Here is a 232,083-nt window from a genome sequence, read left to right on the forward strand (position 1 = left end):
CATTTTAAGTAGTCCATGTTAATTTTTTTCTAAAAAGTTCGTTTTGTAATAAGCTCTTAAGAAATTACAGAGGTACAGCAATCTATGAAGGTTCACGCACATGTTGCTGAATTATTGCCATAACCGCTGTTTTGGTGGTGAAATGAAATGAAGTACTGAGTTGTTTACAATGTATTTATTGTGAAATATATGAGTCTTATAAGAACAGTATACATATGTTGTTATCCCTTTAAGGTTGCGACTGTGACATCTTCATAAAGTGTACGTAGAATTATTTCAAGCCTTAATTTAGCTTTAAAATACTGGACAGCAAACCTAGCTGGAACACAGACACCAAAAAGCAAAACAAAAATTTCAACAGTATTTACTAAACAAAAACACTTTTGTGAAAACAGGGAATTCAATACCGTCTAGGCAGAAATGAAGGCAATGTACTGTAAACTGTTTTTAAAACTGTAAAGAAATCTATAAAAATTAAAGCCCCCTTCACCTCAACACACTGTTTAAGGGATTTGAACCGTACAGCGAATTAACTTTGCAGTGCATCACACAGTTTGCAGGTTGATATTAGCAAAAGGACGTTAAAGGTACATACGAACAGATCGAGCATCGGTGGAGCGTGGATTCCCGTTAACACATGTAAACCACTTTTGCTACTACTAGTTTCTTATACGACTCAAATGAATTCGACATGCGAAGGGATAAACTGAATAGATCACTCGATCAGCCGTAAAAGAGCTTTAGACTGCTCCTTTCTTTAAATTTTTGGTCAAAAATTTAACCTACTTTCGTGACCTACTTTTCTGCCCCATTGACATACAGCATAAAATGCTAGCAAAAAAATCCATTCAAACATCATTTTCAGGTAAAATTATACAATGCCATTTGGTAACTCTCTTAGTTATACTACTTGAAATTATATGTTGGCATTTGGTTGGCTTTTGTGGCAAAAATATATAGCAAAAATTACATGCATCTTTAAAGAAGGCTCCATGCTTCAGGAATTCACATCACCAGGGCTCCCAAGTGAAAACCACTTATCATCTTGGTAAACAGTCAAAGAAGAGTGACATAGGATGCAAGAGCCATTGCATGGACAGTAGGTCAAAACTAGTGGCATTTTGTATTTTCTGATGACCGGCATCAGCGCTATATGATTTATTTCATGCTCTAATACATTTGGTTTGTAAGGCCGATTCATCTTCTAACCAAAATAAGAAGAAGAAGAAGAAGAAGAAGAAGAAGAAAAATTCGCGTCCTTACCTTCGAACGGTCACTCACTCACTCAAAGGCCTTCTGTACAAATTAAGAAATGCCTAAATATTCTGCAAAGCTTCTTAATTATCCGTTCTAAGTCAAACATTTCAAACAAAAGAAGAAAAAAAAACCCAATGAAAATTCCCGAAATCAATATATCCTTCTGAAATGCCCGGTAGGCCTACCAGTATAAGAGCACATACAGAACAAGATGATCCGCGGACTAGTATTACATAATTTGTGTATGACTAAATATGGCTGACCCACTATTCTCCCAAAGGCCTCTCCGCCTCTGCACGAGCCGCCGCTGCAGGGACCTTGCAATTGAACCTCGTATACCGTTGAAGGGCGCTTGTGGAGGCAGGGCGACCATTAGGGGATTAAGAGACTTGCTTTTAAGCGGAGTCGGCCATATTTAATCGGCGGATCAGTTAGTTCGCGGATCATATGTTCTGAATGCGCCCATAATGAATCGTGATTCGAGACCTTTAAATAAAAAACGGCTTAAAACAACGCAGCGTAGCAACGTCAGCGGCGAGACGAGCAATGATTCACGAATATGAGATAATCTCTACTTCTTCTTTTGGAAAATTAATCTATGTGAACTTCCCATATAAAATATGCCTGTAACACTAGTCTGTACTTTCAAAGGGCTGCGGTAAGGTCACGTGCAAACAATTGCAAGGTAAACGGGAGTGGCATTATGCGTTTTATAACTTGAAAAAATCAATATCATACAGAACTGTCGATCACCTGAGCTAGCCTCAGTGGCGGCTTTAGAAGGGGGTGGGCCAGGGGGTCCTGAGCCCCCCTTCGGTTTCTGAAAAAAACCCACACTAATATTCCCCTCTTGGAATTAGAATTTTGACTAGCTGATTTATAGCGGGGCCTAGGCCTACTAAACCGTACCAAATAGCACCGCTTGCCATCTAAAATACCAAAAAAAAAAAAAAAAAAGAAAAAAATTCAGGAGGGGGAGGTAATAAGCTGGATTCGCCCCTGGCTAGCCCGAGACGGTTATTTGAACAACAACCAGTTTTTTGTGAAAGGAGCTCCTACTGGGTCAACTCTTGAATAAATATTATAATATGTATTATATGTAGTCAACCTGATATAGCGCACTTAGCAACTACCCTCTACCAGGGCGACAGTTGTCTGGAATTTTGAACCCTTTTAAACTGAATTCATGGTCAAGTGTACATATAAGAACTAATTTAACTAAATCATTATGAATTACTGCACACAAGACACAAGTTAAGATATTGGCTTTTGCCTAACGATGAAGATAGGCTATAGTGAAGAGATTAGTGTCAGGTTATCTCTGAAGCTCAGGGTGTCTGCCTGTGCATCAGACGTGTAATTACAGTGCCCTACTACCTATGTGATTCCAAACAAAATTATTTTGCCTTTAGCTCAATGTTGGGTCACTGTAAATCACTGTGCCCCTGGTTTTATTTAATCATTCCAACAACTCTATCACAGAATCTACTGGCCAGGATTCATACAGACACATAAGAACATTAATTGGCTTCCAAGGACTTTTTAAGGCTCTAATTCAAATAATGTTCAATGATTTTTTACTAATGAGGGCAAGTTATACATTAATACAGTTATTTTAAAGTGTAGCCTACTGTACATACCAAAGGAAAAAGGACTCAATTCATTTAAACTTTGTCTTTGTAACACATTGATGATGAAAAGTTGAAAATACAAGTACAAGTAATGAGCTTTTAATTTGTGTATTTGGATAAAGATATCGTTAGTTGGGCATGTTTTCTGAAGAATATGTTCCGTTCAGGCCATTCTGACGGCAAGACGCAAATCCTTTAAAAGGTACGTGTTACCCCCATCTGTGAATTATTGTCTGTATTCAAGCCTGTATAGCCCACAACAGTGTGCCTGTGTAAACAAAGAAAGTATGGTAAACAAGCTTGCTTTATACACCGGTATAATGGCCCAGCTGGTGGTAGTCTGGAGTCCCGGTGTCACGTGAAGAAACCGCCGTCGTGAATAAACCGTTCTGACGGATTATTCACGCGGGGGTAGCAGTCTGTTGACTTACAGTACGTAGCTGCACATACATTTCCAACATTTCCCCGTAGAGAAAGTTGTACTGTTATCAAACACACAATTTCTTTTTAATGAAAATGACTGAACTCTGAATTGAAAGAACATTGTAGAGTGAAAACATTTATACTACGAGCCTTAGATCTACCACGTTTTTCACACAGAGCAAAACAGTTCAGTCACGATCAAAAGCTCACTTCCAACATTCCCCCGTATACTGTAGTAATGAGATTATCAAATTCATACTCTCTCATGGCAAAAACCACTGAATTATGAATTGAAAGATCATAGTTCAGTGCAAACATTGCGCCTACTTAGGACGACATCGTCATACCGGAAGTTACTTCTTTCAATCTACCCTCAATGCGCATGTGCAGAACGGTTTCGTCACGGCACGGGTCTATCACGCCACACCGGTCCTTCACCTGTACAAAACGCCTTTCTCTTGTCTTCGCGTACAATGCCCTCTATCGTCACAGAAAACAACGTAATTGGGTCACAAAAATGTTTTCGAGCAGACCGCTGGATTATATTTTGATGCTTTATGTCGCTGTAGAAATTTGTATCGGACTCGTTTTAGTTTTCACGGGCGTGCATATAGGCAAAGCGAAGAAGGCAAAACCTAGGGATGACTCCTTGTTGGCCCAAGTGACGTTTATTTGGAGGTAATGCGTGTTCATTTGATCGGCAAGCTTGCACTAGTGTCTGCGGACAGTCTTGTCATTACAGAGGAGAAATCAACGCAATAAGTAGAGCATATCCTGTGGTCACTGTTATATCGATGGACTGGTCAGTGCAGTGCAGTGCGTCTAGTAAAGTTGTATTCCGTTGGGGTGTATTTTAGAATTTTAATGTTGATCATCGGAGATAGCAAATGGAAAGGTTGTCCTTAATTAATTTTTTTCACTGTAGACCTACATGTGTACTACTAGCAGTAGTGCTAGTGGTTTGTACTAGTTACAACACGAGTACTTAGTCCACTGTATGGGACCATTCAGATCGAGAAGAGCCGAATGCTAGCAAGGCCACGACCTAAATTTGGTGGACTTATAGTACTATACATGAAAGGAAGACCGCTTAAGCCTGTAATGGTCTCTCCGCCTCTCACAACAGGCCTACCCTCCACCTCTCACATGCATGGGGAGATGTGTGAGAGGCAGATGACATCCCCCCCCCCCCCCCCCCAGCGTATGGTTTGTAGAATTGCGAAAATGATGATTAAAATAGTTGACCCCTCAGTCTGACCTGTATTTAATGACTGTGATTATATTTCAGACCTGTTGTATACTACATCCTAAGTCTGTCCTGGTTGAGCTGGCTAGGTATCAATGTCTTTGGTGCCTATATGTTGGACTGGAATGTGCCTTATACCCAGGTTATACTGCAGTATGTAGCACAGCCTCATCATAACAGTACAGGTAATATATAAGAGCACATTCAGAACAGATAATCTGCGGACTAACTGATCCGTGGACTAAATATGGCCGACCCCTCTGAAAAGCAAGTCACATAATCCCCTGATGGTCTCCCTGCCTCCACACGTGCCATTAAATGGATTAAGCCTCAGCTCCAAGACTTAATTGCTCGGCCCCTGTACCAGTAGGAACGGTGCATATGGAGGCAGGGAGACCATCAAGGCATTATGATTAGTCTGCATTACTTTTAAGCGAGTCTGCCATATTTGATCCGCAGATCTATAAGTTAACAAAGTTTGTTCTGAATGTGCCCTAAAAACTTCCCTTAATTGCACCAGTCCAACCCCTGACATACACCCCCGAAACTCCCTGTGTATTTTGAAATGATAATTTTAAATACATTTTATATCAAACTTTGAAATTTGACAAATGGTATCTGTATGTGTAAGTCATAGTTTTATAAAGTACTTAATATTTGTGTAAGCAAGTGATAATTGAATTCCATCCATCTTATGTCAAACTTTGAAGAAATTTCACAACTGATATCTATGTATAAATTATTTTGATACTTTTTATAAAAAAATTTTGTGGTACTTCAACAAATGAAATCAGTGCATGGAAATTAAGCCTCATTCCCTGAAGAAGATGTCCTGATAGACATCGAAATATTGGAGGTAAAATCTCAATATTAGCTGTTGACTGAAGAAAAAAATCACATCATTATGATAACTTAAAACAGTTGATGAAATTCTTCTCTGATGGAAATTAAAATTTTAAATATTTGATGTTACAGATGCTTTATCTACCATGATCGGCCTTTCCATGCTGATATGCCAACATGTACGTCGACTTGATGAGTGCCTGCACCTGAACATATACACAAGTGTGCACATGAACATTCTCCCCCATGTGATGCAATATCTGCTTCCAGTCTTCCTGGGGCTAAGTCTAGTGGCTGAGGGACCCCCTCTGGAGAGACAAGGTAAGGGAAGTTAGTTCTCTGCCTTGGGCTAAGTCTGGTAGCTGAAGGACCACCTCTGGAAGCAAGGAAGTTAGTTAAGAAGTTAGTGGACTAACTAGTCCGAGGGTCAAATATGGCGACCCACTAAAAAGCTCAGTAATAGACACTGTAATAGAATCGATTCCCCGTGGGCTTTTTTTTCCCTTCTTTCTTTGTCTTTCTTAAAGCATGTACTTGTTTCATTTTTCAAAATCATTTCAGGTAAAATAATAAAACATATTTTCTTGAATAAGAAGTCATCATTGACTTGAAAATCCATTATGATGACGGGACATAAATTAGATGTTGGTGCTGTTGCTTAATGACTAAAATTAAAGCATCTTGAAATAATTAAATGTTTGAAGAAACTGGTGTTAGAAATTTATGGGTAATTACCAAAGGCCCCATTCAGAATGGATGCTATGAGTACTTACTGATCTGCTGACTAAATATGTTCAAAAGCAATGCCACTGAATCCAAATGGTCTCCCCAACTCCATACGCACCTTTAAATGGATTAAATCTCTGCTTCGAGGTTTAATTACTAGCCCCCTGCAGCGACGGCACATGTGAAGATGGGGAGACCATCAGGAATCATGGGAATTGCTTTTGAACATATTTAGTCGGCGGATCAGTAAATAGTTGGATCATCCATTTTGAATGGGGGTCATATACCAGTACATGAATCTGTTCTTTCAGGTCTCTTACACCTGATATGCTGCATCAACTGGTATCACCCTGTGGGGATCATGGTCTTCATCCTGGCCTCTAAACACCAGCACATCTGCTACAGCATACTGACCAGCCTGAGGAAAGACAAGTCAGGTGAGTCACAGGGTGCAGTGCAGAGAGAGAGAGAGAGAGAGAGAGAGAGAGAGAGAGAGAGAGAGAGAGATGTGTGTGTCTGTGTGTGTGTGAGAGAGAGAGAGTGTGTGTGTGTGTGAGAGAGAGAATGTGTGTGTGTGTGTATGTGAGAGAGAGAGAGAGAGTGAGTGTGTGTGTGTGTATGTGAGAGAGAGAGACAGAGAGAGAGAGAGAGAGAGAGAGAGAGAGAGACATATGCACATATATGATATATAGGTCAATGTGTAAATTAAAAAACACTAAAAACTACTCCAAATCATTCATTTCAGGTCAAATAGTTTCCACAGGGTACAAAGTTCCCAGGGGGGACTGGTTTGGCTGGATTTCCTGCCCCCATCTCTTCGCTGACATCCTCATCTACACCGCCATAGGGATCTGCCTGGGACTGAGACAGAGAGCCTGGTGCCTGTGTACCCTGCATCTCCTGGTGCATCACATCTTCTATGCACTGCATATCCATAGGAGGTATGGGGTGGTCTTCAAGAAGGAGTATCCCACCGACAGGGCGGCCCTCATACCATTTCTGTTGTAGCAGTGTTGTGAAAGAAAGAGTATTTCTTTATGAAATTGAGGTTGTAGTGGTCAGTCATTCCTATATATTACTTTGGGAACATTTACGATGAATTTTATTGACCTTTCTAATGTACACTAACTCCACAAAAACTCTTGCTGAATTCAATCAGATTAACAGTCTTACGCCCCTCTTGTTCCTAGTGTATTTGCATAATCGCCAGCTTTCTATATTCTACTCAATCCCAGATGGAGGCGTGCTAGTTTGTTAATCTGATTGCATTCAGCAAGAGTCCTTGTGGAGTTAGTGCACATAAGCCAAGTTGACAAAATTCATTGTGAATGGTCTCTTGGTATATTGGGATTAGGTGGCTGGCTTTTCCCACTTTTAAGCAATTTGACAATGACAATGTGTCGGGGGGGGGGGGGGGGGAAGAGATAATAAATGGACAAATACTTAAAGATAAAAACAAATAACTGAAAGAATATTGTATCTCTGTTGCCGTGGTAATTCCAGTCAAGGATATTCCTCTGAAACGGATGCCTTTAAACCAGGTACCTCTAAATTAACAGGGGGTGGTAAGGCATTATAACATGGCTTATATTTCAAAGCAATGGTTTGTAGAATTTAAGGAGAAATTCTCTATAATGCTAGTTCACTTTTGTTTTCTTTGATTATTTTGTGGCAATTGGGCAATAAGAAAAATCAATATAAGCGAGACTCCAATTTACAGAGTGCCTCATTGTGTACTAGTACATAAATAACAGTATTTTCTAAAATATACTCTATTATTATTATTATTATTATTATTATTATTATTATTATTATTATTATTAAGGAAAATGTTTATAAATTTCACACTCATTTGGGTTCTATAGTGTTCTAAGTTTTTAACTGGTGATGCTGAATTTCTTATTTTGCTAATTATTTCCATTTCTAGTGGTATCTCTGATCAGTTTTGAACGTGTAAGGTTTCATTCCAAGTTTTAACAGGTGTTAAATTTTAATGTCTGCTTTTGCAGTGTTGATTTCACTGTGTTAAACATTTTGTTATATACATGAGATTATATGTATACCATATATTTAAAGTGGAACATTCCCACTGTTAGATAATTTGATGTGAAAGGTTTTAGATTGTAAGAAGCATATTACATAAATTTTACTTTCAAGTCAAAAGGTTTACATTACTTTGTCCAGTTTAACTTATTTTGTAAGAGTTTCAATATAGGTTTAGGCCAAGGGCATATCATGATCTAGTACATGTATTCAGAATAATAAACAAGGCAAGTTCCTATGAACCTGGACCCCAATACAAGGACATGGGGCCCTAAGTAGCATTCAGCATTCCTTCCTGTTATCACCAGCTGAAAAAAAGTAAAAAAAAAATCTGTGATTATTTTAACATAGAATCTCTGCAGCAGCAATTTGTTATTTTATAAATGTATTAATGATTAATGAGTTTGATAAAATTTACCATTCGGATAAATCTAACTGCATGCCAGCTGAAGCTCAGGGTGCTGGAGTTAATAGATATATCAGTTAACACATCCATTTGCAGATATAGAAAACTGTACTTTTTTGTTTCAACGTGGATTCGAACCCATTTAGTCATAGTATGTTACGACAGCTTTTGTTAATAGATATGGTGCAATATATTATTATTGTTTTGACATTCCATACCTCATATAATTAGAGGACTTTAAATGTTTTTTGTGATATGCCTATGTTTAACTTTTGACGAATGGGACGTTTTATTCGTCCAAGGTCCGAGGTGCCTCAAGGGATTGTATTAATGCGTCTTGTTTCTTGTGTATTAATTTATAACAATTAGAAAGTAAGACGGTAAAATTGTTGTCTAAGCAAACGTAGTTTGTAAATGCAGAATTGCAGTTTAAGTGGTAGCTGTAACTTAAAAGTCAATTTTTATGTTTTTATGTGTGTCAGACAAATCGCAAATAGATGAACATTGTATTTTTAAAGAAAGCAATGTGGCATGAAATGTTCATACATGTGTACACACACAAACAAGCTGGGCCGTATTATGCGAAAAGCATGACTGGGTCTTAAAAATAGAGTCAAAATTCTCATACAACATGAAAACAGCAGGTACACAAGTTGTATTTTGGCAAAACTCATGTCGCCACACATTGAAATGGCTAATAATCGTGTAAGCAAAAACCGGGAATGGAGCCTGTTTGGCCCCTAAAACGGTGTATGACAGATTATTATACAGCTGTTCCAATGACCTCTGCAGTATGCACATATCAAAAATGGACCCGCAAGGCTTGCTGGGCTACTGTTCGTTATATTTAAAAAGTAATCTGAAAATGAACCCACTAAATCTTCATGTGACAATGTCACATACTCTTATAAAGGTGACCCAATATCATCTGAACTCGGGAGAATGTAATATGGAACGACGAGACTTGATATGTGGCTGGTGGTGGGCATTGAAAGAAGTCTACGGCAACAAGTGAAAAATCAAAACTCTTAACACCATATGTCGATACTAATGTTTGATCAACCCGCAAGACTTGCTGGGCTGATGACTGTCCAGTACAGAGGTAGCCTTTAAAGGACCTGTAAAGTCATGCGCAATGACTACCCACATACAATTTCTTCTCCCTTTCCTCTGGATTAGGAAGATGGTGTGGATGCTGCAATGCGTGGACCACAGATTGACATAAGCAACAGCCGTCCTTCAGTTGAAGATGTAAAAGTTTAACTTGTAAAAGACAAGACTCCAACCATTCGTTGCTCTAGACGAATACATCCAAAGATTTTACTGTGGCATTACTGGTAGGCGACTCCACCCATTCATTGCTCTAGATGAATACATCCAAAGATTTCACTGTGGCATTACTGGTAGGCGTCTGTGTACTGGCACATTCGCTGGGCAGTGGTGCTCTTGACAGGTATACAACACTGAAAAATCAAAGTAAAAACGCACGCAGTATGATGGTCAAATATAATGCAAGCAAAGTTCGGTCAGCAGAGGAGACAAATGTGGTATGAAGGAGGAGACGGGGATGGTGGTGGGTGAAATTTTTTGAACTGAAGATTTCAGTTGCAGATTTGAGATAACTTGTAGCTTGATTGTATCATACTCGTGAACAGAATGAATCAAGCAAAATGAGGCCAGGCAGTGATGCCCCATGGTATAAGTAGCAACATGTGCCTCAAAGGAGATTACCCCTCTAGGGCACAATTGAGCATGTGCAGAATGCCCATGTGCATAAATAAGCTCTGGAGATTGTTGTCGCCATAAAATGTCGTTTGACTACGCCAAACTTTCCTTTATGTCTCCTCCATCTCAGTGTACCACAAACTTTTATAGTCTCATTCATAGCAAGAAAGAAGGCAACAAGGAATATTGTTTGTTTGTGATTTGGCCAAACCAGGCCGCTTTTATTATACAACTCCTCTATCCTAATGGTATTAACAATAATAACAATGTAGCAAATTGTTGCCTGTATTAAATGTTATGGCCTTAGGGATAAAAATTATATATCAAATATTCAATGAGACTCATCATCCTAAAAATTACCATGCGACGAGTCAGCAAAAGTTATTATTTACCAACAATTTTGCACAAATTTCATTTGTGGGGTTGCAAAGAGGCCATAACCTTGACTGGTGCAAATGCACTGGGCAAGGAAAACCCCACAAAGGAAAGAATGAAGTAATCCGATGCAGTTTGGAGAACAATGAACTTGCACAAAAATAATGGCAATTAGTAAAAGGAAAATGAGTAAGTAAATGAATTATGAAAGCGTGCATGCACATACACAAACTTTTGATAGTGGGGAAAAAGATAAATAACCCTGTAAAGAAGGCATGCCTATTGACCCGTCACAGTAGGGAAGAAAGTATAAATAAGTAAACAAATATGTCATAAAAGCATGCCACTCAACCCGACGTAGCGAGGAGGATAATATAAATAAATAAATAAATAAATATGTCATAAAAGCATGCCACTCAACCCGACGTAGCGAGGAGGATAATATAATTAAATAGATAAATAAATATGTCATAAAAGCATGCCACCCAACCCGACGTAGCGGGGAGGATAGTAAATAAATGTCATAAAAGCATGCCACTCAACCCGACGTAGCGGGGAGGATAATATATATAAATAAATGTCATAAAAGCATGACGCTCAACCCGACGTAGCGGGGAGGATAATATAATTAAATAAATAAATAAATAAATATGTCATAAAAGCATGCCACTCAACCCGACGTAGCGGGGAGGATAGTAAATAAATGTCATAAAAGCATGCCGCTCAACCCGACATAGCGGGGAGAATATAAATAAATACATAAATATGTCATAAAAGCATGCCACTCAACCCGACGTAGCGGGGAGGATAATATAAATAAATAAATAAGCATGTCATGAAAGCATCACACTCAACCCGACGTAGCGGGGAGGATAATATAAATAAATAAATAAATAAACATCTCATAAAAGCATGCCACTCAACCTGACGTAGCGGGTGAGGAAAATATAAATAAATAAACAAGTATGTCCTAAAAGCATGCCACTTTACCCAACATACTGATGAGGAACGCATAAGTAAATAAAGAACTATGTTGGAAAAGCATGCCATTAGTCCCGATGCAGTAGGAAATAAAATATAAATAAATAAACTGACTGTGGCATAGAAAGATGCCAGAAAAATTAAGTTGAAATGACATTAATGCTTTATGAGAAAATTAAATAAATAAATAAATAAACGAAATGGAGAGGTCTGAAACTGTGCAGCATGCATGGTGTATAAGGGGGCCTTAATCTTGGTAGGAAACAAATTGGATCTAAAAGGGGCAGAATCTGTTTGAGAAACTGGTAAAGAAATGTAGCTTGACCTTGAGAAGGACAATTTGGTGATGAAATGAATGTATGTAAGGTCCTGTAAAGGCCGAAATCTACTTAAGAAGCTGGTTTAGAAACGAATGTGCAAGATGCCTTGAAAATTAGGAAACTGGTTAAAAAGAATCTGGTTAAGAAACGAATGTGCCCTGAAAAGGACAGAATCTGGTTAAGAAAAGAATGTGCCCTGAAAAGGACAGAATCTGGTTAAGAAAAGAATGTGCCCTGAAAAGGGCAGAATTTGGTTAAGAAGGAAGTGTACCATAGCCTTGAAAAGGTCAGAAACTGGTAAAGAACACAACGTACATAGACCCTGAAAAGGTTAGAAACTAGTAATAAATGTGAACCTTGGTCCTGAAAAGGACAGAATCTGGTTAAGAAGTAAGTGTACCATAGCCTTGAAAAGGTCAGAAACTGGTAAAGAAGACAACGTACATAGACCCTGAAAAGGTCAGAAACTAGTAACAAATGTGAACCTTAGTCCTGAAAAGGACAGAATCTGGTTAATAACGAATGTGCCCTGAAAAGGACAGAATCTGGTTAAGAAGAAAATGTGCCCTGAAAAGGACAGGATCTGATAAAGAAGTAAGTGTACCATAACATTGAAAAGGTCAGAAACTGGTAAAGAACACAACATACATAGACACTGAAAAGATCAGAAACTGGTAAAGAAAGGTAAACCTTGGTCCTGAAAAGGTTAAAAGATGAATGTGCCCTGAAAAGGACAAGATCTGATTAAGAAGGAAATGTACCATAACCATGAAAAGGCGAGAAATTGGTTAAGGACACAACAAACATAGACCCTGAAAAGGTCAGTAACTGGTAGAGAACACAACATACATAAACCCTGAAAAGGTCAGAAACTGGTAAAGAAAGGCGAACCTTGGTCCTGAAAAGGACAGAATCTGATTAAAAAACGAATGTGCACAAGGCCCTGAAAAGAAGTACGTGTACCTTGGCCTTGAAAAGGTCGGGATCCGGATAAGAGAGCAAATGTGTATGAGGCCCTGAAAAGGACAGAATTTGTTTAACAAACTAAAGTGCACAAGGCCCTGATTATGAAGGAAGTTTACCTTGGTCCTGAAAAGGTCAGAAACTGGTTAAGAAAGTTACGTGGATGAGGCCCTAAAAAGGTCAGAAACTGACCTAGAAAGGAAGTGTACCTTGGCCCTGAAAAGGTCGTGATACAGTTAAGTGACCAATTTACATGAGGCCCTGAAAAGGTCAGAGTCTGATTAAGAAAAGTGAAAGGGGGGGGGGGGGGGGGGTTAGTTCAACTTACTGAGAGAAATTCTTTCTGATGGGTCCATGCTTATTAGGCTTAAGTTTGTATTGCCCCATGTCCGAAAGGTGTGCTCCAACCCGAGTGGCATTCAGCAAACAAAGTGAAAAATGATATTGTTACTACTATTATCATTATTATTATTATTATCACTATTATAAGAATTAAACCCTCGATGATTGAGGGAACTAGTGAATGAAATGCCCTCTTAAGATGCTTGCCCAGTTGCCAGGGTGTACATCTGGAATTATGTCAGACTCCTGTCTTTGTATGTCTTGTATGTTATCATGGGGTACACTTTACATGAAGGTTTGAATCATGGTCTTATTTACTACCGAGGAGACTGAATTTCCCAGATGAAGCCGTTTATTTTGTTTTTGGAGGATTTCTTTATTTACACTCAAATATACGGCAAGTTGTCATGTTAGCCTCTAAAATAACAGATGCCCAAGATGATTATTAAATTGAGGTATATTATAAAATGCGTTCTTCTATTTCAACCACTGGTCCTAAAAACGTTAGGATTTCAAAAGCATGTCTAAGCTAGTGTGCATTTTTGAAACTCAGATATATGTATATAATATATAATATATAAATTTTATGTTTTATCTTGTTGTGAGTTCAGATGCATAACTTAATAGTCGCCACTGAATTGTTGAATGATTAAAGGAATTCAGTCTATTTCGCCAGTAACTCGTAATTCCAGTGTATTTGTTCATCTTTATAGCTCGTATTTATCTTTAGAGAACTACTACTAGGCAGCTGTCAGCCTTTATCACTATCATAACAGGTGGCCAGGATGCATTTGCTATGGTGAGGGCATAATTACCCTCAGCAGTAGGGTCAGGCATTGTAAGCCTCTATCAACTGCTTAATTAAGGGACCAGCCTCAGTTAATAGGCCATAGAAGGGTCGTAAAGCTGGGTTGTAATTTTAATTTAAATCAGAGAACAGGAGACTTTTCATGGAGCCTTGTGACTTGAAAATGGGTCAGGAATACTAGACATGTTTATACGATTAACTAGGGTGGGAAAGTTTTGCAATATCCTACTGAAAGCTGAAAGAGAGAAGTCTTAAGAAAATGGACAGAGGTTATTGAATATGATAAAAATGAAGGCACTGTGCTTCAATAAGTATTTAAATCTTCCATATCTGGGGGACTTGTAATACCCATGCAAAATTATCTTGCTTACTGAAAAGTGAAAAGCTAATAACTATTTACTTCTCTGACTTAATTAAGATGCTCTATCAGTTGTAATGCCCTAAGTAAGTGAACCCAAGTAGTAGATATGTGTGGAGGGTGGGAGTTGATATAAGACCACAAATTTTCTTCAGAAGACTTAAAGACAGAGCTATAAATGTGAAACTCAATGATAAGTAAACAGTAGGTGTAAATGGTAACTTCAGTGCTAACAAAAACGAATAGTTGATGAGGAAAGGAGGGTTGATTTTTGGATTGAGCTGGTTTATAATGATGTGCAGGTCAGACTGAGCAAGATACTCTACTTTGCTAAGGTATCTACCCTGAACAGTGAAACGCCTGACGAGGAATATGATAGAAGTGGGAAACTAAAAGTAGGTAACTGAATCGGCAAAGCATGTGCCCATGTGATATCCAATAAATTTCGGGACGTTGCGTCCGCCTATGTCTTCAGGTGACTGGAGATTCTACACGCAAGGACCCTTAATTGCTTTGTGCAGTCGCAGTGACCGCTATCCGAGTAAACAAGCAACACCTGGATAAAGAACGTTTTGTCAACTGCAACTGCTAAATAGCTAGAGAAACTAAAACTTACCGCATTCATGTAACAGTCAGCAATTGTACTGTTGATCCTTGCTTGAAGTTGTGCAGAATCTGTCACTGTACGCTTCAACAGATCGAGTGAACTGCTGGAAAGTTCTCATAGAGGTAAAATGAAATTTTTTGAACTGAAGATTTCAGTTGCAGATTTGAGATAACTTGTAGCTTGATTGTATCATACTCGTGAACAGAATGAATCAAGCAAAATGAGGCCAGGCAGTGATGCCCCATGGTATAAGTAGCAACATGTGCCTCAAAGGAGATTACCCCTCTAGGGCACAATTGAGCATGTGCAGAATGCCCATGTGCATAAATAAGCTCTGGAGATTGTTGTCGCCATAAAATGTCGTTTGACTACGCCAAACTTTCCTAACGTTCAATAAAAAAAGTCGGATCTTTTTGGCAGGTTTCTCACTGGCTTTGAAATACAACTCGTTACGGGCCCTTATAGGAATTTTAACATTCAATTCAGTGAACTTAAAGTAGGCAGTAGGCTACCTTGTTACAAGACCGGCCGATGTTTACAGGTATTTGTATATGCACTCAGATGACCTTAAGATGTAGATCAATGAAACAGACTTTGGGAGCTCTTTGGCTCTATTCCCATAGATTTTAGATCGATCTATCCCCGCGGGGAGTCTCACTAGATTACTTTCAGATAATCCGACTTAAATGTGTGTCCCGCCTACTACAAGCTGTAAGGGGATAATTAACTTTCGTGTCCGCCCGGCTGACAGCTATTTAGCGTGAACCCCCAGGGAGTTAGGTCGATCTAAAGTAGGTCGATCTAATCTATGGAAATGGGGTGTTTATCAAAAAGGAATTTTGTACGGGTGGGTGTCTGACCGTCGGGGAACTTTGTTTTGAATCCACGGCTGAGTGGCTTCCCCCATGCTCACAGTTTCAACGCCGATTTAATGACATCATTTAGTATTCCAAAACCCTGCCAGCGATTTTTCTTAAAAGTCTTAGTTCAAACTTGGACATTATAACGTAATTTTGTCTATAGATCAGATTTGATAAAGCAAAATAAATGGGGCTCAAACTCCATAACAAAACCATTTAAACCGAAATGACGGCACGGGATTGGAGTGTATAGGCTACATTCCCGTGGATTTAATTGTTCAGGGATGAAGTTACGCCCCATACTGATAGCTCGAGTTGCCTATGCTTATAGCCTACATTGCAACGAAAAAATATTTTATATTTTCTTTTCATCGTTTTAAATCACCACAAAGCACAAAAATGCATTAAATAATTAGATGCAGGAAAAAACTCATTTTCTGTATCTGGATGAAAAAAAAGAGCCTACAATATCCCTAATTATTATCCCAGCTGTAGATCCGGTATAAGGCGTGATATCCTGCCGTAAGGAATAATAATAATAATAATAATAATAATAATAATAATAATAATAATAATAATAATGAAGTTTATTCAACCATTGTACATAAATCTTATATACACATAAAACGGAAATTGTTTTACAGTTTCTAAGGACTGCGACAGTGAAGGTATAGGCCAATGTGCTTGTCGCTTATTTTCTCATAACTCGAATGACTACTGACCGTGATGGGCACTATTGTACATAATGAAGTTATCCACTCGAAATAGGTGGTATAAATCTGATATCACGCCGTTAAATCATCAAAAATGGCCAACCTGCTTGGTTTGGCAGTAAATTATATGAGGTTTTACAGACGTTCAAAGGTAGAATGATATTTATTAGTGGGAGAACTTTTGGAAGAGGTGCGTTTGCTTTTGATGCTTTGAGTGATAGGGCCTAGGCCTAGCTAGGCTACTGATTCCATTGAGAGGTTGCGCTTCAGCAAGGCCTGACTTGATTAGGCCTATATAACAGACTTGATCAAAGTTGACATCGCGCCTGCTACGAACAGAAACCATGCAATCTCCACGAGAGACCAAGTGTTGATTGCTTTGAGATTTTACGCTACTGAATCGATGTTGCTCGTCACCGGCGACACTCACGGCGTACGTGAGGCCTACTAAGTCCTCGGTTAGTCGGATAGCGGCTCGCGTGACAGAAGAATTACAGCAGAAGGAAGGACGATTTAAACAATTTCCAACTACATCCCAATGAAATAGGCGAAGTAAGGAGAGGTGTCTACGAGATGGGAAGAAAGCCTGGTGAGAACTGCAGTGTCGATCGACGGCACGCACGTCAAAATCCATGCCCCATCGGAAAATGAATCTGGCTTTGTCAACAGGAAAGTCTTCCATGGCATAAACATCCAAGCCGTGTGTGACCACAAAGGTAATTTCCTTTTATTTTACTTAAAAAACATGCCTTTTAAATCAGCATTGCTATTGACAGACTCTGCCAAACGTTGCCAAGTCGGCCATTTTATTAGAAAGTATGTCACAACCATAGTCCTTCCACTGCATGAGGCACAACTAATGCAATGTGGTCTGTTTTGACACTGGCAGTTTCTTCTGGCAGTTTTTTTTCTTATCAAACAACATAGATTATCCTGTAGATATTATTCCCATGATTTTAATGAATGTGCCATCTTGGAATATAATTATATTGTTTATTTTGTTTTAAGAAAATTATACATTAAGATTTACATTTAAAAAATTAGTTGATTTTTAAAAAAATTTAATATTGAAAGCCCACGTAATCATAATATACACACACTGGACAATAGAAGTGTCACCCCTACTGAACCAATACTTTGGGGGAGATAAATTACTGTGGAATGATATGCTCCTGGTATCATTTTATTAACATCAAATTTCACAAAAAGACCAACAATACGATTCCATGGTACAGCGGTTTTATACTCATTAGTCACATTATAAGTAGATCAGGCATTATAAAATTACTTTGATCCAGGGGGTGACGCTTCTATTGTCCAGTGTGTGTATATGTAAATATATATAAATATCATACCATTATTGTTATCTTTGACATTTGATATTTAAAATATTTATGAAATTTTAATTCAGATTTATTGCAGACCTACAAGAACACAATTTCTTTATTTTCAGGGAAATTTACCAACATCAGTACTGCTATGAGGACTGGTGGTACACAGGATAGTCACGTCTTCAGAGCTCTGCGTTAGCAACATGAGCGGATCCAGGATTATTTGAAGGGGTGGGGGTTGCGGATGCGAAGGCGACCCCCCACCCCACCCCTTGGCGTGGGGTTCGGGGCACGTGGGAGGGCCCCAAAATATTTGGTATTTTAGAGGGGAAACGGTGCCATTTTGTAGGGTTTAAAAAACTATGATTCAGCAAGTTAAAATTTTAATTTGAGGGGAGCTTGGGTGTGATTTTTTCAGAAATCGAAGGAGAGGGGGCATGCAGAACCCCCCTGACACCCCCCCAAATCAGCCTCTGGCTAGGAACATATGTAGAGGCTAAGAGAGGTGCTGCACAAGGCTTCCTGTTAGATGACAGATCTATTGGCTATGCATGCATATGCAAGTCTTTCCCGTCGACACCTTATTTACTCCGCATGAATAATCAGCAACAGAGATATAATAGTTTCCAAAAAAGAAGTTGTAACTTGATCGAGAGAGTTTTTGGACAGTGGAAGAGGCGGTAATACATTTTTTTTTCTTTGTTTATGAATTTTTTTTTTTTTTTTTTTTTTTTTTTTTTTTTTTTTTTTTTGTGCAACATAAATACTCATGGATTAAAAATCTTTATCACTTGAGGAATCATGAATTGAAAAAAAAATCACGGTTTTAAAAAATTGTCATCAGTAGAGAATTCACATCAATAAAAATCTATCAAAATGAAATATAGGCCTATATTTGTTATTTGTCTTTCTATTTGGAACTATAAATCAACTATTCAAAATTCTTATTCCAAGAGGGGAATATTAGTGTGACTTTTTTAAATCAGAAATCAAAGAAGGGAGGTCAGGATCCCCATGACCCCCACCCCCCCTCTACATCGGCCACTGTTCCTCCAGTTCTGGTTTCTTGATTTCTTCACTTGATTGTGGGACTTTTGCCCGCAGGACACTAAATGTCTCCAATTCTCTCGGCATTCCGTGGCATTTCTACTTGAAAATGCCACGGCTGTCGCTTGCCCGGCTATGGATTTCCAAGTGTGCTTGTTCCTAATTATAGTATTATGTTTTCCGTAAAGGTTCACTTAGAGGCCGTTCACAATGAAAGTTAACGGCCTATCTACTGCACACTAAGGGTGCTTTCCCAGAGATTTAGATCGATCTAAAGATTAAGTTTTAGATCGGCATAACTCCATGGGGGATTCTCGCTGAATGCAATCAGATTAACAGATTCACACGTTTACTCCTGGATAAAGTAGAATGCAGTAAAGCCGTGGCTCTACGAGTAAGTTGAAAACAAGAGGCGTTGCAGTCTGATGACCTGATTGCATTCAGCGAGAGTCCCCGTGGAGTCAATGCGCAGCAGCTAGGCCGATAAAATCCATTGTGAACGGTTCAATAGGTGCCATTCAGAAAAGATGATCTGAGTTTCCGTAATGAAACTTCTTTCTGGCTCCTCTTGCTGAAAGCTTGCTCCATCTTGCAAGAAGCAGACGACAGATGACTACAAAACACAGGGGTATTGTGGGTAATGTTTTTCCAAATATGGCATAGATTACTTTTTTGTCAGCAACCACATGTATCATGGCTTTATCAGTGTTTATAGCAACCAATTGCATTATGGGAATGTCTTTTTCCAAATATGGTATTGGATAAATTTATCATCCCCTGGATTACTATCCTGTTTATCCAGACTTTATGAAACGGGACCCTGTACTCGCGTGACTGGAAGTGGTTTCAACAAACCATGCCATATTGTTGCCAGCACGCAGTCACGGGCAGGTGGCCGGTGTCAACAGGGTTGCTACTTAACGTCATCCTGAGCTTCATAAGTCACCGGAAACTAAAGTCTGCTCATTCCCAATGTAACTGTCGGTCCATGTAGATCGATCCAACTCCGCGGGGACTCTCCCTGAATGTAATCGGATTAACACGCCCCTTTTGTTTTCAACGTAATTATATTATCACCAGCCTTTCTGTATTCTGCTCAACGCTAGGAGGAGGCTTGTTAGTAACTTAATCTGACTGCATTCAGCTAGAGTCCTGTCAGAGCTGGATCGATCTACGTAGATCGATAGTTTCATTGGGTATGTGGCCAATGTTCTATTATCGGGATGTCTCTGTTGTTTTCGGTAAACTAATATGGAATCCCATGCTGTTAAAAATGGTTTCCCTACTAGTCTTCGTGCAAAATAACTAGCTTGCAGTAATCTATTGTTCACGAAGGATCTTGAAACGGGTGTTTAAATGACATTCTGCTACTCTTTTCTGAGGACACTGGTTGTCTTTGTACAACCAGCACGGCGCACTCTAGGGAGAAGACGATCCTGTCTTCTTGGTGTGATACGCGGACACCCTGGTCGAGGTATTGGAGTAGGTGTCCCTGTTGTAGCATTTCTTTGGAGGACTTTACTTACGGTTCCTGATAAATGTTGCATTGCCTGGCATTGGCTGTCCGTTTCTGGCCATTTTCTCTGAGAGCAAGAATCTAATAGTAAGCTGCGTTGCTTAGCTGTCGAACCATATCTTCTTAAAGGTACCTGTCAAGTTTCAGAGCGATACCTTTGTTGCTTCTCTTAATACACTCCAAAGATTGGCCAATGCGTTTTTTTAAAATTGCCGAAAAGACCACCCCTCACATTACTGACCACAGAACATACCACTGCATGCATCAATTGTTTCGAGAGTTGTGTGGTAATTAGGTAACACACCTGGCTACACATGGAGTGACACCTCAGGTTTGGATTTAAAGTAGTTAGAGACAAAATTAATATTTTTTAGAAAATTTACTCGCCAAAAAATAATATTCCATATTAAGTAGTAACCCTATAAGTTTGTAGTGCTTGTCCATGATTTCATCAAAGGTAGAACAAGTGTATTTCTGAAGTCGTTGAAATAAAGGCGAGACACACTGTTGCACGTGTCCAGGTGTGATACTTGATCCTTTTATTTCAAAATTATTGACTGGAAAGATTAGAAAATCGACAATTAATATTATAGTTACGGACGCAGCAATTACCAGTAATAAAAAACTTGTTCAGTTTTTTAAGGCTGTGTTTTTTCCCATATCTTTTATATGCATATGTCATCATAAACACCGGGCGAACCTGTACGCAGGAAGTGTCGTGCTACAGTGTCCTTCCCTTTTCTCTGGACATACATTTGTCAATATAAACCATCCTGTCGACGCGCCCAGCTGTGTCGGTATATTTGAGACCAAGGTCTATTGTGGTGAGGCAAGTCGAATTCCGTTGATGAGTAGAAAAGTGCGTTTTATTTATTTATTTATTTATTTATTTATCTATTTGATACTGGTCGAACCAAGTAATAAATATTGTATGATAAATTTTAAGATGTCAGATACACATTTAAAAAAAATGATACGTTGCTTTTTAATCCCAAACTCAATACTGTAATATATACATTCTGTTTTCACATCAACTAACAGGGAAAAGTTTAAAGCGTCCATCTTAAGCAATCTGCAGGCCGAAAAATACTAGTCCGAAGATGATTATCAAAAATCATTTGAATAGACCATTCAAACACCGACCACACTACAAAAGCGATGTCGCTTGTTCCCGATGGCCTCCCACCTTCACCATCGCCATTAAATCTCTGCTCCGTGGTTTAATTGCTAGACCCTTGCAGCGAGCGGTTGTGATTTGTGGCTTGCAGAAGCTACACAAAACACACCAAGCTAGTAAAAGTATTCTGTGTATCTATTCAACATGATGTATCTTTCCGTATGATTACACATCATCCAGTGACCCAAAACATTTTCAACCACATCAGTCGAGTTTCAAGTGCATCCCTCATACGTCAGTACGCCTTACTTTTTATTGTTACACTCAGCTTTCCTGGTCATCTTTTGAGAAATGGCCTTCCGCACCTAACAAACAGTCTACCGATCTCAAACGGAAGCCATGGACACTTAAGGAACGCCCGACTTACACTTAGAGCAGTTAACTTGTCCGTCGGTAAGATCGCGTGACATGAACGATACATGGTGTCGAGATATTTTCCCTGCCCTTTTACGACCGGCGCTCGTCAGGACAACGAACCGAGAATAAAAACCGAATTAAACTTATTCGCAGAGAGAAGTCAACTGCCAGTCCGCCAACGAAAAAGTCATCGACCTGGATGCCTTGGTTTTCGTCTTGTTTGCCATGCAAAGAAAATACTTATTTTCTAAACGATGATTTTACCAGGAGTAAAGAATAAAGGAAACAGATCGCGAAGTTGGTTTAACTTTCTTTTTATTGATTCACCTCAGCGCGGAGCCTTTGAAAGAGAATAAACACCCTGACAGAAGGAGTAAAATCTATTAACATGACAGCGGACAAATTCGCGGTAATAATCAGTTCGTTCTATTACCATAGTCTCTACAACGGGGTGGAATACTCATCGGGTTTATACATTGTCTTATTATCGGATTACTTCAAAGCCAAAGAAGAAAGTATTGCATGGATTTCAGCTTTACTCCTCAGCACCGTTGGATTATTTGGTAAGTCCACGAGGAACCCAACTATACGTTGCTGTGATGGCTTAGCGCCTATTCAGAAGATTATTCGCGGACTAACAGGTCTGCGGGTTAACGATACCGCTGTTCCCCTCATGGTCTCCTTCTCTTTCTAAGGTCGCATTCACAACGAGTTGAGCCAGGCTTTACAAATCCTGGGGACTAAATATGGCGGACGTACATGAAAGAAAAACCGCCTAATCTTTTAATAGTCTCTCCGCCTCTCACACGCCTCCCCATGTGTCGTCCCAATGGAGCCGAGATTAAATGGCTGTCACCCCGCAGGGACGACGTGTGGGGAGGCGTGTGAGAGGCGGAGAGACTATTAAAAGATTAGGCGGTTTTACTTTCATGTACGTCCGCCATATTTAGTCCCCAGGATTTGTAAAGCCTGGCTCAACTCGTTGTGAATGCGATCTAAGGGTGTATTCCCAGAGATTTAGATCGACCTAGGGATTAAGATTTAGATCGACCTAACTCCCTGGGGGTTCAAGCTAAATTGCAGTCAGCCGAGCGTGCACCATAGTTAATTACCCCCTTACAGCTTTCAGTAGGCGGGACAGACGCTTAAGCCGGCTAAGCTGACAGTAATTTAGTGAGACTCCCCACAGGGATAGATCGATCTAAAATCTATGGAAATGGGGTCTAACTCCAATGGTTTAGGAAATTACAATGTGAAGTAAGTTTTATATTATCGTCCACCCCTGGGGTAGCCTGGCCAGTTTCAGCATACCTAGTCAGAGCAAACCCATCCCAACTTCGATTCTACCTATTTCGTACTTCAAACTGTTTCAGGGACTTAGAAAATAACCCTGGTTGCAAAATGCGTTGCAGTCGCAAAATGCGTTCACTTGCAAAATGCGGCTCTACAGCCCTTTGCACATCTAGTAGTAGGGACCTATATTGTAGGGATATAGCTTAACGCGACCAATGTTTTCCTTCTGTAAACAACCTGTGTCTTATTATACTTAAATGTGCGACTTGAACATTTGGCACCTTCATACTGACCCCACTGCCATGCAGTTAATTGAAATATAGCCCACTTATAGAGTGACGATGATGATGATGATGTTTTAATGATGATGATGATGATGAATTAGGTTAGTTAGAGGTTGAATAACGTGTATTGTTTTAAGTGACCGATAGATGTCACTGTAGATTGCCTTCTGCAATCGCTGTTTGTATATAAGAATAACATTATAATACGCACTTCTAAAAATGTAAAAGCATGGAATGAAATTTGTTTTGTAGGACGTTAACTCAGTAATGGAAATGTACTTTTATTGTCTTATAATAAACCTGAATAATATTTTTCCTTGTAAGTTATTTCTCTAAGAAGAAGACATCTTTTTTTTATATTTCACCGGACTATAGTTTTAAAATCGTAATAGAAGAGTCTCGTTTACTGTTAGCTATAAGTGAACTTCTACTCATTTCAGGTTTGTCAGCGGGAATTTTAGTCCCAGTACTTGGCTTCCGGCTATCGGCAGTGATTGGCTCTGTCCTAGCGTTCTTGGGGCTGGCACTCAGTAGTATGGCCCCAAGCCTATACTATCTTTATGTCTCCTTCGGCATCCTACAAGCCATCGGGCTCGGCTTTGTCTGTGTCGTCAGCATGGTGAGCGTCCAGCACTGCTTCGATGATAGCTCACTCAAGGGGTTGGCACTGGGAATTGCAACTTCTGGCAGTGGCGCAGGTCTCTTCGTCCTTTCTCCGTTGATACAGTCAATGGCGTCTATGTACAGCTGGAGGATGGCAATGATCGCCACGGCGGGGTATTCTACCATTGGAATATTGCTCGGACTTTTCTTAAGATTTGAGTACAAGAATGGTAAGGCGATAACGAACGAAAACGAAAATCACAATCAGGATCCTGAATCTCTGTCCGATCTGTTTGAGCCGAAAAACCAGCATGGCAATAAGTGCTCAGGGACAGAGGACAATTCTACGAACACCTCAAGGATAATGATCTTGTGCAATTTCCGATACCTTCGTGTCGTATCATCAACGTTGCTTTTCCAGTGGGGTAAAAATATGACCTTGGCGTTTTTGCCATCTTTTGCCAAAGAAAAAGGGATAAGTTCAGACAACGCCTCCTGGTTTCTGGTCGTCATTGGCATTTTTGTCGTCATAGGACGCATAGGAGCAACGTGCCTTACGGATATGAAGTTTTTCTCAGCAGCAACATGGCTTGTCATATACGGACTTCTAGGTGGAATGTCGGTCGCTCTTCTTGTAGTGTTCTCGAAATTTCTCCATCTGCTCATATTGGTTGCAGTGTTTGGGTTTTGTCAAGGTAAGATTCAAAGTAATGTCTGTCCTTCTATCTGAGCATTTTGCAGCCATCTATATATGTTCTTTCGAGTTTGGCAAATTGAAATTCTGCGCCGGCCTCTAGATATACAGACTTGACATTTAATATGGAATATTTTAGTTTCGAAGGTGTGTGTAGGTAGAAATGCGTTCTTTTTTCAAAAAACTAAGATCTCATATAAGATATGTGAATGGAGAAGTGTGTAGTCAGGTGTGTCGCTTCCAATTAACTGAATACCAGGTTTGTTACGCTGCTGCATTATGTAATATGAAGTAATTTTATTGGGTAGTGCTCCTTTGGGCAGGTCAAAGCTTGGCTTTGGCAAAGCACGGTTCTGTCAGAAAAGTATCCATATGTCGGCAACTGCTGCATAGAAGAATTTGAAATTTTGCATGCAAGTGGTCGGTTTTGCAGTGTGTAAAATGAGCTATGCAGTGCTTTGCAAGTTTGTTAATCTGTGGCAAAATGGCGCGAAAAAGACAGACATTGCCAGACAGTTAATTGCGCCAAACGAAACGGTCCGCACAGTTTTATAGAGTAATGCCCAGACTGATGTACCTACATAGAGGCCACACCCAATGTATTAAAATCTTACCACCAGAGTATAGGACCCACTGTCTTTCAGGATATGCTGTTGCAACTAAACAAAAACCACCCAGTCCGTTCAGAATGAGGGGTAAATTGCCACCAAAACGCATTTTTCAAGGCCCTTAGCGAACACCAAACTGGTTTTAGCAGGTTAGGATACCAGACGACCTCCGAGGAACCCACTGTAAACAGCAAAACATCGTTGTATGTTTCTCTAATGAATTAGGGACCATGATCGTTTCTGGGTTGAACACTGAAACCTCGTGGCTTTCTTTATTGAGGTCAGATTTCCCCTGTACCGCTCAACTAGTCAAAACAGAGTTTACAGACATCCAGAAGAGGCCAACGACGAAGTGTGTGCCGCCTCTAAAGTGACTTAGGTCAATAACAGCGGCAGTATTTGAAGTGGACACCACATTGGTGCCAAAACACCAATGGCAGTCATCGACGAAAACCTGAACCAGATTAAATAAAGGAATAATCTGGGAACCACTTGACTATCATTTGATAGGGGGCACCTTAAGAACAATTTTAGGTTGTACGGTGGGATTGCCGGTTCACACAGAGCACTTTTAATAACAGATTACTTACAGAACCAAGGGAATGAACAGCTACCCTGGTCATCAAAACCGCCATATCTGAACCACGTAGACAATATGTGGGTAGGCCATTACTCGCCAAATGAATGGCCTACATGTCCTACAACAAAACTGGGCCAAATAGGACAGATTTCGACCGATGCCTGGAATGTTATTCCAGATTGAACTCTAAAAACATATCCCAAGGAATGCCTTGCCGCTTGAGAGCGCTGGTAGCAGCCAGAAGAGGTCAGGCGTAACAGCGACTGTTACTGTGACTAGACACTGGCATGAGGGTCCTTTGTGGAGCGTGTAACTCTTTTGCAGACAATAATTTGGAAAATATGGAGATCCAAAATATCTCATTTAATGGTTGTCGTATGAAGTAGAAAAGGCAATGTGTTTTTGTTTGCTTCTCTGGCGAATTCCATTAATGAACTGATGTCACAATGACATCAAAGAGATAATTAAAAGTTATTAGAACACGATTTTAATCCTTATTTTCATTTATCAGTCAGTAAAATAGGAAAAAAACTGATGAAAAATGATTTGGAAAAAATATTCCATATTAAATGTCAAGTCTGTAGTAGAATTGATACGCTTTGTTATATTAAAGTTCAAACAGTTATTGGCATCAACACAGGTGCAGTTCAGGAGAGAGGATGTGTGTGTTCATGTTGTTGTTGGCGGTGGTGATCTGTGTGTGCGTGCGCATAATACGCCAAAAGTTTAAATGTTTAGGGGGTTAATTTAAGTGCCGACCAGCTCCTCATTAGTTTTAATTTACTTTATAAGATAACCAGGGCAGCTGCCAGTATCTGTTTAAGACTTTAAAACATTCTCCACTGATTGTAATTTAGCTGAACATTGCTATTTAGAATTTCTGGAATATCCCGGGTTAATGTTGACTACTTTGAGACAAACCTTCCACTGGGATTATTTTTATTTTAATTATTATTTTTGAAACAAGGCTCAGAAAATTGACCTCTGCTGTGATGTACATAATTTTCCACCAATGGAACATCTCTTACACTTCAAAATTTTAGGGGCAAAGCTTACTATTCCGTGCTTGCTTTTGCGTGATGTAGTGGGCTTCGACCATCTACCGCATGCATTTGGCTTAATGTCACTCGCTCAGGGACTTATTGCATTAGCGACACCACTTGGGGGTAAGTGATTAAGCCTTACTGACAAAGAAGGAAGATGTTATTAAAGTTTTTATTACAGAGAAAGCCTTTCAATATGTGTAAAAGTATTATATAGACCTTCAAAGAAATCGTGATAGGGCGTGGCGTATTTATGGTCTGCGATGTACATTTTGTATAATTTACTGACTAAAATGAAGATCCAAATGAAAAATGAATAAAAACATACGACAAACGAATGCACAGAACTGCGCCACAAGAATAGCGTTTTTCACATTTCCCAGCCTCGGTCGTCATATTTTGAATGTATCAATATTCTCATAGCATTTCAGATAATATGCTATGTATAGGGAAAGGGGTTCGTTTGTGGCGTAGAAAATTAATGCGCAAAATGTGTTTGTTGCAGCTAGCGAACCTTTTTGACTTGTGCTTGTTGTGGTCGTCTACTTAAGTTATTAAGTATCATAACAGTGATGAAAATCAGTAAAACAGATTATTATTTCTCAGATATTTAACAACAGTGATTACAATTATTAAATGGGACATAAATTATTGCATTTAATGAGGGTTTAGGTCTCTTTTTAAATTTTTTTTTTTACTTCCAGGTTGGTTGAAGGACCATTTTTCAACTCACCAGATCACCTTCATAGCAAGCAGCTCTATGGTGTTTTCCTCGGGACTGCTTATGTTATCATTATGATATTAACAGACAGATTGGAAAATCTAGAAATGCTGTCAATATAGCATAAAAACCAAAGTCCGTATATTTGAGAGTTGTGTACTATCACGTCTTTTCTATGGTTCAGAATGCTGGCGCATGACAGGAGAAGATCTCAGGAAGCTTTCTACCTTTCACACCTTAAGCCTCAGAAAAAAATATTTAAAATATTCTGCCCAAGGACTATATCAAATGAAGGTCTGTTAAAAAAAACAACCAGGGAAGCATAAGTGAAGTCATCAGGATAAGAAGATAGAAATAGGTTGGCCATGTGCTGAGAAAATACTTAAATTCCACCACAAAAGTAGCCATGTACTGGACACCAGAGGGACACGAAAAAAAGAGGCAGACCTAAGACCACATGGAGGACTGTCGAAGCAGAGAATGCTGGGGAACCATTCACCACCTAGCGCGTGACAGAGAGCAGTTGAAGATCTTTGTTGGTCCCCTAGTTGCCCGACGGCGTAAAAGGAGATAGTACTATTGGACTCATTGGACGGGCCCATGAAGACAATGTGTAAATTGCAAAAAGCGAGCAATAGCAGCTGATGTAATAAGAACATATATATATATATATATATATATATATATATATATATATATATATATATATATATATATATATATATATATATATAATAAAATACTGATATAATAAGTTGCAATGAATGATATATTTTTTTAAAGAGGGTCAAGCATTTGTATCATTTTTATGGTTTATGCATATAGTATCCTGTTTGCCAATACCTGTTATTTTATTTTATAGATTCATGAATTTATAGAGCCACAGAGAGTTGTCGTGTCTTTCAGATCTATCCATTTATTTAACACAAAGGAATATTTTGCCATGCATGTAAGTAATCAGGCAGAATAGTTTAATAAATTGATAAAACCAGAGAGTCACAGAGTGTCACAAAAATTCGGCGCCGAATACACTTGAGATAGGCAAAATTCAGCTCTCTCCATGTAAGTTTTTCTAAAAAAAAATGCAAAGCACTATGGGATAACAATCAGTAAACAAGGCAGGCCAGTCCACTTATTTTAATATTTTTAATTAAAAAAAATAGATTGGGCGGGAATGGTGAGGTGGGCCGGTTCCGTCATGTGTCAGACACACATCTAAGCTTTTGCATGACACATTTATATACATGTATAACAGGGGCGGGTCCAGAGATATTTTTTGACAGTCTTCCAAATTATCTTTGTTGATCCATCCTCTATTTTTGACCGTCTTCCGACAGAAAAAAATTGGATATCCATCAATATAAACTTGAAAATCTGACCGTCTTCCAGAAGACCCAGAAGACAGCCTCAATCCGCTCCTGTATAATGTCGTCACCCTTTCCTGCAAACGCCGTGCGACATGCACCCTAGTCCATTTCCCCATTACTTTGTACAGGTGACATTCGTCCCATATATTAACCCCAATACTGCGACTCACCCCAACCTATATACTTTATCATATGGGACCAATTCCCAGGACTACCATTCCTGTCACAACAGTATTTATAGATCTTTTCCTCCGTGTCCACCAAGTTTGTTCCACACCGAAGTGAACTGTAGTCCACAAATTAACTAACTGATCCATGAGCAACAGTTCCCACCACGCAATCTGCAGAAAACCCCCATACGAACGTGGTTTCAAACACGTTCAACGTGCATTAACACGTGGAAGAAAGAAATCTCGATTAATCAGAAAAGGAGAAAAGCCCTCAGTGAAGCAGTTGGCGACGCCGAAGTCAACGAGAGCTGTTGTAAGAGAAGTCTACAAAGGCCGCATTCAGAACAGAGGACTAACTAGTCCACGGATCAAATATGGCCGACCCACTTGAATACTTCCCCACGGGGAATCTATTTAGTGTTTATTAGCGGAAAAGACGGTAAGCCTTTTAGTCGGTCGCCATATTTGGCCCGCGGACTAGTAAGTCCGCTCTTCTGAATACAGCCTTAGTAGTACTAGCGACATGCAGGCAGGATCTTTTTTTTTTTAAATTGTCGATGACAATAGCGAATAACGAATGACAAACGATTTTTTTACTATAATAACATTTATTTCAATAAATGTTAAATGTACAGTAGGCCTTCACACTAGAATGCACTCAAATGAACTGGGGTAAATAAAACTGACACCGTGAGCTTGGCGACCTAGATCTAACCCTGTGTCTAATCGATGTCTTCGTCGTGGAAGAATTGTGAACTGGGGTATCTCGGGGAACCTTAAGGTAACATTCTCTATAATCACGGCTGAACGCCCGCTTTATTCCTCTGCATATTTTCTCATGCTTCACCCCGTCAGGTGAAGCAAAGCCCCAGTGTCCCCGATGTGGTTATTGTGCACTATGTTGTTATGATGCGATTTCATTGCTGATTTTGGCTATCACAGAATGTGTGACAACAATGATGATAATAACATAATGGATAAAAAATTATAATGGGGGTGTCGGATTTGATCCTAAGCACTTTCCAAGTCACCTATGGGGAGAGGCTGGTAGTAGCAACAAACAACTTTCAATATGTGACACGCAACGAATTTCTTCAGAAGCCATAGGTCATAGGAAAGAGGTCACAAAAGATGCATCATTTTTTCATTTGTACTTTATGACAAATCATTGTCACTTAACCCGACTAAATACCTCTTTATATTTTTTTAAATTGCTTAAATTAAAGGACAACATAGTTTCGGCACATTTTTTTCGAAAATCATACTAGCACAAATATTGCATGCAGTTGTTACATACTTACTTCCCTTTACGGATTGGAGGGAAAATACATAGGTCAAATTCATGACTAGAAATTTAAAGAAAGTGCAATTTTAAAGCTGTTTTCTGCTGCATTATTATTTCTATTTTTCATTTTATTTATTACTCTTTGCACGTGGATTCTATTTTCTCTTTGTATGAAATTGGTACTCACATTTCATAAACGGTGCAAAGTATGTACGCTCACCTCTTTCGTTCCATTGTGAGTACCTTTAAATACATCTAAATCATAAAAAAATACTTCGCGGGTCGAGGCCCCTGTCAACCTGTGTCAAGTTTCAAGTTCATCATTTTTGTCGCTTTAACAAGGAAAACGTTTATTTTTAACATGCATGGTCAGCTAACCCTATCGCCTCGTAGAACAGGGCCATTTACTTCATAGTAGATCCACAGATTTCTAACGCGATCTCTTAACCAAACCAAAGTTTCACAGTTTTTAAGTTAATTTTTAATTTTTTTTAAATCTATTTTTTTATATTTTATTTATTTATTTATTTATTGTAACCGGGACCAGGAATACCCAGCCTGCATCGCGCGGCAGTTACTTGCCCATTCTTTGGATACAGTGTATTGTGCACGTGACATGACCGCGGTAGCACTATAAATCGAATTTTTTCCCTCCCGTACTTCAAACGGTAGTGGTACGGGCAGCCAGACCGAGATGGTAAAACCCGGCAAACACATAACGTTATTATAACATTACCATAACGTGGTTATAACTTTTTTGGGCAAATTTAACGTTATGGTAACGTTACGTGTTTGCTGGTAAGCTGGAGTTTGGTTTAGCCGCAGATCCAGAGCGAGAGAAGACAATATCAGCCCTCCCAACTAAAAGCTACATTTTGAGGCGTCGGCCTGATTCCTTATATTCTTTGTTTTCTTCATGTGTGTAACCGCCGAGTAGTATAAATACTAGATCATAAAACCTAGTATCTGATATGTGCTATGATAAATTACTGAAGTGGCAACATTAACATACGAAAAGTCAATCTGTTCTTTTCGGTCTATAGATGAATGGCATGCGGTTTCATGATGATAATAATTTTATCAAGTAGGAGACACATATCTTTCTCACTTTTAAGAGATGTCTGTCATTGGTTTAAGATATAGTAAACATATAAAATCTGAAAATAGAGATTTCGACAATTATTTATTTATCTATTTATTTATTTTTTGTCTTGTAATTTTAGAAAGATTTATCTCTACGCTTGTTTGAAACAGCATCATCATTATCAATATTTTATTTAAATAATTAAGTTTCAGTGCTGCAATGCTAATTTACTCAAAAACATTTTGTTTACCAGTGTCGGTATTATAAAGGACCCTTTTTTGTTCAGCGTTAATAATAATAAGTCATAATCCATCCAACAGTAAAATTTGTTATTTTCAATAACCCACATGCGATCAAAATCACTGGAAACTTTTGTATGACATTTGTTGTCGGAAAATAACGCTTTAATAAGGGGGGTAGAAAAATGGAAATCTAAAAACGGAATTCTAAAACATTTTTTCATACAATCTGTTTATTGCTTCACTCGACAATTTGTTTCATTTTCTTTTCAAAATGAAGTGGTTTGAACAAAACAATGTCTGCGTTTTTGCCAGGATTTTCTGAAAAAAAGAAGTATTACCAAATATTACATTATCAATATATACAGTGTATGTGTAACATGATTATATCTATTACTTTGCTAAAGTCACTCACATCTATATCTCATATGCGCTTTTTAGTTTATTTAAGCAGAATTGACATCGGCCAAATGTTAGGTGTAATATTTTAAATTAAACTGTTTATCTTAATTTTCTTGTTTTACCATTTTAGCCTAATGGCTACTCGAAGCATTCGCAGAAATCAGGATTTTGACAAAAACCCCCTTTGCTGTAAGTGATATAGCAGTGAGTCCAGCAGTCTTCCTGCACACAGGGGCCCCCTGCTTGACCGATGCTTAGCACATACTTCACCTCTCTTGTATTCGCATTTCCTTTAAAATGATTATGTAAGTTTATCCAATGAAGAATAAAAGAAGTAGACGTATAAAAGGATGCTTAACTTACTAGTCTTAAAGGTACACACGAACCGAGCATCGGTGGAGCGTGGATTCCCAGTAACACATGTAAACCACTTCTAGTAGATTCTTACATGACTCAAATAAATTTGACATGCCAAGGGATAAACTGAATAGATCACTCAATCAGCCATAAAAGACTTTAAGACTGCTCATTTAAATTAAACCTACTTCCTACTTTGCTGCCCCTTTGACATACAGCTTAGAATGCCAGCAGAAAAATCTGTTCAAACATAAATTTCGGGTACAATTAAACAGTGCCTTTTGGTAATTCTCTTAGTTATACTACTTGAAACTATATGCTGGCATTTGGTTGGTTTTTGTGACAAAAAATTGACTTTGTATGCATCTTTAAATATTATAATCTGATGCATCTTATGCTTCGAAGATATATGGGCAGTCACTCAAATGTCATGCTTTACCTGCTATACTTGCTACTTGACCGGCAAGCGGTTTCATGTTTGCTTGTCCTGAAAGTCCTGAAAATAAAAAAAAATCCAGTTTTTGTCAGTTAGATAACAGTATACGTATGCTTTTGATTGGTAAATCTTTTTAAGTAATATAAAACATTTAACTAATTTTAAATGCTCACCGCTGCCTTTAAAGTTCTTATAAAGGCTACAAGCCTATTAACTGAAAAAAATCTGTTCAGCTAAAGAAAGCCTTGTTATTACATGTAGGTCATAACTTTAGACATCCGTTTTTTAAACGTATGATCTAATATAAAGTCCATTTCAATTCCATCTTTATCTCAGTTCGAAAAAAACTGGATTGGTCACATAATTCACTGTGGTAAAATGAGATAGGCTATAGCAAAATTAAATAATATTTCGGGAACCAAGTATAGATTTACCGTAATCATTGATTACAGAAGTGGGGCAGCCTAAAATAGGAAGGGAACAACAATATGATATCTCAGAACACTAACATCTTTTTACATCTTAATACTGAGGCCCTTTGTCGTTCAATCCACACACACACACACACACACACACACATATATATAAAATAACAACAAAATATTTTTAAAAGTAAGCGTAAGGATTTAGGTTTAAAGGCCTGGGTGTGCAGGGGTCTTCTTATACTTCACATAGAGACATTATTCGGTGGGATTAATGAAACATTTCAAAGAAAGTAGTTTTTTACTGCTTATATTATGTACTGAAGATATATATGATCAACTATTCGAAAATTATCCTTGCCCTGCTATACCTGTTGAGTCGCCCGGAAAATCCTGAAATACGCTTTGGCCTGAACCTCCGTCTTTATGTTTATAAAAATAAGAAAATACAGGTTTTAGTCAGTTAGGTAACAGTACATGTCCACATTACATGTACATAGGCATTTTTTTTTAATTAATAAAACGTTGAACAAAGCTCACCGCTGCTTTAAATGTTCTACATGATGCATATTGACAAAACTGGATGTTTGCTAAATGACCTATGTGTTTTTTTTTTTACTAAATTTGAAATGAATGAAAGCATTAACTTGGCATCCCATGGCTTTTCGATTAACTCCCCGAGAAATTCACAGATACTTACCGCTATAATACACTACGCTTACGATACCGTCATAATAACCACAAAAATCTTCGCTTACAGCTGCATCATTGTTGTCATCTTCACCGGTGATGAGTCCAACAGTTAAAAATATGATCAGACAGATAGCACGTTTTTCGTTCATTTTGAAATGGTCTATGAGGAAAGAATGAGCAGCAATTTTTAGGTGCGGTTTATATAGACCAGTCGTCCTACGCAGTTAAACAGGTGAAGCGTCTTTCCAGTGTAAACATTCCGTGGGGTTTTGGCATATGTTGGGGGATAACCATTTACCGTACTTTTTACATTTAATAATATTGGAGGTTTTTCAAGCTATATTTATGTTTTTATTTTGTATTCTTTCTTCCCCACAAAAACGACCATTTGACATTTCAGCGGATGGAAATCTCCGAATTTTGCACTGCATCATTAAATATAATAATTAACGAGTTTTTGTAAATATTTAAAATTATCAATAACATGTATATAATTTACCAAATTTTATCCTAGGTTATATTTGTCCATGACCCCTGGCCAGAAATGAAACAATACAAAATAGTATTGAAACAGCAGTTATATTTTTTCTGTCTCTATACACGTATAACATCTACATCATGCATGTCTTAGGGTCACAAATCCAATGATATTGTTATTTACTTTCTGTGTCACCTGTAGATAGTATAATGTGTGCATGTTGACCAAATCAATATCAAAACGCTTTAAATGTCTTTTATTGTCCAACCACTTATATTTAGAATGTTTACAGGCGCTTAGTCTTCCTTTAATTACAATCATAGCATATACTGAATAGAACAATTATAACTGGTTCCCTTTTAAATGTCAGTGAGTTGCTCATTCTGGTGGTTGTATCCATTAAAAGATTGCCCTTAAAAGTTCGCACCGTATTTGTCGTTTTTGAGTGGATGATTGATATGTGACAGCAAAAATAGGTTAATTAAGGACATTGTCATCCAGATACCGAAAATGAGTTTTTTTTCCCGCATTTAATTATTCAATATGCATCTATCTTTGCGCTGATTTAAAACAATAACAAAACACCCGGATATATAAGTTATCGTCGGTTATATTTCTCGTTGCAGTGTATAAGCACAGGCAACTCAAAGGTTTAATAGTGAATTTATCACCTTTTTGTTTTGAGGTGAAATAGGAATCGTAATGGGGCGAAACCTCACCCCTGAACAAGATTTTATCACAAAGAGTGGTACAGTTGAGCATAAAACAATCAGCTACAATCCCGTGTCGTCATTTTGGTTTAAAAGTTTTTGTCATAGAGTTATGAGCCCCTAATTACAGATTTTCATTCGCTATACCACGAGTGCTAAAAGGATGACCTCAATAAAAATAAATCGCAAACCGCAAACTACCACAGGTTATCAAAACATTATAAAAGAATAACTGAAAACAGTGGATCTTCGTGCACATGTTACACCACAGTTTTATTATTCCGAAGGAGCGACAAATGTTGTAAATATAAAGATAAAGACATTATCTGTCCCCCCCCCCCCCCCCAATCGTAAGTTTTGTAAATCTTAATTTTTTATTTAGATCTATACTGTTACCGTGTATAGCCCATACAACCCAATGTACAGATTATCTCAATCTGTTTTAAAGCCGGTCGACACATTTTTGGCAGCCTTAACTCTCTACTGATAAGCAAAATTCATAAGTAAATACTGGTGTGCCTATAGGGGATCTCTGCATCACGTTTATGGTCTTTACATTAACCTTTATGAGGCAACAGTACGTGAAAACGTGGTTGACCGTGGGCGTTTCTGTGTCCACCTGTTTACCGCTTCGTTTTTTCATTTGCACTCAATTTCGTAACCATGGGTGGACTTTACTTTAAAGTTGTCTTTATTATCATTTTTCTACTTACAAACATTATAACAATATCTAGTAACAGAGATGGAGAACACAGTAAGTCAATTCGCCTCCTGGAATGGGTGTGGATTGTTTTTGGGTTTCCACAATCATTTATTTCTTATATTATTTATATACAGTGTATCTAATTTTAAGCTACGTTGTATCCTGACGTAAGTAATATGCAATTCGAATATCAAATTGGTCAGTGTGTCTAACATTTACTGGTATTTAATGTATATAAACCGTTCACTTTTTTCCTAACGGAAACCTTTATCTTTTCAGTGCTGAGGCATTCTTACCTTGGTTTTCCACGTCTGCATTTCTCAGGAAATTTCTTCGTGGACCCAATGACAACAAATAACGCATTGAATAACTTAAATATGACAGCTAATTTTGGACCTCGCCTGCAGCCTGTTAATGAAGGGTACAACCCACAAGTATGTCTTACTATTCGTATTCATAAAGCAAGTATTTATGCCAAACCATTGCCCCTTAATTCGACAAAATGCAGCCATATGGTTTCAAATGGTATAACTTCGTCCCTTTACACCCTATCCTGAAATATTTTCGCAGATACCGTGTAGCTATTAAAAAACACGACTACTGGTACGCGTTTAATCGATAACTGATTTAATACTCGTCAGATTACCATCCGCCCCCTTCCTTATGAATAGGTATTACTTTATTAATACAATGCAACCGACGTGTAGCCGCATGTTAGAAGACAATGTGTGACTACGCACAACAGTATGAGGCCGCTACCCCTTCCCAGCAAGGAGTCAACACAGCAGCGCGTAACCCGGGGTTAATTAGGGGTTATTAGCTGTCCACTTATGATCGGTATTGTTCGTCTTAATGCAGCACACTTCCTACTCACTATTGGTTCGCCCGCCTCTTCTTTAAATGTTCTCTCAAACCTTTCCTCAGTCAGCCGAGAATGGAAACACGTTTATCTGCCGATAAACTTCGTCGTTGATGTATTTTTTGGCATCCTTATACAGTGGGCCATAAGGCTCTATCTATGATTTTTTTCGTCCGGCATTTTACCAGATTAAGCTGACGCTTGAAAACTAAATTAAATGAATAATTTTCTTACGTGCACGTATCCAGCTAATTTTACGACAATAACTTCCACGGCACCTCCGCCATTTGCAATTGTAGACGAACCACGTGTTTCCAACTGATAGGCCAATACAACTATGCCAGACCCATTGCACGATAAAAAACCGTTTATATTTAATGAATTAAAAAAACATTTGGGAATCACGATTTTCTATTGATAAACTTTCGATGGTATCCCTGTATTAAATCATCCACTGCTACCCCCTCTATTGTAGTGTAGCATGACTCGTATCACAAGATGGTCTTAGAAGTAAGACAGGCCTACACTCTGATAGTTTTAGTCTATTATTAACCCTAATGTCGTTTCTTGTCATTCATTCTAGAACTCTCTGAGCCATCGCAAAGTTATTTGCCAGGACATTAAAAGGCTACTTCTTAACGGATTTTTTTTTTTTCACTGAGTCCAAAAATGTTCGAGGACGTCTCTGTCGTTATCGCCGTTTCTCGAACGTCATTTAAACGGCGTTGAACGGCAGTCCCAGACAAAGGATCGGGAGTTTCTAAATAAAAGAACTTATAAATGCTGCCACTAGCCAGTTATTGTTCCTAAGTAAAGAGAGGCGATAATGATCTGTTCTTTCTTCTAGCTTAGTCTGTCGACTAAAATGAACAAGGTTAGGCCTACAATGCAACCACCAATTATTACGACCATTAATGAGGTTCTTTGCTACACTCCCTTTCTTCATGATCGCGAAACCCGTGGGGTGCTGTGTTTTAAATATATATAAAAGGGGTTTCGCGAGGTGAAGCTATAATAATGAACTAAAATCCGATGAATAATAAACCTATCTAATAAACCATGGCCTATCTAATAAACCATGAAGCACAGGCCTCTTCTTTGACCGACATCAAATTTTTACATTCTTTGTTTTAATAAGAGGGCGAACGTAGTCTAATTTGTCTTTTCGTGGTGATTTTGCTCAAGTAACGGAGTCAAGTAAATCGGTGATTTACCGTTGGTAAGGGTAGCAATCATCCCTCCTGCGTCCTCACAGATTACTTTCTAATCCCCCGTAATTAACGCAGTCAGGAAGAAGCGCTGAAATAGGGGATTTTGTATCAGGGAAAAGTTTAGTATTAATCTTATGTTATCACGTATCTGTATTATGTAATCATGTAACTCATTTTCCCAAGGCAACCACCAATTATGACGACCATTAATGAAGTTCTCTGCTACACACTTTCCTCTCCTCTCTCGTGAAACCCTGGAGGTGTTGGGTATATTTGGGGTAGTTTACTATAGCATGCTACACTCTCCTCATGATCACTTGCTCGATCGTGAAATCTGGAGTGAAACCCTTGGTTTATCTAACAATGGTTTAAATAAATAAAAAGGGTGTCACGGAGGTGAAGCTGCTTAACTCATAAGAATAATGAACGAAAAAATACGATGAACATTTAATACACCACGAGGAACGTATGTTTTGACCGTCATCGCCTTTTTTACATAAGATGTTTCATCAAGAGGGCAGATGTAGTCCAATTTGTCTTTTGTTGGTGATTCTGCTTCAGGTGGCTGAGTGTAGTTGATCGGTGAAGTACCGTTGGTAAGAGTAGCAATCATCACATCCGCGTCCGAACGGATTACTTTCCAACCCCCCCATAATTAACGCAGCCAGGAATAGGCGCTGAAATAGGGGGTATTATATCAGAAATTAATTTTTGTAATTATCTATCCGTAAAATAAGAATCGTTACATTATCACGTATTTTTCCAGATGGAAAATATATTATAATATGCACATTGATCAAATTATAAAGAAAATCTCCAGATGTAAACAAAGGTCAGTCAAGTATCACTCATCCCAGGCTGCAGGGCAGATAAAGAGAATTGAATGAAGCGCGAGTGATCTGGCAACCCTACAATTTCGTCATAATGATTCGTGGGCAAACAATAGAAGCATGAAATTAACACCTTTTACAGTGTGAAGGACGACACCTAATGAGGCTTTTGTTTTTTCCCTGGGTGGTTATTACAAAGTAAGAATGTTGACGTAAGTGTTATCTGCTTCCTGGTGAAGACTTTTGCGTGTTCAAAGGAACAATGGAAATGTCATTTCAAAACAAAGAGCCACATTTCCCTACTTAGGTGGCCAAAATATTGTCAATGAAACGCAAAAAAAAAAGACAAAATCACCAGCTGTTACTGACTGAGTCTAACTCAAATGCAAAAAGGTACGCACAGCGACAAAGCGCTATTGTAAACAATGACCCGACGATGAGATCAATAGATGTATAAATGACTTATTGTACTATCAAATTGTACCCCTGCCCCTACTTGTATATTATTGCACACATAAGGCCACCCTATACCAGAGTTTCAGATTGATTTTTTATTACGCAGTCTCTTGCACTGAAGAAAAATACTCATATATAATTTGCGGTCCTAGTAGAGGGTCGGTCTTCTCTCAATTTTCTCAAATCAAAACATGACTAACAAACATGAAAATTGACAAGCTGTATTAGGATGTAAAGTGTTGAGAACCCTTTAACAAGGTATATGGTAATATGCACGTTTAGACAAATTTTAATTTTAATTTCATTTAAATTTGATTTTAATTTTAATTAAAATTGATATTACCGAAATTAGTAAATGTCGTTTGCGTCATGTATCAATATTTATGCGCATAATAGTACCTACGTTATAAACATTCAGCAAAGATCTTTGGAAGGCCGCTCTTTCGTCGTTTATATCAAATGAAAACTATCTGATACCCATCGTATCAATCATTATACCATGATAAGCGATTAGCATACTAATTTATGTCCCCAGTCATGATAACTTTAACAATTACAACAAACCTGCTTACTCTGCTTTTCGTTGCAAAAACAATTAGCCAAAACTGTTTTTATATTAAAAGATATCAATAATAATGACAATTTCAAAATTTCAAAAGTACCTTTGGGGTACGAACTCCCGTCGGGCAGGTTACAACGTTTGCAACGACGTTAACCGTTATTCCACCAATTCTATTATACTTTCACCGATATCGAGATATCTGTATTGCCGGGCATGCCGAAGCTTTGCGGAAATTGCCGAAGGCTAGGAAATTCTTCAAAATATATTTTTATTACTTTTAATCAAATCCAGACTATCTCTCACTGCCCTGAGGTATGGTTAAAACCTTTCAGTTGTCATCAGACTTTGTAATTTGGGAGAAAAAAGTGAAACAGGAACTTCTGGTGATGAATAATATATTATAGTGCTGCAAGGTCTTGTTTTCTATCCCTGATGTACGAGTAGCTTTTTCTACAGTTTCTATAATTCTCTTAACGTATGAAAATATGCAGGTTTTCTGATACAATAAGACTTTGATAAAATCAAAACCAATAATACTTTTCAAGTCGCGAGTCGGGATAAATATCGGCAAGGTGGAGATATGTCCCGCCGGCGCTTCCGCAACAGCAAGACTGAAGGACACAAGTTACAAAGCAAAACATGTTTAGTCAAGTTAAAGACTTAATTACCGGCCTAACAGCGGCGATAGTGACTCCCGCTGTGAGCGACTTGCGCTGTCTATCGTAATCCCCCTATCATTAACACTGTCGGGGGCACACGCACGTTCGACGTGCGTGTGCTATTAAAGTGACCGGGGACTAAATAGCTACACGGTACATTATATTCTCTCTGTGCTTTAAAGCCAGGAGGAAAATAAGCACTGGTGAGTCTAATTTACTACCCGAATTGTGAAGAATCTGCACGCTGAAGCTTATCTTTAGCTGCACGGGACACTTATTCTTTTTTAGTATTTGGCTTTTATTTGTGTTGTACTTATATCTGGAATTTATTATTAATATGGGTCAGAGGGCATGTGCTCTCACTTCTTATACATATTTGATCGCCACCTGCTGCCAAAGTGACCAATGGTGACACCCTGGTACCAAATATAGTAAAAACTTTGATGAAAACCATACTTAATTATCATATGATATTGGGATGGCCAAACTCCTTGTGATATGAAATTATCTGTACCCTGATGAACCCTCAGGTGCAACAAAACTAAACGGTTGTCGGGTAAAATTTGGTAAATACTGTAAATTATCATTATTTTCCCCTCATCTTAACATATGTGAACATGTTTCATGAACAGTTTTGTGTAAAGAGCCACTCCTTTGTATTAAAATGATGCTTTAAATTAATGTTTTCTCATGTAAACTCAACAAGTAAATTTTTCAAATAGCAATATATGTTTCCCTAGCGTTTACTGGTAAATACTATTATCTTTAGGGAACAGGGAACTTCATGTTTTCTGAAGTTTTTGTGACCAGTGTGTGTTACGTCAATGGGAATTGCACAGACCGAGGCGATCCCATAATTGGGAAAGCAATAGAAGGTATGTAATATATAAAAAGACTAACGTTTTTTTGACTTCATTTCAAGTGTGCGTTTTTCGGCATGTCTGTTTACTGGTTGATTTGAAGTATTATACATGTATGCTGTCACTCCATCTGTTTGTGTCAGGTATGCATGTTTGCATGTCCGGCTGTAAGTGCTAAAATATCATTTACGTCCCAAATGTGTGATCCTCACGTATACATCATTATCATCGTAGACTGGTATGCAGCTGCTCCAGCAAAACTGATCGACCTTTTTACACTGTGCGACACTCTTTCCACCATTTATGGAATGGAGCTGATTCTGTCCAACGTCTTCCGTGGAAGATTGGTGCCCACAGCCACACAGCAGGCTTGGATCAAACGCCCGCATTCAGCATCTTTGTTTGCTGGCTCTGTTGGGATACAGGTGAAATCCATTCTAACGGACATTAAGTGGTTTAACACACCCTTGAAATCGCAATTACTCACTGAGTTTGGCAAGCGTAATTCGTTATCAATTAAGTTTAATCTTGATATGTACTACCCAGACAGATATGAAAAATACTTTCTTTTTGGTCGCATAGTGGGAACAATAGGGACGCATCATAACGAAGATTCAGTTCCTTCTATGAGATTCACTAGGTTATTACGTGCTAAGCATGAGGAATGTCTTGGTTTGATGTTTTGTCATGCTCCTTTTGTAGTCGATAATGGCTTGAAACTTCTCACCTTAGATATGGGAAATAGCATTCGAATTAATGATACCGGAGACTTTGATAAGGCTGAAACTGGAAAGATATTTGTCAGTATATCTCCGAGCGAGAACGCAATAATCGGCTCTGATTGCGAAAGTTACATGAATTCTTCAGATGCAACAGAAGTCAGGTATGATGACTCGCAATGGTATCTCACTTTTGGTGGAGTAGTTTCTATTAATATATCGAAAATTTTCAAGAAAAATATTGCTCATGTACCACTCATCATGTTTCGGACTATAACCAAAAGAGGTAAATTAACATGTAAGGTCATCCTTGCTGAAAGCCAAACTGGTATCACGATTGGGCCAATGTATCAAAGTTCGTACAGAAGAAGCCCTCATGAAACGCTTTTGTTTACCACCTTTGTGAGTCAGTTTGGAGAACCGGCCAAAGGTCTGACAGTAGGTCTGCAGTTTGGGAATAAATCGATATGTCGTTTCCAGCTGTGTGGACCATGTAGCATGCCCTTTAGTAAACCGCGTTCGGCACTTGAGATAGGTCCGCCCGTTACAACAGACACAACCGGTACAGCGACAATCATGATTAAGACGAATGATTTAAAATCTAAAGGATATTATAGTCAAAGAACCATACTTCACGATGGCCAGTTATATCTGTTGTTCACTTGCGTTACTGACAATACAGGAATCTCGATTTTCGCAACATCTTTTTTGGGAATAACAATTTATAAATACTATAAAATCCCTGATATGCCAACTTGGTATGACGACGTGAGACCGATATTCGAATATTATAGCAAGCTCTACCCAGTTATGAACCATTTTGTTTATTTGCTTGACTATGAAAATGTTCTACGAAACAAAGAGAAAATAAAAAGAACGTTAGATCTACCTATTCATGATCCGCATTATATGCCAACGACTCGGGACTTGTCTCCAAGTAAGAGAGACATGATAAAGAAATGGTTGAGTAATCCTGTATTAGGAAACGTGGCAACTATTCCTGAGCTCAAGAAACTTTTACAACAAGCTTTGTTACTTGAATTCACCACGATTCCACCTTATCTAACGGCCTTAATGTCCATCAAAGAAGGAACAAATGTATACATTGCAGAAACTATTCGATCGGTACTAGTAGAAGAAATGCTACATATAGTGCTGGTAGCTAACATTCTAAATGCCGTAGGTGGGACTCCCCTCATTGCCAGCCCCCGGGCTGTTCCTATATACCCTACCCGCCTACCAGGAGGAGTGAGACCAGATCTGGATATTAATCTTCAGGGTCTTTCTAGGGAATACGTTGAATCCGTTTTCATGGAAATAGAAAGACCCGAGCAGATTCTCACAACCAAATGCACTGAAAATATGTCATTTCAGTCGAACTTTATGTATCGTTATAAATACCAAAACCATCCCAGTCATGAGCATGGATTAAGACAGACCTGTTTCAAAAGGAATTATACCAATACTATATCAGTTTTCTATAAAAGAATTAAAACACTTATCACAAGCCTTGCTAAAGATAACGATATATTTATAGGGAACCTCACAAAGCAAATAAATAGTAGCTTTTGGTACGGCCAAGAAAATACAGCAAGACCTTTCTCCGTTGATAATCTAACCCAAGCTATAAATGCTATTGATACGATAACTGAACAGGGGGAGGGAAGTAACGCCTGCCTTCCCCTTACCTCAGATAAACATCTGTCTCACTTTTTCAAATTTTCCCAAATTGTACAAGGTAAAGAAATCAGGGTAACGGGATTATGCGGCGGCGTTGATCAAGCTCCAAAGTACAGTAGATCTTGTGATAGAAACATTAATCAGTATTGCCAAGAGGAAACAATGGAGTGCAATACATTATTTGACTACACTGGAGAATCAATTCCATTTAACCCGCATGGCGTTTGGCCAATCACCCATAACCCCACGTTTGAAAAGCTCATTCCATTCTCGAGAGGTTATAGATTAGCAAAGGCATTTATTAGAATGTTTACTGGTCTTTTATATTGTTTGCAAGAAGGCCTGAACGGTCGCCCAAGCAAGATCCCAGACTGCATTGGTTTGATGCACGCGCTGTATGTTCAAGGCAAGGTGCTTGCGCAGACTCCTTTAGATGACAAAGGAAATCCGAATATAGGGCCAAATATTGGTCCAATTTTTCAGTTTGTTAATTATCAAAATGTGCCATAAATAACAAACATAAAAAAACGTCATTAGACCCAATATAATTTTTCACTTTTCTATGGTAGATTATGTTTTCTTTTATAAGGGATTAATTAGTTTTTTTTCAGTGGCTTGAATCCGTATTAGGATGACATGATCGCAAAAATGCCTGCCTAGATTACATTTGCCATGCGATGTCGTTACGGTGCTCGTAAACTGCTAGTATATACCTTTTTGTGCGGCGTCTATCGAAGACAGGCGGTGGCCGTGCCCCACGACCTCCGTATAGTCTACGATTTTTGTCAAGCTCAAACTTAGACAAAGTTTAAAAATCGTAAGCCCGAAAGCCGTACCACTGTCGTAAACGGCTTTGCGCAGTTCCCAGACGGCCATTGTTCGGTGGACTTGGGCTCCGTATCTCGAAAGGTTCGCTATGTTGCGCACGTGCGTTAGTGTCTCGATTCCATAACCGATTCTATTTCGAGATACGGGGCTATGGAATCGAGACGCACTTGCACGTGCGCAACATAGCGAACCTTTCGAGATACGGAGCCCTGGTTGAATCTGTTGTTGATCTCTTTCCCTTCCACCTTTGGCGGTTTTAGGGGGCATAACAATAGTGAAATACACTTAAGGGTATTGTAATCCTTCATTATCACCCACATACAGAAAATGAGGTTTATCCTGCATCGAATTATTCAATAATGAATCTTTGTGGTGATTTAAAACAATAAAAATCCCCTCGAAAATAGAAAATATGGACATTTTATATTTCTCGTTGCAAGGTCTAAGCATAGAATTTCATCATATGTGTTATATTATTTATAAAAATGATGTGTATTGCTTCTAAGACTTTTCGTAGTGTTCACTGTCAATAGCTTTGATTTTATTTATTTATTATTATTATTATTATTTTTTTTTTTGAGGTAATCAGATTCAATATTAGCTGTTGATTGAAGAAGAATCCTTTCTTTTCGACTAAGACAATTCCTGACAGATTATGTGTTCATGTACATAAAATGGATACATTTTCATTTCATCAATGACTCAAGTAACAGTTTTAATATCAAATGTCATTTAATTTTTGCATTAAACCAATATCCAATGCAAGTATTGCAAGAAAAAGGCCTATTTTAGAGAAAAAAGTAATAGCTGGACATAAATGTGTATGTATGAGTGGTAACAGCATCAACCATAGTGTATGTACACAGGTATTAAAATTTCATCAATATAACAATTTGTACGGCTATGTTACATGGGCAATTTTGTTTTTTCACATGTTAAGCAAGATCTTTTCTGCTTAAAGGAAGAAATTCATTCATGGTATTAATTACCAGCCATCTGCTGTATTATTGTTGTCATAGTTCCGGTGATAAATTGTATAAATGACTGAACGTCCATTCCAGTATACTCTGCTATCTAAATAAAAATGAATAAATTTCTAGAAAAAAATTAATTTTTGTTTGCCTGAGATAACTGGAACCAGTTCGGTAATTATAGCTACCGCTCAAAGTTTGTGAATATGCAGGCCACGAAGAAACCGATACCTTTCATTTTCATTACCCCTACGCCCAAACGGGTTTAGCCCAATTTCCGATTTACACGCCATAAATTCTTTTAAAAATTCCTAAATTTCCATAAAAGAGGGAGGGCAACATAATTGCCAGTACGTCCCAAATACTTTCAGGTACTTCGTTTTTGTTTCGTTAATTTATTTTATTATATCATATTCTTGGTGGAGCTCAAGAAGATCTGTCGAATATCAAGTAATTCCCCTTTACACTTGGCGGCGACTTTTCTGCGTCCCGTAATACGGCCTTGTTTGAGAGCAAAAAAATAATAATAATAATAATAATAATAATAATAATAATAATAATAATAATAATAATACTTTATGTGCCGACACCTGGCAGATCATTAAACATTCTTTTTGCAACCAAAGCGATGCTTGTGCCTCCTTTCTGCGACCACAGCGATGCCAGTTTCATGTCGCAGAAAGGGCGCCGTTCAGTGTAAAGGGGGTTTTAAGATCACTGAAACTTAGGCAAATTGCACAGTGAACTTAACCAAGTTCATACGTGCTTATTAACTCTGTGTATATTTCTCCTGGAGTTTCGATAATATTTGGTAATATTTTTAAATATTATGTTAAAACATTTATCCACCGTTATTTGTCAGATAAAGGAATATTATAAAAGTCAAATAACAATAAAATCACTACGAGAACAGTAAAAAAAAAGTCGCTTTCATGAAATACGTCAAATAATATTTTAGAAAACCACCGTGTATTGCATAACTGGAGAAAATATATGATAGTATGCCACTTAAAAGAGGTTTAGCCGGATATGCAATACGTCCTGGGTTACAGATTCAACGACCTTTGACTCCAAGACTCGGTGCTCTAAGGCCTACTGCCATTTATCATGACACATGTATAAATACTGCTTAAAGGAACACTTAGAAAAGCAGACATTAAAAATATCGTTTATTGTTCATTAACTAAAAATGTAAAAATTGCCTATTAGTCTAGATGACTGGTGCAAAAATTGCTCAAAAGGTGGAAAAAGCATGAAACTTGGCACAAATGTTCTTTGGACTATGCTGATCATTTTCAAGGGCAGTGCCCAAAATTTCAAAGTGTTGCTTAGCAACCGTTGCTAAGGAAGTGATTTACCTTAGTAACAAGCTTATTGGACCTTTCTTGTTCAGTTTAAATTATTTAAAAAGGCTTTTAATAATGTTTCAAACCATCAGAACTATCACTATACTATTTTAAGACATTAAAAACCCAAGTAAACCATTGCAACAGTTGCTAGGCAGCATATTACCCTAGCAACAAGTATTTAACATGCTGAATTAGCCCAGACAGTTAGTGTTTAGGTTGATTTTTTTGTTGAGTTCCTCTAGACAGAGGGGATTTCAAATGTCATTTATAATATCATTGATGTAAAAAAACCAAAATCATTTTTACACCATCTTTTATAGAAAATAGCTTTTTAATTTCTTTCAATTTTTGAGTTTTGACATAATGGTTGTGATAAGATTTCATCTGGGGTTAAATTGAAATTTTCCTGAATTTCACACAAAGAACCAATAATCTTTGCCAAAAGGGATAAGAAGTTGCTTTTAGTATTTTTAATCCACCTTTTGTTACTACCGATTCCTGACATTTCGCCGAGAAAAACGCTCTCCACTTACTCTTATTTTCTTCATAAAGAAGTCTTTTAAGCCATGTAAAGTTTAGGGCCTTGGTAAAATTTTTATTTGCGGTACCTTTACCGTCCATTTTTGTAATCAGACGCCATCCTTGCTCATTTTATTTTGTATCTTTTTCCATTCCTGATAAAGTTAAATATGATATGCATATTTTAAGTATTGAGGGAGGGGGGGGGGGGCTGGTAGGAGAGTTTATACATGCCCTACGTTAGATGAGAAATACTAAAGGTTTAACCACTGTTGACTTTCCTATTATTGAAAGGTTTCTCAGAGACCAGATTTCCAAGATATTTTTCATTTTGTTCAATATTTTCTAAAAAGTTTTTTCACATTGTATTTTGTCAGTTTCTATTCTCTACCAAGTAACTTAAATACACCTGCATGGTTCTATTTTAATTCTATTTGTTAATCAATGAAGTTCAAAAGTTTCTGTTCACACCCAAAGTCCGTTAGATGCCATATCTTACTTCCACCAAGGCTGCTCTACAACAATATAAGTGTATTCTTGCGAGATGAACATATCTGAATCAGCACTACGGTGCCATGTCATCAGATACCATGTGCTCACTCTGGTTGGACTTGTGCGGAACAGTGGGCCTAAGTGGACACATTTGCCAGAAGCTATTGACCTGTCCAGAGTTGCTCCAGTGTGCATGTAGGTGCAGATGTAGAGGCTGACAATGTGCAAGGGCAAAATGCACTGTATATTGCACATACAAGGGAGAATTTATTATTATTATTATTATTAACTATTGCAAAGTTTTATAAAGAGTCATAAGGTGATGAAAGCATGGAAATGGCTGGTTACTAATTTTGAACATGCTGCCTTAAGTATCTGCACTAGCAATTTATTTGATCGGATATGTGTAAACACACAATTGGTTCAACTTACTGGATTAAAAGTATGAACATCTTGCTCAAAAGTGTAGTTCTTAGCTAGTATTATAGATTTGCCTTACTTAATAGACTAACGCAACTTTAAATGCTTGTTGCTAGGGTAATATGCTGCCTAGCAATCGTGCCTAAGGTTAATTTGGGTTTTAATTGCTTTAAAATAGTGTACTGATAGTTCTGATGCCCTAAAACATAGTTATTAGCATTTCTAAACCATTTAAACTGGACAAGAAAGGTCTAATTAGCTTGTTACTAAGGAAATTCACTTCCATAGTAACGGTTGCTAAGCAACGGTTTGAAATTTTGGGCACTGCCATTGAAAATGATCAGCATAGACCCAAGAACATTTGTGCCAAGTTTCATGCTTTTTCCACATTTTGAGCAATTTGGCCAAAATATAGCACCAGTCATCCAGACTATATCATCATTATGCAAATGAACATGAAAATAAAGGGGGGGGGGCAAAAATTTAATTTAGTACAGCTCTTAGTCTTTTCAGTATCACCTGCACTCTCTCGCTCTCGGCAGCGGCAGCACCTTGGCTCTACGGCAACGGCGACAGTGGCAGCACCTGGACTCTCAGCAGCGATAGCTGTCCTCTCATCGGCCCTCGGCGACAGCTGTCTGTTCAGCAACGGTCTTCTAAGCAGCAATCATCACTAGCGGTGATCTCTCAGCAGCCTTCTGCAGTTAATTGTTTTTAATCGATTTTTTACATTGTTATTTTTTGTTACATAAAATTCATTATTTTTGCGTGCGAAATGTGTTTGTTGCGCTTATCGAACATTTTTGAGTTGTGCCCACTGTGTTCGTCTTCTTTCAATATTTTTTATCAAATCAGCGATGAAAATAAAAATATAATCAAATAGACTGTAATTTTGAAGATATCTAAAAATGATTAAAATGATTAACTTAAACATAAAGATTCATATTCAAACCGATTTTATCTGTATCAGATCTTTTCCTTCGTGATCACAAAGTTGGTTCCACAGCATAGTGCATTGTAGTCCACAAATGAACTGATGGAAGCCTGAGCAACAGTTTCCAACACAATCTTCAGAACCCCCCTGCCCCCCCTCCCCCCCCTCCCCCCCACCACGAACGCATCATGTAACACGTTAAACACGCGTTGAAGAAGGAAATCTTGAGTAAGCATAAAAACGAGACACGCCCTCACTGAAGCAGTTGGCGACAACTTGAACTCTGAACGTGTACTTAAAGTTAGTGACATGAAGGACGGTGTCACGAAACTTAGGGTCCATGCTCCATATAGTTATATTGGATAGGGTTAGTTTGATCTACGTAGGTCAAAATCTAGGGCAAGGCTCACCTGTACAAATGAATGGGAAGCGGAATCTCTGTCACGGGGAACTTTCTGGTACATGACACCGGGCCTGTTTTTTTTTCATTAAAAAGTCGATGACAATAACGAATAACGAAGGACCAAAGATTTTATACTATAATAACATTTATTTCAATAAATGTTAAATGTACAGTAGGCCTTCACACTAGAATACACTCACATGAACTGGGGTAAATGAAACTGACACCGTGAGCTTGGCGACCTAGATCTAACCCTGTGTCTAATCGATGTCTTCGTCGTGGAAGAATTGTGAACTGGGGTATCTCGGGGAACCTTAAGGTAACATTCTCTATAATCACGGCTGAACGCCCGCTTTATTCCTCTGCATATTTTCTCATGCTTCACCCCGTCAGGTGAAGCAAAGCCCCAGTGTCCCCGATGTGGTTATTGTGCACTATGTTGTTATGATGCGATTTCATTGCTGATTTTGGCTATCACAGAATGTGTGACAACAATGATGATAATAACATAATGGATAAAAAATTATAATGGGGGGTGTCGGATTTGATCCTAGGCAATTTTCAAGTCACCTATGGGGACAGGCTGGTACATGTACTCGCAACAAACAACTTTCAATATGTGACACGAAAGGAATTTCTTCAAAAGCCATAGGTCATAGGAGGGAGGCCACAAAAGATGCATAATTATTACATTATTACTTATGTCAAATCAGTGTCGCTAAACTCGCCCAAATACCTCTTCATGAATAGTTTTTAAATAGCTAAACCTTAAAGAAGACGATAGATTATTCCTCAAAACATTATACTCGTACAGATATTACATGTAGCAGTTGCATACTATTACTCTATATATTGAAGAGAAAATCAGTAGGTAATTTTCAGGACCAGATATTTAAAGCAGTGCAATTTTAAAGCTTTTTTTCTGCTACATTATTATTTCTATTTTTCATTTTATTTATTTTTCTTTGAACGTGGATTTTATTTTCGCTTTGTAAGAAATTTGGTACTTATATTTCATAAACGGTGCAAGGTATGTATGCTCACCTCTTTAGTACCATTGTGAATACCTTTAAATACATGTAAATCATAAAAAACTACGTCGCGGGTCGAGGCCCTTGTCAACCTGCGTCAAGTTTCAAGTTCATTTTTTTAAATATATTTTTGTCGCTTTAACAAGGAAAATGTTAATTTCCAACATGCATGGTCAGCTAACCCTATCGTCTTGCAGATCGGGCCATTTGCGCCATAGTAGATCCACAGATCTCTGACTCGGTATCTGACCCTTGAACACCCTGCCTGCAGGGCACGGCAGTTACCATTACTTGCACGTTTTTGGACGTGACCGCGATAGCACTTTGATACGAGATTTTTGTGACGTACTTCAAACCGGTTTTGGCAGGGACGACTATACAGAGTAGAAAAAAAATTAACAAGAGTTTGACTTGGTCGCAGATCTAGAGCTAGAGGACGCAATATACAAGTAAAAGCTGCGTTGTCATTTTTTAGGTGCCGGCTTGGGGACCATGGCCGTCTTCCTGTTGGCCGTGTGTAATACCGGTAGATGCTTTTTCTAAAGAACGGTACTCTTAAAAGTGGTAAAAATATCGACTTTACATTCTTATGAGCTCACTTTCAGTACTTTAAAAGAGAACACCCAACAGGAGGAGTAAAAGCGTGTAACATGACAACGGATAAATTCGCCGTGATATTTAGTTCGTTTTATTACCATAGTCTCTTCAATGGAGTTGAGTATTCATCAGGCCTGTATATTGGCTTATTGTCGGATTATTTCAAAGCAAAAGAAGAAAGTATTGCATGGATTTTAGCTTTACTCCTTTGCGCCTTTGGATTGTTTGGTGAGTAATGGCGCACTTAGCTGTGGAGGGGGCGTGAACAAATGTAGTTGCTTTTATCAGGAATCACTTTTAGTTGTAGCTTATGGAAGAGGGCGCTTGGTTGCACTGCCCGCATTACCTACCCTTGCTGTGGCAGGAATGGTAGTCTTCTAGGAACCGTAGTGCTTTCCCCATTACTTTGTACAGGTGACTTTTGTCTTATATACTAACCCCAATACTCCGACTAATCTTATCCTGTACTCATAATATGGGACTCTGGACTGCCATTCCTAGTACAACCATTACTGTCACACCTGTGTTCAGGAACCCGCATACGGGACCATTCACACTGTGCTAACTGCTTAAGACCCTTTCTATATTGAGGTTACATGAACGCCGCGTATTTTATACGTTACCAAACTCGCAAAGTGCACCCACCGGTAGATTGTATAGCTTAACTATACCACTTCAAGTGAGAAGGACCTAAATAAATAAAGACCACAGAGGTTGCAATGAAGAGTCTACTAGTACTTTTTGAAATAGGGACTATTAAAGCGTGCTTCGCGGAATCTGCCTTGGAAGCGCCCCCCCCCCCCCCCCACCCACCTCCTAACGCAGTCAATACACCCTCCCAGTAAACCTGGCATCAATATAGTGTTATTGTGCCAAGTAAGTGATCATAAGGAAAATTGAGTGCTAGTACGTTGCATATTATTCTATTTGCCTTTTTTCGTACTTTTTAAAACTTTTTTTGTGAACTTTTTTTCCACTTCAGGTATGCCCGCCGGAATTTTGGTTCCAGTACTGGGCTTCCGGCTTTCGGCTGTGATTGGCTCTGTCCTAGCGTTCTTGGGGCTGGTTCTCAGCAGTATGGCCCCAAGTCTGGATTTTCTGCGCGTCTCCTTCGGCATCCTCCAAGCCATGGGGCTCAGTTTCCTTGGAATCACCAGCTCCGTGAGCGTCCAGCACTGCTTCGATGATAGCCCACTAAAGGGGTTGGCACTGGGAATTGCAACTTCTGGCAGTGGCGCTGGACTTTTCGTCCTTTCTCCGTTGGTACAGTCAATGGCGTCCATGTTTAACTGGAGGGTGGCAATGATTGCCACGGCCGCGTATTCTTCTATTGGAATACTGCTTGGACTTTTCTTAAGATTTGAGTACAAGAATGACAAGGCTATATCGAACGAAAGCCAAAAGGGCAATCAGGGTCTTGGATCTCTGTCGGACTTGTTTCAGCCGAAAACCCAGCAAGGCTATTCAGGAGAAGCGGACAATTCAACAAGCACCTCATGGATGGCGATCGTGTGCAATTTACGATACCTTCGTGTCATATTATCGGTGTCATTTTTCCAATGGGGAAAAAACATGACCTTGGCGTTCTTGCCATCTTTTGCCAAAGAAAAAGGGATGAGTTCAGACAACGCCTCCTGTTTGCTTGTAGTCATTGGCATATTCGTCGTCATAGGGCGCATAGGAGCAACGTGCCTGACGGATGTTCGGTTTTTCTCGGTAGCAACATGGCTTGTCATATATGGTCTTCTTGGTGGCGGTTCTGTTGCTCTTCTTGTCGTGAGCTCTAAGTTGGTCCATCTGCTCATACTCGTTGCACTGTTTGGGTTTTGCCAAGGTAAGGTTAAAGTTGAGTTTGTTCGTCTACTTCAATATATTTACGCAGCCAGCAAGGGGTGTCAGTTCTTTGGGGTTTCTGAAAAATCTATCGGATCGAAAGTTTTCCCCGGGTCACCCCTCGATATCATTGATACGCCAGTGCTCGTACTTTGTAATGCAAAAGCTCAGAAATGGGTGGGGTTCAACACAGTTAGTGTCCAAGAAGGAGCAGGTGTGTGTTTATGTTGTTGTTATCTATGTATTTAATTCATACCTGTATATCAAAACTCGTGTATGCAACAGCAATTTTCACAGTAAATGTTTTCAGGGTTAAAACAGTTCGGTTCAGGATATTGACATATTTTGGGAATGTAGGAGCCTCAGATGTCATGTCTGAACTGTAGCATTATAAAGGGGAGCCCCTGATTTTGGAACCTGTTTTACAGTTATATGCGTTTAAAAATCAATGTAACGATATTGTAAGTTTGAACACTGGACCCCTTTCACAAAATAACTTATTCAGTAGCATGGTTACTTTTTAAGTTCAACCACTGTAGGCTACTTATATTTGATCCAAGAAAAATCTTAGGGCAGCGAGCGGTCTAAAACCTTTTAGTCTCACGTTGATCAATTACTGAAATAGATCAGATCATCGTGAGACTAACCTTCCGTACTACTGATAAAAGGGATAGTTTAATTCTCAGAGCTAGATATGCTTTTCTGCAAGTTGAAGATCTACAATCCTAATTTTTAGGGGCAAAGCTTACCATTCCTTGCTTGCTGTTGCGTGATGTAGTGGGCTTCGACCATCTACCGCATGCATTTGGCTTAATGTCGGTCTCCCAGGGACTTATTGCATTAGCGACACCACTGGGTGGTAAGTGAGTAAAACTTTTAAAAAGATGAAAGATGAGATATAAACTTTTTAAAGCATGACGAAAACATCTTTGTATGTGTTAAGTTATTATAGTTCTAAAGTTGTCATACATAAGGGTGTGGCATTATTTATGGACTGCGTTAGAATAAACCGCTAGGCCTACTGATCCGAATGGGGATTCATGCGGATTTTTAAAAACACTCGATATAAGAATAAGATGTACACAAATGCATCAAAAGAATGGCATTTTTCTCATTTCTCAACAACAAGCATCAAATATTGAAGGTACAGAATGCAGGGGCGGATCCAGGATTATTTGAAGGGGGGTCCGCAGATGCGAAGCCGATACTCCCCCTCCCCCCTGCCCCTTGGTGTGGGGTTCGGTGCCCGGTGAAGGGCCCCGAAAATTTTAGGTATTTTATAGGGCGAAAGGTGCCATTTGGTACGGTTTAGGATTATGTTTCAGCTAGTCAAAATTCAAGAGGGGACCATTGTTTGATTCTTCTGTGAGAACGAAGGGGGGGTGGTGGTCAGGACCCCCTGCCATCCCCTAAAGCCGCCACTGATATGATTGAGCAGTATACTCCTAGCAAATTAGACACGCTAGGAGGAAGGGGGAGGGGGGCGGGGCGATCCCTCTTGTGGCGTAAAAAAGCAATATTCAAATTGTGTTAGTTGCGCTGACGGTGCATATGTGAGTTGTGCCCGTTGTGTTCCGCTTATTCCGATATTGATTATCATATCAGCTACGAAAAACTATAATATAATAGCTGTTAATTCCTAAGATATCTCAAAGTGATGAAAATGATCAACTTAACCGTAAGGTATGTATCTCGTAACGATTTATGTCTCCTTGGTCTATATATATATATATATATATATATATATATATATATTGTATATCGAATTATTTTACTTCTAGGTTGGTTAAAGGACCATTTCTCCACTCATCAAATCACCTTCATTGCAAGCAGCTGTATGATATTTTCCTCGGGACTACTTATGTTATCATTATGAAGTTAAAGGACAGAAGACATTGACTTTGATTGAAACTACACGTATCCATCCTTAAAGTGACAAGGAGAATTTGTTTCTTGATTCATCTGTTTTAATTTATGTCGTCCTGACATACCATTGTATTATGAAATTCAACACAACCGGAAATACACATACAACTTGGTGTATATTAATATTGATTGACATATAATTATTGTCTATAACTCCGTCACGTGTTGCCTATCAAATTTAAACTCCGCGGGAAAGAAGGAAGCTCATGTGACAAACATCTCAATCTTTGATCTCGGGAGATTTTATGTGATCCTCAGTTTTTTCTTTAATAGAGAACAGCACTTTTGACAACGATGGATGACTCTTCCTTGAACGCCCTTGTTCTGTGAAAAATTATAGTTAAAGTTCTGAGGTCGCAACACCAGTAGCTGGTGTCCTAATATCTAACAAAAAAGCCTTTACCTTTGGTATTTAGATTTCATAAAGATCTGTCGATCCCAACCTCGCCACTTTTTACTCCCTTGGGGACTCGGTTCACAAAAGGTCTAAACGCTGTTTCGTAAATACCCGACTTAGATTCAATATAAACATAATGTAAGATTCAACGAAGCGACTTCCCAAGATTATAAGAGGCTTTGAGTGTAATCCGTAGAGCAGGTGTCAAATTCAAAAACTACAACTATAAAAAAATGGTTACTGGTGTAAATTGCATACACTTTTCACTTGTATTAAAAGCCCAGCCATGGTTGAATTCCAAGGGCCGGATTTACAGAATAAATATAAAAAGTCAAATGTTAAAATGTCGGTCCTTTCTTCACAAACGTACTCTTTGGGCTGCTTTTTCTCCAGTTGTAACCCAAGGAACTGGATCAACTGAAAACACTAGTAGTTCCATACATTATGTAAATTTAACCCAAGAAATGCCCTAATTTATGAAGATCGAAACCAATTTATCTTAAAAAAAGAGCGCATTAGGAACAGCGAACTAACAGATTCGCGGATCAAATATGGCCGACCCATCTGAATGCTTGTTGCGTAATCCCTGGCCTAATTCCGCACGGGGAATCTATTCAATGTCTAATAGAGGATTAAGCCACAAGTTTTTTAGTGGGTCGCCATATTTGATCCGCGGATCTGTCAGTCCGCTGTTCTGAATGCGTTCTTAAAGCAAGGACCAACGTTTGGTTTATGCTCTGTACAAGTGCAACGGGGCTTTCTTGGAGATGTCCCTTGTCGGTAGGAGTTACCCTGGCTGTCTTTAACAAATTAACCTAGTCAATGCAACGCACAGGTGCCCGTCCTCTCCCCGTCTAATCTCGGGTCACGACTGCATGTCACCTCCAGTTCACTAATCTTCTGCCCCAGACGGTTTCTTTGCAACAGACGCGGTGTTATATCTTGCGCGCATCGTAATGGCTGAGCGCAAGACTAAACGAGGTGAGCAATTGATCATATAGTTATATACAGACCGAACTATTTGATGTAACGGTAGTCATAGTTAAACAGCGGAACTCTTGTGTGCGTGTGTGTGTGTGTGTGTTTGTGTGTGCGTGTGTGCGAGAGAGAGCGAGAGAGACAGAGACAGAGAGAGAGAGAGAGAGAGAGAGAGCGTAGCTGCAAGCCAACCTGCAGTAACAGAAGAGGGTTAAAAAGTGGAGCGCAAGATTGGGTCAAACTGGAACGTGCACAAGGCGGGCTGTGTGTGTGGGGGAAGGGGGGGGGGGGAATACTAGGTATATTTTACAGTACTTCCATATCGCAGTCTAATACATGCGGGAAAGAACGTATCCTTTGAAAACTAAAGGAAGGCAAATGACAACAAAATTAATGAGGCGGGGATCGTCTATAGCACAGGTAAGTTCTCAGGTAAACCTACAATTACGTACATATTGCAATAGCAGTATACATAACGTGCTCTAATAATTCACGCTAATACAAGGGCAGCACTATAAAAAAAACATCAGTGCAAAATATAGGCCTTGTTGTATCTTTTGTTTGCTTAGCAAACATATGGAGCACATTCACCCGATGATTTACATAAATGAAACGTTTGATGGTAGAAGATCTTTAAAAAATCGCTCAAGAACGTGAGATCTCTCCAGTGGGCAAGCCTTGCGTAATTAGAATGGAGGTCCTTGCATTTACAGCTAAGGTATAGCATAGGCACAGGGACATGTGCTTTAACTTCACTATATGCCTCACAACAACGTTAACCCAGAATACCCTCCCAGGGAATTTAAAACCAAACAAATGTCCCGGGGGGACACTGGTGCGTGCCCCCAACCCCCACTTTCCTAAGCTCCGAATCACCCCCCCCCCCCCACGCTACCCCCTTAAAAAAAGGCATCTGCCAACGAAATGGAAGACTCGTAGCGGATCCCGATCAACTATGCGTAACTTATATACGACATAACATCTCCCCCCCCCCCCGCACACACACACACACACACACACACACACACACACACAGGGAATTCTAATTCCTACAGCGCTTCCCCACATCTAAACTGTTCGATGATGAAGACCAAGGAAACGCGTTCATACTCTCACGCTATAAAGGAGCACGTTTATACTATCCAGCCTACATTGTAAAGAAATGCAGCTCCACGCTTGAGGTTTTTAATCAGGGCTCATATCCCAGTTACGGGAGAGCTACAAAGAAACCAAACTGTTTACTTTGTCTTGCTAAGATCACTGCCGTGTCACTTGCCCCATATTTTGGGATAAGAGTTGACAAGAATATACAAGCACCGCGTCTCATTTTTGATAATTTTGAACAGAAGAAGCAGCCCAGCTACACAGTGCACTCAGCCAGCCCCCTTTAATCTCAGCCGATTGCTTCCGACATCCATATATTTCGTACCAATCGGAAACATCTCCAGATTTTTTTAAAACAAAGATTGGCGTATTAGGTATAATTCCACATTGCTCATTCCCCGTATTACCTATCTCTCCACACATGTATTTAATTTTATTAATAAAATTCTAACGCTTATCCTAATATGATAATAGTAGCGGCAAAAACTGTTTTAAAGGGGGGAAATACAGTGGAGTTGCCCTTTACTATATCTTAATTAATCTCTTCGTAGTTTATTTTTACTTTACTTGATTTATATATGTTTTCGTGTGTGTGTGTGTGTGTGTGTGTGTGTGTGTGTGTGTGTGTGCACGTGTGTGTGTGAGAGAGAGAGAGAGAGAGAGAGAGAGAGAGAGAGAATAAAATGCTCTTTTTTTCTGCGCGTGCAGGTCTTGTTGAACGCCTTCAAGCTGGGGAAAATATCTTGGTCGCTGAGGGATATTTGTTTGAACTAGAGAGGCGCGGCTATTTGGAGGCCGGGGAATTCGTACCGGAAGTGGTTCTGGAAAACCCAGATGTTGTTCGCCAAATTCAGAAAGAGTTTGTACATGCCGGAAGTGACGTTGTTCTGGCCTTCACGGTACGTTATTTTGTTAAAGTATTTTTTAGCTCCAACATTTTAATGTAAATAACTATGAAACAATATGAAAGGTCAACCTAATTTTCCAAATACTAAAGATAAAAATGATTAAACATTTAAAAAAACTGAATGGGAATTTACTAGACATCTCGTGTTATACAAGATCACACGCGCGAACGAATGCAGACACGCTTAGTATGGTTACAAATAGATATAATGATTGGTTATTGCCGGTAAATGTCACTTCCATCTCAGTGTTGCAGTCTAACAAAATTCTTTATTTAAAAAATTGTTTGGTACGATATTATATTTTGTTTATCTGCCAACAGTTTTGTTTTACAAATGTGGCTTAAATCTCTTTTTATTAAACAGTACTTTGGTTATCGAGAAAAACTGAAAAGAATCGGTAGAGAGGAAGACTTGGAGAAACTCAATCGTACTGCGCTTAAAATGGCAAGAGAGGTAGCAGACGAGTCGGGAACCTTAATGGCGGGAAACATTTCCAATTCCACCATCTATGATCCAGATAATCCAGAAGTGAATGCATACGTGAAAGAAATGTTTAAGGTAAGATAACAACTAAACATTTTATACTAGTGCATGCTTGTGAAAAAGCGTACAATAAAAACGGTAGAAACCCAATGTTTATAATGAAGACACGCGAATCACACTTATTACTTTTACTGAAAACAAAAAATTATTTGTATTCAATTTGTCATGCTAAACGAAGTTCATGTATCTTTTGAAGACCAAGAAGATAAAATGGGATGCGTACACTGAAACACGCGTACAGTGAAAGTACCATCCAAACACGAAGTAGTCTGTGTAACATAAACGTGCTAACTCTGTAAGCCGCCATGCTGGAACACACGTGTATTATTTTAAGTCGCTTACAACATTGTAAAATAAGAGGTGGTCGCTTAAGACAAATAAAATGTTACATCTCCCTCTTTATAATCAACTAAGATTAATAAAGTAAATAAAAGCATGTAAATTAAAATAAATTCAGTTTTTGGTGTTCACAGTTCTTTGTGAGTGTTCACTTTAACTTAAAGTCTTTCAATGTTCAATGTGAGAAGAGCATTCAGAGTCTCTGATCGTCTAGTCCTTTTGTAAATAATTTTTATTTTTACTTTAACTTAAAATTATTTCATGCTCCACAGAGAATGTCTTTAACAGTCCATTTAAATGAAAGAAAAGAAAATTAAAGAAAAGTCTTTGGCTGAGTCTTTGCATTATAACCTAAAACTGCTTTAAAGCAAGTCCACATGAAAATCCACATGTAGTATTAAATTAATACTGAATCGCTCACAAAACACAAGTTATAAATTTAATCTGTCTGGCGGTTTCACCACACGACCAGATCTTGTTACAATCCTTGGGGTATTAAGGTGACTGATAGTAAAAGGACCAAAGTCATAGAAACAAAGCCCTGGGCTTATAAGTTTTTATAAAAAATTAAAACAAACTTCCCAAAAGGCCAATTAAAGACGGGGATTAAGTACAGTGTCCAACGGATGACGCTCTGGCGCCAATTTGAGGGGAAAAATGCTGTTTTCGGTATTGGGATTTTCTCTATAACCAAGACAGCTATTCAAGTGATTCAAAAGGCCTCATAAAGCTGGGTGAAAGCACTACAGCGCGGTACCAGGGAATTGTCTTAAACTATTTACTTTTGATTTTATCATCTTTTACGTTAAATCAGCCCATATTTCAATGGGTTATTCACTTCAAAAGGCGATAACTTTCAAACAAATAATAGTGAGATATACTTGGCAGCGATTCACTTATCTCGTCAATATAGAAAGCTGTTAAAACAGCCAAAAACGTTCACAGGTTGGTTAACAGGGCTTATTAGTCAAATGCTTAGCTGGCAAATTTACCTGTTATCGGTTATACGATCAGATGGAACCATTGTTTATTGTCATCTAAAAATATTTTGTTTGGGTGCTTTGAAGGGGCAGAAAATCGTGCTTTTGTTACATTTTCCGACCACTCGTTAGGCATGTAAGCGTGCCGCCATTTTGATTGACAGCTCTGGAGAGGGCCCTAGCCTAGTGATGCCCCGTAGGGTGTCAAGGATATGGAGAAGGAAGCGCTAACAAAGGCGATTACGTTTAACCGCAATTAAGAGGTGTGAAGTTACATTTGAACGTTTCAATGGCTCTTTCTCGGCAATCGAGTAATTTTACCTGAGTGATTCCTTCTTTGTTATCGGCAAAGTGATCACATAAAACTGTGTCGAGAGCAAGTGTCCGTCACTTGTGTTAATACGAGTTTTTTGACGGGTAACGCTGCAGGATTATTTTGCACGACACTTGGTAATCGTCAGATCAACGGAAAAAGTCCAGTGATTACTTCATAGTGGTATCTCTCAAAATGCCAGCTAAGATAAAGGGGAGACGCTCAGCTGCACAAGAATCAGCGATAAAAGTGGCTGAGAGAAGGCTTTTGAATAAATATTTTATTTTTACACACATGACACTTAGACCCTATTTGCTTTTTACCTGCTAGTCTTGACTATTCTCGGGGTCTTTTTGTGATTTTCATTTTTGGATACATTTTGAACTCTTTCTTCCCGCTTGATCAGTGATTTTGAAATTGTTTTTCTCCAAACATCGCAAAATGCAAAGCCGCTAACATGCGTTTTTATTTTTATTGTTTTAATCATGCTGTCAACCCTTGCTTGGGTTTCTCTCGTTTGTCCATTCACATCACAATTTTTCGCGTGTCTCTCAAGCTCCATGATATTATATTTTGGAGAATAAAATTTTATTTTGGCAACATTAGATTTACCTTTTGCAAACGGCGACCAACAATCATTTTCGGTTTCGTAACGTGTCGCAGATACGCTCGCCGATATATATTGCAAAAATTAGCTAGGCTAAAAGTATCCTTTTTAGCGTTTTTTTTTATTTATCGATTTTTCTTTCATTTGTCAATTAATTTAGATGATTCGATTAACTCTTTTGTCCATTTATTAGGTATTCAGAAATCAGTCATCCGTATGAACAAATAGGACCGGTTTTCCCCAGCCGCCACGCATAGGCCCTACTCTCTTTCAAAATTTTCTTTCTTTCCTCAGGAAATGGACTTTTTACACGAACTTTTCTCTTCCCCATAGTGTACTAGCTAGACTTCTTCGCTGCTAAGCTGATGTGAGACTTATGACCTATTACGGCACACGTAATCGGCTTATAACTCATTAAATGTGCTCCGACCCCCTCATGGCAACGGCCCTTAGTAACAGAGGCGTGGCTTAGTTGTCAGCCTGACTGGGGCGCGTGCCGGTTGAAAAACTCATCAAAAGACTCATTTTGCGATGCAAATTCATAAAAAATATTACATCCAACGTTAGATACTTTTTTTGATTAATATAAACACACAAAAAACTCAAAAACATGATTTTAAGCGTATTTAACCCTATCACCGGCCTTAATTGCTGGTGTCACTGTTTTTGTTGGTGTTTTACACTGATCCTTGACAATATCTCGGGTTGGTGTTACTGTCTCCTCAGGTACTATATGCTGATCCTTGATAGGTGAATGTAATGGCTCATCACATGGCTCCAAGTCAACAAAATTAGGGTTATAGTGATGTGCTTTTTCTGTTGATGATCTTAAGTGCTGACGATTACGTCTGTATACACGGTCATTTCCTTCCACTATGTATGATCTTGGATGTGTATGACGTTTAACAACAATGGCTGGTGCCCATGTTTTTGAACCTGGATGAGGCTGCATTCTCGCATGTTCTGCAGGGTTGAAAGCTTTCAGTTCTTTAGCACCTTTCCTTTGATCATAATAATATTTCTGCTTTAGTTTCTCCTGGCTAAAATGACGTTTCACCTCTCGTTGGTTATATGCCTGTGGTTTTAACAGATTTCGAGCTGCAGGCAGTGTGTTTCTAGGTCTGCGTCCCATTAACAACTGCGAAGGGGACAAGTTTATGCCTTCCAAAGGTGTAGTTCTGTAGTAGAGTAGAGCAAGATACTTGTCATCACATTTTTTCCACATTTTCTTCACAATTTGAATAGCTCTCTCAGCTTCCCCATTTGAACCTGGTTACTGAGGACTGGAGGTCATATGTTCAATATCATACACTTTGCAAAATTGTTTGAATTCACATGAACTAAACTGTGGTCCATTGTCTGATCTGATTTTAAGAGGTATGCCATGACAACTAAACACATATTTCATAGCATTGATTGTAGCAGTTGTAGTTGCGGCATTCAGTTCTACAACATCAATGTACTTTGAATAGTAATCAATGAGAAGTAGGTACTTCTTTGCTCCAAAGTCAAATATGTCACAACCAACTTCAGTATAGGGTAGATCTGGAGGGACGGTCGGTTTCAACGGTTCTGCGGGTAACCTGTTTTGATACTCAGAACATTTTATGCAGTCTCTCACCATGTTTTCAATTTCCATATTCATTCCAGGCCAAAACATGACTTCCCTTGCACGCTGTTTGCATTTCACAACTCCAAGATGTGACTCGTGTATCAAGCTAAGCATGTACTTTTGTAATGACGGTGGAATAACTATTCTGAGGCCTTTGTAGATTACACCATCAAACACAGACAATTGGTCTCTGGAGTCCCAGAAATTTCTAATTTCATAAGGTGTCTCTCTACGCGTATCTGGCCATCCTTGAACAATTGTGTTGTATAGAGGCTGTAGCTCTCTTTGCGTTCTTGTTCTAATATCAGAGTATCTCTCGCTGCTCACAGAGATCATATCAATTAAACATAAATCATCTAGTCCTGTCACGTCAGAACTGGTGTCTGGTAAGTATGCTCTCGACAATGTATCTGCTACCACCATATCTTTGCCTTTCCTGTATACAACATTGAGATTGTACCACTGTAGACGTAGCAACATCTTCTGCAATCTCATTGGAGCTGACAGTAATGGCTTCTTATAAATGCTCTCTAATGGCTTGTGGTCTGTGTACACTGTTGTTTCCTTACCGAAGATGTAGCAGTGGAATTTTATAGCTCCATGGACAATGGCGAGCATTTCCTTCTCTATTTGAGCATAACGCATTTCAACATCAGTAAGAGAACGTGACGTGTATGCTATAGGTCGGCCATCTTGTATTAGCACTGCCCCTAGTCCACTTCTTGATGCATCACACTGAATCTCTACGGGCTTGTTCACATCATAATAAGCTAATACAGGCGGTGTGCTACACAAGTGTTTGAGTTCCTCAAAACTTGCTCGTTGCTCATGTTCCCACTTGAATGACACATCATTCTTCAATAATGCTCTCAGTGGGGCATCCACCTGACTCAGGTTTGGTATGAACTTGGCTAGATACTGTACAAGACCAAGTATTCTTCGTACTCCATCTTTATCTGTGGGTGGTGTCATCTCAGTTATTGCGCGCACTTTTTCTGGATCTGGGCTCAGGCCCTCTGCTGTGAAGATATGTCCCACATACTGAACTCTGGGCTGACGCACCTGACACTTATCAAAATTGAGCTTTAGGTTGTATTCAGTAGCTCTCTGAATAACCTTCTTGAAAATCGAATCATGATGCTCACGATCTGTGCCTGCTATCAATATGTCATCCATTATAGCTGTGGCACCTTCTATGCCTTCAAGCATTTCATCCATGATTCTCTGAAAGATTTCTGGCGCTGATTTAATACCAAAGGGTAGGCGAAGCCATCTGTACCTGCCAATTGGAGTTTTGAAAGTAGTCAAAAAGGATGACTGCTCATCAAGCTGTATCTGCAAAAATCCCTGTGTGGCGTCTAACACAGAAAACACTGTGGCTTTTGGAATACTAGCTACAACTTCTTCAATAGTTTTCAGTGGATGATGCTCCCTTTTGATTGCATTGTTCAAATCACATGGGTCTATACAGATTCTCACTTTATCATTTCTTAATGAAACAACCATTGAACTGACCCATTCAGTTGGCTCATGGACTCGGGTAATGAAGCCATCTGATTCCATTTCCTGTAATTTCTCTACGATGCGTGGCTTCAGTGATGCTGGCTGTCGTCTGGCTGGATGTATAACTCCCTTTGCTGTTGGGTCTATCTTTATGGTATGCTTACCTGGTAGCGTACCTGTGTTCTTGGCAAGTTCAGTGAAATCATCTACACTGTTTACCTTGTTTACTCTGACTCTATGGAGGTGCCCAAGTTTCTCTGAAACTTCACCGTTAATGACATTTTCCTGGTCTATGTCTACTATTTCAAAGTCAACTGGCAACTGAGTAGTATTGTATGCCACTGAAAGCTGTGCTTTTCCGATTGGGCGGATCTTGTGATTAGAGTAGGAGCGAAGAAATTTAGTTGTTTGGTTCAAGTTCTTGTGAAGACTAAGTTTTTCATAATCAGCTTTCACTAGAATGTTACATTTTGCTCCAGTATCTATACGAAATTTAAGTGGCTTGTCTTGGACATCTAGTGTCACTATCCATTTATCTTCAGCTGCACTGACAGAGTCAACATTTTCATCATCAACTTCAGTTGTATGAATGTACAGTGGATCATTGTTGCCATCTTCACTCACTGAATCATCATAGTAAACATCATTATCACTTTCCTGTAAAGTGTGTACTGCCTTGGCTTTTCGTTTTCTGCATACTGAATACCAATGGTCTGGTTTCTTGCAATATCTGCATTTGGTTCCTTTTGCCGGGCAAGTATTGTTTCTATGGGCTGTTGCAATATCTAAACCACACTGACCACATTTCTTGTTCTTTTGCTTCCAAGGTACGTGTTCCTGTCTCTTAGAGGCTTGTGAGGGATTTCTACTAGCATGGCTTTCCTTACTCTTATGTGACTTGTGATTAATGGCGGAAACTTCAACTTCTGGTCTTAGAATCTTCATTTGTTGCTGGGATGACTCATACTGTCTGCCTATTTCTAATGCTTGAGCTAGAGTAAGTCTTTCCCCTTTTTCTAACAGTTTCTCTTGAACTCGAGGATAGTACACCCCACGTATTATACAGTCAATTAAAATGTCTTCAGCGTCTTGGTACTCACAATCCATAAGAATCAATCTGATGTCTTTTACAAAATTGTCAAATGTCTCACCTTCCTCCTGCTTCCTTTTCTGGAGATTAAATCTTTGTGCACGTTTGTTTTTTCTGGGTCTTACATAATTTTCAAGCTTGCCGAATATTGCTTCTGGTTTATCCTCTTCATCTTCTTCCCAAGTGCATGTTTTGTAAATTTCTCTCCCTTGTTTTCCAATCCACATGCCTAACCATCCTGCCCTTATCTTATCATCTGTTTGTGATAGTGGACCCTTGAAAACGAGCTCAGCATGCTGTCGGAATCGAGTAAATTCCAAGTACAAATTTTTAGACTCCCAATCGAAACTGGGTTGCTCGAATGCATATGCCATTTTAATTAGTGTCTCGCACAATTAAAAATGTTATGTGGCATGTGTAAGGACTCACTAATAGCTTGAAAAGTTCAACTTCTGACACCATGTAACATAAACGTGCTAACTCTGTAAGCCGCCATGCTGGAACACACGTGTATTATTTTAAGTCGCTTACAACATTGTAAAATAAGAGGTGGTCGCTTAAGACAAATAAAATGTTACAGTCTGTGATATCTGTGATAGTCGACTCGCCTTCAAAAATTGCTCTAGTACATGTTATTGAAGTGTAAGCAAAACATTTTTGTATCTTTTAAGGAACAAGTGGTATGGGCCGTGGAAGAGGGAGCCGATTATATTGTGGGGGAAACATACCGCCATTTTGGAGAAGCCATGTTGGCTCTGGAGGCAATTAAAGAGTTTGGCCAAGGTAAAGTCGATTTTTTTCCCAGCGGGTAGGCCTAATTACTCTGAACAATAATGGCAAAAGAAAAAAAAAACTCCGAGGACCGAGGAACCTTTGGAGTTTTTTGACAAAAATTACAATTTAATTTTTCCACCTCTGGAACGACGAATAGGGTGTTCATCTACTTACACGTTCGTGTATAATATTTGATTGGCCGCAAATTTTAAGAAAGTACAGTTTAAGAAAGTATACCCTACAATATACGTATATGCTTTATCAACTCAAGCTCATAAAAAGAAAACCTCTTGGAGCCTGTTTGTAAAAAAAAAAAAAAATAATAATAATAAAAATAAAAACTTGTATCATCGGCGGGTTTGGCCATTCAAATAAGTGTCCCTATTTTTACATAAAAAAGGAACATTCAATGCCCATACATTTTCCACTTTTATTTTTATTATTTCAGGAGTCCCAGCTGTTATAACGATGGTTGCTTACAAAGACAAAAGTGTAGAGGGCGTGCCAATCCCGGAAGCCATGAGGAGACTGCAGGACGCTGGAGCAGCCGTAGTGGGGTTAAACTGTGGCCGTGGCCCAGCCACCACCATTCCTATGATGAGAAAAATTAAAAAGGCTTGTAAAGTAGGTGTTTTGATTTATATTCCATCATCTCAAAAACTTTTTAATGTTTATATGCTCTTCTCTCCTTTAAATATTAGGGTCCAGAATTAGAACATTTGCTGTTGGCTCGTTGCCTAATTTCCTGACGTTAACGATGTTATGAAGTTTCAGATGGTCAAAAGTTAGTTTAATCATATAGACACAATGCATCTCTTCTTCCCTAACTGTAGTATTTCAGAGATCTCAGCTCATGTTTAACGCATACATTCGTCCATTTTTGTATTTTCTGCATACAAATTAAAATTTCAGGGTGCAGTTGGTTGTTTGCCGGTTTGTTACAGAACCACCCCAGATAAACCGGTGATGCAAGCTTTCTATAACCCAGGTGAGGCAATACGGGTTCACTTATAGAAGTAGTGGTGTATATTGAACAAAACTGATCCATGTTTTATTTTACACATACCCATGCGACAAAACCCTTAGAACTCCGTATCAGTAGCTCCTTCAGCTCCAACACTATATGATAATCGCTCTGGTTGGCTGATGACTCCAATAACCCATATTTGTTTGTTCTTAGATCAATTTTAATTTTGACGTGAAGCGATTTGTGCTCCTTCTAACTTCGGGGTTTGTGCCTACCAATTAGTACCAATTATAACTAGCGGTATGAAAGTAGATTATTTTAGGCATATTTTATTTTGACGATTTGTTTTAATGGAATAGGCCTATAGTTGTTACCAATAAGTTCTTCTCAAATGAATTTTAAAGGGTACTCGGACACGTAAAATAAAATAAAATAAAGTGGGATACAGATACCAATATAGGGAGAATTTACAGAGTCAATCTAATCTATGCATGTACTTTTTAATCCTGACAAGTTTAAAACTAGATAATTCTATCGATTTCCTTTTTTCAGATAACGACAGCAATCCTTACTACGACCTGCCAGCCTGGCTGTGTAGCCGTACTCAGATAGGGGAATACGCCGCCCAGGCCAGGGAGATCGGTATACAGTACATAGGCCTATGCTGTGGTAACGCCCCCCACTATTTCCGAATAGTGGCGGAAACGTACGGAAGGCGGCCCCCTGCTAGTCGCTACTCCTCCAGTGCCAAGACAATCCTGCAGAATAACCCAGTCTTTGAGCCACTGAAGTCTTAAGGAACCGGTTGTTTAAACCGTTTACAGATGGGTCCAAGTTTTTGGAAAATAAGTTGATATAATAATTTGCTTTATATGATTTATCTTCATAATTTGAACAATGCGTAGCATTGTATTTTAAAAAATGAATAAACAATTGATGTAGCTCAAGGGACTGTTTCACAAAATGATTTAAGTGAAAAAAAAAACGGTCGAAGTATTGCGTTTCATAAAGCAGCTTGATTGCCGATTGCTTCGTTTATTTCGGCTTTTTGATTTAATTCCTAAAGCAAAATGTGCTTATCTCAACAACAGCAATTCCTACCAGTGGTTACTATAGATGTATAGTTCATTTATGTACTTCATCTACATACATCACCATTCAAAATCCATTAAACGCGCTTAGACTAATAAATAATCAATAATAATTGACTGCGTTGATGACTATAGGATTAAAGCAGACTACTTTAAGCCGAAATTCTTCTGACTTTTTGTCCATAAAAAAAAAAGAAACTCACTTGGCACAACAAAAAAATGGATTTTTTTATGTGTAAATAAGATACCTATAATTGTACTGTACAACGAGGTAATATCCCCTGCTGAATTAACTCTCATCAAGGAACGAGGAAAGTGTGTGAACATATCTAAAGAAAAGAGGAAGTAATGTTCAGTGCTTCATCTGATTAATTCACCATTGATAAAATTGCACAAGAGATAACTAAAAATAAATGCTGACTGAGAAACACTACAGTAAATATCGCACACACCCCCTTCAGGTAGGTCAGTGAGAAACAGATATAAGGGTACTTATATACCAAACACTTTTGGGTTTGTAAAGTTTATGAAAAGAACTAAAGGCAGTGGAAATTGCAACATCTGTAAATAAATAAAACAATGACAAGGTAATATGCTCCAACAGTAATATAATGATAAGAGGTATAATCATGTAACGAAGAAACACATTTAAACAATTTTGGCTCTACACTCAGGGTGCACGCTCTGTACTTGTTTAAAAGCACCGGTTGATATGTGATTCAAAGCCACGTGCCTTTTTAAGGTCACTCCCCTATCAAACACGCGGCAGTATAAATATAGACATAACACTGCGCTGGAAAACAACGGGCATTTACAAGTGCGTGGTCGGTGACGTTCTGTTGAGTGTGTGAGGTCGTTTGTTACTGAGAAGAAAGTGGCAACATCACGTAGGCTGCGTTGACGGACATAGATACAGGATCTGCGGTGGACTAGTCAGTCTTTGAGACATTAAGGTAAGCGTTGATTGGTCACACCTCCTTTGCTGGAATTTGTACAACTTTGACACGCTGGCCGTGGTGCTGGGAGTATAATAAATATCAAAACGTTGTCAAGGCCAGAAATTTTCCATTTCAGTGTTTTTAGACCAGATTTGCTAGCTATACCGCCTCTCTCTCTCTCTCTCTCTCTCTCTCTCTCTCATATTTTGAAATAATTTCTGATCATGGACCAAGGAACAACCACTTTGCCTTGCCAAATAGGGCGAAAAATAAAACCCAGCTCAATTAATTTCGGATTTTTGTTCATTAATCGAAATTATGATCGCGCTCAATTTGATACATTCATACTAATTAACTGATAGTAATTCATGCATCCATCTTTTAATTATTTCCAGATTATCCCCAGAGTTAAAAGGCTGTTTGGGTTGTAGACACAATATACTGAAATATGTCCGGCTATTGGAGACATGGTCTTTGCGGGTGCTTTAACAACCTGGGGATTTGTATTATAACCTATTTCGTCCCTTGCTACACGATAGGCAAGAACGCGGAGGCAGTCGACGAGAGTTGCTGTCTCTACTGTTGTATAGGTGTGATTGAGCCTTTTGGAACTTTCTTCCGAGCGAACACCAGAAGTAAGATCAGGGAGAGGCAGGGTATACCAGTAAGTAATGTTATTTTAGATAGGTGTTTATAGGACGGACACGGCGGATTTGATGGTAGAGAGATAGACGTATGGCACCAGCAATTAATTCTGTCTATGTCTGTAACTGACTTTTGAACTAGACTATAGCTACATGTACTTACATGTACAACCACCCTCTCCAGATTCTACATTCGCGGCTTTGTGCTATTCTTAGAGACATTTAGTGAACCATAAAAGACTTATAATTAAATTACATAGAACTTTACATTCGGGTCCATTTTGAATTTCTCGCGTAATCTTTAAAATTTACGGAAATCGGTCTCAAACCAGAGGCCAGTTGAGTGATACCATAATAGGGATGCAATATTCTCACTACAGCAATTAGCTCAACTAGTGAATAGCCTGAGAAATTTCTTTGACAATCTAGTGGAAAATTATTTCTGCGACCTGGCCTGTCACAGACACATATTGAAATGGGGTTACCTTATAGCGTGACCCATACTAAAGATGAGGACAAGTGTGTGACTCGGGGGCGTAGACTTAGGCCGCATTCACAACCAAGTTGATCCGCGGACTAACTAGTCCGCTGATCAAATATGGCGTGCAATTGACAATGGATTCCTGCCTCTCATGCGAGTCGTCCCAGCGGGGGCAGGGCAATTAAATCTCGGCACACTTTGAAGTGGATCGAGCCATATTTGATCCGCAGATCAATATATACACAGTTAGTTCGCGGACCAAGTGGTTCCGAATGCGCCCTGAGTCAAGACTGGACCTAAAGGGGAGTGAACTGCATTGATAAAACGTCTCCCAAATAACCTTGACCAGGGAGTGTGTGTGTGTTTGAGTGCACACATGTATGTGTGGGAGGAGGGGGGGGGGTGAAACCCCAAACTCGAAAGACGTTGAGTAGGTAGACAATTTTGGCGTTTTGTATCCTTTACACACAGCTAGTACACTTAGACCCCATTCCCAGATATTAGATCGATCCAACTAGATCGACCTAACTCCCTGGGGGTTCACGCTAAATAGCTGTCAACCGAGCAGGCACGAAAGTTAATTACTCCCTTACAGCTTGTAGTAGGCGGGACGGACATTTAAGCCGGATTATCTGACAGTAATCTAGTGAGACTCCCCACGGGGATAGATCGATCTAAAATCCATGGGAATGCGCCCTTAAATAAATGTGCACGGAATAACACTATACATATTGGCTTTCGTCGCCCAAGATATGGCCATGAAATATAGCACAAGTGCTGAGTGCTGAGCTTATTTATGTCACTATTTGGTGAGGTGCCAGCTAGGTGTCAAAATGTATCTACTCAACGTATTTTCGGCTTGGAAGTTCCTTTGTTGACATTTCTACAAAACATATCTTGTGCTGTGCGTCCTTTTGTCGGAGTTAACTATATTTCTTTATTAGTCCTTTATCGGGGTAAAAATATTTGTTTAAGATTTTATCGATTCTCATCTTGTGTGCTATAGCAACAACTTTATAAATTTTCACGATTCTCTACAGTCATTTTTATTTTGTATACATATAAACAGGTGTTCTACCTGTTTGATTATGACATTGCTTTCGTAATGTTGAAATTAAATTTTGATAAGCTTTATGGAAAATTATCGTGAAACATCTGCTTGCGAAAGTGTTTAATATATACAAGTATTTATTATTTATGGCTTTCCTTGCAGACGACATCTATATTAACCTAAATTGCTCATCAAATTTCCGCGGTAGGCTACTTATCGTACATATCGTAAGAGTTGAAGTCAGCTTAAGCTTAGTGCTCATTGTTTTACAATTTTTGCTAAAAACTGGCAAATTTTGTCCCAAGCCTTAGGGTTGTTAAAGGTGCATAAATGTTAAGCTGTAACATTACACGATCGTTGATAGTATTTCTTTATCTAGGGAGCCACCCCATTGAGATAAACCAGCCGCCTGTGACGTTTTGTATACAACATCATTTATATAGAGTTGACCCAGGCACATGTGACTGTTTGTATAAAACGTAGCTTTGTGTTTGTGAAAAAAAAAGCTTATTTTATCTCTCGTATCACGATCGAGTTTCGTATTTGTTTTTCCAGATCACGAGGTTTCATTTTACGGCGTTCCATAAATCAAAGAATTTAAATATCAACTTCCTTGCTAAAATGTAACGAGCATACTATAGCTAATACACCTGTAAGACCGCAGAATTTGCTCTCAAAGTTATTAAATAATAATTAACCGGAACATTTCCTAAAATATATTTGAAAAGACAGCATTTTTTCATCTCCGGTGAACCATTAAGTGGGAATTCTACTTTTAATCAGAACAAAAGGAATATAATGATGTTAGGGAAAAAACATTCGCCGAGAAATCTGATCAGTTTGTTAAATTTTCAAAAAGAATGAAGGAGAACCCGACCTAAGCAGATCAAGCACAGTTAACAAAGTTAACTAAAAGTAAAATATAAAGTAATAAATGCAGTTAACTTTAATTTCCTATTCACACAATAGAAACAATTGACAGTACGGGGATATATATGAAGGTCTATCAAATTGATCCGCGAATTTGTAGTCCGCTGTTCTAATTACGCTCATGGACTGTCATGTCAGCAATTACATGTGTACCTACCTTTACGATAATATGGTAACGGCAGAGGCATAGTACTGTAGAGGTGAATAAATTTTAACTCGTTTATGAATGCCAATGTCGGAATTCGACGCCAAAAGCTGAATAACACGAGAAATTATTTAAACTGTACACCATTTTAGAACAAAATTATTTTGCAGCAGAACATATCTTTATTTTTTTTATCTTCCAGGGTTCGTATCTTGGCGACTGCCTTATGCATCTGTTCTGTCCATTTTGTTCTCTTGTACAGGAGGCTCAGGTAAATGAATTCCGCTAAATAACCTCTTTCTCGGTGCTATTTACAGCGACTGTTTTTGCGGCCACTATGAGGCGATTTAAAGATGAATTAACGGTGGAAACAATGTTGTTTTTTAGATTAAGTTTGTCTGCTTTAAAATTTGCTTTTGAAAAATGCAATTAGAATGGATATAAGAATATAACCGATTTGTCTACGAAATCAAATTTCGATCACGTTTTCTCTTATCTTCGGCAGTTTGCATAGATCAGGATTTGCATTTAGCTCCCACGAAATGGTGGCGGGATAATCAAGTGACTATCGATTATTTCCCTTTTCTGTTCCTTACAAAACCTCTTTTTCTTTTCTTCAAACTAGGAGGTGCAAGGCTGGGGGCAGCTTATGATGGTCCGAGAATAAGACCAAGATGGAGTGAAGCGACAAAAAGCTGCATGGCCATCGTGTCGGTCGCTACCAAACTTTTTAAAATACGTTAGTCGCAGGTTAAGGCTGCATTCACTACCAAACCTGATCCTCATACTAACAGATCCGCGGATCAAATATGGCCGACAGACTTGAAAGTTAACCGCGTAATCCCCGAGAGGAATCTATACAGTGTCTGTTGGGGATTTAGGTGACAATCTTTCAAGTGGATCGGCCATATTTGATCTGCGAGTCTGTTAGGCCGGAGATCGCCTTGTTCCGAATACCCCTTTATTCAAGTAAGAATGTGCCAAGGGTACGGTAATGAATGGAGCTTGTTTCTGAGCCAGGAATTTAGTGCAGTGTGCCAGTACTCTACCAAAACTCTGAAAATGCACGAGATGACAAATTTTCCAAGACTGCAATTGTTAAAAGTTGTAGGGGCATTATACCTAGACGGTTCTCATAAGGAACTTCACAACAAAGGTCTTAAATGAAGAACACAAGATACTGGTTTAAAATGTATATAAATTTAATAAAGGTATTTTATAGAATTCTCTATTGCTATTCACATCATGTTCATTTTGTAGCAGTAGCATGTTTTCCAATTCATATAACTAATAAACAAAATATTAAAACCATGATATGAAAGCATCCCTTGTTGTTTTTAACATCAGTGCATCATTTCCAATCAGTCAAACAAACCTTTTACACTTACATTAAAACTGAATTATCAAGAAAAAATTGTGAATTGGCTTATCCAAAACAAATTTTCCCAAGTGCACGAAGCACTAGGATTTAGCAAAACCACAGTGGCAATATTCATAAAATTAAGGAAATCTGTTTTTTCTTATATTAACCATGGCTATTATTACCAGTAAACACTTCTGAAAAACAAATATTTTATCAAGAGTTTCTCTCTTTAAAGGTTCTGTTTGTCAGTCTACACAAAGTTCAAAAGTCCATCCTAAGCACTGAATAAATTGAAAAAAAAAAGTGTTTACAATTCAATTTGATCTCTTGCTAGTCTTTAGTGACACAAAAAATACTTATACAGATACATCTCACTATTGGCTCCATAAATAAATTATTTATATATTTACAAAGTTTACAAGATCTTCACATGTGACATGAAATGTACAGTATACAAAATCAACTGGGATACAAAAGCCCAGTTGGGGATGACTTTGCTCGCCTGGAGCTGGCATTTCGTTAGATGAGATGTACTTTTTTTTCTTCCAATGCAACAATGTGTTATGTGTGCCCTTCATTTCCTATGAACCAGCACTGCGTTAGATGAGCGTTACTTTCTCTTCCCATTCAACATTGCGTTGGGTGTGCCATTCATTTCCTTTGAGCCAGCATTGCATTAGGTGAGCTGTTTGTTCTCTTGCTGCCACTAGTCAAGACTGCTCAAGCAAACTGTGAACACACCTTAAGATTCCCTTGCTGCTAATGGGGTCAATATCATTGGAAGGCATCTTTGACCAAGTAACAACATTTCCCAAGTGGTTGTTAAAGAAAATAGTCCTGTGAGAGCATTTCAGCCACAGAGCACAGGCAGAGTTACATCAACAGACAGGGATGGTTTGTGTGGTGATGTCAGCTACAGCACAGAGGTGCTCCTCACTGTTATACTAGGTATTAAGGTATTGCCTCTTCTCCCTCACTGGCACAACAATTGCTTGGTTAATATCTCGTACGTCATGGCTCTTCTGAAGTACGGCATGTGTTCCTGGATAGAAGGACATCAGTCTTAGATAGGACTTCATTTATATTTCTGCTAACAAAGCATATACGATGAGACATTTGCTAACAACGTATTCTACAGATTCACATCTTTCTGCCACGAAAGTTTTGGAAAGGACAACATATATTTCTGCTAACAAACATCAGCCCTGGCAATGTTGTCTTCTTTTATTACTGCTGATTTATTGCTAAAGCTCTATACAAGCCCCCCCCCCCCCCCCCATATCACTCACCCTTACCCACCACAACCAATACCACCACCACCTCATCTCTTAAAATACTGGGTATATATTTAGTTCATACCTGAGTAAAAGTGATCTTGGCTCCCCTGGTGGCGTACTCTGCATATTTACATGCAAACACACCACAGTCACTGCCATTCATCTGCTGAGGTATATCCTACAAAATAGATATATAAATAAATAAATAAATTCATTTTTACACCAACAGAACACACCCACCTTTACAATCTCATCCCTCCAGCCTGTCATGTCAAAGTACACCCACCTTTACAATCTCATCCCTCCGGCCTGTCATGTCAAAGTACCCCCACGTTTACAATTTCATCCCTCCAGCCTGTCATGTGAAAGTACACCCACCTTTACAATCTCATCCCTCCAGCCTGTCATGTCAAAGTTCACCCACCTTTACAATCTCATCCCTCCAGCCTGTCATGTCAAAGTACACCCACCTTTACAATCTCATCCCTCCAGCCTGTCATGTCAAAGTGCACCCACCTTTACAATCTCATCCCTCCGGCCTGTCATGTCAAAGTACACCCACCTTTACAATCTCATCCCTCCAGCCTGTCATGTCAAAGTGCACCCACCTTTACAATCTCATCCCTCCGGCCTGTCATGTCAAAGTGCACCCACCTTTACAATCTCATCCCTCCAGCCTGTCATGTCAAAGTGCACCCACCTTTACAATCTCATCCCTCCAGCCTGTCATGTCAAAGTACACCCACCTTTACAATCTCATCCCTCCAGCCTGTCATGTCAAAGTGCACCCACCTTTACAATCTCATCCCTCCAGCCTGTCATGTCAAAGTACACCCACCTTTACAATCTCATCCCTCCAGCCTGTCATGTCAAAGTGCACCCACCTTTACAATCTCATCCCTCCAGCCTGTCATGTCAAAGGGTCGTTTCTTCTTGTCCAAACTCTCGTCCAATAAATACTGCCTGTAAACATACAGATTGCAAAGTCTAAACTTATGAGGAGCATTATGAATACAAGATCAAAACTGTACAAGTACACATCTGAGAGTTGTTAACTTTGAAGAATTAGACAAGAGAGTAGTCAACTTTAAAGAATTAAATAACAGACCAAATTTGATGGGCCAAGACAAGAGTATTAGCCTGCTTACTAACTTTTATCCAAATAGGTAACTTTATGAAAAATAGGAGACAAAGACATAATTTAGGGAACATAATTTCTACATATTTTACAAAGAAACCAAAAAACTGAAAAAGTCCTCCAGCTTGATTTCATGAAGCCACAGTATTGTTTTATCTTCTTTCTTTACACTGGTATAGGAGAGGAGGGATGGGGGGGGTTAGACTTTCATCTGGGAACTCCCATACTAAAACAGGTCAACCCTCTCACCTTAATGCCTTCAGACACCCGGTGTTCTTGCCTCCCATGGAGTCAAAATACTTGATTGCTTTTTCTTTGAAGTCAACAAGCTGAAAAAAAGTTAAATTTTGATAAAGAAAAATGATGGCTATTTAGTTAGCATAGATTTTGATATATAATATCCATGTATCCATAAGGTCAGATAAAATATAGTACTGATGGATGACATCATCACAAAAAATTACATTGATCAATAGTGTTATTGACAATTTTTTGACCAATAAGAGAAAAAGAACCAATGTTAATCAGGAAACATTGTTGGATGACAGCGATTTTGAAACTTTCATGTTATTATAGAGGATGCTAACATATAGGTATTAAATTATGTAATAACACAAAGATTTTTTTCTTTTTGGTCAAAGTGTTGTTTAGACCTAAGAAAAGTAACAACAATTAAAATGTCACGAAAAATTCCAAATTTCCTAAAAATGTTAGACTTGAATTGACTTTTACTCACCGCTAAGCACCAATGCATTCCTAGATGAACAGGAACCACTATGTAATCAACTGCGAACACGTCCACCTTTCTCGTCCACCGTTTCAAAGCAGCATGTCCTCCACTCATCAACTTGGGGTAGAAGAACGTGTTGAAAGCATGTACTTTACTGCAGTCTTTCTGTTTTCCACGTTCAATGAGAAGATTCATGTAGAAGTTGATCACCTGGAAATTTTGTTTCATTAAATTTTTCATCATTTTGTTTTCATAAATTTAAATTAAAATTTGAGCAAAATCATGAAAATATTTACTCAAACTGGCCTCCCTTATTCCTATATCAAAGAGCACATTTCTAATAAAGCTATCATTCTACGTTTATCTCTAGTTCTAATTCCATCATTGTCCATACATTTAATCTGACAATAAATTCCAAATCATTCAAACAACTCAAAACAATCAAGGTGCTCATATCTCCTCTCTAAGGTTCTAATACCATCTTTAGTTAATTCACACACTTAATCATTAGGCTTGTTAAGGACCACAAACTGGGCAAAGGCTGCACTTTGTAAGAATGTCCGACTTGGCATGCATGTTCCTTGGGACAAAAGAAATTTTTATCCCCAGAGACAATCTCTATTGATGCATTAATTAGTATAAATATGACTACAAGTACCTCGTCACTCAGCCAGTTCAGCCCTAACAAAGTGCTCATATCTCGTTTTTAAGGTTTTAAAACCATTTTTTGGTTAATTCACATATTTAATATGACTACGCATACCTCATCATTCGGCCAGTTCAGCCCTAACAAAGTGCTCATATCTCTTTTTTAAGGTTTTAAAACCATTTTTTGGTTAATTCACACATTTAATATGACTACAAGTACCTCATCATTCAGCCAGTTCAGCCCTATCAAGGTGCATATAGCTCGTCTTTAAGGTTTTAAACCATTTTTGGTTAATTCACACATTTAATATGGCTACAAGTACCTCGTCATTCAACCAGTTCAGCCCTAACAAAGTGCTCATATCGCGTCTTGCTATTCGCAACCCAAATGCCTCCACAAGAATCTGTCCCTCTGGGAAAGGGACCAAAGCATTGTCCACCATGTCTTCCTGCTCGACTGTCAACTCTGAGGATAATAATAATAATAATAATAATAATAATAATAATAATAATAACTAGAGGATCAGAGAGGCGATACCGCCTCCGGATATTGTACCACCAGCTGGAGTAAGCGCATTTGTATGCCCCCCCCCCCTCCTAAAAGGGACACCATCACCAGTCTTGTGTTTGAAAGGCTCTATAAGATGCAATCAACAAGAGTTCTCAAAATATGCAAAAAAATATAACTAAAAATGGTACAATCAAGCAGATTTTCGAATTGACTTGCATTTTCCTACCCTTGATCACTACTGTATTCTCTAGACAAAAGGCCTATTGGTTTTCCTTGAAATGTGTTGTCAATGGTGCATATATGCTGACAAAAGAGAAAACCTAGGGGAAACATGGGCACATCTCTGCTAGTTTTAAAGATATGAGAGGCAAGAAAATATGCAAAGCTAAGTTCATGGTGAAAAAGTAGGTCAAAGGTCAATTTCAATATCATAGTATATGAATTTCTATTCAAGTTCCATAGCAACCATGGGCATTTCTTTGCCAATTTTGCAGATTTAAAGGCCAGAAAACATGCAAAAGTAGGTCAAAGGTCAATTTCAAGGTCACAGATTGCTAGTGTATTACTTCCTATTCAAGTTCAATAGTAACTATGGACCTATCTCTGTCAGTTTTGAAGATAAAGGTGAGCAAAAATTTGCTAAGTTCAGTTCATAGTAAAAGGAAGGTCAAAGGTTAATTTAAAGGTCACACTTAGATAGCCAGTATATGACTTCCTATTTAAGTTCAATAGTAACTATGGACCTATCTCTGCCAGTTTTGGAGATAAAAGGGAAAGAAAATCTGCAAAGTTCAATTCATGATGAAAAGTAGGTCAAAGGTCAATTTCAAGGTCACACTTAGATTGCCAGTATATAACTTCCTATTCAAGTTCAATAGTAACTATGGACCTATCTCTGCCTGTTTTGGAGATATAAGGGAACGAAAATTTGCAAAGTTCAGTTCATAGTGAAAAGTAGGTCAATGGTCAATTTTAAGGTCACAATAAATTGCCTCTAATGACTTTCTATTCAAATTCAATAGTAACTTTGGGCATATCTTTGCCAGTTTTGGAGATAAAAGAGAACAAAAATTTGCAAAGTTCAGTTCATGGTTAAAAGTAGGTCAAAGGTCAAATTTAAGGTCAGAGTAAATTGTCAGTATATGACTTCCTATTCAAATTCAATAGTGACTATGGACCTATCTCTGCCAGTTTTGGAGATAAAAGGGAAAGAAAATCTGCAAAGTTCAATTCATGATGAAAAGTAGGTCAAAGGTCAATTTCAAGGTCACACTTAGATTGCCAGTATATGACTTCCTATTCAAGTTCAATAGTAACTATGGACCTATCTCTGCCAGTTTTGGAGATATAAGGGAACAAAATTTTGTAAACTTCAATTCATGGTGAAAAGTAGGTCAAAGGTCAATTTTAAGGTCACAATAAATTGCCTCTAATGACTTTCTATTCAAATTCAATAGTAACTATGGGTGTATCTTTGCCAGTTTTGCAGATAAAAGGGAACAAAAATTTGCAAAGTTCAGTTCATGGTAAAAAGTAGGTCAAAGGTCAAATTTAAGGTCACAGTAAATTGTCAGTATATGACTTCCTATTCAAATTCAATAGTGACTATAGACCTATCTCTGCCAGTTTTGGAGATAAAAGGGAAAGAAAATTGTCAAAGTTCAATTCATGGTGAAAAGTAGGTCAAAGGTCAATTTTAAGGTCACTGTTAAATTGCCAGTATGCGACTTCCTATTCAACTTTAACAGAAACTATGGACCTATCTCTGCCAGTTTTGGAATTATAAGGGAACGAAAATTGGTAAACTTCAATTCATGATGAAAAGTAGGTCAAATGTCAATTTCAAGATCAGAGTAAATTGCCTCTAATGACTTCCTATTCAAGCTCAATTGTAACTATGGACCTATCTCTGCCAGTTTTGGAGATTAAACGGAACCAAAATTTGCAATGTTAAGTTCATGGTTAAAAGTAGGTCAAAGGTCAATTTCAAGGTCACACTTAGATAGCCAGTATATGACTTCCTATTCAACTTTAATAGTAACTATTGACCTATCTCTGCCAGTTTTGGAGATAAAAGGGAACAAAAATTTGCAAAGTTCAGTTCATGGTGAAAAGTAGGTCAAAGGTCAATTTCAAGGTCACATCTAGATTGCAAGTAAATGACTTCCTATTCAACTTAAATAATAACTATTGACCTATCTCTGCCAGTTTTGGAGATATAAGGGACTAAATGTTACAATTCTGAGTTACATATTTTATGGCCGCTACTCCCGTGAAAATGCACTGATTGACCCCAAATTCATGGAGATGAAAGATGACCCAAAGGGTAACACTTTCCAATATAATTATTGGTTAAGTCTGTGTAGTGTCTGAATAACAGTGCAAATAAAATTTTTTTTCGTAAAAAATTTCATTTTTTTGAAAATTTTGGCCCATTTGACCTTGAAATAAAGGTCAAAGATCTAATCCAAGGGCATATTTGAAATCTACACATATGACTTTTGGAAAGCCGTCTGTAGAAAATTTTCCCATAATTCCTTCCGTAGGGTAGATAATTGGCATTGAATTTTCAAAAATTTTGACAAGGGTGCATTTCAACTAGCGTCACGACCAGGTTAATGCACCGACTGAGACAAAAAAACCTGGGGGTTCAAGTTGAGGTTATATGTGACCTAAATCCAAGAGATGGGGACAGGGGTCCTTGCGGTCTAGGAGGAGAAGCGGTAACGGTGACTTGTATCCGGCGCCAGTACGCGGAGCCGGCGGAGCCAACGGAGCCGGCGGAGCCAACGGAGCCGGCGGAGCCGGACGAGACGGGTCGGGACTAAAACCATGAGTACCGCCAGCGTACACGCTGGTGGTACTAATAATGGGATCATCACGGGAACCCTCTGCATGTAAGGTAGATGTGATAACCACTACTTCATGGATAATAATGATTTGAATACCTTTTTTTATCTATTAATTGCGGCAAATAGAATAAAGTTTTGCATTCTTCAAACAAATTCAAAAATTACCCAAGACACGAAAAATTAATCATTAACTGGCTACATATTAAAACTGCATGCATACTGCTATTTCACAATCAGATGTACACTTTCAAAATGGAGCATGTTACACTGCCTCTAAATATTATCAAAACCAATCAAGTGCCCATTCTTTGTCCAATCTGGTAGATGGCACTTAGTCGGAGCAATCAAAAAATTTTTTTGGAAAATCGAACATAAAGTGCTCTATGTTTAAAGTAACCATTTGACTACCTGTTTAAGGGTACTCAGAACAGTAATTCTTGCTAGAAATCATTTTGCCTCATTATGCCCAATAATAAAACAAATGTCTCACTGCAAATGGTAATTACTCAAGACAAGGGGAAAATTTTATTCTCATTGTTACCTTATGGCCAGCTCAGTCAAAGGCCTTCTCCAGAAATTTAATTTAGGGTCCTGACCAACATCTACTCACATCAGTAAAAAGAAGGCCTCCAACTGAGTTGACTGTAAGCTAAAGGTGAGGAATAAAATTTAGCTTGTGTTACATAAGTATTGTATATAAGACAGTTTGTTACCTGGGAATTCTTCCTCTTCCTCCTTCTCCTCTTCTTCCTCCTCCTCTTCCTCTATGTAAGCCTCCTCTACAACTGGTGGGATGGTTTCTGTGAGCACCATACGCTGCCTGATCTGTTCTTCTAGAGCTGCTTCTTGTTCTTTACGCTGAAATCAGAATACTTCCCCTCAAAAAACTGTGCATCTGATAAACCAATGTAACCAATGGAAAGTTATCCACAGGATTTTGCGTCCTTAATCTCGTTATTCAAGATTTATTTTTTATTGAGACTAGTGATTCTCTGCCACACTTTTTCTTTAACTGGAATTGCATAGCAAAGATGACAGTTGTTAATCTTATTATGTGCATAATTTCCATGCAGATTTTGATACTATTTTCCTCTGTTATCCTTAATTGTTTTTTTTTTTTTTTATTATTTCACAACAGTGGTATTTCTTGTGTGGAAACTTACCTAAACAAAAACTGCATGTCAACTTTGTTTTCTTAATTATAAAAATCTCAGAAATATGTAGATTATACCTTTTCCTCAAAGTAACTAGACTTGATTTTCTCTTCCTCTATCTGCCTCTTTCTTGCTAATGTTTCACTTTCAAATCTCTCTTTTCTACAAAAAAAATATTCAAATTTAACAAATACTTCACGCTTTGAAAAGTCATCTTTTAAAAAAATATTTCCAAAATGACATACCTGAGTAAAATTAATTCATCCTCTTCATATATATTCTTGCAGCATTCTTGCAATAATGAAAATTCAAAAAACGAAATTTCGCCACTCACAGAATATCGACTACTGTATTAGGTAAAAAGTGTGTAAATAATTGATTGGATCTAGAGTCAAATCACCATGTGGAAGGAGAAATAATCTTACAAGCTATTTATCCACTCGTCAGTCCAGTAAGGGGAACTTTGTAGTACATCTTGGAAAGCCGGAGGGGACCTGTGGATGAGAAAATCCATTTTTTTTTGTTTATCATCTAAGGAGAACGACCAAAAAACAAACTATTCAAAAAAGCTTTTATCATCAAAGACATTACTGACTTTCATAAAAAACATTGTACTTTTCAACCAGTTCTTTTCAACTGAAAATTCACTGAGCTAATATATATCGACTAACAACTACAAAACTTATTAAAAAAACCTTTTCAAATAAAAATCTTATTTGAACTAAGCATCCCTTACTTGGAAGGAGGCTTTTCATCTAGAATCTCCACAATATCTGGTTCTGCATCTGAAAAATTCCAAAATACATCAAGATTCTGTTCTATTTTTTACTTGTAATCCAAACAGATAAAATTTCTTACATTTAACAAGTAGCACTTTATACAAGTAGCACTGTTTAAAGGGATGGGGCTATCTTAGTGACAATATTTTTTAAAACAAGATTAGGGGGTAATTAAACTATTGCTTAGCAGCTTCAACAGGCGTGCCAGACATTCAAGCCGCTAAATCTGAATGCAATTTAGTGAGAATCTCCTTGAAGATGGGTCGATCCTGCTAGATCCATCTAGATATGGGAATGGGGTCTTACCTAAATCTACAATGACAGGCTGATGCCTACCAAGCTTCTTCCTATGTCCAATAGGTGGCGACTCTGTACTGGTATTCACTAAAGACACCCCTGTGTCACTACTTTTGGTTTTTGGAGGCAGGTGGGTTATAATACTGGCATCTAGATCATTGGGGACCTTCTCTGTGCTCTCTTTGAGTTCTGGTCTTTTCTGCGACAAAGTCATGTCAGAGGGAGAGATACGCTGCCTCGTGGTGGGAACCAAAACTTCTTGCTGGAATGCTTTTGGAGCTTTTGGGATGTCGCTTCCAAGGAGAGTGGTGTTGGTCAATGTGCTGAAAGTGAAAAGCTATCATATAGTTTGCTGTCTTTTTTTACATCCTTTCTGTTAACCACAACTATGCATATACAAATGTTTTCCCAGTGAACCGTCCAGCCGTCATTTGGACAGCCACCAGCATCACTGGATGCTCTATATTTTCAAAAACAGCTGGACAGCTTATGGATTTTTTGAAAAGATGACGGCTTTAGGCATACTTGGACTCCCTGAAATTTTGTAAGAAATTATAGGAGGTAAATTTAGAGGGCCTGTACCCCTAATCCTGGGAAAAGCCCTGATATACATATACACACTGGTTATCACACCAAACATGCAAACCAAATATACATGTGCACCTGGTCAAAACACGCACACAGGCAAGCATATGCACACATACACCAAACTAACCTATTGCTCGCCATCATGGCCAATGGCAAAGGTCTTTGCCGTGCCGTCACAGAGAAGGTTCCAGGGAGGATGGGGGTGGTGGTGAACTGTTGTAACAGCTGTCTGTAGCGCTCCTTTTCTTCCATATTTATACTCTGATAAATAAACAAACGATTACTACACAACACAACCTGTCATTTTTTATCATAAGCCAATTAGAAATATTTTTACACAATTTAATTCTCTAAAAAACAACAAGTACAACATGTTTATAAACTTTTGATGATGCAAGAATTTGAAAAAAATCTTACCTATAAAATGATTAATCATTCATTCATGTCATTTATATAAGTAAAACAAATTCAATAACTTGGCTAACCAACAATTCATTTCTTTTCAATGGTTACAAAAAATTTACCTTCTCTTTCTTCAATACAACTTTCTTGATGCTTTCATTGTTCACAGTAACAGGAGTACTAAATTAAAATAAATGATAAACACACACACACAAAAAAAAAAAAAAGATTCTCTCCTCTTCAGAGAACACGGAAGAATCCCCACCTGTTTGGCTGTGTACACTTTTGGAGCAAGCCGACTCGACTGGCCGCTGCTGGTCCGATGGAAACTCTGGCCATTACTCATGTGGAAACTTCCGCCATTTTGCTGTGGGGTCGCCTCAAAAGTCTTTTCGAACACTGATCTGTAAGAGGGCGGTATGAATTGCTTCTGCTGCTGTTGTGGAGTCTGTGTGGCAGAAGGGATCCTGGTAGAACTGCAAGGAAAAATGTGAAAATAAAAATGTGTATAAATGACAATAAACCTCACTTTGCAATTACATTAAGGATCTCAGGGACAAGGAAATGAATTATGACATCAAATGGGCAATTCCTAACTGATCCGCGGACTATATATGGCCAACCCCACTTCAAAAGTGATGTCACTAATTCCATGATGGTCTCCCCATCTCCACACGTGCTGTCGCAGCAGGGGCCTAGCAATTAAACTTGGGAGCTGAGATTTCATCCATTTAACGGCACGTGTGGAGTCGGGGAGACCATCATGGAATTAGGGGCATCACTTTTAAAGTGTGGTCGTCCATATTTAGTCGGCTGATCAGTTAGTACTCAGATCGGATCCTCAGATCATCTATTTTAAATGGCCCCCTAGAGCAGCCAAGCCAAATTCCAATATTTCCAAACAAACGGTCAATTATGTTTATGTTACAAATATTATAACATCACAGCATTGTCAGCATACCAAAAAGAATGAGCTACTAAAAAAGGTAGACATGTAAGAAATCCTCTACAAATCAATGAAAATGCCAACAACAACAACAACAAATGTTGCCACAATGACTTATACAGTAATTAAGTGGGGGTCTTGGGAACATAAATGCACAACAGCCAAATATCTGAATTTCCAAAATTTGGAAAACTTTCCTTTCCATATTAAAGTATTCATGCAACCACCCCTGTGGGAAAACCTATACATAGATGTGATGCCAACCTGCGTGGAGGGGCCACTCCTCGTCCTGTACTCCCTGGTTTAGACCCAGGGGGTCTGTCTCCTCGACCCCCTTCTCTGTACCCCCGGGGTTGGCCTTCCTCTGATCTCCCACTGCTTCTGTCTGTTTATAATAATGGTAACAGGAAGAATTAGTCATGTTTCACACTTGTGCTCATTATTTCCTTTCACTAACAGCAATGTTTATTTAAATGCACGTTATAAACAAAATATTCAAAAATTCAAAAGAGCATCACTTCATTTAAAACAGATCCCTAATACTGATTATATTATTTCAATATTATAAATCAAACAAAATTCTACAAAATAAAGCTTCAATACCAAAACAATCTTACTGAAGTTCCTGAAGTTTACATAATTTAAAATAAATTTTTTATATTTTTCTTAGCAACCTTTAAATATCTAAATCAAAGCAAATGAATATAAGCCACCTGACCTGGTTTCATCCCAGCTGACGAAGCAGCAGATGATGAGGATGGAGGGACGGGATAGGAGCGGAAGAGATTCAGCTTGCGTATGTCAGCATTGGGCGGTGGTGGAGGATGCCACTCCTCTGGCTCTGACCTCTGACCTATGGACAGCATCAGAAGATTTATAACGTGTACAAAGGGTCCATAAGCTGGTGGCCATTGTTACTGTAGCTATTCCTCTGTGATAGCATACATACACATTATTTTTTATTAATCTCTCTCCGGACTCATAATGTATATCACGAAATATACTATTTTATGATTTCATGTTGATGCTGGTGATAATGACATGACCTTCTTTTCTGACATGAGAATTTTTATCTGGTCCCTCCAGTCAGTTCACCTGTGTAATAATAAACCTTACGTGCGAGATATAACAGCCTAAAAATGTGTTTCAAAGCTAAGCATAGATCGCACTCGAGTGACAATTTTAATATCATAACTACGCTTATGCTGACAGCACATTATGCCAAATGCATATCACCATTAAAATTGGCAGCTGGTATTATAAAATATATTCATAATAAATATCTAGTGGAAACCCCTGGGTACATAACAGTAAAATCATTTCTATAAGTCTGGGCATACTTTTTTCAAATATTACATGATGAAAAGCACATCAGCCCCACAAAGCAATTTTAATCAAGAACTGATAACAAAAGATTACATATCTGATCAAGACATAACAGTCAAAAGAAAAGTATGCGATTAAAATTTGGGTTCTGATCCCCAACAATTCCAAGATCACAGTTTCTTCAAATCAAATGTTCTCCAATGTTAAGTTGTAGATTTTATTGTCTAATTCATATGAATTTTCTGCGTGAGTAGTAAAAATAGGAACAGTAGTCCTGCAAATCAAATGACTTAAGATATTTATGGTATTTATGGCTCTTTTTTACAGGGTCTAAATATTCCATCATTCTCTCAAGGCCTAAGTGTTTCATCAGCAAATGCCTACTAGCACAGTATAGTAATATTTGTACAAGATAAATTTATTCAATGCTAGTCAAGGACTACTTGTCAATCACTGATAGAAAAGTTAATTTTTCGAGGTTAAAAAAAGTTGTGCAAAAGGGCAACTATGTAGGAAGCTGCCGAAAGAAGTGTTACGTCTGCAAACACTGTTGAAAACAGACACATGGCCCACAGCTGTTCAGCCGAACGTGGAATCACAGCACACCACTGCAAACCAAAGGTGTCGCCAGCAGTTACAAGACAAGCTGCATCCAAAGTGCCACCAACAGAACTGGCAAACTGAGGCTATTCAAATATTCCCCAGAAATTAGTAAAAGGAATATCAGATCAGTGTTCCCTGATTTTTCTTCTGTGACACTCCCAATTTGTCTACTGTCATTTGATAAGATATCAAATAATGTAACAAAGTAAAATTTTTATCTTCAAAAAAAAAAAAAAAAAATTACTAAGCCATAAAAAAATTACATCCCAATCAATTTTTTTATAAAATAGCAAGCAACAAAATAAAGTCCTGTAATAATTCATAATTTTTTCTCTCAAAAGACATATAGATATGAAACCAAAGTACAACGTTTCAACCTCACCAAGACTTTCTTTAGTTCAAGCTGAGTGCAAATGAAGGAAAACTGCATAATTCTCCCAAATTTTCAAAACAATCCCAAAACACCAAGCATTAGACTGTGCTATCAGTCACCACACTCTTTACCTTCACAATTGAATGATTTTCCAGAATGAATCGAAGGCCTTGCAAATGCACTTTTGGCAGCTTCTAATTATGCAAAATAGAGGTGTGTATGCATTTTTAATTATTTCTTTTGAGCAATTGTGCATGCATTTGAGAGAGAGAGAGAGAGAGAGAGAGAGAGAGAGAGAGAGAGGGAGGGAGGGAGCTAGCACATGTATGTACTAGTATGTGTGTTTGAAAGAGCATGAAAGTCTTTTGCTTCTGAATACCATTTTTAACATTTAAAAGAAATTCTCCGTCATCTGTGCTTATATAAAAATGTCCACTACCAATAAATCCACAAGAAAACACTCGCACGTACCTTCATTGTTGCTCCTTGACACTCTCATCCCCATACTTCTTCCCACAGGATCAGAAGGACGGTAGTGGGAGAACTGACCATCTGACAAGTACTGAAATGTGCACAATTTAACATGAATTAGCATGCTTGTTTGTTATTTACTGCCACTACACACTTGCCACTGACACACCTCTCTTCCAAATCCTGTGAAATCCTGTTATTTTACACTAAGTCGTGGGACTTTGGGTTATCTCAGATTATTCCCATTCCACTTGGATCCTTATATGCTATATCAGAACCTTGTTATTCTGACCCCAATGCTGTATTAGGACCTCACTATTCAAAGCCCTATGCTGTATTATTACCTCTTTTTCCCCCCTCCTCACACGATAATCAAGATGAGACTGCAACTTACTATAAAAAAGTCGAAAAATATGCATGGGGACCAAGAAGCTGCCTAGGCCAATGACATTTTTGAGCTCCCAAAAAGTTGGAAAACTGCCAATATTTGGAAAATTCTCATCCCTGCATAATAACATTCTTTCTGCCTTTGAGCCTATACTGTATAATTACATCATTACTCTAAGCCCAGTGCTGTTTTATGACCTTATTATTCTAAGCCCAATGCTGTATAAATATTTTTCCTAACACCATAATGCATTTCTTTCTCACTCTGAGCCCTATGCTGTATTATTACCTCATTATTCCTGGCCCTGGCCCTGGGTTCAGGATTAGTATGGTACCTGTCTAAGAAGCTGTCCTTCTGTTTCACTATCCATTCAGCCACTTTGGAAAATGGTACACCGAGGGCTTGGAAAACTGCAATATAAAAACAGCGCAAATCTAATATATAACTAGAGGATCAGAGAGGCGATACCGCCTCCAAATATTGTACCACCAGCTGGAGCAAACGCATTCGTATAGACCCCCACATACACAAAATAAGGGACACAGCCACCAGTTTTGTGCTTGACAAGCTGTAAAAATGCAATCAACAAGAATTTTTTAACTATTGCAAAAAATATATATGGTACAATCAAATTTAAGTTCTTCGTAAGGTAGGTCAAGGGTCAATTTCAAGGTCACAGTAAATTGCCAGTATATGACTTCCTATTCAAGTTCAAGAATAACTATGGACCTATCTCTGTCAAGTTTGAAGTTAAAAGAGAAAGAAATTAGCAGAGTTCAGTTCATGATAAAAAGTAGGTCAAAGGTCAATTTCAAGGTCACACTTAGATTGCCAGTATAGGACTTCCTATTCAACTTCAATAGTAACTATGGACCTATCTCAGCCAGTTTTGGAGATAAAAGGGAAGCAAAATTTGCAAAATTCAGTTCATGGTGAAAAGTAGGTCAAAGGTCAATTTCAAGGTCACATTTAGATTGCCAGTATATGACTTTCTATTCAAGTTCAATAGTAACTATGGACCTATCTCTGCCAGTTTTGAAGATAAAAGGGAAGCAAAATTTGCAAAGTTCAGTTTATGGTGAAAAGTAGGACAAAGGTCAATTTTAATGTCACATTTATAATGCCAGTATATGACTTCCTATTCAAGTTCAATAGTAACTACGGACCTATCTCAGCCAGTTTTGGAGATAAAAAGAAAGCAAAATTTGCAAAATTCAGTTCATGGTGTAAAGTAGGTCAAAGGTCAATTTTAAGGTCACATTTAGATTGCCAGTATATGACTTCCTTTTCAAGTTCAATAGTAACTATGGACCTATGTCTGCCAGTTTTGGAGATAAAAGGGCAGAAAAGTTTGCAAAGTTCAGTTCATGGTGAAAAGTAGGTCAAAGGTCAATTTCAAGGTCACATTTAGATTGCCAGTATATGACTTCCTATTCAACTTCAATAGTAACTATAGACCTATCTCAGCCAGTTTTGGAGATAAAAGGGAAGCAAAATTTGCAAAATTCAGTTCATGGTGAAAAGTAGGTCAAAGGTCAATTTCAAGGTCACATTTAGATTGCCAGTATATGACTTCCTATTCAAGTTCAATAGTAACTACGGACCTATCTCAGCCAGTTTTGGAGATAAAAGGAAAGCAAAATTTGCAAAATTCAGTTCATGGTGAAAAGTAGGTCAAAGGTCAATTTTAAGGTCACATTTAGATTGCCAGTATATGACTTCCTATTCAAGTTCAATAGTAACTATGGACCTATCTCTGCCAGTTTTGGAGATAAAAGGGAAGCAAATTTTGCAAAGTTCAGTTTATGGTGAAAAGTAGGTCAAAGGTCAATTTTAAGGTCACATTTAGATTGCCAGTATATGACTTTCTATTCAATTCAATAGTAACTACGGACCTATCTCAGCCAGTTTTGGAGATAAAAGGAAAGCAAAATTTGCAAAATTCAGTTCATGGTGAAAAGTAGGTCAAAGGTCAATTTTAATGTCACATATAGATTCCCAGTATATGACTTCCTATTCAAGTTCAATAGTAACTACGGACCTATCTCTGCCAGTTTTGGAGATAAAAGGAAAGCAAAATTTGCAAAATTCAGTTCATGGTGTAAAGTAGGTCAAAGGTCAATTTTAAGGTCACATTTACATTGCCAGTATATGACTTCCTATTCAACTTCAATAGTAACTATGGACCTATCTCTGCCAGTTTTGGAGATAAAAGGGAAGAAAAATTTGCAAAGTTCAGTTCATGGTGAAAAGTAGGTCAAAGGTCAATTTCAAGGTCATAGTAAGATTGCCAGTATATGACTTCCTATTCAACTTCAATAGTAACTATGGACCTATCTCTGCCAGTTTTGGAGATATAAGGGACTAGATGTTATAATTTTGGAGTTACCATAATGTGCCTTAAATTTCGTACAGAAAAAATTAATTAAAATAAAGAAAATGTCATTTTGGTCAAAATTCTTGAAATAGGAGGTGCTCTGAAGTTTCAGAAGTTCAAATTTGATGAAATAATGTCATTTTTGAACACAAGTTGTCTGCTTTGCCAAGCCTTATGTTTTATTTTTCCAGAGTTCAAAATTTATTATCCATTACCGTACTGCACATTTTGCTTTTACCACCAATATGTACTTTTTGATACAGCGTAACTCGAAAACCGTATGGAATACAAAAAAACCGAGACCACCTCCAGTGTTGGGCTTTACATGCTCTACAAAATGAAAAAAAGAATGGGTCTCTAGCATTAACGGTTCCCAAATTAGAGACAGTTTTCAGTTTCGGTATCTTATGGCCGCTACTCCCGTGAAAATGCACCGATTGACCCCAAATTCATGGAGATGAAAGATGACCTGAAGGGTAACACTTTCCAATAATATTATTGGTTAAGTCTGTGTGGTGTCTGAATAACAGGGCAAAAAAATTTTTTTTCGTAAAAAATTTAATTTTTTTGAAAATTTTGGCCCATTTGACCTTGAAGTAGAGGTCAAAGGTCAAATCCAAGGGTATATTTGAAATCTACACATATGACTTTTGGAAAGCCGTCTATAGAAATTTTTCCCATAACTCCTTCCGTAGGGTAGATAATTAGCATTTAATTTTGCCATTTTTAGACAAGGGTGCATTGCAATGAGTGCCACACCCAGACCCCAATACCGACAAAGCCCAAATTTTACGTGGAACGAGTTGAGATTATAGGTGACCTAAATCCATGAGATGGGTACGGGGGCCCTTACCGTCTAGGAGGAGAAGCGGTAACGGTAGCCGTCCGGCGGAGCCGGCGGAGCCAACGGAGCCGGCGGAACGATCCGGACGGGACCGAAACCATGTGTACCGCCAGCGCTAACGCTGGTGGTACAATAATTACTCAAGTTTCCCTGTCTGTGGAATGAACACTAACTCTGGTAAACATGAAACTTGGCCAGTAAAAGCTAGGTGAATTTGCTTAGGTCCTGTGTTGGTTTGAGACCAGTAGATTCTTGAACCTTGTTGCAGAAAGGTACAGATGACTAAAATATTTTTGACACTGAGTTTTCCTTTTGTTTTAGCATATATATGTACTAGTAAGGCAATTTTCAGCCTTAACAGGTGGGAGATTACATATACTCAAGCTATTCTGCTAGACTTATTTTTCAAGAAGTTGAGGGCGCCCTCTTAAATACAGAAACAATATTTATAACACAATTTATGTAACACAATGAAGAACCCCAAGTAGCTACCCTTTATATGCAATGTGTGTGTGTGTGTGTCTGTGTATGTGTTTTTGTGTGTGTGTGTGTGTGTGTGTGTGTGTGTGTGTGTGTGTGTGTGTGTGTGTGTGTATGTAGTCTTCAAACCATACGCTGATCCACATAGCAGTCAGAGGTCTCCACTTTTAGCTTTTCACTTTGATCTCTCTGAAGGGGGTCTGGGAAAAGTGCTCTTTGTAGATTTGTGAAAATAATGATAAAAATGGATGGCCCCTTACCTGTGCAATGTACAACTTACCCCCTTCACTGATCTTTTGCCTCTTGTTTTCTGGTGTCTCAATAAGGTCCGCTTCTACTTCAAGAAGACTGAAATTCAAAGATGGTAAACACTACATCAGAAACAGGCCCAGGATCTTGTTACATTGACCTAGGTATGGAAACCCCATCTAAGGAAGCATTTCCATAGATTTTAGAACGATCTATCCCCATGGGGAGTCCCACTAGATTACTGTCAGATAATCCGGCTTAAATGTCCGTTCCGCCAACTGCAAGCTGTAAGGGGGTAATTAACTTTCGGGTACTTTTGTAGTATACCCCCCCACCCTGTAACTTCCTGAAACTTTCATTTTTCAAACATTTTTTTACTTTGTCTTTTTCACCTATGTCAAAGCTGTTGAAATAAAATGTTTTTGTTATTACCTTTGGTCTTTTCATTAGTTTTAATCACGTTTAATCCACCCCATTGAAATACAATGTGAAAATTTACAATGTACCTGCAGTCAATAACTTGCCGCATATTCGTTGGCTAACTCTACCTTATTTTATGTGAACATGGGATTGATACATTGTATACTTGGACTTCCTCTGTGAAATTATTAGGAGCAACTTGTTCACATAAAATTACCTAAGAGTTAGCCAACAAAAATGCGGCAAGTTATTGACTGCGGGTGTAAATTGAAGATTCTAACATTGTATTTCAATGGGCTGGATTAAACGTGATTAAAACTAATAAAAAGTCCACAGGTAATTACAAAAGCATTTTATTTCAACAGCTTTGACATAGATGAACAAGAAAATGTAAAAAACTGTTTGAAAAGTGAAAATTACAGAAAGTTACAGGGTGGGGGGGTATACTACAAAAGTACCAACTTTCGTGCCTGCTCGGCTGACAGCTATTTAGCGTGAACCCCCAGGGAGTTAGGTCGATGTAGTTGGATCGACCTAATCTCTGGGAATGGGGTCTAGGATACTTCTGCACTTCAACATACAGCACTAGTAGTAGTAGTAGTAGTAGTAGTAGTAGTAGAGTAGTACAACCTGGGAAACACTCGAAAGCCGCGACATGTGTGGTGTTTGAACCAACTTAATTTTGATAATTAAATTGCTTGTCATCTGCATCTCGCGAAAATTAAGGGGGGCTACTTCATTATTTGCACGAATTTTAATTTTCGTTAGTTCGATTTGAAACGCTGTGGACTATATCACTAGTAATATCACTAATTTAAATGCAAGGTGAAACATTAAATACGGTTGTGTTGTAGCGATTTAAATGCGTTACCTGCTAGCAGGACGCTTTCTGCTGCCACCACGAGAGTCTTGGGAATCTTTTTCTTTTTCTGGCTGAATAAATGAACGAATCCTATTCCCCAATGAAGAGAGCATTGGAGCTTTTGTTGTTTTCTCCCGGCCTCGAGAGAGCAAATATGGCGGGCAGGAAGCAGTACTACGGACCCATTTTGTGTTATGTTTGTAAGAATCTGATTGGCAATCAGTACAATGAAATAATGTTTAACTAGTTCATAATTTCCTGTTATTTCCATCATTGCCAATAAAAATTGTACTTTAACCAAATTGTCGAAAAAATATTTGTTAATATTTTATCAACTGGGCACTGCAAGACTATTCTTGACCTATTTCCAAAGTTACTAAATTTAGAACCTGGAAAATTTGTCAGGGAAAACTTCACACCAAGAAACAATCAAGTGATGTAGGGTCGTCGCTATTTTCGTTATTTCAGAATTATGGCTGAATCAAAAATCAGATTAAAACCATATGCGAAATTGCGTATTCGTGTATGCAAAGAACTGCAGACAGCAGACTTTGATTTTATAAAATTGGCACTGCAGGATGAAATACCTGCCGGCGAATTGGAGGAGATTTCAAACCCTCAGAAGCTTTGGAATGCCATGAAAAAAAGGAACCTTATTGAACCTAATGACGTTGGTTTTCTCAAGGAAATTATGGAACACATCGATCGACTTGATTTGGTAAAAGTCATTGAAGAATATGAAGAGGATCGTGGTAATTTATTGAATTCTTGGTCTACTTTCACTTTCAAAAATTTGACCAAATGCATTAATGTAGTAACACTAGTTGGTAATTTTATATAAACATGTACTATAAATTACATATTAGCAAATATGCATATAAAAAAAAAACTAAATCAGAGTGCTTAGACATGATTTACTCGACAGATGTGGCTTTTTTAATTAATTAATTTTTATTTTTTATTCAATTATTTATTTATTATTATTATTATTATTTTGTACAGTTTGATTCTCCCCTAGTACCGTTATATGTATATTTTCTATTCCTTCAGTTAACATATGTATTGAACTGTCCTGACACAACTCACAGACATAAAAAGAGATAAAAATCAGGTGTTGATAATTTAAGCATATAATTTTCAATTAATAGCGCGGAACCCTGAATTGCAAGCACCTGACAAGGACGCGAGATATCCAGAGGTGAGTGATATTAGTACTGGTTTTAATAGCATTTAACAAGCCATCTTAATCATTAGTAAAGTAGAAAAAATATCAAGACTTAAGCCATTTCTCTCATCAATAAAGCAGGAAAATGTATATTGTTAATTTTCTGACATGCTACAGTATTAGTGCATACATGTACCAGTAATATTACTAGGTCCTATATATATATATATATACCTTTGCAGAGCCAGCCCTTAACTGTAGATCTGTGGTTTTTTATTGTCTGGGTTTGACATACACATTGTACCTGTTGTCTTTACTTGCCCAACAAAAGTGATTTCTACAGTCAGGCAACTAACATTTATAGTAATTTTTGTCATCAAACAAGAGGGGAAATAGTGGTGCCTTTAATTTTTTTCAATGCGGAGAATTGTGAATTTAACAGAAACCTTTTTTTTTGAGTTGTTAATTCTTAAAATGAGAACATTCTTATTGAGTGATTGCAACAAATATGAAATGTGGCCTAGCCTATAGTTCTATTCTGTAATACATTTGTACCACAGCAGATGCTTAATAGAAACAGTTTTTAATAGTTTTTAATTAATGATTTCAAAACTATGTTTTCGAAAGACTGATAATTTATGCTGTTGAAAAGGTCCACTCATTATAACTTCAGTTTCTGCTGTTTTAAAGTTTGTGTCACAGTATGGAAAAATAACAGAATAATTAATATTATTAAATACTTTTGCAGCAAGTGGAAAGCCCTGGAGAAGAGACTGCTAAAAAAGAGGCTCTCCCACTACATACAGCATCGTCTGATTCTCAGCTTCAGAAAAGTGCCAAGCCATCAAACAGATATCATTTGCTCCATTCAGAGTCATCTCCAGGCTTATCAAATGCCAATCAACCAGTAATAGGTAGCACAGGTGGACAATCTCCTCTTTTAGATGTCCAAGGAACAACTGGCAGTCAGCCAGGAACTCGTAACATTGGTGCAAGCCCCCTTAGCCCTTTAAATGGGAACACAAGCCTTACTTTCTCTAACCATGTTGAGAGTAAAGAGACATTTCCAAAACAGCGAGTTGGCTTCGATGGAAATGCCCCCAGTTCTGGCCCTCAGTGTGAGCAGACAGCTGTTAAAGTTGTTAACTCGTCTGATGGCGTTGGCAACTTTGAAAGACCCCAACTTCCAGCTTCTCTTGATAGTCTGAGTTCACAAACTGCACGCAAGCCAGTGTATGGTGATAGCGAAGACTTAGAGGAAGATTCTTCATGTGGTGCTTCTACAGGTAAATATGAGACACACGGTTATATAAACTGACTTTGTAAATATTTCTGTAAGTGATTGAATATGTACTGAATATATGGGATTATACTGAGCATTAGGTTTAATGCATGTCTTCATTTACAAATTGCTATACTAGTATGTGCATGCTTATTGCACTCCGACATTCAATGACAAGTTTGATTTAAGTTTACAGCACTAATCCCAAATTTAAATGCGCATTCAGTCAATCGGATAGCGTGCCTACTAGTACATGTACTTTGGGACGTGAAAGAGCATGTGACATACTCCACACTGAATAGACTGATTTGTAAGGTATTTGTGACTGATGCATGAACTTCAATCAAGAGCTGCTGAATTCCAGATGCAAATTAAAACAAGCTGCACGTATGAAAAATTTGAATATCTGAAAGGCTTGACTCTGAACTTTTAATCGGTATATTAATTGTTTATCCTATTATAAGTCTTATATTGGTGCTGCATGCACAACACAGCAATGTTTTTTTCTTTTCTTGAAATAAATACTTATTAAATAGGTACCTGACTCTCCTGATTTATCATACCCCGTTCACACTACAATCTGAAATATCCGAATTTTTGCAATGCGAATTACGGTTGAAAAATCCGATTCGATTTTCTGGCCACACACAGCAAAGGGAAACCGAATCGTGCACTGAAAATTCAGGTGGAGGTTCCGGTTTGAAGAATTGCGCATGCGCAGAATCCATGAAAACAAAAATATAGCGCCAATCATTGCTCTTCTCGCACTCAGTTTTTTTTCTCGTGTAATTTGTTTTTGGAACATCAAATTTAACCCAAAAGTCGTCAAAAGGGAGATTTAAGTAAGATCTGGAAGAATTTGACGGATACAAGAAGGAGAATAGCTGGGTTTCGATGGAGAGTGTGGGTCCACTGACCTGGCATGTTGCTTTTCTTTCCCGCGAGATTTGCTAGTGCATGCGCAGTGCGATCTAAACAGGTGGCCCTTCCGGTAAAGTAACCGAATCGCTGGAGAGAATCCAGCTCGCTAGTAGGATTTTTGGAAACCGGTTTACAAAAATCCTCATGCGTTCAGACTACCGCAATAATTCGAATCTTGACCTAATTCGCTATTTAACCGGTTAAATGACTGCAGTGTGAACGGGGTATGATATGCCCTGGCTTAGCTCAATTAAACCATTCTAGGACTTTCTTTGTTTTTCATTTCATCTTTTAAAAAATAATTCTAGTGTTTTATGAATGTTTCATAGGAATTATTATATTGATAAAAACGCATATTTTAAATAAAATATACTTCTGGTTTAGAATTTGTAATTGCAATTATTTAAGGGTATTGCTTTTGGTTAGATGCATGTGTATCTTTCAAATATGAGATGAGTTTGCACCTCCATTCACGTGCTTAAAATTGTATATGCTGTTCCTAATTATTATATTTGTTTTTATAAATTTTGTGATGAAAATCATTTCTATTAAATAAAATATATATTACTGTCATAGCAATTATACCTTGTAATTAGGATCTAGTATCATAATTCTGTCATTGATCTTAATTTTTATCTTTTAGCTCAAGCAGTGTTCATTGGTAGTGAACCAGTGGTAGAGGCAGCAGGTGAAATGACAGAAAGAAATGAAGGCATAATCAGACAGGCGTCTGTCCCTCTGGAGCATCTTGTCCAAGATGGTGTCCCAACAAAGAAGAAATTTTCTTTGCGTAAATATCAGCGCGAGTTGGCCAACGAGGCCATAAAAGGTACAAATACCATCATCTGTGCCCCCACTGGAAGTGGCAAGACCCTGACTGCAGCGTATATCTCTCGCATCAGAAGAAGCCAGGTGCTGAAAAATGGCCAGAAATTCAAAGCAGTTTTCATCGTTTGTATTCGAAATCTAATCCAGCAGCAAAAAGATGCCTTTCAAACCATTTTCCCGCCCCAGGATAAAATAGTTGGTGCCATAAGTCAGACTTCGGACAATTTGAAGACATGTTTGTTAAACTATGACATTATGATGCTTACAGCACAGATTCTTGTCAATGATATCAAAGAAGGAGATGTGAAAATCACCGATTTCGACCTAATGATAATGGACGAGTGTCATCACACAGATTTGGATCACCCATACAACATGATAATGAGGTTGTACATGACGGAGAAAAAGAATCGAGAGCAAAGAGGGGAGTCTACAGAGTGCCTTCCTCAGATTATTGGGCTTTCAGCCTCGCTGGGCACTGGAAAGGGGAACGATCCTCTGCAGCATTATTATCGGGTCTGCGCCAATTTAGACTGCTTCACCATCAGTCATGTGAGGAACCCAGTGAATGAAAGAGAGCTGCTTTGCATTAACCCCAAACCCAAAACAGATCAGATCAAACTGGTACAGCCTCGTTCGTCTGATGATCCCTTCATCTTAATGGTAAAACAAATGATGGAAGCAAGTGAAAAGGAAGTCAGCTTTCCCATGGAGTTGTCCAAGAAGTTTGATAAGGGCAGTCAGGGGTACGAAAATTGGGTCATTGAAAATAAAAACGAAGCCGAGTGCCAAGCGCTTCATACACCTGAAATGCGTAATACAGTCATAACTTGTCGATTTCTGAGAGATCTGAATTCTGCTCTTATGCTGTACGATGACCTGAGAGGAAAAGATGCCCTGGAATTCCTAAGAAAAAAGATACTGGAAAATGATGACCGCAGTATTCACAGTAAGGTAAGTGAAACTTGAAGCCTTCGAAGCCAAGATTTTTCCACCATACACTCATATTAAGGTAGTAATTAACAGTAAATTGTCAAAATTTGGATGTTTTTCTGAATTTGTCAGTATTACATAGATGAAATATCAACTACATATCAGCCTATCTTAAAATAATGGAAGTTTACAAATAAACCCGTAATTTTAGCCTTATTGCTGATTTACCCCTGTGGTAGCGTGTCTGAGTTTTAAAGTAGGTCACACTTGTCCATATATGTGTTTGATTGGCAGCTCCACTGTGCAGCTGTATATTTCCCATACTAGATTGCTGCTAAGCCTGTCACATTCTGTGAGTAACGTCGCGCTTTCACTTGCCAAACAATACTTTTCATTTTGAATTTATCAGTGAACTTAATTCTGACGATCTATTAAAGCTTTAAAAAGCAGACATATAGATGAGACGTATATGGACAAAGGCACTCCCCCTAGGTGTCACGTGGTGAAGAAGGCTGACGTCACGACTAACATGGTGGCTGCTGTCAATGCATGGAGAGGGCCTCCGGTTGAAAATGTTCAATAATAATGTTGAAAATGGATGAAAGACATAGTGACAGTTACATAGGCAGTGAGTAGAGGGCTGAACCAGTATAAATAACTAAATTTCTCAGCTTGCCAATGCAGCTCACTGATTATATAACGTTGGAATCTCCGGGGAGCACTAAAAGGCTGATTTCTCCGCTTCAGTTTATGGCTTCAAGAGAACGATTTAGACCAGTGTCAAAATTAATTAGAACTCTCAACCGATGAAAGCTGGTATTCATTCGTTAGATCTAAGGTTTGTCTGAAAGTATGTGTCTGGGATTTCATAACATCAGCTCCGTTTTCAACTTAGGCATGCTTTAGTTAGGCTAGGGGGTCTCGTTGAACTGGAAACCAAGTTTATTTTGATATCTCTGCTAATTTAACACATATCGCTAATTTGAGGCGCATTCTTGTTGATCCCTATGAGGGCTCATGAGTCAAGCTGTCTACACATGTCCATTTGTAGTGGACTTCTAGTTTTTAAGGTGTAAAGATCATGTTGAGCACACCTATTAAGCATTATATCTCATTACGTAATGATTACATATTAAAATAAGGATATGAAATGAAGAGCAGTTGAAAAAAGCTTTCTATTGATATGTAACATGTTGGTATATCTTGGCCGGTTTAGAAGATAGCTACCCATGTTATCTACATCCTTAAATGAATTTTTCCAGGGTAAACAACATGTCCCCCCCCCCCCCCCCCCCCAAGTTACCAACCTTTAATCTTCCTTTTCTGACATTTGCCATAACTCTGCAAAAAACGAAATATTGAAAAAAAAAACAAAAGATCAAAACCTGTGCTTTAAGGAGACTTTGGTGCAGGACCTGACTCAAGAACATGCATTATTTTCAAACTGTGTCAAGATGATTGACTACTGAGGTTGGCAAGAACAGAATATATATATATATATATATATATATATATATTTTTTTTTTTTTTTTTTTTTTTTGCCACCTTGATTAAGGCCATTTATCTGTTAATACATATTTTAAATGTTTTAATTGTCCTTGGGTAAGTTAAAAAAGAAGCGATTCATGCACTAAGATTGCGTTCAAAATCTTGGCTTGGATTGCGTTTAGTGTTTACTCGAAAATTTTATTTTGTACATCCTGATGTATCAAAATGTAATCTGAAATTTCTGATAAGTCAACTGTCAAAAGTTAATGGCAGTATTATTATTTTTTAATTATTGGGATATGAGGTTATAGGAGGTAGGTGAAATTTATGAAATATATAGATTCTGAAATAATATATATTAGTAAGCAATATTGAGATTGATTTACCAACAAACTCATAATCTTAAAAAAGAGCACTGGTTTTTTATATTAAACATATTTGGTCATGTATTAATGAAAGGAATTATTTTTTCACAGTCACCTGAGGTAGAAACAAAGTTAAAGGGAAGGTTTATGAGCCAGTATAGAAGACTGCAATCCCATTGTGAGGCAGAGTCTCCAACATCAAATAAAATGCTGGAAGAGTTGTACAGGCTGCTAACTGAACAGTTTGAAAAAAATCCAGAATCTAGGGGTGTGTTATGGTTTGATAATTTAAACTTTATTATTTTAGGTTTATTTTTTGTTCCTTTTTTCATTTTAAACAGACCTAGGTCATCTTATCCAAAGGTGTCTCTGATACACAATTCAAAACAATTGGTGCAAATATTTATATATTTGTTTTTTAACAAAGTTGCTCTAAGTTTATTGTTTAAATTCTAAGATCCCCAAAAGCATCAGAATCTGAAACATGAGCGAGTATGAACATAAAATTAATATAATCTCCTGTAATACATATTTTAATTCTGCATCTTTCGTGTTACAGGAATCGTCCTAATTAGAACCAGAGAAGGTTGCTCTGCCCTTGAGAGGTGCATTGAGGAGAATGTTGACCCGAGATTGGTGCGTGTGGGGAGGATGACGGGGCAGAGCGGAGACACCAGTATGACCGATGTCCAGCAGCAGAAAGTGATCAAGGCCTTCAAAAAAGGTCCCCTTTTTTTTCTATTTTTTCCCACCAAGTTGAAACTTTATAATTAAGATGTCCTGCAAATGCACCAGCCCCGTAGCCAGCAATTTCAAAAGTGAGATTCTTTTTCTGAAAAGGTGGGCCTTATACCATGAAACCTTAGTGTACCTAGATAAAATTTTACCTAGCGGGGACCTTTTCCTGGCAAGTACAGGGTTTAACCCCCCCCCCTCCCAAAAAAAATGGCTGCAGGCCTGTGTACATTACCCTGAGTGTCAGAGCAACGTGAAAGTTAGTTTGTTTAATATTTAATATACCTTGGAGTCACTTTCACTAGCTCTGACGAACAGTGACAACCTGAGGGCGTTCTTCTTCAAAATTTTGCCTGGGGCGCTTCCATATTTGGAAGTCACACGTCACAGCTGTGTCCGCCTGGATCCATATTTGGAAGTCATAAGTCTCGTACGTCACAGGTTTGGCCGCCTGGAGCTGCCTTTCCCGCCTTGCGCTGACATAATCTCGTGCAGACGAGACAAGAATCAAAGTGTCTGACGCGGATTTAGAAGTTTGAATTGAAAATATCTTGCAGTCGAAGGTCAGTGCCACAATACAAGCAACATTCTGCTTTAAAAATTGATTTTGGTGTAGCCATTGCACAGCCCTTATAGTGGTATCGGGTGTAGCTGTCAAACTTGGCACACGGCAAGCACGTGTATTGTATCTCAGGACTAAATGTTCTTTGATAAGCAAAAAATACAAAAACATTGGATATACCTTTTTCTTTAAGAAACATATTATTTATTTCTCACTTTAAATATCTTAAATACAGCAAATAAAATTAAATAAAGCAGAATTAAATCTGTTTTACGTTTCATTTTGGTCTGATGACATTCAACTGCAGATTCACTGCGGAGCCATTCTATTTGATTGACGGGTGCCTAACATGGTCGCTGTGCACTAGAGCCTGGTATTGCGACATGGGTTATATATGAAATCAAGATCGAGCTGGCAATACCTGAATCTAGAACCTAGGGTAGTGTACATAGGCTTGCTTAGAGGGATAAAGTCTAAGATTGTAAACAGTCAAATTTTTACTGAAAGGTACATAAAGTATACCACGTACCTCTTACATAAGGATGAGTAATACTGTGTGATAATTTTCTAACAGATAGATAATATAAATTGATGTCACCAAAAATAATCTAAATGTAGTCCAATGTAAGTAATAATATAATAATTTATATTATAAAAATTTAATGTAATGTTAATTAAAATAATGTAAATCCCAACTTACCACGCCACCTGTCAGTCATATAATTATATAATTTCTAGAGTATTAAATTCTGATGGCAGCATTTATGCACAATAATGATAACAGCTACTATGATCATTATTGTGTATGTGTGTGTGATATTATGGATTTATATTGCATTTATCAAATTTTCCTTTAATGTAGTAAAATGCATTTATTTCAACAGGTCTGGCTAAACCTGATGGAATAAACCTTCTTGTTGCCACAGATGTCGCACAGGAGGGTTTAGATATCCCAAAATGCAACTTGATGATTCGGTACAACTTTGTTAGCAACGAGATTGGCACGGTTCAATCGAAAGGTCGTGCAAGGGCCAAGGAGAGCGAGTGTTATCTCATTGTGCCAGATGGTTCTATCAATGCTGACAGAGAGTTTAAGAACATGAACAAGGAGCATGCCATGTTGGAGGCACTGAAAGACTTTGACAAACTGGACCCTGAGGAAGTGAGGAGAAATATTAAGGAGAAACAGGTAGGACAATTAAAGATAATTATAGATATAGTATCATTTGCCTGTATTGTTTGATGTGTTTATATGATGATCACCAAAGGTTTTAACAATCATTATATTAATATCATTTTTGTCTCCTCCTAATAATTCACCTGTTGTGAAATAATCGCGTTTTCTCAGGCTTTAGCCACTTCTTGCAAGAATTAAAAAAAAAATGGAAGCAGTCTTGGTCCCGGACATTGATATGATAAGCTCGGAGACTCTCTAGTACATTCCCACTTGTGTCAGTGTCGGTGGCTTCTGGTGGGGTCTGCATTTCTCCTTTTTATGTACAGACACAGATGTGTCTGTACATATAGCCATCATCTGCGTCTGTCGTCGTCGCCGTCGCCGTCGCCGTGCACTTTTACCGATAACACGATAAGTGGAAAACCATTTTGCCTTTTGATTTGAAACTTGCAGAACTGATGAATATTCATAATACGCAGGTCAAGTTCGAAAATCAGCATGATCGGGTCACTCTTAGGGAATTTATGCTGTTTTTTCACTTTTTTCAACATATATGCAGCACCGATAACACAATAAGTGGAAAACCATTGTACCTTTTGGCTTGAAACTTACAGTACTGATGAATATTCATAATACGCAGGTCGAGTTCGAAAATCAGCATGATCGGGTCACTTATAAGGAATTTATGCTGTTTTTTCACTTTTTTCAGCATATATGCAGCACCGATAACACGATAAGTGGAAAACCATTTTACTTTTTGGCTTGAAACTTACAGAACTGATGAATATACATAATACGCAGGTCAAGTTCGAAAATCAGCACGATTGGGTCATTTTTAGTGAATTTAGGCTATTTTTTCTCTTTTTTCAGCATATATGCAGCACGGATAACACCATAAATGGAAAACCATTTGACCTTTTGGCTTGAAACCTACAGAACTGATGAATATTCATAATACGCAGGTCAAGTTCGAAAATCAGCATGATTGGGTCAGCATTTTTGCAACACTGATAACACAATATAAGAAAAACAGATTGGCCAATTGTCATTATACTCACAGGAGGGGCCAATCTTACTAAAACGCAGGTTGAGTTTGAAAATCAGCATAATCAGTCCATTATTTTAAAAGGTAATGCTGTTTTTTCACATTTCCTCACATTCAATTCTTAGGCATGTTAACAGTCTCATTATTGAACTAATAAGATACATAAATGTGTTTGTTTGGCATTTCCTGCATCTTTACAACATTGTTAGTTGATTTTGTAAAAATGATGGTAAACTTGTTATCATGTATTGTGTAATAAAGTGTCAAAAATGGAAATAAACTCATATCATTGCAGTTTGTCAGATGCATTCATCCACTTTGTTCAGAATCTCAGAATGGAGGAAGTTGGGCATTTAAAACTGTTCTATTGATACTTTTCCCATCTCATCAATTTTCTTCATTGGTCATATAAAAATGGCAGTAAACTGTTTATTTTGTTTTATGTTTAAAAAGTGTTAAAAATGGAAATAAACCCATTTCAGAACAGTGCTGTATTGTTTACATTTTGGCATTTTCAATATGTGACTTTGAAGTTCCATGGGTCTGAAGGCTTTGCTAGTCACATTTTCTGAATAACCATGATACTAATATTTTATAATTAAAAATTGATGGTCATTATGCTGTAAAACATTATGTAATATTGCATGAAAATTTGAAGAAACCCCTATTTTGGGCACTGCTCCCATGATGACCATTTAAGGAAAATCATGTCACTTACTGTTCTCAAACTTACAGGAAAGAAACATGGGACTAAAATACAGCTCCAGTAGGCAATGCAGTCTGTTTGGTAAATTTTTCTGGCAATTAAACAGTTTTTTGTAAGAATTTAATTTTTCACTTATTGGCATTTTCAAGGTGTGACTTTGAAGTTCCATGATCCTGAAGACCTTTGCTTGTCACATTTCCTGAATATCTGTGATACTAATATTTTATAATTAAAAATTGATGGTCATTATGCTGTTAAACATTATGTAATGTTGCATCAAAATTTGAAGAAACCCCTAATTTGGGCACTGCTCCCATGATGACCATTTAACAAAAATCATGTCAATTACTGTTCTCAAACTTACAGGAAAGAAACATGGGTCTAAAATACAGCTTCAGTAGGCAATGCAGTCTGTTTGGTAAATTTTTCTGGCAATTAAACAGTTTTTTGTGAAAATTTAATTTTTATGTACAGACACAGATGTGTCTGTACATATAGCCGTCATCTGTGTCTGTCGTCGCCGTTGCCGTCGTTGCTGTCGGCGCCGTCGCCGTGCACTTTTACTGATAACACAATAAGTGGAAAACTGTTTTTTCTTTTTGTTTGAAATTTACAGAACTGATAAATATTCATAATACGCAGGTCAAGTTCGAAAATCAGCATGATCAGGTCACTTATAGGGAATTTATGCTGTTTTTTCACTTTTTTCAGCATATATGCAGCACCGATAACACGATAAGTGGAAAACCATTTTACTTTTTGGCTTGAAACTTACAGAACTGATGAATATACTTAATACGCAGGTCAAGTTCGAAAATCAGCGTGATTGGGTCATTTTTAGTGAATTTAGGCTATTTTTTTATGTACAGACACAGATGTGTCTGTACATATAGCCATCATCTGCGTCTGTCGTCGCCGTCGTCGCCGTCGCCGTGCACTTTTACCGATAACACGATAAGTGGAAAACCATTTTGCCTTTTGATTTGAAACTTGCAGAACTGATGAATATTCATAATACGCAGGTCAAGTTCGAAAATCAGCATGATCAGGTCACTTATAGGGAATTTATGCTGTTTTTTCACTTTTTTCAGCATATATGCAGCACCGATAACACGATAAGTGGAAAACCATTTTACTTTTTGGCTTGAAACTTACAGAACTGATGAATATACTTAATACGCAGGTCAAGTTCGAAAATCAGCGTGATTGGGTCATTTTTAGTGAATTTAGGCTATTTTTTTATGTACAGACACAGATGTGTCTGTACATATAGCCATCATCTGCGTCTGTCGTCGCCGTCGTCGCCGTCGCCGTGCACTTTTACCGATAACACGATAAGTGGAAAACCATTTTGCCTTTTGATTTGAAACTTGCAGAACTGATGAATATTCATAATACGCAGGTCAAGTTCGAAAATCAGCATAATCGGGTCACTCTTAGGGAATTTATGCTGTTTTTTCACTTTTTTCAACATATATGCAGCACCGATAACACGATAAGTGGAAAACCATTGTACCTTTTGGCTTGAAACTTACAGTACTGATGAATATTCATAATACGCAGGTCGAGTTTGAAAATCAGCATGATCGGGTCACTTATAGGGAATTTATGCTGTTTTTTCACTTTTTACAGCATATATGCAGCACCAATAACACGATAAGTGGAAAACCATTTTACCTTTTGGCTTGAAACTTACAGAACTGATGAATATACATAATACGCAGGTCAAGTTTGAAAATCAGCGTGATTGGGTCATTTTTATGTACAGACACAGATGTGTCTGTACATATAGCCGTCATCTGCGTCTGTCGTCGCCGTCGTTGCCGTCGTCGCCGTCGCCGTGCACTTTTACCGATAACACGATTAGTGGAAAACTGTGTTTTCTTTTTGTTTGAAACTTACAGAACTGATGAATATTCATAATACGCAGGTCGAGTTCGAAAATCAGCATGATCGGGTCACTTATAGGGAATTTATGCTGTTTTTTCACTTTTTTCAGCATATATGCAGCACCGATAACACGATAAGTGGAAAACCATTTTACCTTTTGGCTTGAAACTTACAGAACTGATGAATATACATAATACGCAGGTCAAGTTCGAAAATCAGCGTGATTGGGTCATTTTTAGTGAATTAAGGCTATTTTTTCTCTTTTTTCAGCATATATGCAGCACCGATAACACGATAAGTGGAAAACCATTTTACCTTTTGGCTTGAAACTTACAGAACTGATAAATATTCATAATACGCAGGTCGAGTTCGAAAATCAGCACGATCGGGTCACTTATAGGGAATTTAAGCTGTTTTTATGTACAGACACAGATGTCTGTACATATAGCCATCATCTGCGTCTGTCGTCGCCGTCGTCGCTGTCGCCGTCGCCGTCGCCGTCGCCGTGCACTTTTACCGATAACACGATAAGTGGAAAACCATTTTGCCTTTTGATTTGAAACTTGCAGAACTGATGAATATTCATAATACGCAGGTCAAGTTCGAAAATCAGCTTGATCGGGTCACTCTTAGGGAATTTATGCTGTTTTTTCACTTTTTTCAACATATATGCAGCACCGATAACACGATAAGTGGAAAACCATTGTACCTTTTGGCTTGAAACTTACAGTACTGATGAATATTCATAATACGCAGGTCGAGTTTGAAAATCAGCATGATCGGGTCACTTATAGGGAATTTATGCTGTTTTTTCACTTTTTACAGCATATATGCAGCACCGATAACACGATAAGTGGAAAACCATTTTACCTTTTGGCTTGAAACTTACAGAACTGATGAATATACATAATACGCAGGTCAAGTTTGAAAATCAGCGTGATTGGGTCATTTTTATGTACAGACACAGATGTGTCTGTACATATAGCCGTCATCTGCGTCTGTCGTCGCCGTCGTTACCGTCGTCGCCGTCGCCGTGCACTTTTACCGATAACACGATTAGTGGAAAACTGTTTTTTCTTTTTGTTTGAAACTTACAGAACTGATGAATATTCAAAATACGCAGGTCGAGTTCGAAAATCAGCATGATCGGGTCACTTATAGGGAATTTATGCTGTTTTTTCACTTTTTTCAGCATATATGCAGCACCGATAACACGATAAGTGGAAAACCATTTTACCTTTTGGCTTGAAACTTACAGAACTGATGAATATACATAATACGCAGGTCAAGTTCGAAAATCAGCGTGATTGGGTCATTTTTAGTGAATTAAGGCTATTTTTTCTCTTTTTTCAGCATATATGCAGCACCGATAACACGATAAGTGGAAAACCATTTTACCTTTTGGCTTGAAACTTACAGAACTGATAAATATTCATAATACGCAGGTCGAGTTCGAAAATCAGCAGGATCGGGTCACTTATAGGGAATTTAAGCTGTTTTTATGTACAGACACAGATGTCTGTACATATAGCCATCATCTGCGTCTGTCGTCGCCGTCGTCGCCGTCGCCGTCGCCGTGCACTTTTACCGATAACACGATAAGTGGAAAACCATTTTGCCTTTTGATTTGAAACTTGCAGAACTGATGAATATTCATAATACGCAGGTCAAGTTCGAAAATCAGCTTGATCGGGTCACTCTTAGGGAATTTATGCTGTTTTTTCACTTTTTTCAACATATATGCAGCACCGATAACACGATAAGTGGAAAACCATTGTACCTTTTGGCTTGAAACTTACAGAACTGATGAATATTCATAATACGCAGGTCGAGTTCGAAAATCAGCATGATCGGGTCACTTATAGGGAATTTATGCTGTTTTTTCACTTTTTTCAGCATATATGCAGCACCGATAACACAATAAGTGGAAAACCATTTTACCTTTTGGCTTGAAACTTACAGAACTGATGAATATACATAATACGCAGGTCAAGTTCGAAAATCAGCGTGATTGGGTCATTTTTAGTGAATTTAGGCTATTTTTTCTCTTTTTTCAGCATATATGCAGCACGGATAACACCATAAATGGAAAACCATTTGACCTTTTGGCTTGAAACCTACAGAACTGATGAATATTCATAATACGCAGGTCAAGTTCGAAAATCAGCATGATTGGGTCATTTTTAGTGAATTTAGGCTATTTTTTCACTTTTTTTCAGCATTTTTGCAACACTGATAACACAATAAATGAAGAGCTGTTTTACCCTTTGGCTTGAAACTTACAGAACTGATAAATATTCATAATACGCAGGTCAAGTTCGAAAATCAGCACGATCGGGTCACTTATAGGGAATTTATGCTGTTTTTTTTTTCACTTTTTTCAGTATATATGCAACACTGATAACACAATATAAGAAAAACAGATTGGCCAATTGTCATTATACTCACAGGAGGGGCCAATCTTACTAAAATGCAGGTTGAGTTTGAAAATCAGCGTAATCAGTCCATTATTTTAAAAGGTAATGCTGTTTTTTCACATTTCCTCACATTCAATTCTTAGGCATGTTAACAGTCTCATTATTGAACTAATAAGATACGTAAATTTGTTTGTTTGGCATTTCCTGCATCTTTACAACATTGTTAGTTGATTTTGTAAAAATGATGGTAAACTTGTTATCATGTATTGTGTAATAAAGTGTCAAAAATGGAAATAAACTCATATCATTGCAGTTTGTCAGATGTATTCATCCACTATGTTCAGAATCTCAGAATGGAGGAAGTTGGACATTTAAAACTGTTCTATTGATACTTTTCCCATCTCATCAATTTTCTTCATTGGTCATATAAAAATGGCAGTAAACTGTTTATGTTGTTTTATGTTTAAAAAGTGTTAAAAATGGAAATAAACCCATTTCAGAACAGTGCTGTATTGTTTACATTTTGGCATTTTCAATATGTGACTTTGAAGTTCCATGGGCCTGAAGGCTTTTGCTAGTCACATTTTCTGAATAACCATGATACTAATATTTTATAATTAAAAATTGATGGTCATTATGCAGTAAAACATTATGTAATATTGCATGAAAATTTGAAGAAACCCCTATTTTGGGCACTGCTCCCATGATGACCATTTAAGGAAAATCATGTCACTTACTGTTCTCAAACTTACAGGAAAGAAACATGGGACTAAAATACAGCTCCAGTAGGCAATGCAGTCTGTTTGGTAAATTTTTCTGGCAATTAAACAGTTTTTTGTGAAAATTTAATTTTTCACTTATTGGCATTTTCAAGGTGTGACTTTGAAGTTCCATGATCCTGAAGACCTTTGCTTGTCACATTTCCTGAATATCCATGATACTAATATTTTATTATTAAAAATTGATGGTCATTATGCTGTTAAACATTATGTAATGTTGCATCAAAATTTGAAGAAACCCCTATTTTGGGCACTGCTCCCATGATGACCATTTAACAAAAATCATGTCAATTACTGTTCTCAAACTTACAGGAAAGAAACGTGGGTCTAAAATACAGCTTCAGTAGGCAATGCAGTCTGTTTGGTAAATTTTTCTGGCAATTAAACAGTTTTTTGTGAAAATTTAATTTTTCACATATTGGCATTTCCAAGGTGTGACTTAGAACCTCCACGGGCTTGAAGACCCGTGCTAGTCACATTTTGTGAAAATCCATGACACTTATATTTTATTATTAAAAATCGATGGTCATTATGCTGTTAAGCATTATGTAATGTTGCATCAAAATAGAAGAAAACAATTTTTGGTGCTGCTGCCTTGATGACCATTATGGAAAAACCGTGTTACTTATAACTGTCAAACTTTCAAAAAAGAAACACAGGACTAAAATGCAGCCTGAGTTAGAAAAGCAGTCTAATTGGCTTCTTTTTCTGGAAGCTATACATTTTAGTGTTATATTCATTATCTTTTTTGGCATATTCATTGTGGGACTCGGAGCTCCCATGGACATGAAGCCAAATGGTAATCATATTTTCTACATGTCCATCCTATTTATAGTCAATAAACAAAAATTGATGATAATTATTCTCTAATTTATTATGTAATGTTACATCAAAATTGACAATCTTTTTGCACTGCTACTGCAAACATTATGAAAAGAAAACTGTGCTACTTATTATAATTTTAAACTTACAAGTACGATTTTTAGGATTGGCCTTCAGCTCATGAGAAAACCAGCTCTATTGGATTATCATGTTTATTGTATTTATGCATTTTTTGTGAAATTTTCATTTTTCTCATTCTGGCACTTTCTAAGTATAAACTTGAACTCTGATGGGCCTGAAGCCTTATGCTTTTACTTTCGTCTGTGTTACCTGTTGTGCATAAGTTGATGTTGACATAATGTATTATTGCATCAGGATTGGTAGTCTCCTATTTTGGGCATTATGGTTTTGTGCTTTTCTTTAGGTGTGACTTATGGGCCTGAAGACCTTTGAGTGGGTCAGTCTGTAAATTACACTTGGGTATCACTAGATTAATTTCAGAGTTATAAAGTCATTTGCTTTAATAGGCCATTAAATGAGATTACGTAAAGCACACTTGTTGATATTTCCCTGTAAACTCCCAAAGGTAAAGCTCTCTGCTAGATTAATAATAAGGAAGCAGTGATAATTATGCAGGTAAATTTTGTTTAATATTGCAAATAAGTTTTATATATATATATATATATCAAACTGGAAGATTAAAAGTTTGAATAGCATCTTCATTGGAATTATATTTACCTCAAGCTCTGCCAAGGGGGTTATATTTTCACCCCTGTTTGTCTGTCATCCACATAACACAAAAAGTTATGGACCGATTTTGCAGAAATTTTCAGGAACTGTCGGAAGTGGGCCAAAGAGGACAATGATTAATTTTTGGTGGTGGTCCGGATCAATAATCAATCAATTATCAATAATAATCAACAATTGCTGCCTTGGCAGAGGTCTGCACTCTCAAAGTGCTTTTCTAGTTTTGTTGTTTTCCTTTATAATTTTTTCTCAAACACTTGCATTTGTGACTTTTAACTCTCATCTGCCTGGGGCTCTGCACATTTTCTGTATTTCTACATAAGCAGTTGTATTGTTTTTTATGTCTTTAAACATTATGTAATATTATTTTATGCACTGTCATCATTTTTCAAATATTGAGACTTTCATAATGTGAATTTGAACTCTCATGGTCCTGAAACTGTAATCTTATTGAAGGGGTGGATTGAGACCATCTTCTGGGTCTTCCGGAAGACAGTCAGGTTATTAAGTTTTTATTGACTGGTATCTATTTTTTTTCTGTTGGAATCCCATCAAAATGGAGGATGGATCAACATAGATACTTTGTAATACTGTCAGAAAATATCTCTGGGTCTGCTCCTGTTATTGACCATGTTACCTGTTGTGCAAGATTAAAATTCAGTGTTGACTGACAGTGCTATTATAAGCATTATTTATTATTGCATCAAAATTGACAAAATGACCTTTTTTGCATCTTTATTTTCTGTTTTTCGTCTGTACATTTGACAGCTTTGCTGCCTTGTTAGTGAATTTAGGCTATTTTTTCTCTTTTTACAGCATATATGCAGCACCGATAACACCATAAATGGAAAACCATTTGACCTTTTGGCTTGAAACCTACAGAACTGATGAATATTCATAATACACAGGTCAAGTTCGAAAATCAGCATGATTGGGTCATTTTTAGTGAATTAAGGCTATTTTTTCACTTTTTTTCAGCATTTTTGCAACACTGATAACACAATAAATGAAGAGCTGTTTTACCCTTTGGCTTGAAACTTACAGAACTGATAAATATTCATAATACGCAGGTCAAGTTCGAAAATCAGCACGATCGGGTCACTTATAGGGAATTTATGCTGTTTTTTTTTTCACTTTTTTCAGTATATATGCAACACTGATAACACAATATAAGAAAAACAGATTGGCCAATTGTCATTATACTCACAGGAGGGGCCAATCTTACTAAAACGCAGGTTGAGTTTGAAAATCAGCATAATCAGTCCATTATTTTAAAAGGTAATGCTGTTTTTTCACATTTCCTCACATTCAATTCTTAGGCATGTTAACAGTCTCATTATTGAACTAATAAGATACGTAAATGTGTTTGTTTGGCATTTCCTGCATCTTTACAACATTGTTAGTTGATTTTGTAAAAATGATGGTAAACTTGTTATCATGTATTGTGTAATAAAGTGTCAAAAATGGAAATAAACTCATATCATTGCAGTTTGTCAGATGCATTCATCCACTATGTACAGAATCTCAGAATGGAGGAAGTTGGGCATTTAAAACTGTCCTATTGATACTTTTCCCATCTCATCAATTTTCTTCATTGGTCATATAAAAATGGCAGTAAACTGTTTATTTTGTTTTATGTTAAAAAAGTGTTAAAAATGGAAATAAACCCATTTCAGAACAGTGCTGTATTGTTTACATTTTGGCATTTTCAATATGTGACTTTGAAGTTCCATGGGTCTGAAGGCTTTTGCTAGTCACATTTTCTGAATAACCATGATACTAATATTTTATAATTAAAAATTGATGGTCATTATGCTGTAAAACATTATGTAATATTGCATGAAAATTTGAAGAAACCCCTATTTTGGGCACTGCTCCCATGATGACCATTTAAGGAAAATCATGTCACTTACTGTTCTCAAACTTACAGGAAAGAAACATGGGACTAAAATACAGCTCCAGTAGGCAATACAGTCTGTTTGGTAAATTTTTCTGGCAATTAAACAGTTTTTTGTAAAAATTTAATTTTTCACTTATTGGCATTTTCAAGGTGTGACTTTGAAGTTCCATGATCCTGAAGACCTTTGCTTGTCACATTTCCTGAATATCCGTGATACTAATATTTTATAATTAAAAATTGATGGTCATTATGCTGTTAAACATTATGTAATGTTGCATCAAAATTTGAAGAAACCCCTATTTTGGGCACTGCTCCCATGATGACCATTTAACAAAAATCATGTCAATTACTGTTCTCAAACTTACAGGAAAGAAACATGGGTCTAAAATACAGCTTCAGTAGGCAATGCAGTCTGTTTGGTAAATTTTTCTGGCAATTAAACAGTTTTTTGTGAAAATTTAATTTTTCACATATTGGCATTTCCAAGGTGCGACTTAGAACCTCCACGGGCTTGAAGACCCGTGCTAGTCACATTTTGTGAAAATCCATGACACTTATATTTTATTATTAAAAATCGATGGTCATTATGCTGTTAAGCATTATGTAATGTTGCATCAAAATAGAAGAAAACACAATTTTTGGTGCTGCTGCCTTGATGACCATTATGGAAAAACCGTGTTACTTATGACTGTCAAACTTTCAAAAAAGAAACACAGGACTAAAATGCAGCCTGAGTTAGAAAAGCAGTCTAATTGGCTTCTTTTTCTGGAAGTTATACATTTTAGTGTTATATTCATTATCTTTTTTGGCATATTCATTGTGGGACTCGGAGCTCCCATGGACATGAAGCCAAATGGTAATCATATTTTCTACATGTCCATCCTATTTATAGTCAATAAACAAAAATTGGTGATAATTATTTTCTAATTTATTATGTAATGTTACATCAAAATTGACAATCTTTTTGCACTGCTACTGCAAACATTATGAAAAGAAAACTGTGCTACTTATTATAATTTTAAACTTACAAGTACGATTTTTAGGATTGGCCTTCAGCTCATGAGAAAACCAGCTCTATTGGATTATCATGTTTATTGTATTTATGCATTTTTTGTGAAATTTTCATTTTTCTCATTCTGGCACTTTCTAAGTATAAACTTGAACTCTGATGGGCCTGAAGCCTTATGCTTTTACTTTCGTCTGTGTTACCTGTTGTGCATAAGTTGATGTTGACTGTGCAGTTAAACATAATGTATTATTGCATCAGGATTGGTAGTCTCCTATTTTGGGCATTATGGTTTTGTGCTTTTCTTAAGGTGTGACTTATGGGCCTGAAGACCTTTGAGTGGGTCAGTCTGTAAATTACCCTTGGGTATCACTAGATTAATTTCAGAGTTATAAAGTCATTTGCTTTAATAGGCCATTAAATGAGATTACGTAAAGCACACTTGTTGATATTTCCCTGTAAACTCCCAAAGGTAAAGCTCTCTGCTAGATTAATAATAAGGAAGCAGTGATAATTATGCAGGTAAATTTTGTTTAATATTGCAAATAAGTTTTATATATATATATATATATATATATATATATATATATATATATATATATATATATATATATATATATATATCAAACTGGAAGATTAAAAGTTTGAATAGCAGCTTCATTGGAATTATATTTACCTCAAGCTCTGCCAAGGAGGTTATATTTTCACCCCTCTTTGTCTGTCATCCACATAACACAAAAAGTTATGGACTGATTTTGCAGAAATTTTCAGGAACTGTCGGAAGTGGGCCAAAGAGGACAATGATTAATTTTTGGTGGTGGTCCGGATCAATAATCAATCAATTATCAATAATAATCAACAATTGCTGCCTTGGCAGAGGTCTGCACTCTCAAAGTGCTTTTCTAGTTTTGTTGTTTTCCTTTATAATTTTTTCTCAAACACTTGCATTTGTGACTTTTAGCCCCAGGCAGGCTGTCATCTGCCTGGGGCTCTGCACATTTTCTGTATTTCTACATAAGCAGTTATATTGTTTTTTATGTCTTTAAACATTATGTAATATTATTTTATGCACTGTCATCATTTTTCAAATATTGAGACTTTCATAATGTGAATTTGAACTCTCATGGTCCTGAAACTGTAATCTTATTGAAGGGGTGGATTGAGACCATCTTCTGGGTCTTCCGGAAGACAGTCAGGTTATTAAGTTTATATTGACTGGTATCTATTTTTTTCTGTTGGAACACCATCAAAATGGAGGATGGATCAACATAGATACTTTGTAATACTGTCAGAAAATATCTCTGGGTCCGCTCCTGTTATTGACCATGTTACCTGTTGTGCAAGATTAAAATTCAGTGTTGACTGACAGTGCGTTATTTATTATTGCATCAAAATTGACAAAATGACCTTTTTTGCATCTTTATTTTCTGTTTTTTGTCTGTACATTTGACAACTTTGCTGCCTTGTTTTTTTAAAGCAAAGGGTCTTCTTCAAGTGTAAGGCCTGGTGCCATCTTGGTCCTCCACTTTTCAGTCGATTGGATAAGCTCGTTGTTGGACAGGCATTGTTTTGTTGCAATGGCATTAGGCTAGCTGTCAGCATATGATGTTCTATATATGATGTCTTCCTTTACTTCTTCTTCCTTCAGTTTTCCCTTAGAGAACAAGTTTTTCTATTCCTTCCTTTCTGCTGGTATGACAAAGAGATTTCCTTTGCCTTTTTTTGATTATTTTCATTATTGAGTGTTGTACATGTACTAGTACTCCTGCAGGTTGGGTTTAAAAAGCAGTCTGTAGGACTCCTTTTGCCATTTTCCTTATTTGTACAGATTGCATTTAAAAATGAACTTTGAGATATCTTCAAACAAACCCAAAGTGCAAGGTGGTTGGATTTTAAAAAGTCCTTACGAGTCATTTTGTCATTTCACTCATTTGTACAAATTGCATTAATTTCAGGATGAACTGTGGGGCAGACATCTTCAAGCACAAGCCCAAAGTAGTGCAAGACAGTCAGAACTGGATGATGGGACATATGTTCAAGTTCTATGTAAAGAATGCAAAGCTGTTTTATGTCGAGGTGAGTTGGTTTGAAGAGAGAGAGAGAGAGAGAGAGAGAGAGAGAGAGAGAGAGAGAAATTTTAATTTAAAAATGACAACCAAATACCTCATCGGAGTTATTTGTACTGCTTAGAAATGAAAATAATAATATTATTATTATGACTGTCCTAACTTTTTTATTGCAGGAAATTTTATCATTAAAAAGGGAAGTCACTATATATGTGTAGATCCAGACTTTCCAAAGAAGATTAGAGAGGAAAAAATAAGAAGAAAAGACTTTAGAACAGATGCACAAGTTGGTGAGTCGATATATATTCTACATGCATCTGCTTGATTAAAGCATACACTGAGCATTAGGCCTTTACACAGTGAAAGTCTCAAATTCTTGGAAAGTTTAAGCCATTTCTCTTTATCACCATGTTTAATTCTGTCCTGAACAGTTCACAATTTATGTTCTATCCATACACCAGTTTTTATGTACAGACACTTTACTTCTACTTCCTTCAGTTTTCCCTTAGAGAACAAGTTTTTCTATTCCTTCCTTTCTGATGGTATGACCCAGAGATTTCCTTTGCCTTTTTATGTACAGACACAGATGTGTCTGTACATATTGCCATCACCTGCGTCTGTCGTCGCCGATGCCGTCGCCGGCGCCGTGCACTTTCCTTGTAAACACGATAAGTGGAGGGCAGTTTTACTTTTTGGCTTAATATTTACAGAGCTGATGAATATTCATAAAACGCAGGTCAAGTTCGAAAATCAGCATGATGGGGCCATTTTAAGGGAAGTTATGCTGTTTTTTTACTTTTTTCAGCATACATGCAACCCTGTAAACACATTTTAAGGAAAACCTTTAGGCCTGTTGTCATGAAACTCACAGGAGTAATCAGTCTTATGAAAACGCAGGTCAAGTTTGCAAATCAGCATGATCGGGCCACTGTTTTAGTAGTTATGCTGTTTTTTTTTTTCATTTTTCAGCATATATGCAACACTGTAAACACAATATACGTAAGAAAAACAGATTGGTCAATTGTCATTAAACTCACAGGTGTGGTCAATCTTACTAAAATGCAGGTTGAGTTTGAAAATCAGCATAATAGGGGCATTATTTTATAAGTTATGCTGTTTTTTCACATTTCCTCAGATTCAACTCTTAGGCATGTTAACAGTCTCATTATTGAACTAATAAGATACGTAAAAGTGTTTGTTTGACATTTCCTGCATCTTTACAACATTGTTAGTTGATTTTGTAAAAATGATGGTAAACTTGTTATCGTGTATTGTGTAATAAAGTGTCAAAAATGGAAATAAACTCATATCATTGCAGTTTGTCAGATTTAATCATTCACTATGTTCAGAATCTCAGAATGGAGGAGATTAGACATTTAACACTATTCTATTGATATTTTCCCCATCTCATCAATTTTCTTAGTTGATCATATAAAAATTGCAGTAAACTGTTTATTTTGTTTTATGTTTAAAAAATTGTTAAAAATGGAAATAAACCCATGTCAGAACAGTGCTGTCTTATTTCACATTTCCTCAGATTCAATTCTTAGGCATGTTAACAGTCTCATTATTTAACTAATAAGACATGTAAAAGTGTTTGGTTGACATTTCCTGCATCTTTACAACATTATTAGTTGATTATTTAAAAATGATGGTAAACTTATTATCGTGTACTGTGTAATAAAGTTTCAAAAATGGAAATAAACTCATATCATTGTAGTTTGTCAGATTCAATCATTCACTATGTTCAGAATCTCAAAATGGAGGAAATTGGACATTTAACACTATTGTATTTATATTTTTCCCATCTCATCAATTTTCTTAGTTGATCATATAAAGATGGCAGTTACCTGTTAATTTTGTTTTATGTTAAAAAAATTGTTAACAATGGAAAAAAAAACATTTCAGAACAGTGCTGTCTTGTTTACGTTTTGGCATTTTCAAGTTGTGACTTTGAAGTTCCATGGGCCTGAAGACCTTTGCTAGTAACATTTTCTGAATATCCATGATACTAATATTTTATTATTAAAATTGATGGTCATTATGCTGTTAAACATTATGTAATATTGCATCAAAATTTGATAAAAACCTATTTTGGGCACTGCTCCCATGATGACCATTTAAGAAAAACAATGTCACTTACTGTTCTCAAACAGTACAGTAAATATGTACAGATGTGTCCGTACGTATCGCCATCACTGTCGCCGGCACTGGCGCCGTGCACTTTCATTGTAAACATGATAAGTGGAAGGCAGTTTTACTTTTTGGCTTAATATTTACAGAGATGATGAATATTCATAAAACGCAGGTCAAGGTCAAAAATCAGCATGATCGGGCCATTTTAAGGGAAGTTATGCCGTTTTTTAACTTTTCAGCATATATGCAACACTGTAAACACATTTCAAGGAAAACTGATAGGCCTGTTGTCATGAAACTCACAGGAGTAATCGATCTTATTATAACGCAGGTCAGGTTCGAAAATCAGCATGATCGGGCCACTGTTTTAGTAGTTGTGCTTTTTTCTTCACTTTTCAGCATATATGCAACACAGTAAATACAATATGAGAAAAACAGATAGGCCAATTGTCATGAAACTCAGAGGAGTGGTCATTCTTGCTAAAACGCAGGTTGAGTTCAAAAATCAGTTTAATCGGGCCATTATTTTAAAGAAATGACGTTTTTTCACATTTCCTCAGATTCATTTCTTAGGCATGTTAACAGTTTCATTATTTAATTAATAAGATACGTAAAAGTGTTTGTTTGGCATTTCCTGCATCTTTACAACATTATAAGTTGATTATGTAAAAATGATGGTAAACTTGTTATCGTGTATTGTGTAATAAAGTTTCAAAAATGGAAATAAACTCATATCATTGCAGTTTGTCAGATTCAATCATTAAAATTTGATGTTGAATTTGCAGTTTAACATAATGTACTTTTGCATCAGAATTGATAGTAGCCTATTTTGTGCATAGTTATTTCCTGTTTTTTGTCTGTACATTTGACAGCTTTGCTGCCTTGTTTTTAGTTTTTGAGTGAAAAAAAATCTAGTATTGCAGTCACTCTTGAAGAGAGAGAGAGAGACTTTTTAGTTTTTGTTGTGTCAGCAAAAAAAGGAACTTGTAGACATTTAGGGACCATTCCCACACATACTTGGATCGATCTATCTCTCTGGGGAGTCTCACTAAATTGCAATCAAACTAACTGGCTTAAACGTCTGTCACGTTAGGGGGTAATTCTGTAGGCGTGACATACATTTAAGCCTCTTGAGCTGATAGCAATTTAGCTTGAACCCCAAGGGAGTTAGGTTGATCCAGATGGATCGATCTAAGTATGGGAACCCAGTCTTAGAGTAGGTTTGTAGACTGTATTTTCATCAGTCGATTTGAGTGTATCTTTATCATTATAGGGTATATCTTGGTGGTAAAAGAAAATTACTGAATTTTCCATTTTATTATTCTATTATACATGGGATTATTATGGTCTCACACAGACTATATGCCTTTGATGGAATCATCTTTAAACAGATGAATTAAATACCAGTTTTAAGAATGAATATAATAATTTTTAAATAACTAGATAGCATTTAGTTATTTTCTTAACTTTGCAAGCTTGATTAATTGACCTGTTAATTACTATCAATTGGTGTACATATGTATTGGGTTACTATTTGTGAACGATTCTGATTTATTTTGCTTTAGGTAGGTCAATGTGTGTGAATTTCACCTGTGGGCAGTCTTTTGGGCCTGTACTAGAATACAAGCAAGGCTCACGTAGGAAAGGCTACACCCTCTCCAAGGAGAAGATTATGCTGCTCTACCCAGGGCAACTAGAGCCAGTACAAGTGAAGAAATGGCCTTCAGTTTGTTTCAATATAGTTGAAGAAAAAGTCAATGAGTAACTTTTATTTTCACTGTCTTTAAGTAATTACAGTAGTCAGTATCTGGGGAGAGTATTTATCGACTAGTATGGAGAAAGCTCATGATTGCATGCATGCACGCATGAACACGCATACACGCACTCGCACACAGCAATTTTATTCAGTGTATGACAAGAAAAAGTTACTGTTACTGCAAAATGTACCAAAGTTGTAGATGTATTGAACCATCAAAAAATGAAGACTGTAATGTGTGTTTAGAAATGTAAAATTTGTCCTGTGAACCTGAAAAGGTCGAGGGTTAAATATGTCGTAGGCTTGGGATGAATTACAGATCCAGCTAAGTTGCTTCCGCATTTTTTATTTATTTATTTTTATAATTATTTTTATTAATTTTTTTTTTAATTTTGATCATGGGTTATTACCTAATTCCCAATGAAGCTATCATTCTACAAAGATCGATCCAAGTCAAGTCGGGGACTCTCGCTGAATGCAGTCAGGTGAATAGCATGCCTCCGCAAGAAGCCAGAGGGTGATTTACTTAAGTTTGTATTTAGTTGCACTCAGTACAAAGGGAAAAGGCTTCCAGATGCCGTATGACTGCACTCAGCAAGAGTTCCCTTGAAGTTTGATCTATGCAGAACGATAGTTTAATGGAAACATGCGCTTATTAAATCACTGTCGTAATGAGGTGATTACTTTAAAATTTTTTGATCATCAAATTTTGTCGAGATATTACATTTTCAGTTATTCATGAAAACTTATCAATGAATGCACGAATAATGTTTGGCTTGCCTGTTGTCTGTTAATGTTAACTACTTATTATACATCATTAAGAATACAAAATTATTATTATAAATGAATAGATATAATATTTGTGGTCATTTTTACGATTGATTTTGGTTAACAGGGACATATCTGCATAACAGTTGCATATATCTTTTATTTATTTTTAAATATTAAAATATCTAGATATTAAAATATCTGTTTTAATAGAAAAGTTTATCAAAACTATAAAAATGATGATACCTGTGATGTTATTCAGATCTGTTCATGTACCTAAATGGCTGGCTGATCTCTTCCCATTCACTCCATATATATATATATATATATATATATATATATATATATATATATATATATATATATAAATAAAATACTGGTGCAATGCTGGTCATTAAGATGAACATATATCATAAAAATGCTTTTAAAGTATGACATATATGAGCTATTGATCTTGAAGTTTGTTACTATATGTTAAAAATTTTGTCTGAGCAAATTTTGGCAATTAGTATATGTAATGAGAATTTTGTGCTTCATACCAGTTACGACTTTAATATTTATGATTTTAAATATTTGAATTTCATTGTACTTGTCTCTTATTATTTTGTGCCAAGGATTTGATCTCTGTACCCCTTTTCACATCACTCAGTATACTGGTACTTAATTGAACTTACTAAAGATTCTTTAAGCAAAGATATATATATATATATATATATATATATATATATATATATATATATATATATATATATATATATATATCTTTGTTTTTAGAAACTGACAACTTAGCCTGGAAACAGAGTCATGTCAGCAGAGCCTGTACTCAACATGGCCAGTATTACCTAAACAGAAGGAAACACGCTTGTAAAACACTGCTTTCCCATAACCTTATCCAACTAGCAGAATTGATTTACCTCGGCATGAATATCTTGCTAAGGCACAGTCAAAGTAATTAGCTAACTGTCTAGCACACCCCCTTGCAACAACATCATGGAAACAATAATCTCCCGACTTAAACAAATACTATAAATAACTATAGGACGTGCCAGATGTTTAAGACGCTTAAACTGAATGCAATTTAGCAAGAATCCCCAAAGAGTTAGATCGATCCAGCTAGTATGATAGAGGTTGTTGGAACAGCCCCATAGAGTGTAAATGTAAAAAAAAAAAAAAAAAACTTTAGTATAATTAGATTTAAGGCTCACTTAAAGTTTACCTGTATAGACTGTATCACTAAAGCATTCTGTTTGATGTGAAAAGGACTTGTCAGTGTGTGAATATAATGAAATCATATCAAGGACATATATATCTGGTATGTTAATGACTTACCACTGTTCTAATGGAGAGCATTCACATCGAAAAGAGCCAAGGTCTAGCAAGGCCGAGACCTAAATATGGTGGACCTACATGAAAGAAAGACCACGTAATCCTTTAATGGTCTCTCAAGAAATGTCACTTGAATGTCATTGAGAGACCGTTCAAGGATTATGCGGCCTTCCTTCCATGTAGGTCCGCCATATTTAGGTCTCGGCCTTGCTAGACCTCAGCTCTTCTTGATGTGAGTGCTTTCTTGCTGTACACAGAGTACGGTAATTACTCGATCTTTTCAGTAGGCAAAAATGATCAAACTTGATGTACATCATAAAAATTATATTTTCATATACCATTTGTGGTGCTTTTACTGCATAAAATAGAGCTATAGAATAACTTGTTTTTTAATTTTGTTGCTACCACTCAATAGTTCGAAATGTTCTACTTTATAGAAAGTATGACTTGAAAATTTAGTATCTGTAACATTCATGATTTTCTACCATTGAAATGATAGAGTAATTACAGTATTGTTTATATAAACATGGAAGTATTTTATGGAAATTTATAAAATGATACAAAAATTATATATCAGTAAAATAATCTGTTGGATTTTCATGCAATAAATGCTTGTATTTCATGAAAAGAATATGCTGAGTGTTTTCTTTGTCATTTTTTTCTGGAACATTACAGAACAAACGATCGTTATTTTTACTTTTCGTAAAATGACAGTATTTGGTTCATTAAAAAGTGTATTTTTAAATCATTTGCCTCTGATACACTTTGTAATGGGCATATGAATAATGTTTAGGATGCATTGACTCAAGTCTCGAAGGTATTAATAATACACATTGAGGATAAAAAGTAGGATCTTTCTGGTGTTTATTTATTTAATTAATATTTAATTGTCTTTGCTTGCTTGCTGCACACCATCAGATAAAGCTTTGAGCAAAAGTAATAATTTCATCATTTTGGAAGACTCACATGTTAGGTCGTGAAAAATTATCACAGTAATTACTGAGTAAAAAAGAAATTGGAAAATTGTGTCCAGACACGTGCGCTTCGGTGCCTGTTTTTGACATTTTACTGCCGTCAAACACTTCAAATATCAGTAATGTAATTGTGATATTACTATAAATAAAAACTATCTCTTGATTAGAATCATACTGAAATAAAAATTACATTATGTGTAATTGTATTATGACGTCTTCAATTTATGCGGCAATCGAGTATTAGTCTCGTTCGAGGCTAAATTTGTATTGCGTTTGCTAAGGCTTCGTTCGAGTAAGCAGGTGGGAGCAATTGCCATCGCAAATGGCGATTGGCCGCTATACTTGCGTGCGGTCGCAATTTGCGATGCTTTCGAGTTATACAGCCTTGGCATATATGCCTCGATTTTGTGAGTTGCACTAGTTCAAGAAGTTATAATGAGAAGGAGTAGAAACGGGACATCAATTATCTCTCTCGTCCAATCAGATCGCAGCATTCTTTTCAAAGCGGCGTCCTTTGAAATTCGATCCTCGTAACTGGTCTAATCCTCCGCTCGCCTCCGCGTGACTCAAGACGGAGAAGCTGAACCAGTGCGTATACGTCTTGATTTATTCATGTTTAATGCGAATATTTGGAAGTTATACTTAGAAAAACGCCAAGTCGAGCGAAATAAAGGTGAGTGAGAGTTGATAATCTGCTTTGAGCATTGTTTTATGTTCATACGGTGGCTGTCAGTCAAATTTGTCAGAGCAGAAAGCAGCGTTAGCTCGAAGATCTGAGGCCGATTCAGCGGGACCTCCATGTTTAGGACTTTTTTCTTCTTAAGTGCGTGATGTATGCACATGATTTATGTTTTTCTGGTTAGTTAAGCACATGCATCATTACAATACATCACTTTGGTATTAAATGAATCAATCCTTTAGATGAAAAACATCGTTTCAAATAGACAACTTTTCATCGGAATTTTTCAAAATGGCGGGTCACAAGAGACAGTTGGGTGACAGTTTGGGACAATTTTTGGTAATTTTAACGTGATGTATGCATATAATTTATGTTTTTCTGGTTAGTTAAGCACGTGCACCATTACAATACATCATTGTGATATTAAATGAGTCAATCCTTTAGATGAAAAACATCGTTTCAAATAGACAACTTTTCATCCGACTTTTTCAAAATGGCGGGTCCCTAAATTGGTTAGAGACAGTTGGGTGACAGTTTGGGACAATTTTTGGTAATTTTAACGTGGTGTATGCAGATAATTTATGTTTTTCTGGTTAGTTAAGGACGTGCATCATTACAATACATCACTTTGGTATTAAATAAATCAACCCTTTAGATGAAAAACATCGTTTCAAATAGACAACTTTTCATCGGAATTTTTCAAAATGGCGGGTCACAAGAGACAGTTGGGTGACAGTTTGGGACAATTTTTGGTAATTTTAACGTGATGTATGCATATAATTTATGTTTTTCTGGTTAGTTAAGCACGTGCACCATTACAATACATCATTGTGATATTAAATGAGTCAATCCTTTAGATGAAAAACATCGTTTCAAATAGACAACTTTTCATCCGACTTTTTCAAAATGGCGGGTCCCTAAATTGGTTAGAGACAGTTGGGTGACAGTTTGGGACAATTTTTGGTAATTTTAACGTGGTGTATGCAGATAATTTATGTTTTTCTGGTTAGTTAAGGACGTGCATCATTACAATACATCACTTTGGTATTAAATAAATCAACCCTTTAGATGAAAAACATCGTTTCAAACAAACAACTTTTCATGGGACTTTTTCAAAATGGTGGGTCCAAAATTTGATGACAGGGAACTCTCGGAATTTTTTTTCAATTTTTAATTGCAATATGATGTTTGCAGAGTTTCGTTTAGGATATAGAGTTATATTTTGTAATGAATTCCGAACTTACTCATTTCAGGTTGAAGAGAATGCAGGTGAAAGATCTTTAGTTTTGCTGGCAAAATGATTGTTTCCAGCAGCAACTTGATGAGGCACAAGGCTCTGTTTTCTTACCACCACTAATATTAAACTATAGTGCACAAGAGGTGCAAGTTTTAAAAGGGAATTTAGTGGTCCGAGTTTTAAAAGGGAATTTAGTGTTCACTGGCTAATTGTCTAAAGTTTAAAATAAAATAATCACCACATCAAAATAAAAACTAACCATTTTTGTATTGCTTTAATCACTGTTGGGTGTAACAATATTGATATATTTTCTTGCTGGTACTTTGTTTTAGATATTATACAAGTTGCTCGAATGTTGAAATAAAGCAATATCAATCAATAAAAATATTTCTTTGATTTTTTCTTCTAATGAATTTAAACTATCAGTCTACTATTAGTTGGCCTCATGTAATAGACAAAGATATAAACAAAAATATGTAATAATGAAATTTTATTAAGAATCGTACTAAGTGCAATAACTTATTTTCATTTCCCCAATTTTCCTGTTTAAGCTCTACCTGGTATATAAGCAATAATGTGCCAAAAAAAGAAACGAGGCTGGCATACGGAAATTGCAAGTACTACTGTTTTGTGTACACGGCTGTGAATTGAATGTGTCATTCCTAGATGAAGGTAAATTTCCTTTACACGCCTTTACACGACAAAAATAATTTAAAATAAATATGAGACTTCTACAGGCGCAAATTTTAGCGTTGAAGGTGGGTTTGTGAAATTGTTCTCATACATTCTTGATGTGAAACTAATTTTTGTATAACTGATCGGCTCTAGATCAAATGAAGGTGCATCTCGCATGATTTGAGTTTTATTTCCCGAAATGGTTGCGTCCAGGCTTGAAATCTCTCTCTACACCTTTCTGTAATCCCACCATGTTTTCTCTGTGAGATTATTAGAGACTTCGCGAGGCTTTATCCCAATTGGCTGAAGCAACCCACATGGACGGTCTTTTGAATATGTATTAGGCACAAGCTCTCCCTAAGACCACAAGCTGGGTAATTATTAGGATTAAGCCCGTTACGAGGATAGGATGAAGGGAAACCCCTTGTTTCTACTCCTTCTCATTATAACTTCTTGACTAGTTTGAGTACAAAGCACAATCTGTCCTTCCTATAATTGAGTTTGTTGCTACACTTAGGCTCTGTTCTCACAGCTTTTAGATCGATCTATCACCGCGGGGAGTCTCACTAGATTACTGTCAGATAATCCGCCTTAAGTGTCCGTCCCCGCCTACTACAAGCTATAAGGGGTAATTAACTTTCGTGTCCGCCCGGCTGACAGCTATTTAGCGTGAACCCCCAGGGAGTTAGGTCGATCCAATGTAGGTCGATCTAATCTATGAGAATGGGGTGTTAGACAAAAACTACAACCTGCACCCGTACCGTGGGTCCGTATATGGCTGATGCAGTCACTGGATGCCGAGAATGACGAAAATCTTTGCTACAAGCACCTAGCTAGTAAAGAGGACGCTATCATAAATCCTTGGAAGTTGGAATCAAGAGTCAGATTCAGGCGCAAAATCACTATTTATATGGTCAAGGGCCATAATAATTATACAAGTAAGGAATAGTTCTGTTTCATCATCCTATGTAAAGCAGTAATAGGTCTCTATTGCAGTGCCGCCGTATAAAAAAATCTATTTCTGCTATCTATTACTCTATAATTATAGACTATAGATTCTATTATTATATTATTCATTAATCTATTATAATTTTTATTTTAACGGGCTTATGAAAAAAATTCTCTTAAGGTTCCGTGGACCAAGGAGTTATAACCCCTTGCGTGGACTGAGAGTGCAATGTGAGTAAAGATATTCTGTAGAAGTATTTTTTCGCAAACAGAAAGAGCATTGTTTCCATTTTTTTCCTTCTTTCTTTTTTGTACTTGCAGGTCAATGCCGCATGTTGTCCACAGTACTTTTGCTAACAAAAGACTAGAAGGTTGTTGAATTTAAATCTTTTGCAACAATTACAGTAAAAATGTTCGTATAAATGCCATGATTTGGTAGGTGACATAACAAATACTAGCCAAATACATGATAAATTAGCGGAATGATTGCGCAGGACGCATAAGCAAATTACTTACTATTGTATTATCGGTTCATATATTGCATATCGATAAATCAAAATTAATCGTTAAAACTTAAAACCATTGATTAATTGTGTTAGGCGTATATGTAAATCAATTCCCGAGGATGTTGGTTGAGAAAAACTGTGGCCTGCAGTCGTTCAAGGCCTACAGAAAATGCAAGTAAAGCGTGTTTATGTCGCCTGTTGTACTTATTTAGACGTTGATTGAAGGAAAAATGAAAGACATAAAGATGTATTACGAAAGAGGAAGACTCACCCCCCCCCCCCCAAAAAAAAAAAAAAAACGCATTTAAAGTGGCAGCCCCATCCTCATAACGCAGAAAATGGGTATGTGGACCTGCATTAAATAACGAAAATAAATCACGACATAAACAAATTGTTTCACCTGCGTAACTTAAAATGATTTATAAGGCGTGATTTACTGGAAACAATTTGGATTTCTGTGTACATACAAATGTTGCCATAGCTGCCACGGGATACTAGATTCATGACATATTATGGCCATTCAAGAATGAAAAAAAACCAATAAAACAATGCAAAACTCCGTTCTTGCAAGGGAGTTATGTGATCCATTTTTTTTTTAGTTTCCCAATATGAATAAATTAAGCAACACCGTATTTCCATGCCCCGCCCCCTCCACATGGCTAGTTACAAGTACATTTATGTTGAATTGGAGATACTGGCGATTTCATAACAATTGTTCACTGTATTTTTTTATCTAAGTAAACATTTTTCACAATGATCTATCTATGTGAAGTCCCATTCGCAGTGTGGTTATCAACGATATACATTTACTTACCAAGCGTAAACTTCTTTCTAATAAAAAATGCACAGCCCTAATAAATGGTAATTCAGTTTTATTGGTAACAAATTGCTTGGCGGTATCCAAGAAAACATTGTTCCTCATTTGCAATAAACAGATCAATCTAATGGCAGATTACAATCTGGAAATCATTTTGGTGTATTGAACAACAAAGGATACCAATTATAAGTCCAATGTTTATCAAAATAAAATAACGACAAAAATAATTAAAGGCCTGATAAAAAAAATTCCCAAAATAACTTTGTACATAACAATTTTGATTAAGAAAGCAAATTTAGAATTACTGAAGAACAAGACGTACAATATAAAATTGGAACACCATGTATTTCCATGTAAAGCCATGATTCAACATCACTAAAAAGAAAAAAAGCCCAAATATCTAATGGTATCACATGTGTGAGCTTTTAATGGTTTGGATTTTTGGGCAGTTCATAGATGTTTGATTTTAAACGCCTGAGATGGTTAATTAGATGGTCCATTTATAGTACTAAAATTATGAATCTAAAAAAAAGACATAAGGGCATTAAGATATCTTCAAAATACCTCTCCAAAACTGCGTTGAAATTGAAGTTTATAAATGTAAAAGAATCATAAAGCCACTTAAAAAGTAGCCGTTGTTCACCCAGCTATTCATATCAGCATTGTTCTCCAAAGGCTGTGCACGGTATCCAACGGCAACACGTATTGACTTCAGCTGACAGCGGTAAAGATCACTTACTCCTTTCGGTTGCCGTTCAATGAAGAAAAAGTTACAGCGAATATTCTTCAAGCATTTAGAAGCACAATGTGGTCCACCCTTGGCATATAGTATGGGCAACACAACGGCACGTTCACAGCCGTGGAGCATGCGAAATCGAACCGATTGCCTTTTGGGTACTAAAACGTAGGAAAGTTAAACACAGAATTTACTAATGTATTTATGCTACTGTACAACTTTCTGTGTTTTAGAAAATTTCATAATTGCTTTTACAGGACCAGTGGTAAAGACTCGATGCATTTTTTTTTTTTTTTTTTTTTTTTTTTTTTTTTTTTTTTTTTTTTTGCTTCACAGCTTTGCTGAACGTCTGTTTTTTACAGGGTTTGTAATATTTGTGTTTCTGTAGATCATTCATTAGTTTGAGAGTCGGCTCTTACATTTGAAAAACTCTTCAAATTAAATCATGCCGCTATAATTTGCAATATATTCCTACAGCATAGGATTATAAACACGAGCAACCCTAAACTCTTTCAGCCAAATATACTTCCATATTCTTTTTTAAAAAAATGGAGACATTTAGTAGGTCCCAAACAACCTGTGTCCTAATGGAAATTCATGTTGAATGCTTTTGATAAAAATCGTACAGTAAACTCACTACTTGGTGCAGCAATATCCCCTTCCACCCTCCCAGCCTTAAACTGTCTTACTTCAAGTATATGGACAGATGTTTTCCAGTAATGGTGGTTACTCATCATTAACTCCTGTCCGATGACGCGACCTTTCCCAAACTGGATTTCTCTTTCCTCCCATTTGACCCAAAAAGGATTTGGAGAGATTGCAGTCAAGGAAGTTCGGCGTGTCAGCGCTCTGGTTTACCCTGATAGGGTTGGAAAGTTTGGTCTTGCTGTTTCCCCCTGTTCCGATCAACCAGTATCCGTCTGCGCAAATGTGCGTTGTGCTCCTGAGGACGACCTCAAATACACGTACAGCGACTGGGGGACTTGCTTTTACGTCAAAACTAACTGAGAGCACGTCAATTAAGTCCGCTAAAGCGGTTGCATTAGGTACATCAGTGTTCGTAATTATCCTTAAGGACGAAACTAAAAAGGTCAGATTTTGTGAAAAAAAGCACTACTCGATACCGATGAAACTGACGTAATACAATGTTTGAATTATAAGCTTACTCTATTGCAATGGATTTTGAATATTTACTATTTTTGTTCAATGCGCAATGTGAGCTTCATCATGTTCACCCAAACTTTCTGGTTTTATTTTTGTCTGTTTTTTTTCTGTTTTTTCTGTTTCTGTGGCCCTTAAAATACGGACCACGAGGAGAAACCCATATTCAGCAACAGACAATTGTATAAATTTCAGATTCCTGTCTCCATATTCAACAACGGACCACAGTATAAACTTCATCTATAGTCCTGTCTTCAGTGGCTTTTAATTGAATATTCAGTGGTTTTGAACTTTGAAGTACAAATCGTATATATCGGACAAAATTAGCCCCACTGTTTTCATGTTGAATTGAAAAAGCACTCCAACAATATATTTAAAGAAAGCACATGCCATTTAGGAACAGAATATAAAGGCACACAACTTCCAGGCGATGTTTTCTGACATAATGTTTTCTGACCAAAGCGATATTCAAGAATAAGGGTTTTCTAGCTAACGAATATTTATTTACACGGAGTAAAGATACAATGTACGTGCTGTACCATCAATTTTATCACGTCATGATATTTAAATACACGTAATTGATTGGATGGAATAAAAGGACGTGTAAGCAAATTTCTTCATTAATTTTCCAGATGGTGTAATACAATACAACACACTGGCCATGTTCGACCATCTTCTTAACACACACAAACACACACACACACACACACACACACACATATATAAGCAAGAAAACACATTTTCTGACAATAAACTGTTCATAGTGGCAAATTCGTTACGTTTACAAGTAACAGAACCATCACATGTTACAACAATATCTAATCTAATTGGCATATGATGGTGACATTAACTAGATGCTTTTTAGTACCATGCAACGCGCCAACAGGATCTGGTATACATGTTACGGTATATCATTAAAATATTTTACACTTGGGGCCATGTTGTCGAACACAGTTCTGACTTCCACAAGTTCTATATCCATACTACCGGTAAGTTTTCATAAATTCATCTACAGTCCATTAAGCGAGAAAATAATCGAAGTATCCGTGTTCATAACTTTATATACATGATGGATGCTTACGGATGCGATATACATAACATATTAACCATTCCTTATAATTATTTTTTATCATTGACTGATGTGTATTAATTGAACAAAGGTTGAATCTGCTTATTTTGAGTAGGTGAGGTCAGCCCCACGTGGCAATACGCCGTCATATAGTAGCGTTGTCAAGTCGGTATTGCTATAGTTAGTTGTACACCATTTCCCAGCGATCGACATGGAACGTACTAGCTTGTGGACGGGCTGAACCAAAATACGTTGCCTTCAGCTGGCATCGGTAAAGACCTTTTTCGGGGATCTGATCAATGTTGTACGAGTTACAGCGCAGATTGCTCAGACACTCATAAGCACAGTGTTCGTTCCCTTGTGTGGTAAGATCGGCCAGCATTTCAGCTATGGGGTCTACAAATGGAGGAAGCTTGCGGAAGAAGGCGTGTCTCCGTGCCTCTGAAACATTTAAAATACATTTAGTATAATGCTCCCAGATGGTTGTTCTCAACATATTTAGTGTTATTGTACACCTATGAGCGGTGTGTAGGTTGATATCTTGATATTTGAGTTACCCGAAAATACGAAGCTGGAGAACATGGGTTTGACTATGTCTGGGAACACATAAATCTTTCAAGGCAAACCAAAACAATGATACAATAACACATCTAGCGAAAGATAAATGTTATTTACCTTCCAAACGGAAGAAATGTGTTAGATAAGTGTAGCAAATTCAATACATTTAGCTCAGCTTTCATCTCATTAGATTCATCGTAGGTTTTACTGCCTGTATATATATACAAGTGGGAAAAAACATGGTTGCACACTGAAAAACAGCGTTTAGCTCCTAAACACAATTCTAAGCACCCGATTTGTCTCATTTTTTCAACGGGTTGAGTTGCTAAACACGTTTAGCTCCTAAGCATATTACACACGTTAAGCCTGAATATGTTTGGCAATGTATATGTCACAAGCTTGACCTTATCTAGTCCACTTCCTAAGTGGCCCAGACCATATCCCAATTAGGACCTGGCCCAGGCCACACCTTAATGGTGTCTTTGCATTGTTAACAGCATAATGGGCAAGTTAATTGGCCAAGCTGCCAGTTTGTTTATATGTGTTATAATATAGGGAATGTCTTAGATCAAGGAATACATTATGATACTTACAGGCGTGGCAAATAAGATATATTTGTATTTCATTACCTATGATTTGTAAAACACATCTGAGGATGATACTTTTAAAGATGTTTAATATTTAAAGAAAAGTCATGTAGATTGATTTAGTAACATTTACCAGAGAAATGTTAAATTAAAAGCGACCTGCCATTTGTTAGTGTGTTATTTTAATTATCTGGGTTTTATACAAATTGTAGGAAAAATTCTGCCCATTAATATTTTGTTAATCTTTTTTGAAAATATCTGCATTTTCTTAAGGATAAATTACAAAGAAAAGTGTGAATTTTATCAAAATAGCAAAACATTGCCCTATTTGCTGGCACATCTATTAAGTAAGCAGACAACTTGAAGGGGAACTTCTATTGAGCAGTCAAGAAACTCTAAATTAAAGCACTTTACATTAATATGATGAAACATTGCTAGCTTTCCCTGCTACACCTTTGATTAAACATACCTATAATTTAATCAATCTATCTTGATATATCTCCATTATATTGTATGAAATATTAAATTTTTAATTTTAAAAAATGCTTTCCCTTTTTCTTTTCATGTTTTTTAACAGTTGAAGGGATAAAGATGGTACAAGCATTGAAATTAGGATGGCTGAAACATGTTGTGTCACACCGCTAATTAAGAATACCAGATTGTTTATTTACTCACGATTTGACGGGGAGATATCCCATTCTCCGATTCCAGATACTTCTAAAACTTTTAGAACACTTGTAATATTATGATCTATGCTGTGCATCAGGATTGTTTCCTTTCCAATATCTCGACCCTTTCCTAACTGGAGGTAACCTCCATCCCAACTTATCCAGAACGCCCTAAATGATCTGCAATCAAGAATATTTGGCGTTTGTACATATCGAAGTTCTGGTCTGAACCTGCCATTATGCCGGCGTACTTCACTGAAATTTTCCCCAACTGTACACCGGTATGCGATCACACTTTCAAAAGAGCTGCTGACGTCACACAGAAGAAGGTGGATTGTCTCACATGTTTTCACGTCGAATGTAACTGACGTTACACCAGTTAAATCCGCTATGCCAATGCGAAAATATGAGTTGCCCAAGGTAAATTTTACGGTAGAAACTGGAAATATAAACAAAAATAGTTTTTATATATAATCTTTTCAGGTAGTAATACTGTCTTCAAATAACAGTGGGTTAAGTTCAGAAAGAATTTAACTGTAAACTGTTTTTTAATGATTATCTGGGCCAGATCCCAATTGGCTCTTAGCATTGTTGGCAGCATAATTGGCCAAGTAATTTACAAGTAATTTAGGTGAGCTGCCAGTTTGATTGTATGGCATGTGCAATTAAATTGCGGATATAAAAGATCAAGGTAAAGCATAGTAAATTTACAGGTCTGGCAAATGAATTTTATATTTAAGACATCTAATGATGATGTATTTTAAAGATTATCGCAAAAATTGTAAAGAAAAAGCATTTGTATGGATTAAAACATATAGTAAAGGAATTATTTATTCAAGTTGCCAGTTTGTTTGTACACCCTACTGTACATTATCTAAGTTGTCTAGGTTTTGTACAGATTTTAGGAAAAAGCCTGGCCATGAATATTTTGTACAGCTTTTAGAATATCTGCATTTTTTAAGATTATATTACATGTACAAAGAAAAGTGGAAATAGTCCACCAACTAAGAGCTAAACTCTGTAATATTTGCAGGCATATCAATTTACCAATCAGGAGTAGCTCTATGTAGATGATCAGCTAAAAAACTCATTGCACCCAGTAATAAATATTCTGAATTGACCAACGTCACGTGTGTGGGATTAAACTATTCTTTTTGGTATTATATGAAACAAAAAAAATAATAATTTAAATATAATGTCAAGTAATACTAATTTATTCCAGATCCTATATTAAAATGTATGAAGTTCTAAAAAAACATTAATCAATATTCCTCACTATTATTTATATTTTTCACCTGAATAAAATTCACTCTTCTGTTATTGAAACGGCCAGTAATATAGGGAAGTTGGAATTGTTTTCTTGAAATATATACTTATACAAGTGAAACGGTGATAACTTTCCGTGCCACACCTTTATTTAAATTAGCATTCCTATATAGTAATGCTTTAACCGATCTGAATGCCTTTTTTCTCCAAATATTTATGCAATAATCTTTTTAAAAAGTACCATAATTAGATGTTTTTTACAAACCACATTAAATGAATACACTGTACTAGTAGATTTCATTTTCCAGACTTAAGTTTAATATGATATACCTTGATTTATAACATCCACAATTTTATTACACATGACATACACACAAACTGGCAGCTCACTTGTAAATTACTTGCTCATTACGTTGTTAACAGTGTAAAGACCCAATCTGGCTTGTGCCATATACATATATATATATATATATATATATATGTATATATGTATATATATATACATATATATAGGTACATACCTCTTGGTAAACATAAAGCGATCAACACTGCTTTCAAACAAATCATCTCGTGTTTAGGAAGTATAATAATTCAGCTTCAAATGAAATTCTACAGACGAACAAATACTGTGCTCAGGTTGAACGAACGCTTAAAATGAAGAAAGTTGGAGATTCTAGCTTCATTTAAACCAATGTTATAAATTTTGAGGGCATGTTTGGGCAGCTGCAGATTGTATCTCTATGACAACTCCAATAACACTTTATTCATTTTTCATGCTGGTAATTGACAACTATATATAATTCTAGCTTTAGGTGCTTATTTCCCTTTGTTTTTCCTATATGTATAGATGATTAATATGACATGCTGTAGGTAACCGACAAACATTCTCACCATTAAATGGGCGTTCTTTGTGGTCACATTGTCGTTTAAGTGATCATTATACCAAGTGCTTGGCATGGTTTTCAAAAGTTTTAAAATGATTTTTGTTTGTTTTTATTCATCACAGGGTATGTAGTGTGTTTTGCATGGTTTTTATCGAATTCAGGAAAGGGTAAAGAATACAACTTACTAACATGAAGATGGGTAAGGCATTTTAAGGCTATGAGACCATACCCAGGGTGACAGATTGATTTTCCACAGATATCTACAGCTATGTCTATCGATAAATAGACAGTCATTTTGGCTCTTAGCAAAAAATGTCCACAATAATAACTGCGGCCCTGGTAGAAGGTAATGAGACCATAAGGACCTTGCCTCGCTTTGATGTCAACCTGTCAGACTGCAGCATATTTTGAACTTCCTTTATATTGTGCATGCGTGTGAGTTTCTAAAATCCCTTCTTATCTTTCTCTCACCCAATTTTATTTAGCAGTATGCCTATTTTAAATTGCGCTGTGTTGTCACCACTTTTATATTTCATTTTCACGCATTTATCATTTTACACATTGCAGAAGGGATAAGCTTTTTTGGTAGGGGAATATATACTGCTCCAAAACAGCTACACTATAGCTAATAAGTCCCCGGTCACTTTAATAGCACACGCTGTCTACATCAGACGCGCTAATGCGCACGTCCCCGACAGAGTTAATGATAGGGGGATTACGATGGACAGCGCATGTTGCTCACAGCAGTAGGCACTGCCGCCGAAGTTAAACCGGTCATTAAGTCTTTAACTTGACTAAACATGTTTTGCTTTGTAACTTGCGTCCTTCAGTCTTGCTGTTGCGGAAGCGCCGGCGGGACATATCTCCACCTTGCCGATATTTATCCCGACTCTCGACTTTAAAAGTATTATTGGTTTTGATTTTATCAAAGTCTTATTATATCAGAAAACCTGCATATTTTCATACGTTAAGAGAATTATAGAAACTGTAGAAAAAGCTACTCGTACATCAGGGATAAAAAACAACACCTTGCAGCACTATTACCTATTATTCATCACCAGAAGTTACTGTTTCACTTTTTTCTCCCAAATTACAAAGTCTGATGACAACTGAAAGCCTTTAGCCATACCTCAGGGCAGTGGGAGATAGTCTGGATTTGATTAAATGTAATAAAAGTATATTTTGAAGAATTTTCCTAGCCTTCGGCAATTTCCGCAAAGCTTCGGCATGCGCGGCAATACAGAGCTGTCGATATCTACGAGCGTGAACAATAGAACTGGTGGAACAACGGTTAACGTCGTTGACTACTCTGCAACCTATCCAACGGGAGTTCGTGTCCCTGTCGGTACTTTTGAAGATTTTGAAATTGTCATTATTAAAAAATATCTATTAATATATAAAACAGTCGTGGCTAATTGTATTTGCAACGGAAAGCACAGGAGGGAGGTTTGTTGTTATTGTTAAAGTTATTATTACTGGGGACATAAATTAGTATGCTAATCTCTTATCATGGTATAATGATTGATACGATGGGTATCAAATAGTTTTCCTTTGATATAAACAACAAAAGAGCGGCCTTCCAAATATCTTTGCTGAATGTTTATAACGTAGGTACTATTATGCGCAAAAATATTGATACATGACGCAAACGACATTTACTAATTTTGGTAATATCAATTTTAATTAAAATTAAATTTAATTGAAATTAAAATTAAAATTTGTCTAAACGTGCATATTACCATTCACCTTGTTTAAAGGGTTCGCAACACTTTACATTCTAATACATCTTGCCAATTTTCATGTTTGCTAGTTTATTTTGATTTGAGAGAAAGCGAGAGAAGACCCTCTACTAGGGCCGCAAATTAATTATGAGTATTTTTCTTCAGTGCAAGAGACTGTGTAATGAAAAATCAATCTGTAACTCTGGTATAGGGTGGCCTTGTGTATGTAATAATATACAAGTAGGGGCAGGGGTACAGTTTTATAGTACAAATAGTCATTTTATACATCTTATTAATCTCATCGTCGGGTCATTGTTTACAATAGCGCTTTGTCGCTGTGCGTACCTTTTTGCATTTGAGTTAGACTCAGTCAGTAACAGCTGGTGATTTTGTCTTTTTTGCGTTTCATTGACAATATTTTGGCCACCTAAGTAGGGAAATGTGGCTCTTTGTTTTGAAATGACATTTCCATTGTTCCTTTGAACACGCAAAAGTCAACACACTTACGTCAACATACTTACTTTGTAATAACAACCCAGGGGAAGAAACAAAAGCCTCATAAGGTGTCGTCATTCACACTGCAAAAGGTGTTAATTTCATGCTTCTATTGTTTGCCCATGAATCATTATGACAAATTTGTAGGGTTGCCAGATCACTGGCGCTTCATTCAATTCTCTATATCTGCCCTGCAGCCTGGGATGAGTGATACTTGACTGACCTTTGTTTACATCTGGAGATTTTCTTTATAATTCGATCAGTGTGCATAAATTATGATATTTTCCATCGGGAAAAATACGTGATAATGTTACGATTCTTATTTTACGGATACATAATTACAAAAATTAATTCCTGATTTAATACCCCCTATTTCAGCGCCTATTCCTGGCTGCGTTAATTATGGGGGGTCCGAAAGTAATCCGTTAGAACGCAGGAGTGATGATTGCTACTCTTACCAACGGTGCATCACCGATCAACTAATCTCAGCCACCTGAAGCAGAATCACCAACAAAAGACAAATTGGACTACATCTGCCTTCTTGTTGAGACATCTTATGTAAAAAAAGGCGATAACGGTCAAAACATACGTGCTTCGTGGTTTATTAAATGTTCATCGTATTTTTTCGTTCATTATTCTTATGAGTTAAGCAGCTTCACCTCCGTGACACCCTTTTTATTTATTTAAACCATTGTTAGATAAACCATGGGTTTCACTCCAGATTTCACGATCGAACAGCTGATCATGAGGAGAGTGTAGCATGCTATAGTAAACTACCCCAAATATATATACAACACCTCCAGGGTTTCACGATCGAGCAAGTGATCATGAGGAGAGAGTGTAGCAGAGAACTTCATTAATGGTCGTCATAATTGGTGGTTGCCTTGGGAAAATGAGTTACATTATTACATAATACAGATACATAATAACATAAGATTAATACTAAAATTTTCCCTGATACAAAAACCCCTATTTGAGCGCTTATTCCTGACTGCGTTAATTACGGGTGATTAGAAAGTAATCTATGAGGACGCAGGAGCGATGATTGCTACTCTTACCAACGGTAAATCACCGATTTACTTGACTCCGCTACTTCGAGCAAAATCACCACCAAAAGACATATTAGACCACGTTCGTCCTCTTATTAAAACAAAGAATGTAAAAATGTGATGTCGGTCAAAGAAGAGGACTAGACTACGTGCTTCATGGTTTATTAGATAGGCCTATTCATTGGATTTTTTTAGTTCATTATTATAGCTTCACCTCGCGAGACCCTTTTTTATATATTTAAAACACAGCACCCCACTGGTTTCGCGATCATGAAGAAAGGGAGTGTAGCAAAGAACCTCATTAATGGTCGTGATAATAGGTGGTTGCATTGTAGGCCTAACCTTGTTCATTTTAGTCGACAGACTAAGCTAGAAGAAAGAAGAGATCATTATCGCCTCTCTTTACTTAGGAACAATAAGGATGGCTAGTGGCAGCATTTATAAGTTCTTTTATTTAGAAACTTTCCGATCCTTTGTCTGGGACTGCGTCCGAGAAACGGCGATAACGACAGAGACGTCCTCGAACATTTTGGTCTCAGTGCAAATAAAAAAAAAATCCGTTAAGAAGTAGCCTTTAAATGTCCCGGCAAATAACTTTGCGATGGCTCAGAGAGTTGTAGAATGAATGACAAGCAACGACATTAGGGTTAATAATAGACTAAAAACTATCAGAGTGTAGGCCTGTCTTAGGCCTACTTCATTTCTAAGGCCATCTTGTGATACGAGTCATGCTACACTATGATTTAATACAGGGATACCATCGATAGTATATCAATAGAAAATCGCAATCCTCAAATGTTTTTTAATTCATTAAATATAAACGGTCTTTTCTCGTACAATGGGTCTGGTATAGTTGTATTGGCCTATCAGTTGGAAACACGTGGTTCGTCTACAATTGCAAATGGCGGAGGTGCCGTGGTAGTTATTGTCGTAAAATTAGCTGGATACGGTGCACGTGAGAAAATTATTCATTAAATTTAGTTTTCGAGCGTCAGCTTAATCTGGTAAAGTGCGAGACGAAAAAAAATCGTAGATAGAGCCTTATGACCCACTGTAGAATGATGCCGAATAATACATCAACGACGTAGTTTATCGGCAGATAAACGTGTTTCCATTTCGGCTGACTGAGGAAAGTTTTGAGAGAGCATTTAAAGAAGAGGCGGTCGAACCAATAGTGAGTAGGAAGTGTGCTGCAATCAAGACGAACAATACCGATCATAAGTGGACAGCTAATAACCCCTAATTAAGCCCGGGTTACGCGCTGCTGTGTTGACTCCTTGCTGGGGAGCGGTAGCGGCCTCCTACTGCTGTGAGTAATCACGCATTGTCTTCTAACCTGCGGCTTAGTTGACTCCTTGCTGGGAAGGGGTAGCGGCCTCCTACTGCTGTGCGTATTCAAACATTGTCTTCTAACATGCGGCTACACGACGGTTGCATTGTATTAATAAAGTAATACCTATTCATAAGGAAGGGGGCGGATGGTAATTTTACGAGAATTAAATCAGTTACCGATCATACGCGTACCAATAGTCGTGTTTTTTTTTAGCTATACGGTAGGTAACGCGTACCGTTTAGTATGCAAAATTTGAACCATTTGCAATTCGAAAACAAATTAATCATTCTGTATTGTATGGCATTTTTACTTTCACTGTATTGAAATTTAAATAAATTTAGCACTCGTTAATAGTTATAATTGTGATAATTTTGGAGGGTGAAACATAATGATTTAATAAAATAACTTCCCGGGTTTATGCCGGGGAGAAAAGTGAGTTCTCATGAAAAGATAGCATGCTAACAATCATTTATGTGAATATCCAACGACAATTCTGACTGACACATTTTCTAGCTGTGTCCTAACGCTAAGGTTTGTGATTAGAGGAAAGAAGGAAGGATATAAGTTTAAAAGCCACTGCCAAAAGCCTAGATGTATGTATTACAGTCATCCATAAGCTGAATTAGCGGTTCACGGTAGCAGGGAGTTCGTCGACAGACCCAGGTCGGTTCAGGGGCGTATCCAGGATTATTTGAAAGGGGAGGGGGGGGGGGCAGAACGAAAGGCCTCGTATGCGCAGCCGACCAGCGCCCCCTTGGTGTGGGGTTCAGGGCCTGCCCAAGGGCCCCCAATGTTTTTGGTGTTTTGGAGAGCAAACAGTGCCCCTTTGGTACGGTTTAGAACTATAGTTTAGCTATTTAAAATTCCAATTTTAGGAAGGGTAAATTGGTGTGATATATTTTTCAGAAACCGAAGGAGAGGTCAGGACCCCCGCCCCCCCCCCCCCCCCCCCCCCCCAAAAAAAAAAAAAAAAAAAAAAAAAAAAAAAAAAAACCGCCACTGCAGTTCAACATTTTGTCACAAGGCCAGCTCAGGAACATTTTTTATTCGCGTGACATACAAAATCTTACTGTTACTACCACGACACTACATGTATAGATATTCCCAGGAGGATCACTCACACTACCAAAATGCTGTCAGAAGGCGTTCAGGGAAGTGAAACCTCGGTTCGAGGCTGGGTTGACAATACACCAGCACACTCCCCTTTACATAATAAATGGCTGCACACCGGTTTTAACTACAAAAATAAAATCCTGACACAGCTGTTAATGCCAGTCCTCCGTAGAAGAGGTCATGGAGCTGTAATTACGTACAAGTTGACATGCAAGTCCTCACCGTGCAAGATTTGAAATTACTTATTTTTGATTCTTATTCAAACACGTGGATGTAGAGGGTCTCATCTCAACAGTTAGAAAGTGTAATAATAATTGTAAGCATTACTGGTTTAACATTCCAGTAACAAAATAAAACAGGGTCAGGGCGCATACTGTGACCCTTAGCTTTGAAATAAGGGACTAAAAAATTCTAGCAGATTCCAATTTTCCAATTTTCCACTTTTATGTCGATATATGAATACAAATATGACGTCGCACGATTACCCAATACGGCGGCACACGTCACAATCATAGTTTGATCACGAGCGTATTATGACGTAGCGCTGCCTCGTGAAATGATGCTAGGCGATAAAACGCCCAAGCAGAATATCTACTTGGTCACGAGGATTATTTCTCGCGCAAATTTCAGCAATTTTATTTGATATTAGTCAAGTTGTCATGACTACAAGAGAGAATTCGTTTAGTAAGCATGCTAAGAAGAGGACCAAACAGTCAAAAGGTCCCTTTTCACATCGGAAGAAGAAAAAACATCTTGAATATTTGGAGGCTGAAGTAGAGCCACAAGAAGGCCACCTTTCACGTCTGCCTCCGGAGCTCATGGGGCAAATTGTTCAGCATCTCGAGAGCAAGAGTTATGTTCAATTTTCCCGCACTTGTAAGACATTTCAAGCATTGTGCTGTGATCCGTACCTGTGGAAGCGACACATTCAGGTAAGGCCACATAATTAAATATAGAAATATACATGTACCGCCGGTGAAACTGCCAGAGGACCGTCAAGATTTTGATGATGCAGGTCTTCTGGACCGACAAGATTTCTGTGAAAGTAAAATACATGAAAATAAATAATTTGTTATCACCGACTAACATATATTTTAATAAACATGATTTTAAATTCATAAAGTCACGCCTGTGTTTTGTTTCAAATCAGGTAATATTAAAACACTGTAATGCACACCCTCTCCACACATGCTATTTTTATCGCATGGCACTGTATTTATAAAAAGGTATGGATTTTTAAGTCTAAGTGCCGGTATCAATAAAACGACAACCATGACCTTGAACCTGCACAGAGTTAGAAGGACCTTAAGATTTCTTGCAGCTCAGGTCCTCCGGACCTTCAGTGTCTCCAAAATTTTCCCCATGTCTGATATCTCCTACCAACTATCAGATCTTCGAAGACGCCCATGCCATTTGCACTGAATACTGACAAGAACTTCAAGTGTGTTTTGAATTAATCTTAATGTATTTTAATATCCTAGCTCAGTGTCTCAAGCGATTTATTTTATCTTAACACTTTTAATAATTTTATAAATCTTATTATCATTTATAAATTTTGACAATTTACATTATTGTACAATCCAACTATTTTGAAATGCATGTTTGTAAATAAACATTATTATCATAACATTTATTATTATTATTATTATTATTATTATTATTATTATTATAACATATCAGGGTATCTATCCCCCCCCTAAAAAAATAATAACAATTAATTTCTGATTTTGGGTTGTTATTCCCATGGTTCTCGGCAAACATTCTTGCATTTATTCATTACAGAGGCATTTTCATGAAGTGTGAGTTAAGAACATCGTTCTGTATGCATACATTACCTCTTTCAGAATGTGTATGACTATGGATTCGGAAAATATCTCATGAGGAATACGAATCCTCCATTGGCTCCGCAAAGGGTGTCAACTCTGCTGCATAAATTGGAGTATATAAAAGGACTGATCTATGAAAAGGAGTACCAAGACTTTTTACTTGGAGGCCCAGGGTTCATCACTTGCCTTTACTCATTGGATGCTAGAGATCCCTTCTGGCAGCGAGGCAAACAGTTCCTTTTCCCCCAAATGTTACAGATATTCAACTTTCCCCCGAATTATTTCTCAGGTAAGTATGTTCCATCATATAGTAATATTAGGTAGGACGGCTGATCAGTTATATTGTTCTGGTTAAAAAAAAAATAAATGTAAAAATGCGCATCATCAAGAACGTCATAACCAAAAACATTATATCTATATCTATTTCAGATCAATATGGATCGTCGACAGAAGATATGGACCTGAGCTGGAATGGTCTAGTTACCCTGCACCGGCAACGGCTGAAACATCCCGGTTGCGATGTCAAGTTTTACAACCATTTCATGGAATGCTTAGCAAATAGTGAGTAGTAGTAGTAGTACTCTTAATGATAAATCATTGGTGTGAATATATCGATATATATTTAAACAAAGTGTCTTAATTCGATCGAAGAGAAAAGGGAAAATTTTATTGATTGAAGTCAAAGTCTCTGAATGTTTAGTGTGGGCGTTTAGAAGTTATCTACATTTTCCATTTTTTATTCTGTATACTTTTTTATTTTAATAAGATACTAATGTGATATATTATCGAGAATCTGGCATTATATTAAAAATATAAAATATTTGCTGTTACAGATTGCAGCACTATAGAAGCTCTGTACGATTCTTGCGTAGAGACGAAGAAAATGAGGACACTTGCTCGACTATTGGAGGGCCACAGAGTGGCTGACACACCCATATTTAAAGCGATACGAGATGTTCAAATATTAGGTAATCACAAACACTGCTTCTCTCTCTTATTTTGAAGATTGATTCTGAAATCAACTTAGCAATTCGGATTCAATTGTGAGATATTCTGCTTCATAGTAAAGAGACGAGTCTCTTTAAAGGGTGTATGTTTTATTTTGAAGATGGAGACGAAATTGATGAATTGTACGATATGGCAGAAGATTTGGATCTGGAAAACGGGTCCATCATGGATCTCCTAATGGATCACTTATTCAACACCCACCCGTATTTTATGACAAACAAGGATGATATCCTAAGTGGATATTTCGGTAAGAATAGAATTAATCCCTAGTTTTGCATTCTTTTTTGCCGTTCTCTTATTTACGAAGAATAGCCTACCTTCGCAAACTTTGCATTTTTAAAAAATTGAAGATGCTATTACCGTAAGGTTTTGGGCGTGAGTGATAATACATTTGGTTAATTACGTTAAGTCAAAGTCAAGTCACTGAACATACCTTATCTACCTGACATTTTTTTCTTTTCAGACATCGACCTTGTATTAAGGTACATGAACAACTGTGCCGACTTATACCGCGTTGTGGACGAAAAGTTCAAATCATGGTGCTTGTTCAGTGAATACGACTTCGATTCACTCGAACATTACGAATCACTTGGACTGCGGTATTACGATGTACAGACCTTGTACACCTCTTTTCTTTGGGATTTGCATTATCGCCAGAGTTCTCGCGGTGCTCTGTGGGACCCCAGTAGAGCCAAGGAGGAAGTGGTGTGCTGGATGAATCAGTTGTGGACATGTGGAACAGATATTTTGATCCGAAAGATGGCCGTCAAGAGGATAGTGCAGAGAAATGCTTGGTTGCATTTGATGCCCGAGATCGAGGGATCAAATTGGTACAGGTACGTTATTTTATTCTGAGAGTAACACACAAAAAGGAATTTTAATATTTCCTGATCTTCTCCATTTGAGAATTTGAATCGACTGAGGGTGGCATTTGATGCAGACGACCGCCTTGGGTTTCAGAATACTTCTGGGTAAAACATGTAGATCTGCTCACTGTTAAATTTATCCTGAAACGTCAAGTACCAACATGGCGTTTATTTTCGTACTGTTGCACATCTATTTCAGACAATACCTGGAAGAAGGCGACGCAAACCCGATGCCTCTGTCGAAGTTACAGGAAGAGATGTTTCGCAGGGAACAAATGTACTGCTCTTTCAAAGAACTGAATGCTAGACAGAGGGTGCATAAGACCCAGAAACGCCTTGTAGAACTGCTGTTGCCACAAACATGCTACAAAGATGTTACATATTATGGTAATTTAATCGCATGTCAACTCAATTACTTTTATTTCATTCATTCTTTTTTTCTTTCAAAGAATTGTGAAAAGATAAATGTCATGAATGGTCGGTCTCATAAATTTATTTTCACCTGCAATTTGAAAACATTCCCCCCCCCCCCCCACCCAAAAAAAATAATATTTTAATTTTTTGTGGTTTATTTTTATTGTGCGTTTGTTGGTAATGACAATATGATATCATTCAGCGCAGTGTATAGTTTATTTAAATTGTTCACGTATTGTGTCAACTTTCAGACGGGCCTGCTCCATGCAAACAGTGTGCCCGACCCTCGCAATATCGAAGACTACACAAACTTGTGAGGGACTACATCGACACAGGAAAAGAAGAAACATTGGTAGAAATTAGGGACTTCATCCTGTTAACAAGTTTCTTAGCAGAGGAGGAAAATGTGCGAGTCCCTATGGCTTGTCAAAGTTGTCAGCAAAGACATAGGAGTAGGAGAAATACTGCTGTGACGGAGTCACATTATACAGACTGTAGCAGAACGGAGACTCACGCCCAAACGACTGCGTGCTTCACAAGTCGATACTACAGTGCGACGAAGTTATCGTCTTTTGCTTTGGTTGCTACGCGAGGTAGAAATTACAACTCCTTCATATTCTTTCATACTCTTTGTTTTCTACTGTCTAGTTGGTTCCCGCACCGCTTCTATCCATTTCTCTTTCTACCTCTTTGTATCTCTAGCGGCCTTCTCTCCGTTTTCATCACGTGCTTCATGTGTCAATCAGTTTTACAAAACACTCCTCGCTTTTTAATATTAATTCATGGCTTCCAGTTACCAACATTACACACCTGCCGTAAGGCGCTTTGTAGAACTCGAATGCCTTGGCAGGAATACTGGACAGGACTCCGATGACGTTTTTTTTTTTTTTTTTAAATTTTTATTTTTATTTATTTTTTTTTTTAGTGAATGAACAGGCGTTTAATAATATTTATTGTGCCTCTCTTCGAGAGTTGGCTTGTTTATGACTTGTTAAGGAACTCTCTTAAATTTTATCATCATCACCTGCCTACGTATCCTGGGGTTTCTGTGCAGAGTAATTTATACCAGCGCTTGTTATGTAAACGAAATAATTACATATCAGTGGTATATGTCATGTGTTGTATTTTTATTGTATAGCCAAATCTGCATTAGGATCATGCACTGGTTTTGTTTTAGAAGTTTTAATTATCAGATGTGAGGGATTTTATTTCTTTTTGGGCGATGCAATGATATACATGTACGTATAGGTATATGTACATTTATATCGATTTTGTGTATATATATATGACTTTAAAAAATTATGATTATGGAACGAGAGGCTCTACCAAAATGGTAAAAATTGTAGACTACCATTCATCAATCCAGTGTACAGTGTAGCAAATTTGTTTAAATTATGGCTCTTCCTAAATTGATCTTAACACATAATAATTAAAATTCTTTGCTTGCCGATTTTATTGTACAGTATGCACTGTGTGAACATGTGCTTTAATATTGTGTACAATTTTAGTCAATTGCACAAATTTAAGTTTTTTTAATAACAATTAGGTTCACTGAAAAGTCTATTCAGAGATGATTATTTCTATGTCAAAGTGCTTTTTGTGACACAATTTTATTCAAATATTTGAAAATAACCACACGAATTTACAGTGTAGGCCTATGTAGTATATCATAATGAACTATAGATATCAGTTTTCATAGTTTCACCACATGTCGAATTTTTTTTTAATTTATTTGCTGTGTTTAATAATAATGTCTTACGGTATGGCGTAAATGGGAATCACTCAACGCAAGCCATCTATATAGTTGAAGGTAGGGGAAAAAACTTACTGACACCACTTGTATGCTGGGTGTTGTGGTCTCTACATAGTAATTAAAGCTGACGGGAAATTACTGCCGTGAAAAGTAAAGCTGGGAACCCTATAGACTCTCAGCCTGTTCACACACAAATAAAAAATGTAATTTTTGAAAACAAAAACTTTTGTGTGAGACATATTTGTTAGTGTACAAAATGTAGTAATTTAAGCGTTATATGTATATGTATATGTACATACATATATTTGAATACAAACATTGCTTTGTATAATGCTATACAATATGTTCAATGAGGACCGTGCACTTTGCCCGGCCAGTGCGGTATCGTATTTTATCCATATGCAAAGTTTACGAATAAACATTATCACAAACAGCAGGGTCTTTTCTTTCATTATGGAAGCCCGACAACAAATCAATTTCAATAAAGAATTGAATTTAGTTTACTTTTTTATCAAAATATGTTAAAGACACCAATCTTTGGAATTCTGACACGGCACGGTGTCAAAGATAGTGCATACATCAGTGAGAAATATATTTGAGAAAAATAAATCGTGACTTAAATCATCGTGCAGGCTTAGGGGTTTTCCATTTTATCACCATCTTAACAAGTCTACAAACCGTGCACTGGGGGAGGGGGGTTAAAGCTCTCTGAACGCTTCTAAAAACTAATAATAATAATAATAATGATCCAAATTGCTATCAAAAGTCATTTTTAGCTTTTCACCATGTACGCTCTGAAGGGGGGGTCTACGCTTTGTACTAATGATTATAAAAATGGATGGTCTCTTAGGACTTAAGCCTAGTAATAGTGTTAGTAGTAGAATTTCATTCTTACTTTAATATACAATATGGCACAGTGAGCAGAACAAACATGCCGAAATATATAATTTCAAATTAAAACAAAGGTAATTACAACATGAATTTACCAGTAGGCCTACCTCCTTGCACATTGACATCTTTGAAATAATAAAATCCTTTGCTTACCGGTTTTATGGTATGCACTTTTATGAATCTGTTCTTTAATATTGTATATTATTGATTGAACAAACATCTGCCCATGCCAATAAAACATACATTATAAATCTTGACGTGGATTAACACTATAAACTATAAATAGTGCAAACAGGGAATTCCAAGGTCACATGACCATGACGTCATTTTAGGGCATTCCCAAAATGGCGACAACGTGATGTGGCAAGATGCTAAGTTCAGCTCGTCGTTTTTTTATACGCAGACGTTATCTGGGCTGGACGTCTGCCGCAGGCGTCTGTCTTCTACTTATCTGTATAATATACGTTCTTTCTACGGGGACTCGGGAGGCGCCAAAACTCAGGGCAGTTGCAAATGGCAAGTACGCCGATCTGAAAAAATCCCGTTACGAGAATCGAAATCGCCATAAACAAGGCCCTGGAGAATACGGGGCAGGGGTTTTCCTTCAGGGGGAGGAGAAGAAAAATGCCGATGAACTGGCGAAAAAGGAAGCGTTTAATATCATCGCCAGCGACAGGATAGCTTTGGATCGATCTTTACCCGACGTGAGAAATCCTGCGTAAGTGCAAATGGATTTTGAAATAATGTGCATAATTGCAGAACAAAATCTCTTCCTTTCCTTCCCTCAAATGAAATAAATTTCAGACACATTACCAGCACCCACTGTACAATTTGTGTGCCATTTTGAAAGCGCTTAACAGTAATTTTACTCTTTGACTTTTTTATTATTGTATTTTTTTAGTTTAATTTTCTTATATTATTAATTTTTTTCTAATAGGTGCAAGTCTGTGGAATATCCCAAAGATCTCCCCACTGCCAGCGTTGTCATCATATTCCACAATGAGGCTTGGACGCCCTTGCTGCGTACTGCACACAGTGTTGTGAACCGATCGCCTCCGCAATATCTCCATGAAGTGATTTTATTAGATGATGCCAGTTACAGAGGTAAAGATACGTGGACAGTTTTCATGTACAGTGAAAAAAATGTAGTTGGTTTTGAAAATTTTCTCAGAAGACAATTCTCCGCCTCAGTAAATTTGTTGTACTTGAAAATTTTCAGGTCATCAAAATTGGATTAGAAACTTTATTAATTACACAGGAGCATTTCTCTATATTTTAATTATTAGAATATTTGATATCATGTCATTAACAGCTGCACATTTCTCTCTACCATAAGAAAAAATTGTGATAAAGATTTTTTTTTCATTTTGTAGACAGGTTAGGTGAAGAGTTGGACAAGTACGTCCAAGATACCTGGCCTGATGGAGTAGTTAAGGTCGTCAGAGTGAAGGAACGAGCAGGTCTCATCCGAGCGCGTATTGCAGGCGCTAAAGCTGCTACAGGAGATGTCCTGATATTCCTGGACTCCCACTGTGAGGCTAATGAAGGATGGTGAGTGGTCTTTGTCCATTTTGCTATTATCTCAGATTGGAAATTTAGCCAGTTTGAAACTGACTAGACTGTGCTCCGGTTTCACAAAAAAAAAAAAATAAATAAAAACTTAGTCACCAATGTTACATGGTCACATGTACACATCTTACCCTATCAGGAACAATGTTACACCACTCTCATGGAGATCCTAGTCTACTAATCCAGGGAACTAACTTAAGTTTTTTGTTTTTTTTTTATGTGAAACCAGGGCCATATGCCCTTGCTTAGTTTTAGACTGTAGGTTATCCAACATGTTCCTTTACTTTCAGAATGCCTCCTTTGACCCTGAGTTTTTTAAAAATTAGATTAAAGGAAACTTGCCTTAAAAGAACACTGCAGTAAATGCGTTTGCAAGTGTTCCAGAGTCATATTTTCACTGTCAACATCCTGCAAAGCCACTAAAAATCTTTCCCAATTTAGATCTAAAAAGCTGTAAATCCCCACAAATGAAAATTCCTGACGTGGACAGTTCCTTCTGTAAATGTACAGGAAGACATTGTTGAAAGTGACTGGCCAGTGATTTAATATTAAATGAGAAATATAATAATAATATTAATAATAATGGACTGAAACACCAAATTCATGTGCAGGGACTGGTCCATTAGGAGAAAATTGAGTAGGAGAGAATTGCTTTGTGAATTGTGAATTTTACAGATGCCGAATTTTTAAGTCAAGATTTCTTAAAATTAGAACATTCCTGTTGAGTTGTAGCAACAAAATCAAAAAGCAGGTCACTCTATAGTTCTGTGCAATGCAGTGAAAGCACTGCAAATGCTATTTAGAAGTATAATTTTTGTGTTTATAAAATTTTGTATCTAAAAATTTGATCATTTTTGTCTATCCAAAAGAACAAGTAATTACCCAAAGTTAATAAAATGGATATTTGGAATTTGTTAATATTATAAACCTTATTATGCCCAGCAGTATTTTTTATGTAGAAACTTTAGAAAGAAAATAAAAGTATCTGTCTCTGACCCTATTCTCTTGTAACTAGGAATACATGCATTAGATTATTCACAAAGGATTTTTGTCTGCCAAGAGAGTTATTGGTTATTGACTACATTTGATACTATAAGATTTTGTTTTAAAATATATAAAAATATTTTTCCTTATTATTATTATTATTATTATTATTTTTTTTTTTCATTTTCACATATTTAGGTATATTATTCTGAAAAACATTGCAGTAATGTACGGGGGTGATACTGTGAAAAGTTTATCCCCTACTCCACCATCAAAAACCACCTTAAATATTTAGGGAATATTGTGACATAAAAAAGCCACAGGAACAGCAAAAGTTTGGTAGGACTAGAAGATTTTATGTGCAGCTTGTCGGAAGGACCAGTAAAGCCCCATTTTTCTTGTGGTGTCTGCAAATTGTGTTATTTTGCAATTCATGTACCTGATGTCTTCTCTCACACAATCCAATTCTGATATTTATAAAAAATGTGTTATTTTGCATTGATGTCTTCTCTAGCACAATCAATCCAAATACTGATATTTATAAAACCCACTCAGTATTTTTTTTTTTAACTCACTTAAATGGGTTCTGTGGTTGTAACACATCAAAATTGAATAAAAATAGATATGTTTGATTCTGTTATAGGTTACTGGAAGTAACATAACTTTTAAACCTACTGGGAATACCAGAATCTTCATCCATCCCTTGACCTTATTGAATTTGTTTCTTTGAATTTTTTCTCTCAATGTCAACATATATATATAAACACGTAGGATTCATCGCCATTGATGTAGTTGTACATTTATTCACTACTCATCATTTGTTGTTTGTCCAGGCTTCTCAAATTTAGATTGTCCAGGCATCATAAATTTAGATTGATCCATCTAGTTCAACCTAACTCCCTGGGGGTTCATGCTAAATTGCTGTCAGTCAAGCACGCACGGTAGTTAATTACCCCCTTACACCTTTTAGTAGTTGGGACAGACATTTAAGCCAGCTAAGCTGACAGTAATCTAGTGAGACTCCCCACAGGGAATGATCGACCTAAAATCTGTGGGAATGGGGTCTAAGAAAAATGGCCCAGCTCTTGGAAGTTGACATGTCTCACTACTGCAGTGACGAGGATAAGATTGCAGCAGGATAAAAGAGCTGCTTTAGGCTGATGGGTTTTGAGTATAAATTGATGGGCCAAAATAGCTGTCGTAAAAAGAGATAAGTGGTTTTAAACAGAATGTCTGTCAGTGCCATGTAGTCTTCTAAATGCGGCCCCTAGTTAAATGGGTGCTTAGCATGTCCCCCCATTGTTAAGTACACTGTACATGATAAGGGAAATTTTGATATGGTCTGTGAAATAACCCTTTTTACTTAGGTGCTCTTTTGACACCAGAAAAAAAAAAGTAGATTCCACCTCAGATTTGTGTTGTGTCACTGTTTACACAACAAATTTAAAGATGGGCATCGCATATGGGTCACCAGATAGACGAAATAACTACAGACATGCATTTTTGGACATGGGTTAGCCTAAACATACATTCAGTCTAATTAGGGCTGATATATGTACTAGTAGGGTATTCTTTACTGGATTCATTCAAGCGATGAAAGTGTGACTGTACTAACTGGAAGACTGCATGGGGTGGAAGAGTTATCCCACAATTCTCCGTGCAAACCTATTTTCATGAAGCTTTCACTTTTCCCTTAATACATGTAGTCTGTGCTAACTTTAACCTTAATTATAAAATATGTATCTAATTGTTTTTTATTTATTTATTTATTTTTTTACCATATAATTTATATGGCAATTTATACTAGAATGTTTATCGGTATAATTTTCAGCGTTTTTTTTTTTTAATAACAAATTATTTTTTTCACATGAATTATTTATATTAAGTCATATATGTCTACAGATATGAAGATTTAACTTTTTGGTATTAAAAATTTGCTCCATAGGCCTTTGGAATTGTTAACTTGTGTTAAGATAAAAAAAAAACTGTGTACTTGTATTTGGACATGTATTTTATATCTTTGCATTGGTTGAAAACTCTCACTTGGTGAAACAAGATTGGAGCAGATATCCGGTGTGTTATATTGTGTTTTGTTACTGATTTCACTTTTTAAAAGTTTTCTGTTTATGTATTTATTTGTTAGTTTGTTTGTCTGTTCGTTTTGTTTTTGTTTAATTGTTTTTTTTTTCTTGTTAAAAAAAAAAACCATTTTAAACTTGGGGTGTGTCTCTTACCACAAAAATTCATTAATATAGACTGCCTTCTGTTTGCTCCAGTTTTATCCTGATGATTCCTACCCTTTCCGCTTTTTACTGAAATATTCAATAAACCTTACTACGTACCTTATGATTTTAAGCAAAAGTTTTAATAAAATGTCATTTTTGTCCCCTCCTAATAATTCACTTGTTGTGAAATAATCCCGTTTTCTCAGGCTTGAACCACTTCTTGCAAGAATTAAGGAAAAAACAGATGCAGTCTTGGTCCCGGACATCGATATGATAAGCTCGGAGACTCTCCAGTACATACCCACTGGCTCGGGCAGTGTCGGTGGCTTCTGGTGGAGTCTGCATTTCTCCTGGCGTCCCATGCCAAAACGAGAAGCCGTCAGGCGGAAGAGTGAGATCGACCCTGTCAGGTAAAATTGAGGCCACGCCATGGGAAGTGATCTGTCCCCCAAAAAAATTTGGTGGTGTGGTTTATGTATGGTAAATGCAGGTATTATATGGCCAAGCTTCCAACTGGGGTAAATCAACGAGCTCAAAAGTAAAAAAAGCAATTCAGATTGAAGCCAATTTCGTCAAGATGTTCAGGGAACACTCTCTCTGGTCATACGTTTCCTCGAAGTTTTGCGAGCTTTGTGAGCTGGCTGTTCTCCTGAGTGATTGGGATATTTTCAATGTCAATATTTGCGAGTGAAGAAACTTTGGAAACATCTGGATGAAGTGCTCTATAATTCTAATTCAAAGTTGGGAAGTTTTGTTGTATAAAACCTGCATGAAAACAATAATGCTTATGAAAAACAGACTACATCAAAATAAAAGGACCAAAAAATACGTTTTCTTCCTCCCTGTAGGTTGGAACCTCTTCTGGCCCGAATTGGCGAAAATTCCAGCCGCATTCTTGTCCCTGGAATAGATGCCATTGACTCAGAAACATTAGAATACTCAAAGAATGGGGGAATAGCAGTCGGCGGCTTCACTTGGAGCCTTCATTTTACTTGGAGCCCCTTTGTGCCAACGAAATGGGAGTTGGATCAAGGGTTTGGCAAAGAATGGCAACCTCTTAGGTAAACTATTAGGCTGCGTTCCCATAAACCCATCAGACTAGCTGGATCGATCTAACTCTGTGGGGATTCTCGCTAAAGTGCTTTCAGTGTAATCAGCTTAATTGTTTGGCACGCTCCCTTGAGTAACTAGGGGGTATTTATGTTTATTCCACCCTTGCAGCTTGAGTAGACATGCCAGACATTTAAGCTGTTCACAATGAATTCCAGGGGCGGATTTAGGCCATCTTCTGGGTCTTCTGGAAGACGGTCAGATTTTCAAGTTAACATTGATGGGTATCTAATTTTTTCTGTCGGAACACTGTGAAAAATGGAGGATGGATCAACAAAGATAATTTGGAAGACTGTCAGAAAATATTTCTGGATCCGCCCCTGAATTCAATTTAGCGAGAATCCCTGCAGAGTTAGATCAATCCAGCTAGTACGCTGGGTTTATGGGAACACTCCCTTAGGCTCATTTTACACAGATATGTCCCTGTAGATCTCCTAGCCCATTTTTGTATGAACGTAATGATTGCATGGCTCGTTCAGGTGCACGCTGACATCGTGAACTCCCTGGACTTAAGGAAGTGTCCTACGTATGCCATTTCCAGTTGAGTTACTGAAACTGTGATTGTCATGGAGAGGATTATGGTGGGTTAAAGAAAAATCACCATAAAATTCTCTCTGAGTTTCTTTAGCATGGTGTGGATAATGATTTTTACAGCTGATTTAATTCTTATTCACTGCATGCAAATAACTTCTCTTCTCCATACTAGAATCATTGACATGTTGATCAATTTATTCTGTTCATTAAAATTTTTGTTTGTTTGCTTGTTTTCACAGAATGATTTATGGGTACAAGTAATTCACCTTTTTTTTTTTTTTTTTTTTTTTAATGTTTTGCCCAGTAGACATCTTTAAGCATGTTACAATAACATTAAGTAAACTCTGTTTTCTATAGTCTCTCTGAAGGATCTGGTGCAGGATGGGTGTACAAGGGGTTCATCTTAAGTTGCATTTAAATTGAAGATCGCTTGACCCTTCAGAGCTCGACGTTAAATTTTATGACCACCATAAAACTGACCTGTCCCAATATGAATCCAATAAATTTTTTTCCATTCATACTTGTCAGTGAACTTTGTAAACTAATATACCTGTATGTAAACAAGAATGTGTTACTAAGATTGTTCAACAAAATAACAAAAATGCCCCCTGTAGTGGATTTATTCTGAGTTGAAAAGTTTGTTTTTTGTACCTGTAAACTCCTTTAAACTTTACCCTGGGCAAACTGATATGCACTGACTTTGTACATGATACCATGAGTGAAAGAGAAATTAAATTTTTTTAGGAATGTTATCATTTTAAACCCTTAAACAGCCAACAAATGTTATACCATTTAGGCTGTGTTCAGAAAAAAAGTTATCCTAGGAGCAGGATTTATCAATCTCAGCAGGGACTCTTAATAAGGCGTAGCTTAATTGTCTGGCACACCCCCTCGTAAGTTAAAGTACTTGCCATGGGTAAAGTATGGTAAACTTTGTGTTCCGTGATATTGTTCACGTTGCTTTGCGAGGGGGCCTGCCAGACAATTAAGCTGATTACATTCACTGCACCTTGGCAAGAATTCCAGATGAAATAGATCAATCCTGCTAGTATGGGGTAATTCAGAATGTGAAGATCTGAGTGCTAACTGGTCCACGGCCTAAATATGGCAGACCTACTTGCAAGGAAGACCACTTAATCCTGTAATGGTCTCTATGCCTTTCACACGCCTCCCCACGCATCATCCCTTGACCGATCGAATTGAGACGAGATTTAATTACTGTGCCCCTGCAGGGACGATGCGTGAGGAGGTGTGAAAGAGGTGGAGAGACTTTTAAGCTGATTACAATAATTGCACTTAGGGAAAATCTTTTCCAGAGTTGGATCCAACCAGCCTTTTTCTTCTTAATATTCTATTTGTTTACTGTCGTCTTTTAGCAGTGACAAGGAAAAGAAACAAACTTAACTGTGTAGAAAACTTTTTTGATCGTACAAAATTTGTTGCTTATTAAGTTGACCATGAAAGCTAGCCAGCAGAGCTACTTAAAGAAATATAAAGTAAATGTGAATTAGAACTGGACATGAGTAGTGGACAGAGTGACCGACTTTCCTGAAAACCCCAGCAGTAATTGAGAACAAAAGAACCATACTTGGTGGGAATCTCACACATTTGAATGAATGCTTTTCCTCTCAAATACACACATATTTCACTTGTGTACACATAAAGGCAAAGCGATTGTTGTCATATATCGACTGGTCACAAAAAATGTGACACTTAACAAGTTCACAAAAAATACTCCGTCAGAGGGAAAGACCTTTTCTTTAAAGTAGAGTTCAAGGAGATCCTGCTAGCAGATAGACAGTTCATGTGCATTGTAAGCTCCTGCAAACCCAGACAGCATAATTGCTTCATTTACATGAAGGAATATTTGGATGTTTACCTCAGTGAAGTGGTCACTCTGACCCCCCCACCTTATGTAAAAATCTCATGCTGAATCAGTCCCAGCTACTCGGCCTTTCGTCATAACTGGGTTCACATACCTAGATCGATCTAACAGGATCGATCCATCTCCAAGGGGTTTCTTGCTAAATTGCTTTGGGCTTAACCAGCTTAGATGTCTGGCACGCCTACTGAAGCTGCTGAACAATGATTAATTACCCCCTAGCAGCGTCAGTAAGCATGACAGACATCAGAGCCGCTTAAGCTGAAAGCAATTTAGCAAGAATCCCCTTGAAGATAGATCGATAAGCAGTTAGTACGATAGGGTCTGGGAATGGTCCCTAAGACAGCTACACAGTTAACCCCATTTGAACTCCTTACAGGTGCTCTCAATTTAAACAGGTCTGGTCATAATGACCCTGAAATGACCAGCTTGACAAGTAATGACCCAATGGACATATAATACCAAAAAAGGTGAGCAGACATTGGCTCAGTGCCTGTTTTCTTAAAAGGCAGTTGAGTCTTATCTCAATACCTTTAGTTCTACCTATATTAGATGATCATGATGTCCATCACAGTGAAAGGGTCATCTTGGCCCAAATGGTTGTTATTAAAAAAAATTGTGAAGCCGGCCTTCCCAAAAGATTGCTGTTGTCCTATATGTAGGACAGCCTCTACCTCTCTCTTTTCAAAAGCAAATGGTGACACAACATAAATTTTTAAGCAGGGGCAGATCCAGAGATATTTTCTGACAGTCTTCCAAATGATCTTTGTTGATCTATCCTCTATTTTGACTTTTTTGACAGAAACATTAGATACCCATCAATGTAAACTTGAAAATCTGACCTTCTTTCGGAAGACCCACAAGACGGCCTAAATCCGTCCCTGTTTAAGCTATAAAAGATTCCACTTCTGCATCATTTTGCTCTAGATTTTTCATCGAAATAAACCTCTTCAAGGTTGAGAAGTGGATTTGAAGCTCAGAAGGGATAGCACTGTGATATAATGCCCAATGCCACAACCGCTTCAGTTTCAACTTCTCAATTAATTTCCTCATGGGAAAGTTTAGAAATAAATGTTTGTAGAGTACATTTCATGCCAAGGATAATTGGATTATGTTAGTTTAATTCAATTCATTCCTGTGCATCTCTACATAGATTATAATGACTTTTTACTATATAATATGAATTGATACTTTTAGCACATTACCATTACGTTATTGGTGTTTGCATTACCAGAAAACAAGTAAATATACTATGATTAGAGACTGACAAGAAAGGGCAGATCAATGATAATAATAGTAATCATAGAATCTATAATGTCTCTCATGAAATTCCATCTTGCAATTAAGAGACCGTAAAAAGGGGAGACAAATTACGGGGTGAGCTATAATTATATGGACCTAAGCCGTAATAAATTGATATTAGAGGCAGGGGGGGACGGTGTAGTTTTACTGGATGAAATGATACACACAGTTGTGTAATCCAATCATCCTTGACCAAGTGCGTGCCAGACACTACAATGACTTGAACTTTTCAATAAAGCAAGATGTGGAGCGATCTTAATGGGTATCATATTACATGTACCGTGGTGCTTCAGCCAACTTCAGGAAAAGTCAAGGGCAAAAGAAAGTGGAGCTCTGTTGTACGTCTGTTAATTTTGATTTTGAATTGGCTGAGAGGAAGTGAAACCCCCTGTAGCATACCGTAATTCCATGATGTGTTGGGACTATTCGAATTGATGCCCTATTGTGCTGCACTGATCAAAGTGATAAGGGCCTATGGCCGCATTCCCATAAAAAACCATCAGCCTGTGTAGATCAATCCTACTCTGCGGGGGACTCTCGCTGAGTGTAATCAGTTTTAGTGAATGACACACCTCCTCCTGGTGTTAAGTAGAATACATAGAAGTTGATATTATGTATAAATGTATGTTGGAATAAAAGAGGAGGCATGTCATTAGTTCAGCTGATTGCACTCAGCGAGAGTTCCTGCTGAGCTGGATTAATTTATGTAGACTGGCATTGTCCGAGGGACTTGGACCTATATGACCGGTTTCACAAAATGAGTGACACTGAAATTAAAAAAAAAAAAAAACTCATTTGTCATACTAGCAAATCATGCTAATTTGAGCTCTATTGTATAGCTGTAAATTATGGTTTTAAATTAACTTATTACGTTTTACTTTTGATGTTGAAAGTTCACAGAACTGCCCTGGCATGCCCCTCAGAGCTGCCCTGGCACGCCCCAGACCTTTTGTTAAATAACAACCTTTAATTGGCCCACAGGACAGTGTGGTCATTGGCTAATTTGACATTTAAGCCAATAAAACATGTCCAACTTGTCCGAATTGACAATGACCGGTGAAAAATGCATGCAAGCTGCCTTTTATACCAGGGAAATGGGTGTCATCATCTGTGTTTAGTGTGACAAGCTGTTGAGGTGTGGATGTCCCATGGATACGTGATCCAAACTTAACAATAGATATGAAAAAAAACTGGACGTATTGAGATTGAATGCCATTTTGAATTCTTCGTAGCTTGTTGTCCACCACACACAGGGGAGGGTATTTATGAAGGCACTGTGTCAGCTTTAGCCTGTAATATTTTGACAGATGCATACAAAAAATAATAGATTAGCTTATAGCTAGATTTCAAAATTGCTCCACAGGTGGGCCGTGTTAATCTTTCAGTCAAATGTTAATGACTGCAAAATGTCCCTGAGGTAAAAGAGGGATTAGCTGTGTCTGACTTATGGCCGATTTTGGGAGCTACAAATATCATTGGCCTAGGAGGCCCGCCTCTTCCCCACCCTATATTTTCTGACTTTGTCACTAAATTGCAGCCTCTACTCTGGTAAAACTTTAGGGTACTGATGTTGACCACATCTTTTGCATTTATTTTCTGAACCCAACATCTCAATTTTTTTCATAAATTTCGAGAAAACCACATGAAACCAAATCTAATTTCAGGCCCATTTGGGGGTGGGGGGGTGGGGTGGAGATTTCAAACGAACTGCCTTTTTTGCTGCTTACATGAAAGTTTCATGGGGAAAGGTCCACTTTTTTTAGAAAGAGACTCCTTCCCCCTCCCCTCCCCCCCCCTCTTTAGAATGGCTGTCTTTGGACCTGAACTTCAAACCAGTCTTAATAAAGCTCAATTTACTTATGCCGAAACCTAAGGGGCCTTGAGAGAGGGGAACGTTAAGGCACGTCTGGTGGGGGGGGGGGGGGGGGGGGTGAGATGTTTCCTGCACTGGACATAACACCCACATCTCTCAATTTCAGTATGTCATGACTACTTGATTGGAATAAGTTTATTGGCCTCCCTTTTAATATTGAGATAAGGTAGAAAAACTTTGAGAGCATTGCTGTTCTTGTTTATGCCTGGTAATGTACCAGGTCTGGTGGTTATAGGTTTATTGTTTATGCCTGGTAATGTACCAGGTCTGGTGGTTATAGGTTTATTGTTTCAGTGACAGCTGAAAGACATTAAGAATGGATTCAAAAAAGAAATTTTTTGTAGGACATGAAATACTTGGCTGAAAAAGTTAATAAACTGATAAATAAATTTAAAAAATGGGTTAGATCAGCAAGAGTTTAATGGTGAAACACACTCTCATCTAGTGCAATGAAAATGGGGAGACATGAGCAATTGTTTGATCACATTTCTTAACATTATTGTGAAAAAGTCATGTTTTCCAATGGTCAGAAGAGGTTCCTAATCCTAATATGTAATAAATTAATCGTTAATCCTAATATGTAATAATATGGAAATAATTTGAAAGAGAAATATATGCAACCTGTGTGTACCCTATGTACAGGCACAGGGAGAGAAATGTTGGAACAAAATAAAAATAATTTCAATTACTTTTCCTAGTTTTGGTTTCTGACAAGAAATTTTCAGTGTCTTTTCACTCTTTAAGTCTCGATGAGTAGATATATACTTCCAGTTTTTTTTCAGGAAAATTCTAGAAATGTGTTAAATACATGGTGTTAGTTTCATTTCATCCAATGGCCATTGCTAACAGAATTTGCTTGATTGATTCCAATTATGTTCCCCCTGTACCTTTTATCTAACAAAAATTTACCAATTATAAACTGTAAGACCCCATTCCCATACCTAGATCGATCAAGCAGGGTCAACCCATCTGCGAGGGGTTTCTCACTAAATTACATTCAGCTTAAGCTGCTCTGATGCCTGGCATGCCTACTGAATCTGTTAGGGGATAATTAAATATCATTTACTCACTTCAGTAGGCTTGCCATACATCTAAGCTGCTTAATCTGAATACAAATTAGTGAGAATCCCCTCAGAGATGAGTCCGTCCTGCCAGATCGATCTAGGTATGGGAATGGGGTCTAACAATAGATTTGATGCGCTAGCTTGATAATTGTATCGTTATAATTTATATACGTGTTACTAATTGCAGAATCTACTAATTTACCTCTAAAAACTCACATTTTTTATTTATTTCAAGATATGTAACATTATTGAAAGAGGAGATGGATAAGACATTCTTAAGATTTAAATTGATATTTAAGAGCCAAATAAATTATTTTTATTACATCTTATACCACTGCAGTTGATCATATGTTAGTATATTCTCTTCTTCAGCAATATTGTCCAAGTTAATCTGACTTTTTAAACAGAATAAAGGATGAGGTTATTTTTTATGACTTTACATGATATTTTTATCATTCAGTCTTGGGCAAAAATGTTTTAATTATTAGGCTACTAGTTATATGCCCCAAACATAGACGTAAAAAACAGACAATTATTTGTTTAAATTAATTGTCATGTTGTTCCCTGACAGAAACCCTATAGGTTCCTATAGGAATAGGATCATATAGGTTTTTTCGGCCTATTTCAATATGACTCTCTATAGGAAATTTCTTTTAGGGTAACATAGATGCATCTTGTGCAGTCTGTAAAGTTTCTTATTATTCATTTTATTATCATTATTATTATTATTTTATTTGAACTGATAGGTGATCAACATATTTTTCTATTGCCAGATCTCCCACAATGCCTGGTGGTTTATTTGCAGCTGATCGCAAATATTTTTTTGACGTCGGTGCCTACGATCCAGGAATGGATGTGTGGGGAGGCGAAAATTTAGAAATCTCTTTTAGGGTGAGACTTGGATTAATATATTTTATTACAATAAATACCTTATTTTCCTCCTTGTTCTTATATGTGCAATTGTATGCTGCTTAGGGGATGCTAAAATAAAGTTCAATATTGAAAGTTTATGAAACAGTTTGTTATTTTATGTGGACAGAACTTTTTTATAACTTTGGTTGGGCTGAGGTCATTGAGGATTGCATGTTCTTTGTAATATTTTGCAATTTTGACACTTTGATTAGCTTGAAGTAATTAAGAGGTTGTGTTTACTGTTCAGGTCTGGATGTGTGGAGGTAGCCTTGAGTTCATTCCATGCTCAAGAGTAGGTCACATTTTCCGTTCCAGTCATCCTTATACATTCCCAGGTAAGTAGATTATTCTGTCACAACCAACACACTGTCACAACCAACACAATGGTACACCCAAAACAATGTCACACCAAACACACTGTCACACCTAACACACTGTCACAACCAACACAATGGTACACCCAAAACAATGTCACACCAAACACATCATCACTCCTAACACACTAAATCATAACTCTTTTTCAAACCTTACACTGTAACAACCAACAAACTACCACATAGATCTATGACACACAGTCACTCCTTAAATAATGTAGAAAAAAAGATACAAAACTTATATACAAAAGTCATGGACACCATGATCCTTACACTGGCGGTTCAAGGAAAACTGTCATCGTCATTCCAAAAATGGTACAATCAAGCAGATTTTCGAAATGACCTGTATTTTCCTAACATTGATCACCCCTGATTTTCTAGACAATAGGCCTATTGGTTTTTCTTGAAATATATTTCACAGAAAATTGTAATTAAGGACACTAAACTATAAGTAAACTAAGATCCTAAGATATCTGAACAGTTCTAATGTTTGCGTTTCTATCTTTCAGGTAATAAAGACACTCATGGTATAAACTCTATGCGGCTGGCAGAGGTGTGGATGGACGAATACAAGAGATTATTTTATATGCACAGAAGAGATCTGTTGGTTAGTTGTTGATCTGCTGTTTTATAAATAGATAGATAATAGACAGATAAATTTATTTTATAATATAAATGTAAATAGAAGTAGATAAATATTACTTATGGAGGATAACCCAAAAAGTGTAAACACTTATTTCATTGTGGTCTTCAATAATAATAATAATAATAGTATTAATAATAATAATAATGATAAACAACTTGAAGTGAATGTATTATTATAACAGTGTTTCATGTAGAACATGGCAGGTAAAGCAGCACCTGTTATAGGTGCCATATGAAGGGAGAACTATATGATGGTAGACTTATGAATGAAATTGAGTGTCAGGTGAATAAACTCCATGCTTGCCTAAGGTGCCATTTGCCATTTATAAGCCCATGCCTAGGGCCCCATTCAGAACAGGGGACTAACTAGTCCAAGGGTCAAATATGGTGACCCACAACAACTCTTGCCTTTTAATCCTCTAATACACGCATGGATATCCCGTGGGGAAGTATTCAAGTGGGTCGGCCATATTTGACTCTCGGACTAGTTAGTCCCCTATTCTATAAGTGATCTATTTGAGAAACAGGAAGTTGATTTTTATCTTACTCTTTATGTAAAGATATTTCATGAAAGAGGTAATTATTTACTTAGATTCTTTTAATTTTGTCTTCATTTTCATCATAGAAACAAGACATGGGTGATATCTCTGAGAGAAAAGCTCTGCGGGAGAGGTTAAAGTGCAAGAGCTTCAGCTGGTACTTAGAAAATGTATATCCAGAAAAATTCATCATTGATGAGAAGGTCCTAGCATATGGCATGGTACGTCTCTCTCTCACACACACACATATATATACAAAATAAAATAATAGTTACTTCTCACCAAGGTTTTTGTTATGTGATGTCAACTAACAGTACATGTAGATGAATTTGAAGCTGTTCAGTGATGAAGGTCACTCACATGCATGCAAGCGCGCACACACACACACACACACACACACACACACACACACATATTACTCTCTATTCTCTGATGTATATACGAAATGATATTGTAATTTAAACACAGTGAACTTTTGTTTTCAAAGGTCCGCAACCCAGGCAGCAATCTTTGTTTAGACACTATGGGGAAAGATGAGAAAACGAGGTTTGATATTGGACTGTTTCATTGTCAGAATGGTGCGAGTGCTAATGAGGTAATAATAATAATAATAATAATAATAATAATAATAATAGATAGATAGATAGATAGATAGATATGCAAGAAATACATTTCTCAATTATTAGTCTTGCAGTGTCATTGCCATCTTGTTAATTGATTAATTAAATTAAGTTATATTGTAATACAATTTGTTTTAGGTTTTCTCGTTAAGCCGAAAAAATGAGCTCCGTAGGGAAGAAGCATGTTTAGATAGCGTAGGTGCAGAAGGAAGCAAAGTTTCTCTAAACCCTTGTCATGGCCATAAAGGAAATCAGGAGTGGCGACATCACAAGGTGAGATATTAAAATTACAATAGTACAAGTTATTATTCAGTGACACTTAATTTGAACAAGAAAATTTGTCATATCTAGCACATTGTAATTATATGTCATTGTCATTATATATTTTTATATGTGACAGTTTATATCCAGCATTTTGTCACATCTAATATGCTGTATTGTCACACATAACAGATTGTAATAACTAGCAAATGGTCACATCTGGCATATTGTTGCATGTATTTGTTTGAAACATGCATTAAATGTAAATTGCGCCTGATCTTAAGCTGCACTACTGGTGAAATGCAGTATTTCTGGTAAGGTGGACATTTAAGGTTTTTATTTGTATTTCAAATCAGTTCCATCCTAACGTTCTTTCTTTAAATTAATTAATTAATCTTGTTCAATCTGTTTGGCATACTACCCTATGCCTGAAATTCCAAGAAACATATTTTTTAAAGCATTTAAAAATTTATTGATATAAGCATTTAAAGAATTTATTGATCCATGAAAATTTCATAATAATATATACATATTAAGATGGCAAATCACATCAAATCTAGGAGATGTATTCGATGTATCTTAAGGCTCTATTCCCATAGATTTTAGATCGATCTATCCCCATGGGGAGTCTCACTAGATTACTTTCAGATAATCCGACTTAAATGTCCGTCCCGCCTACTACAAGCTGTAAGGGGGTAATTAACTTTCGCGTCCGCCCGGCTGACAGCTATTTAGCGTGAACCCCCAGGGAGTTAGGTCGATCTAAAGTAGGTCGATCTAATCTATGGAAATGGGGTGTAAGTGATATGAAGTATATTTAGAAATGTTTTCAGACTGTTCCCCCTCTTTGTTCCAGGACTCGGGCGTGATTGTCCATGTTCCCAGTGGCAAATGTCTGGACGTCAGTGGACTCAAAAGTGGGGACAGCGTCCAGCTGAAAAAGTGCAATGGAGGCAATGACCAAAAATGGACCATAGAACACTACTTAGACATCTGAGTTTGACAGTTTTTAAAGATGTGTTGAAAGTGGAATTTTTGTCACAAAACTATTAGATGCCACCGTATAGTTTCAAAAAGTAGAACTTCCCACCATTCCCACAGATATTTGAATCGATCTATCTCCACACTAAATTGCTATCTGCTATTGGCGAGGCCAAGCGTGCAAGAAAGTTAATTACCCCCTAGCTGATTCAGTAGGCATGGCAGACATTTAAGCCTCTTCAGCTGATAACAATTTAGCATGAACCCCCAGGGAGTTAGGTCAATCCAGATGGATCGATCTAGGCATGGGAATCCAGTCTTAGATAAATACCAAAAGACATATTTCATATTTCCCCAAAAAATATATATACCAACGAATTTTCTGCTTTCTTTCTGTGCTATGAATATCCCTCAGCTGTCTCATTTGAATGAATATGCAAATGCCCACAGCTAGACATCCATACATGGAAGTGAGTGTGGTGACTATGCAAATTATGACCCAAAATTTGAAGAAGGTGCACTTTTACATTAACTTTTTGGCTGAATGAGAGATTAATTTGGTTTATGACTTGGCATGTTCACTTTATTTTAGTAGTATAAGAAACTAGTCTGCATGCCTTAGTGGAAATCGTGGCACACTTTATATGTATCTTTAAAAAAGGGTTATTTTTTAGATTCAGGGACTGGCTTCACCAAAAAAAAGGACTTTAAAACGAAAGTCTTGGTCAACTTAAATTCAGGATAGCTGGGTTCAGGTCCGTTCAAATATGATTATATCAGCGTTTCAAAAAGTTCACCTTGTCAACTTTTTATGAAACCTTAAAGTCAAGAACTACTATCAGTTTAAGTTCCTCTACCAACTGACCCCAGATAACGACCTTCCAAACTGACCAATGTCAGTACTTTTGTACTCTGTGGATTGGAGTTCATTGACGGACATTTCATGACCACATCTGCGTGAAAAATGTTAAGCGACACCATGAAGATAGCAGGAAAGATATTTCTGTCAATCTAAAAAAGACAGGTCGAAATTGTAGGCTTCACTAAAAGACTAATTGCTATGATTCCTCATTTATCAAAGCAGATCAAATTATTAGTCCTTAACTCTAGACCAGTTACAATTTAAGTTCCTCAGGCTGGCTGCCAACGACGTTAGACCCCCCCCCCCCCAAGTGACCAATGCTAGTGCTGCTGTACCGTGGAAATGGTTCGTTGACACCCTATCCAGCCTATTATTGCCTTTTAATTTTTCTGCCATTGATGGCCAACATGTAAAAAGAAGCACACACTGAATATGCAGGCAAAGATGGTTTTCTGTCTAGACAAATTATAGAATTCCATTAAGGCAAATTGAGTTTTATTAATTTTGATACTGTTTTATCTTCCTTGTAATTTTTTGTAGCTATGTTGAATCTTCAATGCGTTACCTACTTTTTGTTGGTAAACGTCCTATGGCAAAGATTTTGTGTAACTTAGTTAAATCTTCGGTGCGCTAGTTGTTTTTGTCAGTAAATGACTAGACGTTCGACCGTCGTAGCAAATTTATGATTTGAGTGAGTAAAAGACTGAACTTTTATTATGATTAAACGTGTCATTTCCAGGCTTTTGAACCAATTGGAGTTTTTTAAAACAGTTTTGTTAAAACACTTCGTATTGCTAATATGTGCAAACTGTGAAGATTTTTTTCCATCGAGAATTTGCCTTTGCTGAAATATGCAAAAATAATGCGGATAGAAGGGACTGAGTTTTTTCAACTTCGAAACAAAAGATGTCAAGTTAAGATGCTTTATAATTATTCACATTTTTACAATTTATGAAATATATATGAAAGAACCTTATATTGTATGTTGTTGTGCATATCGGTATCTTAAGCTATACTAATAAACTGGAAGATCGTGAAAGCAAGATATCATTGAAACCCGTCCTTAAAGTGGTAAATACCCTTACAATGATAAAAGTGAGGAGTGGCACTTTTAAGTAGAGCTTCTTTTGCTCCCTGCGACAGATCATCTATATATAACAAACAAAAACTGACAAAAAATGAGAACTGTTCAAACCTCACACTTGTGATAAGGATTTATATGTGCAGAACGCGTTCTACGTAGATAGATCCAACTCCCGAGGGAACTCTCATTGAATTAAATCAAAATAACAGATTAAGGCTTCGTTCACATGAAAAATCTATTTTCTAAAAATCTATTTTCTATTCGCGGTATCTTGTGATCACGGTCTGTGCCCTGAATACCCCGCAGCGTAATTACTGGCAGCGCGAGCCTGTTACTTCCAAAGCTGTAATTAATTCTCGGCTGCGCTCGGAGGAGATTCTGTAACTGGCTCGCGCTGCCAGTAATTACGCCGCGGGATATTCAGGGCACAGACCGTGATCACAAGCTACCGCGAATAGAAAATAGATTTTTTGAAAATAGACTTTCCATGTGAACGGTCCCTAACACGCCTCCTCTTGTTTCCATTGTACTCGTATAATCACCAGCGTTTCTGTATTCTTGTGAACGCCAGGCGGAGGCGAGTTTATTTGTTTGCATTCAGCGAGAGTCACCGTGGAGTTGGATCTACGTAGAATGATAGTTTCATTGGGGATGGGCCTTAACTGCTATGACTTATCATTTGTCAAAAATGATAGAAAAAGAAGTCCAAGTCAAAAAACAGTTTCATTTTGGGTTTCTTCAGCAGACAGACCAATGCTAGTGCCCTTTACCAGACAAATACCCTTGTACTTGCATTTTTCTGTAACGTGTGCAAAACAGTCCCTTCATTTAACCACAGACAACCATCTGTGAATGTCAAGTGAAAATCAATCTGTGTTCCTGGTAGAGGGTAGTGCTTTTGTACCGTGAAGGTTGAGTTCGTTGACCGCCTGTCTGGCCTTTTATAGCCTTTTCTTTCTTCTGCCGTTGATGGTAAACATGGCGTAAAAAGAAATATACACTGAAGATGCAGGGAAGGATAACGTTTTCTGTCTAGACAAGTACGTTATATTTAAGAATTTTGTCCAGTCGATTCATAGTATAGAAATGACTTTCGACAAGAGTATCCCTGCACGGTTCGCTTGTCATGGGACTGTTATAGAATTCCATTAATAAGGCAACTGAGTTTTAATAATTTTGATATCGTTTATGAAAACTGACCAATGTTAGTACTTCTGAACTCTGTGGAGATTATAGACCACCATTCCATGACCACATCTGCGTGAAATTTGCAAGCGACACCATGAAGATAGAAGGAAAGATATGGCTGTCAATCTAAAAAAGACAGGTCGAAATTGTAGATTTCACTAAAAGACTTATTCCTATGATTGCTCATATATCAAAGCAGATCAAAATATTAGTCCTTAAGTCTAGACCAGTTACATATGAGTTGGTTCTGTAAAAAAAATCAATTGTTCCTTCTCGGCGTCGTCATCGTGAGACTGCAATAAACAGTCCAGGCATGAAACTTATTATCACTGTTAACCATCAGAATTGTTTTAAATTGTATGAAATCTAGAAGTCACTGCGAGAAATGAGCTCGAAAAGAAGACGGAAGTTGAAAAACCATCACTTAAATGATCGTTAAATATTTTTTATCTCCCCAAATGTCAAGAAAGGAGGATCACAGGTTTGTTCGACGAAGAAAAATGCCGATAACCCAATTACTACTTCGAGTTTTTCTTCCTTAGGAAAACATAACACTGTCCACCGTTAAGTCAAGAAGGACTGTCAGTTTTAGTTCTTCGACCAACTGATATCAGATAAAGACCTTCCAAACTGACCAATGTCAGTTCTTTTGTACTGTATGGGGTCCATTGACCACCATTTAATGCTCACATCTGCGTGAAAAATTCAAGCGACACCATGAAGATAGAAGGAAAGATATCGCTTGCAATCTCGATAAAGACATCAAAATTGTAGACTTCAATTAACGGCAAAAGGCTCGTTCCCAATAAAACTTTCGTTCTATGCAGATCGATCGAACTCCGCGGGGAATCTCACTGAATGAAATATAGCAGATTAGCTCCGCTTGTTCCCGACACACTCGGATAATCACCAGGGCCCAGTTTCATCAACACCGGATAGCGCTATCCTCTGGCTAACACTATATCCACTGGATAAAATTGTTACCCTCTGGACGCTTACCCTGCGGGTAAAATAATGTTTTCTAATCCCTAGATACTTATTTATGCCTCTGATATTGCTACCCAGTGGTTAAAATTGGCTGATATCATCTGGAGAACTGTCCAATTTCATCCAGTGGATGGTGTTATCCTCAGGATAGCGCTATCCAGTGTTAAAACTGGGCCCAGGTTTACTACTCAACGCCAGGAGGGGCGTGTTTATTGTTATACTGATCTGCGGACTAAATATGGCAGTCCCCACTGAAAAGCAATACCGAAAAATCTCTGAATGGTCTCCCCGCTTCCACACGCGTCTACCCTACAGGGGCCTAGCAATTTTAATTGGTTAAAAACCTCGAAGTCGAAATTTAATCCGTGTGGAGGCAGGGAGACCATATGAGGATTAGGTGGTCTTGCTTTCATGTAGGGTCCGCCATATTTGATTTGCGGATCAGTTGGTCCGAGGCTCATTTGGTTTGAATGCGACCTATCTGTTGGCATTCAGCTATAGTCGCTGTTGGAACTACGTAGAACGATTAGTTTCATTGGGAACGGGCCCTAACTGCTATGATTTCTCATTTGTCAAAAAAAAGAGAGAAAAGTCTAAGGGCGCATTCCCATAGATTTTAGATCGATCTATCCCCGGCTTAAATGTCCGTCCCGCCTACTACAAGCTGTAAGGGGGTAATTAACTTCCGCGCGCGGTCGGCTGACTGCAAATTTAGCGTGAACCCCCTGGGAGTTAGGTCGATCTAGTAAGATCGATCTAAATATCTGGAAATGCCCTCTAGGTCAAAACCAGTTTCATTTTGGTTTTCTCCAGCAGACAGGCTAATGCTAGTGCTTTCGTACCCTCTGCCAGACAAATCCCCCGGCGCATGCACTTTTCTGTAACGTGTGCAGAAAAAGTTCCATTATTTAACGAGTGACGTATCAGTGGAAATCATGTGAAAAATCAATCTGTGTAATTGGTAGAGGGCAGTGCTTTTGTACCGTGAGATCGAGTTCGTTGACCGCCTGTCTGGCCTTTTATAGCCCATTCTTTCTTCTATCATTGATGGACAACAAGGCGTAAAAAGAAATATACATTGAAGATGCAGGAAAGTATTACGTTTTCTGTCTAGACAAGTACGTTATATTTAAGAATTTAGACCAGTGGCTTCATAGTAGACAAATGGCTTTCGACAAGAGTACCCTGGAAGGTTCGCTTGTCTTGGGACGCTTATAGAATTCCATTATTAAGACAACTGAGTTTTAAAAATTTTGATATTGTTTTATAAAGTTAGTATTTGTTGTGATTTTGTTGTATTTGCGATGCACCGCCATCTTTTTGTCAGTAAATGTCCTATGTCAAAGTTTTTTTTTTTTTTTTTTTTTTTTTGTAACTAAGTTGAATTCTCTGAGCGCTACCAGGATTTCTTATTGAATGCCTATGTCAAAGTTTTTAACATTTGAGTGGGTAAAAAACAGTTTTAATACTGTATTGTTAATATGTGCAAACTGTAAGAAGATTTTTACCATCAAGAATTGTTTTGTTTTTTTTTTTAAATATGCGAATAAAATGCATGCAGCAGGGAGTTTTTTGTCAAACTTCAAAACAAAAATAATGTCTAATGTAGATGCTTTATTATAATTGACATTTGTGTTATGCAATTGTCATAATATATTATCTGTGCTTTAACATTAACCATCAAATGGTACAGTTAAATTAGAAAATATCTATACAAGAGAATTCATAAAATAAGCAAATATGGTAAATGCACTGCCACGTTTCTACATAAAAAGTTATAAAAATATATATATATATATATAACAATTATACTGTTATTATGCATACCGTTATCTTAAGCTGAACTAATATATTTGAAGATCGTGGTAGCAAAATGTCTGAAACCGTAAGTGATAAATAATTAAGGAGCTGAATAGGGATAACAACTCTCTGTATGAAATCCATATTTCACAAAAAAAAAAAAAACATTGTAAACAACCCAAGGAAATATAATATATTCTATTTCCCACCAAAAATGGAATTTAAAGCAATTATTCTAAAATCTGTGCTTGTCATCCGACCATGTGACCTCCATCGATGGCTATAGTCTGTAATAATCTCTTAAGACTAAATTTGAAAGTAGAAATGGATTCATTTACCATTGGTAAGAATGGAAAAATTGTTGTTTACCCCAGGAAAATTCGTTATTGGCCAAAATGAACAGTTGTTATCCCTTTTAGTAGAGCTACTTTTGCTCCATAAGACCGTCATCTATATAACAAACAAAAAATGACAAAAATAATGAGAACTAATTTAACTAAATGCACTTTGTAACGGATATATGTGCAAAACTCCCACAGCAGTGTGAGGTCCAGTGTTTAAGTGCGAAAACACCAGGCGTTGGCGTCTTGTTGCTGTCAAACAAATTCTGAGGAACATTTTTTTTTTTTTTTTTTTTTTTTTTTGAGAAACACCTCACCTTACTCAAAATATTGCGTCATCTGTACATGACAGTACCACTAACAAAAAAAAAGTCGTGGAAACTAACGGTCAGATAAAAGTAAAAATGTAGGCTACTCAAATACTCAAAAGGCCTGTCGCTTCTTATTGTAACTATTTGCGTCTGCTATCCTTTCGTAACATGGCTTTGTTCCGTAAAGTAAAGAAAAAAAATCGTCAAGTCTTTTTTTGGCTTCCTCACCGTCGGCAATGAGCAGTTCGTATATTAAACATGTGTGTTGCCAGAATAAGTACACGTCTGTCTCAGGGAGGTGGATGCTACTGGTAACTGCCAAATAAAATGAAACTTCGTTCAAGTATTTGAAGTAAAAATAACTAATATGACGACTTTAATGATATCATTTCACTGGTGAACCATCTATTTTCACGAGACCACATTTGGCGAGCGTAATATACGTAAACCTTTTACATGTCACTTCCACGTTTAATACAAAACCCCATTACGATTCATATATTCTCAATTAATTGCCATCATTTAGATATGATGTAAGATAAACTTTTCTAAAGGAACTCAAAATGCTACTTTCCGTTCTTCACAGGGGCGGGTTTAGGCCGTCTTCTGGGACTTCCGGAAGACGGTCAGATTTTCAAGTTTACATTGACGGGTATATATTTTTCTGTCGGAAGACGGTCAAAAACGGAGGATGGATCAACAAAGACAATTTGGAAGACTGTCAGAAAAAAGCTCTGGATCCGCCCCTGCTTCATATATACGCCAAACGTTATTTTCTTATATATGAGTAGAGTTCAAAACTGATTAAAAGCTAATCAATTTGGAAATTGAGAACGGTGGATTGAAGAAAATGTTGTTAAGCCTGACATATATGGCACAGCCAAACTCTATCTTACTACAGAGAATCCTTCAGCCACCTCACAAGTTCGCTTCACCAATGAAACGTCATGATCTACATGGGGTTGGACAAAATGGGTTCAGTTTCACAAGAGTACATGAGTGGTCTTCACTATAATACCGAAGGTTTTGGACAAAAGTTAAAGCTTGGGTGAATCCTTTTAAATAGACTTTCGGTCAAACGATTTCTTATCTGATGTTGAAAGATAGGCCCACTATTGTCAACTCAGTGGAAAACTACCCTTTTTTTTTTTTTTTTTTTTTTTTGTTTTTGTTTTTGTTTTTTTAGTCAATTTTTAAGAGGGGACCGGGAGGTATTATAGTTATAACCAAACTTCAAAGTTTAAAGTTCTCATGCCAAACGGGTTCCCAAAAGTACTTATTCTGACATTTCTATCCAATCAGTCACCCATCGTCTGGCTTCTGACTATTTACCACACTTCGTAGCCGTGCGTTCTCGAGCAAAGCGTTCTTCAACTGCTCTTTGGCAGATTTAAGCTCACTCTTTAAGTGGATAACATGCATTTTAATACGGTTTTCTTGAAGTCTCCTTGTGTCTCTGGAGCGTTTGGCTTGTTCGTTATTTTTTCTACGCCTTTTCCAGTACTCTTCATCCTTGTCGTTTTCCGGAATACATTTCTGAAAAAATTAATATATACATTTCTCAGTATATCTCTCGATGTCAGAGGGAAATAAAGTATTTTATCGGGCCCCAGTTTGACAAAAAAAAATCTTAATTGAGTTCCATGGCTTAGTTGACTAGGATTTCCATGAGAGTGTTGTTAGACTGCTCCTGATAGGTTAAGTTGTGCCCACGTGACCATGTAACCTTGGAAATTAGTTATTAGCGAGGGAAGTTGCCGTGTTTTCCAGAAACAGCTTCGAGAATTCGGAGCCAAACTCCTGAAGCTATTTGAAAGCAGGGCAATGTGTGTAAAGAATGGGAGTACGTGAAAATACCCGCAAGTTGTGGCTTTGACAGCTTTACAGTTAGAGTGATAACTACAGGCGCCTAAATACAGTAAACTGGGCACCAGGAAGTCCACTTTGCGCACAAACCCGGTATACTTTATCCTTTTCAGTCAAATGAAATTTATTTTACATACACACACACATACACATACACACACACACACACACACACACAGTTTTAAAATAAATAAATACACGAGAGACGTGTGAACCTCAATTCTTGAGTTTCACGAACATACTCATAGGGTATGCCCGATCATCAGGTGTTAATTCAAAATGATATTATTCAAAATGATATTTATTTTTTTAATTTTGTATAAATGCTCCGCGTTGTTGAGCTCTCTGTATACTACACAAACACACACACACACACACACACACACACACACACACACACACACACACATATCTATATATATATATATATATATATATATATATATATATATATATATATATATATATATATATATATATATATACTTACCCTTTTAATGCGCCTGATAGCAGGTCGAGGCATCACGTCCCCTTCCTCAACAGTATGTCTTCTGGGGTCAAACTCTGGTTCCCCTATACAAGAAAAAAATTACGATGTATCCTTAGTTTTTGATATTTTTTACTGTTGCCAAAGAAGGACGTTTTTTTTTTTTTTTTCATCAGTGTTGGCTTAGCAATGTGTCTGTTCATTAGAGAACGAATTACCTCAAAGAGTTCTTGACAAATTTTGATGAAGTTTTCAGGAATGCTGTGCCACAAGAGGAACGAAGTGATTGCAATATCAATTGAATTAGGTCTCCAAATATTTGAATATTTTTTCAAAGAAAAATTTTGCCCTTTATTTGACCGAGGTCTGTGCTTTTATAGTGCTCACCAGATTAAAAATTTTATGAGCCATTGGGCAAAAACGAATAAATTTGTCCTGAGTGTTATTTTTTTCTCCTTTTTTGCCATACCAAGAGGGGAAGGAAGAAGGTCTGAAGAGATCGTTGGGGTGGGGGGGGGGGGAGGGGGTGAGAGAGAGAGAGAGAGAGAGAGAGTGAGAGAGAGACCAAAGAAAAAGAGAGGGGAGAATTTCTATTGTGACCAAGAGTTGATATATTTTTGATATACATATATTGATAAAAGTTAAGACAGATAAAGAAAGAGCTCAAACGAACGCAATGAACAAACTAATACCTGCGTTACACCATATTTTACTGGGCATCAACGGAATTGAAATATTACCTGGAGCCGTGCAAAGCATGCGCACTCTCTTTGGGATGTCTGGATCGACCTTGCAGATTTTGTCTATCGCGGAGGAATAGTCGCAGCCCGACAAAAGGTTAGACAGTGTTCCTTTCGGTTGCTTCACAGAGGACTTGCTCGACCCTGGGCTAGCAGATGTGGCCCTTGGATCTGAAAACAAAGACGTATTTTTTTAGTCTTTATCAAAATGAGTGTAAAAATGAGTGAAAAGATGCATTTTTTTTTGTTATGTTTGATAATTACGTCGTAGACTTGGTGGCGATAGGGAGTCACCTGGACGACCCATGATGAGGGCGTCGATTGCAAATCGCGTAAAGGACAATCCTCCGACTAACAATATTCCACCTCAGCCTTTGATAAGTGAATGTCTTATTATGTCTCACAAATGTGTCGTGACATTTTAATAACCTGATTTTTTTATTCTTAATTTTTCGTGAATAAATAAAAGAAAAACGTGAAATAGCTTAATTATCGGCAAAACTTATGATTGAGGTTGTACAAGTGTTGACAATTAACCATGACGTTAATTGTCTTACTAGAGTACAGCTACAGTGCAACTACTTGACCATATGGTTTGACCATAATTCGATAAGTTCACGGAAACGTGGTAGTTTGCGTAGATACAAAATCGTCTCAAAACTACTATATCAAATACAGACGCAATTAAAATTTTTGATATGCATTTTTAACGCCGCCGTTAAGAGCAATTTGAATTTTTATCGATGTCTTCCAATAGGCAGCTTTAATTTAATGTACCTTTTTAAAGAGAATAAATAGCATTGTTGCCTTTCTGAAACATTTTTACAGAGCATCAGTTTCTTTTGTATCTTTTCATAAGATATCAGTCAGTCACACGACTTCAGATTGATGTTTGTTTGGGACACCTGGCGGCACCACCAGCAAATGCCATGACCTGAGTGGGGGCAAGGAGTTGTCTGTGCTTTGTTTCAGTTTTCAAAGTTGGCATTTCACGTTTTCAAAGTAAAGAAATGTAAACTGGTAGCACTTAACGTGATTTCAAAAACGTTGGATTCATTTCTAGAACGCTGTACCTGTAAGTTAGGATAGATTTTGGGTCCTAGTAGGATCAGATGGGGGATACACAATATATCGATAAGGCGGGAAGGGGCGTGCATCGGTTAACCTGTAAAAATCTTTTGGAAACAGCGACGATGCTCATTATTTGCAAGGCGTGGGGGTTTATAATGAGCCGTGAGAAAGATGAATATGTGGAGAGTGCGTTGCACCAATGAGCTATGGCTATTCGAGCATTCAGTGGCGGATTTAGAGGGGGTGTCAGGGAGGTCCTGACCTCCCCCCCCCCTTCGAATCCTGAAAAAATCACACAAATGGTCCCCTCTTGAAATTAGAGTTTTGACTAGCTGAATCATAGTTATAAACCGTACAGAATGGCCCCGTGCGCCCTCTAAATTACCAAAATTTGTGGTGCCCAACAGCGGGCCCCGAACCCTACGCCAAGGGGTCGGGGTAGGGTCGTCTTTGCATCCGCGGACCTCCCCCCTCCCCTTCAAATAATCCTGGATTCGCCTCTGACATTGGGCGGATTGCCTGTTCCAAAACATTTAGACTGGTCTTAGGGACCATTCCCGCAGATATTTGGATTGATCTATCTCCACGGGGAGTCTTACTAAACTATCTGTTATCGGCGAGGCCCAGTTAAATACCCCCGTTGCTGTTTCGGTAGACATATAAGCCTCTTAAGCCGTTAGCAATTTAGCGTGAACCCCCAGGGAGTTAGGTCGATCCAGATGGATCGGTTTAAGCATGGGAACCCAGGCTTAAAGTGTGACTACGATATACGGGGGATTTGTTCCCCTTTCACAAATATGCCTCTAACTGTTTGAACCAGTCAAAACTAATACACGTTAGGTGACACTCTTGCACAACAGGTGGGCCATTAAGATGTCAAACTCTCAAAGCGTCGACCCCAGATTAAATTTAAAACACTTAGGAGGTCCTCTTTTCACCCACACAACAAAAAATAGTAATGACAGACTAATCGAGACAAAACTAGTAATTTCCCTATTCTGGTTTGCACGGCTTTCGGCCAATGACCACTACACATGAAAATCGCTGACCTACAGTGTCCAAGTAGTTAAAATCCAATTGATAGAAGTGCCCAGATTTCAACCAGACGGCTCAAACGTCATCAAGATGGTCATCGGAGACATAACCTTTTGACGCTTGGGTAGGCCAGGTGATTACGGGCCTACTTCTTCGCTTTTATCAGAGTCGTAGGATCGTCCGTTGTCTTGTTGCCTTTGTGTGTGCTTTGTGACGAACCAAAGCTCTGGCAAAAAAGCGCCAGTCTGGACATTTTCGCTGTGGGCTGGGACTATTGTATGCGTACAATGCACATTATACCTTTATGCAAGAAAAAAAAAAATACTAAGAAATCCTTAACATTTTTTCCTTTGTCAGTAATCCATATCTCAAAGCCATGGGAAAACTACGATCTATAAAACCCGTTTTTAAGAGTTCTTTGTTCCTTTAAGAGTTAATTGGTCCTTTTTACTATCACGTGTGAAATTCACCAGTCTATTTCTCCCTTGAAATGAGTGATTCAAAAACCAAAATACGCTGAATATATGGAATATGGTGCTGAAAATTCTCGAAAATGATTTTTTCATTTTTCTTTGTTATATACTCTGAATGTGGCTGATTCTGATCGGAGGATGAATCTTTACTTTCTCAGGGTTAGGTATGCCTTTAAGGGCGCGGCATATACTCTGGCCTATACCTACAGGTGTAGCGTCCATTGTCTGGCGTCCGATCAGCTTAACTAAGCATGAAATTCGTCCAGTGCCATCCAAATAAAATATCATTATGTTTTACACATCGAAAGACCAGTATATTCGAAGTGGAGTAACCGATACGTTTGGGAACTTGGCCGTATTCAATTCCCTCATAATTTGAACCGATCGGGTTTATCTCCCTTCAGAGGAGACTAAAGCTTTGGTCCGATGGTTAAAATCAACTTTGGACTGATTTGATTTGGTGATTGCATATGCGGGCATGTGTGTGTGTGTGTGAAATGCCTAAGAAAAAACTAATAAAACAAATGTATCATTTGGCTATTTTGAAGTTGAGGATAAACTACAGATTCAGCCGTTTTATGAAGATAAAAGAGGAAATAAAACTCATACCAATACTCAAAATGAAAAAGTGAATTTTCCTTGTTTTTCAAATCATCCTATTCTTTACATTCGATTTAAAGAAGGTGCCATGTTTCTATTAAGATTTAGGTAAATAAACCTGTCTAACACACCAAAATTTGCCTGACTAAAGTGTATTATTTAAATTTAAAAATACTATATATAAAATATTATGTAAAGATAAAATTACATTTAATCTATGAAACCGGTAATGTATACAGTCAAAAAAGACATTCTTTATCTCACAGAAGTACCTAAAGGTCTAGAGGATCATGTAACAATCCATTAACTTTAGCGAATAGAGCTGCCTGTTGACCCATCGAGGGCATGTCCTAGTATGTTTTCTGCTTGATAAAAAAGGGGCTTTTTTCTTCGCGCAAGAATGCGTAACATGTCTCATTACAGATCTTTTAATCGAGATTCCTATAGAAGTCAAATTTTAAGGGATAATGGTAGCAGTAACCAGTTTAGTACGGTGTGCTGTTTCCTCTTCCTCTGCACCGCGTGGCCTAACGTAAGGTGTGCGAGAGATTAAATGATACTTTACGGATTTAGAGATACACGCACACGTATAAAAGGTAAACTATGATACCTGTTATGTGATATGTATTGAAACCTAGCTGTGTGTACATAAAACTTATCAGTCGATTAAAAAAACCGAAAATGCTATTGTAATGAAAGCCCTCCACCATGTAACACCAAGCTGTATTCATGTTCCTTGAGACTCACTAAAACCTGTGTGATCTCCACCTTCATTTGTACAATTCAGTTGTCAATGGCCAACTTCTATCCGCTGATTAGAGGTTCTTTTGCATTAAGCGCCCTATAAACATGTCATTATAATTATGGACAAAGAAGGACCGGTCTCTTCCCTGCGGTTACCGTGACGTGCTTCCATTAGAGAAGGAACTTGAGAAAGCTAGGTCACTGGTTCAAGAGCACGTATTTTGCAGACGCGTGCACTTTGGCAATCGGACGGACTTTGGGTATAACAGGTCGGGCACCTTGACCTAAGTGAAACTGAAATATTTACACACGTGAAAGGAAAGATGGTTCAATCGTATTTTTATATGGTATATTTCTCCACAAAAACACTTTTAAAAGATTCTTTTTTATGTACAGGGACAGATGTGTCTGTACATATAGCCGTCATCTGCGTCTGTTGTCGCCGTCGTCGCTGTCGTCGCCATGCATTTTCAACAATAACACGATAAGCGGAAAAAACGTTTACCTTTTGTCATCAAACTTACGGTACTGATGAATGTTTATAAAATATAGGTCTAGTTTTAAAATCAGTATGGTCGGGCCATTTTTTCAAAAGGTACATGTATGCTGTTGTTTTTTTTTTTCGCTTTTTTCAGCATATATGCAATACTGATAATACATTTCAAGAAAAACCGACAGGCCAATTGTCTTAAAACTCACAGGAGTACTAGTGATCAATCTTAATGGAATACAGGTCGAGTTAGAAAATCAGCTTGAACAGACCATTCAACCAAAAGTTATGTTTTTTTTTTTTTTTTTTTTTTTTTTTTGCTTTTTTAAAGGGGCATACAATCTGCGGGAGGGTGTTATCATGATTGTTGAGATGATATAAGAGTGGTGTCTAAAATTGCTTATCTTAAATAATCATCACCGTTATATGTATATAGGCCTATTATTCGTCAAAATGCGATTTCAACTTCATTTTTTGTCCGTTCTTCGCGTTAAGTTATACGCTCTGCTGTCTTCCAAAACGGTTTGCGCGCGCACGATTGATTCATTGCACACACACCTTTTACTACTAATACTATCAGGGCTTCCTAACCAGTGTGGCCATTGCATCATTCGACGAACTGTCTCAGTGCAAGGTTTCTGAACGTTAAACGTCTTGTTTACTTCTGTTGACATGTCATTGCCCACTCTATTATACTTTTACTTTAATTGGTGCAAGTTTTGTGTCGTAGGCCTACTTCTTTCTGCTTTTTATCCCTCTTACGTGCTAGCCTAAAGAGTTTTTTCTTCGTATCGTCCGCTGCATTGACTTGTTGAATCAGTGCAGTCACGTGGTACGCCTACTCCCTCGGCCTTCACGGATGAAAAGTAAGTTGAGCAGTTTTCCCACACTTCTTCCCGCCCGTTCATTCATATTTTAGTATCTGAGTCACGTGACACGCAAGGTATGTTACAATCGCGGGACGTAAATGCGATTTTTAGTTCTTTATTTCTACGTACTGGGTGCGTGTTAGATGTTAAATTTGAAATATATCTTGTTTATTTGGAATGTTTGATGCTGTTAAGGTGCTGTTTTTGTGAATTATTTCCAACTAAAACCGCTTTGTATGCCCGTTTAACCTTTTTTATCCACCATCATGCCGATAACATGAAAGCCGTGAAATATTTTCCTTTACACCTTGTTTTGATAAAGGTATACGAATTCTAAGTCTTTTTTAGAAAACTCGAACACAAGAGAAAAGAAATAGTAAAGACGAACTATCAAACGGAGAGAGATAAAAAAATCCCATTCACTGCCAAGAAGGAGAGGAGATGTCAAGACACACTGATTGTTGATTCATTTATTACTATCTACTCTTGATTGTATATTTATCTACGGGTGTATCATTACTTCTTACTTACCTGAATGGTCACGAGTACCCTGCGCCAGACAAGATTGTAAAGAGGGACTCGACTCGTTTTTGAACGCTCTATAGCCGCTGTGTGTGTCCGCGCTTTGAAAGTCTGGCAAAACCGGCTGCAAGTTTTCAAAGGTTATCTGAGGAGAATGCCCATTGTTATCTTCAGCGTGCGTCTCAGTACCCGCTGGCACCGGCGAGCTTCCCTCGCGCGGAGCGGTCTCACAGTCTAGTAGCGCCATCCACGCTGCCGGGGCAACTGGAGGGACAACTTTCGCCCTGTCAGTGGGAGATTCAAAAACACTGAGGTCTAAGCTGTCCTCGAAGAGAAAATCTTCGTCTGGTGCGCCAAGTAAGTCAAGCGTTGACGGTGACAGTTGGGCATGTTCATCGCCGACGTACAAAGCACTGGCTGGGCTGTGCTGGCCAGCGTTTTGACTCGGTGAATTCTGATCTATAATAAATGAATAAACAAATAAATAAACGCATGGATTAACTAATCAATTTTGGAAAATGGAAACATTTTATCAATTAAGTTTTTCCTCTCTCTCTCTCTCTCTCTCTCTCTCTCTCTCTCTCTCTCATATAAGATGTCTTAAATCCGCAGCGGTTGGCATATCTTAATAAACTTTTAATATACGTATTTTTATTAACGCACCTTTCACGTTCATACTTATACAGATATCTTCTTCGGCTTCTTCGCAATAAGACCTATGAACAAAGAGAAAAAAATGTGTCAAAGAAAACCATGTAATCTTTCGTTAGAAGAGTTTGATTTTCCAATTTGTTTTACATTCCAAAAAGCCACGTCTTGCAATCTGGAACTAGTGTGTCGGTTGGTCTTCAGTCCGTTGTTGCTTTTTCGACACCGGACTGCGTATTGTTAGGAGGGCTGTCCATATTATATTCCACACCGGCTCTTAAAAACGCGGCTATGAGTGCATTCCCATAGATTTTTAGATCGATCTATCCCCGTGGGGAGTCTCACTAGATTGTTGTCAGTCTGACCGGCTTAAATGTCTGTCCCGCCTACTAAAAGCTGTAAGGGGGTAATTAACTTTTGTGCGCACTCGTCTCTCGGAACCTGACAGCAATTTAGCGTGAATCCCCAAGGAGTAAGGTCGATCCGGATAGATCCATCTAAATCTATGGGAACCCAGTCTATGAGACTATCTAATTGCCATGCCTACTGGATGGAAATCGCCATGATAATGATGAACATTTTAGGGAGTTTATCATATGTCGAAATCAGAGTTGAGGCTAGGCCACAGGATCAAATTAATGATAAACCAGATCGTATTGTAACTTAGGCCAACTACTTGGGCCTCGTAATTGTTCCGATGGTCAAGATGACCCGTGTTTGATCCCGCGTTAATGACCATTATGCTGTTGATGCTCTTGGAACGAGTATCGGGTACATGTGCACGTTGTGGCAGGGTGCATGCATGCACAAGAAATAATGATGATAATACTAATGATAATGAAATATATGTATTTATCGTCATCCAAACCAACAGGGTGAAACGATTGTACAATGTACAGGTCCCTTTTTTTTTCAAATCTGATAACTGCTGGCTATTGCAATTTCCGTCTGGTCTTCGTCGAAAGAAAGAAGTTGTTATACATGAAAATTCTCAAACACAAGCCTAAAATTTTCCGTACCGTTAGCTTACATTTTTGCTCAAAGAAGTTGTTGTATGACAATCCAGGGCTATCGGCTGTCGGGGTAGGAAGCAGGAGCAGAGGTTAAACCCTCGCCTCACCCCTCCCCACCACACCCAACCCCACCCTTACCCCACCCCACCCCCATCCTACCCCCACCCCAACCCAATCTACCCCACCCCACCCTCCGCTACCCCACCCTACCCCACCACACCACACCCAACCCCACCCTTACCCCACCCACCCCCATCCTACCCCCACCCCAACCCAATCTACCCCACCCCACCCTCCGCTACCCCACCCTACCCCACCACACCACACCACACCACACCCTACCCCACCCACCCTAACCCACACCCACCCTACCCCACCCTACCTCCACCCCCAACCCAAGAATACCAAAAGCATTGTAGGTTGAATTTTTAAAGTTCTAAGGGGGCATTGACCCTCCTTATCCCAAGAGTTTTTGGACAGCATTTTACAATATAATCTTAAAAGCGATACGAGATACCCTTATTTGCTTTACAGGTATGAGTTAGCGTCTTAACCTATTGACATTGGCACTAAGCTTATTTTTCTCTTGATTGATGGAGCCACTAATTGTTCCTACTACAGGTCACCTCCCGTGTCCTTTAACACAGGTAAACACCCCGCGGGTCGCCAACCCTTTACACAATACCTACGTACTAATCAGGATACAGGTGAACGGCACGTGTTTTCGTCGTGGCCAGGGGGGCGAAAATACATTTCTTTCGAATATATACCGGTGTAGGCCTTTGCAAGGGACCATTCCCAGATCCTATCGTACTAACTTTGGATCGATCCATCTCCAAGGGGATTCTCGCTACATTGCTTTCCACTTAAGCGGCTTAGATGTCTGTCACACCTGAAGCTGTTAGGGGATAATTAATTATCGTTTAGCAGCTTCAGTGGGCGTGTCAGATATCTAAGCCGCTTAAGCTGGAAGCAATTTAGCGAGAAACCCCTTGGAGATGGATCGATCCTGTTAGATCGATCTAGGCATGGGGACCCAGTCCTAGTTACACAACAGGATCACATTTCACGGAAGTGTGCACGTGTCCACAATACACACTAAAACATTTCCATTGCTTTTTCCCTATCTTATGTAACTATTTTTGTTGCTCCGGCGGCTTTCTAACCCCTTAGGCTGTATTCACAAAGAGATCATCGGTCTACGTAGATCGATTCAGCTTTGCTTGGACTCTCGCTGAGTGCAATCACACGCCTCTTCCTGGCATTGGATAGAATGCAGGAAATCTGGATATTATACAAGCACGTTGGAAACAGGAGGAGGCAGGTTAATCTGTTAAACTGATTGCACTAAGTCCCCGCAGAGTTGGATCGATCTACACAGACCGATGTCGTCTATAGGAATGGGGCCAAGGCCGTAGTTACCTCAGCACGTGTTTAGTCGGCGCTTACATAAACCCGGTCTTTTCTGTGAATAGTTAGTGGAAGACCTATCTGTGGCCCTGGAACATAATAGGGCAGGTCACACGTGTATGGGTTGATCTACGTGCATTGAAGAGGAAACGGGTCAACAACTTACTCGCGTCAGCCACTTAGATACTCCTCCTTCCTTCTAGTCTATTCCCGATCCCGCGGGCAACGCCCGTTCAGTATTCGAAGTAAAATACCCTTACATATCTTCAGTAAACGTTTGCCAAATTGATGAACCGTTCGATCCATGAGGGGTTTTAGAGAAACCGAATCATCGGTGACGCGATAAAAAATAACGGACAATTAAAAAAAACTAGAGTGAAATAATATACAAAATCGTAGGCCTGTTTGCCGTAGCATTATCTCAGATGGAATCGCACAGTTCCCGTGAAGGAATTGTTCAGAGGACTTGCGGTGATTGCGGTTAAACACATTGTTGGTTTCTTTTCTTTTCACCTTTGGTGTTTTTAGGAAGCATAACAATAGTAAATATTAATAGTAAAGATGTTTAAAACTTATTAGTGTAATTCACTTGCACGAACTTGAAGTAGTGTGTTTCCTCAGTCCGATTGTCATTCTCAATCTGACCATTTGGTTGCTAAAACTTGAAGGGGCATATATGCGCCGGCAGCGTATCCATCCTCAGTACGTGAAACTACACGGCAACGTCACACTGTACCAAGACTGAAAAGGCTCCGTACGATCACTGCACGACAGATAAACCGAATTTTCTCTTTGGAACCTCGAGGTCATGTCGGCGTAACGACACGGCACCGGCACGTAAGGTAAACGTATTCGCCGTAGCCCATAGCCACTTACGATGCCATAAAATTTGCACGGAAAATCGCGCACGATTTCACAACAGGGCGTCCGTGACACATGTATTCTAGACTTTACCCACCGAAGTCTTAAAAGCTAATAAGGCGTCAATTTTAGCTCAATAAACTAAATATAGTATTTCGCGAAAAAGGACCCTGGACCTAAACCCAATGAACTTGTTTCCTTAACATACATGTAATGCAGCGTTTCTTTTACTACTGTAACATATTTTTCTTAAATCGTGAAAGGTATATTTTAGTCAATTGCGGAAGTAAAAATGTCTTTGTAAATTTTTTTTTCAAGCCACTCCCTCTTAATCAATACGCGCAATAAATAAATATTCTCGAATGCAGAAAAAAATTAAATATTACTAATAACATTCAACAAGAAGCATTTCTGATTTTGAAAAAAAAAATCTCTTTACAGAAATTTGATAAATCATGAACATACCGGTACTTGCCTGATCTTGAGCTATTCTGCAAGCGTTAATTATACAGGGGACTACACATACTCGAACCTCGTCTTGCACTGCGGAGATTTGATGCGATGCGTTGAGAGGGGGGATACACCGTCCTTTATTGTGGACCGGTCTGAAGTCGGTAATCCTTGCGGTTAAATATATATATTATACAACTGGTCCTCGGACAGCGCCCTCTAGCGACACACGAATGCTGAGACACGCGACACAGTCACTGATTTCGGCAAAAAGGAATGCATTTGGGAACAAGGCAGGTTGACATGCCGGTCAAGTGCTGGGATATTTGGGGACAACGCCGGCTCTTGCGTCAACAGTGATCTCCCATAACATAAAAGAGGCCAATTGAAAGAAAAGAGGACAAATGAAGTTGACCGCCGTGTGCGCGTTCGCATGAACAGAGACAGACGCGCGTGGCGAGCCTTTGATAATATTACGTCATATTACATTAATGGAGCATTTTTCCCAATTAAGTTTATTAATTATGTCTTATATCCGATTTTTCAGCGGCCACAAAGAAGTAAAGAAGCGTAAAATGTCGAGTATTTAAGTGGATGTAAGACTGTGAATGATTTCAGCGAGGGATAAACCTTCTATAAAATAAACTAATTTAATGATAATAATTAAAACAATAGATTAGCATTGAATGAAATAATGACAAATAGCCAATGACTCCAAAGTCCCCAATCAAATTTAAGCGACCATAAAACGGAACAAAAATAATCCTCGATCTACTTATCTGCTGTTCGAGAAAATTTGTAACTGATATTAAGACAGCTTCACACCAAGAATACATAATACATTATTTACAGAAGTGAAGTTAATATGGGGTACATGATGTTACCTTAAGATCAAATTACACACCTTTAGTATGTAGTGTGTGGCGAATAAGACTATCAGTGTTATGGTGACACCGACTATTATAACGTACACTTTTATTTCGCCAGGTGTTGCTTTTCTGTCATTATACGGTATTATTTACACACGCTGCGCATTTCTTTCTGGCATCATTTGCAATATTGATACATATTCCCTTCCATTTTGTCAGCCAAGTATTGAACATTTACAATCTTTTTAATCGCTACTTCGTTCACGCCTCATGTTGCTTTGTATTTGGAAAGTTCACAAAGTCGCAGCCAGCCCCAAGGCTGTTATCACGGAAAATTACTTTTAATTGTGAAATCAACCAGTCCACCATTACCTAATAGCCCCATAGGGCTCATTCCCATTGAAAACATCGGTCTATGCAGATCGATCCAACTCTGCGGTGACTCTCGATCGCTATGCAACCAGTTAAACAGATTTAGAGACCATTCCCACAGATATTTGGATCGATCTATCTCCCTGGGGAGTCTCACTTAATTGCTGTCAACTCGACCGGCTTAAATGTCTGTCACACCTAGTAAAGCTGTTAGGGGGTAATTATCTTTACCCCCTAGGTGATTCGGTAGGCGTGACAGACATTTAAGCCGTTTTTTTTTATTTGATAGCAATTTAGTGAGACTTCCCAGAGTTAGGTCGATCCAGATGGACCGATCTAAGTATGGGAACCCACTCTTACACGCCTACTCTTGTTTCCAGCATACTTGTATAACCACCGGCTTTTCTGCATCCTGCTCAACGGCAGGAGTGATATCAACCTGTTAAACTGATTGCATTCAGCGAAAGTAACACATTGTTTGATGTAGACGTTTTCCATTTTATTTAAAACAAAATGCAGTTATCGTACTGGCTGACCGTCGATGCGATTAGAGTTGCACTTGGTACCCCTAGCAGGGTGGCAGATATTATAGGCAAATATTCAAAAAGCCAGAGAATCCAATGACTGTCTATTTATCTAAAGACATATCTGCGAATATCTTGTGAAAACTCTGTCGCCCTAGTAGAGGGTATGCACTTGGTAACTTTATGTCTTTGACCCGAACCGACTTGATAAATAAATTCAAAGTTGTTTTAACTTTACGTTCTTATTGTTATTGTTGTTGTTATTGTCGCTGTTATTGTTTCTGAAGTTGTGAAGACTCATAATATTGTGCATGCTACAGTCTGCTGAACTCCTATGGTACACGTAAATTTCAGATACGGTTAGCCGAATGATATGCGTTGCAGTTGGTTAGCGAGGCGAGGTCGGCGATTTGGTGGGGATTGACCCGGTCACGGTGTGAAAACTCCGGACACTGACACAGTTCTCATTGGCCCCGGAGGCCGACGAAGCCACCGATGCGCTTCGTCGACTTCATTCGGCACTCGGTGCGAACTCGAATTCTGAATACTTACGCAAGAGTTTCATTCCTAGGTGAGGACCAAGCCAAAGGGAGATCAGAGTCACACCTTAATAATGTCAATATGTGAGAAATGAAAAAATCACACAGCTGAATAACTTTATTAAAAAATGAATCGAATCAGGCTGGTATTCCAACTCGAGCTTTATTTCAGCCCTAAGAACCATTCTTAATTTAAGTTTGGAAACGAGAAGTAAGACAGTTTTCCTTCCATGTTTTTTTACGATGACAGTGCACAAAATAGGGGTTTTGTCAATTTCGATTTAATAGTATATAACGCTTACTGGCATTAACAGCATCAATTTTTATTTAGGCATTACTGTTACTGTGAATATTCAGATAATGTACCCAGCACAGGACTCGAGACACATGGGAGTTCAAAGTCACACCTTAAAAGTATTGATGTGTGTAGGCTATAATGAAAAAGCCCCCCCCCCCTCCCCTTAAAATAAAATCTAATCAGATTGGATTTCAAGCTCAAACTGCATTTGGTTCTGCATCAGTCACTGCAGTATGTTTGAGGACAAGCCACACGGTTAAAGAGTCATTGTGCTTACTATGAAAGAGAGCGCGGCGGAGACGCCTAATATGGCGAGCTGCCACACCCTGAGCTTCAGAGATAACTTGAAACAAGCCTCTACAGTTTACAAGCAAACAAGTTCCTTGAAACGGCACGGCAGGCCCGTAGCCAGGGGGGGGGGGGGGTTCGGTGGGTTCGAAAGAACCGCCCCTTTTTCTGGGAAAAGGTCCACTCTGCCTAAAATTTGCTCTAGGTACATGAAGTTTTTATGGAAAAAGGTCCACTTTTTCAGAAAAAGAACCCCCCTTTTGAAATTGCTGGCTACGGGCCTGCAAGGCTATGCTACAGTGTAGAGGTTTTTTAAAATCATCTCTGAAACTCAGGGTGCGAGCTTTGGGTGGGCATGAGAATGGTGTGTCCCCATCCTGTGACAGGTTGGGTCACTGCGATGTTTCTGAAAATATTTAAAAGTTTCTGGCCTATTGAAGTGTGACTGCAGAATCGCCTCAGTGCACTAAGTTGGAAGAATGAAAAAATACCTTGATGAAGGTATAGATGCCGCCCAGGCTACGGAGCGTTTATCGGCCGATTGTTGGTTCACAGTAAAATATTGAATGAGTCGGGTGTTTAAAAAGACAACAATCACCTTTGTGTAATGTCATTATCGCAGTTTTAAAAGGAATAAGTTTTGCATTAAACTTACATATATGAATATGACTATGCAAGTGCTAACACAAATAAGAAGAATAAATGCATCATAACGAGTACCAGATAAAACTATACTTTGATATATAAATAGCCACTGCAAATAGCTAAGAACTCCCGCTTTGAAAAATATAGGTACGAGAGGCCTCCTGGTCCAGTCGATTTCTGGCAGTTTTTTCAAGTGTTTACATAATTTGCCTGTAGGTTCATTTTCAATGCATTTCAAGAATGTGAAAATGGACTTGTGAAATATTTGGAGTAAGAAAAAGATAACATTATGAATTCAATTGGGAAGCACAATAAAGAACGTACGAACGCTCACGGAGCAAAGGCTCGGAGGGTCGGTCGAAGGGTCAATGGACGGTCTGACCAGCGGTCAGTGGCACAATAAAGTTGAATCTAACCTGCCCCAGTTTTTCCGCTTGGACTAGCTCAAGTTGAGTTAACTCAAGGGGATGAATTAAAGCAGCTCGTGTGGCAGCTTTACACTGGACGGCGTTCTTTCTGCATTCTTTGTCCGACCACGAAACTGGTATCGTTGTGGTCGTAGAAAGGAGCCACATGCATCGTTTTGGTTGCAAAATGAATGCTAAATGATCGGCCAGTTATCGGCACTTAAAGTATTATTAATTTTTACTCTCAAACGGGGCCGTACCGCGGGACGCACGAAGGGCGCTTTCCAGTGTAAAGGGCGCTTAATTAAGTGATCTTGATATTTGACGCGGCGTCCAATACACACTAAGACCCCATTTCCACAGATTAGATCGATCTACTTTAGATCGACCTAACTCCCTGGGGGTTCACGCTAAATAGCTGTCAGCCGGGCGGACACGAAAGTTAATTACCCCCTTACTGCTTGTAGTAGGCGGGACGGACATTTAAGTCGGATTATCTGAAAGTAATCTAGTGAGACTCCCTGCGGGGATAGATCGATCTAAAATCTATGGAAATAGAGCCCTATGTTAGCTCCAAGGGGATTCTCGCTGAATGCAATCAGATTTTTTATTATTATTTCATTTTGAATTTTTTAATCTTTATCTATTTATCCATTTTTATTTATTTATTTATTTATTGGTGTGGAATATTTTGTTATGTCATTTTTTCCACTGATGATGCCGTTAAAACAGAACGTCTTTCAAAACTTGCGTATCAAAAGTACCTTTTTGTCTTTTCTTTTTGCATCCTTTTTAATTTGACGTTTTTTAGAAATCTTGACCAGATCCTTGGCGTGGACGTTCAGAATGGATTAATAATTGCACCAAAACGTAGTTTGATAAATATATATAAAGTGCTGTAGTAGACGGGGATATTTTTTCTGTGTCATGTAATAAAATCACTTAGAACACATGCACAGCAGTCTCGTAGCCAGCAAATTCAAAAGGGGGGTTCTTTTTCTGAAAAAGTGGACCTTTTACAATGAAACTTATATGTACCTAGATCAAATTTTACCCAAAATGGACTTTTTCCTGACAAAAGGGGTGGTTCTTACGTCCATGTGACACAGGGATGTGGAATTTGTCTGGTTTTACTTATCATGTAGGGTGCAAGCTCGCTTGACTTCAGCAAAGCGTAGGCTTTAGTATAGCCTAAGTCCCAACCGAACGTACGGACTGCTACGTGCGGTCTACGGCCAAAAAAAATGGGGAAAACGTGAGAGTTCGTGCGTGAAGAGCACGTCCGTCGTGCGACTTTTGGAAGGACGCAGACAGCACGTAGAAACATTTCGACATGATCAACAGCCGCTACGTGCGATCTAGCTACGTCCTAGCTGGACGCAAGGAACCTAAAATCCTTGCGCCCAAAACGCAGTTGGGACCTAGGCTTATACAAATATTGCGCAAGAGACGCAGACGCAGGCTGGGGAGGGGGGGGGGGGGGGGCAGATTGGTAGCATTCTTCGGATATGACGAAGATACCCTAACCTTATTTCGATCTATTGAGGTTCGTTGAACCCCACGCATTTTTGTTCCTTAAGGGATCCTTTTATAAAGTTTACATAACCAGATTTTATGTAAGCCTCCTGTAGGTGCCAACCAGTGGCCACAGAAAAGTATATACAATAGACGTATGATTTCAGATGTTGAGAATAATGAAAATAATAATGGATAAAAGCGGTCAGGGGTCAAGTGGACCCCGTCAGAAGTTCACTGACCGACCAGCTATAAAATTTGTTCTTTTGCGCTCGTTTGGTTTTAAGGTGAATTCTGTGTCAAGTCGTCTCCTCTCACATTGGAATGTGATTAGGTCTATATGAACTCACCCAGCAAATTGGATTCGGACCTTTACTTCTCTCCTTCAAAACTCTCGCTATCCACCCCCCCCCCCCCCCCCCGGCTAATTTTTTCTAGGCACAAGAAAGATCTACCAAATGTAGAAATCACATAAAATGAAATATCTGAAAAGGTCTCAGAGTTTCAATAAAGTGGCCGGTCAATGTCGTCTAGGTCACTGTGACCTAGTGACAAATGTTATCAGGGCTCGTTCCCAATAGAACTACATGTATATCGTTCTATGTAGATCGATCCAACAGATAAAAAACGCCTCCTTTTGTTTGCAACGTGCTCATATAAAAATCACCAGATGAAACTATAAGGGGGTTATTAACTGTCGTTTAACAGCTTCAGTGGGCGTGCCAGTCGTCTAAGCCGTTTAATCTAAACGCAATTTAGCCAGAATCCCCTCGAAGATGGGTCGATCCTGCAAGATCAATTCAGGTATGGGAATGGGGTCTAAGATAAAATATTGCTTATGTAACCCATATATAACCCATTGCATTGTCACTTGAATCATGCGTTTAATTGCGAGGAATGCAAAAGTGACATCGAAAAGGACGATGCATTTTCATAATGCATTAAATGTTTTACTTTAAACCTAATCATATCAGCATATTTGTGCAACACATTCCTTCCGGGCGGGGTCATGTCTTGGCATTAAATATCAAATCCCTTTTTTTTTTTTTTTTTTTTTTTTTTGTAATAAGACGAAAGAAGCTTTTTGGTAAATCAAACATTATAAACATTATAAAATACGTACAATACATTTGATGGAGAGCTACAATACTATATTCTTTACTGATCTACATGTAGGCAGTTTAAGGACAAAAAATCAGCTTTAGTAAATTATACATGTATATAGGCCTTCTTTTTTCAAATTATTATTATTATTTTGTTGTTGTTGTTGTTGTCTCTATAGCCCTAGTTTTAATATGATATTAAACTACCTTGCCACTGATGTAAAATGTAATTACTTCAGGTCCAGCAATCATATCCAAACTAGACACACTGATCACAATGCACACCTCTTACAAAGCCCACATGTTGTTGTTGTTGATTGTTTTTTCCCCCACTTAACATTCACAGATATGCATCTGGCCAGTTCTGTGCACCTTTATCTTGTGTCCAGCGAGAATTTTTGTCTGAAATTAATGTCATCGTTCAGATGGCTTTTCGTATATAGCAGTCACTTAGGGCTCATTCAGAACATAGGACTAACTGATCCACGGATCAAATATGGCCAACCCACTTGAATGCTTGTTGCGCAATCCCCGCAGGAAATCTATTCAGTGTCTAATCCTGAATTAAGCGGCAAGCTTTTTAGTGGGTCGCCATATTTGATCTGCGGATCTGTTAGTCCACCGTTCTGAATGCGCTCTTAAAGGGATGGCAGTTGTCAGTGGATCTTGTGCCCGATAGACAGTCATACACCCCATTTCCATAGATTAGATCGACCTACTTTAGATCGACCTAATTCCCTGGGGGTTCACGCTAAATAGCTGTCAGCCGGGCGGACACGAAAGTTAATTATCCCCTTACAGCTTGTAGTAGGCGGGACGGACATTTAAGTCGGATTATCTGAAAGTAATCTAGTGAGACTCCCCGCGGGGATAGATCGATCTAAAATCTATGGGAATAGAGCCATAAAGATGCCACTATATGTAGAATCTGACGAAACTGTTGCTCCATGATGCGGAGTGGCAGTTGAAGCAGGAAGCCTGCTTCAGAAAATATCGTGTTGGTTTCCTCCCTTGGCTTGGTGGACCTTACTTCAAGCTGTTCTATAATATTGTATTATTTGATTGCTTTCGATCATAACAGGGTTACTGGCCTGGGCTTGTGTTTGATTGACTCTAGCTGTATTAACCAAGCCAATCATTGTCCACGTTCTCCTTCTCACTGTCAGGGTCCGTTATTAGATCTGTCATACTTTTAGTGACCATTCCCACAGATATTTGCATCGATCTATCTCCACTGGGAGTCTCACTAAATTGCTGTCAACTTGACCGGCTTAAATGTCTGTCGCGCCTAGAAAAATTGTTAGGGGGTAGGCCTAATTATCTTTACCCCTCAGTTGATTCGGTAGGCGTGACAGACATTTAACTTAAGCCGGTTAGTTGATAGAAATTTAGTGAGACTCCCCAGGGAGTTAGATCGATCCAGATGGATCGATCTAGGCATGGGAACCCAGTCTTACTCTTATACCGTGCGTGGGCGAAAAGTGCCCTTGTAAGGGGTATATATAATTTCTATAAGGCAATAAATTTCTATCAACTAACCGGCTTAAATGTCTAACTTCAGAACGCAACAGGATAAAATTAACCTCTTCCTACACAGTCATAAATCTCTTACTTGTTGTCAAAACGACAGGATTTTTGTGATTGTCGCTAATTTCCTAATTGAAAATGTGCATTTATGAATTAGCCACTCGACCGCCCTCAGTCTGATTCCCGTCCACTGTCTACTCCCTCCCACGGCTGTCCTCCTATGTGCCAGGCCCTCCAACTCCCCTGTTACCAACTATTTTTTTAAATTATTATCCAGTATTATTATAATACGACCTTTTTTCTCTATAACGAATATACATTTATTAGTTAATTAGATACATTTTAATGTTATCTTAGATGAGCATATAATGCTTATAGCGATTTGCCATCTCCATATGTACACTAATCATAATGTTCACAAACTAATAAACGTGTTCAAAATTTTTTTTATTGTACGCGTGGGTAAGTTTGTTTATTAATTGAATTTCTGTGTCAATTCACCAACTTTTGCATTTGAAAAAGATGGAGACTGTTGGGGAGTGCAATGCAGAGGAGCACCGACCTCCAAAAATCTGGACCAACTCCGCCAAGTTCTTTAAGAAAAATTTGGTGATATTTGGAAGTGTCTTTCCAATTTTATGAATATTTTTTTACCTCTGTAGAAATATCAGTGGCATATAAGATATGAGGGGGTACATGCTATAAATTTGAACAGGTGGTACAAAATGTGGATATTTAAACCGCTGTTTTGTATTTTCTGCACCATTAGTCATGTCAGATGTGGTTTCTGGAATAAAAGGCACTGTTTACATAATTTACACCTGTGAGGTGACCATTTGTAGTTAAAAGCATATGGAATGGGGGGGGGGGGGGTACAACCTCTGACTTATGTTGTATATCAACAACGATATGTTGAAAACCTAACAGTTAAAGACTTGTTAACACTTGATAACGAAGACAAATCTTTATGATATAATACAGATAAAAAATAATTAGTGTCTTCCCTCTCACACCCCGGCAGGGAAACATAAACAGCTAGAAAATACCAGTCCGGGTTAAACATTAATTGTGCTTGCGATGGAAAGTGCACGGCGGAGACGCTGCATTAGGCGAGCTCGAGCTGCCGCACTCTGAGCTTCAGGCCGCATTCAGAACGGTGGACTAACTAGCCCGCGGGTCAAATACGGCCGACCCACTTGAATACTTCCCCACGGGGAATCTGTTCAGTGTCTATTAGCGGATTAGACGGCAAGCTTTGTAGTGGTTTGCCATATTTGAGCCTAGTTAGTGCACTGTTCTGAATGCAGCTTCGGAGATAACTTAAAGCAAACCTCTTCAAAATACAAGCAAACAGAATACTTGAAACGGCAACGGTATGCTACAGTGTATAGGTTTGTTTCACGTCATCTCTGAAGCTCAGGGTGCGAGCCTTCCCCACCCTGCGAAAGGCTAGGGTTGGGGCACTGCGATATTTCTGAAAATATTTGAAAGTTTCTGGCCTATTCTAAAGGCAAAATGGCCTCAGCTCATCAAGCTAGAAGAATGGAAAATACCTTGATGAAGGTAAATGCCTCGGAGGCTACGGAGCGTTTATCGGCCGATTGGCGGATCACAATAAAGAAAAAATTAATGAGTTGGATGTCTAAAGAGACCACGATCACCTTTGTTTTGTGTCTTTATCGGAATGCAATTCACGTTAAACTTACATATACATATAAAAATAAATAAATAAATAAATAAATTAAAATAAATAAAAATAAAAAACGGATTATAAAATCGTTCATTTATCATATAATTGTTATAATTATAGAATAATGCATTAAATTTTTTCCTTAACCCTAATCATACCAGCATATTTTGCAACTCATTTCTACTGGCTAGTGGATTTTACAATGACTAAGATGCAAGTGCTAACAAAACAAATAAGAAGAATAAATTAATCATAATGAGTACCAGATAAAACTAACCTTGATATATAAATACCGGTAGCTTTGAAAAATACAGGTACGAGAGGCCTCCTGGTCCAGTCGATTTCTAGCAGTTTTTTCAAGTGATTGAAACATTTGCCCGTAGGTTCATTTTATATGCATTTTAAGAATGTGCAAATGGACTAGTCAAATATTTGGAGAAAGAGAAAAGATAACCATGTAAGTTTAATAATAATAATTTTGTTACGCAATTTATGGCGCACGAGTGGGCACGGGTCGAAGGCCGGGAGGGGCGTTCTAAGGGTCAGTGAACAATCGGACCAGCAACACTTTTATGTTGAATAACCTGCCCCGGTTCACTTCGCTTGGACTAGCTCGAATTGAGTTAATTCAAGGGGTTGAACGGAAACACCTTGAGGAGCCGTCCGATGCAAATCTAGAGACCGTGCTTAATGATTTTGTCGACCTACATGTAGCTAATGAGCATTACCTCCATTGGGACCCGCGTTGAATGCAAGCAGCTTTTTAATTTTTTTTTAAATTTCAATTTCTTTATTTTTATTTATTTATCTATGTTTTTTGGTGTGGAATCTTTCGCTATGTGATTTTTTCCCCACTGGTGATGCCGTTAAAACTGAATGTCTTTCAAAACTTCCGTATCAAAAGAACTTTTTTTTTTTTGCAAAGAACCACGGTTTGGCACTTTCGTGGGGATTACATAAAGTCTAGCTATCTAAACTTCATATAAATGGAAACATCAAGGGATCAAAAATGCATTAGGTTCAATGGGCCTCAATAAACCTTTTTAATTTAACGGCGTTTTTTTTTTTTTTTTTAAACGGGAACTAGAATTAGAACTCTGGACCAGATCCCACTAGTGGATGTTCAGAATGGATCAATTATTGTCCCAAAATGTAGCTTGATAAATAAAGTAGTAGACGGGGATAAAATTTTTCTGATTCATGTAAAGCACATGCACAGAGACGTGAAAATTGCCTGGTTTTACTTATCATGGAGGATGCGTGCTTGTATAACTTCTGTAACTCCGTAGGCTTTAGTATAAAAATTGCTTAATGGACGCAAGCGGGTGATTGGAAGCATTCTTTGGGTGTGACCAAGGTTCGTTAAACTTATTTTCATGTAGGTCTAACGAACCCCACACATATTTGTTGCTTGCTGGGTCCATTTATGAAACTTACATAGCTAGATTTTATGTGATCCATTAAAGATTTATCTGAATAATTTTCTGTTTCGATAGAGTGGCCGGTGAGCTGTGGCTTAAATAACGTCTAGGTCACAGTGACCTAGTGTCAAACGTGCTTAGGGACCGTTCCAAAAATAACTATTTCGAAGAATGATCCAACGGATAAAAATCATTTACAGATAAAAACGCCTTATAATTATTTTCAACGTGCTCGTTTAAAACTCATCAGCTTATCTGCATTCTATAGTACTCAACTCCAGGAAGAGTACTCGAGTATCCGTTAATCTGATTGCACTAAACGAGTGTCCAGTTGGAGTTGGATCGTTAAACGTTAGAGTTTTCTTGGGAAAGTGCACGGAAATATTGCGTTTACAAACCATTGCATGGTCACTTCCATGTGTTTAATTGCGAGGAAAAGTCACATTGAAATGGGCAATGCAATTTCAGAATGCATTAAATTTTTTTATTTTAACCCTAATCATACCAGCATATTTTGCAACACATTTCTACTGGTTGGGGTCATGTCATGGCATTAATTATCAAATAACAATTTTTTGGGGGGCAATAAGAAAACAGAATAGTTGTTTAATCTGTAAATATAGGCCTCCGGCCTTGTATTACAATTGTTATAACATTACATTTTGTTTCGCTTAGAAGTAATAATAATAAAAGAAATAATACTGGAGTGCATGATTACATTTAACTATAGTGCAATAAAATTTACATTTCATACCTCTATGTCTACAGTAGTAGTAAGCTCTAGTTTTTCTGCATTTATCAAAAATAAAGAAAACAGATGCTTTTTGGTAAATCAAACGTTAACATTATGATACATACAACACATATTGCTGAAGAGTTAAAATACTATATTCTTTACTGATCTATAATAATAATAATAATTTATTTGCTAGAATCGCAACCCAAAGGTTGAAGTTTTACAATTTTTCATAAATAAAATCATACGGGTATTTAAAAGTAACTAAAAATTATAAACTAAAAAACCAAATCTTTAAAACAAGACTTATAAGACAATTTGGAGGAGTATTTTACATGAAGTTTAAAAGACTGTGCATTATAAAGGATGATTTAAAACGCTCCGTTTTCACTCTTGGTATTAAAAAATTGTTGCTGACCCTGAGATTTCTTGGATTCTTTTCTTTAAACAGATGGTCTAACTTATTAAAATTCTTGATTTTTTAAAAATAGTTCTTAAATAAAACGATAGTTTTAGAACATGAATTAGCTTTAGTAAATTATACATGTATATCCTTTTTTTTTCAAAATAAAAAGTCTCTGTTTCCAATTCTTGTTCTGATGGTATAAAACTACCTTGCCATTGATGTAAAATTTAATTCCTTAAGATGCCGAAATCATATCAAAACACGTGTTCATCTTAAACTGGACAAAGTGTTACAAAGGCCACATGTTTTTTCTCTTCCTCTCAATATTCACATATACATATGCATCTGGCCAGTTCTGTGAACCTTTATCTTGTGTCCTGAGAGAAAATTATATTTATGAATATATAACCCACTAATGTGTGCGTGTGTGTATGTGTGTGTTTTTTTCATATTTTAATCTAATAACTAATGAAATTTGCAGAATAAACCGTCTACAATTAGCGGAACTCAAACGATACCAAAGCTACGAAAATATCCCCTAAAAGAGGATAAAAAAAGTGAAAAATACATGAAATTGCATGGAAAAATAATGTATAAAAATACGCTAACAGAGAGAGATAATGAACGAAACCTGGATATAATATCAAAATCGTTTCAGTGGCGTAATTTTCCCTTCATGTAAAATATTAGCCTAAGATGCGGCAATATTGAAACCTTCAACCGTGCCTTGAATTAAAATGACGCAATTCCTGTCCGACTTCTCAGTCTTGCTGACCCTTTTTAGGGCTGCTATTTTTATGTACCTTTTAAATCAAGTTGACAGCAAAAGTGTTGTGAATTGTATCGATATTTTCATGTTACCGGCTAAGTTCTGTTTCAATTTGAGAATGGTAATTTTAATTTTAAAATATTAAAATATTTCTTTCACTCTCAATATCGGCGTCAGCCGCTACATTGCTTAAAAGCCAGTTATACATGTATATCAGCAAAACATAGATCATTACAATTTTGAACATAATAACGAAGTCAACACATAAAGAAGACAAACGCCAGAATCGGTTTTTATTAGATTGACGGAAAAAAAGATGACGAAAAGCCCGAAATAAATTCCCACTTGCTGAAGCAAGAGGGACCGCAAGTTTTCAATCGCGTTATTAGTGCAAAAGAACAAAAAGAAATTCAGTGAGGCACATCGTGCGTAACCTTGATTATATAATCTGTTCAGGCTCCCGTGGAACTATCGTAACGGCTCATCTGAGACAATGGGCGAATGTTTACTCGAACACAGATGTCTTCAAAGGAAGACGCCCAGTTTCAGGTCCCTTCGTAATTTTGTGCAAGGCATGGAGTGCATAATTGCGCAACACAGTGAGCATGAGTCGTAATTTTAAAATTGCCCAGTAGACCTTGTTAGGTGGCTGGGTACATTCTTTGTAAGCGACAGAGATACGTATACGCTATTAAGGCTACTGAGGTCCCTTGCGCCCCGAGCATTTTTTTGATCATTATACCTTGTTTCCATAAATGAGTTTACCCAACGAGATTTTATGTAATCATGCACGTGTCAAACAGTGGTTCTTTGCTAAGAAGTACCGGGGTATGTATAAATTAGGTTTTGATAATAATAATAATAATGCAACTAATAAAGATAATGATGGAGAAAATAGGTCAGGTGTCTAGGCGTGTAAATGTAATCACCCGAGCTGGTAAAGGTCATGCTGACGTACCCCTACCAAGGCCGCAGATTGGTTGTTCATCAGATAGAGACCATTCCCAGAGAATTCTAGGAATGGGAACCCAGTCATGCACAGTCACAGATAATTAAGTCTCTAGTGAACTCATGGCACATTTCTTGCGTGGGGGAAAGTGCCCTTGTAAGGGGAATATGGTGTAATTTTATTTTACTTGTGTACAGTGGCGGATTAAGGGGGTGGGGGGTGGGTGGGCGGGTGTCAGGGGGGCCTCGAACCCAGCCCCAGGGTCGGCTTCGCATCCGCAGCCAGTCATTCTTTAAAACTGGACCCCCCCCCTCCCTCAAATAATCCGGTATCCGCCCCTGTGTGTGCACGTTTGCTTTTGCATTGAATTTCTGTGTCAGTTAATCCACCAACTTTTACATTTGAATGTGATATGGGTCTAAACGTACGTATATGAACTCACAAAAAAAAAAAAATAAATAAAATAAATAAATAAATAAATAAATAATAATAATAAAATAAAAAATTAAATAAAAAACTTTCTATTTTCACTTTTTGTAGGTATTTTAAGGGTCTAGGATCACATAAAATGTCACATCCAATTAAGCCTCTAAGACCCCATTTCCATAGATTTTAGATCGATCTATCCCTGTGGGGAGTCTCACTAGATTACTGTCAGCTTAGCCGGCTTAAGCGTCTGTCCTGAAAGCTGTAAGCTGTAAGCTGTAAGGGGGTAATTAACTATGGTGCGCGCTCGGCTGACTGCAATTTAGTGTGAACCCCCAGGGAGTTAGGTCGATCTAAATCTAAATCCCTGGATCGATCTAAATCTCTGGGAATACACCCTAAGTCACAATGACCTAGTGACAAAGGCACTGAGGGCTCATTCCCAAAGAAATTATATATCGTCCCACGGGGACTCTCTCTGAATGGTTTAAGGGAAAGGTTTGCCAGATTGCCTTATGTTCTTTTACATGAATCAAAACTATTTTCTACAGGTAAGGACATATATATATATATATATATATATATATATATATATATATATATATATATATATATATATATATATATATATATATATATATATATATATATTTTTTTTTTTTGCCCAGATTTGATAACAAATGGCAGAAAAGATAAAAAGCTGTCTTTTTTATTTTTATTTTGCAAAAATCCGCGGACCCGAACCCGCGCCGAATTAATTAAATTTAGGCACTCTCGTGCCTTCACATATAAATCTAATAACTTTGATTAAACGAATCCGAATGCGTCCTCTGTAGGCTAAGAATAGGGCCTACCTAGCTAATGTATGTGAGAAGTGGGACTCCGAATAAAAATTTGAAAAAAAAAAGTGGGTGTCGTGGAAGAGGCTAAACAAACTTTATGTATTAATTCTCTTTGTAAAAAATTAAATCACCGATATGTGTGTGGCTTATTGAAGTTTTGATCACCATCCTATATGATTTAGGCGTGTTTTGTTTTTGCAGAAAGATGATCATGATCCAAGGCTCGGCCAGGAAATCCCACAATACACAGCGGCCCTCAAATTTGAGGGGGATTTCTGTGACGTCACAAGAAAAATGGCCGATTTTAGAAAAGAGCGGTAGCACAGGTACCCTATATTTATAGCCCTAAAAGAGCAAACTGATTGGTGAGTAGGAATGATTGGTAGTTAGAAATTATTACATTTGATTTAAGAGTGGAATATATTCTATTTTGCACATGATGGAACCGTAATTTTTCCTTTATAACATTCTAAAATTTGACCTACTTTTATTTCTCCCACTCCCAGCAGCAAAAGTAGTACAAAGTATCAGCGGACACAGAGGTTTTGTATCCTGTACTAAAACGCTACTTGATCATTTTGTCCAGTGTATTACCGTTAAAGACAACTTACAAAAAAAGACGTTAAATTGAATACCATATCACCTGGTTGTGGGTGTTTTTACTTGTCAAGTACTTAATTCTTACTGTACTACATGTTATTTAAAGTTTAAAGTAGTCGATGCTTCAGGTTGCAAGATGTACTTGTCTTATTGAAAGAATGATAAGCAAGAGAGATAAAAACAATAGCACTCTCCCATTTACTCGACTTAAACCTTATTAGGTATTTTTTTTAAACATGTTTTATGTTTTCAAAAGAGGAATGCATTTCATGTATAAGTACAGAAATTGTTGTCAAATCTCTTTGATAATTTGTGTCATTTGTATTTTTACACACTAATTCCTTAATTTGCCCATTTTTGTCTTTTTTCAGCTCATTACTTTGTAAAACATAATTACATTGAAAAATTTAAAGCCCTGAAAGTATAAACATGCCGCCCCCAACAAGCCCTCAGGATTTGGCAACTCACATTGCAGCATTTAAGTCCTATGTGGCCCTGATAGCAGACCCAAGTCCAGGAAGTAAGTATTAGCACACACACATGCACGCATGCACACACACACACACACACACAAGCATGCACACACAGTCTAATCTACCTCTCTCTCTTATCTCTTGTCCACCTCTTTTTTCTCTCTTATTACTATCAACATTCCATTTCTCTGTTGTTAACCCCTTCTCTCTCTTTCTTCATTTCTCTCTCTCTCTCTCTCTCTCTCTCTCTCTCTCTCTCTCTCTCGCAGAATGATTAGAACATATCATGACTTTTTCTCCTCAGTGATGAGTTGAGGAAATTATGATGACTTCCATTGCTGATAAGATATGACTGCTTCAGAAATAAAACTAGTGTGTCACATAATGATATTTACATTCAAACACAAAGTTTTTATTGATCTTAATTATCTTGATGTTATTTTTGTTTTCAGTTGAGAAAAAACTGAAAGCAGCTCAAGAGCTAAGTGAAAATTTTGATGTAGGTAGACAGAATTTTCTCTGATGTTAAAATTACCCCTTTTTGTAGAAATGCAGTCAAAAGGAAAGAGACAAAATGATTTTAGAATGTAAAAATCATCTTATATGTACAGTTGAATTGAAAGTACAAAGAATGAAGACTGTCATGGCTTATTTTAGGCCGTAAAATTATTAGCTTACTTTGATGTAGACAGAATCAAAGTTTCTTGTCTTGGACCCTGTCAAGTTGTGCAGTTTTATGTATTATCGCATTTTTCTTAGCTAGTTTCATTCTTTTGAGATTTTTTGTGATCACATAGGGAAATGGAACTTGAAGTACCATTTATTATATGTTTTTAATTAATTATGACATTGATGAGAATAACAACTACAGGCACAATTATAATATTATTTAATAATAATAATAATAATAATAATAATAATTGGGCATTTGCAGGCTGTTTCTCCTGGTAATTCCTTAAGTCCTGTCATTTAAGTATCAAACAGTGATGCATTTATAAATAAATAGCTTTATTTTTATTTTAAATAGTTATATCTATTATTCTGGTTCCAGGCTGTGGTTGCGTCCCCCCAGTACCCCCAGTTTTTGCAGGAGACCATGAGGATATTCTTGAAGGTGCTTCAGGAAGGCGAACCTCACTTCATCACAGAGCAGAATATTCAGGTCCATGTAAGTGTCAGAAGAACTTAATAATATGCTTTTACATATATATATGTTTGTGCCCATTTTTGGAAACTGCATAGATCTGTGCTTTTACATTACATTGAGAATATATGGTCACATTCACAACAGGGGACTAACTAGTCTGGGGATCAAATATGGCGGTCAACTCAAAAGCTTGCCGTCTAATCCTCTAATAGACATTGAATAGATTTCCTGCAGGAATGACGCAACAAGCGTTCAAGTGGGTTGGGCATGTTTGATGCGCTGACTAGTTAGTCAGCTGTTGTGAATGTGGCCTTTGTTTGTGCCCATTTTCAGAAACTGCATAGACTTGAGGTTTTACATCATGGTGAGAATATTTGTTAGTGCTGATTTTCAGTAACTGCATAGACCTATGCTTTTATAGTGCAGCGGGAAGTTACACTCGGGGTCTCATTACATCTTTGTGAGTTCGGGGTCAGTTGGTGCATTTTCAGTGGAGATGCAGCCTAACACGCTAAAACTCAGCTCTCTTTCATTCTGGAACCGTAAAAGCTTGAAACCTCTTGTTTGTTGCATTTTGTAGAGATTGTGGGGCTTAGAACTGTAGATGTTTTTTTTTTTTTTTTTTCGTACGTACAGTTTAGGAGTTGGGCTATTTCAAAAAGTACATTGTCTCGTTCTCAGTGGTGAAAACTTTAAATTTATATACTCTGTCAGTATAGTGGTGGACACTGTGGTACTGCTTCCTGTAGCCAACTTAGCTGTATTAGAATTAACTGAAATCAGTTTTCATTTCAATTTTGTACCCACAAGGAGAACTGATCAGAATTCTGCAGGTTTTTTTTTTTTTTTAATTTTTTTTAAATTTTAATTTTTTTTACATTGCTTTTCCACATACATGAATTTCAAAGTGCACTGTTCTTTTCATTTCAGCAACTCCGGAAGCTCTTGCTGGAGATTATACACAGGATTCCTACCAACGACCATCTGAAGCCTTATGTCAAGAGTATATTGTCTCTGATGTTTAAACTGCTTGAGGTAAGTGCACTTATCTTCATTATTTGTATGTATACACATTTTCTCAAGTTCATTTCACATGGACCTTGTTAAGATACTCATGGATGACTTAATGGATCATCTGAGCAACGACATAGTGCTAAACATAATGTTTGGTAATATACATGAACTAAGACCCTATTCCCATACCTCGGACATGAGCTTTTTCTACCCTCTACCAGGGCGAGTGATAGATTTTTTACAGATATTCACAGATATGTCTCTAGCTAGATAGATGGTCATTTAGGGCTCAACTCACCTTGTTGAGAAATCCCATGTGGAAACAATTATCTCTGCGCGCGCACCAAAGGCTTCGTAGTTGCTCTGCATGAGCTGAGCTTCACAACGATGTGATAACTGCTTGTTACGCAACCAGTCTAAGGCTCTTTAGTCTGTCACAGTAGAGCAAGTGATTGAAGTCAGAGTAATTAACTGTCTTGGACCCCATTCCCAGAGATTAGATCGATCTACTTTAGATCGACCTAATTCCCTGGGGTTCACGCTAAATAGCTGTCAGCCGAGCGGACACCAAAGTTAATAACCCCCTTACAGCTTGTAGTAGGCGGGACGGACATTTAAGCCGGATTATCTGACAGTAATCTAGTGAGACTCCCCGCGGGGATAGATCGATCTAAAAGCTCTGGGAATACAGCCTTGATTGCTGTCACGCAGACTTAGACTGGACCTGGTAAGTGGCAGTGCCTGAGCAGTTATGCAAACAATTATCAGCCATGTAATCAGCCTTGAGATTCCTCAACAGGGTGAGTTGAGCCCTAAATGACCATCTATCTAGCTAGAGACATATCTGTGAATATCTGTAAAAAATCTATCACTCGCCCTGGTAGAGGGTAAGCTTTTTCCATGGAAAAGCGGAATTTAGCCTAGATCGATCTAGCAAGATCAATCCATCTTCGAGGGGATTCTCGCTGAATTACATTCAGGGTATGGGGTCTTAGTCTGAAACCAAGGCAAATGATGCACATTTTATTTTCTATAACAGAGAGACTTCAGCTATTGTTGTTAAAAATCGACGTTGCTGGCAGTTGCTGTTTTAAATTATGCTATAATTTTTATTATTCTGTTTGAATTAAAATGTTTAAAATGGATTTCAGATTGAAAATGAAGAAAATGTGCTGGTATGTCTCCGTGTTATAATTGAGCTACACAAGCAGTACCGACCTCAGATGAACTCAGAGGTGAGGATTTGCCAATTTTCATTATTTATTTATTTTATTTTTTTGGGGGGGGGGGGATCAACTTTGTTATTATTATTTTTTTTTTTGTTAATTTATTAGGTTGAAATTTCAGACAGCAATTTGTGATAAAAAAGTCACATTAAAAAAATACTCTCCCATTTCAGATTCAGAGTTTTTTACTGTTTGTGAAGAACATCTACAAGGACTTGCCAAACCATCTCCTGAAAATCTTTGAACCCAAACCTCAAATCAAGGTCAAGGACATGTCAGAGGTCAATGTGGAGGCCCTCCTCCAGGAGACTTACACTATCACCACCATCATGACGGACAAGAAAAATACAGACAATTCTCCCATTTCTGTGAGTTGTGCCAGTCCTTTTTCTCTTCCCTTTTGAGATTATATAGTAGAATATAACCAAGCTTTTTGAACGAAGTCTTAGTATATGGTTTTGCATGATTGAAGTCCTTAAAAGGATTCTAATTTGTTTTTGTGAGATCTGTGTTTAATTATAATACATTTATGGTTCATCAAATGGTGAATGATGCACCAAGTTGGCAAAGCTGAAAAATAGCAAAACAATCTTTGGAGTGAGGCAGTTTAATCACCTCTTCTTATTTTATTTATGATAAAACTCTCTAATATGTTGACTTAGGTGCACTTGGGGTTATTATTATTATTATTATTATTATCCTTGCATAGTCCTGGATCCGCATTTAGAGTTAATGAATCAATAGGTTAGTGAACTCTGGGTTCATATTTTTCAGTGTCTCAGTCTTTTGTTTCAGTCCTATTCTCACATATAATTCTGTCATTGCAATTCTGTTCCAGTATAATATCATCCCAAGAGCCGTGCTCTCCCTGAAAGTGCTGGCCGAGTTGCCCATCATAGTGGTGCTGATGTACCAGCTGTATAAACAGAGTGTGCACCAGGACGTGGCCGAGTTCATTCCTCTGATTATGAACACCATAGTGCTGCAGCCATCTGCACAACACAGGTGGGTTCATTGTGCTCTGCTGTCACAACTAACACATTCTTCTGATTATGAACCCCATTGTGCTGCAGCCGTCTGCACAACACAGGTGGGTTCATTGTGATTTGCTGTCACAACTAACACATTCTTCTGATTATGAATACTGTTGTGCTGCAGCTGTCTGCAAAACAGCTGAACATGGGTGGGTTCATTGTGCACCTCTGTCACAGCTAATATATTTTAATCCCAATAAATTGTGTTATTATATACACACATTCTTACGTATTTGAGGTCTCTTGAGAATTTCAGTTTTTAGTGTTAGCTTTTGGAAAAAATGTAGAGCAGTTCACATTTGTTTCTACATATCAAAAGTTTAGAATTTTATTACACAAAAATATGATTCCTATTTTAGAACCAACCCAGCTTTCAACAAGGAAGTATTTGTTGATTTCATCGCAGCCCAGATCAAGACGCTGTCATTCTTAGCTTACATCATCCGAATTTACCAGGTACTTAGCCAATATTTTGTGAAACATGCTGTAACTGTGTCTTTGTTGAAAGGCTTGAAATTCTTAGATAAAACGCAACTGTAGATATCAAGGAATTTTAAAGATATTTTAATTGGTGATCTATTTTGGAATTTCATTTTTTAACATTAATTAGTCAGATTAAAAATAATATTTTGATGGAAATTATGATACTTCTTAGTTTGCTGGTAGAAACACATTCCAAAAGAATTGATTTGTCTTACATTTATTTTTTCGTTTCCAGGAAATTGTTAGCTCCCACTCTCAGCAACTGGTGAAAGGCATGCTGGGATTGTTAACCCTTTGTCCCCAGGAAGTGGCTCACCTCAGGAAAGAGCTTCTGATAGCAGCAAGGCATATTCTTGCCACCGATCTCAGAAATCGTGAGTTTTATTTAAATAAAATTTGTCACTATTTCCAATGTTAAATAAATAGTTTCCATTCCTGATTACTTTAATTCAGTATCATATTGAGAAAATAAAACAGTGTTTCGCTTGTCCTTTCTTGTCTATTGCTGATCAATTTTAGGGGAACACATCCTAAATGGAATTTCTTATAGGAAACAAAGCATTGGTGTTGCTTGATAATAAGTTGTGCCTTTAATTTTGAAATATAAATGGCGACCAGTCAACCAATAACATGATTTACCATTCAAAAGGTGAAACCAAAATATAAAAGTTGCGAATTCAGAGTTCAGCTGTAAATAGTGACTACTAAATGCTTTCTGTTATTTGAGAGTCCGGTTAAAGGGATGATAACTCTTCGTTTCGGCCAAAAAATGAATTTTCCTGGAGTAAACAATAATTTCCCCATACTTTCCAATCGTTAATGAATCCATTTTCACATTCAAAGTTAGTCCCTATTTTTTTTCTAAAAAGTTTGGTTTTTTGTTAAAATCTCTTAAGAGAGATCTTAACATAGTATAGCCATCATTGGAGGTCACGTGGTCTAAAGACAAGCTCAGATATCAGAATAATAGCTATAACTACCGTTTTTTTGTGGTAAAACAGAATATATTTTATTTCTATGAGTTATTCACAATGTTTTTATTATGAAATATAGATCTCATACGAAGAGTTATTATCCCTTTAATTTGACATCCAAATCTTTTATGTGATTCCAGGTTTTGTCCCCCACATAGACAAGTTGTTTGATGAGACAGTATTGATAGGTTCTGGTTGGACCACACATGAATCTCTCAGGTATGAGTTGGTTTGTAAACCTCATGGCACTTGCTCGTGAATCTTAGCCCCCATTCAGAATGGATGATCCGAGTACTTACTGATCCGATGACTAAATATAGCCGACCACAGTTCAGAAGCGATGCCACTGATTCCATGATGACCTCCCGGCCTCCACATGCACCGTAGATGCAGGGGCCTAGCAATTAAACCTTGGAGCCAATATTTAATCTGTTTATGGGCTTGTGTGGAGGCGGGAGACCATCAGGAATCAGCAGCATCGCTTATGAAGTGGGGTCTGCCATATTTAGTCGGCGGATCAGTTAGTACTCAGATCATCTATTTTGAATGGCCCCTTTAAGACCTGTACTTTGACGAATTTTTGAGATAGGTTCATGAATCTCTCTGGTGATTCATGAGTTGCTCATGTAGGTTCATGGATTTCTCAGTAGGGCCTTGACGAATGAACATTTAATGATAGATTTTAGACTGTTCACTGTTATTATCATAAGCTTAGGTGTCAACAAGACTATAAAAATGTCAAACACTTTTGTGTGTAGCAATGTGGTCTTTTGAAATTACATTATTATTATTATTATTATTATTATTATTATTATTATTATTATTATTTACTTTCCCAGACCCTTGGCATACAGTACTCTAGCTGATCTAGTGCACCACGTGAGGACTGCCCTGCCGCTGACTGACCTGTCTTTGGCCGTCAACCTGTTCTCTAAGAATGTCCATGATGAGTCACTGCCCTGCAGCATCCAGACCATGTCCTGCAAACTCCTGCTGAACCTGGTGGAGTGTATCAAACAGAAGAGTGAGCAAGAGAACGGGAATGTGAGTATTGTGAGCAGGGGAATGGGAATGTGGGTATTGTGAGCAGGAGAATGGGAATGTGAGTATTGTGAGCAGGAAAAGGGGAATGTGAGTATTGTGAGCAGGAAAATGGGAATGTGAGTATTGTGAGCAGGAGAATGGGAATGTGAGTATTGTGAGCAGGAAAATGGGAATGTGAGTATTGTGAGCAGGAGAATGGGAATGTGAGAACTGTGAGCGGGAGAACGGGAATGTGAGCACTGTGAGCAGGAGAACGGGAATGTGAGTATTGCGAGCAGGAGTGTTGTGAGTACTGTGAGCAGGAGAATGGAAATGTGAGTATTGTGAGCAGGAGAACGGGAATATGAGTATTGCGAGCAGGAGAATGAGAATGTGAGTACTGTGAGCAGGAGAATGGCAATGTGAATATTGTAAGGAGGATGGGAATGTGAGTATTGTGAGCAGGAAATTGGGAATGTGAGTATTGTGAGCAGGAGAATGGGAATGTGAGTATTGTGAGCAGGAAAATGGGAATGTGAGTATTGTGAGCAGGAGAAGGGGAATGTGAGTATTGTGAGCAGGAGAACGGGAATGTGAGAATTGCGAGCAGGAGAACGGGAATGTGAGTATTGTGAGCTGGAGAACGGCAATGTGAGTATTATTAGCAGGAGAACGGGAATGTGAGTATTGTGAGCAGGAGAATGGGAATGTGATTATTGTAAGCAGGAGTATTGTGAGCAGGAGAATGGAAATGTGAGTATTATGAGCAGGAGAATGGGAATGTGAGTATTGTGAGCAGGATAATGGGAATTTGAATATTGTGATGAGTATTGTGAGCAGGTGTGTTGTGATCAGGAGACAGGAATGTAAGTATTGTGAAAAACTAAGCATCTGCTCGAGGGGCCTGTCCCAGATGTGTGAAATGATAAATCTCAGTCCTCCATTGCAGTTTAATGACAGGTTCGCTACACTCTCCCAAATGGCTTCTTTCACTTTTTTTATTACATTATTTGCTATTCCAGGGTCGTGACTTACTGATGAGGATGTTAGAGGTGTTTGTGATCAAATTCAAGCATATAGCCAAATACCAGCTGCCGGCAATTCTAGCCAAGCAGTAAGTGGCATTTCTTTTGTTAGCGGGTACAGATTACAAGCTCAATCCTGACATTCAAATTGACATGGAGGACCTATGTACCTGAAAAACTTCTTGTATGTTGCCTGAAGCTCACTCTCACTTCAAACCAAAATTTCATCTTAACTGTTCAAATTAAAATTTAACTGTACAATAAAAGTCATGGTGGAATTAACTGAGAGAATACGTCATTTTTTCACAAATTACTGAAATATTTTTACAAAAAGCCTTCAGCAAAAATTTTTTTCACAATAAGCATGTTGCTGGCTATGAATATTGGACTTGAAATATTTTCAGTAAAACGGAACAGGAAGGAAAGGTACCTGAAGGAAAATACTCCCTAGAGGTCGCTGCAGTGAAGGAAGAAGTCAAGATGCCCCCACCCCAGCCTCCTCAAACCCCAAGTGGAGACAAAGATGTAAGCTGCTCTGTTTAAGTGAATTGTGGATCACATTTCTGTGTTTTTATCTATATTAAATAAGTGCTTGTTTTTGAATAAATAAATGGTACCGTAGACAATTTATGATTACATGGTTGGAAAATCAATCATTTATCCATTATTCTAACAATTTTAGGCTTATTTTAGTTGTCATATGTTTTAATATTAAAATATCATGAGCTTCAAATCATATGCATGCCTGCCTTTTTTATTTTCATATATATTACTATTAAAGAGACACTTCTCTTCTGTGAGCAGGCAAATATAGAAATTTGAAAATGAAGAAGTTGGCCCATGTTTGATCTGAAACTTGGCATTATTGATGAGAATGCTAGTTTAAGACGTGAATTGACCTTTTATTTTTTCCATTTAGAATTCTTATATTTGATTATTGTACAGAAGTCTAGATATAATAATAAGATTTTGGTTTATCTTTAAGCACCTTATCAGTTGAATAGGGGTGATGTGTGTACTAGCAATAAAATATGAAATAAATATTAGCTTTTTTCTCTTAAGTCTAAAACCCTGGTGTCAGCAGTGACTTCTGCATCCCAGGCCGCTGCTAATAACTACACGGCGGCCGACTGCCGCAGTCTCGTGAAGACTTTAGTGTGTGGAGTCAAGACTATCACATGGGGGACCATCTCCTGCAAGGCACCCACTGTGGGTAAGTATGACTGATTTGTGGGTGTGTGGGGTTAAGACTATCACATGGGGGACCATCTCCTGCAAGGCACCTACTGTGGGTAAGTATGACTGATTGGGGGTAGGGGGGGTAGGGGGGGGTTAAGACTATCACATGGGGGACTATCTCCTGCAAGGCACCCACTGTGGGTGAGTATGACTGATTTGTGGGTGTGTGGGGTTAAGACTTTCACATGGGGGACCATCTCCTGCAAGGCACCCACTGTGGGTAAGTATGACTGATTTGTGGGTGTGTGGGGTTAAGACTATCACATGGGGGACTATCTCCTGCAAGACACCCACTGTGGGTAAGTATGACTGATTTGTGGGTGTGTGGTGTTAAGACTATCACATGGGGGACTATCTCCTGCAAGGCACCCACTATGGGTAAGTATGACTGATTTGGGGTGGGGGGGTTTAAGACTATCACATGGGGGACCATCTCCTGCAAGGCACCCACTGTGGGTAAGTATGACTGATTTGTGGGTGTGTGGGGTTAAGACTTTCACATGGGGGACCATCTCCTGCAAGGCACCCACTGTGGGTAAGTATGACTGATTTGTGGGTGTGTGGGGTTAAGACTATCACATGGGGGACTATCTCCTGCAAGACACCCACTGTGGGTAAGTATGACTGATTTGTGGGTGTGTGGTGTTAAGACTATCACATGGGGGACTATCTCCTGCAAGGCACCCACTGTGGGTAAGTATGACTGATTCCTGAAATAGATCACCTTTATTTTTGTTTTATTAATTAATTTTTTTTAGGATTGGGGGTGGGGGTCATGCATTGCACATGTATGATGAAGTTTTTTAGTACTAAGCTTAGCCTCTGTCACCTTATCATACATATTCATTCATTCATTCATTCATTCATTCATTCATTCATTCATTTAATTAATATCATTTATATTTTTGCCAGTTTTTGTTATGAAAGATTAGGAAATGTGCTGTCATTATATTTTTTCCAGTATAGAAAGAGAATCATATTATGAAATATTTCAAAATTTTATAAGTGTTCGGAAGATTGATGGAGACAGTTAGCCGGAATAAAATCCACTTTTTCACTACAGTCATATGTGAAAGATGTATTGTATTATGAATTGTGATTTTTTGTGTGTGTTTCAGATGCAAACTTCATCAGCAATAAATTATTCAACCCCAAGGAAACCTTGGTATTCGTGAGACTGGTGAAGTACGCTCTTCAGGCAGTGGACATATATACGGTGACTCAGACAACTTCTGGGCAGACTTATGTTAGACCTGCAGCGTAAGTATAGCTTATTATTATCACGATAAAAGGCACTTATCTTAAAGAAACATTTTTATGTCTGACAAGGGTAGTTTTCAAATTATTTTTTTTCATTTTTTGGGAGTTAAAAAAATTTTTGGCTGACTTTTGAGAAGACTTCTGTTAGACCTGCAGTGTAAATATAGCTCACTTATTTTAAAGAAACTTAATGCATTATAAGGTTTTTTAAAGGTAATTTTGTAATTCTGAAAAAGCATGGATAATACTATATATTGCAGCTTTAGTTAAGTAACTATTTTAATGCATTGCATAACTTATTTTTAAACTTAAAGCAAATTTGGTGGGGAAAATTTAAGAAACATTTTCTTTTTGGTACGTTTAAAGCCATTTTTATCTCTCTTTTTTTAGGGTCCAGACTGTCAGAACCAAAGAAGAGAAGGAGGTTCTAGAACACTTTGCTGGCGTGGTCAGTCCTAAGTTTATCATTTCATTTATTGATGGCTTTTCATATTTAGCTTCAGAGAACTTTCCCAATTACTTCAATTCACCACATTAATATCAAATGAAATTAAAGTAAAAGGAATGTTTCGTTGATTTTGTTCTTCATTTAAAATTAGTTTCTTTTTATATTTAATAATAATAATGTGTGTGACATCCATGATAATACAGTCAGATAGGCATTTACATCATTTTCTTTCAGTTCACAATGATGAACCCTCTAACCTTCAAGGAAATATTTTCTGCAACCATTGAGGTAAGTGCAGTGTTAAAGAAAGATTACAAGAAATGGGTCTAATCATGTACTTTCTCATTATTACGTATTTCATATTACCTTATGTTTTGGATGTTTATATATTACATACTAGACAAACTTTTGGAAGGCTTAGAAAAAAAAAAACTCAGTTGTTTTATCTGTTTTATTTATATAATGGAAATTTATCTTAGTTTTAATATTTATAAATGTTCTTAATTCTGTCATTTAGTAATTTATGTCAGTGTATTTATCCAACTCTTTTTGTGTAAGAGATTTCCCCCACACCCAGATCAGGTTGCTTTTGTCAGTATCTATTTATGGAGATTTACTCAAATAGAGAAAACCTTGATAAAATATATCTAAGTTAATGGGTTTTCTTTCAGTACATGGTAGAAAGAATCCACAACAACTATGCGCTGCAGATCGTGGCCAACTCCTTCCTTGCCAACCTGACCACCTCCGCCACGTTTGCCACGATTCTGGTGGAATACCTGCTAGCCAGACTGGAGGAAATGGGCTGTGAGTATCATGTCTATGGACAGATAAGTATGTACAGCAGTGTAAGTTGGGTATGGCAGATAAGGCATTAGTGTGGGCACTGCTTAAAAGGTGGCACCACTGACAGGGTATCATTTCAATGGACAGTGGTGTCACTATAGGGTATGGCACTGGGGTTTGTAAGGCATGAGCCTGGGGGTGAACAAAGGAGCAATAAGGGTGTGGCAGATAAGGTATTAGCCCTGTCCCTGCTTGAAAGGGGTGCCACTGAAGGATTTAGGGCATATTCCCATAGATTTTAGATCGATCTATCCCCGTGGGGAGTCTCACTAGATTACTGTCAGATAAATGTCTGTCTGGCCTACTACAAGCTGTAAGGGGGTAATTAATGTGAACCCTAGTTTGGATCGATCTAGTCTCTGGGAATGGGGTCTTAAACACAATGGAAAGCAAGAAAGGCGCCATTGTAAATTATTTGTAGTGCTATGATTAAAAGATTGGTTTAGATTTTTTATATGCTTTTATGATAAAGATGTCTGAAAAAATAAATGTTTGTCAGATATTAGGATAAGGGTACAATTTCAATGTTTGCCATTGGTGTTATTTTACATACAGATCAGTGAAGAGTCTGATCATTCCTTCATTGATATAATATTATTAAATTATGAATTTTTATTCTGTAGAATATTAAAATGGTTACTTTCTTTTTCTTGTCTTCTAGCCAACATGGAAAGGTCTAATTTGTACCTGAAGCTATTCAAGTTGGTTTTTGGCTCAGTATCTCTGTTTGCAGCAGAGAATGAACAGATGCTGAAGGTGAGAATAGAAATTTATAGCAGGATCATATTTATAATGATTTTTTAAAATGTATTATCATTGATTGCCATCTTAAAATATCATTTACGCTGCTGTTGTGTTCACTACATCAGGGTAAAGACTGTGTTGTCCAGATATATTTTCTGACAGTCTTCCATATAACCATTGCTGATCTATTCTCTATTTTTGACTGTCTTCTGACAGAAAAAATTAGACGCCTGTCAATGTAAACTTGAAAATCTGACTGTCTACAATGACATATACATGTGCTGAAATTGCACAGCACTGTGCATTAATATTACGCTCACAAATAATAGATACATAGGTTAAATGCACATTGATTAATAATGACATCATGACCTTCAATTTTGTGCTTTGTGAGAGTAATCCTTGGTCATGAATTGAATTCTATTTTGTTTTTTTTTCTGTCACCAGCCGCACCTCCACACCATAGTGAACAAGTCCATGGAGCTGGCCATGACTGCCAAGGAGCCTTACAACTACTTTCTTCTCCTTAGAGCATTATTCAGGTCCATTGGAGGGGGAAGCCATGATCTTCTATACCAGGAATTCCTTCCCTTGTTGCCCAATTTACTCCAAGGTAAGAGATTTTCTTTTTTTGCTCTGATGTACAGGATTTATGAATGATAAAATGATTAATATGAGATTTTTTTTCATAATATTTGTCTGTAGATTCTTATTGTTCCTTTTTTGTTGGACTTATATGTTCACTGAAAGTGAATAAGATGATTATGTAAATAGGAGAGTTTGTTCATTCATTTACAATAATGGATGCTGTATGATACTGAAGATTTGCTTTTTTATTTGTGTATTTGTAAATCTTGCCTTACTAGGCAAATTGAATCAATTTTAGATATGAAGAAGTTTATCATTTTAAAGGAAGTAAATGTGTTTTTTTTTTTCATGTGAAACATGACATTTGGACCTGACAACAGTAGCTTTGACCTCAAAATTGACTCAGTCAGTGTGTACAGAGATGAGATATGTTAGACTGTTGGCAGATTTTTGACTCTTTGGGTGATGCTGGTGCTGAAAAGATATCATAATGAGATCTGTCAGCAGATTTCCAACTTTTTTGAAGTCAAAAAGTCTCAGCCCCGTGTGTATGAATGATTATTTTAGTTAATATTTTCTTTCTATATCTCTATCTCCCATAGGGCTGAACAGCCTACAGAGTGGTCTACACAAGCAGCACATGAAGGATCTATTTGTAGAGCTGTGCCTCACTGTCCCAGTTAGATTGAGCTCTCTCCTCCCATACCTCCCCATGTTGATGGATCCCCTCGTCTCTGCACTCAATGGTTCTCAGACTTTAGTTAGTCAGGTAGGTGCTGATCATGTTACTTTGAGTTAGAAAAGCCATTGGTTGTGATTTAATTTTTAAGATCTTTGATCCAAAGAATAATTTGTCTGCCAATCAAACATACCACACACTTGACAATGGATTTCCTCCTTCCATGTGCTTCGCCAGTTCTTAAAATAAATCTTGGCTCACTTTCAAGTGGATCAACTGGTTTTGAATGTGCCCAAATGGGGCATTTATTGGTTGCAACTTATGGACTGCTGGTTATTATAGTGGGGGGGGGGGGGTAAAGTAGATATTGTTTCAGTTTAAAGATTGTTGGCCGGGGCATCATTTCAGTTGTCACATTGGTGTGTGTGACAATATCACAGTTATCACATTGGTGGTTGTGATGATATCACAATGTTACATTCAATTTGGTGGTTGTGACAATATCACAGTTTTCAGATTTTTGATTGTGGCAATATCTTAGTCATCATATTGGCAGTTTTGACATTTTAATTATCACATTTATGACTATGGCTTTATATCAGTTTTCACATTTTTGGTTTGACATTATTACATTTATCACATTAAAAGTCATGACATTGTCTCAAATATCTGTGAAAGAAAAAGGCGATAAAAAGCACACTAATTTTTTTCAGGGATTACGTACTCTGGAGTTATGTGTTGATAATTTACAGCCAGATTTTCTGTATGACCACATACAGCCTGTGAGGGCAGAACTGATGCAGGTGAGTCACATGGGTTTGCTTATTGTTATTTGATACTGCAGAATTAATGAATACTTGAATACTTTAGGACCAATCTGATAGATATTTCCACTACTTGATATTTTTGCTTTAAATCAAAAATAGACTATTTTGTGTCAGTATGAAGATGTTTTTGGCATTGAATTAATAATTATAGCTTTTCCAGTTAGGTACTTGATAATCAGTTTTAATTGTACCACCAGCGTTAGCGCTGGCGGTACACATGGTTTCGGTCTCGTCCGGATCGTTCCGCCGGCTCCGCCGGCTCCGCCGGCTCCGCCGGACGGCTACCGTTACCGCTTCTCCTCCTAGACGGTAAGGCCCCCCATACCCATCTCATGGATTTAGGTCACCTATAATCTCAACTCGTTCCACGTAAAATTTGGGCTTTGTCGGTATTGGGGTCTGGGTGTGGCACTCATTGCAATGCACCCTTGTCCAAAAATGGCAAAATTAAATGCTAATTATCTACCCTACGGAAGGAGTTACGGGAAAATTTTCTACAGACGGCTTTCCAAAAGTCATATGTGTAGATTTCAAATATACCCTCGGATTTGACCTTTGACCTTTACTTCAAGGTCAAATGGGCCAAAATTTTCAAAAAAATGAAATTTTTTACGAAAAAAAATTTTTTTGCCCTGTTATTCAGACACCACACAGACTTAACCAATAATATTATTGGAAAGTGTTACCCTTCAGGTCATCTTTCATCTCCGTGAATTTGGGGTCAATCGGTGCATTTTCACAGGAGTAGCGGCCATAAGATACCGAAACTGAAAACTGTCTCTAATTCGGGAACCGTTAATGCTAGAGACCCATTCTTTTTTGCATTTTGTAGAGCATGTAAAGCCCAACACTGGAGGTGGTCTCGGTTTTTTTGTATTCCATACGGTTTTCGAGTTACGCTGTATCAGAAAGTACATATTGGTGGTGAAAGGAAAATGTACGGAAGCCGACTGGTGCCATATGTAGAAAAAAAAATTATCTCGAAATTTCGAGATACTATTTTGAAATTTGAACAAAAAAAATTTTTATCTCGAAATTTCGAGATAGCATTTTGAAATTTGAACAAAAAAAAAATTATCTCGAAATTTCGAGATAGCATTTTGATATTTGAGCAAAAAAATTTATCTCGAAATTTCGAGATAGTATTTTGAAATTTGAACAAAAAAAATGCTATCTCGAAATTTCGAGATAATTTTTTTTTTCAACATATGGCACCAGTCGGCTTCCGTAAAAATGTGCAGTACGGTAATGGATAATAAATTTTGAACTCCGGAAAAATAAAACATAATGCTTGGCAAAGCAGACAACTTGTGGTCAAAAATGACATTATTTTATCAAATTTAAACTTCTGCAACTTCAGAGAACCTCCCATTTCAAGAACTTTGACCAAAATGACCTTTTCTTTATTTTAATTAATTTTTTCTGTAGGAAATTTATGGCACATTATGGTAACTCCAAAATTATAACATTTAGTCCCTTATATCTCCAAAACTGGCAGAGATAGGTCCATAGTTACTATTGAAGTTGAATAGGAAGTCATATACTGGCAATCTTACTGTGACCTTGACATTGACCTTTGACCTACTTTTCACCATGAACTGAACTTTGCAAATTTTGCTTCCCTTTTATCTCCAAAACTGGCAGAGATAGGTCCATAGTTACTATTGAAGTTGAATAGGAAGTCATATACTGGCAATCTTACTGTGACCTTGAAATTGACCTTTGACCTACTTATCACCATGAACTGAACTTTGCAAATTTTGCTTCCCTTTTATCTCCAAAACTGGCAGAGATAGGTCCATAGTTACTATTGAACTTGAATAGGAAGTCATATACTGGCAATTTTACTGTGACCTTGAAATTGACCTTTGACCTACTTTTCACCTTGAACTGAACTTTGCAAAATTTGCTTCCCTTTTATCTCCAAAACTGGCAGAGATAGGTCCATAGTTACTATTGAACTTGCATAGGAAGTCATATACTGGCAATTTTACTGTGACCTTGAAATTGACCTTTGACCTTCTTTTCACTATGAACTGAACTTTGCAAATTTTGCTTCCCTTTTATCTCCAAAACTGGCAGAGATAGGTCCATAGTTACTATTGAAGTTGAATAGGAAGTCATATACTGGCAATCTTACTGTGACCTTGAAATTGACCTTTGACCTACTTATCACCATGAACTGAACTTTGCAAATTTTGCTTCCCTTTTATCTCCAAAACTGGCAGAGATAGGTCCATAGTTACTATTGAACTTGAATAGGAAGTCATATACTGGCAATTTTACTGTGACCTTGAAATTGACCTTTGACCTACTTTTCACCTTGAACTGAACTTTGCAAAATTTGCTTCCCTTTTATCTCCAAAACTGGCAGAGATAGGTCCATAGTTACTATTGAACTTGCATAGGAAGTCATATACTGGCAATTTTACTGTGACCTTGAAATTGACCTTTGACCTTCTTTTCACTATGAACTGAACTTTGCAAATTTTGCTTCCCTTTTATCTCCAAAACTGGCAGAGATAGGTCCATAGTTACTATTGAAGTTGAATAGGAAGTCATATACTGGCAATCTAAATGTGACCTTGAAATTGACCTTTGACCTACTTTTCACCATGAACTGAACTTTGCAAATTTTGCTTCCCTTTTATCTCCAAAACTGGCAGAGATAGGTCCATAGTTACTATTGAAGTTGAATAGGAAGTCATATACTGGCAATCTTACTGTGACCTTGAAATTGACCTTTGACCTACTTATCACCATGAACTGAACTTTGCAAATTTTGCTTCCCTTTTATCTCCAAAACTGGCAGAGATAGGTCCATAGTTACTATTGAACTTGAATAGGAAGTCATATACTGGCAATTTTACTGTGACCTTGAAATTGACCTTTGACCTACTTTTCACCTTGAACTGAACTTTGCAAAATTTGCTTCCCTTTTATCTCCAAAACTGGCAGAGATAGGTCCATAGTTACTATTGAACTTGCATAGGAAGTCATATACTGGCAATTTTACTGTGACCTTGAAATTGACCTTTGACCTTCTTTTCACCATGAACTGAACTTTGCAAATTTTGCTTCCCTTTTATCTCCAAAACTGGCAGAGATAGGTCCATAGTTACTATTGAAGTTGAATAGGAAGTCATATACTGGCAATCTAAATGTGACCTTGAAATTGACCTTTGACCTACTTTTCACCATGAACTGAACTTTGCAAATTTTGCTTCCCTTTTATCTCCAAAACTGGCAGAGATAGGTCCATAGTTACTATTGAAGTTGAATAGGAAGTCATATACTGGCAATCTTACTGTGACCTTGAAATTGACCTTTGACCTACTTTTCACCATGAACTGAACTTTGCAAATTTTGTTTCCCTTTTATCTCCAAAACTGGCTGAGATAGGTCCATAGTTACTATTGAAGTTGGATAGGAAGTCATATACTGGCAATTTACTGTGACCTTGAAATTGACCTTTGACCTACCTTACAATGAACTTAACTTTGATTGCACCATTTTTAGTTATATATATTTTTTGCATATTTTGAAAATTCTTGTTGATTGCATTTTTACAGCTTGTCAAGCACAAGACTGGTGGCTGCACCCCTTATTTTGTGTATGTGGGGGTCTATACGAATGCGCTTGCTCCAGCTGGTGGTACAATATTCGGAGGCGGTATCGCCTCTCTGATCCTCTAGTTATGAAAAATATATTTTTTTTTGTCGTCTTCTCCCCTAGGCATTATGGAGAACACTACGTAATCCACAGGATAACATCGCCCATGTAGCATTCAGGGTCCTAGGAAAATTCGGGGGAGGTAACAGGAAAATGTTGAGAGAAGCACAAAAGGTAGGCTAAATTTCCTTTCCCCAAATCTTTTATATTAGTTTGAATTTTTCATTTATCTTGACCATCATTTTGTGTATTTGGTCACTACTAACATGGAGTCCATTTGCCATTGCTCAGCAAAGTGTACAATATAAATTTCTCATATCAAAGCTGTGATTGATAATTTAAAAGCAATTTCTAAACCAAAAAAGCAAATTGGTTGTTTAAATCCTATATGTGAATATATTGTGTAAATAAATTATATTTGTATTCAGTTAAACTACAATGAGAAGGAGACAGCTGGGCCCAGTATTAGCATCTACTTCCAAGACTGCAAGACTCCCATTACACTTCCTGCAGAGAAGGTGAGAGAATGCCCATACTCTGTCGGCTATCTTCCATTGCCTTTATAACTGACTGGAATAAGTGAAATAAAATAGGATAAATAAATGAAATGATTTTCCCTATTTTCAAAACAAATGATTGAGGAGTTTTTTTTACATATGACCACTCTGATTGGTAATATTTTCTGTTGTTTTTGTTTGTGCTTCATGCATTTAGATATATCAACATTTTAAAAATATTTTATGATGCACAGTTATATATCCAAATTGAAAAATCTTCCCTTTTGTCTCTTTGTATAGTGATTGTTGCTGTAATAAACATGCCTGCACACACAGTCCTATGCACGCGCGTGCACACACACACACACACACACACACACACACACACACACACACACACACACACACACACACACACACACACACACACACACACACACACACACACACACACACACACACACACACACACACTATCCCTATTACCAATGCCAACACCAATTTTATCACGACCACAAATTGTACAAAAAGTTAATGGTTTTATTGTCATCATTTTCTCATTTTCACAGGTAATAGAGCATGCCCTGAATGCGCTCAAGTCTAGTCAGACCGATTCCCACTACAGGCGCCAGTCCTGGGAGGTCATCAAGTGCTTTTTGGTGGCCATGTTGAATCTAGATGACGACAAGCAGACGCTGACTCATCTGTTCACACATTCAAGGTAAATGAAGGGGTTTTCATGTTTTTAAAAGGCTACAAGCACAGACTGTTCCATTATACGATAAAAAGGATATATATTGATGCTAAATAAGCTGCCTGATAAAAAGAGCTCTTGAAAAAAATATCAAAATATATAAATACAGTAAAATGCGTATTATAAAATAAGTTGAAAAACTTGATTTGTGGGGAGGTTTGAATATAAATATTTTGATTGCCTTTAACAACTTGACAATTTAATTACCTCTATCAGCCTGTTGGGATAAACTTTCAACCAGTCAGTACGTTACTTCTTTCAGTTTCTCCGAGGGTGAAATAGCATTACAGCCAGGTTCCCAGTACAGGAACCAGGATGATCACGCCCGCAGTGTGCAGGAGCAGGCTCTCACGGGAATGTTTGGTAAGCTCAGTCTGTTTATTTATTTATTTATTTATTTATTTATTTATTTGTTTGTTTGTTCGTTTTATTTTATTTTATTTTATTTTATTTTATTTTATTTTATTTTATTTTATTTTATTTTATTTTATTTTATTTATTTATTTTTTTATTTATTTGCTAATTAAACTTTATTAATTTATAAATTAATTTATTTGTTTGTTGATTTTATTTATTCATTTGTTTATTATACTTTATTAAGTGAGGCTAAAAACATGGAAAATATAAAATTTATCTTCCCCATGGCCCTTATGAGGTTAGTGAAAATAAACAAATAAAACATGAATAAGTAAAAAGTCTGTTTCTGGTGAGAATCTGTAACTCTATTTAAGATAAGACTTTATTTAGCCAATTATAAAAAAGCGGAAATCATTTTCCATTTGGAGCAAGTTTGATGATATACAGAGTAAAAGTAATACAATAGATAAATTAAGAATTTGGTTTTGAGATCAAATTAAAATGCGTCACTGCACTTGGGTAAAAGCTGTTTAAAAAGAGTTTACTGCCTTTAAAAATTAAAAGTTCTGTTACTTGGTAAAAATTTAAAAAGTGATGATGCAGGATGAAAAGAGTCTTCCATGGTGTTGATGGTTCTTTTCTCCATTTGTAAGGTGTTATCCCATTTTGTTATCTGTTTAATTATATAATTCAATATTTCCTTTCTTATCCCTGTAATTCGATGTCATAGGGGTTGAATAGTAGGGAAGAAGTAAGAAATTTTATTTAGAACTTAAAAGTTGATGTTGAAAGATATTATTTAGGAAACGTTGGGTGGCATTAATGATGAGTGTTAGCTTTCATTCAGTGAGAATCAAGCTGCATTAAATGGAAGTTAGATTTCAAAGAGTCAGATTGCATTTTATAAGATGGCTGTTTTATTCATGGACAGTTGAAGTGCTTTTAATGAGAATTAGATTTCGTAGAATTAAATTGCATATACTATGAGATGTCAGTTTCATTCACTGAGAATTAAGTGCTTTTAATGACTTAGAGTTAGATTTCATGGAGTTGCATTCTGTGAGACGTCAGTTTCATAAACGGACAGTTCAAATGTCTTTTAATGAGAGTGTTAGATTTCATGGAGTGAGTTAAGTTGCATTCTGTGAGATGCCAGTTCTATAAATAGGAAGTTTAAATGCTTTTTAATGAGTGTTAGATTTCATAGAATAAAACTGCATTCTTTGAGACGTCAGTTTTATAACCTGACAATTCAAATGCCTTTTAATGAGTGTTAGATTCCATGGAGTAAAGTATCATTCTATGAGATTTCAGTCCTATAAATGGACAGTTCAAATGCTTTTTAATGAGTGTCAGATTCCATGGAGTTAAGTTGCATTCTATAAGAATTCAGTTCTATAAATGGACAGTTCAAATGCTTTTTAATGAGTGTCAGATTCCATGGAGTTAAGTTGCATTCTATGAGATTTCAGTTCTATAAATGGACAGTTCGAATGCTTTTTAATGAGTGTTAGATTTCAGAATATAAATTGCATATGCTTCGAGATGCCAGTTTCATTCAGTGAGAGTTAAATGCTTTTAATGAGTGAGAATTAGGTTTCACAGAGTTAAAATTGGATTTTATGAGGTGCCAGTTTAATAATCGGACAGTTCAGATGTTTTTTTAATGACAGTCAGATTTAACAGAGTTAAATTGCATTTAATGAGATGTCAGTTTTATTCACAGATGTTTCAGATGCTTTTGGTGAGAGCTAGATTTCATAGAATCAAATTGCATTCTATGAGTTTTAAGTTTATTCATTTCATTCATAAATGAAATACATTTATGAGACTTCATTATTTCATTATTTCAGTTGCTGCAGCAATTAAAGACCTACGTCCATCAGTGCTGCCTTTCATGGCATCCATGGTCAGACATTACACTATGGTGGCCATAGCACAACAGGGAGGTGAGTGAAATAAGGCGAGAGAGAGAGAGAGAGAGAGAGAGAGAGATGGGGGTGAGGGGTGGATGAACTATGCACATTTTAATTTTTCTAGCTCAGTTTGATTTCAGACAAAGGAATAGTATAGAAAAATGTTATCTGTTATAACATATGTACAAATATGCAGGCATATGCATATGCATGTACACACACATGTGATGTATTCTTTATCTCCCCCACAGGGCCATTCCCCATTGGAGACAAGCAGAGCAAGCTGCAGGGGATGGACCCCCAGATCCTGGTGGACGCCCTGACGGTCATCATGGGCCACGAGGAGAAGGAGCTGTGCAAGCCTGGTCACCTGGCTCTGGTGCTTATACTGGACACTGCCACCACCATACTGGGGGCCAAGGAGAGGGTGAGCTGGGGGGCCGGGGGTGGGGGTGGGGGGTGGAGAGAGAGAGAGAGAGAGAGATAGGTGGATGAAATAGAGAGAGAAGGAAGAAATGATCAAGCTAGGGAAGGCAAGATTTAAGTCAATTTTACAATTTATATAGACTTACTGTTTTTTATTAACTTCAAAGGTCTACTTTAGTCATGATAACCTAATATTTATATTAAATTCCATATGTTGCAGGCCTGTCAGTTACCATTGTTTGACTACCTGGTGGAGAGAATGTGTTCACTGTGCTATGACAGGGCCTGGTATGCCAAGTTAGGAGGGTAAGAGAAGAGCTCATCTATTTGGGGATCCTGGGTTTGGGTTGGGAGTGGGGGATCAGAAGCTAATGGTCTCCCCTACAGGATGCCAGGCTTGGAAGAAATTATGATTAGGGGTCAGAGTGGCAAAATGCCTATCCCTACCTTCCTACCCCCCCCCCCCCCAGAATTTCCTCAAATTTTATTGCATGCAGACATGCTGAGAGACCTTCCCCCAATCAAAAAAAAAAAGAGAGAACACTTTTATATTAACATAAGTACATTTAATAAAATTCATAGATATTGAGAGCCTTTTATGACACATTCTGTTTATCAGCAAAAGTAAGATACGGTACATGTAATTGTACATTTGAATTGTAATAAGGCAAAAAAAAAAAAAGGGTGAGATATTGAGATTTGATGGTGGTTGATCTCTTTTACCTTTAGGTGCATAGCAGTGAAGTTTATGTTTGAGAGGATGGCCACACGCTGGGTGTTAGAACACCAATTTGTGTTCCTGAAAGCTCTGCTTTTTGTCATGATGGATCTGACTGGAGAGGTAGGTTTTTTGTTTTATTTTTAAGTTCACTAAATATTTTGCTGGATTATTTGTAACAAAAGTTATTTAAAATTTAGTATCATGGTAACAAGAATATAAATAAATAAATAGATTATGTTCTTCAACATTTTGGAATTATTTATTGGAGAATTGTTCATTGTATCTGTGAAATAAAAACTGTGATGTTTCAGAAAATGATGATAGTTTTATATTTTATTTATAATATATACCTTGAAGAATATGTTGACTTTCACTCACTAAAATTAATGATGTTATGAATTATCCTAAAGGCATTCAGAAAATTAAAAAAAATTGTTTCAATGAGTCAATCAGTAATTAAATAATATAACTGATCTTTTATTCTGCCAGGTGTCCAGTGGCTCTCTGGACATGGCCAAAGGCAACCTTGAACGCATGCTGACCATGTGTTCTAAACCCCTTGACCCAGCCAACACCGACGAAGAACTGACACGTGTGCAGAAGAAGTCCATACATGATGTGACGCACGAGTTGGTGCGACAGGTGACGTCCCCAAATACTCTGGTCAGGGAACAGGTAAGGTGGGGACAAAGGGAAGAAAATAAATAAATAAATAAATAAATAAATAAATAAATAAATAAATAAATAAAAAAGATGAATGAATTAAAGTAAATAAGTGAGTAAGGGTAAATATTAAGTGAATGGATAAATGTATGAATAAATAAATATTAAAGAAAAAATATTATAATACTGCAACAGTAATAACATCAACAAAATGGCCACAAGCACAGGTTAAACATGGGTCATGAAACAGATTTCTCTTCAGCCATACGGAAATTTAGTCAGCTTTTAGAATTTTTTCAGAAGACAACTCTCTGCTGACACAATTTTTTTCACTTAGAAAATTTCGTTAAACTTGAAAATGGGCCTCTTGATAATTTTGAAAAGTTTGTCACTGAATATAGCCAAGTCGGATTTAGGCATTTTCAAATTTTAATTAATTTTTAAGGGATGCAATTTCTAAGTTTTTTATGAATAACACGGAAGCTTTGATATGCCACCTTTTCTCTTCCAGTCTATGCATGCCCTGGAGGTGTTGGCTAAGACCATGGAGAAGACAGTCACAGAGATCATGGAACCACACAAAGATGTCCTCCAGGATATGATCCCACCCAAGAAACACCTGCTCAGACACCAGCCTGCCAACGCCCAGATAGGACTGATGGTGTGTGTGTGTGTGTGTGTGTGTGTGTATGTGTGTGCATGTGCGTGTACATATGTGGGTGTATGCGTGTGTTTTGTGTATGGATGTGTGTGTGTGTGTAATTGTATGTATGTGGGTGTGTGCATGCATGTATGTGTGTGTGTGTGTGTGCTCAGGTGGTCTTACTTGTGTTCGTATGTTTTTATAAGCTAAACATCTCATGAGTATTTTTCATCTCCAGCTGCCTAAGCCATTGTCTATAAACCATTGTGTTTGCATCTAGTTATTCATATTCTGGAAAAGATGCTCTTAGAGTACATAAATTATTATCACTGACTGTCAAGGAAATGGAAAATAATATTTTGTTCACTTTTCCTAAAAAAGGTATGCTATTTATTTATACCGTCCGGATGGCCTTGTGGTTAGAGTGTCCGCCTCCGGATGTAATGATCACAATAATTTTCACGTGGGTTCAAAACCCGTCCGGGGACATACCAGTCCTTTATAAACGGTACCTGCTGTCTCCCCGCTTGGCACTCAGCACTAAGGGGTTGAAGCAGGGGCCTGGTCTGGCAGTGGAAAGATGGTTGTTAGTTTGTTAGCTTTGAGCGCCTAATATGGCAGCCGGGCTGTATCCTCCCAAGGGAGGCGAGAACGAATATAGTGTGTGTTACAGGGCCATAAATGACCAGGGATCCCTGTCTTAAAATATAAATATTAAAAAAAAAAACTTAATAAATTAATAAATAGATAAATAAATAAAAAAAGTGTATAACTTCAACCTTCGGGTTGCAATGTTGCAATAAAGATTATTATTATTTTCCAGGATGGTAATACGTTTTGTACCACACTGGAGCCCAGGTTGTTCACCATAGACCTGAACATAGTGGAACACAAAGTTTTCTTCACAGAGGTCAGTGGGTTCTTTTAACCTTTTCTTTGAGATAATTTTCCTTATTTCAGTGTAATATGATAAATTGGGGTGTAAATGATGCAGTATGATGCAATATACATTTTAAGAGCTACACTGTCTTGATGCGGGACAATACATGTATATCACTCTGAAACATGTGCCCATGTGTTTGAAATGAAAAAATTATTAATGTAATGATCACAATAATTTTCACATTTTTTAACAGCATACATAATGGTAACAGTGTTTTTAACGGTATTTATATATTTACTCTTTTGAATTTCCTGTATCAGTTGCTGAGTCTGTGTGAGGCTGAGGATGCTGTACTCCTTAAGTTGCCATGTTACAAGTCTGTTACCAACCTGGTGCCTCTGAGGAAAAGTGCTCTGAGTGAGTTAACCTCTCCCCCCCCCATCTCTCTCTCTCTCACACACACACACACGCACGCACGCACACACACACACACACACACTATCTCTCTCTCCCATCATTTACCTCTTAGGTGACATAGAAATTGGCACAAACTGGAAAAAAATTTTCTCAGCATACTGAAGCTTGCAGCCAACTTGGTCATAGGCCTTCATCAGACTGACATGAGTAGATATACTCACTGCAGGGTGGTTTAGCAGCCAGGGGCCGGTTTCACAAAGCAGTAGTTAGTTAGAACAACTAACTACTGAACTACCTCGCTAACGAGAAAACTTAGCGATTTTTGAGGGGTGTTTCACGAAGCAGTCGTTAACTCATCGCTAAGTTCAGTCGTAAAGTTCGGTCGTTAGTTCTCTCGTTACTCACCGTAATCTCGAAACCGTCTGCCGGAAGTGGAACTCTTGCGTAAAAGTGTCAAGAAAGCACTAACTCTGCAATTTTTGGTGGCTGGAAATGCATAAGAACGTCTGCTTTGAGGTCGTCGTAAAGGATCTCCACCATCTTTTTGCCGCTCTTTTTGTCACAGCTAGGCGCAACCTCTCGTAAATTGCATCATCGTGTGTATATTCTAATAGATTCTGCCTTTCATGAAAACGTCGTTGTCTACGTTGCCGTCTGGCGGTACGGATAGCAAGAAAAGTAGCCGCCATATTGGATACAAAGACAAACGACAGACAACGGTAACTAAGCAACCTTTTTATTTCACTCATTATGCATGCGTACGATGAAACTCTAGAGTTAGCGACTGGTCTGACCAGTCGTTAAATATCCATGGTAACAACGAGACAATAACGAGCGAGAGAACTAGCGACTGCTTCGTGAAACAGCACTATAACTAGCGAGAGGCTAACTACCGATCGCTAACTAACTACTGCTTTGTGAAACCGGCCCCAGGTTCCCATTGTAAATGACACACTTCAGTCAGAAGGAAAATTTTCCAGCTTTGGTCAAATAATTATAAGATTTATATAATTCAAATACCAAGCTAATGAACAAGTTTGCTCATGTACTCTGTGCTTTAAAAAGTTATATGTTCTGTTGTTTCGCTTACTCTATATTTTGTTTTTAATCCCCATGTATTCTCTCCTCCCTAGGAGCTCTGGCAGCCTGCCACTATATACCTCAGTGTAGAGAGAAGATATTCAATGTCCTCTACAAGGCCCTGAACTCTAGTAACAGTGAGCTACAGGAGGCAGCACATGACTGCATGAAAAAGGTCTGTTAATAATTATAATTTTAATTAAAATTTTTGTATGATGTATTTATACCATTAAAAGTCAGTTGTTAATTATTATTTATTCTTCTATTAAATTCTCAATGGGCTTTACAGTTTAAGAGATAAAAATTACAATTTGCTAGTTAAAAGTATACAATTATGAATCTAAGAGTAACTTAATATGATGATAATTATGAATGATTTATTGGATGGAAGATTTAAAGTTATAGGGACTACATGAACAGTGTGACTAAAGATTTTTGTGTAAAGATGTTTAAAGGTAGATAGTTAATAAAGATACAAAAGATGTTTTACCTGCAATGTAGTCATGTTTCACCTGAGGAAAAATGTTTGGTCTCATCGAAATGATTTGCTGTTTTTACCAATTTGTAGATTGTTTCTTGTTTAAGTTGTTTTTTCTTTTTCAATGTTTTTTTCTTTTCTTCTTTGTGTGAAAGAGAGTTTTTAATACTATTAGATTTTGCACATTTTTTTAGTTTTTTACATTGATATTGATATGGAAATTTATTTTAGAAAGTTTTTTTTTTTTTTTAATTTTTCAGTTCATATCAGGATTCCAAATTGACATTGAACAAGTGCACACTGCCATGCGACCACTTCTACTCATGCTTGGTGACTACCGCAGCCTCACTCTCAATGTGATTCAGAGGCTTTCTAGTCTAACGCAGCTCTTCCCCAACACTTTCAACGAGAAGCTGTGTGAGCAGTTGTTGGTAAGTTATTAAATAGAAGTTGTGAAGACGTGATTTGTTTTGAATATTTAGCTTAATCTTGTGTTTTATTCTCATTTTTAAAAGTAAATTTATCAACTCCTTTGAAAATTGATTTGGTTAAATCATTTGGATTTGATATAAATTGAATTAGATATAAAAATTTATTGAATATATAAATTAAAAAGGAATTAACACTTTCTACAAAGATAACAATAGGTGGCTGCACAGCCAAGACAGGACCAAGTGTTGATCTCATGCCACAGTTTAGTCTATTAAGTGAAGTGCAAACATAGAACTGACAAATGTTAATTTCAAATTCTTTTATGACTGTAATTGGCAGTGTGTTTTCAAATCTCTGAATTAGATTGGAACTTAATCCTGCTGAGTAATATTCAAATTCAAATCATCCTTGTGTCAGGCTCACCTGAGAAAGTGGATGGACGTCGCCATTATCGCCCAGAAGGGCGGTCAAGCCCCTCGGACCAACGGTCAAGTTCTTTCCAATGAGTTGAAGATCTGTGGAGCCATCATTAATATCTTCCACCTCATTCCTGCTGCCTCAAATAAAATGATTGAACCTCTGGCCACGTTGACGCTGAAGGGAGAGAGGGCACTGCTGATTGAGGTAAGGTCAATTAATGGGAAATTGTAAGGCAGTATTAGAAGAGAAAACCAGGTCATTAGCTCTGAGCTAATTGATATTAATTAAAATGCATGTTATTTATGATTTTTTTGAAAATGTTATGTTAAAGAGAATTCTAAAAATGGTAGATCTATCCTCTTTAAAATTTGTTTCATCCTTTGTCATTTATAATGTATGCTTTTATCAAAGAAAATGTATGACTAATATCATTTTTGAACATGAGGGTCCATTTTTGAACATGAGGAAAGTTTTGTTGAAAAAAATGAAACTAGGAATAATAAAGAAAAAATAACTTTAAGTTACTAGATTATCCTCAAAGAAATAAATTAATTGAAATGTTTTTTCTTAAAAAACTAGGCTGGATCCCCATTCCGTGAGCCACTGTTGAGGTTTCTGAAGCGCTACCCAGCACAGACAGTGGAGCTGTTCCTCCAGGAGTCCAACATCAAGGAGCAGCAGTGGAGCAGGTTCTTCTGGGTAAGTAAATAGGAAATGAGAATAACATTTTTGTATGATTTAAATGTTAAATGAAAGAGTATTTATTTCAATGTTTTAGCAAATACATATGAACCCAGAGGTTGGCAGTGCTAAAAATTTAGAATATTTTAACATGAATGCATTTGTAATTCATTAGTAGGTATTATGCAGGAAATAAGAATTCGTCATGAAAATGACATTGGTAACTTGTTGCTGGAAAAAAGTAAATAGCTTAAAATTTTGTGCCACAAAACCCCTTTCTTTGAGACCAATAAACAGAAATTTAAAACTTTTATTAAATTTTAGCATTATGTAATATATTGATGGGAGTAGCAGACTAGTTACTAGCAGACAAGTGACTCACTGGGGAACAACCTTTTGGTCGTGTCATTAGCAACAATTTTGAATTAAAATTTTAATTTAATTGAATTGAAATTCAATTTTTATCAGCTAGATATTAATACACTGTCACATTTAGTGGTTTGTGTTTGTTTTAATGTATATTGTTTTATTTTTTTCACATATTTTAGTGGCTGTTGAAGAACAGTGATGGTAAAGTGTTCCGCGATGCTCTGGAGACCAACCCAATGCGTCTGGTCAACATGGCCATGGGGCAGGTACAGGTCAGTCCAGATTGTAACACTAGTCTTGTGAAAAACAGAACAAAAACAAATATTATAACCCTAGGTTTGTGGCCAGCAGTGTAAAAGGAGGGGCTCATTTTCTGGCACCTTTTCACCTTTAGTTGACTCAATTTGAGATTTAAAGAGTGCTATATAAGTAAAGTGTTGTGTCACATAAATTTATTGGCTGGCTTGTCTTGGACACATGACTGGATCACATGACAGAAAGGAAAGGGTCTTCTAGTTGATTGGATGTGTAAATGAGTGTGATGACTGAATAAGGTAGTGTTTTAATGAATTTAGATGTTCTGTAATATAACTCTTCTTAAAAAAAATTATAATTTGCCATGCTATGTTCTTTCAGACTATCCCAGGCCATCCACCCAGTCCTACAGGGGTCACCAAGGAAGAGCTGCAGTTTCAGGGGATACGGATCATCAGCGTGCTGGTCAGGTTTGACGCGGGATGGCTGCCCAAGTATCCCCAGGTTGTGGTGAATTTACTGAAAGTTTGGACTTCTGAGCCTTTTCAGGATAAACACAAGAAAGTGGTAAGACACTCTCTCTCTCTCTTTCTTTCTCTCTCTCTCTCATTTTTTCTCTCCTTTGTTAACATAGGTTTAGAAACTGTGAATGATGTCCTTTTTTGGACCTATATTTCATGTACACAAATTCTTTTTCGATTTCAGGATAGCCTCGACTTTGCTCATTGGAAAGAACCAAAGCTACTTGTGAAGTGCTTACTTAATTATTTCAAGTAAGTTTTTTAAAATTAAATCACTCATTGACAAGTTGTATTATAAGTAAATCAGAAAAAAAAGATGTAAAAAAATATTCAAAACAGAATTGAGAGATTCAGACAATCACAATGAGTCTTTATAATGAACTTTTCATAAATTATTTTCCATTTTAAATATTTCTAAAAACATTTCTGTGAAATTTGGACCATGTTCTGGAAGACCACAAAAATTGTCAGTATTGAGCACAATCAAGAAGATAAACTGATCATGATTTATCTTAATTCACAGGAACCGCACCAATGAAGTGGAGCTCCTGTTCCAGATGCTGCGATGCTTTGTCTTTAGATATATCCCACAATTCCAGTTCTTTAAAGACTTTCTGGACGATGTTGTTGCCAAGGTTAGTTTTATTTCAATTTAATGTTTTTTTTTACACTATAGATGTAGTTGATTAAAGTTATATAATTACAAAATAGCTTATAGAAAGATTTGCACTAATTCTGTACTCAAAATGCTTGTCAGTAGTTCATTACAATGAATATATCCTCTACCGGATGTCCTTGTCTAGTAGGTTTTCAATTGGAGATAAGATAAACAAACAAACAAACAAACAAAAAATTTATAAGCTTAGGGACATTTCAAATTGGGAATTCATTTTTAGACCTACTCTGTGGAGTGGAAGAGGAAAGCCTTCTTCAAATTTGTTGACATCTTCCATGACAATCAGAAGTGGTCACAAGATCTCATAGGAAAGGTAAATACGTTCTCCACTCTTTTTTTAACACAGTTTTAAAATTAGATGATTTTAAAAAGATATCTTGCTGTCTTTGTTAATCTGTACAGTGGCTCCCTCCATAAATATAGTCATTGAACTAAATTTGTGCTGCCTTTTTAGGTTATGTATTGAAGGCTGGAGAGAATTTTCATAGTCTTTGTTTACATTGAGTGGATTTTAAGTACATCTCTAATAAGTAGATTTGAATGTTGAATTTTATCTGGGTCACTCAGAACTTATGATATACTTTCCAGTTATCTGTTACAGATTGATTACAAGATATGCGATTAGGTTGGGAAAATTTACACCAAC

The 232,083-nt window shown here is 37.5% G+C and overlaps 12 protein-coding genes across 21 annotated transcripts in view; 9 read left to right on the forward strand and 3 right to left on the reverse strand.

Moving 5' to 3' along the window:
- The first annotated feature begins 3,636 nt into the window (after positions 1 to 3,636).
- LOC106156499 (polyprenal reductase) lies at positions 3,637 to 7,943 on the forward strand. Of its 3 annotated transcripts, none has more exons than XM_013531775.3 (5): positions 3,637 to 3,989; positions 4,600 to 4,742; positions 5,533 to 5,721; positions 6,438 to 6,563; positions 6,872 to 7,943. In XM_013531775.3, the coding sequence occupies exons 1-5, from the start codon at positions 3,688 to 3,690 to the stop codon at positions 7,132 to 7,134; spliced, it is 1,023 nt and encodes a 340-aa protein (XP_013387229.2). In that variant the 5' UTR covers positions 3,637 to 3,687; the 3' UTR covers positions 7,135 to 7,943. The 3 variants fall into 3 exon arrangements, with proteins under 3 accessions (XP_013387229.2, XP_013387232.2, XP_013387231.2); XM_013531778.2 differs by lacking the exon at positions 3,637 to 3,989 and adding an exon at positions 3,994 to 4,113; XM_013531777.2 differs by lacking the exon at positions 3,637 to 3,989 and adding an exon at positions 4,086 to 4,206.
- A 14,032-nt stretch (positions 7,944 to 21,975) lies between these two features.
- LOC147761767 (monocarboxylate transporter 12-B-like) lies at positions 21,976 to 28,508 on the forward strand. Its single transcript, XM_087014319.1, has 4 exons — positions 21,976 to 22,618; positions 24,073 to 24,930; positions 27,161 to 27,283; positions 27,865 to 28,508. Exons 1-4 carry the CDS (start codon positions 22,444 to 22,446, stop codon positions 27,957 to 27,959), a joined length of 1,251 nt encoding a protein of 416 aa, XP_086870445.1. The 5' UTR covers positions 21,976 to 22,443; the 3' UTR covers positions 27,960 to 28,508.
- A 24,119-nt stretch (positions 28,509 to 52,627) lies between these two features.
- LOC147761768 (monocarboxylate transporter 12-like) lies at positions 52,628 to 55,917 on the forward strand. The gene is made up of 3 exons (XM_087014169.1): positions 52,628 to 53,441; positions 54,177 to 54,299; positions 55,222 to 55,917. The coding sequence occupies exons 1-3, from the start codon at positions 52,685 to 52,687 to the stop codon at positions 55,314 to 55,316; spliced, it is 975 nt and encodes a 324-aa protein (XP_086870295.1). The 5' UTR covers positions 52,628 to 52,684; the 3' UTR covers positions 55,317 to 55,917.
- Positions 55,918 to 56,519: 602 nt separating this feature from the next.
- On the forward strand, positions 56,520 to 68,628 carry LOC106156503 (betaine--homocysteine S-methyltransferase 1). Of its 2 annotated transcripts, none has more exons than XM_013531784.3 (7): positions 56,520 to 56,744; positions 58,554 to 58,744; positions 59,117 to 59,311; positions 66,412 to 66,523; positions 66,963 to 67,138; positions 67,427 to 67,502; positions 68,034 to 68,627. In XM_013531784.3, the coding sequence occupies exons 1-7, from the start codon at positions 56,720 to 56,722 to the stop codon at positions 68,276 to 68,278; spliced, it is 1,020 nt and encodes a 339-aa protein (XP_013387238.2). In that variant the 5' UTR covers positions 56,520 to 56,719; the 3' UTR covers positions 68,279 to 68,627. The 2 variants fall into 2 exon arrangements, with proteins under 2 accessions (XP_013387238.2, XP_086868511.1); XM_087012385.1 differs by lacking the exon at positions 56,520 to 56,744 and adding an exon at positions 57,032 to 57,161 and having other exon boundaries at positions 68,034 to 68,628.
- A 702-nt stretch (positions 68,629 to 69,330) lies between these two features.
- On the forward strand, positions 69,331 to 74,075 carry LOC106156504 (uncharacterized). Its single transcript, XM_013531785.3, has 4 exons — positions 69,331 to 69,525; positions 69,906 to 70,174; positions 72,964 to 73,032; positions 73,387 to 74,075. The coding sequence occupies exons 2-4, from the start codon at positions 69,959 to 69,961 to the stop codon at positions 73,426 to 73,428; spliced, it is 327 nt and encodes a 108-aa protein (XP_013387239.1). The 5' UTR covers positions 69,331 to 69,525; positions 69,906 to 69,958; the 3' UTR covers positions 73,429 to 74,075.
- Positions 73,946 to 94,034, reverse strand: LOC106166064 (sentrin-specific protease 1). Its single transcript, XM_087012723.1, has 19 exons — positions 93,849 to 94,034; positions 92,589 to 92,656; positions 88,896 to 89,017; positions 88,220 to 88,310; positions 86,165 to 86,299; positions 85,711 to 85,831; positions 84,766 to 84,976; positions 84,226 to 84,359; positions 83,520 to 83,833; positions 83,171 to 83,219; positions 82,860 to 82,928; positions 82,512 to 82,596; positions 81,994 to 82,138; positions 78,241 to 78,383; positions 77,276 to 77,479; positions 76,789 to 76,868; positions 76,286 to 76,364; positions 75,484 to 75,579; positions 73,946 to 75,166 (listed from the first exon to the last, which is right to left on the reverse strand). The coding sequence occupies exons 1-19, from the start codon at positions 93,950 to 93,952 to the stop codon at positions 75,098 to 75,100; spliced, it is 2,319 nt and encodes a 772-aa protein (XP_086868849.1). The 5' UTR covers positions 93,953 to 94,034; the 3' UTR covers positions 73,946 to 75,097.
- A 178-nt stretch (positions 94,035 to 94,212) lies between these two features.
- On the forward strand, positions 94,213 to 121,585 carry LOC106166008 (ATP-dependent RNA helicase DHX58). Its single transcript, XM_087012722.1, has 10 exons — positions 94,213 to 94,591; positions 94,988 to 95,037; positions 95,753 to 96,290; positions 97,851 to 98,989; positions 100,933 to 101,089; positions 101,381 to 101,545; positions 103,003 to 103,307; positions 116,563 to 116,683; positions 116,850 to 116,963; positions 120,375 to 121,585. The coding sequence occupies exons 1-10, from the start codon at positions 94,312 to 94,314 to the stop codon at positions 120,572 to 120,574; spliced, it is 3,069 nt and encodes a 1,022-aa protein (XP_086868848.1). The 5' UTR covers positions 94,213 to 94,311; the 3' UTR covers positions 120,575 to 121,585.
- A 9,320-nt stretch (positions 121,586 to 130,905) lies between these two features.
- On the reverse strand, positions 130,906 to 135,171 carry LOC147761769 (uncharacterized). Its single transcript, XM_087013750.1, has 3 exons — positions 135,062 to 135,171; positions 133,282 to 133,713; positions 130,906 to 131,902 (listed from the first exon to the last, which is right to left on the reverse strand). Exons 1-3 carry the CDS (start codon positions 135,105 to 135,107, stop codon positions 131,643 to 131,645), a joined length of 738 nt encoding a protein of 245 aa, XP_086869876.1. The 5' UTR covers positions 135,108 to 135,171; the 3' UTR covers positions 130,906 to 131,642.
- Positions 135,172 to 141,743: 6,572 nt separating this feature from the next.
- Positions 141,744 to 147,674, forward strand: LOC147761770 (uncharacterized). The gene is made up of 8 exons (XM_087012437.1): positions 141,744 to 142,067; positions 142,980 to 143,250; positions 143,391 to 143,522; positions 143,795 to 143,929; positions 144,070 to 144,216; positions 144,433 to 144,805; positions 145,035 to 145,222; positions 145,501 to 147,674. Exons 1-8 carry the CDS (start codon positions 141,795 to 141,797, stop codon positions 146,121 to 146,123), a joined length of 2,142 nt encoding a protein of 713 aa, XP_086868563.1. The 5' UTR covers positions 141,744 to 141,794; the 3' UTR covers positions 146,124 to 147,674.
- Positions 147,675 to 148,212: 538 nt separating this feature from the next.
- Positions 148,213 to 166,606, forward strand: LOC106166068 (putative N-acetylgalactosaminyltransferase 9). Of its 3 annotated transcripts, XM_087013350.1 has the most exons (12): positions 148,213 to 148,611; positions 148,831 to 148,997; positions 149,267 to 149,444; positions 152,878 to 153,081; positions 153,520 to 153,732; positions 161,210 to 161,327; positions 161,596 to 161,683; positions 162,232 to 162,329; positions 162,993 to 163,127; positions 163,394 to 163,501; positions 163,665 to 163,799; positions 164,644 to 166,606. In XM_087013350.1, the coding sequence occupies exons 1-12, from the start codon at positions 148,262 to 148,264 to the stop codon at positions 164,782 to 164,784; spliced, it is 1,935 nt and encodes a 644-aa protein (XP_086869476.1). In that variant the 5' UTR covers positions 148,213 to 148,261; the 3' UTR covers positions 164,785 to 166,606. The 3 variants fall into 3 exon arrangements, with proteins under 3 accessions (XP_086869476.1, XP_086869478.1, XP_086869477.1); XM_087013352.1 differs by lacking the exon at positions 153,520 to 153,732; XM_087013351.1 differs by lacking the exon at positions 152,878 to 153,081.
- Positions 166,607 to 170,488: 3,882 nt separating this feature from the next.
- On the reverse strand, positions 170,489 to 194,779 carry LOC106166040 (uncharacterized). Its single transcript, XM_087014157.1, has 6 exons — positions 194,675 to 194,779; positions 180,902 to 180,954; positions 180,248 to 180,697; positions 174,435 to 174,605; positions 173,698 to 173,780; positions 170,489 to 172,877 (listed from the first exon to the last, which is right to left on the reverse strand). Exons 2-6 carry the CDS (start codon positions 180,912 to 180,914, stop codon positions 172,644 to 172,646), a joined length of 951 nt encoding a protein of 316 aa, XP_086870283.1. The 5' UTR covers positions 180,915 to 180,954; positions 194,675 to 194,779; the 3' UTR covers positions 170,489 to 172,643.
- Positions 194,780 to 200,138: 5,359 nt separating this feature from the next.
- Positions 200,139 to 232,083, forward strand: part of LOC106166058 (transformation/transcription domain-associated protein) — a 67,056-nt gene continuing 35,111 nt past the window's right edge. For 3 of the 5 annotated variants that reach the window (XM_087013049.1, XM_087013050.1, XM_087013051.1), the window contains exons 1-44: positions 200,139 to 200,311; positions 200,918 to 201,066; positions 201,472 to 201,518; positions 202,071 to 202,187; positions 203,097 to 203,201; positions 204,332 to 204,415; positions 204,580 to 204,774; positions 205,245 to 205,411; positions 205,800 to 205,896; positions 206,159 to 206,297; positions 207,038 to 207,116; positions 207,737 to 207,941; positions 208,943 to 209,034; positions 209,350 to 209,470; positions 210,008 to 210,158; positions 211,303 to 211,444; positions 211,835 to 211,892; positions 212,127 to 212,180; positions 212,564 to 212,699; positions 213,400 to 213,494; positions 213,930 to 214,095; positions 214,673 to 214,839; positions 215,463 to 215,552; positions 219,312 to 219,422; positions 219,677 to 219,766; positions 220,315 to 220,466; positions 220,762 to 220,862; positions 222,710 to 222,805; positions 223,024 to 223,199; positions 223,419 to 223,504; positions 223,928 to 224,039; positions 224,409 to 224,594; positions 225,094 to 225,243; positions 226,049 to 226,135; positions 226,429 to 226,525; positions 227,659 to 227,780; positions 228,344 to 228,514; positions 228,933 to 229,139; positions 229,515 to 229,634; positions 230,165 to 230,257; positions 230,622 to 230,807; positions 230,946 to 231,013; positions 231,285 to 231,396; positions 231,658 to 231,750. In XM_087013049.1, coding sequence (XP_086869175.1) covers positions 200,976 to 201,066; positions 201,472 to 201,518; positions 202,071 to 202,187; positions 203,097 to 203,201; positions 204,332 to 204,415; positions 204,580 to 204,774; positions 205,245 to 205,411; positions 205,800 to 205,896; positions 206,159 to 206,297; positions 207,038 to 207,116; positions 207,737 to 207,941; positions 208,943 to 209,034; positions 209,350 to 209,470; positions 210,008 to 210,158; positions 211,303 to 211,444; positions 211,835 to 211,892; positions 212,127 to 212,180; positions 212,564 to 212,699; positions 213,400 to 213,494; positions 213,930 to 214,095; positions 214,673 to 214,839; positions 215,463 to 215,552; positions 219,312 to 219,422; positions 219,677 to 219,766; positions 220,315 to 220,466; positions 220,762 to 220,862; positions 222,710 to 222,805; positions 223,024 to 223,199; positions 223,419 to 223,504; positions 223,928 to 224,039; positions 224,409 to 224,594; positions 225,094 to 225,243; positions 226,049 to 226,135; positions 226,429 to 226,525; positions 227,659 to 227,780; positions 228,344 to 228,514; positions 228,933 to 229,139; positions 229,515 to 229,634; positions 230,165 to 230,257; positions 230,622 to 230,807; positions 230,946 to 231,013; positions 231,285 to 231,396; positions 231,658 to 231,750 — 5,214 coding nt within the window. In that variant the 5' untranslated portion in view covers positions 200,139 to 200,311; positions 200,918 to 200,975. Of the gene's footprint in view, positions 200,312 to 200,917; positions 201,067 to 201,471; positions 201,519 to 202,070; positions 202,188 to 203,096; positions 203,202 to 204,331; positions 204,416 to 204,579; positions 204,775 to 205,244; positions 205,412 to 205,451; positions 205,497 to 205,799; positions 205,897 to 206,158; positions 206,298 to 207,037; positions 207,117 to 207,736; positions 207,942 to 208,942; positions 209,035 to 209,349; positions 209,471 to 210,007; positions 210,159 to 210,789; positions 210,878 to 211,302; positions 211,445 to 211,834; positions 211,893 to 212,126; positions 212,181 to 212,563; positions 212,700 to 213,399; positions 213,495 to 213,929; positions 214,096 to 214,672; positions 214,840 to 215,462; positions 215,553 to 219,311; positions 219,423 to 219,676; positions 219,767 to 220,314; positions 220,467 to 220,761; positions 220,863 to 222,709; positions 222,806 to 223,023; positions 223,200 to 223,418; positions 223,505 to 223,927; positions 224,040 to 224,408; positions 224,595 to 225,093; positions 225,244 to 226,048; positions 226,136 to 226,428; positions 226,526 to 227,658; positions 227,781 to 228,343; positions 228,515 to 228,932; positions 229,140 to 229,514; positions 229,635 to 230,164; positions 230,258 to 230,621; positions 230,808 to 230,945; positions 231,014 to 231,284; positions 231,397 to 231,657; positions 231,751 to 232,083 lie in introns of those variants that run through there. The other 2 variants (XM_087013054.1, XM_087013055.1) reach the window with 2 other exon arrangements.

This window comes from Lingula anatina, chromosome 5 (assembly GCF_051362555.1).
Source record: "Lingula anatina isolate TDL-2025a chromosome 5, LinAna3.0, whole genome shotgun sequence".
NCBI lineage: Eukaryota > Metazoa > Brachiopoda > Lingulata > Lingulida > Lingulidae > Lingula > Lingula anatina.

Bases quoted from the DNA above. Each gene is read 5' to 3' on its own strand.
- LOC106166008 (XM_087012722.1), top strand. From the start codon at position 94,312: ATGGCTGAATCAAAAATCAGATTAAAACCATATGCGAAATTGCGTATT. The intron at 96,291-97,850 runs GTAAATATGAGA...TTTATCTTTTAG, and splicing joins TTCATGTGGTGCTTCTACAG to CTCAAGCAGTGTTCATTGGT. The intron at 116,684-116,849 runs GTGAGTTGGTTT...TTTTTATTGCAG, and splicing joins CAAAGCTGTTTTATGTCGAG to GAAATTTTATCATTAAAAAG.
- LOC147761767 (XM_087014319.1), top strand. From the start codon at position 22,444: ATGACAGCGGACAAATTCGCGGTAATAATCAGTTCGTTCTATTACCAT. The intron at 22,619-24,072 runs GTAAGTCCACGA...TACTCATTTCAG, and splicing joins CAGCACCGTTGGATTATTTG to GTTTGTCAGCGGGAATTTTA. The intron at 27,284-27,864 runs GTAAGTGATTAA...TTTTACTTCCAG, and splicing joins ATTAGCGACACCACTTGGGG to GTTGGTTGAAGGACCATTTT.
- LOC106166040 (XM_087014157.1), bottom strand. The intron at 174,606-180,247 runs GTAAGTAAGAAG...CTTTGTTTTCAG, and splicing joins GGGTACTCGTGACCATTCAG to ATCCAAGGGCCACATCTGCT. The intron at 172,878-173,697 runs GTAAGTATATAT...TAATTTTTTCAG, and splicing joins CTATCAGGCGCATTAAAAGG to AAATGTATTCCGGAAAACGA.
- LOC147761770 (XM_087012437.1), top strand. From the start codon at position 141,795: ATGACTACAAGAGAGAATTCGTTTAGTAAGCATGCTAAGAAGAGGACC. The intron at 142,068-142,979 runs GTAAGGCCACAT...TACCTCTTTCAG, and splicing joins TGTGGAAGCGACACATTCAG to AATGTGTATGACTATGGATT. The intron at 143,930-144,069 runs GTAATCACAAAC...TTTATTTTGAAG, and splicing joins ACGAGATGTTCAAATATTAG to ATGGAGACGAAATTGATGAA.
- LOC106156504 (XM_013531785.3), top strand. From the start codon at position 69,959: ATGTCCGGCTATTGGAGACATGGTCTTTGCGGGTGCTTTAACAACCTG. The intron at 70,175-72,963 runs GTAAGTAATGTT...TTTATCTTCCAG, and splicing joins GGGAGAGGCAGGGTATACCA to GGTTCGTATCTTGGCGACTG. The intron at 73,033-73,386 runs GTAAATGAATTC...TCTTCAAACTAG, and splicing joins CTCTTGTACAGGAGGCTCAG to GAGGTGCAAGGCTGGGGGCA.
- LOC106156499 (XM_013531775.3), top strand. From the start codon at position 3,688: ATGCGCATGTGCAGAACGGTTTCGTCACGGCACGGGTCTATCACGCCA. The intron at 3,990-4,599 runs GTAATGCGTGTT...ATTATATTTCAG, and splicing joins CAAGTGACGTTTATTTGGAG to ACCTGTTGTATACTACATCC. The intron at 5,722-6,437 runs GTAAGGGAAGTT...CTGTTCTTTCAG, and splicing joins ACCCCCTCTGGAGAGACAAG to GTCTCTTACACCTGATATGC.
- LOC106156503 (XM_013531784.3), top strand. From the start codon at position 56,720: ATGGCTGAGCGCAAGACTAAACGAG. The intron at 56,745-58,553 runs GTGAGCAATTGA...CTGCGCGTGCAG, and splicing joins TGAGCGCAAGACTAAACGAG to GTCTTGTTGAACGCCTTCAA. The intron at 58,745-59,116 runs GTACGTTATTTT...TTTATTAAACAG, and splicing joins ACGTTGTTCTGGCCTTCACG to TACTTTGGTTATCGAGAAAA.
- LOC106166064 (XM_087012723.1), bottom strand. From the start codon at position 93,952: ATGCTCTCTTCATTGGGGAATAGGATTCGTTCATTTATTCAGCCAGAA. The intron at 88,311-88,895 runs GTAATAATACAG...TGCACATTTCAG, and splicing joins CCAGGGCCAGGAATAATGAG to TACTTGTCAGATGGTCAGTT. The intron at 82,597-82,859 runs GTAAGATTATTT...TTTTTTTTGTAG, and splicing joins GACGAGTGGATAAATAGCTT to AAAAGAGAGATTTGAAAGTG.
- LOC147761768 (XM_087014169.1), top strand. From the start codon at position 52,685: ATGGCCCCAAGTCTGGATTTTCTGCGCGTCTCCTTCGGCATCCTCCAA. The intron at 53,442-54,176 runs GTAAGGTTAAAG...CCTAATTTTTAG, and splicing joins ACTGTTTGGGTTTTGCCAAG to GGGCAAAGCTTACCATTCCT. The intron at 54,300-55,221 runs GTAAGTGAGTAA...TTTTACTTCTAG, and splicing joins ATTAGCGACACCACTGGGTG to GTTGGTTAAAGGACCATTTC.
- LOC106166068 (XM_087013350.1), top strand. From the start codon at position 148,262: ATGCTAAGTTCAGCTCGTCGTTTTTTTATACGCAGACGTTATCTGGGC. The intron at 153,082-153,519 runs GTAAAATTGAGG...TCCTCCCTGTAG, and splicing joins AGTGAGATCGACCCTGTCAG to GTTGGAACCTCTTCTGGCCC. The intron at 163,128-163,393 runs GTACGTCTCTCT...TTGTTTTCAAAG, and splicing joins AGGTCCTAGCATATGGCATG to GTCCGCAACCCAGGCAGCAA.
- LOC147761769 (XM_087013750.1), bottom strand. From the start codon at position 135,107: ATGATTTGTTTGAAAGCAGTGTTGATCGCTTTATGTTTACCAAGAG. The intron at 133,714-135,061 runs GTATGTACCTAT...TTATATTTCCAG, and splicing joins CGCTTTATGTTTACCAAGAG to TTTCTACCGTAAAATTTACC. The intron at 131,903-133,281 runs GTGAGTAAATAA...TAAATGTTTCAG, and splicing joins GGATATCTCCCCGTCAAATC to AGGCACGGAGACACGCCTTC.